This window comes from Sipha flava, unplaced genomic scaffold, assembly GCF_003268045.1.
Source record: "Sipha flava isolate LNK unplaced genomic scaffold, YSA_version1 23_pilon_pilon, whole genome shotgun sequence".
Classification (NCBI taxonomy): domain Eukaryota; kingdom Metazoa; phylum Arthropoda; class Insecta; order Hemiptera; family Aphididae; genus Sipha; species Sipha flava.
In genome coordinates, this window is record NW_020272884.1 from 320,924 (window position 1) to 576,462 (window position 255,539).

Here is a 255,539-nt window from a genome sequence, read left to right on the forward strand (position 1 = left end):
ACACACACACACACACACACACACACACACACACACACACACACACATATACTCGGTAACGGTTGAGTACTGTCGATAGATCCAAAGATTTACAAACTATTTATCCTTGATATTGCACTTAGAATGTTTTTGTGTACACCAGCAACGAATTGTTCTTCAGAAAGATCTTTTTCAACCCGCAGAAATTTGTCTTTGGTAAAATGAAGCGTTTTTAATTGTTGCTCCCTGGTGTCAAATTCCTAAATACGGCCCTGGAAGAAACTGTTTTGATATAATGATAAAAATAAGATATTTCTGTTTTCAAGTTATCATCGAGATCGTTTGGGAAAACTGAATACAGTTATTTAATGAATTAATATCTGGTTCATTGTCAGTTTTAAAGTTAACTAAAAATTTGAACTGAAAAAGAAAAACATCATAAGAATTTAATTTTTTGACAAGTTTAGAAATTCTGAAAAGTTTATTACCTCTTGTCTGAAGCTATGTAATAAAAAGTAATAACACAGTGTATTGCGTGTTGTATGTACCTATATAATTCAATAACATAGTTGTCACAAACAATTATTTTAAATTATTAATATGAATATATTTTTAAATAAATATTGTTAAAATATTTTTTTTTTAATTGTATTATTTTTTCGGGTTAATAAAAACCAATAATATATAAGTAAAATATTAGATTTATTCTATATCCAGAGGTGTAGTGGCCCATCTGGAAGTCTGGAATTTTCTAGATGGGCCGATACTGATGGATAATATATGGGCCGGACAACAATTTAAAAATTTATTTAAACGTTAAATAACAATATTAGTATAATAAGTGCTTAATGTTGTTTAAAATTTCAAATAATATTTTTGACCCTTATTAGTTATTACAAATAAATCTTGTAATAATCGTAAAGTATACGTAATGTTATTGTATCAATTTAATATCATCATTACCATAATATTGATACATAAAAATGCATTGGTAACGTAACAGATGGAGCAGTAAATATGCAGGGTACTTATAATGGCTTCACTTCATGGCTAGAGTAGCTCCAGAAAATTTCTTTGTTTGGTGTTTTAGTCACATACTTAATTTAGTAATTTATGATACTGATAAGAATCCAGTTGAAGGAAATAAACTTTTTTTCAAAGAGTCTTAAGCGAATGGTGAAATATAAGAGAAAATAATAGATAATGAAAACATTCGTCATAAACGTTTACAACTAACTGGAAGATACAAGGTGGATATTTAAACAAACTGCAGTAAATATAATTTTTGGTATGTGTGGAATATAAGATGAAGCTATACACCCTGATTTAATTATTGTACTTAAGCAAATCTGTTCAAAAGAATCATTTACACCAGACATTCGAACAAAAGCATCTAACCTATTGAATGCGTTGCTAAAATATGAAGCAATTCTGACTGCACATATATTTATAAAGATTTTTTAAATCACTGGCCAACTGTCAAGATACTTACAGATTAGTGGATAAGACATTCTTAAATGCATAAAAATGGTATAAGTGTCTTTAATTGAACTAAAAAAATTAAATAAAAGGAGTATGGAACTTACAAAAAATATGTGTAATAAATTTATTGCTAAAATGAATGATACAATTTTAACATGAATGAATGTAATTTAATGAAGATTTGGAAATCGAAGAAGTTTTTAGTCAATTTGAAGTTATACGTTTTTCTAGAAAGAAAAAAATGCTAAATTATGAAGTTACTGATGATACTATTATGAACGATGAATATAATAGAGTATTTGATACAATTATACAAAGTATGGAAAACTGATTTACAAATAATAAAGAAATACTTATTGATTTATAATTATTATCACCTATTCATTTTGATTCATTTGTGAATCGACTACATAAAAATGCTTTCCCTAAATTAGCTATATATTTAAAGCTATATTTTGATAAAGATAGTGAAAATGAAATAAAATGTAAATTATCTGAAGAAATGTTAAGCTTTTCAAAATCTTGGAAACATTTAAAGAAATATATAGATGATGAATATCCATACTGAAGAACTGTACTTAAATAGTGACACAGAAAATGAAGATGAGGATAAAGACATATCAAAACCATGTAAAATATGTAAAAATTGTAACATTAGTTGTTCTAATATATTGATTAAGTATAATCTTTACTCTAATGCTTATCCTACATTAGTCATTGCATATCAGTATTTATTAACTTTGCCGGTAAACCAAGTAGTGTGTTGTAGGTTGTTTTCCACTTTAAAATATTTAAAAAACTATCATTTATTTGTCAATTATGAATCATTTATGTGATGGCGATTGAAAAACAGATTCTCTATAGTTTAGATAATAATATGATAGTAAATAAAGTTGATGAAACATTCAAATTATTTTCTAAATTACTCTTATTAATTATACATATTAAAATACACTTTATGACATTTGTATGTATATTTTTTTTATATGTGTTTGTATTATATGAAAATATTGAAAAAATATATGTATTTATTAAATTTTATAAGTTTGATAGATCATAGAATAATTTTTTTTTCAAGTTTTTGTATAGGTTAGCTCCGGAATCAATCAACCGATGAGCTAATGGACCGGCTAAACATGTTTTCTAGGGCCGAAATTAGGTCCCACTCCACTCTTTTCTATATTTTTTTTATATTTTACTATTAGGTATATTTTAATATTATTAATTATAATTTTAATATTATATTATATACATATTAACTTTAACCAGTAGTGTATCGGTAAATATATTTGTGGGTATACGCACTAAAAAAAATATGGATATTAATCCTAAAATAAATTTTTTTGCTTCGCTCGACAATTTTTTTCTTTCGATACATTCGAAAAAATTTAACTAATCCTTTGTAACTACATGTTTATAACTTCTATTAAGACTATAAAAAAAAAATACCACAAGATATACATTTGAAGCGCGTTAAAAATTGCACGATACTGATTTAAGAACCATGGGCTAAATGCCCACACTACATACTGTTTTATTCAATGTTGTTCACTACAGTTAAAATAATACATTAAACACAGCGTACACTATAACCTTCAATAGATAAATATTTAAATAAATTTCATAGTTCATAACAATTTTTTCCAATGAAATAGGTATTAAATTATTATTATTATTTTTTTTTTGTTTTTGAGTTATTTTAAAAGTGTATACCCGTAAAATAATATTTTACATTAGGTATACGCCGAAAATAGAAAATCTGCTGATGGGTATACGTATCAATACACCCCTGCCTTTAACGATATTTTCTTTTTGTAATTCTCATAACTCATAAATAAAGCAATCATATTTGTTATAAAACTACAATAAAATGCACATACCACGTAAAATATGTATGTATTGTCAATTTATAACTTATGTAAGGTGTATTACTTGATGTTCATCGAAATTTTTTTTGATGAGGCAGTCCATATTCCGCGCAGCGCCGGATTGGCCCGCCGGGATATTGGGAAAGTCCCCTGTGGGCCGGTAGCCATATTATAACACGGGGCCGACGTACTTGTATTAAAAATAATTTATTTAAGTGTATTGTATTTAATTGTAAAATTGTGATAAAAATCTAGTGTGAACGTGATGTGAACAGTTCTACGAGCAATTAATCCATGAATAAATGAGACTTTTATGGAAAATTATTATTAGGGTGGTGGGCCGGTTTTACGGTAATTTCCCGGGACGAAATGTTTAGCCAATCCGCTGCTGGTTCAGCGCCAACGGTGATACCCGATTGGTTAGGTTAGGTTAGGTTAGGCATTGTCGTTATCGGCCGACATTTTTGACGACCCGTTAGAAAAAAAAAATTGTATACAACGTTGTCAGATTGAAAACTAACTATAAGGCTGGCAACAAACTAGCGTTATTTTACCGCGCTGTAATTTTACTGCGCGTTTTATTAAAGTACATTAAAATGAATAGAGCACAACACACGAGTGTCGTGCAGTAAAATTATGGCGCGATATTTTGAAAACTGTCGCGTGCATCATGACCTTACCGTACGTTAAAAATACCGCTATAAAGGTTTATCGTGAGTACTCTGAATTTAAAAATACTGACAACCTACTTAAATACTTATTGAAAAATGGAAATAAGTATTTAGGGAAAAAAATTTATATTTTTATCTTTTTCATAACAATTGTATGAGTGCTATTTTTTAGTAAAAAAAAAAAAAAAAATGTAATTATAACATGTGATGAAAATCCAATAAAAGATTTTTAATTACAAATAATTATATTAAAATATATTTTATTTTATAATAATAATATGGATGCAACGAGAGCTATACACCAACTAAATCCAACTACATAAAAAATGCGAAAAAAAAAGATGTCTTGTCATTTTTATATTGGAGAGTTATTTCTTTTAAGAAACCTGAGCGGTAAACATTTTAAATTATGAAATAATCGTTATAAATCTAAAATTGAATTACATAATATTTATAGAAAAATCTTGAATGCACTGTAATACAGTGCACTGAATAATATTCTACGGTACAAAGCGGCAACGTCGCACCCATTTTCATTCTCAATCATGTGGTTTTTTGGTTCTTTTTTGGTTCCTATTGTTTGATTGCAACCGTGCTCAATCGGGTTCCAGCCCGCGCCACAACATCCGACGTAATTTCAGAAACCATATTTATAAATTATAATTGGTAATGCTTATTTATATTTTATTAGTTGATAAATTTATACTGTACTTATTACTTTATTACTTACTGTTTTAAACATCCTTTTATATTTATTTTATTTAGATTACTTATTTAGATTTAGAGAACTATGTCCCAAATCTATTTTACTGATAATTATAAATATTTTTCCATGGCAATTTATTTTATGTTTTAATCGTTAATCGTTTTCTGTCATGTTATTTGATATTAATTTTAATCGTTTTTCGTTTTTGTTTTGTTATCTGCTATCCGTTTTCAATCCTTTATCTTTACTGATATGTTATCCGTTACACCTTTTCATCGTTTATCGTTTACCGATATGTTATCTGTTTTTAATTTTAATCGTTTTTTGAATAGTTAGTTTATTGTTGTATTCATAACGTTATAAAAATGTTTTGGTGCCCTGATTATAATACAACATCGTTAGCAAACAGGGCCAGACTGGGTCAGAAATTTCTACCGGAAAAATAAAAAAAAAACGGTCTATTTAGGTGTACCATAGGTATAAAAACAACGCTAAAAAAACGTTTATTTTCATATTATTTTGAGAATTTGAACACTTCATATTATTGTTAAATATTAAAAAACGTTTAATTAATTGTAGACAATTTCTAATGCAATTTCATTAGAAAATGCTTCTATGTCTGTCAACATAATGAGCCTAAACTAATAAACCTAAAAAAAAACTTCCCTTCTAGAAAAAGCGACCCAATTTAAACAAGCGACCCACTAGAATACTCCCTGTATCCTGCCTGTCCAGTCCGGCTCTATTTGTAAATAATCTTTTTAGTAGCAGTTCAGGATTTGGTCCCAGTATCTACGTTAACTAGGAGTTATCCTTAATTCTTTTGGTATCAGACTGTTTGATTTTAGTAATTTGTTCATGAAAAGTGATCATGACGCCCAAGTGTTGTATAGTCAATGACTTTACACATAATGTGAATGTTATTTATTTAATTTTTTCATACAGGAACCTGTTTTGGTTGATGATGTGGTTCAGTAAAGTTAGATATTTTAAAATAGATTTGAATCAATATTTTGAAATTTCATTCGGTAATTTTTCATGTTTTTAAATGTTTTGCTGGTGAATTGTATACTTACAATTTATGAGGGAAGGGTTTTGGATAAACTAAAGATTATTGTATTATAATTATTTAGGAAATCATTTATATTTGAGACAATAACAAATAAATTAATAAAATCAATGCATGGTTATGTTTTACAAAAAATAGTAGAATATTTTGAAATTTGACACATTTTGTATATCACCTTACTTAATTGTTGTGGTCAAAATTTTTTCATGACTTTTTTATTACTACATATTAGCATAGTAAAATTGTCAAGGAAAATAATTCCATATATAAGAAGATAATAATGAAAATAAATCAACTGCGTATAACATATTAATGAGGCTTAAGATTTAGCTGGTTAGATTATTAATAGCTCTCTTATAACAATACCACAAAAATTGTGTGATGAAAATAAAATACTACAAATCATTATTAATCGTCGTGAATATCACATAGCTACATATTTTTAACAATTTTTAATTTTTTTAAATAACAACAAATATTATAATGTTTAATGAATATTTTTCATTGTTTTCCTTTTCATTTTTATAATTTATTAGATACTGTAAAACTCATCGTTGGTATTTAATGAATAATAAAACGTGAAGACATATATTCATTTACTTAGTATAATTATATACACAATAGCTTAAATAAACTAATAATAAATAATTTGTAATAAATCATGTACTAAGAGTTTACAAATATCTACCTGTATTTAATTATTTATTTTTGTTCAGAATTTTGTTAGTTTTTGCGACACTATCCATTTTTTATCTTAAGGTCATATTTGATTTAACTGTTGATTTTGTATTGTTGTAAAAAATGTAAATTTTTAAATTTACCTTTGAACTGAAACTCTGCACTGAGTTCAGTAAATATATATCAACTGTATTTTTTAAAATGATGAAAAAATAAATATTGTGTTGGTTGCTATACGGTACTTCATTTTTCAAATTTGTCTAACAATATTTTAATCATTTATTTCGTGGAATAATATAATAATATATTCTATAAGAAGTTTACCTTCTATAAAATGTCGATCTCTTGATTAAGTTAAATCCTATGTAATTAATGTGTATTTTAATGATAATACATGATATGAATAAACAATTTTAGAACGTTGTGAATTGTTACTTCTAAGAAATATTTCAATAAATGTATTATTATTAAAGCAATTAAAAACATAATAAAATTACTTTTTGTGCTTGAAATAATATAAAATGCGACAATTAGTAAAATGTAGATAATAATTTATTTAGAATGATTGATTTAAGTTCCGAGAATTGAAGGTGACCAACTCTAAACGCATCTTAGATGTAACAAATCATTTCAATTCTATGTTCAGTAATAAGTGCCAACAATTTATGTTGGTATTTATTATATCGTATAATATTTTAACTATACATGATTTAAATTTATTAATGTATACAAAATACTTGTATTGAAAATATGTATGTTTATTTTAAAACATTAATACTATTTTAAAAGTTAACTCTTCACCACAAATTCCATCGATTTCAGATTCAAATTTAAGACATGTAAATTTTACTGATACGTTATTATAGCATGAAATAAATTTGGTAACCCCAACGATAATAAGATCCACCGCTTACAAGTAAACTTGATATATTTGATCACATTATAATTATATTATTATAACTCCATGGTTTTTGTCTATATTTTTTTAAACATTGACAATATATACTTTTATATAAATATTTATGTAGGATTAGATGATTATTTCTCAAAAAAATTATTATTTTCCAAGCCTAATGTAATGACGAATTAAAATTGAATCACTAATGTTTATGAGTCGTTTTATTCTCATTTATTAAGATGCTTTAAAACCATGTACCCAAATGTGCTAATATACATATTGCTATTCAAAAGTTCTTATTGCAATTCCATATTTTATTTATATTTTCGACAATATTTAAAATCATAACTAATTTTTCATACGAAGAAATAAAATATATCACAGTTACGTAATTATTTTATCATTATTTTAGTAATATAAATAAAAGTAATATTTGTACTTAGTTATTCACCCATCAACATTAATCATTTCTAATATTCGTCATCGAGCTTATAAAAAAGTAAGATATCTATACAAAATTATATTAAATATTTTACATTTATGTATTGTATAAATTGGACCAGTGAAATTTAAATAGAAAATAGTTTAAAATTGTCGTGATCACTCGTTCTTTAAAGCAGGTGTACTCGTATACAAGGCTGAGCTGAGCAACAGTAGCACTATTGATAAGATATTAATTTTACAACCCCATCTCCTACCAAACATAACATATTGCATCCAGTAGCGCTGACACTCATGTATGAACTGTGACGATCGCCATATCTTTTTACGGGATGGGTGGTTCGAGGAATAAGAAAATGAAAGTTAAAAGTTTAGTTCTGTAAAAGAAAATCAATTTTGGGAGAGTACTACAGCAGTAATTATTTAGTTATTAAGCTAGAATAAGACGTTTTCTAAGAAGTAACATAAATGCTATTAGTGTTAGCATTGAGTATATTAGCTATACTCAATGATAGGGATTGTATTAATTATATACTTATGTAATTTATGGTGTTTATATGTGAGAACTAAGAACTACATAATTATATTAAGTCTATAGTGGGTTAACTGTAAGCACTAAGTAATAAGGATTGTAAGCAGTTGGTAATTGTGAGCCATACGACTCAATTTTCAAAACTGAAAATATAACTGATTATAACATAAAACTGAAAGTGATATTGATCAAAAAGACTTAAAATTATCATCAAGCCAAGAAAAAATTTCGATTGTTTGAAAGGTGTGTTACCAACATTTTTAAAAGAAATTTTTCAATTAATTTATTTAGAATTATATACATATATGTTTAACTTTATCGGTGTTAAATTATTTTCCTGAAAGAATTTTTTATAAATTGAAGCTAATCAAAAATAGATTGGAGTATTATGGGAGAAGATAGATAGGTTCCACTCTTATGCTTATACCATGTGAAAAAAATATAAACATTGATAACGAAGTGGTTATAAAAACCCTTAAAACTTATAGTAGGTACTTAATGTTCTATAACATATATTAAAAAAAAGCAATTAACAGTTTTTTTTAAAAAATTCATAATGTATTTGATATTTTATGTTTTTGTTAATGCAAGTATATTTAGTAATAAAGTATTACAATGATGTATAATATGTACTGCAAGATTAAGATTAATCAATTTTAATTTTAATGTATATTGATATGATCTGGGATTTTATTTGCATTTATAAAATGTATGAATGTTCATTAGAAATAAAAATTGATAGCTTGAAGGTTGTTGGAGGGAATAGCCCCCCCTTTTTGGACATAAGTTAATAAAGGGGTAGTTACTATTATTATTATTTTTTTTACTTGTCACATGAAAATATAATATCGTTCAGCACCACTAATAGCACTCATGAGTGGTGTCACCTTGTTCGGCCCTGATCGTATATTATATTATTCATAATTTAATGGGTGAAATTAAAACTTATTGTCGAAATAATTTATATATACTCAGAATCTCAAATAATTATTCATTGAATAAAAAAAATCAGATATCAGAATTAATTTAGTTCTTAGTTTTTCTAGTGATAGCAGTTCGCAGAAGTCATGATATATAAATATCTACTGTAATTTACTGTGCTACAGAGTATGTTTTTTTATTTATGATAAATTGAAAATGGACAATAATTAGAATAAACTAAAAAAAACTTTAAAAGATTTGCGGGAATCATCGAAATGAATTTATTCATACCATTTTTGAGAGTTGAACTCATTTTTTTGAGTTTTTTTTTTAACAAATAATTTATTTCCATCTTACCTTAACACATAACTATATAAATGTAATCATATACTCATATATATTTATGAGTAAATAACTTTTACTCATGAATTCAATTTACTCGTACTTACGAAATAATTCATATTTTAATGGTAACAGGTGATGGGGCTCCATAGGAATGTTCTAAATATGACAACATGAATATTGTTAATATCAGATTACCAATTATTAAAGTACAAATACTATTCTGGTTCAATAATATCATATACCTTGTTCGTAGAAAATGTTATATTTGAATGTTTAGGAGAATAGTATTTGATTTTACAAGCATTTATTAATGAAAGTAAAATACATGCTGTTAAGCAAACACAATTTCTGATTACAATAATAAATTAATGTTGTCCCAAATATTAACCACTCAATATTTAAAATTTAAATGTATCTGCATATATAGACGTTAAAAATTCAAAAGGATGTCATTGTAATACAAAATTTTATTTTTAGTTTATAAAATTTAATAATACAAATATTTTCTTAAGAAATTTTTAGTAAAGATTAAAATTGGAATATAAAATTGTAATGTTATTAGTTTTTACAACTATACCTAAATTATAAATGTAGAAGTAAAGTACTAAATTTTTGACATTGAAAAATAATAATAATAATAATAATAATAAATTATAGCCTATAGATTATACATAGTTTTAGAATTTTATTAGTTGAATTACAATCGGCAAATAGTTTGTTATTTAAAGAAAATAAATTAGATACATGTGCATCATAGTTGAAAGAAATATAATTAATTTTCTAATCGAACTTAATTAATCACTATTCGAAAACGAATCTACTTATATTTTTATGTTTTAACTAATCAAAACAAATAAAATCGTTACAAAAATCAAATAATAAAATATTGTTAAAATAAATCCATGTAAGGTTATTATTTATTATATAAATATGCGTATTATTACTTAGTATCAATCAAAATATTCAATATAACTGTCAAGTCATTACGGACATTTTAAGTTTAAATCTAAGATAGTTTTTAAATTTTCTTACCTGCTACTACGGCCATGGATTGTCTAAAAAGTCCACTGTTTATCATTGTTTGTTAAAGAAGAAACGGTCGAAAAACAATTGTAGTTTAAAAAAATGAATTCAAAATAATGTATATTTGTATAAAAAATTGTACTATGTTCTATTATTGAATTATATTACGTCGGTAGAGGTTGTTGCGGTAGACGTGATCATATGGTAATAAAATGTTTTCTAATTGATGGCTTTCGGTTTTTATTTTTTATATTGTTTTATTCAACATTTTTTTTTTTTACAAGTATTGCGAACATAAAATTATAATGATAATTAATAACAATTAAATAATAATATGTGTAACCGATCGACAGTCTGGACGAAATGCTAAATGTTTTATGTTGAATAACTAAAACCGGCTGCCAAACTGCAACGGATTCAGATCAGAGTGGGGATGACTAAATAGTGTTCACGTTGGATAACTCATAGTAAAATGTGCACGGTATCTTTAAATTTCATACTAACAGCCAATATATTTATAATGCCAATATATTTATATTGCCAATATATTGCGTCAACATAATATCATGACGTATAATCAAATTTTAATGGTTGTATCACTTACATTTATTTATTGTTTTTATTAATCTAAAAAACATTCACAATAGGGCAATAAGGCCAATAAGGCCATTAATTATTTAAAAGTTGTTTCTGTCAGAAAAGAGGAGTAAAATGCAACTGAATACAATTAATAGCACGTTTAACAAAAATGTTGAGAACAATAAAAAATAAATAAATTAAGAATTAATAATTTTGAGTTTTGAATTATTGTAGATTTTAAAAATTATTTGATTTGTATTACTGTTTTAAGTGTCTTCTTTGTGTCTGAAAAACCAAAGAAAAATTCGAAAAATAACTTACGCATTAAATTAATAAGTGATCATAATATGTTAATTTTATATTCTTAATGCAGTTTAAATTTTGGTCAATAATAACATCATAACAACTGCAGAAATTATCTACATTTATGTAGGGATACAGACAAAGAAGAGGGTTAATGGGTCATCACCCCTCCTTTCTCCCAAAATGTCTTCTTTCATCAAAAATTTTCCATAATGCTTTGAAGTAGAAAATTATTTTAATTGCGTAACTTACCCCCCTCCGAAAAAACATCTTGTGTGCACCACTATGTTTATGAAATAAACGTTAACACAGCCAATAAAAAAGAAAGAAATTAGAATAAGTATGAAAGACGGTTTATGACCAAAAAAAAAAGAGATCAATACCTCATGTTGTATATTCCAAATAAAATCACAGCATATTATGTTTTTATATTTATTACTACATTTGTATGTTGTGTTAATAAATTATTAAATTAATTAATAGATAAATTGTTAGTTCGTTATAAAATATTATTTTTAACAAAATATGTTAAAATATATACTATTTACGTATATTATCGATAAGTAAGACTGGTCCAGATTCATTACGACTAAACACGTCGTACACTCCATCACGATAATTTCTCACTATGTGAGAAATGCGTGCTGATGTCCCAGTCAAATCATAATTATTACCGGGGGATGTACCCGGATATAATTATCTTGAGGTTAGATATTTCTAGGATTTAATTACATCCGGTATAAATTATTAAGAAATTTCATGACCTTCAGGGTGGTAATAAAATGCTATGAAATTATTATTATGATCTTCTGAATTTTCTAATTGAATATGAAATTGATATTCTAGCTTGATGTTATATCCGGCAAGCGGATACGATTTGACTTTGATACAACGTGGAATTTGTTAACATATAAATATGATTTTAATTGTTTAAAATCAATTTGATATGTAAACAATGAAGGTTAAACACGAGTAAATATATATATATATATATATTGATTATTATGACATATTCACATAATTGTTTGAGTAACGAAAAGATAGAATAAATTATTTTAAATAATTTTCATCGATGGTTAAGCTTTTAAAATTATTCATTACAAAATCGTAACATATTTTTTGTATGATTTAACGCAACGCATAGGTGCGATAACATAATTTATAAAAAACGTATACTACGTTACACATATGTATGAAAACTAACAAAAGAAAATAAATAATACATTTTAAATGTCTTACGCTGGCACAAGTGAAACATGCATTCGCGTCTTAAGAACAAACTTGAAACTTAAGCGTTTTAATATAATTGTTCCTTTTCCGGTGAATAATCGTGTACACGTACTTTACAGTTTAATAAATATGGGGAACAACGTTTTGTGGTGGGGAGGGGGAGGAATATTAATAATTTGTCTTAAAAAAAAAAAAACTTTTGTGAAAAAATAATCACGTTCAAATCAAAATTTTGTTGAACTTCGATTCGTTGTTCGTCCGAAAACCGATATTCGGCCCCACTCGATTCCGGTCGGCGTTCGGCGTTGTTGCCGATCTTGACGAGGCGCTTGATGAGGCCGTGGTGCGGAGGACCGATGTTCCGTTCAGACAACGCGGTCGGTTCCTCGGAGCTGCCGTTGTATGGCGGCGTGCGTCTTGCCCTTGGTCTCGGGCAGCCACAGCCAACAGAACGCTGTCGAGGACAGGCTGAACGCCGCGAATACGAAAAAGTTACGGTACATGCCGCCATCCTCGGCGATAACGGGGAACACCTTGACGGACAGGAAACACGCGGTGGTCAGCACGATGGTGTTGATGGCGTTGGACGCGGACCGGGTGTTGGCCGGGAACAGCTCGCAGATGATGGTCGAGTAGAGCGTGCCGTAGCCCAGGTTGAACGTGAAGCACAGCACGCCCGTGGCGGTCACGCACAGCCACCCGTACGTGGTCACGTCGTACCCGGTGTGCCGGTCTGCGTAGAAGTACGCGCATATGATCGCGTTCAGCGCGAAGCACAACGCGCTTGACGTGATCATCAGCGGCCGGCGGCCCACCCGGTCGGATAGCACGGTGGCCGGCAGCGTGGACAGCAGCAGCGAGCACGCGAACACCAGCGACAGCTGATTGGCGGGCACGTGCATGTGCGTCTCGGCGAACGTGATGGACGCGTACGTGCAGATCGCGGCCACGCCGGCCCCGATCCGGAACACGGACAGGCACAGCCCGACGATCAGCATCTTGACGGCCACCCAGTCGGTGAACAGGTCCGCGTACGACGCGCCGCGCATCTCATTGGTAATGCACTCGACCACGGCGTTCATGTCGTCGTCCAGCGAGCTGTCGGTGTCGTCGCCGCGCAGCCAAACCATTGTGCGCTTGGCCTGCGGCAGCTTGTTCGCCATCACGTAGAAGTGCGGCGATTCCGGCAGCAACGTGGCCATCAGCACGCACGACAGCAACGGGCCCGCCATCATTGCGTACGTCAACCGCGCGTAGTCCAGGTACACGCCGGCCGCGAACACGTACAGTATGCCCGCGTTCATCATTATCTGGTACATGGTTCCCAGCGCACCTCGGATTTCCGGCCCAGCGATCTCGCTCGCGTACACCGGCAGAACCGTGTACGCGCAGGCCGCCAACAGACCCTGCGCGAACCGCACCATGATTAGCTCCGGGAACGTGGTCACGTACAGCACCGCTGTCCACGTGGCCAACGACAACGGCCCGACGATCTGTAGGACGGGCCTACGGCCCCACCGGTCTGCCATTATGCCGCACGGTATCGGTCCCAGGATCAGCGCCAAGCTGACGATCGACGCGAACCACGAGCCCTGTTCCACCGTCATCGGGATCGGGCTGTTCGGTCCCAACATCTCCTGCATGATCGGTGACGGCCAACCCCCCGTGATGCCAGCGTTCATCATGGACATCGACCCTGGGTGAAAAAATGTTGTGCTATAAAACAATCGACGGTCATCGAGTATGATCAGAAATAATATCGGAATCAAAGTACTTTTGTGGGAATTCGAAATATTGCATTCGAGTTATTTGCCACGTATAAGTTCGATTTTTAGGTTCTGAGATGCATCCGTCAGTCAGTTAGAATTTTTGACGAAATCGGATACGGCAAAAAAATAAATAGAATAGCTTAAATAATGTCTTCCACTCAATGGTATTTACCTACTGTAAGTCTAGTTTTCCAACCCCGAATGTCGGAATACTTACATTCACACGTTTCTACTATACACACCAATTATTATGGTTTTACATAATTTTCTATTTTAAGTATTTATTAGAATGATAACCTTCGACTTGATAAAGTTATATTAAAATCATTTAATTGCTTGTGAGAAGTAATTAGATACAGAATAATCATATTTTTATATTACATATCTACTAACTGTAATGGCCAATGACATTCGACGTGTTCCATCAAGTAATTAATAGCTAATGTTGAAAAGTACTACTGATTTTTTTTTTTTTTTTTATAGTTGTTCAAATTATATTTATAAACCGCTTAATTTTACTATTTCTGATTTGATCGAACTATAAGGCGCTCTTTACACGGGGATACTAGGAAGAAACCGAAATCGCCAAGATAATATGAGACTGGGAAACTAGGCAACTTTAATTGCAGTTATTTTCACACACGGTATTCCAAATAAGTGTTACCTTATATACAATTATTACAATACGTATATATTAATATTTATTATTCGTATTAATATATTTTGTATATTATTTATTATTAGTAAATTAATATTTGTATTTTTAGTATTTCGTAATGTGCATAGATGTGCATAGATTTTTTATTTCAGGGGGTGCCAACTATACTTTTGGGTCCTATTTCAACAAAACATTTATTATGTATAAATAATGAAAAAGACCTTAGAATAATTGCCAACTTATATTGGACACAAACAGTGGTCCTCAAAATGGAAGGTGAAACAACAGATCAGATTGAAATATGATGTGGAGTGAGACAGGGTTGTATTCTGTCACCCATCTTGTTTAATCTTTACTCTGAATATATTTTTAGAGAAACTCTAAATGAGGTAGAAGAAGGAATATCTATAAACGGCACAAGTTTAAATAACTTACGTTACGCCGATGACACCATAGTTTTTGCGGACACTATTAAGGGCCTTCAAATACTTATAGATAAAATAGCATAGTCTAGCATGAGATACGGACTGGATATAAATACAAACAAAAATAAATTTATGATTATAAGTAAGGAAGACATCACAGGAAGTAATAAGCATAAATGTATAAGCATAAATCAAACTAGAATAGAAAGAGTACATAAATACCAATATCTTCGCACCGTCATTAAAGAATAATGGAACAACGCAGAAGAAATAAAGTGTCGTATTGGAAAAGCCAGAAATGTATTTAATTCAATGAGTGCGTCTTTCAAGAACCACAACCTATCTCTACATTTATAAATGCGACTACTGAGATGCTACGTGTTCTCAACTCTTTTGTATGGAGCAAAAACTTGGACTCTAACAAAGCCACTTCGAATAAGTTAAATGTATTTGAACTATGGATATACAGAAGAATTTTGAGAATATCATGGACTGAGAAAATTACCAATATTAAGGTATTGCGTAGAATGGGAAAAGAAAAGGAATTAATGGTAACAGTTTAATGCAAAAAACTCCAGTACTTAGGACATATTATACGGAACAAAAGTAGATATGATCTTCTAAGGTAAAATAAGTAGCAAAAGATCGTCTGAAAGAAGAAGAACATCGTGGCTAGCCAACCTCAGAACATGGTTCACCAAAAGTTTAGTAGAACTATTCCGGAGTGCAACTAATAAAACTCATATATCAATGATGATCGCCAATATCCAAAACGGATCGGCACAATAAGAAAAAGAAGAAGAAATAATTAAAAAATATAACTTTAATTTTTTTATTTAATATTGAGGTATTAGTCCCATTGAAAATTTTTTTCTAGAATTTCATAAAATTTTTCTCAAACATCTTTAATTATTTATAATTCGTACTTTTGTAATAAATTGTAACTGTTATAATATCATTTTAAGTTTTTGCATGAAAATTTAGAAAATGTAGTTTTATTTTTTCTATTACAAGACATCATTCATTTTTTTACCAAATATTTTAGAATATATTACATTTAATTTGAGTAACATCAATTAAGATATAGGCTCCTTAAGTTTAGGCCACATTTACAATATTGCAAACGTCTATTATTATGTGGCTTTACTACGTAATGTAACTTAATTTGTTACTTCACTCCTTCTTCATTTTCTTTTTTTTCTTTTTTTTTTGGAGTTGATCTTTTATGTTTAATTGTATAGCTTGAGATGATTTTCAATTTCACGCACGAATTGTGTATTTAAATTTATAAAAGCAAAATAATAGACAATACAAATTCAGTAAAAAATAAAAAGATGAATTTCAGGTAATTTTGAAGCAATTCGATCGATCAGAGTAGCGAGGAAACTGACATGAGTAGTTGCAAGTTGATTAGTCACGTCAGTTTATTGGTCTCGGCGATTTCTATAGCACCGTCTGAATGACTCCATTAAAACAGACATGCACACTTGCTTATTTGTCCGGGCGAGTCTGTTTTCGACCAAAACCGTACGGAAGGTTTTAACTGTCCCTTTTTGGCTGATTCGCTTTTCGACCAAATTTGAAATAGACCGATTCCCTTTTCGAACAAACCAAACATTTATATAATAAATTTAAAATAACAAAATAATGATATACAATTTTTGATTATGATGGAAACTACCTATGTACTATAATAAACGAGTATTAATGACGATCCAGAGTCTTACTTGTGTAGCGAGGTTGTAGGTTCACATACAGAGCATAATCCCATTTGCAACAGTATCAAGGTTTGTATAAAAACTAGGTTAGGCTTAGACTACAATTTCTCTTGGGGTGAAGCCCCATCCCCCCAAAAAATACTACGCAATGGCACTCGAGTTTGTGAGTGGAGCCGGCAGGCATAACGAGCGAAGTCCTAAAATTTTTAAAATTAAAGTTTCGATTTTTCGAAAAAAAAATGCAATTTTCATTATGATAAGAGATCAAAACTAGATAAAAAATATAGTTTTTTTTATATTAATATTTTAATAATTATTGACAAAAATTGTACATCATTATTTTATTATTTAAAATTTATTATATAAATTTTTGTTTTGATCGAAAAGGGAATCGGCCTATTTTAAATTTGGTCGAAAAGTGAATCGGCCGAAAAGGGAAGGGTACGTTTTTGGTCGAAAACGGCAATGCCCATTTGCCCAGTCTCCTAGTATTTTTGGAGATTGTATTATTTTTTTAGTATCCCCGTGTGAACAGGGCCTAAATTTCAGCATGGACTAGTGTAAAAGGTTTTATTATACACGAACAAGACCAGTATTGTGGGTGTTTGTATTGTGAATTGACATATAGATCTCCGTGATAATACTCTGATCGCTGTTTCTGGTCGTTTTTGATACGTGGATGAAGGTCGACTTGTTGTCAAACTTTATACTACCAAATGAGTTATTTTTTACCTTCTGTTGTCCGTGTTATAAGAAACATTTAATAATAATCTTAGTTGACCCATGTCCTTTGACAACTGGTTTGTCAGAAAGTCGTTTCATAATCTCATTTTAAAATTGACTTGCTTAAAAAAATCAGTGAACTTACGCAATTAATTTTACCATACTCAAGTTTATTATTTTATTTGAATATCAGCTCTAGCTATAAAGAGAAATATTTATGATATCGTGATTATCAGTTATAGTTAATTTATATACCTGTAGAACTATTTTTGTTGTACGATATGAGAACTTCAGATCAAAAAAATTTAATTTTTATTTTCGAAAATGTATACAAATAAATTTAAGTATATACATTCACTCATTTTGATATGTAAAGATTAACTAATTAGAAATTTACAAAAATAAATCAAAGTTAGAACTATAACTACTAAAATTAATCGACGATAAATAAATACCAATCAAATAATTAACGTAATTAACTGTGTTTCAATAATGAACATTGTATTGTATATTGTAATATCATAAGTTTTTTAAATAAACAAAATCTATGGACAAAAAAATAATTGTTAATAATAAATGTTTCTATCGCTGTATCACTTTTTTTATAGTCTTTTTTGTATAAATAATATATAAAATTCACACTATAACCCATAATCTTATAATTACAACAATATATCAGTTACCTAAATTGAAAAATTGCTATTTTAATAATTATATAAATTCCGATTAAATAAACTGTCGTCTTAAGTGATTTTCATCCACACAAAAAAATTGCTTCCTAAATTCATCCTGTGCAAAATTTTATCAACGATATTTCATTTACATGGCCACTTCTATATTGCTTCATATAAACTGCAAGTCGTTAAAAGTAAGATTTAAAATACTTTACTTACGGACTATATCGATTTCTGATGCTTTATACGAGTATAAACTCTTATTAAGAGTACGCAATGGTGAAACCAGTCGTGTGAATTATAAATTTTACTTGGTAAAACTGTTGTTTATCTATCATTACTACTCAGTGTATATGTTACTGATAAAGTGAATAATTCCGTTATTTTACGAAATAACTAGAAATTTCATGAATTACCTGCGAATATTAATTAAAGTATGAAATAAAACATGAAAACTATACATCAACTATTTATTTCATAGAATATTTAGTTATTCAATAAAAATTTTAGTTTAATTACCGTTTAAGTATAGAATACATTTAAATTGAAAATATATTATATTCGTAATATTTTATTTATTTTGAGCTGAATTAATTATAATTAAATTATTTATTTGTACATTAAAGGCTATTGTGGCATTTAGAATTGCAAAATTCCTCTTTTTTTCTAAAAACCGCTTTGTATCATAATGTTGATACAAATGCACTAAAAAAATCCTTTGTCTATGCAGACACCGCAGATCTCAATGTTATACTTTCATTTTGAACAAGTAAATTAGTGATATAAATATATTGTACAATTTGACACATTGACGAAGTGAGCCGCAAGAATAAATTCACATAAAATAACTAAAGTATAAATTATAAACATTACCTACACGTAAGGTTAATGTATATAATTTATACTATAACATACGTTTTAGTTATTTCATAAACTAACTGATTCAACACTTTAACTGTAATATAATATATTATATATTATTATACACTTATAATGATAAAATGCTAGGTTAACTCTTGAAAATATTATTATCAATGTATTATCCTGACCTATATTTAACCTTTTAATTTATTAGAAAATTACGAACAGTTAAAAAGTCACATAATAGAATAGTGTGCTGGAACATTTTAATACTAAAGGAAACATATATACTGTGTTCAATTATTATGAGTATATCTTTAGGTATTGTATCCAAATTTTTAACGGGTAGTCACAATTAGTAAAAAGTCAATACATTTTTAGTAGACATTTTTATGGAAGTATGTCAAAAAAATATGTAACTAATTTTTTTTAGGTACAATACGTATAATCAGGCACGGCTTAATTGTTTAATTACTATAAGGCAGACTTTTTCCGCCCCTTACATTTAAATTCTACATCAAATATTTTTTTTTTTTACATAAGCAATAAAATAGACTTTATTCTGAATTCATTATATTTATTTATATAAACTTAACAGTTGATTAGATCAATGCATTTTTTGACAAGTTTACCACTAATAATTTAAATATAACAATACAATTTAGTCTTATGTTTTACAATACATTATTTGATATGAGTAGGTAGGTTATATGAATTTTAATAATTTTTTAAAAATTATCTATGATATAATAATGTTAATATCACACTAAGCGTGGACCTATGTCTCCTACCTTTTGAGCCGGGCCTGCGTACAATACGTAGTAATATAATATTATGTCTATCCTGTTTTGCTGACCGACATAATTTACAAAATGGTTTCACGGAAAAAATTAAAATAAAATTATTCATTAAATAAATAACTGTAAAAATTACAAATTAAACCTTTTGTAGAAAAAGTTTATCTGTACTCTTATATGATTAGTAAAAAGTTAATAATTCAAATAGGAATTCGTATTTCAATAAGTTAAACAATCACAGTTTTTATTTGTTATTTGAGTTATAGTTTAATACATAATTTTTGAATAGACTCTGATTTTTACCCATTATAATTTGATGAGCGTCACTAATATGATAAATATATCATCTTTGGAAAATTAACAGACATCATCATTACGTAGTTCCCATTGAATCAATCTACTAAAAGTATTTCCTGACTATAATTTAAAAAAAAACAATTTCTTTTAAATTTCCTTACCTGCTAATACAGCCAAAAATTGCCTCAAGACTCCTTTATTTAACATTTGGTTTTTTTTGTTTTTATAGTCAAAAACAAAAATCCAATAAATATTAACTTAAATTCGAACAAATATATTTACATAAACTATTAATTTTATATTATTAAATTGAGTCCATGATTAAAATTATTGAGGTGGTCTTGTGGTCTCGTGAGCATGTTGTCTAATTGAATATTACAGTTAGTTGCTTTTATGAAATTATATTTTTTGTAATAATTGTTGACGCGTATGTGGTGTTTATGTCCAAGTAAAATGTTTAATAACTTATAAGTAATAATGAGAATAACTGATCGATAGCATAAATAAGATGTTGAATGGGTTATGCATAATATTTAAAAAAGATTGTAACCAATTTATATCAAGAGAGGGGATAACTAAACCTTTAACACAGTAGTAGCCATCGAATAATTTATATCGGAGACCGCTAGGGGCCAGCACTATTTGTTTATAGACAATAATTCACAACTCTATTCACACAATTATTAAATTTTACATGTTTTTCACATATCGGGTTATATAATTCCAACGTTACATAGTGGAAAGCAAAATTATAATATTGGCATGACTACGATTTTTCTTATTTTGCTAGTAGTGTAAGATCTCCAAAAATTTGCTTCAAATTTTGATAATTTTATAAAATAGACTTATTTGAGTTATTACCAAAGATCGAATCACATTTGGTTATTTTTAAAGTACATAAAACATTGAAAGTATAATAAAAGCTTACCTTATGCTAATATCTGGACGATTTTCTAGAATACTATGGTTTTTCCATTGTAGAATTCTAAGACTTTTACCGAAGCTTTGGAATATATTCAGATAAAAAAATTATTTTGTACGATTATATATTAATACACATTACTTGGAATGTAAAAGTAGTAGTTTGTTTGGCACAATATATGTTTGTAAATTTATGTTTTTTTAAAGTATTAAAATATGTAGTGTTAAATTTAAAATTATACATTGATTGTATAATTTGTTTATTGTAATATTAAAATAATATAAGGTAAGACAAAATGTTTTACTTTCACTTTTTATGTATAATTATAATTCAATAATTATTTTTTTTTTTTATTAAAGTCGGCTTTTTAAGGGAAATATTATTGGCTAAAGAAATATTATATCAGTTCTGTAGTATATTAACAGTTCAAAGTACGTATTTACTTAACAAAAAATAAACATTTCATACCATATTAAGTTCAATAACGTATAAATGATTAAAATAGTAAAATATTGTACTAAAAAGTTAAAATATATTCATTTAATAATGAATCACTAAAAAAATAATATATTATATATTACTAGGGCTGGGATTTTAATGTCCTTAAAAATCGCGAAAAATGACCTTAAAAAAATGCAAAAATGACTTAAAAAATTAAAAAATTAAAAAATGCCTTTAAAATTTAAAAAAATTACATTACATGTACATAAATATTTTATTTTACTTCATATATTAATAAATAAAAAATATTCTTTATTGTTACAATAAATCACGAGAGCGTGCCTCATGTTTTTCCCCAATAAGTTATTGTAGATATACATATTTTTTCTTGTTCTTCAATATGTTCTCTTCGTTGTACTCCATTAATATGTTTGTCTCTTGATATATATTATTGTATGGTAAAATGTTTTTCAACAGCAACTTTTACATTGCATACCTTACACAACAACACTAATCCGTCGGTAGAAAAAATCTATAATCTATAATTTTAAATTGAAAAACATCAAAAAGACTTAAAAACCCTTAAAATGCTCTAAAAATGAGAAAGATAACCTTAAGATCAAAAAATTTCATAAAATGCAAAAAAATGCAAAATAAAATTTGTTATTCTAATTTAAAAATACCTAAAACATATTTATAATAAAACGAGCATCGTACAGTAAGTTTCAAAAAAAAAATGCAAAGTGCATCGAAATCCCAGCCTTATTTATTACCATTAAAATGTAATTGTAATATCCAAAATGCTCAATTGTTAATAAAAAAGAGGTACAACATATTTCTTAAGGGTTTTTATGTAGGCAATTTGAACAATATATATACGTATAATAAAAATAAAACGTTAAAAAAAAAAGAATTTGTTAAATTGTTAATTTACTACTATTGGTTGTTGTACAGCTGTGTAATTTCAAGCGTTCATCTTTATTCATTTTCATTTATTTTGTTTTTACGTATATATTTGAGCCAGTTAAAAAAAATAAATAAATAAATAAAAATTATTTTTGAAATTAGTACCAAAGGAAGACATCTCTGTAACGTGTGATCTTGCCTTGCAGAATTCAAGCAAATTTAGATCAACATATATTTGCAATAAAGCTTTTTTTTCTCTAATCTATATAAAAAATAAATATGGCAATTCATCAATTGCGCCTTATATTTTAGAATTGATATTATTATCAACATCGGATTTATCATTAAATATTGAAAAATAGCTAATAAGTCCCTTCATAGGTATTACTGTTGTATTTTTTTTTATTATTAAAACATGTGTAACTGGTGTAACTGAGAAACAATTTCTCTTCAAATAATGATGTATAACAATTTTTCGTAAGTGTAACCCTTTAAATTAAAATGATAAAAAACCAATAAATGTCCTAGGCTGTCTACGCCGAATTTTATATTATATTTGCATTTTTATAAACACAGGTTATTATTAAAATATGATTATCATATCTTCAAATATCTTTATGATTATAAATTTGTGTTTATAAATATGCAGACTATTATTACAATCACCAAATATTCTCATAATTAATTTTCTCATTATAAATTTGCGTTTATATATACGCAGATTACTATTAAAATATAACTATTGTTCAATTGTTATAAAAAATATTTTTTTTACTTAACCAATGTTGCGTTTATCGATACTGCCGTAAATAAACGCGGATCATAATTAAATGATATTCTTGTTATAAAATTTGCAATTACCTGATCGAGTAATTAATACTATTCTAATTATTTAAATGTAATATTTTAATTTACTTATCGATACCGCTGATCCAGTTGATATAAAAGCCCCGGTGACTCAACGAAAGTTACCAATAACCTTTTTTCCGAAATCGGAGTATAACCTACCCGAGGCGACTTGCATGACTAAGAAAGAAGGTCTTTCCTTCGAAACTAATCGAGTGGTTCCCAAATCGAGCAATGATGCAATAGTGAGAGTAATTCCGGCATTGCATCACTCGTTAACTTATCCCACCCCATGGGGCAATAGTCGGAGTTACTCTGCCATTGCACCGGGTGTCCAACCGCTCGACAGTTTTCTTTTCTCGTCGATTCGTCGTTGGCGGAGCGTACAGTTTCTATCGCACTTGTCATTGCGACAGGTATACAAGTAATTTTAATTATTATTATTCCCTCTTATATCTTGGCTGTCACTACGGCATGATATATTAACTGATTGTTATTATTTTTTGTTGTTTTATTTTATTATTTACTTACTATCACTAATGGATATGGTATAACAAATATTTCTTGTTATTCGCAGTTACTACGACAGTTTTATCATAAATACTTAGGGTTATATACTCGTCGCATATATAATCTAATTATTGCATACTCCCTGAGAATTAAATAATGTGTATATTTTTTTCTTTAAAGTTTCATAGTATTATTAATTCTAATTGGTATTTGTTATACATTATTACTATACTTAAAATTAGACATTATCCGTTTGAATAACAAATAATTAAAATAAAGAACAATATTCTATTTTATTTTAATATTAAATACCGCGTGTATTTATTAAATAAATATGCAATGAATATACTCACGCATGCGTAGGTAACGCTCTTAACGAGAGACTCGTCGTTTATATGTGCATAAAATTGTTTACTCAAGCAATATAGGGTATGGTTCCATCCACAGTATATGATCTAAGAATATTATACAACAAGACAATTCTATAGTTATGTTATGTTATCAATTTTTCTTCATTGCTTAAATTGACTATTGAGTATAAAATTATTATCTTATTCCGAACGCTATATATATATTTTTCATTCATTTAAGCAGTGAAACCACTGGATATTTTCTTTCCTACAAAATGTACTTCAAAAAAATAAAACGTTGAAATTATGACCATTAAACATTAACTGTATTGTTGTCTTCAACCCATGTATATTCAAATGTAATAAGGTAATATATATTTAACATTGATTTATGATAGCGGACAGTGGTCACATATCCTTATTAGTGATTATAATAATTACTTTTATATCGCATTTATTTTTATAAAATTGGGACACATTTCAAAAACCGGTAACTATTAAAAAAATTATATACATGTTAATCCAGATAGTATTTAAAGCTTATGTAAATTGTAATGTAAAATCGTTTTTTTTTTAAATGTATTTCTTTTTTAACTAGATGAATTAAGATTATTTATTATCTTTTATAAAGATAATTTTAGTTGATCTTATTTTATCTTTATCTAGATAAATTTTTGGTATACTATCTTTATCTTTATCTAGCTAAAAAAATTATTTATAAGTTTATCTGTGCACAACACTGGTTATACCTGTGGTAAATAATATATTTGTGATTTTCTACTACAGTTATAAATTCACATGTGCATCAAACAAATGTATATAATATGTTTTTACTTCTTATATAATTGTGCGTAATTTCGTATAACTTTCCTATCAACGGTTCTATAAAAAAAATTGATTTAGCTTATCAAATCATGTTAAAATATTTATATTTTCCATTTTATTTAGTTAAAGTTTATGTACAAAATTATTATACGTAGTTTTTTTAATTATTATATAATTTTCTAACTAATCATAAAATATTAATATAATTTTTACTATAGAATTCATAAATATATATATATATTTATCATTTTTACTCTTGTATATCTTTAACTCGCAGTAGTGCGAGTTCAACGATTTCAATTTTTACGTCTAATTACTGGCAATTTCAAAAACAAAAATTCAACTGTAAATTAAAGAAAACTATTGTATATTTCTTTAAAATAATGAATATCACTTGCAGGACCAGCGTTAGAAGTATTGGCGCCTTGGGCAAACCCATATTTTGGCGCCCTTGATCCCCCCTCCTTCAACCCACTTAGTTTGAATAGTAGTAATATAAACTTTTTTATTGAATTCAATTAAAATAATACATATTTAGTATAATAACTTAGTATTATATCAACGCATTTTTTGGACAGGTTTTTGTTTTTTCGTTGCAAGAATATAATAGTTCTAATTTTGAGCTTGGCGTTTTTTACTTTTTGAAATTTTTTTCGGGGAATATATTATTTCACACCGCCACTGCCTACAATATAGAAATACTGTGTTTCACTAACAACTCATTTATTAAGACAACCAGAGAACAGAGTTCATTGTAAATAACTAATAAGGGACGAAAATATTATGTAGAAATTAACTAAACAAAAAATATGAATATTGATGAGGTACCTGTTAACTGTAACTTGTTAATAAAAAAATTTGACATTACACAGCAGATCATACATAGCGAGAGCTCGCCGAAAACAATAAATTGTGCGTGTGTGTCGGGCAACTGTATCTTTTTGATTAACACCACACACCACGGTATTTTCGCCGTAAGGTCCAAATGCGTTTTTTGTGTAATCGTCTAGTTATATGAATTTATTTGTAAACGGGTAAATATTTTATGAAAATAAATATTACTACCATCTATTTATTTACACAGACAAATGCGGTGGTATTTTTCCATGCATTATTTTTACATCAAAACCACCGCTGTATGGATGCAGTATCTATATGAAGTAGAAAGCACAACTGCTATATTCTTACTTCCTGTAGATCGTTAATGCGTATTAAAAGATAAATTAGATGAAAACAATTATCAGTTCGGCGCCCCTTTAGTACTGGCACCCCGGGCAATCGCCCAGGGCGCCCATAGCTTTCGCCGGCCCTGATAACTTGTTATATTAGTAACGTGTTTGTTAGTTTATCTAAACATACTAAAACTTCGTATTAAATTGAACTTTTAATATTTGGCGTGATGTCTCTGAACTAACCGTGTTGTGCACTAAGAAATTCAGTTATCTTACATATGGTAGATATATTAATAAATATATTAATTAGATATATTAATGTATAATTAATTCATTTATATTAGATATATATAGATGTATTAATTTTATATAAATATAATTGTTTTATCAATAAAATAACTCCAACCGAAATATCTGTTTTAAACGATATTCAATTTTTTTATATCATTTTTGACGATATTTGCAGCACGCATTTTGCCAATTCTATGTTAAATGTCAAAAGCTTAAATTAAAAAAATTTATATTGTCCAAAACGCTAAAGTTAGATTAGACATAATAAAAAGCCTGTTATGGTCTGATGACAGTTAAAACAATACTAAAGAATAATCATTATTATAAAAATAATTCTACAATTTTATTAATAACAATAACAAAGTTAATAACAGTTAACTCTCTACAAACACTTACATTTGGATTCCTGGTACCATACTTGATTAACGGTAAACCCGATCGATTTTGTTGAACGTGTGTTTAGGTCTCTAGGTAGTATAAAAAATAAGTAATTGTACACTTATAACGAACGATGATGCCGAAAGCGTTCGATTTCATTCACATCGCACTGGTGGTTTCCTTAAGCTTAAGCTCTTGCTGTATGACAGCGAACGATTTGCCTTTGGTCTCGGGCAGCCATAGCCAACAGAACACTGTTGAGCACAAGCTGAACATCGAAAACATGAAAAAGTTATGGTACATGCCGCCGTCCATGGCGATTACGGGGTACAGCTTGAGAGCCGAAAACGACGTGAACGTGAGCGTGATGGCGTTGAGCGCGTTGGCCAGCGACCTGGTGTTGGACGGAAACAGCTCGCAGTTGATGGTCGAGTAAAGCGCGCCGAAGCCCAGGTTGAACGCAAAACACTGTATACCTATGGTGGCCGCGCACAGCCATCCATATGCGGTGACATCGTACTCGGTGTGCCGGTCTGTGTAGAAGTACGCGCACGTGATCATGTTCGTTACGAAGCATAACGCGCTCGACGCGATCATCAGCGGTCTGCGGCCCACACGGTCGCACAGAAAGAAGGTCGGCAGGGACGAGAACAACAACGAGCACGCGAACACCAGCGACAGTTTATTGGCTGGCACGTCTATGTGCATCTCGTCGAACGTGATTGACGCGTACGACTGGATCACCAGGATGCCGGCCATTACCCGGAACACGGACAGCACCTGCAGGATGATCAGCGATCGAAGGTTTGCTCGATCGGTGAACAGGTCGGTGAAAGAAGCGTCGCGCATTTCTTCGGATATGCACTCGACCACGACGTCCATCTCCTCGTCCACTTTTTTGCCACCATCTTCGTCGCCGCGCAGCCAGGCCAACGTCCGTTTCGCCTCGGGCAGCTTGTTCTTCATCACGTAGAAATGAGGCGACTCCGTTATTGCGATGGAGAACGCGCAGAACAGTATTGGGCCTGTCATGGCCGCGTACGTCAGCTGCCAGTAGTCCAGGTACATGCCGGCCACGTACACGAACAGTATGCCTACGTTTAACATTATCTGGAATATGGCACCCAATGTCCCTCGGATTTCGGGGCCAGCGATCTCGCCCACGTACAATGGCACCACCGTGTATGCACTACCGGAAACCAGGCCCAATGTTAGCCGCGCCGCTAAAAGTCCTTCATACGTGTTAATAAATAATAGTGCCACGCATGTGGTTAATGCGATTGGCCCGAAGAACAGCAGAACAGGTCTTCGACCCCACCGGTCGGCCATTATACCAGACGGTATCGATCCCAGCATCAGCCCCCAGTTGTGCAATGACGCGAACCACGAACTTTCCTCCACGGTCATCGGGATCGGGCTGTTCGGCCCTAGCAATTCTTCCATGATCGGCGACGACCAACCGACTACGATTCCTACGGTCATTATGGACAGTGAACCTGTACATTAGATAGAACGTATAGATTAAGTATCTTTTTTCATTATCAGTTGAAGATGAACTAGTAGGAAATATTAAAGTTAATATTGATATAGCAAAAATGTATGATAAAATATTTAAACGATACATTTTTTTAAAAAATCATTACTAAGTAATAAGTCATATGTATTTCAACATGGATTTTTGACAATGGAATATTAAATTGTTTGAGGTGTGTAGGAGTTCCGTTCATTATTGGTGTCAACTTATAATCTATTACAAAAATTATTAATAACTAAAATAGATTATGTCATATTTGACGGTGATATAGATGTATATATTCGTTCATGGATTTAGAGAAAAATAGAGATCTAAATTATAATATATATGTGACCTGGAATCATAAAAGAGCTAAAAAACCGTTTTTTACTTTTCAAGTGATTCTTTTAGGAAATTTAATGCTCTTTCAAATGAAACTAAAGCGTAAGTTTCTATCTTTCTTAATTTTTGTAGAAATTACGTCGAAAGTGTAGATAAAAACTTTAAAAAATTAATGTAATAAGAGAAGAAAAACAAATGGATAAAATTTATTTAAAAATTCTTACAAAGCTATTGATTGCTCTTTTTTTTTTTTTATTGGTTTGTAGTTCATTTTTGGTCATATTAGTTCTTTTTCTTAACGTTTTCGCTGTTTTTTTTTATTTTTTTTCGATTTCAATGGTTATGATGCTGTAGTTTTTTTTTCTCTTTTTGATTTCGATAGCTTTTCTTTTTTTGATTTCAACGGCATTGAGGTTTTGGTTGGTTTCGATATTCTTTCTTTTGGCAAAGGAGCGACATCATCTGCCTTATTTTTATTTACGATTAAGTCCCGAATATTGTTATATAAATATCACTGCCGTTCTATATCGAGACCTTGTGGAAAAATCATCTCTGGCATATTATCATCGATTGGTTACAACACCAATTTGAACTCTTTGAAATCTTTATCATAAGCATACATTTTTGTACCACCATCCACAAGTATTTCGAAGTGGTGAAAACTAGAAATGCCCACCAATAGCACACCTCGCCAACACCCGCCAATCTTTAAACGCGTTTATCTCAAAAAATTGTTTTTACAGCAGAGGTCCCTTTCATGTTTCCAGGTCGCATACAGGGGCGTATTTAAGGGGAGGGGGTGAAGGGGGAAATCACCCCTCCCCCTGAATCCGTATTTAAGGAATCGATCAAATGTGAGATAAACATTTAAAATTTTTTTAATGTAGATCATTTTATATCGTCCATACCAGGACATCAAAGCGTTTTTATAACGTTAGAAGTATAACGTTAAACTATTCAAAAAGTAATTGAAATCGATAACAGATAACGAAACAGAAACAAAAAACGATTAAAATTAATATCGAATAACATAACAGAAAACGATATATATTTTTAGTGCATATATCCACAAATATATTTACCAATACACCACTGGTTAAAGGTAATATATATATATATATATATATATATTTAAAATATGTAGTGTTGTTTTACATAGTATTGATTGCTAGGTACTACATTTGAAAACGTTTCAAATTTTACACTAATTTAAATAATGAAAAATACTTAATTGTTCATAACGTTTTAATTGTCAATAACGGTAAACGGAAAATTTTTAAACGTTTAAATTTGTATAACATTTAAAGACTTAAATTAAATAATGCTTATTAAATTATATTTAGTGTTAAACGGTCAACTGCTTATAACGTTTAAATGTCCCATAACGGTAACCAATATATAATATTTTGATTTAAACCCTGGTCTATACTTAGTGAAAAATCAAATAAGACACAAGCGAAACTTTCAAAACACAGGTAGGTGTTAAAAAGAACTACACAAAAGCTCATTCTAAGTGGATCTGGCATTAGATTAAAAAAAAAAACACAAATATTAAGGATTCACCTTATTTAAATATTATCAAAAATTTTACTTACCAATTTTGATCCTGAATTAAAGAAAAAATTTGAGTCGCCCCCCCCCCCCTCACTAGAAGTAAGTCTAAATACGCCCCTGGTCACATATATATATATATTATTTCTAATATTTCGATTCACAATTATTCTAAAAATTAACTTTATTTTTTAGTTTATTTGTGGCATATTATTCTTATTATGTCTATATAATAGCTATAAAAAATTCAGTATTGACGAGTTATGTTTCAATATTTAATAGATGTTAAATTGTTTAATTAAATATAGCAATTATATGTGTTTACATGATATATTTTTTAATCGTATGAAATGCGTAGTTACGAGTTAGTGGCAGTTATTTGAATATTGAAGCCTATATATTCAATGACTTTTTGTAATTATCATTTGATTTTTTTTTTGTAATTACAATTTAATCTCAATATCAGATATTACTATACATATCGGCTGTGTGCAGTGCCGATTACCCATAAGGTGGAGTAGACGCCCACCTTAGGGCCTCACTTATTTAAGGGGCTCTGTGAAAACGGAAAACTATATTTTTTTTATTTAATAATATCCGTATTTTATTTACGAATTTACGTGACAAAAGTCATTATGAAATATAATATATATTAAGTTATAAGTGTTATATGCAGTAATAATAATAAAATAATTTTGAAAAAAAATAGAAATAATATAATAATTAATTAATTTTTCTCGCGAATAAAAAAATTTAATAAACACGATTTTATTTATTAATAATAGTCGGTTATTATTAAAGCTGTTTATTTTAATTATTAGATAGTATGTTGTATGTAAAAAATAATTTTATAGGGCCCAAAATTTTAATTGCCTAAGGGCCCACAAATATTTAATCCAGCACTGGCTGTGTGATCTTATACTGAAACAAATACTTGGCAGAGTTAAGGGGATACTGAAATATTTTTTGATAATTTTCGAATTTTTAACCTTTACAGTATACGCAAGTGTAATACAACTTTTTTTTGTCCAATGGTGACCCAAATATTTTCTATATACTTGGATTGATTTTTTTCTTCAAAATATTTTTGTATAAAGAGTTTTTTCTTTTTTAAAAATCGACCAAATGAGAGTAATTTAAAATTTTATGTTAGAATTAAATTGAATGATTGGTTTTTAACGATTTTTTTCTTCAAAAAAAAACTAAATTATTGAACTTAATTTTTATTACGTAAAATTTTAGTAATATAAGTAACAACTAACTAATTATTTATAACAAATTCATAAATAATATATTTTGCTCACTAAGTTGTGTTTTATTTGGCTCATTCTAAAAAAAAAAACACAAAATATACTCATATAAAATGGATTTTGTACAACATTTGCGTACAAGAGATTTTATTCGTAGGTTAGATTTTTTACTATGGATCACAAAAATAACCTTTTAAATTTTAATAACATTTTTTGGATTAATGAAACAAAATTTACCATCAATGGCATAAACAAACAAAATCATCGATAATCACTGGGATAAAACGAACCATCATTGGTCAAGTGGAACTAATTTTTAAATGGTTTGAGGAATAAATTTATGGTATAGACTGATCGGCGGCAAGCTTATAGGATTAATTATTTTATGTTTACCATTAAGACAATATTTAATTTTTCTAACCAACGAACTACCGATGCTTTTAAATGATGTTTGATTAGACACCCGACAGCATATGTTTTTTCAACAAGATATACTCGTAGCACACCAGACAATAGTGCAATTGTTGTTAGACAATGTGGTACATAGATCAAATGTTTTCAAACTACCGGATTAGTACTTATAGCATTGTTCATTGGCCAGCATGGTCCTCACATTTAAGGCAGTTGGATTTTTTTTTTTATGAGGACTGAACCTAAATGATATCTGAATCATGGAAACTGACAGGTGGATCTGCGTAAACCACAGTTTATAGTTAATGTCCTCATAAAAAAAAATATATAAAATATATGTATGTATAAATTGTTTTGATTTATTTCCTTTATGATAACAGTATAGTCTTAGTTATTAATAAAATCATTATTAAATCTACTGTTAATATTTTACTTTTATTCACGTTATAGTTTTTCTGTTTATAGGTTTTATATACGGCAAATTAATAGTACAATAAATACAATTTTAAAAGCTGGTTTTTTATTCATTTAAGTATGTATTTTTTAATTTTATAGGTTATTTGTGCAATTTTTAGTGTTTTTTCGTTCTTATAGATTATTCAAATTTACATTTCATATATTTATTTAATAAAAGCGAAATATGTATATGACTCATTTCATTTTCCCTATAAATTTTATTCAAATTTCAAAGACTTATTTATTTGTCTTCAAATGTATTTTTACTACCTAACTATAATATTAATCTCGATTTAGTGTTTTATACGGTATACTACAATTATTTTTAATTGAATAATTTAAATTTTTGGTTTTTACGCATTAAGCCATAACTCAAAGACTGATTTATTTTATAAATTTTTTTATTTTGGTTAATACAAATCAATAATGCTTCGAAAAAATATTTTCTTTAGATCAAAAAAATGAATCTAGTCATCATTACATATTATCAATTGAATTAATCCAAGTATAGTGATTTTACCATGATTTTTATTTTTTTAAATATTAATTGATTACATATTGTGTGTTATATTTACTTACCAGCAAAGACGGCTGAAAATTGTCTTAACACACCTTTGTTTATCATTTTTTGTCTTTAAAGGAACAACCAAAATGCAAATTTATTGTCTAATTAAAATTGACTTACACTTGAATATATTTATCTACAAAAACTATATTTACATAAGGTATTATATTAAGTTGGTTCTTTTGTTCGAGATCGTTTTACTAGTGCTGTATTAAACAGCAGACAAGTGATTTTTAAGACTTTTGGTTTAGATATAGGGTTATCTTCATTAATTTTTTACTGCACACGTGACATGTGGACAGCAATAATTAAAAATAATAACTTCCATCATATTCGTGACCGATAGACATTTAAGACAAACTATTTTGTGTGTATTATGATTTATATTTATATATAGCTCATTTTAAATATTACTAAATTTAGTAAGGAGTGGGAATAACTAATTTTTAATCAGTATTAATACCGTTGTTGTCTTTGGATCACTCGTTGCATGTCATGCAAGATCAGTGGTAGGCGGTATATGAATTAATAGTACGCAATGTTTATATATTGAGTATTGCAGTGAAATCAAATATTCAATTATTATTATGAAAAAACTTTTAATTGTGTGTAACTATTGTAAATGTCACATGGCATACAATAACATTTAAGATTAAACCGTAAACGCTGCATATAATGCAATTTTCTCGAGAACCATTTTTGTTTTTTTGAGAATTCAACAGGTTATATTGGTTGTTATTAAAAATATAATGTGGATTAATAGTAAAAACAATTTTCAAGGTTTAATGACATATTTTTACAATAATTTATACTCTTGTTAAATATTGTTTTGTTTAATTTACAATAAAAATTAAAAATTATTAATACAAAAACGATTAAACTCATTAAGTTTTGCTGAAATCTCCTTGTACCAGGGGTGGACGCAGAAAAAAATTTCGGTAGAGGGGCTTTGAAAAAATAAGAATAATTTCCGTCAGGCCCGTATTTAAAAATTTGGCGCCCCTGGGCAAATTATTTATGCGCCCCCCCCCCAAAAAAAAAATTAATAATAATATAATACTTATTATTTTATCCATAATCGAGATTCTAAAATTGTTAAAATATAACTTATAAATGAAAATCGTTTAATACTTTTTTTAATTAACAAATTAAACAAATTATAATATAATAAAACATATAATTTCCTTTTTTTATAACTAACAAATTATAATATAATAAAAATACAATTTTTTTTAATTTACATTTTCTTCTTTTTATTGTTTTATTTTTTTTCATTAAGTACATAATTTTTAAAATTAATTTTGCTAAAATATTTTGCTGCCCCTGAGACTTGACGCCCTTGGATATGTGCTTACCCTTGCCTCCTCTAAATACGGGCCTGATTACCGTTATTTTGAAATAATTTACTATTGACTACAGGTTGACTATTTTCGATTGTTATCACATGAGCATACAACACAAAATTTAGGGAAACCGTCAATCATAATGTACCATTGTAATTAATATTATATCGATTACGTATATTTACTTATTTTTACTTACTAATAATAAGCGACTTACAAACATACATTATTTTTACGAAGTATTGCCATCATGGAATTTCAAAAATTTGAGTTTTAAGTACCAATACCTTTTAGAACGTTTAGAAAATTACAAATTATTACAAATTCACTTTTCTTAACAAATTATTTTTTTTCTAGCATATTTTAATCGTATTTTGAACAATTCATTTTTTTTAAGGTACATTAGGTAGGATAACTACGTTTGAAATTAATCATCCATTCAATTTGGGGGGGGGGTTTGAACCCCCAAAACTCCTCCCTGCGTCCGCCACTGCCTTGCATATAATATTTTAACAATATTAGGTTATTAACTTTGCATATTATATAAAAAAAAATTAATTACAATTTTTATTATGTCGCTAATTACGGTTAACTCAATAGTACGATGTATTTTAACGCTCAGATTAATAACAAATAATAAGCAATAGATAGTTAAGTTTTACGTTGTTAAAAAAAGGTATTCCTCCATTCCATCCGGTAACAATAAGCAGAGATAACTATAAACTTATTGTACTTAAGATAAAACCAACCGATCTTATCGGATATAGTCTATATAGGTCTCTAGTTACGATAGCGAATGATGTACAGGTCGACTCGATACGAACGGCGAAACAATTGGTTTCGTTCACGTCACGCGGTTAGTACCCCTGAGTTGCTGCTGTATGGCGGCGAACGTTTGGCCTTTGGTCTCGGGCAACCACAGCCAACAGAAAACTGTCGAGAACAGGCAGAACATCGAAGATATCAGATAGTTGCGGTACATGCCGCCGTCCATGGCGATCACGGGATAAGCCTTGAGGACCACGAACGACGTGAACGTGAGCGTGATGGTGTTGAGCGCGTTGGCTAGCGACCGACTGTTGGACGGGAACAGTTCGCAGTTAATGGTCGAGTAGAGCGTTCCGAAGCCCAGGTTGAACGCGACGCACAGCCCGCTTGTGGCCGTCACGCACAGCCATCCGTACGTGGTCACGTCGTACCCGGTGTGCCGGTCCGCGTAGAAGTACGCGCATATGATCGCGTTCAGCGCGAAGCACGACGCGCTCGACGCGATCATCAGCGGCCGGCGGCCGGCCCGGTCGGACAGCGCGGCGGCCGGCAGCGACGAGAACAGCAGCCAACACGCGAACACCAGCGACAACCGGTTGGCTGTCTCGTCCACGTGCACCTCCGCGAACGTGATGGACGCGTACGCGATGAGCGCGGGCACGCCGGCCATCACCCGGAACACGGACAGGCCCTGCACGACGATCAGCGCCTTGAGGCTCACCAGATCGGTGAACAGGTCGGTGAACGACGCGTCGCGCATCTCTTCGCAGATGCACTCGACCACGGCGTTCATCTCGTCGTCGGTCACCGCGTGGCCGCCGGACGAGTCGTCGCCGCGTAGCCAGAGCATTGTGCGCTTAGCCTCACGCAACCTGTTCTTCATCACATAGAAGTGCGGCGACTCCGGTACGAAAGGGAAGAACGCGCAGAACAGCACCGGGCCCGCCATCGCCGCGTACGTCAGCTGCCCGTAGTCCAGGTACATGCCGGCCACGTACACGAACAGTATGCCAACGTACATCATGATTTGGAACGTGGTGCCCAGCGCCCCGCGGATCTTCGGCCCTGCGATCTCGCCCACGTACAACGGCACCACGGTGTACGCGCCGCCGGCCAGCAGCCCTTGCATCAGCCGCACCGCGATCAGCCCCCGAAACGTTCCGATGAAAATGAGCGCCATCCAAGTGGCCAACGCCACCGGCCCGATCATCAGCAGCACCGGCCTCCGACCCCACCGGTCGGCTATCATGCCGCAAGGAATCGACCCAAGGATCAGTCCCCAGTTGTACACGGACGCGAACCACGAGCTCTCGTCCACGGTCATTGGGATCGGGCTGTTTGGTCCCAGCAGTTCTTCCATGATCGGTGACGTCCAGCCCAGTATGATGCCCACGTTCATTATGGACATCGATCCTGTACACAACCATAATATTAAATTGTGTTACGTTAACATCAGAAACATGTCGACCGTTTATGTTGATATCAATATTATTATAGTTGGTCATCTCGGTGGTTTCGTGTGATCTTGTCTATGAAACACATGCATGGAATCTATTTCGAGAATTACAGAGATATATTTTTTTATTATTTTTTTTTTTTTGGTTAAATTATTTTATCTTACGTATTCATAGTGACATCCACTGATTATACCCAATTAATATTATTATATATGTATAAATAAATAAACAAATAGTTTATACATAGAAATATATTAATAAATAAATTTTTTCATAGTGACATCCACTGATTATACCCAATTAATATTATTATATATGTATAAATAAATAAACAAATAGTTTATACATAGAAATATATTAATAAATAAATTCTTATCCTGGAGCATTATTAGATTTGTAATGTATAGGTTTCGAATTAAAAATTCATCGTTAGATATATACAAAGTTAATAAAATCGCGACTGAGTATGAAAACTTAAAGAAAGGAATACAATCAGAAAAATCGATTGTTTTCCATAGATACCATTTATTTTAATAGGAGAGCTTATTTAAAGCTTAATGTTTAATTATAGATATGTTAAAAAATTTAAATACTTTGATTATTATCTAGTGTATGTGTAATTCTTCTAAAACTGAATGAGTGTAAATGTTCTTTTAGGTATTTAATATTTCTAACTCTATTATATCAAAATGAATATTATGGCTTTTTTTAAACATTTGAAAAAGGGACAGTATTTTTTAATTTTATTCCAAAAATATGTTCTTCATATTTTATTTTAAAATATTTTTTTTGTCATACCTATATTTTAATTTATTTATTACAATTACATTTTAGTTTATATATGCAAGTATTTTTAAAATAAGGGTTATTTTTGTGAAGGTTTTATTTCTATTATTTATGTTTGATTAAATTATTATTCGTTATAAAACTGATTTTTACATTGTTAATAATTATTGTTTAGAATTGTATTGAATTTGTTAAATATATTATTTTGATATTTCATACTACGGTAGTAAACAATATTATTTGGTGAATTGTGTTTTATTATTATTATTTTTTTAATACATTTAAAATTACAAATACTATTATAATATAATATTATATTATATTATACTCTAGGCCAGGGATTTTCAATCCACGGCCCGCCCTGTCATAATATGTGGCCCGCGATCTCATTTGAAATTAAGCATGTATATTTTCTACTTCGATAAAATGATAACGGTTAAGCCATCGCTATCGAAAATATGCGATAAGCTAAATTAAATTACCTACCTAGACATAAATGTTTGGCTGTTGTCTATTAGTTCGTAATCGATTGTGGAACGAGCATAAGGTCGGGCGTACATTTAGACGCAGGCGACACAACGTAGCGCAGGAAATACTGTGTGATCTATGTGAGTGCATATTTCGACGCAGTTCTGTGCCATCGTCCACTTAGTCATGAACGAAATTATAGCAGAAAATTTAATACAATTCAAGTTCTGAATCAGTTTCTGACGGATAAATTTCATGAACTTTTATTTATTTACATTAAATACACGTAAAAAAAATTGTAGAAAAATAATTTTTTAATTTTGTCTTCATGTAGTTGATATGACTAGTGTCATGTAAGACAATGTAATGTCGGACGGCTTCAATCACAAACTCTTCCGTAATAAAATTAAAATAATAAATAAAATATTGAATTAAAATCAAAAAGATGGAAATTATGTTAGGCCGGCATAACTGGAAAATATTCCAAACGCGTGTGGCACGTGTGCAGTAATCTGTGTCGCGATCACTACGTGACGCAGGCCAACATAGATACTGCTCTGCCCTGCCTCCTAATATGCGCTAGTACGTTCTAATAGATTACAGAAAATTACGCTGCGTCGCCTGCGTCTCAATTTGCGCCCGGCCTTACATTTTCTACATAATATTTGTATTATATTGTAGTTTATGGGTGAGTAAAAAACGTAAAATCTCGGATGAAAATCGCGTTTTTCAAGAAAAATGGTCCAATAACTATGTTTTAAATTAGTGAAAAACAATGTCAGTTATCAGAATTAAAATAAAAATTTGTAATTTAAAATGTAATCATATAAATTTCAACAATCAAACTGAATATTTGTATAAAATACATGTTTTTACTATGAATGTGGCCCGCAAAATTATTAAAAAATAATACGTGGCCCGCTACATAAAAAGCTTGAAGACCCCTGCTCTAGGCTAAGCTTTTATTTATTCATTTATTTAATTTATTAACTAGTTATTTATAAATTAACTTACGAGTACTAACCACTTACTAATTTTTAATTTTTATTTAATTTTTTATTATTGTATAATTCATTAATTTCTTCGTAATAGTTACTTATATATTATCACAACTCACAAGGCAATGACTAGTTACAGAACTAAGTGTCCAGTTATCTGTGAACTATTATTCGTAACCAAAGATATACTGAAGTAGTAAATTCTACAAATAATTTTAAAAATAAATACTTCTGGAAGTAAATAATTTTACAGTTTATTTGTATGAATACCTTATCAAAATGACAAATTTATATTTAAGCTATTCTAGTTACAACTATCTTTAATTTTATTTAACAAAAGATCAATAAAAATAAGTTCATAATTGACATTCATAATTGGTAATGGTATTAAATTTTGATCAGAAATTATATTTTGTTTATACTATATTTATCTATAAATTATTGCTTGAATGGAAATTTGATTTATAATTTAACTTATTAATTTTATATTTTAAACAAAGCGAGAACAAATTAGATATACATAATATGTAATTTATCTTCTCTGTAATCAGTTTTTAGTATAGTAGCTAAGTTTTAATAAAACTAATTTGCTCGACCATAATTATTGCCACTTAAATTAATTACAAATCGATAAAAATGTTATGAATATCCTTACCTGCTATCACGGCCGTCAACTGTCTTAAAACTCCTTTGTCTACCATTTCTTATATCGAAATAAAAAAATTAATAAAGAAATTAACGAAAATTAACTTGAACTTTATATATTTTATAAACGTGGACAGTCTAACCATGTAGTGCATATTTAATTAAAGTATGGTGTTTTAAATTATTGTGATAGCTACAATATTATGGCAATAAAATGTCTAATTGATTGTTGTTGCTTTCAGAATTTATAAAATAGTATCTAACCACTTTTGATTCATGCGTAACGTATATGTAAAAGCATAATAATTAATATCAACTAATGAATAATCATGCATTTCACAACCGACTGACGGTTCGTGTACGAATATACGAAATGTTTTATGTATGATGTAAAATATCCAATAATGACGGCAACCAATTTTAACACTTTAAATTATATAAAATTGTAAGATAAAAATCACTAATTTAATTAATTTAAATATTTTAAAATATGCTAAAAACCATGTTAACTATGATTCTGAATTTGGGGAAATTGTTGAAACTTATGAAAATCTTCATGCTAAAGAAACACGATTTAATAAAAATACCACTCCAAAGGTAATGTGTTCGTTGTCAAAGGGATTTATGATCATATGCAAATGAAAACAACTCCAGAAAAACATTGAAAGTAGGCTATTTAGAGTTGATAAATTATCAACTTCAATCGTATTCGAAATGGTTCGGTATTACTAATTGTCATCACATTCAGAACTTCGAAACTTAAATATTATCAGTAAACGACCATGTTTTAAATTTATCTACAGCATAAAAGTTCGATATTCATACTACCAGGCCCGTATTTAAGGGGACACGGGTAGGCAAATGTTCGGGGGCGTCAAAATATTTTAGCAAAATTAATTTTAAAAATGATGTACTTAATGAAAAAAAAAAAATGAAATAGTATGTTATATTATGTTATAATTTGTAAATTAAAAAAAAAAAAAATTGTATTTTTATTATATTATAATTTTTTAGTTAAAAAAAAGAAAATTGTATGTTTTATTATGTTTAATTTGTTAATTAAAAAAAGTATTAAGCGATTTACATTTAGGTATAAGTTATATTTTAATATTAAAAAATCTCGATTACGGACGAAATAATAAGTGTTATATTATTATTATTTATTTTTTTTTTTTTTTGGTGGAGGCATAAATTATATGATCGGGGATGCCAAATTTTTAAATATGGGCCTGCATACTACAGGTATAAGTACGATTGCTATTGTTGATGAAACTTAGTTTAGAGATACACTTTATAAACCTAAAACTGAAGAATTGTAACCGATGATTTACCATTTATTTAAAACTTTGAAAAAAATTAATTCGCTTGTGTTCTGTCTGGACGATGAATATTTCAGCGTGATATCATATTTATAATGATCGACATTTTTAAAATTATTTATCGTTAAATGTTGTACTATTATCTCTTTAAAAATATTAACTTTTAAAAATGTTGCACCTCGCAAAAGCAAAAAAGGTTTTTATTAATAGTCTGCATTTGAAATGATTTAAAAATCCGTAGTCGATGATTTTTGTTGTAGGAACGGAGGTATTGTTTGGGTCCTGCGATGTTGGATCGGACAATGAGCGCCAACAAGCTATGCGGTAACGTGGCTCAGACGCACTTCACGATCCAAACAGCTGTGGCTTACTTGGCGTCTCTGTTGTTTAAACGGAAGCAATCTCTTATTGTTTATGGGGCTGCTGAAAGGTATAAGTATATTTTGCTTGCGTTATTATCAAAATCAACACGCTCTAACCATTAAATAATATTTTCATTGTTATCATGTTAGAGTATTTATAATAATATAACAAATATAATTTACCCAGAATAGGGTTATTTAAAAATGTAATACTAAATATTCCCATCGATCCTTCTTATACAATACAAATACTATTGTAGTAAATATTTGTAAATATTATTATTGTAAATATTAGGGAGTTATTAATAATACATAAACACTCATACCATCGTATATCAAATCAGAATATTAACGATGATTCTGTTTCAATTGTAAAAAAGGAAAAGTGATTATTACAACTATTTCGTGAATTTGGGCGTGCAGAATTGCAAATTAATCGCTGACGATTTTCTTCAATTAAGCTCCAACAATCAGCTATCGCTCGACATCGTATCTATACTGGCTACACCACCCAACACCAATACTGGGGTGAGATCAATATTTATTATTATATTGAGGATTTTTACGTACTTTCGTGGCCATGCACGTATTTAGTTATACATATTCGATGTTTGCATTTGTTTTATCTGGACTATCGAATTTGTACGTTACTTTAAATTCATCGACATACCCATTTGTTATAATTGTAATATGTATGGTAGTTGTGGTGTTAATACAGGTCACGGACCCTGTACAGCTGGTGTGCTCGAAAGGCGGAGACTTGACGTTACTCAGGGCTGTGGCATCGTTGGACTATACAGAGGAATCGTCAAATATACCTTGCATGTTGGACCAGAGAGACACTCTTAGGATGGCCATGTCTAAACCTCAGGTGTAACTTGCACATCTTGTTTAACAAAATAGTAATGAAAAATAATGTGGTAATTATATATGTCATGATGTTCTCTTTTTGGGTATTTTGGAAAAAAATATATTATTATAAGCTATCGATAAACACAATCAAGAAAAATAAAGTAATGAGAAAATAAAACCAATAAATATTACTATATTACATAATACTAGTATATATTATTATAAATATATTTTTTATCGTATAAAAAATTGATGCATTTCCAAAAAAAGATTGGACGATGGATAAATTGAGTAAAAAACTATACATTTGATATGTTTTCGAATTATTTTAACATGACTCAGAAAAATGTATAGTCAAAAAATGAAATTAATGAAATGTGTATTATAATTGAAAAACATTTATGTAAATTAAGAAAAAAATGTTCAAAATATTTTTACCCCAAAAAAGACATTCGTAAAAATTATAACTAGGTAATAAATCCATTCATACAATCTGATCAAAATATATTATCATTAACAAATGAAAAGAAACAGATTGAATTGAGTTCAGATGTGGGGTTATACGAGATTTTTAAAAGCAACAAAAATATAGGTCAATTTTGGATAGAGGTTTCAAAATGAATTTAATAGATTGGCCAAAGAAGCATTAAAAGTACTCATTACATTTTCAATAACATATTTGTGTAAAAATGGATTTCCCACAATGACTACAATAAAAAATAAAACTAGAAATTAACTGGACTATTTCATCAGCTATGAGAATTAGTTTAACAAAGTGAATTACACTAAGAATTGAGGAAATAATTTTATATCAACAGCAACAATTAAGCCATTAAGAACCTTAATTTACAAATATATTTATAGAATAAAATATTTGGTATAAGTTTTTTTAATTAAAAAAAATAAATTTTAATAAAATATTTATTTTATGTATTTTAGGTACACAATGTGCTATATACAGTACTTATAGTATTAATTATTAATAATAATTTATGCGAGTATATCAGGGACGAATCTGAAGCCTAGTTTAGGGGGGCGAATAGGAATATTTATGAGTGATATATAGATTACAATGAATAATTGACCGTTATTTAACCAATTTATTGAAAAATAAGTACAACGCTTAATATAAATAATTAACTAAGTATCTTTATTTAAGTACCTATAAAAATTTACTATTCGAAAATATTAATTACAATAATAATTTAACATTTCTTTTTTTTTTTTCATTTGCAAACCTATTAATGATTTCTTCTATATTTACAATAATATATGAAAAATATTAAATAAATCTGTAAAAAATCAATCACCACATTACCCCTCCCCAAAGATCTGCACCTGGAGTATATAAAAACAAATATATTTAGGGGATCGTCCTAGTAAAAAGGTGGAGAAACACTGAACTACAATATTGACTATTAATTTACTTTCATCACATTTTCGAAAATAGAAACCGTTATATAAATTATAATCACTCTAACTAATGTTTGTCGTTAATCTCATTCATTGGTAAACAAGCAGACTGTAAGGTGGATAAAAGTCGTTAGTTTTTAGAACCAACCTAATCTAATGCAATGATTTGGATTTATACTCATAGGTATATTTATGATGTTAATGTGATTCTGAGTAAAAATATTATAGCATAATCGTAGGGTAAGTGAAATCAGAACAATTTTTTTAGAATAAACCGTGATCCATTATGAACTATATGATCCATCTATAGAGCCACCATTGAGAATACATAACTTGTAATTTTTATATTGAACTAATCATATATTCTCTTGTGCCTAGCAGAAAATACCTTCACAAGCTTTTGCGAGGCCCTGACAAAATCACTACAATTTTCATACACTTAAACATATCTAATTATTCTAACTTGATGAATTATTTATTTTTTATTTACTATTTATTTTTAATACCAACATAAATATTTTCAGTTAAAAATGACTTAAGCTCCAATTAATCCTTGACTGCTTTTAATTTTATATCATAATATCATATGAAAATATATTAATTTTAATAAAAGAAGATTAATTTTTTTTTTGTCTTATTTTCAACCAAATATCAAAAATTAAAATCTATCTAAATTCAATAAATTACAATATACATGTTTTGGACACCTCCCGAAAAACATTTCTAAATACGGCCTTGGGTTAGGAGCGGATAGGATAAGCTGCCTTCCGATAACGACGGCACTGACTACAGGTGCAAATCGTAGTGTATGAAACGCATTCTCGGCTGGAATTGGAGAATGGTGGCATGGTAAAGGCAGTGGTCGAGGAAATGAACGGCTGGGCATATGAGAAACATAATATGGAAAATTATTCATCGATCAGCGCCGACGATAAGTTTAGTACGTCAGTGGAGACGCCCTGGCGACCCACCGTTTTTCAACCGATCGAGGTCTGTACATCATAAAATATTAAGTACTTAGTTACTGCACTAACATAAATTATATTATAAAATGGTTTTTTATTTTATCTGTTATACTACTAAATTGTTGTATACATAGTCATATAGACGTTTTAATGAGACTTAACATAAATATATATTATAAATAAAGAATAGAGATATTCTAAGTAATGAGATAACTTTTTATTAAAAAACGGATACCAAGTACCTATTGACCGGGAAATGATGTTAATAAAAATGAGCTACTGACAGTAAAATTATTGGACGAATACCTAATAAGACATATTTATTGTGAATATTAAACTTTACTTTTCTGGTGTTATTAATACATTAACATTATAATTTCAACTTAATGCAGTTTTTTCGTTCTATGGTTACTTAATCAACGGGTTAAAAATAAATAATTTACATGTTAAATTAATATAAATATTGTTTGATACTAGTTATCCATTGTTCATTTCTAAACGAAACTGGCTAATAGTCCTACAACTACTATATGAGCCAGATTGATAACAATTTTCATGTCTAGAAATTTGTTACGCACACCAAATATAAAATTAATTATAATGACTAGTGTTCAAAATATGATTAGTAACTTACATCACGTGTCTGAGTGTTTTTGAATAATAATTATTTCGTTTGTGTTTCAGATTCCTGACAAGGATCGATTTGAAACTATGATATTATATCCGGATAAGACGATCGAGAACATGGAAAAGAATCACGTGACTGGAAGCCTTTACTTAGCTGCCGTAAAAAGAGTGGTATTGTATCTGGATTTTTTTAATAGTTTGTTATTATTGATTATTGCTTCATTGTTTTAATTCAAGGAATTAATGACTTTCGATGCAAATCACTTAATACGAATGGCTGAACAAAGAGGATTGTTTGGTAAACCAGTTAAAGGGCGTAAACCAAAAATTCCTAGTCCTATTATATTGTCTTTGACAAACAGCGATGAACCCAGGTAAAAAAAAAAACTTAAAATAAGCATGTACATAAAAATTTTCTAAAAGTAATTGATCAAATTAAATATTTTAGAGTGAAATTAAAATTTGAGCAAATGCACGTTCTGATTCCTACGCATACGTTTGTACAACGATGTACAAGTAAAACAATATGGTGTCCACGGTTTAGCAAAGCATATGATAAGACTTCAATGGCCAACCGTTGGTGGAGAATAAGCATCAATCACGTAATCAAATCATTGAGGAAACCCTTTTTTGTGTGGACAAAAGTACAAATGGTCAGATTAGGGAAGCGTACAAACAGAATTCCATTGAGCTTGAAAAAAGTTACAGCGACTTTCAAGCCAAAAAAAAAAAAACAAAACAAAATGGATTAATACAATTATATAAATTAATATAATAAATTCATGTATAATTAATATAAAAATAAATTATACATAATATATACTTTTTATCAACTAATTAAAATTGTTTCATAAACATGTGGAGGTTTTGTGTGTGTTTATACATTTTATATATCTACAATGTCGGTATTATAAAATTTTTTTAAACTTTTGAGTGGTTGCCATAGTTTTAATTTTATTCAATTGTATTTGCTGTCCAGGTGAACTTTTGAGTAATTTGAAGTTATTTTCTTGTAATTGGCGAATTGAAACTGTTTTTGGAGCAACCCTATGACTTATTCCTCCTTCAATCCTTCTCATTTTATTAGGTGGCATGGCTAATCTACTGACAAATTGAATATTTCCAGTATTTTGACTGGGCACGGAAAATGTTTGGTAACCACTTGGTACAAGACTTTTTGGTGCTTTATTAACAACAAGCTTGACTTTAGAAGGTGAATCATATGCAACCTGTTCAATTGAAAAATAAAAAAAATATAGTGTTTACTTATTTAAACTTAAAGCTATTCACTTTTATATAATGAACATTCCTACACACCTGTTTAATTTTCAGACGTTCAGGAATTGTGGTTCTAGTCATAGTAGGACTTAAAACATCATCTTCATCAACAGGTTCTTCTTTAACAACAATATTCTGTTGGTTTGAAGCCGACATAAAATAGGAACTGTTATCATCATTAACTTGCTTTACTTCTTCTTGTGATGGCTCATCAGCAAATACTATTGGCATGTCTAATATTTGATCAGCTGTAATTTCTCCCATGACAGGAGCAGTTTTTTCATTTTGTTGCGAATGGAAATTTGAATTGCACACAAGATTATTTGAGTTTTCAGTGAATATTAATGGTGAACCTGATAAAATTATGGCTATAATATAATAGAGAAAAATAAAATATTTAGTAACATACTTGTTTGGGAAACATTGATATTATAGTTATCTTGTTCTTGTAAAAATTCTGCTAAAGGTGAAAACTTTTGATCTCCTAATTTTGGTATAGACATTTTGTCTAGTTCTATATATACATATATAATAAAATAAAAATTTATTAGAAAGATCAACCTTCAGTTACACATTTTCAATATTTTCTTTGGGTTCAACACATATCAATAATACAAAAATATTTAAATATTTGTACAATATTATTGTAATGTGGAAAGTAATGAAAGCAACATTTTGGTAGATGATCGTGTCTTCTAAAATACTTACGAGAATTATTTACAATTGAGTCTGAATTGTCACACTGTATAACAAATTCTTGATTAAGAGCACTAGAAGGTGGAGGCATTAGTTCTTCATCTTTTGCTAAATCAACCATTGTTGATGTTAGAGATGTACATGGTATGTTAATAGTTTTACGATTAGTTAATTGTCGTTTTGGAGATTGGTTATTGACAGGTGTAAATTTTTGGTTTCCTTTGTTGAGGCGAGCTAACAATTTGTCTATAAAAATAAAATAGTTCATAAGAATTATGTATACATTTAAACATAAGTTCTATTTATAATTTTTTCAATCAAAATGTATAGGTAAAATATAAGAATTTTATTGCTATGCAGTAATTTTCAAAATCATAATATCTTTAAGTTTATATTATTTATAACTAATTCTAGCCAGTAAATAATTTAAAAGCATTTTTGTATTTAAATATCAAATTGATCAATTATGTTCAAATTTGAATTGCAACTATGGTAATTTTTATTTCATTATAAATATTAAATAACTTTTTTATTATACCAATAGTGACGATAAACAGTTTTTAACCCATTAGTGCCTAGTGTTAACATATGGTAATGTTTATAGACTCTATTTATAATTTTTTTTCTAATATATTATTGTTATAAGTTATAAGTGTCCAGTATTGCCATATGGACACAGCAAATATCTCAAAAACTTTGTTTTAAAAAAAAAAATTATATTTTAATATGAGTGTAGTTATAGAAGTTGTCAACAAAAATTTATTAAAAATTATTTAAAAAAAAAATTCAGACACTAATGGTTAAATTATTCACCAAAAGTTTATTTTAAATAATTTAATTAAAAAAAAAAAAAATTAAATAATAAATAAATTTAATATCTTACTAAATGGTTTCTTTTTGGCGAACACAGGTTTTTTAAAATCAGTATTTTCAACATCAGGTTTTCGAGTAATTTTTGGTGAGGGTTCCAACATTTCTTTTAAGAAATTTCCAATTTCTTCCTGTTAATAAAAAGTATAAAATTTAATCCTACATATAATTTTAATAAAATTATTATTAATAAAATTATATTCACTTACCAAAACACATCGGTCAACTATCTTTTGGGTAACTGCTTCTCTCATTTTAGTAGAATGGTTTACCACTAGTTCATCATTTGCTCCACCAACAAGTATATGACTAGTTTTACATTTCAGCTTTACTCTTAATTCTTCCATATCTAAGACTCTAATTTAAATATTTGATATTAATTTTTATTTTTTTTATATAAAATTAAGTAAATACATACGGTGAAAATATGCTTAACTGGCCAGTTACAAAAACTGTAGGACATTCAAGACCTAATATGCAATCACCTTCATAACCTCTTTTTACTTCAGATGAATTAACAATGAAGCCAATACACACTAATCCATCAACTTTTTCAAGAACAGCTACCTATTAAGAACATTTTAGTACATGTCATTAACATTTTGTTTCAAGTTGAAAATTAATATAAAATGAAAGTACAGATTTCAGTATAAAAAATTACAAAATCATCAAAAATAAAAATATACAATACACTTTTGATACAATTATTTTATTAAGAATTTTGAGAAATATAAATATATGTACTTGACAAGCAATTGCGGCACTGACACCAATACCAGCAAGAATAACAGGTCTGCTTGGATCATCAGATCTTACTGACACAATTTTACTTCGTGTAGCATCTACCATAGCATCTAAACTAGTAGCTATATCTAATTCTTGTTCTCGAGAATACTCCTCATAATCCCAAGGTACTAAAATAAAATAGTAAAGCATTGAGTTTAAGATTAAATTATTTATATTAAGTTTTTAAAAATAATAAAAACTTATTTTTTACCTTTTGCTGCTAAAGCAACGTCCAATTCTGCTAAGTATGACAAGGCATTCATCCAATCATGAGTTCTTGTGTTTGGTTGTGTACAATATCCAGGAAAGTCTGGTACTAATATTATTACAGGATTTTTGGGTAATTTAAGCTAAACATATCAATTATTTTATAATTATTTTTGGATTCTTAATTAACAGAGTTTAAATGATTGCCGCTTAATATGTTATAAACTTACAGGTGGGTAAGTTACCAACATATAATTAAATGGATCAACAGGTTCATCTAGACTGATTGATTTGCATTTTATTTCATCTTTAGTACGCCCATTGACCGATATCATGTCATTTATGAATGATGGAGCAATTAGTTTCAATTTCTTTCCATACAAAAGTTATTAATTAATAAAAAAAAAATCTAAAATAATTAAATAATCTTTTTTTACTTCTAAAATATCTATGTAGGAAGCGAGATAGTCATCTGGTAAGTGTGAAATAAAAAGTCCATGTAACCATTGTGATAATGATATATCCCAATGAGTATAGTTAGTTAATAAATGATGCATTTCCGCCACAGATTTTTCTGTACTAATTATTTTTTGAACATCCTCTTGCACTGTACCTTCATATGTTAATCTTGACAAACGATTTGCATATAATATAGACATAGCTCTCTCAAACAAAGTTCTTTCTAGTTTATTCCATCGAAGTCTGGAAATAAAAAATAATTATTAGTATTACAGCTAAGAATTTAAAAATGTATGAAAAAAATTAACTTTAAAAATATTTTTATTTTATATTCTATAATTATAAAAAATATTAATAGTTTTTAAGTAATATTTTTTTTTCTTTAATTATTGATTTAAACCTTGGAAATTATGGTTATTGGTCACAATTACTGATCACAATGATTTTGGGTAATAGAGTAACATGAGTGCAGGTTTTTTGGAACACTTAATTTAAATTGTACTATAAATTTAAATAATAATGATACTAATAATTCAATTATATAACTTTATAAAATGCAATTGATAAACAATATTAAAAATCTAAAATCTAAAAATTTTAATATGTATAAGTAAAGGGTCCAAATTTATTCAGGATGTGTGAATGTAGTGGATACTTTCATATTAGATTTAATATTAGTATATTCAATATTGTAACTTGTATGATTACATTATTGAAATGATATATATTAACTTATTAATTTTTTTTTTTTTTATTAAAAATAAAGTATATTTACAATCTATACATAAGTGTATAATGAGTAAGTGTGGTGACAGTAGATAAGTAATGTATAAAAGAAAAAATAACAAGAGAAGGAAGGCTCCCAGCAGTGCCACCTGACCAGAAATTAGGGTTTAAATTTGTTTAATTAATGTTTTTTTTTTTTTTTTTTATTGTAGTTAGATGTTGAGGAGATCTCTTGGCCATTGCCTTTTTAATCTTCTAGGAATGATAGAGGTAGAGGATAAACTTTTAATGATGGGGTTTGAATGAGCGCGGAGCGTTGAATGGAATTTTGAATAATAGGATTTGGCTAGGTCGTTAAGGGTTGGCATGTTCAGATCTTTATGGAGGTTTTTATTGGTAACATATCAAGGGGCAGAGGTTATTAGGCGTAGACATATGGATTGGAATGCTTGGAGGGTTTTGGTGTTTGATGGTTTTGCTGGCCCCCATAGTTGGATGCCATAAAGCCAAGCTGGATGGATTATCGATTTGTATATCGTAAGTTTGTTGGAAAGTTTTGATTTTAATAGGGGTCTCAAAAGATGAAGTTTGGAGTTCACTGATTTACATTTTTGTTTAATATGCGAGCTCCAGTTGAGGCGTTTGTCGAATATTAGCCCTAGGTATTTTACTTCGTCTGACGAAGGAATTACTAGGTTGTTAAATGTGACAAGAGGGCAAACAAATTTGCACAATGTAAAAGTTACACGAGTAGACTTTGTTTCATTTATTTTTATTTTCCACCGTTTAGTCCATAGATTTATCATGTTAAGGTGACTTTGGATCATCCGACAAGCGGTTGCGGAATCCTGGTGTGATGCTGAAATTAGTGTGTCATCGGCATATGATCCAAGAAAAGTGAAGGGTGTTTTGGGGATGTCGTGAGTAAACACAGAATATAGAAAGGGAGCGATATCACTACCTTGGGGGACGCCTGCGCTAATGCAATGGCTGGTTGAATAGCTATTTTTTAGATGAACCTTAAAGGAGCGATCAGATAGGTAGGATTTTATTAATAAGAAATAAGGTGCTGGGAGAAACTTCTTTAGTTTGTAGAGTAGCCCCTCATGCCAGACCCGGTCAAAAGCCTGTGAGACATCCAGAAACACAGTAGGACAGAACTTATTAATTACATACAAATTATGAATATCTGTACAAATATAGACATATCTTGTAAATATTAAATTTTATGTTTTTGTGGGAAAGTAAGACAATGACTGATTGTGAAGTTATGATTGCCCAGCTATTGATGATTAATTATGCAAATAATACTAACTTACATCAGAAGGAATATTCTTGACTTCGGTTTAGTTTTTTTCCTCTTAAGTATAATAAAATATAAAGAAAGCCAATACTATTAATTGTAATATTTCTAGATATAATTATAGTTTGGTACTATATGTAGCATATTTTACTTATGCATATATATATCACTATTGTAACATAAAACTTAATTATTTAAATACAATGGCCCCATTGTTTCTATAATCCAAATTAACTTATGATATCAGTTGTAAACTTTTGCTAATTACAAAATGATACATTGGTTAAAAATAATAGTTAATATGCTAGAGTTTATCGACTAGACCATAACAGACATTGACTAGTTATTAACAGTATTTCTAAGACTAAACATATACTAAATATATTAAGCCATATAAGATAATTTACTAGTATATGATTGAAATGTATTAAATTTTGATCGACATTCAATTGAGCAGGTTTATATTATCATGGTTACAAATTTATAAAGAAATTAATAAATAAAAATTGCAAACATACTTGTTAATATTATCTTCCCATGTTTCTGGATCTCTAGGCGATTTGCAATTTCTATATAATTCCATTGATTTAGTTTCAATTTCAGGTCTGTATGTTAATAATTTTACATCTTTGTCCACAGTTTCTATGTCGACTTCATCAGTATTCTGATCACTAAAAATATATAATATATAATTAAATCATAATATGATGTTGATTAGTGAAATTGCAGCTTACTTTTGAATGGATCTGTGAATAAATAATGTTTTAATTGAAGAACACAAAGTGTCTTGTTGATATTCAATTGATGAATAGCTATGTTCGCTCAATGTTGTATTTCGTTGGAATTTCTGTAATTTTCAACAATAATCATCATAAATAACACATAAATTTAAAATAAATATATTTATGAATTAATCTACATACTTTTTTTTGGGATATATGTTCTAAATACAATGTAAAGTCTGATTTTAGTTCAGAGTCGACATCAGAATCCATTTTCAGCACTATTCCTAAATAGTGACCTTGAGATATAATATTTTTAGGTATTAAGTATCTTTAAAGACCGTGGTTATAACTTTATAACTATTCAAATAGTCAAAAATAATAAATTATTCGATATCGAATAGACATGAATGTTTTCGTGGTGTTAAAAATGTAAACAATCTAAACACCAAACATGTTATCAACATATTGGAAATTAGATAAAAATTCGTTACACGATGACGAAAAGGCGGGCGCGGCCATTACAGTTGATTGCGTGCGGTAGTAGGTTGTAGGTACTCGTCAGCGACATGTATGTTGGGAACCAATGTGTCATCCCTCCACAGAATTTTTTTGTTTATTTGTGATATTAAATTGATATTAATATTATCAAATTTAACTGCATTTTGAACTTTTTTCCCTGAAATTGATCCTTTGATTTTAATTTTTATTAATTTCATAGGCATTACAAATTGTTATTCGTATTATTTTCCTTAATTTGATGAATTAGTATAATCTTATACAATTAATAATTAACATTACTGAATTTATTCATATCTATTTTGAATGATGTTGATTGAATATAAAATTTTTATAGTTTTTGTAATTGTATAAATTAATTTATTGCCTTGCAAACAATGATATTTAATCGAATCAATGTTTTAATAAAACAGTGTCCAATACTATACTATAACACACGTAAGTTATTAATAAAAACCTTCAAGTTTATTTGTTAATTTTAAAAACTAGTTTTTGTATAATTTGCAATATTTAATATTATCAACTGATTTAGTAGTATGAATTACAATAATATAATTAAAACAATTTTTTTTTCATTTTTCATATGTAAATTATTATTGTACTTAACATGAAAAGTGTTACAACAGGAAATATTGATTAAATAATTGATAAATATGTTGGTTTATATAAGTTCTCTAGAACTCAATTTATGTTTATTTATATTAACAGTATTTTTAAATTATTATTTTGATTTGCATAGTGTACATACTTGATTGAATTAATTTTTATTAATGAATAAAAAATTATACATTCTTTTCATGCTAGATTATTTTTTTTTTTATGTATTATTATTACCAATTACATTTTTTTTAAATATATATTGTATGTAAATATATATTTTATTTAAATTTTTTAAATTGTTAGTTGTCATTAACAGAAATCTTAAACTAGATAGATAAATATTCAGCCAAAAGTACAATGGAGATAAATGACAAAAAAGTAATTATCTTTATAATCTGGGTGTATTCATAATATATTCCTAGCGTTTAAGTGTTATGAAGTATAAATAGTTGAAGTTGTGTACTTTTTTTGTACTTCATTAAAATACTAAATTACTAGTTTAAATACATTTTATCCTATTGAATTTTATTTTTAAAATTCCTTCAACATACTTTATTTTTATAATTAAATATAATTATAATAGGTATGTGAGTTTTAGAATATGATGGTACTGAGAAATATAAAATATTTTGTTTTTCTCCCTTTCCCCCATTTTTAGACTAATTAATTCTTTCTACAGAAATAAAAATATAGAAAACTATTTGTGTGAGATTTTCTGAATCACGTAATTTATATTTGTCAGAAAGATACAGTTCAGGATATGGTACATTAAGTAGTTAGTATCATGTAACAATAGTGGAAGTTAACATTTAATTTAAGGTGTTGATAATTTTTATATGAGGAGTATAAAATTTTAATTTGTGTACAAACCTAGTTTAGTTTTTCTTAATCACTTAAATATTTATAATTTTATAAATATTTTCAATTGAGTTTCTTGGCAAAGAAGACACCAAAATATTCTATTGACTGGTCCTTGTTATCCCAGTATATATTTTTCTTATTTATTCTTAGTTGTGTTAGGTAAGTTAACCTTAGGGTGAGCATCTGTTTTACCGAAAGCCGAGTTGAAAGAATATTGTTATAAATATTGTAATTCTCGAGTATTAATTGAAAAAATTGTTGGTATTGAACAGATTTTTTTTATATGTATATATATAATAAATATAACCACTATTAATTTATATTAAGTGATAATTGATAAGTCATGAATTACAAAAAAAAAAAAACTAAATGTTTATTACGAATAAAAATTATTTTAAATATACAATTTACTGGATTGGTTTTACTTTATATTTTTACTAATTTAAATTTTAAAATACTATCTTTGCATATGTAAGTGAACAATAGCTATTATAATATTATAATTACCAATTATAATATTAACACTTTTTTATTAGTATTGAAATACTTTTTAATATATTTGAGTATTATTTCAAGTACAATAATAACAAGTATTTTAATTAGTATTAGAGTAGTTCTTAAAGAACTTATTTACAACATTGAATAATTCTAATTTATTATTTCAATATACTTTTATCAAATTTTTCTATGATTAAAAAAGGTAAAACTTTAGATCAATAAATAAATAAAATCAAGCAGTATTAAAATGTACTACCTACTTTATTTTTGGTAAAAAAAAAAAAAACAAAAATAATATGTAATAATAGTTAAGAGTTTATTTTCCATATAGATATTTATCTTTCCATGAACCTCTAGCTTTATTCACTGGAAGTGTACCCGATATTTGTTTTTGTTCTTCTTGCATTTCCAATAATTTTCTTTGGTTTTCTTTAAAAACTTCTAGAGGGTTATTGAATTGTTTATAATATGATAGTACTTCTCTTACATCAATAACTTCACTTGCTGCTACTACATTTAAAAATTCTGCTAATTGAATCAACTGTTGGTCACCATCTTCACCTGTCCATTGTGGTATGACTAAAGCATTTTCCCTTTGTAATTTCACTGAGTCTACATTCCAATCTACCATAATGACTCTAGACAAATCACGGTTAATACGTTCCAAGTTCTTCACATGGTGACCATCAATATAATCTGTAGCATTCTTAACAAGTCTATACATAATAACATTATTTTTATCCAAACTATCTAATATTGGATAAACATTAAATCCATTGGAAGCTGTGAATACAACAATTTCATAATTTTGTGATACTTGTTCAAGGAATTTATCAACATTTGGCCTCTTTTTAAATCTCCATCCAGTTGAATATGTCCATTCTGGATGAACAAGCAAGTCTGTCATTTCTATAATCAATGTATAAGGTGGTTGAATATATGGATATGGCAATGGATCTGGTAATAATTTTTCATAAGAAGGTGCTCGCATGGATTCAAAAAACTCGTTGATTGCCAAACGTCCACGTTTGAACACACGTACAGGATAAATGTCTTTCTCATCTTCATTGTCTCTATAGTAATTATCGGCCATTAAGACATAAAGACCACAACCAATTATCATTATTAACGATGCACCAATAAAAAAAAATCCTATTTTTAAGTTTTTTATCGCCTTTTCTTTTTCCTTAAGTCTCTCATCTTTATTCTCACCAAATATATCCAGTGGATCAGCTGTACGTGTTTCTAAAGTTTCAGATAGTTTTTTTTCACTTTGTGAACAGTAGAATTTGTTTAATGACGAAACGAATGATGGACGCACGTATGATATCAATTTGAACGTATTTTGCTCGCATTTGAAACACACGGATGTTTTGCCCAAAACCGTAAACTGTCGAAGTCCTCGGAACAAAAACTGTGCCATTTTCATAGAAGTAGACTAAATGTACGGCATGTGTAATTGAAATCGATTTTCTTAAAACTAATACACAGTTAAAGTTTAAATACTTATAAATCCAATTTTACTTGTAAAATTTTATCAAAAATGTATTTAAACTTTAAACTATTATGAATTTCATTAGTTCTCAAAACTTAAGTAAGAACATTGTGTAAGATAAGAAAAAAAATGTATGTACCGGTGGATTTAACCTCAATATCAATTATGGAGTTTTACACCGTACCCAACATCATACCAAACTATCAACAACATTGGTTTTATTATTCACGGAATTGTGACAAAATTCAAAATGTGTGTAACTTTGTTATATCACTGATTCGCGCTGCGAATCGTATTGTTTTTTATTTTATAATTATATAGAGGTAAACATAATTTAATAAAATTAATTTTATATGATATTAAAATATTTTAATTGTTGTTTGTTTATTTTCGTTATGATATTTAATAATAGACTAATCTTTATTTATACTATTTAGATTGTCGCCTATTCAGAATGGACTCTTCGTCCGAATTTACGGAAATATGTGAAGGCAAAGCAAAAATTCGTGTACCTGGTGCTAGTAAAGTGTTTTATAATCCTGTTCAAGAATTTAACAGAGATTTAAGGTAAAAAAGAATTACAAATTATAAAATATTTAAATTAATATATTTATATTATGTTGCTATGTTAGAGCAAATAAAAAGAGCTTAGTAGACTAAAAAATAGACTTAGCAACTACAAGGTTTATCCTGGACTCCAAAATGAATTATCTTTCTAGATGTATACATGGTGGAGCTATGGTTTTTCAAGATTTTAGTCTTAGTTTTCCTTTACTGCTTGTGTATGGAAGATATATTAAGTAATAATAAGTTATTCAAATCAATTTAATTCAATTTAAGTAATTTATTAAACAAATGTGCATTTCTGAAATGTTATCATTATAAAAGTAAATAAGATAAAATATTCTCATATTCTATCACAAAAATAAAAATATGAAACTATTGAAATTTAAATTGTTAAAAATTATGTAAACTTTTGTGATACTTGATTTAAAGATTGTAAAAAAAATATTAATTTTGTTATTTCTATTTATTAATTAAATAATTTATTATAAAAATGTGTTACTTATAAAATATTTTCATTATAAATATTTACTATTTCTGTAAAATTCATATATATATATATAATATCATTTATTCAATTTTAGTCTACAGTTTATTAATATGTAAGACTGTATAGGTTGTTAAAAAAATGTACATTTTTATTATACTTAAAAATAAATATTTTTTGCATAAATTCTTTACTTGAAAAATTTTAATAATTTATTGACTATAAGGCGATCAATTATCCTAACTTAATAAAAATATGTCATTCAAAAATAGTCAATGCACTGAATTGTAATTTTTAATCTAATAATTATAATTTTGGTTATTTCAGTATTGCTGTTCTTTCAGTATTTTCTGAAATGCATCACTGTGAAAAACAAAAATCAAGAAAAAGACCTAGATCACCCGATAGAAATGATTCATCAGAAGTTGAACCTGTAAAACTAGAAATAGGAACCCAAACTGAAGTTAGTTTAAATTTATGTATTTGGTTTATTTTATTTTAAAACTATAATTACGTAAATTAAATTAATTATATTTTTTTTATACAGTCTGGTCTAGAAATTTTGGAAGCATTAGCAGCAACTGGTCTACGAGCGATAAGATATGCTCTTGAAGTTCCAGGAATTAAACAAATATATGCTAATGATATATCTAAAACAGCTGTGAAAATAATGAATCAAAATATTGAAGAAAACAATGTTCAAAATTTAGTTACCTCTACTCTTTATGATGCTGCGTAAGTTTTTTTCCTTAACTAATATTGCTAAAGTATTTTTGGCAGTAATAAGTTTTTTACTTTTTCAAACCTGATAATTGTATCCAATTTTGCTTTGCTCATATACAAAACAATATCAGTTAATAGAATAATTGATCCTTCTACCATATTGATATGTAGTGAATGCATTATATTTTAATAATATGAATTAAGATGCTTACAAAAGAATTTCATACTTCTATTTATAATATATGCTAATAATATGAGGTATATTCAAAAAGTAAGGACCAATCGCTTATATTTCAAAATCGACAAGTCATAATACATTTAAACTTGTGCATAACTGTTCATGCACGACTCTTGCAGTTATTTCAGGCATTTTTTCGATTCAATAGTAATTTACCTATCTGTGCGTACAGTAAACTATGTCTGCGATAATCGTTGCACCTGCCAGTTGTAAAGTTCACGGTGTAATAAGATTTTTGTGTGCAAAAGGATCTTCAGCAGTTAAAATTCATCGACATTTATGCCTAGTTTATAGACCTACTGTAATGAGTGAAAGAAAGGTTAGACAATGGAAATGTGGTTTAAAAAATGGATGAATAAATTTTCATGACAATGAGCTGAGTGGTAGGCTCAGTATGGAAACCGATGAAATTGTTTCTCTGGTTAACCAAAAAGAGAAAATTTAAGATTTTCATTGGGAACTTTTTAACCACTCACCGTACAGTCTTGACCTTGCACCTATTGAATACTTCTTTTTCTTACATTTCAAAAAATGGCTCGATGGAGAACGCTTTGAAAATTACAAGGAACTTAAGAACGCCGTTGAAAACTGATTCAACTTGCAAGCTTCTATGCAGAGGGGTTAAAGAAGTTGGTGAAGCGTACAACAAATGCTTGGAAGTGAATGGCCTATATGTGGAAAAGTAAAACAGATTAGTAGGAAACTAAATGTGCTATTGAAACCTATTTTATATGGTTATAATTTTTTTATGACAAGACAGCCCTTACTTTTCGAATATGCCTCGTATAGTATAAAAATTATAATTAATTTGGCTTATTAATTTTATTTAATGTTTATAATGTTTTAAAAATTAATATTGTTAGAATAGGGCTTTACATAGCAAATATCTTTTGAAAATTGACCAGAGAAAATTGTTTTAAGATAAAGATGTAAGAAGATGAAGATTTTTAACATTGAAGAACTAAAAGGGTTATCTCCTTTAAAAATATTAGTAAAATGAGCTATTGATTTTATATTGTAATCATTTTTTTTATTGTGGCCCTTAAATGTATTAATATTTACAAAAAAATTAAAATAAATTTAAAATATGTAAATAATAACTTATATAATTAGAATACTTAAATTAAAAACAAAATCTTTATTTTAAATTTTATTTGAAATAAGAAATATTAAATGTATTTATACATTTTAAGTCCTAAATCAAAAACTAAAAGAGTAGAATTTTTCAATTTTTTTTTTAAAAATAATTAGATATTTAGAAATAAGTATTATTATCTTAATAAAGAGAATTGTTAAATCTTAATGTTAGTATAATTAACTATAAAAATATTTAAGTGTGTTTTAAATACAAATGAATGGACATATTTATTCAAAATTTACAAATTTTAATTGTTTAAAAAATTTATATTCTTAAATTTTTATTTTTAAAAACAGACATATTATGAGAAAACGGCAATTTGAATCAGAAACAAAATTTGATGTTGTTGATTTGGATCCATATGGATGTCCAACAAATTTATTAGATCCAGCAGTTTGTTGTCTAGCTGATAATGGATTGTTATTAGTAACTTGCACTGATATGGCTGTCTTAGCTGGTAATACACCTGAATCGTGTTATGCTAAATATGGTTCAATATCTTTGAGGTCTCCAGCTTGTCATGAAATGGTAATTTTTTCTCTTTATTAAAAATTTCAATTTATTATTACCATTGTGATTATTTAGGCACTCAGAATAGTTTTACATACAATTACTAATGTCTGTACTCGATATGGTCGATATATGGAACCATTGTTATCAATAAGCGCTGATTTTTATATAAGGGTATTTGTAGTTATAAGAACCAGCCCTTTTATGTGTAAATCAATGTCTAGGTAATATAATTGGTAAAAATACTAAATTAACTTTTAAATTTAAAAAAAAAATACAAATAGTGTTATTAATTTTATTAATAATCTTTATTTTATAGCAAAATTTCAACAGTGTATAAATGTAGAGGATGTAATATGACAACTTTATTACCATTGGGTTCTATAAAGTCAGACTCAAAAAATATGAAATATAATCTTTTATCTGGTCCACCAGTTGATAAAAAATGTGAACATTGTGGATTTGCTCATCTAGTAAGTAGTTATTTATTTAAGATAAATTTAATATAATTTAAGATAAACATCTAACATTCATCTAAAGCCCCAATTACAATAAAGTAAACACTCATATTTTAATATTAGTACAGATATTGACAAATTATTATTAAAATATATATATATATAAATTTGTAAAAATAAATTTTACAGAATATGATAAAGATTCTACTTAACAATTAAATAATGTAATGAAACATAAATAATATATACTAAATAGCAAAAAAAACAAGAATTTTATATATATAAATCTAAACAAATCAAAATTTAATGAAATAGAATTACTAACGTGGAACAATAATGCGATTGATATTGAAGAATGTTGAAGTTTAATGACTAATCATTCAGGATAAGATATCATACCATTTACCAATTTAGACAAAAAGCAAATATCAGCACACCTATGTCTATTAGCAAGAAAATCTAAATTAAGAGTAACATGAATTGAAGAAATTGGAATTAACTTCAATTGGTTAATGTTGATCTATTCATTGTGCTTATAAGCATGCGATGTAAAAATATCCTTTGAACCCGCTTAATTGCTTCAACTAGACCTGATTGAGAAGGATTCTATATAATTCTGCAGTACTCTAATATTGGTCTAACTAGAGAAGTATAGAATGTTTTAAGACACTTCATTTTTAAAATCCTTCGTGTTTCTAGTTAAAAATCCAAAACATCTCAGACCTTTCGCTTAAATATCAACATAAGAGGAAAATAATAAATTCACTTGAAATATCCCTCCAAGATCTCAAACAATACTAATTTCCTTCATAATGTCTTAAAAAAAAATGATATACATTTTCCAACTTGTTTTTAGAACAGGAAAAAGATATTTTAAAAACACTTAGAGGTATTTAACTTCAATCTATTTAATTCATAACTTCTCTCTAAATCTATTAAGGTCATCTTGAATTTTGCAATGATAATTTGTAGATAGTATATTATAGCTATAAATAGAATGCCGTTTTGTGTGTACATAAATATTTGTAATGACTGATAGTAATCAAACGACTCTTCTTTAGAAATATGTTTCAGGACTATCTTAATGTTTTAAGCTATGGTTATACCTACTTATTTTGAAAAAAATTGCCATTATTGATATTAAATCTGGTTAAAAATATACTAGTAATTACAGGCTATATCTATCTTACATATATTATTATCCTATATTATAGTATAGTATATGGTCGTTATCGCATATTATCTTGTTCAGGTGCCAGTGAATTGGTACTGCAATTTGCTTTTAAAACTTAAAAAAGTACGTGGTTGCCTATTGTTTTGTTAACGACAAGGATTCTATTTTCCAATGAACTAGTTCAATTAATTTACTCAGGTATATAATTTAAGATATAATTTAATAAAAATATTTTAATTAATAATCTAACATATTATTTAAATATATTATGTACCAAACTTATAGTTTATATTAAAATTAAAATTTTTTTATCTAAATGATATATCAAAATATATACATATTTTTAATTTATAATTACATATTACGATTAAGACAAATATATATATGTTTATATATTTTAGTTTTAATTACATATAAATCTGCACCCTAGTTATCAAGTAGTTGTTTATAAATATTATAATTAAGGATCAAGTGAAATTGGTTTTTAAATTAAGTGTCTTACTGTAAAATATTGTTTTAAGATTTGTATTATTTTTTTATTTTTATTATTAAATTACAAAAATATCAAGTTATATTTCTAATGTTCATATAAAGAAATTACATCAAATTTTCTTGTACAATTTATAAAAAGTGAGGGTCTTTAAATATAATGTGTATAATATATTTATTAATTTTTGTTATAGGTAGGTGGACCTATATGGTCTGATCCTTTGTATAATGCAGATTTTCTTGATAAATTGTGCAATTACCTAAAAAATGAAGAAGCTGAAAAAAAATTCAACACAATTAAACGAATGAGAGGTATGTTAGGTATGATGCTAGAAGAATTGCAAGATGTCCCATTGTATTATACCGTAGCATCACTCACTAACACTGTTCATTGCGAAGCAATGCCACTCAGATACGTCTTGTAAGTAAAAATAAGTTTTTTTTCTGATTTTAATGTGTTAGTATTTATTTTATTAAATGTTTTTTATTTATCAAATTCAATCTTGTGAATCTACTACTAGAAATGCAATTTTATCCTGTTATTTATTTACTAATAAAAAAAAAAAAAAAAATATGTAACTCAAAAACTTGTTTGACATATATTTATCATATTTTAAATAAAAATTTAAATATTGAAGTTCTAATTTGCTGATAGTTAAATATATATTCAAGTACTATTGCAGGATTAAATTAAGATTATATTTTAGTTAGAAGGATTTTCTCACCACATACTATTTTGTCTATTATTATCTTTGCATAGTGTTAAAATTAAGAATAATAATATCATACAATACATCGTTTTATAATATAATTTGTCAGCTTTACATTTGTTATTATTTAACAATACTTAATTTGAGAATAAATAATATTCTTAATTAATTAAAATTAAAATTACTATACAATACTTCAACTATTTTGTCTTTCATGGTTACAATTTTTAATAATTATTAAATAAAAAAATGAAATAATTTGATGGATTAAGTAGATAATTTTTATTTTTATAATTGTTTAATGAAGTTTAGATTTTCTATATTAGAACTGTGTTCTATTCAATTGTATAAAATATTTGAAATTGATTAAATAAAATGTACAATTATATTATATTTTGGTAATTTGTAGTTCGGCATTAGTAAGCGCTGGCTACCGTGTGTCTTCATCTCACTGTGCACAGAATAGTGTTAAAACTGATGCACCTCAATTTGTTGTTTGGGACATCATTAGAACTTGGGTTCAAACACATCCAGTTACTGCTAAACGTTTACAAAATTCTGATGCAGCTAAGACAATTTTATCTAAAGAGCCTACAACAGAAATAATATTTGACAAAAAATACAATACTGTACCAAAATCACTACAAGGATTAGTACGATATCAACAGAATCCTGCACCGTATTGGGGGCCTGGGACTAAAGGAAATTCTAAGTAAGTAAATAAAATCATATAATTGTAATCTATAAATAGGACTTTGATTTTTTGAAATAGCTAAGTAATGTATGTTGTATTCAAACAAAATCATTTAACTGAAAAGTCAAAAGGGGTTTTTTTCTGACAGGTAAAGGTATAAAATCTGTTAAAATGGATTATTCAGTTTATCTTTTTTATGTAAATATTGTTCTCATATTACAATATTTAATTTAATTGTTTAAAGTTTATATTTAACATTAATTTTTGTAAATAAATAATTATATTTTTTATTGACTTTTATATGAGTAAGTGTACTAATAATGTTTTTGAAACTTGTTGGTATAAACAGATTAGTTACTATTTAAACAGATCTTACAATGTTTTGGATAATATGTATTCTTGTAAATGTATATCTTTTATTGATATTTCTATACTGAACTATTGACATAGGCAATGTTCATGTTATGCTGTTGATAACACTCCATTATTTTGTATATGGGTTTAATTATTTTTATTAATACTGTTAGAAGCAATAAGCCTCAATAGATATAATTAATACATATATATTATCTTCATAAAAAATTATTAAATTAAAACATAATTATAACAATATAATTTATTTTAACCTAAACTTAAATGTTTTATTAACAAGCATTTTAAATCTTCCTCACCCTTATAATGATAATAAGTATTTCAAACTATTATGTATTATTATTAATTCTAGCTAATTTGTTGTGTATATTATTTTGATGATTTTGTAGTATTATGTAATTATATTTTTTCAGACAGAAAGTGATATCTGCTGTTACAGAATGCAAGTGAAAAATAGACAGTGAAAGAAATGTTGTTATATGAATTTTGAATAAAATATGTTTGTCTGTTAATGTAATATGTATTTTATGTGACTACAATGGTAGCAGTGGCTATATATATACCACCTCCATAATTTCAAAATACGCTGGTAAATTATATTGTATATGTTATAACAAATACATAGATACACGGATTAAATAGGCATTCAATAATGCTGATTTACTTAATTTAATTTTTTTTAATTTCTTTGATTTGTAAATATTAATTGGTCGTTTATTGTAGAGAGTGTTAAAACAGCATAATTTTTCTCAGATTAAAGGTTAAAATTGGATTTTATGTTTTATCAGGTTTCAAGTTATAAGTTAAAACCAAGTTTTATGTTATTTCTGGTAAAATTAATGGGTATTCATCATTTTTACTACTTAAATATATACAATGAATGAAATAAACGTAAAATAGTTTAGTAGAAATATAAAAAGCAATTTATTGATGGTATTTTTCAATTTTTCCTATGTAGTAGAGAGTGAAGAGGACATTGGTAGTATATAAATTAATGATAAAAAGTTAATAAATATCACAAGTGAAAACAAGGACAATTATTTACAATATATACAAATATAATGTATGTACCACGTAGTTAATTTTTCAAAATAACTATTACCAGTATTACTATAACTATATTTACCAGGGCCTAATTTAGGCATTTTGAGGTCCTTGGACAAAATAAAATAATGTGGCCTTTACGCTGACTTTTTAACACCTGTCTGTGTTTTGAAAGTTACGTTTGTGTTTTATTTGATTTTTCACTAAGTGTAGACCTGACAAAAAGCCTAATTCAGTATTCACAACAACGCGTAATTTGATTTCGTTATAAAATGATTCACATTAAAAAAATTTAAAATGTGTATCTCACATATAATAAATTCCTTCATTACGGACTCAGAGGGGGACTGATCGCCACTTTGCTCCTCCCCCCTAAAATACTCCCATGCCTAGACATGCTGCCTAGAAAAACCTCAGACAAATAAAATTGTAATTTAAATTTCTATAATTGTATAAAATGTATTAATTTTTTATTAGTAATAAATTGTTTGTTTCAGAAAACAGTGCATATGATAACATTATTTTTAGCAATAAAAAGCAATATTATTTTTAAGAAAATCCATTTTCCTAAGGCCTGCTGTACAACATTTTTTTCTTTTACTTCAAATGGTTTCGAATGGCTTAGAATACCTATAAAAAAAATCTATTATTTAAGTACAATATTATTCTAGTGAAACATCCAATTACGTGTTATATTAAGATAATTTATTTTACAAACCAACTACCTGAAAAGATGTTTACAAAAAAAAAAAATAATCTAATTAAGTATCTTCAAAATATTTAAGATTTATGAAAGCCATAATATATATTTATTATTATTATGTTACGATATTACTATATTTATAATATTAGTTATACAAGCATTTTTTTCTTTTGTTAACACTTAAGCGCCGTATAACTATCAAAAGTTTCGTATTACACTAGTATCTTGTCCACGAAGTGATAAAAAATGGACTATAGAGTACAAAATAAATATGATATCAGTCTCGTGGACTTTTTTTTTGTCCAGAGTTATAGTTGTACAAAATGAATGAACCATGCGTACCGGTGGTTAAATGGGAGTAGGTAATAATTATCATGGGAAAAAGTACAAGGTGTGGTATTTATCCCGTCACCTCTCCAAAATACAACTCTAGATTATTGATCGTGTACAGCAGCATATGTTTTCAAATTTAATATACGTTAGAACATAATTTTTAGCATTGAACACTGAAAAAGTCCTCTAAAAGATCGCACCACGTAACATCTATTGGTTTACTCCAGGGATAATCACACTAATTATAAAACTATATGTATTCCTCTATAGTAAAAGGAATTCATGGAATCCACGAAATATTTCATTTTGCCGTAATCTGTTACGGAAATAACATACGAAAATATCCTTTTATTAATTTACGATTGAGGCACTTGACTAAATCCTTTGTTGTCAGACGGCGAATATTAGAAGAGAACAATTCAAATCGTATTAGAGATGATTCTTATATCTACTGACAGGGAATTTAATATCTTTTATTTACAATACATATAATATAAATTATTCATTTTACTATATCAAAATACATGTAATACTCAAAACCATGACTTGCACACGGGTGGTTTAAAATATTTTCGACTAATTTTATCAATGTAAATGTTGTTATAATATGTCATATAATATTTTTATTATCTACTCGAAGTTTTTATGGATTTCGTTTTACTTCCGTATCATTACCATAGAATTAGTATATAGTACATGTCTGGAAATTGTAGAGGCCATACGTTAATTCCGAGTACTGTTAAGTATTATATTCAAACATCGACAATTCTGATCCACCAACTTCCAACTCCGTAAACGAATTTAGAATACCAAGATATACAGCAAAAATCTATGACTTGTTAACCAAAAATGCTTTCTCTCCCATGCCAAATCATGGCATGTCAGTTCATAACCAATACATCGCAATTTTTACAGTTTTACCTTGAAATATCGTAAGTCTTTATAAATTATTATTATTCCACATTGTGTTCTATAAAATAAAAGTAATCGTAGAAAACATTGATGACTTTCGCACCTTAACCAAATTTCTTGATCAAAAAATTAACTACTCATTCAGGTTTCTGTACAGGCTAGAAAACTAAAAAGATATTTTCGTAATGATAATAAACTTACATACGTCAATCACGGAGCTAAAAGTTAAGAAAGAACGAAGTTAGTTAAAATTTCCAGTAAAATCCGTATTAAGACAATAACAAAGATTAAACTCTGACCTCACTAATGGCAATACAACTAACAAACACTTATGCGCTAGATATTTTTAAACTAAACAAGTTATTAAACTGTATTATCATCACCGAACCACATCGAGTACCAAATGACCTTCCGCAATGCACTAAATACGGTTATATACATAATTCATGTCAAATTGACTTCTTAATGAAAGCCTACAAAAAACAATTATCGAAAATATTCATCAAAATATCCAAACCTAATATAAGCTCTGTCTTCAACTCAATAACAAATAATCTATCACTTTAGATTAATAATTACAGCAATTAATTTAAATTACATAAAATAAGTTAACTGGAATGCTAATAGTAAAAAATCTAAAAAATCATCACCAAAAGAAACCTACGTTTGTGGTTCAATTCCAGAAATGATTTAGTGATGTCGAAGGGTTCGACTTTGTCTCTTTCACTTTCTTTCGCTCTTTTTTTTTCTTACAGGTAAAATACAATTATAAAGATTGTTGTCGACAGTTCGTATGTCGAAAGTTGGTTTAAGTACTTTAATGAGTTCCGGTAGAAAAAATAATGATACGTACTTGAAGCTTATGTAATTGTACATACAGACAAGGCCGTAACTGGGGGGGGGCCCGGGGGCCCGGCCCCCCCCCCCCCCGAAATTTTCAAAAATAGAAACATTTTAGTAGTGAATATAGTTTATTAACTATAAATTGTATTAAATAATAATGTTAGACTCCCCCGAAATTGTTTTCCAGTTACCGTCTTGCATACAGGGTATCTATTTTATAAAATTTGTCTGGTGAGGAGGAGCTAGGGAATTTCCTCTAAACAAAATTTCACAATTTAACCAATTAAAAACAAAAATTAGAATTTTAGTAAACAATTATAATTTGAATTTTTGAATAATCATGACTTTTATAAAATTAATAAAATAAAATACCTACATAATAGTAGAAAATTAACATAATCAGGCTCGCGAACAAGGGGGGGGCGTTTACCCCCCCACCGAATTGAGGATCTTTTTACATACATTTTTACTAAGAATATATACGAATATATAAGAATATAATATAGTTCTCATTCCATAAAAATTAAACCGTCTTAAACCAAAAACATTCTTTTATAGTTATCTATTTTTGTTTCAACAATGTCAATTTTCTTGATTTGACGCCTTTTTCTATTTAATTTTCGAGCATTTTTCACCTACTGTCGATTATCGTTGTAAATGCGACCATCGATAGAGTACAATTTAACTAAAAAGTCAGTTGTTCAAAATGTTAAGACATTTGTTAACATTTATTGATTTTTGATTATGGATATTCTAACGTGTATTTTTTTATTGACTTTTTAACTAACATAGACATTTTAACCCCTATTAGACGGTTCCGGCGTACAGGCCTAAACATAATAATAATGAAACAATTTATATTAAATTTAAAATTTAATTGATATAACCAGCATTGACGGATATCTAAATAGATAATGTAAGTATAGTAATATATGTAATGTATGTATAGTAATGTGTAATGACACAACAAGAACAATTTGACACCAATTATTCATATAACATTGATAAAATGAGCTTATACAATTTAAATTTTACTGGGTAAAAGCAGACTTAAAATTGTTTTTTGAAATTTCGATGGTGGGACTAAGATTGACCCTAACCACCCATAAATACACCCCTGAGGTCACGCATGTGATGAAAACAATTACCTATAGCATACAAATTATAAGATCGACGTCTGCACTATCGATGTAAAAACCTGGAAACAATATAACTGTAAAATATTGAAAGACCTTATTTCAGAGCTCTTTCGGTTTCACTATGTCATTCATTCTCATCGTTAATGTGTAATTAACCGTAGTTCACGAAATGCGTAATTGAAAAAACAAGCAAATGTTTCTGCATTTTTTCACATTATTTATTGGGCAAGAATTAACAGTTAACATTAATTAACGCTGGTCAAGATATACTTTGGTGCTAGTTTTTTTTAACTGATTTTATATTTATTTCACCTGCTGAATCAAATATGGAATTTATTTTTGACTATTAGCTCTTGTTTTTGAGATATCACACTTCCATTATTAACGGTTGTACATTAAATTAGACTTAATATATTGTTGTTAATATATAATTTTTTTATTTATTAAATTATACAAACCATTTTAATTAATTGAAAAAACATGCTTTATATTATTTAAAATTAAAAATATCACATTTAAAAATATTTATCAGAAAAGTGTTATCTATATAAATGAAAAATGTATTTTGTATCGCCGTGAAAACTTTTTTTCTTTGAAACTCTTGAATGAGTTTTATTAGTACAGTTTCTTTGCAGATTTCAATTGTAGGTAATTTGCCATCATATGAGTATTCCATGCGTCTTGGTATCAATTTTCCATTATTTTTAAGTCCTGGCGAAATCGCTCACTTTGTTCTTCACTGACATTGCCAAGATTTTCAGGAAATTTGTCTAAATGGCTGTGTAAGTAATGAACCTTTATGCTCACATTACAATCAAGATCTTTCAGGTTCTTAAGCATTGTTTCAACTAATTAAATATAGTTTTCTGCTTTTTTGTTGCCTAGAAAGTTCTTGCAATAAGAATAAATGCCATCCAAGTTTTTCCATCTTTCTCGTTCATAGATTCAACAAAATGAGAATCGTTTATAAGCTGTGTAATTTGAGTTATATCCAAATTACATTTCACTACATTCTTACAGATCACAGTCATAATTTCACAGAAATAAACATGGAACATACTTTGATAACTTATTGTTTTTTCAATTAACATATTACATTACATTTTTCGTACTTTTTCCTATTTATATCACCAATGTATCCACTATTTAATTTTAATAAAATATTTTTTACAATGTATCAATAATTTAAAATTAAATTACAATTTAACAAATTACATTTTTATATTGCATATTTATATATCTTACTTTTTATTTATGAAATTTGTAAAAAAAGAAATTTAATTTTGCATGTTTTGCATTTTTTCTTCCATATTATGACTTTTTTAGTGCACGTTTGCATGCATATTTCACAATTTAAAATGCATATAAATCTGGTTTTTATTTATAATTGATATATGATACATAGCCGTAAATGTATGTAAATACGTATGTACTGTAATGGTAAACGGGGTGCCACATTTTCTCATTTTAAATGTCGCTTATAAACGTGTGAATAAGGGTTAGCATGTTTATCATCTTGCACATCATACACATATAACATACGACTTTATAGTCAGGTTAGTTGCACGCGTATACGTACGGTTGTATTGTAGCTCTCAAGTACAATAAATCGACGAAAAACGTAAGAAACGATAAATCATTCCGTACTTATATATATACATATATATGTTGGCTATTTGCGCTACAGGGTCGTTTCGTGAGTTTTATATTGATCGAGGACTGATTAATAACTGAACCAATAATTTCACGAATTTTTCTATTTGTGCTATTGCGTGCTGTGGTCAAGCAGGGAATATTTTATTGAGCATTTAACCTGTTGTCAATACTTACCCACTGGTATTTTTTCCATTTTGTATGGTTCCTTCCGTCCACACAGTGAACGTAATAGTTTGTATGCGTATGTATAGGTACGTAAAACTTATAATCACGCTACCATATATTTTTTTCCATGTAGGTACAATAAACTCGTATTGTACCTACACGGAGTTCGATATTCGTCAATTGCGCCGCATTTGGGACACTACCTGTATAGTATACATCTATTGCGCCGGTATAAAAAGGGTATATTTAAAAGATATACATCTGTTGCGCCGGTATAACAACTATACAATACAAGTAAAAATCATAATGGCTAAAAACAAAAATTAAAATTAAAATCAAACTTATCATTTTACATACTTAGTATTTCCACTAATATTATAATATATATATTTACACTAATCCTACAAATTTTGAAAAGTTATTAAGTCTAATATTAAAATTAGTTACGTCTATTTTACTATTTATTTTTTTGTCATAAATTTAGAGTTTGGTCTATTTGTGATAACTAAGAGAATACTTATTATGATTGTTGCGTTACATTATTTTTAAAACTTTATAAAAAACAAAAATATTTGGATGGGGTGAATAAAAATATTTTCCAAACGGTGAGTGAAATGTCTCACAGGCATTTGTTGTTCTTTTGCCTGATATGTTACATGATGACCAAAGATACGAAGGAAAAGTTGTATTTTCATCAATATATGTATCAATGAGGTAGTCGTAAAATGTATTAACTCGAATATTGATCGGTGAAATAGATTTATACCTATAAATTATACCCTTTTTATACTTTTTATACCTTTTTAACCGCGGTGCAATAGATGTATACTTTATTTCCATCCCATAATTTTTCTTTCTTTACCTGCGATTTTCGGCGCAATTGATATAAAGCCACGAAGTTATACAGCCCGTGCAACACGGGAAATGAAGAAATTACCAGTTACCAGCTATGAGTTTACTAAAAATGTCTGCAAAAATTTATTGCTTATTATTTTTATTCGATAAAACGTTTTCATTATATTGGTACAGATGCATTTAATAGTTTTGAAAAAAATAAATAAATTTAATAAGAAAAGCAACACTCTAATGTTATATAATACATTTCCATTGCATAATCAGTTTAGGTAACCATGTGACGCGTACACGAAGGATGTACACTGCTGTGGCGTTACCCGATCTATACGTGCATGTTTGTATTTATGGTGTTCGTAAAAGTAATAGAGATACGTGAAGGGATTTTTTTTTCGAAACGCCGAAAGAACACATAATCCTATTATACGGATAAAAGCTTTATGATATACGAGTCGTTTTAGTAAAACAAAATTAAAATGTTTAAAATGGCAGTGGAACGTTTATTATGATTTTCCGGTTCTGTTATTTTTTTCCCTTTTCATTTTTACGTCAAAACACCGGATCAAAATTTTGATCATTAGCCCCTTTGTAGAAAACTTGTAGTTCTATGGAATCAACTTGCGCGTTGACATAAAATTAATAAAAAAAATAGAATTAAAATGCTCACACTGCATATAAATATATACAATGGAACCTCGTTTACTGGAATAGGTCCGGGACAAAAAAAAGTTGTAAATTCGATTTATAAAGGTTTGAGTTATATTGCTCGCATTGACGATAGAAAAACACTGCCGTGTCAGAACATGAAGTCGTTGGAACAAATCTGAAAGCTGTGACATGGATAGTTGTTTGGAGTAAGCAGGCTCGTACGCAAGAGAGGAGGGATTAGGGGTTCTAACCCTCCCCAACTGAGAATATTTTTATATACATTTTACTATGAATATACCTATTCCTCATTCTATAAAAATTAAACTGACTAAAAAATTCATATACATGTATACGTGTAGTAACTACACTGCAGTTGTCTATTTTTGTTTTAACAGTGCCAATTTTTTATTCTTTTTCTATTTAATTTTCGGGTATTTTCCACCTACTGCCGATTATTGTTGTGAACGCAGCCATCAATAGAACGCATTTTCATTGACAAGTCAGCTTTTCAAGGTGTTTAGTACGTTTGTTGACATTCATTGATTTTCGATCTTGATATTTTTGACGATATATTGATATATTGATTGATATTTTTAATTTTGATTTTTTTATATTTTCTAACGGACACTCCAACGTGTATTTTTTTTATTGATACTTTACCTGAAATAACATATTAAATTTGAACCTCTCTCTTGTATGATTACTAAGCATGAGCCTGGGACTAAGCGTCCCATAACTTATTAAAATATTATAATTTTTGTTACAATTTTATCCCCTCAGGCTTGATACAAACGTGTTATTCTCGGATCTGTGACGCAGTGTGAACGATTGATAAAATTTTCCAACGCGTTATACTCTTTTATCTGTAGTGAATTATTGAAACGCTATTGCTTTATTTGTGTCTTCAAACGGTTTTGAGCAACCAGAACTCGATAGAGTCAAACGGGACGTTAAGAATGTACAACGAGAGAAATCAAAGAATATAATGATCGAGATAATAGTGTTTTGGTGGAGGGAAATAGGAGAGGATAAATCGCACAGTTCTTCTGAAAACTGTTTACGGAATTTGGTGTTACGATACGAATCGAAATGTAATTTATCATATTTAAAGAGACGATTCGTTGAATCGTTGTAAGTGAACAGCAGTATTAAATGGATTAAACTGATTTTATATGTATAGGGCTGCAGGATATGAATTGCGTAACGCCCTGCATCCGGTAACGCGTGTCTACAGTATTCCAGGAAGATGACGTCGAGTCGTATTTGTGATTTCCACGAAGATGATGTCGTACTGTTAGTGGCAGGTTTTTAAATTTGAGTTTAAAAATGTGCATGCAATCTTAAATATAATAATATAACATATAATTTCACGCTGTAGTATAGTTTGCCATCAGATAATAGTGATGGTGTACGTATGTAATATATGTAGAGTATGCCTGTAGTCTGGGGCATGCCTAGAAACATTTTTTTCGGAGGGGGGTTCAGTATATTTTCTACCACGTATTTCAAATGTATTAACCATATTTCATAAGATAATAATTTTGGTCATAATTATTCTTTTAGTACAAGATACTAGAGCTTTGCATAATCTAGTCTAGATCGGTCCCCTTTTCTAAAATAAAAAAAATCCGTCCAGTCTGGTCCGTCCGCATTCAGTTTAATAAGATAATAATGGTTTTAATTTTGAATAATAATTTAATATGATTTATCTATATATAAATATATAAATATATAATTATAATATAATTAATTATATTAATTATATATAAATTTATTATGAAATTATAATATAATTTATTTATAAATTATATAAATATAACTATATAATATTATTATCTATATAGGTACATTATATAGTGTAATAGTACCCAACATAATATGTTATTTTATCTCTGATTATAATGTTTTGAGACACTAAAATTGATCGTCGCGTTTCTGTATGGTTTTATTAGTGACATAATATTTACTTATAATAGAATATAGATACAGAAATAGAATTCGAGTTAATAATTGTGAATTATCTTATTTGACATCTGTATTATTTCTAAATGTGTACAATATATATTGTGGACAGTTCTATAATTATATAGTTCTATATTTTATTTTGAAAATTGTACGTCTTAATGTAGTTAGTGAAAGATCATTAATACAATTTCCATTTGGTAAGTAATTATTTTAAATGATATATTATATATATATTATATATATTATTCTCAATCCATAAGAGAAAATATATAATCTAGTAGTTAGTACCTACTTATACAATTATTTTACATAGCTTATTGAGGGGGCTTTAGTTGGATTTTTATAACTTCAAAACAAATTGTATATATTTAATATAATAATATATTTAGAGACTTTAATTTAAATCTTGAAACAGTTTTATCTATAAAAAATTATTGTTTAATTTTAATTTAAATATAAAATAGTCTGTGCTTTGAGAAAATTATTATTTATTCAAAATGTATATAAAAGTAAGGTACAGAATGGTTTATTATTATTTTTCGTCTTATTTTTAAATGTCAGTCCGGTCTTGGTCTTTTCTAGTAAATTTTAAATGATACAGTCCGACCTAGTCTGATTTCATCTTTTATTTTATCAGTCTAGTCTAGTTTAGTCTTAGTTAAAATGTATCAGTCCGGTCCGATCTTTAAAAAACAATGGACCGTGAGAGTTCTACTAAATACATCGGCAATGGGTTATATAGATAACCCTGGCAAATTTTTATGATAAATTATGTACAAATATTAAGCAATAATTTTTTTCTAAATTGGCTAATATTTCGGTAGTAGGAGGTTGAAGGCTCACCTTTGCATGTAGTTGAAAATGACACAATCCTTTCAAAAAGTTTCCGTTGCTTACTAATTGCATCATGTATAAAAATGTATGAAAAGGTATAGTAATACATATATAATATAATATTGCATCTCGGGTTTTTCTTGAGCACGACTTGATTGCGCTCCCATTACTTGTAGTATCTAAAATATTTAAAGGCGAAATTAATAGCTATTATCAATTAGTTTTGTATCATCGATTTAATATAATTGATTAAGCTGGTTATACATTACGTGTTTTAAAAACGCAGCATTTAAACGTCGAAAAATAAAACTGTATGGCTTGCATTAAACTTATTTTGAAAATCGTGTATATTTTATTAATTGTTTAATGTATGTTATGAAGATATCGTGGTTTGATGTTTCAATAAATTTTCTTATTAAAATATAAATTTTACTTGTTCCTAGTTTTTCGAAGTTTACAAATGTAGACTTTTTGCTTAGTTACTCAACATTTTACCCCCCTCAATAAGTCTAACCATTGATTATAGAATAAACTATAATAATTACTAGAATAGTCTAATCTATAATCAATGGTCTAACTGACTTTCAGTTAGTGCGAATCACTAAGATTTTCTTGTCTTATTCTCTAGTCTAATGAAGGCTATTGTGGTGGCTTGGTAAGTATTTTATCAATAAGCTCGTCTCGGAACCAAAATTCGTAGCTTTAATGAACTAACTTTATATATTAATTAGCAGATAGTCATAATGTTTTTTTTTCACAATATTTGTAGAAGTCGGTAACACGTTGCTCGAGGCTGTCTGTTCTGGGAATAGTAACAACGGTCTCGAATATTGAGACGAAATCTAGTATATGATCTAATACAGTGTTTCCTAACCGGTGGTCCAGGAGCCACAAATGGTTCGTGACCAGTCATAGGTGATTTGTAGTCCTATAGATTTTTTTCTCGATTTGTATTAAAAATTATAATTTATTTTTTTTTAAATAGTGAAAAAATTACGACTAATTAAGGAACCGTACAATATTATTATCTTTGTTAACGTATCGATCGTTATCCTTATTTTCCCCTTTTATAAGTGTATAGGCATTAGAGTAATAAATAATATTATTGTTGGATACAATTCGGGAATGATCAAGAAGGTTCTCGATCATTCTATTGATGTATCCGATGTATCCGTATCATCGCGTTAACGGTCGAATATTCTAGATAACGGTCAAATTTTTCTAGATAACGATAAACCCCTTTTCAGTAAGCGCTCGTTATTCGTTCGATTACCACGCAGTATGGTTTTAAATAAATTAAAAGTTTATAGTTTTGTTTAAGTGATTTTTTTTCGGAACATTGTGGGACTTAAGGGGCCCATACACGGAACGATATGTCTATAGACTTATCATCAAACGCGATCAAATACATATGTTGATACGTGTATGGTCCGATTGGTCGTCGTGTCTACTCATTGACGCTCGCGGAACATCAACACGACAACCGCCGACATATCGATAAATCTGTATGTGCGTGTATGGTCTGGTCGAAGTTAACCGCGCGCTTACAACGTGTATAAAATAAAAGTTTGTAGTGTAGTATAGAAGTGATTTGTATTTTGTTCATTACATTTTTGTTTAACAATTACCTTCTTATTTTTTTAAAAAAATATTTTAAGTTTATAGGCTTGTGTGAACAGAATGGCTGTGAAGAAAAATGTGTTGCTGAATTTCTTGACGAATACAAAAATTATTCGGCGTTATGGAGCGTCAAAAGTGACATCGTGAAAATAAGCACTTGTAAAGTAAAGGCATTGAGGCACTTGTTTTAAAATGCAAAGAAAAAATTCCTGAGGCTGATAAAGAATTTTCTAAAAAAAGAAAAAAAATGATTTCATCATCGTGTTTTGTTTTTCTATGAACGGTCTAACTAAAACTAATAACTTATAAAATATCTGGTTTTCTATTCGCAAATAATTTTTAAAATCTGCAGGTTCATTTGACTGAAGTTCATGCCACAAATGTATGTGTGAATATGATTATAGTATATAATATCTTCTCTTCTCCGATAACCACTGCTTCAATCATTTCCTTTCTTTAATTTATTCATCATGTTCATCGTCCATAGCCAAAATAAGAGCAGCTATAACCAATGATTTTATTTTCCTTTCCAATAAGTTGGACATTATATAAAATCGTAGGCAATTTTGAAAAAATTTAAATGTGAAAACTACGAAAACATAATGCAACTCTGTAACTTCATTACTAGTAACATTGATTATAGAATAGACTATAATATTTTATAATCAATGCTAGTACTGAACTACGATGCATCGCGGCGAAACAAAAATAAAGTTAATGGATAAATCGATTCGTGTGTGAAGTAGGCGAAGTCTGTCATTTTTTCATCAATTTTACAATTTTTCATAAATTTTACATATTTTCACAAATTTTAAGTTTCCTTATTTTTTCATAAATTTAACATTTTTTCACAATTTTATAAATTTTCATAAATTTAACGTATTAAATCATTATTATAGTCAATATAATTAAGTATTAATGTAGAAACAACAATAATTGCAATTGACATAATTATTACTCTGATATTAAACACTGATTTAACTGATGATTTCAATTTAAAAGTCCAGTAATCTGTCACCACCGAATGTTTATAAAATTTGTTAACAATATTTAGTTTTTTATTGTTGTTATGTAACAAGTTTTGTCTATTCCGACAGTTTCGAGTAAATCAGTTATTCGGCCATGAATAATTGAATATGCTCGAAAAAATAACACTTTTTCTTGCGAAATTTTCTGCGTCTCGATGATATATACATAAATATACAAATAATAATACATATACATATAATATACATATATATATATATATATAATTATCGCTGATTGAATGACTTTGTGACTAGGTTTGCGATCGCACCAAAATACTTTTAAGCTCAAAGACGTGTTGAGCTTGTTTTTTTTTTTTTACAACAATGAAATATGAATGATTTCCATTAAAGTTGTAAGTATAGGAAAACCGCTCATTCAAAATCATATAATTATATTATGCAAGTTATGAATTACTTATGTGTACACCTATACAATGGATTCGTAATGTATTGAGTTAAAAGAAGTGAGAAATCAAGTCAAGTGAGAATTATAATAATATTTACTTTGTGAATATTATACTTTTGTCTGTTGTGTCGGGGCTGTGCTTTGTAATGCATTGACAACCATCAGTCGTATTATTCGCGTATCGATTCGTCTGTATTCAAATAATAGGCAACCTATATATGCATAGAATCATATCAAGAATTCGATTATATATTGTTCGAGTTAATTTTCGCGCGCGCTATGTCAATTACAATATTATGTTTGATCGCGTAGTGTATACATTACAATATATTGTGATTGAACGGTATCTCGTCATCGATATACCAGTTTTTTATTATTATTTTTATATGGCTTACAGTATAAATTATGATAGCTAAACAGTTAATATATATACTAAACATAACAACAATACATTTTCGTTGAACTCTTACAGTTCCAAGGTTGAGCGTGAGAGTATCATCAAACACTGTGTACAATAGTATATTCTATATGCGCTCTATTGAAGTTCCAAGCAGTTACAATATTGTTTATTAATTTCGTCGATTTTAAGGTCATCAGTAATGTTATAATACAATACATTTTATGGTAGGTTCTTTGTCGCGTGCACCTGTACATGATCGTAACAATCTAGTTGTCTCTATTGAACCGTAAATAATAAAACGTTGACCGTGGTATTCGGTTATTGTGGGTTGAAAGTTCTGCGTGCGATGCTGGTGCAGAGTATCGTGAAAATTATTACATAACCGATGATGATATTATTAATGCAGAACAGCTCCCAGAGATGACTCAAAAGAGAAAACCCATATTGGGTTGTGACTCTCTGTATATGTATACATATGTATACATATATGTATATTATATATGTATACATATATGGTGACACACCCGCTAATCGATAAAATATGTATTTCGGATTGTATGTCGGCTCGTGCCAATGAAAAAAAATACACTTCGTGTGATAGTAAAAAAATAAATAATATCGTCACATTTTAATTTGATTTGTTCTATATATATACATATTATATCTGATTAATATTAATATATCTATTTATACTTTATAACCATTAATTTATGTTGTTATATCGTTTAATAATTTAAACAATAAATATTTCTCGTAACTATTAAAACGTAGAAAGGAAAATATCGAATATACAAGTATATGTATATAAAGTTTTAACGTTTAACTATCTAAATTATACTTGTACATTTTCACACGATAAAAATAATTATTATTTCATAAAGGTATGCAGAAGTGTTTGATTATTTCATTATTTCGAAGAGTATCCATGTACAGTATATGTATTGCATTTATTTACCATTTGTGGTATATATATTTTGTATATGGTATGATGTAACTTAAATTAGTGAAATGAAACGATTTTATTTTTTCACCAAACCATTGTGGTGGTATATTTGTGCTTATAAAAGGTATTTATATACATTCTGATGACAATTTGTGCGGAAAAGTTATTGAACGCAATCGAGGGTTAAAGTTTTCATGTATAGAAGATGCATTCACAACAGGGGTGGATCCAGACCGAGATAACGAGGGGGGTGGGGCGATTTTTAACGGACACACATGATATAGATATTTATATTGATAAAATTAAAAGTATTAATTTTGATATAGGTTATTTATTTAAATAAAAAATGTCTTAAAAAAAAATTATATATAGTTGAATCCTGATTTATCATATTTCGAATATCCGTGATCCCTATAAACCATGCTCAGTCTTCCAAAATTATCGTCGCTCAAAATTGTTCGTCTGAAAATTTTAATTATTTCGGACGAACGTATTTTTATATTATGTACTGTAACAACCCAAAAAATACAAAAATAAAATATGTATGTGAGAGAGCGATGGGATGAGTGGGTAGTATGAAGGATGTGGTGTATATGGGTTGTTACTTTCCTTCTTGTTTAAGGGAGGGCTCTCGGGGTTGAGAAGGTTCGAGAGCCGATCAGTGCAATTGTAAAGTCTGCCAAGCTAAATAAAACAGCACTTACCTGTCTGCCGTAGAACTTCTGATGCCGACGCGAGGTTGAAAAAGAAAGAACAAATGCAGAATTTAATAGCACTAGAACTGGATATTCTTCAACACTCGTACGAAGAACGCAAGTCGAACAGATTAAAATAATTCAATATTTTTATTATTTAAGTTAAACTTAAATGAGTCAAAACAAATCGCATGTATAAATACATAAATCGCTCATCGTTGATCTTATGATCGGTGCGCATGCACTGATGATCTAAGATCAAGGACTCTGTGTGTAGAGTGTGTATGTCCCTGTTATATAGGCACATGTAGTGGCATGGACCTTGGGCCTGTCCTTTTAATGTAGGGATGTCAATACTACTATTGTTCGACCCGTGTCGTTCGTGCGGGTATCGAAGATACCGTTATTTATTTGAAAGGGTTTAAAAATAACGTACATATAGATTGTATACATAATAAAATATTTGTGCCATCTTTAACAGTCGAATGATGCACATCATTACAGTACAGATCATCGTAAAACGTTAACGAACTTTTCAGCGATAAAAATATGTCACAGGTAGATATGAGTTATTTAAATTAAATAAATATTTAAAATGAATAGTCTAATAGAAGTTCTTCAACAATCATATTTATCTAATCACGTTATAACTAATACATATGGGAAATTTTCAAATCTGTCGAATTTGTTTCATATTAATTAGTGTATTTTTAGTATTTGCTATAGCCGTTTCAAAAACAATCATTGAGAAAATAATATCATACACACTTAATATGAGTATAAAATTATAAATGTTTTTATAATTTGTTTAATAAAAAGTCTCGATTAACTATGTTTTTCATTTTTCCGTGTGACCCTTCCTCGCCATTGCCCCAGATAATCGAGGTTCTACTGTAGTAATAATAATAATAATAATTTTTTTTAGTTATTGCAATATGTTTCATAACAATAGAGTTTATAAATTACAAATTTATTGATTATAAAGGTACCGAACGATTTTTACGTTGGTCGTCATCAGTTATCACGTTTCGGAAACACCGACAAATACAAATATTGGTTATGAATATTTAACATCATGATAATAGTATATAACTATGATATCAGTATATCACCAAATAATAAATATAAGTGATAACATAGTATCAGCATAAGTTTGGTATAAAAAAAATAGTTTAAGATTTCCCTATTTACCATTGAAGTAATTAAGTCAAAAACTGAAGTCTGCTACGGTGAACGAGGGGGGGCAATCGCCCCATTTGCCCCCTCTGGATCCGCCCTTGATTTACAAACAGTAATCGTCTAGGTATTGGCGTATCACGTTTGTACCAGCAAATGCAAATAATAACATATAAAGTGGTGTATAAAACATATATTTGTGTTAACATTCGTAGGGCTTCTACGAAACGATTTTTCAGGGATACCATTTGTCATGTCAGTATCAAAATAATCTTTATAATGAGATAGTTGTTTTTCATTGGAAATACTAACGTCTTGTTGAACAAGTAATACATTATTGTATCTTGCAGTCGAATGGTTATGTGTGCCAATATGTTTTTCAAATATTAAATAATTTTATTGGTAAGTTTGGAAATGTTATGGTGAACTCCTTTAATATTTTTATCGGCACATTGTTCGTGTATTTTTCAAGAAAATACAATAAGAAAAACCGTTAACTATTATAAACAATCAAAAAGACCGTTTTTGATGTCATAATATCTCGTACGATATGACTCGGCTAGATAAAAGATATAACGGTTGTATATAACGCGTTATTTTCTTAATTTTAAACATTAACCTATGCAAGAAAAAATTGTATACGAACAAATCAATTTGTGGAATGAAATGTAATTCATTGAAATTTTTATTGTCAGAATATAGTATATTATAAAACCACTTTCCTGTACTACGTTTTGTATGCTATGGAGTTTCGAACGTACTTCATATTTTAAAATATTCCATATATTAAAATATTGGTTTATTCTTTTTTTTATTATTATTATTATTAAAGAAAAGGCTTTGACAACTAGGTTATTAACTTTCAATTTTACATGGTTTACTTATTATTTTTATACATGTTTACACAATAGTAATCTAAATTAGGTTTGTAAGTTTAGCGGTGGCGTAAAAATTGTTATTGGCATCAATGGTAGTTTCGTTTAGTGTTTCTTCCATGTTGGTAAAATGATATTTTGTTATTCTTTGTAGTTTAAGCAGTGGAGTGTAAGGTGTTAAATTAATACTGGTACTTTACAATGTTGGCATATAGGCTATTCCTTGTGGGTGAAAAGGTGAAAATTGGTTAGGTGTGTATGACTTATTCTGATTCTTGTGGTAATAGTGTATAATTAACGGGTTGTTATTGGAGGGGATCGCCATTTTTTAAGTGTTTTTTTAATATTTTTTAATTTGTTATTAGTTACGTTATTCCATACTGGAATTACCAATGTCGAATTGCTTTTGATAAAATATTGATACTGGTTTACCTAAAAATTGCCAAAATACAATTACGCTTTTATATTGCCTACACAAAGCGCCGCCTAACACGGTACATAAATTAATTAAAATGCATTATATATTCGTCAATATTTGTTCAATGGATTTAATGTACTTTATTATAAAAATAAAAAATAAAAATTTATTTATTTTACTTTTTTTAACTATCTCAATGATTAAGATGGCAATTCTCAATATTATTTAAAATACTCGTTTTTAATGAAACCAAATACTTTGATATACTTTTAGATAAGAGCCTCACTTAGAAACCACACGTACAGAATAAAATAAATCCAGCTAATAGTAAACTTTTTGTCTTCCGTTCCTCCCTTAAGTTCTAGTTCAATCTTAAAATTAACTTTATATTATTCAACCCAATGATATGACCCGTCTGGTTATGTGTATTATAAATTTGGGGGCAAATCGACCCTGAAATATTTGTTCCATCCATAATTCACACACCTTTCATAGTTCTGCTTACTTGTGCTACATGGTTCTAACCTAGACTTTTTTTTGTTTTCGGATATTAATCTCAGAATTTACGATACCCAAGTAAATCTGACAAAAATGAGTTTTAATAGTTTTTATGGTCGAACAAAATAACACCCACGTGAGAGCAAAAGGTCGTATTACTATTTGCTGATGTCAGTTTTGATAAATTATTGTACGAGCTGTCGTTTGGAAGTTGGAAAATAATTCCGTCGGATATCAAAGTTGTCGCAGAAAAGATAAAAGAATAGATAAACTGTTGCAGTATTTGATCATGAAAAACTATGGGAAGAGAAAATTTTCAATAAGGTATAGTGCTGAGAAAAGTGTATATGTTATTTGTTGGTCTACATATTTTAAAATGTTATTGAATCGAAAGTACCTAACGAAAAGGTTTTTATGTTAATATTTATAATATTTAAATGCGCATTGAAATTTCTATAATCTTAGAATGACTAAACATTTTTAAAGCAATGATTTTTGAAAAATATATATTATTATATTATATTATATGTATATATATATATATTTTCAGAAAATTGACGTAAAACATTTTTTTTTTTTTTTTTAATAATTAAAATAGTAAATTAATAGTAATTAATGTTAAAAATGATTGCATAATTTAAACATTTTTTTAACTACACAATATAATAATGGTTAGTGAATCACATTAAGATGTTGTATGAGATTGTATCTTGTTGGAAAGTTAGAATTTTGATAGTTCCTGAAAATTTCTTGATAAAAATATTGCTCTACACTTTCGTCAGTTATTGGAAAGTTAAATATAGCTGAACCCGTACACTTTGTAGCTCGTTAAAAATCCTACCTCTTATGTATCTCAAACTGTGAGTAAATTCGCTACCTGTGATTATGCTAGCAGTATATTTTTATACATATAGATAGATAATGGTTAAAATATACTACATACATTACAATTATCTACATTATTATCTATTTACATTATCTTACAACGATATTCAATTTAGCTTATCATTATGTAATTTTATTCGTTTTATCGAGAAAATTCTGACGATTATAGTACTCAATTGAATGATATTTATTGAAGTGCATTGGATACACAATATTTTTTGTTCTTCCTTCTGGTGCATACACAAGTAAATCAGAAGGGTTTCCAACGAGTGAGCATGCTACATATAACTGTCCATGTAAGAAGCATGGATTTTCCAAATTCAGTCCACAGCAGTGATGTACGCAGAAAAAATTTTTGGGGGGTGTTTTTGAAAATCAGAACTTTTTTCAATAATCAAATTCAATTTTTCTATAAAAATCTTTTAATATACAGGGTGCGGCAGAGCCGTCTGACGAGTTTTGAAGGGTTATAAAAAACGAACAGTAAAACTTAGAAGAAAAAACTTTTTTTTATTAAAATAAGTATTGAATCCCATTTTTAAAAATTATTGTTTGAAAATTATATCTCGAAGATGGCGGCCGTCAGCATCAATACACTGTTGTAGACGATCTCTGAAGCTCTCATACGATTTTCGGCACGTTTCGACTGGTATGGCTTCGATTTCCTCGGTGATTTTCCGTTTAAGGTCTTCTATGGTATGTGGGCGATATCTGAAAACTTTATCCTTAAGGTAGCCCCAGAGGAAAAAATCACACATGCTTAAATCTGGAGACCGTGCTGGCCAGCCTATGTCTCTTCTTAGAGAGACTAACCGCCCAGGGAACATAAGCTAAGGTTTTTAGTCATGTTAAAAATCGGTTTTAATACTACCATTGATTTTATAATATAAAATGAATAAAAAATAAATATATAAATAATATATAATATATAAATTTTATGTATTATAAAATCAATGCAATGGTACTACTAATGCAACAATAAATTGAGGTGTATGAATTGATAAAAGAAGAGTGTGTGGTTGAATTCCATCAACTTTAGATGTTCTTCCTTCCTACTCTTCTAGTGCAGAGCGTATATATTCAAAAACATCATGGAATAAACTAAGTGAGTTTAAATGGTCTATTCACCTTGTTTCACAAAATTGCAAAAGTCGTGTATGATTAGCTTCTGGAATATCAGCTTTTATTTTATTTTTCAAAATTATTCCAGCTTTACGAAAATACTTTACAATTTTTTTAATTGTTCCTAAGTAAATTCTGATTGGAGTAATTTTGCATGCATATGTTTTTGTTAAATTTAATTTGTGATTAGCACAGTGTACGTAAACAACCTTAGGACATGTTTTTTTAACTATAGCTGCACAACCATTTTATTGACTATTTATTGTACGCGCTCCGTCGTAACCTTTCAACGAAAAATTAATATATTTATATGTTATTTTATTTAAAACTTTAAGTTAAATTACAGTTAGTTTTTTTTACAGCTAGTAATTTGCTAGACTTGAAAAAAATAATTACCTTGTTCCTTCATAAAAAGTACGTTTATACCAAGGGCTTTCAAAGTGATTAGAAGTGTACTTACAAGTGCTTCCCCTGTTACAACTTCAACGAGAACAAAGCAAAGAAAATCTTCTCGGATTATATATTCTCTTTCAATTTTATTAACGTATCTTACATAAATAGAAAACTGCTTAATGCCACATCATATTACATCTATGGTTTCATCGGCAATTGATGCAAAACATTTAGCCTTATTGCTGCGTTCCACGACGTTGTTTGTAATTATTCTTCCTGCTGTATCAATTATTTCGTTTTGTATTCTAGGGCTTAAATACGTTTGCAGAAGCAGTTTTTAAGTGTCGATGTAATTCTATGTCATCACATTCTATGGCATATCGAAGAAAAGCTCTAAAATTTCCATCATTTTCTTGGGAAACTTTCATTGATAGTGTACCATAATCATGGTTACCTCGCAATGTCAGTCCTTATCAGCAGCACAGCAAAATTTCTCGAATGATAGGAGTTAATTTTCTTCTATTCTCCAACTGCTGTCATTTTCTACCTTGGTCAATTTCACTGATCACATTGTTTTTTTTTTTGTTTCCAAAAATTAGCCGAAAATATTGTGCATCTTCTATAACGTTCTTGTGGTATAATTTATTTTGATGCCCTTTAAATTTTTCAAGGGCTTTTTTTCAACTGCAAAACGAAGACTGTACAAACGCTTATAGATTTTCGTGATTTCTTTTGCCCGCATTTTTTTGTGAAAATGAGACACAGATTCTATAGTAAATTCCGTCCTCTTTTGCCAACTACGTTAGCCAAGGATTAGATCGTAACCAAGAATGTTGAAATTTTAAATTTCATTTACTCGAAGTAGGAAATGTATAGGTTACATCAGGTACCCATGCTTTCACAATAAGTTCATATTTCTCGTTATCATTTAGTAATTTTTGACAAAAATTAGCCACGTCATTGGAAGGGATCTTAAAATTAGTAAAGACTAATTACAAAACAAGAAATTCATCTCTTATCTATAATATGGTACTCGTTAGGGGACTAGTAACATTTTCCGACAAATTAAGTATAACAACATTTATTTTATTACATCGAATGTCGACTAATTGATAGTGAAACACCTGGCGAGTAAGATACATGTGATGTGAATAATGGGAGATAATTAGGGCTTGGAAGTTGTTGCATTTGCATTTTTTTTTTTTAAACTGTTAGATTTACTGCTGAGTAAGATAGAAATTAATTTTAAGATATTACAAAAAACAAATCAAAAGTTTACAATGCATATTTTTGAATAATTTTTGATTTTTAGATTTAAGAGCATATTTCATTGCCTATTTGTCCGAATGAACATTTTGTGTAAAAAAGTAAAATAAAAGAGCATATTTTTAAAGCATTTTTGTACTTTTTTAAACGGATAAGTACATGCATATTTATTACTTTTTAAAAATATTAAGTTCCGAGCCCTAGAGATAATGCATGTACATTGTATATTGTACAGCAATGTCATAAAAACTTTAAAAGTTGTTATCGAGCTTAATTCACCAAATATTCTGATTGCAAAACTAAAGATTGCTCCCGAGTGTCCTCTACCGCATGTTTTGATGTTGGAGTTGTCGATAAACAATCAATTTTTTATTCTAGGGGCACTTAAATAGCGCAACAAACAACATTAGTATGCAAGTTTAAATATAAATAAATAAAAAAATAAAGACTATTACGCACCTCATTGTTCTTAGTTCGAGGTTTTTTATTTGTCGAGAAATACGAAAGTAAAGAATTCCTTTTTTTGACGAATCCATACTTTATATTAGTAATTTAGTATATTATTATATTAATATAATAACTTGAGAGTTGAGACATAAAATAGTATATTATCACTTGTCGTGGCCTCGTGCAGATACAAAACAAAAACATTTACGATAACGTTGATAAAAAAAATACAAGAGAGACGATAATAAGAGTATTTATAATACTCTTATCCGCAGTAATTGTTTCATCATGTATAGTTTAGGCAATTCCCGTGTCTATGTACATTTTAGAATTATTTTGTACCTAGATTATTACATAATAGTTATTTTTAGGGAACGGATTTATATGTAAATACATATTTTTTTTAAAACGAGATATTTAAGAATCGATAAGAAATGTTCATGATTTAAATCATTCCTATTAATATGATGCTACTTTTATTTTATATATTTTTACATATCTCATAAATTTGTAAATATTTTTAAACATATTTTATCATTTCATTATTCATACGTCTTCTTCGTACAAAATTACAAGAAATTATTTCAATTTTAGATCCAGTAACTTCTATCACTATTAAAAAAGCTCAAAATATTATGCAAAATGAAACATTAAAAACTAATTTAATTTTCGTCTTAGTGAATTTTAGTTTTATTGCACATACATTCATAAAATTTAGAATCAAAAATACGTCCTTAAATGAAAGTATGCAAATTGTCGAATCAACGATTGCGATATGAAAACTCGTAAGCGGACCAATAAGAGATGTTATAAAAAAGAAAATACATGCTGTTCCAGAAAAAAATTCCAGGTTATATTGATTTTAAATCAATCAATGACATAATGAGTGGAAGACACCCTTCTAAAAATTTGGACCTATTCTATATACCTAAATTCTAACCTTCTGATATTATGCACTTCAAATATGCTTTAATTAATCGATGTAGGTTGACGTGAAACAATCATTTAGCCATTTTAAAAATATTTTCAGATCTAATAGGCGACATTTAATATCTGATAATTTAAAAGGTATTGTAATAATTCAATACCACAAATCATTTTGATAATTTAATAATTATATATTTTTTTTTAATTAATTACATTTTTTTTCTACATATTTGGATGTTTTTAGCACATATTTTATAAATTATTCTTACATACATATGTACATATTTCTGTACTTTTATTACATATAAATCTGTTCCCTAGTTATAATATTATTTTATTTCTAAATTCTGTTTTATTTTTTTTTTTCAATAATATTAAAATAAAAATTTTTTGGTGTTAAATTTTAATTTTGCTTTCACTGGTGTTCCATAAATACAATATAATATTATACCTGACTCTATAGTATATATAATAAAGCAATTTACATCAAAATTTAATAAGAAAATAACTAAACAGAAAACTAAACATTTCGGGGGGTGTTTGAACACACAAAACACCCCCTTGTGTACGTGCCTGGTTCACATACTTGTAACGATTGTCCTTGTGCTTTGTTGATGGTCATTGCAAAGGCGAGTCACACCGGAAACTGCAAGCCTTTGAATTCGAAAGAGATACGAAACAAAAATACATCTTCATTTTTAAACTTTCTGTTCAAAATTGTAGCTTCGATAATGATGTTCATTTAATTTCTCACTGGAAGCTTAATATTTTGTAGAAGAATGATAGTGCGCCAAATTTTAATGTTAAAATGTGCGGTAGCATTAATGCATAATTTTAATGCATTTTTAATGATATAGACCCACGTACCAAGGAAACAAATAATAAAAAATAATAATAATAAATTCAGGGATAATAATTTTTTTGGACTAATTAATACTATTATTGAAACTAATAGCAACCATCTATAAACAAAAATTGTCATGTAAATTTCAAAATGTTTGTTTGAGCACCTCCCGGAATTGGGCTTATCACTTTTCAAATTTTTCTAAACCATCCAGGGCGTTACCCAACCGTATAAAAAAAAAAATTTATTCAAATAGGTCCAGCCATTTAGGAGGAGTTCAGTAACATACACATGTACAATAAAATTATATATATAAAAAATCAATAAAAATACGAAATCTTATAATACAAATTACTGTTAAGATTGATCATTTTATGTCACTTAGGAACTTACAGTTCGGCTCTACCATCACCACAATAATTGACATTATAGCTGCCGGAAAATTACGATATTTCGGATTAAGTATAAACGTGTATCAGCACTTTGCAGTATTTATATAATTATTGGATATTTTGTAATTCATCATTCGCTAACCGAACAAAACAATAAAAATATTTAACATAAATAATAATAATAATTTATTATTTGATTAAAAAATTTAATGGAAAATGATTAAAAATTTCTCCGTCAACTAATCAAATATTAGTTTATTATCGAGGGTAAAAAATGGCTATGAGAACAATATATGAAGGTCGAGAAATATTTAAATTGTTGATTTTTAGGGATCTTATATTATGTCTATGTTTATTATTTTCGCAAACCTTGTTCTTTCGAATCTTTAAATATTCTACAGGATACCGGCTCTAATGATCGTGAATTTTTATTGAAATCTAATAAGACCAATAGATGTATATGAAACAACATCTCAACATATAACTTTATAGTTCTTCGTCGTAATATGTGCAACTTATAGTAATGATTATAATAAAAAAATGAGCTTGATTTTATAAGATGATCAATACAAAATGATTAGATGGTTATTTTATATAATATTGATCAATACGGCAATGTAATAAAACTTTTAGTTTGTTATATTTTTATTTTACAACGTCAATTTCGCCTAATAATTAATGAAGGTTCGATAAAAAAATGACCATAGTTGTATTATACGTTAATTAATATGTTATCGGAAAACTAAACGAATACTTAATTAATCGTTAATTGGTTTTCGGCACGAAAAATATGTAAAATAATGTACAATTTACACATACATAATATGCATTGTATTAATTGTCTGGGAGTGCATACAAATTATATTTTGATAATCCTGATACACAATTTTTTTTATTGCTTTCATATAATAGACGGTGTAACGACGACTTTTATCATTGGACAGCGAATAAATTAAATTTAAAAAAACACCTATAAAAACACTTACCTACATCGGAATATTTACGATATTCCTATAATATGTCCATGTATAAAACCACTATGGAAAAAAGGAATAATTCAAAATCGTGGAATTAAATTAGGTTAATTAAATTACAATAAGAAATTGTGACATGTAATTGTTTATCTTTCTCAAGAAGACAATTAACAATCATAGCCGCAAAAATATGTCTAAAAAAAAAAAAAAAAGGTGTTAATGCATCTACGTAATAATTTCCATTCAGATTATATCGTTGTAGTGACTTATTTTTAAGTTTTTTTTTCCATCATAAATACGTGTATTGTATAAAATGACTACAATATCATGGTGTAACAAAACTCCGAGAGATGAAATCGAGCAAGTCTCGTCCGTTTAATTTTCCTTTGGAAAACGCGGCACAATGGTCGAAGACGAGGCGTGTATGCGCAACACGGTGACCTTATAGTACCATATTGTACGTGGCTTTTGAATAGGTATCGATATAATAAGGCCCGACGAGAGGGGGGGTAGGGAAAACTAGGGAAAATAATTATAGCGTAAGCTGTATAGTTGTAACGAGTCTACAATAAAGTGAACACTACAATATCGATCTAAAACGTGGACAAATATCATTTTCAAGAAAGACCCATGGATAATTATTTTCATTTAGTGTAACCATTGATTGCGATTACGTTGTCTCTTTGGTATATACATTTTAAAAGAAGACACCGGATGTCAGTGGCAAGTTTAACGATTCGTACGAGAAGGGCCTAGATTCATTCGTCCCCGGGGACCTCGATTTTTCTCCACGGCCCTGGACGCAATAGGATACGACGTAGACGGTCGGGTTTCGGTCAGTTCGGGGGCGCGTGCGCGTGTTCCGTTCGCGACGACAAATCATCCGAGCACTGTGCCGGCGAACCCGGGGAGGCACTGTGCCGGCGAAGAGATCGGACATATTATTAGCCCGGCGCCGTTTCAATTATTAATTAGTATTATTTTGTACATTACATTATGGATTTGTAAACAAAGTAAAAAGAAAATTTGTTAAAAAATATTAAAAAAAAAATACTTTGAACACGAATGTAAATCGTTTTATATCTTTTAAATACATTACATTTTAAATGACTTCACATAGAAGCTACACATTGTTTTATAATTTTTAACTATAATTTGACAGTATATTTTGAGATCATAGTTATATTTTGACAGGCTTATTCAAACAAAATGCGTAGTTGATAAAAATCCTTAGAATAATCCCAGCCAATTAAAACGCGTCGTGTGTATCGCGCGTGTATTGTACGCGGTTACTTTGCACGTGTATTGTACGCGGTTACTTTGCGCGTGTATTGTACGCGGTTACTTTGCGCGCATCATTTGGAGTTATCTATCTGCGCGACGGAAATTTGAATTACGACCCGTTTCCGTTATGCAAATCGTATTTAAACGTTACACGCGTCGTATATCAGTCGACCGACCGATGGGGGACCGCGCACGTCTCGTGTACACTAATAGCGCGCGATGTGACACGCGCGTTATCGTCGGTCGGCCGTGTACGACTTGCTCCCCTTGCCCGCACCGCCGTCGCGTACGCCGTGACACCCGGTTCGCGCGAACGGCACCACTCGAGGACCGCGTCCAATCAACGCGCGCGTACCCGTCGCGGACGTCACTCCGCACTTCGTAACCCCGGTGCCGCGCGCCGGCCAGATACGTACGTTCGACGCTCGATCCGATCGGACTTCAATCGCCGCGTAACAGCAGTTCGTCGTGACCACCGGATCGCACCGTGCCCGGCCCGACCGTCGACGGATCAACCGGCGCGAAAATGACGCGCGCCCGTTCGCCGTTCCCGCCGCTGTTGCCGCTGCTGCTCCTGTCCAAGAACCTGGTCTGGTGCTCGTCACCGTCGGACGCCGTCCCGGACCAAAACGATCCGGACGACTATTACCGTGCGGACGGTGGCCTGTGCCAGTTCTACCAGATCGTCGAGCCCGGTAACCGGTCGTACTACCTGTACTCGCCCGACTACCCGAGCGCGTACCAGGCGGACCAGCGCGACTGGGAGTGCCGGTGGTTCGCCAAGACGCCGTCGCCCCTGGACCGGCTCGTGTTGGACTGTCACGAGTTCGATTTGCCCGAGGTACGACCGGACGCGATGCGCCGTCCGCGGTCACGTATCAACAACCGTGCGACGCGTGATCGGTAATAGTGCAATGCGCTGTGCGTTGCACCTTTAACGATTGCAAAAGAAATGTTGTACTTTAAACTCGACCGTGTCGAGTCGCCGGTAAACAGTGTTGAGCGCAGGTTGAATCGGAACGTAGGTTGGAACGCAGGGGCGTCGTTTCAACTTTTGAAAGGGTGGGGCAACTGATTGAATTTGTCGACTTCGTAATATTTAAAAAGTTATGGTTACCTATATATTTAAATATTTAATATTTATGGACGATAGACTCCATCAATAAAATATTTGTTCGAAACAAAACATGTAATGATTAGTAATGAATAATGATGTCACGATGATAAACAAAGAACGTGAAACGTTTCAATTTCCCCGATTAAATAATTACATTAAAGATAGTAAAACATTCATCTATTTACTCGTCCTATAGGCTATAAGTTACCTATCAATAGGTTTAACGGAATAATTATATAAATCTAATTAAATAAATACTTATAATTTTATCATTTGTATATTTAATATTTTACAGAACTTATTTATGAACACATAAAATTGTATCTCAAATATGTACCGTGGTTTGAGGTGAATAGAAACGATTTTAACAGTTTTTTATTGATTATGAACTCAATATTTATGGTATCGGTATCGCGAAAACTGTTTTATAAATATCACATATATAAAAATACATAATATACCTAAAATAAAATTTATATAATAGATATGTAATAACGATTGTCATAAACCGGAGAGGAGCCAGTGTTTACTAACTTTTAATAAACCGTAAACGTGTATTTAAAAGAGAATATTATCTGATTTCTGGGTACAAAATAGTAAATAGAAATTAACTGTTTACCGATTTTAGCATTTGATCATCGGACAAAGAATTGCCGACTTTTTAAACTTCTCAGAGTGGGGCATTTGTCATAGTCTTCCCCTCCCCTCAAATGATACTCCCGTTTTGAAGTAAATAAACAATTTTAAGCCGTTGAATTTTTATATTGCTTTGCGATAAATATGGAATCGTGTTTCGTTCTTTCATCTGTGCTCAACTTGTCAACTCATTATCATTCGTCGTATACCTACAAAGTTGTTTGTCCATACCAACAATTCTTATGATAATAATCGCCGAACATTATAGAAAGTTTTTGTTAGGAGTAGGTTTAGTTTGGACTTTCTGGAGTCTGAAATCCAAGAGTTTCCAAAAAAAAAAAAATCAAATAATTGTATAGTTTCATTGTGTACTGCATGAAAATTTATTATACTAACGGTTCTCAACCTGTGGTACGCAGAAAACTCGTAAATGCATAAATGTATACCCAGAAAGTGTTTGTTACAATTTTTATTGTAATATTATTATTAATAATCAATATTTTCTAGGCTTATCTAATATAGATGTTATTGTTCATTCGATTCGACATCAACAGTTTCATAAAATTATTTATCATTATTAATCATAATAATACATACATAATTAAATGTGTACATTTTTTTTACATTTTGTCTATTAAATGTGTATATTATTAGTATTATGTAGTTTGAATTACAAAAAACTCAATTCATGTAAGATTATATTTTCTTCAATCGTAAATAAAAAGAAAAAAATGATTTTTGGTTATGTATGATAGTATGTGAAAAATTTCAAAATATGCAAATGGCATGCGGATATATAAAGGTCGAAAATCACTGTAATTAACCAAAAGTCTCTAGGGATTATGAATTTTCTTTATTTCATCTGAAAACGCGTACGACATCAGTGTTATTAGTCTGCGTGAACACGTTAATTTTACTGCAATGTTCTCACACGTATTTTTATACTTCTTAGAGTTCGTTTTGCAATTCAGATGCGTTGATCGTATCCCGGGTGGGCGATGAAAACTTCGCGGACGGCGTCAGGCACTGCGGCCCCAAGTCATTCACGGCAATCAGCCGCACCAACAAGATGAACATTATGTTTGTGGCGAAACGCCAAAGCAACGGTGGAAGTTTCATGTGCTCGTTAGGCGCAAAACGCATGGACTATAGGATACCGGAGACGTCGAAATCTTCACAGTTTTGCGAGTGTGGAGAACACTATCAGGTAATATCTTCGTAATGTACACGATTAACGTCGGGCAATGAGATGTGAGTAGTAGAGTCACAATCGAAAAATAGGCAACGTTGTCAATAGATAATATTTCGTTAAAAAATAATTTGCGTTTAAATAAATTTCGCGGGAGGTTGAAACTGCACAGCAAAGGTTTTTAACAAATATGTCTATGTTTCAATTTGACATCAGTTTGATGTACGCCCACGATGAATTGACTGATAATGGCGATGTTCAATATACTTCACGTTATACATGGTTAAGTTTATGTCGCCGAGCTGTGGTTTTAGAATATTTAGTGAACTTTGATATTGCGAATATTAAATATTTCGAATTTCAATGATAAAAACACCATAATATGTATGTTATAGTTAAATACCGAAAGCACTTTAATGGCGTATAATATTTTATCATATATTATTTTTGTAATAATATATAAAAAAATATGTGAAAATACTCAAAATTAATCAATAAGATAAAATAAACCATATACTTTGCGAACATTATTGCCCAATTCTATATGCTCGATTGAAAAATATCGTGAAAATAAATACTTAACACGTTTATTTCTTAACTAAAATAGTCTTTCACTAGAAATCCATTGGATTTGTTGAAGTATTGATAGACGGAAATTTTTTAGTTATCTATCTAAAAATCAATCGTTTATAACACCTAATGAATTTATTATAATACGATCAACCAAAGAAATAATTATCACGGTAATAATTATGGCGATGAAAATTGTTTTCGAATGTTCGCAGGACGTAGTTTTAAACGGAAATACGGCTGGCGTGAATGAGTTTCCGCTAATGGCTTCGCTGGTAAACGAGCAGACGGCCAAGCTATTTTGCGGGGCTGTAATTATCGGAAAACATCACGTGTTGACTGCAGCGCACTGTATGACCGACGTGAATCCGTTTCAGATAATACTTTTGGTTGGTGACCACGACTTTATCAACCATGGTAAGTGCATACTATCGCATTGTTCGCTCGTATGATCAGTGATTTACTTTGTACCTATTGTGTTATAACGCATCACATCGTATAATAATTATACGTGCGTTACTTGGATGTGGCGTGGCTATAGTGCACGCAAGATGTATCGTAAAATACTGGAATACAGTGAATTCCGCACCTTACGGGTTTGATCGAGTGTTTGAACATTTCCCCTGTGGAATGGATAACCGATCCAAAGAAACGTATTTCTCATTATTACCATAATTATAAAACCACGAGGGACTGAGTAACCCAAATAAATGATCAGATATTATAGTTGAAAGTGAGTATAATAAGTTATGCGAAATTCGTTGGTTCGTGGTACATGTTTCAGGGTGTCATTAGAAGGTGAACTAGTGGCATCCCTAGACAATTTTATTGAGGGCGATTTTCAAATATATGCTTAAATTTATGAATTTTCGTAATATGACATAAATAATAAAAAACAAAATTTGACGCCTACTTTTTATAAAAATTCGTACTACAAATTTTTAATGTACAATAATATGATACAGAGCCCAAAATTACTTTTTTTTTTATATATATATATATAGAGCATGCCATGAAAAAAATATTAAAAATATTATATTTTGTTATATTATAATTTGATTGTATAATTAATGTATTAGTATAAAAAGGTTAATTTAGGTACATAATAATAATAATTATTATAATAATATTGGTTTTTTAATTATTTATATTATATTATATTATTATATTATAGGTCCTATAATATTATGTATTATACAATATATATAAGTAAAAATTTTCGCGTGCCATAGATTTGCCATCCCTGTTCTAGTACAATGTCAGTAATAATTAGGTAATAGTTATTTTTTATCAATAAAATTACACATTGCAATTTGGTCTGGTATAAATCTGAAAACTATTTAAAAATTATTTATTTTAATGTAGGATAAATAATTTAAAATTTAATAGATATATTTAAGACCTCGTCACTCTATAGTAGTGTTATTTATTAGTATTTAGTAGGTACACACTTCTCGAACCCGTTATGCACACTTCCAATTTTGGACCAAACACTTAGTATCAATGTTCACTAAAAAATAAGGCTTGATGAGAACTGATAATAAAATACTAACTGTATAGTCACCCATGAGTAAATATAAATATACCGAAATATAAATACAGTTTTAGCAGGGAAACTATCATATCTTAAAAATGAATAGCACAAATAGTATAAGAACGTATATTTTTATTATTCATTCATTTCTTAATATTGTTTATTATTTGATATTTATGAAAGTAAAAAAATCTTAATTTTTAGTTAAATGTTTAAGTTAAAATTAAAATTTTTATAATAATCAAATTTTACGTACTAATTATATTTAAAATAAAATTTTTGTAAAATAAAACACTACTAAACTACAGATCGTTTCATATAGAACGTATAGCAACACACTAAAATAACTAATTGATATTTCGTTCGTATATTATACAAAAATCGTTATCATCAATTGAATAGCCATAATAGCCATAACTATATAATACAAAATATATTATAAAAAACTTCAACTTTAAGGCCATAAGCATATGCTTTATCAATAATGTTATAGAGATTATCATTATCTAAAATTCTAAAATCTAAATTGCTACAATTACAAACTCCATGTCATTGATATTTATAAAATTAGTTAATATCAAATAAACTAAACTAAATAATATTGAATGCCAATAATAATAATAAAAAATTCTTTCAAAAAATGTCTTCGCGTATCATCTACGAGCCTTCTGTGTACTATGGCCTGGGAACCTTTGGTCTAACCATTCATCGCAAAATTCATCAATATTTTTAGGTGTCCTGATGGTTCTTGAACATCAATGGTTTTTTTTTTTTTTTTGTACATTACCGGTTCCAACAAAATTGTCCACATATAAAAGAATAAATTTCCAATCAGGAATACGATCTACGGAGGTAATATTAAAATGATTTTTAAATGTACATTATATGTCGATGAATGAATAGCTACTTGAAAAGTATGACTCCATGGCGAACGCGCGTCCACCCTTTATCCACCACATCGATACTAAATCTTCATGAAATAAAACTTTAGATAAAAAAGAATAAATAGATAAATTTTAGATAGTTTTTAGATAAAATCTTTTGAATAAGTACCTTTTTCGGAAAAAAATTCTCTAGATCGTTTCAAATAAGTTTCAAATAATAAAAGTGCTATGATACTTTATTGTTTTAAGTTTTATTGATGTATTTTATTGACCACAAAATTTAATTTTTTTATAAAATAATAAAAAAGTTAAAAAACAAATTGAATTTTAATATTTTTAACAGCATAAAATAAACCATTTTATTATAATAAAACGGGGTGATTTTTATAATATTTTCTATTTGTTATACAAATTAAAATTGTTTGATCATCAAATGTACAACTATCCTGATTAGCTCAATTAATATATCATGAAAATATCTAAAAATTACTTATGTACCATATACCTAATTATTTATTTATTATTTTAGGGTTTTATGGTCATAAAACATTTATCCTTTATTTAACAGTTATTTAATATATTATTAAAGTTATTAATAAAAAATTAATTTATAATTTTTTTTTCTTTTTTTTGTAAATTCATTAATAACTTGAAAACCTTTTATATTTGAATTTTTTAATATCTTAAGTTATCTGAAATATGTGCAAATAAAATATTTAAAAAATATTAATTATTAATTGAAAAATAAATTTTTAACGTTACTAATAAAGTAAAGTTACACACTAGAATAGTTATATTTAATTAACTTACTCATATTTTATATCCAATCTCTATTTTATCAAAATAGTTTATGGTATAAACTTTTTATGCCATTTGGGATTTGGATATTTTTTAATTTTTTAATGAAAATATATATCTTGACACTTATATAAACACATCAAAAGTATTTGTTTATAAAATGTTGTTATTATAACATAAAATAAAATAGTGAAATGGATATCATAACAGACCAAGAAGAACATAAAGTTTATAATATTGGGTAATCATTTTATTCATTCCTTATAGATAGGTACTATTGTCTTATACAGAATATTTTATTGATTCTATGCGATTCAATTGCTACAATATATACATTTATTTTCTTAGGTGTAAACATATATTTACATTTATTTAATGAATTGTGTACGGTATTGTTCTTGATTTTTAAATTCCTTTAAGTAATTAACAAAAAAGTGGTAATAGGAGACTTAGGTGAAAATTATTTTTACTCTTTCACTAAAAATAGATTTATAAACAAAATAATAACTATGTTGACAAATAAATTTTTTGGTAATTATACGATTTCAATCAATAGTTTAATTATAAAAGTTATATTACTGTAATGAATTATATTGGAATCCGACAAAGTAATTAATTGATTCATTTTCTAACATTTATATTTTTTAGGAACTCATATAAACCCATAAACAAAAACTTATTTTTAATTTATGTTTTTAATGAAATTTACAACAATGGAGTTTTATAAAAAAATTCTTTGAATAAAATGAATCTAGAAATTAATTTTTACACCGTAAGTCTGCAAGCATATTATCAAAATTCAATTTTATGTATAATTCAGTTTATTGCATTTCTATGTTACATAATTTAATTCAGTATTTAATACATAAAATATGCAAAATATTTTATGTATGCTTTTATTTATGCATTGCATATTATGCGATTTTTGTAATATTTTATGATTTGGTCATAATATAATAATTTATAATCAATTATATAGTTAAAAACGGGAATTGTATATTTTCATTTTCATTTATTCCACGTAAATGCATTACTTAATTTAAAAATAAAACTCGTTTTTTACCTATTGTGTCCCACCAAATACATGAATCGTGTGAATATTATTAAGAAAATAATTAGTTTTTATAAAATTTTAGCTTTCAAAAACCTATTCAACGTTTTTAACGATTATTGTTATCCAATATATTATATACTATATGGTCTAATATGGATTAATTTATTTTAAATTAATAATACATATGGTGTTATTTACCAAAGTAAATTATTACCCGACACATAATATACAATTTCAAAGTTTTGCTCTCACACACGTCATTACTTAACTATAGGCATTATAATTATGATTACATGATATCCGGTATCATATTTTAATTTATAACAGACAATTTATTACAATATCCGTATAAATTAGTTTTATTTGAAATATTTTCAAGCCAATGTAAATATATAGAATTCTCAAGTATTGGAATAAATTATAAAATAAGCAATAGCTATTAGCTCATAAAATAAAGTTTTTCTACAAATTAATTTATATTTTAACAACATGGGATTAAGATGGGGCTACAAATTCCTCAACCTTCAGTCACTTCATTTAATTTTTAAACTTTTTATATATGCATGATTGTATCCCTTTAATACAACAGTATAAAATTTAAAATTAATGATGGATGAATCCCAGCAGACCATAGTTTCATAGAATATATTTTTTTTGAAAACAACATAAACCTGTCTCTTTTTAACTAACGATTTCTTGTAAAAATGTATTACTTTATGAATTGTATTATGCATGACGAAATTGTAAGAAACACTACACTGTAAGAGCAGGTAGAGTTTTTTTGATAAAATAAAATAAAATAAATACATATCAGGCATGGATGAGGTTTTGGTTTTGGTCATGAATCTTACATTTAGTCATTTAGTTACCCTTAAAAACGAAAATACGTTTAAGTACGGGTGTTTCAATAAAAAATAATAACAGACAAGGTATACGCATTGCGTTATAGTGACTTATTGAAACCCATTGAAACTTAGATGACATTATTGTATAAACGTGTACTGATTTCAGGTGGCAACATCGATCCGTCAATACTGATGGAGATCAGCGAAATCTATATCCATCCGATGTATAACTCGCTATCCGTCGCGCACGATTTGGCCATCGTAGAGACGTTTAAAGGGATTCCTTTCTCATCCAAGGTAGGACCGGCTTGTTTACCCTTCAAGTATGTCAATAATGATTTCGTCGGCAGCACCGTCAATGTTCTCGGTAAGTTTGTAACCATTTTAAATGTCTAAATGCGAGTATTTTTTATACGAAAATCCAAATTGGCTCTATCGGATTCGAAAAATCGAATGTATTTTCATTAATACTGCAGTTAGCTGGGCTCATTTTAAAACAGAATAATAAACAGGACTCGAATTTTACGAGTGTATCACTAAAAATAACTGAAATATGCGTTATTCAATGATTTTACAGTTCTTAAAATATACGTGGATTAAATACTATAAAAACATGTAAAATAGCAAAAAAAAAAAAAAACAGATTTATTAAAAATAAATACGTTTTCTTTTATTTACAATTTAAAAATATTTATTAATTAATCACTTTTGGATCAATACATTTACAATACATTTACAATATAAATATATTGAAACAGAACTATGAGGATTTATTTATTCTATTTAAGATTTTTTCTTCAATCTTTATATTATGAGGTTAATGAAATTATAAAGATAAACATAAAATCATAGAAATTAAAAATAGCCCAAAGAATTGGAGAAATAGGTCTTAGTCTTTTTGATTAAAATTCTAAAAAAATTTATATTTAAAATTGTTATAACATAAAAACTATATAAAGATTACTCCACTCAGTTTATCAATGTATTATAATTAGTGAATACTGTGGAACTTAAGCCCTGATCATATTAATGCCGAATCGTAAACAGCATACGCTTAATCGTTTTGAAAACAAGGTCCCCCGACACAATTATATTTTTCGATTATGTCCCGGTCGAAAATCTGTTATTGTCTTAAGAACCACTGTTGGTTTTCGATATGTCACCGGTATAATAATGTACGTATGTATATTTAATGTGCACTCTTGCCAGGCTGGGGGTCGGTGCGTTTTGACGGCTCCAATTCACTGAAGAAATCGCACATGAAGGTGGCCCCGATGTCTCGATGTGCCGGCACGTCCAGGAACGAGATCGAACATAATCAGCTGTGCACGTATATTTCCAAAGTCAACAATTGTCAGGTGGACTCAGGCGGTCCGCTCCTATGGTCCGATCCGGCAACAGGGAGATTGAACGTCATAGGGGTGGTAAGCAACAGGTTCGTGTGCGCCGAATCCACGCCATCTGTACATACTCGACTGGCGACCACCGCCAATATGAATTGGATTAAAGTGATACTGATGGGTAAGCTAAGTATAGCGTATTATCCAGTCGGAAACTAGAGTTCACGAACTACTAAATTTATGCCCTTGGTAATAAAAGCATTATTTATTTTCCAGGAAAATATTATTGCAGATGATTATCCAACGTCGTTCTATGCGTAGGAAATCGTTTTATGCGGTTCGTCGTCATTTCCATTTATATAATACATAGTACTAAAATAAACTGAATTTTTCAATATGCTGTACATTTTTAAATTAATAATTTTTTAATTGAATAACTAAAAAGAGCATTTAACAAAATGCAAAACCACATACATACTACGCATGCGCATTGTTTCATTTAAATCCACAAATTTACTATCATTTTGAATACGATCATAATATTTTTCCTCAAACTGAGTTCTTCATCAAAGAAAAATATAATATAGATTGTAATAGTTTTATGCTATGATTAACTTGTACGACACATATGTTATGATTAGTTCTGTGAATACCGTGGAAAGTAAAAAAAAAAAAAAGTTAAAATATGCTAAAAAACAAACTGGAAATTTGTTTACAATATTTATTGTAGCCTCAAGAAAACAAATATAATTTTATAAATAATAAGAAAAATGTAATAAAATTTGAAATATTTTGAGCTAAAAATAATTTAAAATTAGTTTTATTATTTTTGGTCCTTAAAGAATTAATTAAACTAAGTATGATAAGTAAGCGAGGGCTTATGAAATTTTAATATCTATATTAATGCATTTTCTCGTATAAAGTAGGTACCAAAAATAATTGATTCATATATTTGTAATTAATAAGAACTATTTTTATATTTGAACGTGAAATGTTTATTCAATTGTTTCACGATTAATTTTTATATCGTGTTAGTCTATGTTATAATTAATTGAAAATACATATATATATTGAAGCACCTTAATAAATTACTTCTTCAGGTTGAAACTAATAAAATATGGTAATTTATGAAGTTATTTCGACGAATGTACGTTTAACTTTTCCTTAGGGATAAAAATAGGAACATGGTTGGTTTTCACCAAAAGTGTACCTATCTCTTTTCGGCCAAGCACTAAATTGGTTAATTCCCCTTTCTACCAAAATTGTACCTTTCCCTTTTCTGCCAATTCACTTTTCCACCAAATGAAATAAATTTAGTTAAATTTGAATTAAATATTGAAATACTGTACTTAAATTTTAAATCTAATTACATATATATATATATATATACAAAAAAAAAATTCAAGAATTATTTATTTTTTATTTCACAAACATTTTTCACATACGTAAATATCATATTAATGGTATATCAGCTGATACAAAAAATCAATATTAACAATATAATTGATAGCGTTGGGAAAATATATGGTCTGTATTACATTCAACTCCTCGTGCATTTTTAACGTCTATCACTGTGTTTGTAAATCTTGAGTTTACCAACACATGATCTATTTGATTGACATATAGTCCGTTAGGGGACCTCCTCGTACCTTTATGAACATTTTTATGTTTAAGCATAGTGCCTTTTATTCTAAGGTTTCTTTCCGTGACAAGAGCTACTTATCTACATCCATTGTCATTCGATACTTCATGTAAGTCATGAATACCTATTATAGGTCTAAAGTAATTTTCTTTCCCAATTTTTGCGTTGAAATCTCCTAGAATAATTTGAATGCAATTTGCTGGTATGTCATTCAAGACATTATTAAGTAATGAGTAAAATTCATCTTTCTCTACTTCCTTCTTTTCCTCCATTGGAGCATGTATATAGCAAAATGCTATATTGAACCATCTGGCTGCTATCATCAGCACAGTCATTCTAGGACTTATTACTTTAAAATCTTTTACCGAGTTGAGGAATGCTTTGTTTACAGCGAAACCGCTCTCTCCAAGTCGCCTATTATCACGTGCTCCATACAAGAGTGTAGTATTTTTTAATTGCATTGATCCAGTTTCATTCCATCTTAATTCTTATAGTGCAACAATTCCAAGTCTATACTTCTCCAACTCATCTACCAATGTTCCAAATGCGCCAAGTTTAAATTAAGTCCGTATATTTCAAGTACCAAAACGTAGAGCCGATTTCCAATTTTCCAGTCTAGAGTCCTGTAATCCACTAATCCGAGGCATTGTGTTTGTGTCCTGAACAAAGTTGTTTTTTTACAGTGACGGGTTGTTAGCCCGTCGCCAAACCCCCAATCTGGAGGACTAGACTGAGCCAACCAGTTAAGGTCAGCTCAAATAATAATGTATATTAAAATGAAATAATAAATATGAACGCGAGATATGTCTCATAGCGCAATGATAATCCCCACTCAATAACCTATTTTCCCTGAAAAAAAGCTGAAAGAACGAGACGCTGCAATGCGTCGTCTCATAATATTAATTTTTATATCTGTATTTGGATGTTTATAGAATTAACCACTACGCCACAATGAACGACAGCTCACGTGTACGGTCCACAACTAATCTATTGTAAGAATACTAATACGGTATGGCACAAAAGTAAAACTATGATAAATATTGAAATATATATTATATAAAAATAAATAAAATATAATAAAACCAAATTATGTATTCGTTTTAAAAGTGGGTAGACATTGTCTCATTTTCTCCTATGACGCTTCGCCACTGCTATTTTTACTTCTAAGTTACTTTAACAGCATTTCAATTTGTCAAATATTTATATTAATTTATTTGAATTTATAATAGCGTTATTAAATCAACACATATTATGTATACTTGGTATATTTATACACTTTAGTATAATTATATACATAGTAAATTAGATATTAATTTTATAATATATATTAAAAATCTATACTTCAGTCCTTAATGCAATTATTTTGCATATTCGATAATTTGATCTATTTGTTAATGTTATCCATAGTTCTTAACCGTAGTTGAATTTTTTTAAGTCTTTATGGCTATTTTTATTTATTTCTGTCATTATTTATTTAACATGTTATATTATTAGATGTTCACACCTCTTACAATACTTTTTTTCAAACTACATATAATTATGACGCAGTCATATAAGCCTTATAATTTTATCTTTTTAAGTAAAAATTTTCTAAGTAAAACTATATTAAATTTATTAAGTTTTCGAACTAAAAATTGATAACGGAACAATATTTAACTTATAAAATGCAGTTAATGAAGTATAATTGTTGTGACATTTTAATTTAATGTAATAATCGATAATTATATTTTACAGTGAAATGAAATACCTATAGGTATTGATAAATATCCAGTAAAATATATACATCATACTAGTGTTTTTATAATAATTTCTTGAAAATTAAGGTTTTTAATTAGTGAAAAAAAAAATTTTAACATTTTTATAACTATATATTTTCACTTGAATATTTTTGAAATTTTATGTAAATTGTAAGTTTCATATATAAAAAACCTATGTACATTTTCAAGGATTAAATAAATTGATAGCTGCATAATTTTGGAGGTCAAACATTTAAGTGAATTAAAAAAAAAAAAAAATCGAAGTTTATGAAATAACATTATCAACTTATACATTGTTTACATGAAAGTAAGTAAAAAAATACAAAAACTTTAGAATTAGTTCAGCTATTTGTATTCCTTAGTAAGTAAAAATATTTTCAATAATAATTTTATAACAATAATAATTTTCAATTTGAATTCAAATATATGTTTAGGCAAAATGTCGCACACAATGTAATTCCTTTTTAATTAACAATGTGAACTGTTTCCAGTATTCTTTCACTATGTATAAAAGTTTAAAACCATAATTCTAAGTACTCTTAAGTACTCTAAGTATTTTTTTTATAAATTGCTTCAGATTTTGAACTTAGTGTCACTAGAATGTCACCAGAGAATTTAAACTTTAAATAATTAGAAAATACCGTACATGAGACTAAGTGCATTTTAGTTTATAGACCAGATGGTAAAAACATTTTTCATTTTTTTTGAGATATATTATATTTTTTTAATAATATAAATATAATTAACATCAAGATCAATTACAATTATTTTATCAGATAATCTAAATTTTTTAGACTTAATATCGTACACATATTTTTAATAAAATTACAGCGATTCATTTTTTATAAGTATTTTTTGAATTATATTAATATAGAATCTCTTATGTTCATTATGTTAATTGAAAATATTGTAAATAAAATAATTTAATTGGTTTGTCAGTGATTTAAAATTAAATTTAATTAATTTAATTATTTTAAATTGATAAACTTAAATTTAATAATTTCTTAATTAAAATGTATCGGTAAATTTTTTTAAAAGATGAAATGCTTAAAATTATGACTTGATAGATTGACTGCTTTTAAATAGGAATTTCTTACTCATAGCATTCAACCTCTCAGACGATATTGTTAAACAAATTATGTAAGCAGTATGATTTGGACAGTTCTGAAACTTTATCCTCCTTATCCTTTTGAACCGCTGCCGTCCGATCGCGTACGTGAGTGACACACACACACATTATCTCCCCACCACTTTCGCCCCCCTACTACCACAGACTCCCACCACCACTACTACAGACGCTGCACACACCACCGGCAGCAACGCAGCGTTCTTAAGAATATTAGCCGACTAATACTTAGAAAAATATATTAAAATGTGATTTTACGCTTATACTTAATTAAAAATATACGTACCAGCTTGAGATAGGTACGGCTGTAATTAAGAAAAATACAATACAAACCAAATCACCGGATAAATAAAAATTTAACTATCGTATTATTGGATATAAAATTAAATAGTCGAATATTGTCGTCAATGTGTTTTTAGTCTCGTATTCAACATAACATACCCATATATACTCACTCCGTGTTTTCACAGTAATTAAACTTTTGCTTTATTTTTAATATATTTTTAAGATGAGTATCTCACCAAACGATGTTAATGATTTGTGTGATAATCAATTAGGAGAAATGTTTGGAGATATGGTAAGTTCGATTGATAACAAAAAAATTATCATTGAAATATGTTTATTTAAATTAAAATAATTTAGACACAATACTATAACAGTGGATACGACTCACTTGCATCACCTCGTTCACCAAACTTGATTTGAGTGGATGAATTAAGTTTAGATTCACCTATCATGATTTCCATGGAAGATATTAATTTTGCTATTACATCCCACCCACTACTACAAAATTGTTCCACCGTCATTTACACTCCAAATGAATATAATGAAAATAATTATTTTTCTGGTATGGTAATTTCTTAAAGTACATTATCCCCATTTATAACCTATACCTTTATAAGATTTTTTATAGAAGATACAATGAATAATGTTCTCCACGAAGGCAATGATTTTTGTAACAAGGCGACGGATGCATATGAACAATCTCTGCGTGCCGCTAACGTCATTCAATTGCGAGACTAAAAACACATTGACGACAATATTCGACTATTTAATTTTATATCCAATAATACGATAGTTAAATTTTTATTTATCCGGTGATTTGGTTTGTATTGTATTTTTCTTAATTACAGCCGTACCTATCTCAAGCTGGTACGTATATTTTTAATTAAGTATAAGCGTAAAATTACATTTTAATATATTTTTCTAAGTATTAGTCGGCTAATATTCTTAAGAATGCTGCGTTGCTGCCGGTGGTGTGTGCAGCGTCTGCAATAGTGACGGTGGGTAGTCTGTGGTTGGGGGGGGAAGGTGGAGGGGGATATAATATGTGTATATGTCGCGAACGTACGCGATCGGTCGGTGGTGGTTCAGAAGGATAAGGAAGATAAGTTTTCAGAACTGTCTAAACCATACTACTTATGTATACTATAATGTTAGTTTGTAAAATAAATAGAAACATGATAATTAAAATATATATGATTCAATATTTTTACGTAAGTTAAAATTTAAATGAATAATTGATAAATTAAAACCATCTTACAAAAATACACCTATTAAGTTCATGTAAACAATATATTTGTATCGATTTAAGTAAACTTCAATAAATATCTTCAGAATTGGAAAGTAGTAATCAATAAAAATATGACAAAGAATAATTAGAATATAAATAATTTTTCTATATTATATTACATCTACTCGCATCAAAGACAACAATATTATTATATGGGTGCAAGGAAAATAATAAGAATATCATAACATGCTTGTGCACAGGTATCCACTCAAATTTATGTGTCATTGGATTTTATTTAAAATTCTGTAAAGACATTTCAATTTTTAAAACAAAGCTTTTAGCAGATGTTAAAGGGAAAATAAGCGTACAATTTCAAACTTCGTTAAATTATTTTGTTTTAACTACTGAAAACCCCTTCATGTTAATATCCAAAGTATTGAAAAGTTCCATTAAACTTTAATTGAAGTTGTATACACTTTACGGAAAATCATTTAAAGAAAAAAGTATACTAATGTAAGTAATATGATCAATAAAATCATTACTTATCACCAAACTCGACGTCTAAGATAAAACTACAGTGCTACACTGAAGTATTATTGATTTTATCGTCTAAATTTATTATGATAATAAACTTATGAACAAAACCATAATATTAATATTGTTCCGAAATTCACTAAGTTATTTATGTATGTAAAACAAACAACAATGAAAAATAGTTCTCCTAATTTGTAATGCTAGTTAATATCTAGTAAATATGGTAATTGAATATTTCATACGAAAAAAAAAATAACCCTATATTTACATTTAAAACTTAAATTTAAGTTATTCAAAGTTTTATAAACAAATCGAAATCATGGATTTCTTCTTTATTAGGATGTTATGAATGGTTTACTCGTATATAAGTATATAAATGTGTATAGATATAAAATATTTAAAATTAAATATATTAATAGAATTCAGTAAATTTGATAGATTACCTAAAAGCACGTTCTAAAATGATAACAATATTATGAAACAAAATAACTATATTAGAGTAGGTATGTTATTTCAAAGATAACATACCTATATATAGGTACAAATCTCAAAGTAAACAAATTAAATTTGATCTGAAAATGGATGTTAAATTCTGAAAAGGCAAAAGAAATATCTCGTATTGTATTAAATAATGTAATATTATTTTAATAGTTTTTTTCAAAATGTTTTTGAACAATTTTTAAAGTAAAAAGAATGCTCTAAAAATGTTTCATATAATCTTAAGATTTTGTTGATATTTAATATTACCTAAATGATTTTGTATAGAATAGTATTTATTTAAAAAATATTTCATTACTTAATAAAGAACATAACGAAAAAAAGCTAATAACGAAAAACTGTACTAAAATAAGTAAATTCAATTTTTTTTTTCAATAAAAGTTCTGAAAATATAATATATTGATTTTATCATTATTTCATTTTAATTAAATTACAAAATTTTCTTCTTCTTCTTTTGTGATAAAACTTTTGATTGATAAACGTGCATAAAACATTTTCGAGCAGAACTTTTTCGATCAGGAATTGTGTACAGTTAGTATCTGTAACCAAATTAATTTTCTATTACTCATTGATTTTTCCATGTAACGAAAATACTGAAAAGTATCCAATAATACTAATAACAATAATAGTAATATTAATAGTTTTAAAAATAACAATAATTTTAATTTTATATGGTATCATCATTATTAGTACTAAGGCTGGGATTTCGATGCACTTTGCATTGTTTTCCAAAGCTAACTGTGCGATACTCGTCTTGTCAAAAATTTGATTTATGTACTTTTGAATGAGAATAAAAAAGTTTATTTTGCTTTCTTTTGCATTTTTTGGAATTTTTTCGTTTTTAGGTAATTTTCTTATGTTCTCTGTTGTCAATTTATAACTTATGTATGATGTATTCTAATATTTCATCGGTGTTCACCGAAATTATTTTTGATGAGGCAGGCCTACAGGTTCTGCGCCGACAACATCCGATGTAATTTCAGAAAGCATATTTATAAATCATAATTGGTAATGCTTATTTATATGTTATTAGTTGATAAATTTATTGCTGTTTTAAACATCCTTTTATATTTATTTTATTTAGATTACCTAGTAATTTCAGTCAATTTTACAAACATAACTATGTTCCAAATCTATTTTACTGATAGTTATAAATATTTTCCATGGCAATTTCTTTTAATTTTCAATCGTTTATAGTTTTCTGTTATGTTATTCCATATTAATTTTATTCGTTTTTCGTTTCTGTTTTGTTATCCGTTATCCGTTTTTAATCGTTTATCGTTTACCGATATATTATTTGTTATCGATTTCAATCGTTTTTTGAATAGTTAAACGTTTTAAAAACGTTTTGGTGCCCTGCTTGTAATATATTTTTTGAATACCTTTAAAGTAATTTTTATAATGCATTTAATGATTTTTTCCGTCTTTTAACTTTTTATTACAGTTTATATAATTTTATTCATACTAAAATTATTAAAAATAAAAATTTTAGTGTATTTATTAAGGCATCGCATGGAGTTTTTAAGCTATAAAAGCATTTTTTTTTTAGGACATTAAAATCCCAACCCTAATTATTACCATTACAGATATTATTATCATAACCACTATTTTTGTTAATTTATTTATTATTATTACAGAACTCCCGATAGAATCATCAGCCGCGGGTTCAAACGGTTCACGACTTATGCATATATTTAAAGAAAAATGATTTATTTGAGTAAGCAAAAAGCTTAAAATATAATATTTATAATAAGATGGTCTCACGAGACATGAGTTCATCAACGTAAGTGTTTCTCTATAACATATAAGTACTCCTTATTCTCCCAAGTTAACTTTAGAGTTCAACCTCGGTTTTCTAGATCATGTTATCTTTTTTGAATTTCTTTCCATTATACTATGGTAAGAACTAGAGCTCTTAAAACACGTGTCACGGAATTCACAAATACACGTGAAATACATGTTTATCCAAAATATATATCCATTTTTACAATGATAAAATTAGTAATTTTATGTTATACACTTGAAGTTTTAATAAAATATTAATAGTACAGTATTAAGTTAAGGTTATACGTTTTTATTTTGGATTTTACACGTGACACGTGACACGTGAATTCCGTGAATTCACGTGTATTAAGAGCTCTAGTAAGAACTATGCAATTGATCGAATGATGCATTTGGGCAATGAGCACCCTACCTTATTTAGTCTATATTTAATATGTGTTTTATTAATTATTAATTACTCTATGTCATCATAATGTTGTATTTTTTAAGTTATATCAACTGATATTTTAATTATTTTCTGTTATCATATATTGGTTCATTTAATATATGTAAAATGTATTCGAACTTTATAGCCTTGTGTCCATTGTATAATATAATATAAGTATGTGTGTAAAGATAAACCATTGCCGTATTATACGCCACTGCCTGTGATTCTTCGACGGACCTGAAAATACTTGTGTATAAAAATATTAGAATTATGATAATGATGGTTTTTTTTCTGGATTTTGTGTCATTTTACCAAAAATAAAAATTTGATTGGTTTTTTTAACATATCCAAATGTTACGATTTTAATTTGCATTTTAGAATACATTTACCATGATCATTTTTAGTAATGTTGTTTATGTTCTTACTTCATATTTTAATATTAATTCTGATGTAATAATGATCATTTTTATAAAAAAATTTAGATTTTGTTCATTTTGTTATTCGTCAATATCTTGTTATTTTAGAAGTAATCGTTTATTTATTTTCAATCAAATCACCATTCCCATTCATTATAATACTTATTATTAACTTCTCATGTTCAATGTTGAATCAAAAAGTCTGGTTTTTTACAACTATTTTTCAGGTAGGGTCAATACGTTTAAAATTTTTGAGTTATCCATATCATGTATTTTTAATAATGTTTTTTTTTACCTACCGTAATAGAACCTATTGACTAAATTTCGTCACGACGATACGTAAAAACCATAGTTCGGCTGCAAAATCCTGTTGATCGGGATTACCATTTACAGGTTTAGGCTACAGACTTTTTAGGGTACTTTTTTAATGCACTTTTTAGTGCATGCGTTTCAGTGTGGAAATAGCTAAACCAGATTTATACCAACGTTATATTCCTGTCCCGTCCTCCTACTGGTATACACACGTTTGGTGCGTGTATGCGTGTGTTAAATAAGATACGAAGCGTACGTAAGGTAATCTTTAATTTTACGACTTATAGCATTACAAATAATGCACCAACCATAATGACGATTTTGATTAAAGTAATAATAACAACAGCAATATGTGTATTATGATATACGAGTAATATATATATATATATAATAGTATTTATGTTATGCCGTTTCCGTCATTACTTAGGTAAAGACCTTTACCACCGCCGTGCACGTCGTCCGGAACGATGCTGAACATTGTGCGGCGGGGCAACAAGTGTCCTCCGGCTGATCGATACGCGGCGTTCGGCTGGTCCGCGCCGGAGCGCGGCGGGGATGTTCATTGATAATGTACCGGACACCCACGCGCGCGCAATGAACGTTCTGCGCCAGCGCGTTTGCTTCTCGACGGCAAAAAACATTTACTCGCTTTAATACACACACATGTATACGAACACTTTTACACACACACACACACACACATATATATATATATATATATATATATAAGAAAGCAATATGTATGTATATTGATATAACGTGTATATGTACCATGTACGTCACGTGACGTGCGAAAGTCCTTTTACAGCGGACGAGAAAAGAGGCGGCGGTGGCGGCGGCGGCGGCAAAGGATTTCTCGTGCGCGCGTATGTACGTGCGAGGGGGCGGAGCGGTGGCCGCCGGAGGAATGTAGTGCGCGTGACGGCCGACCGGTGGGGACGCCGGGAACGGCGGCGGTCGAGAGGCACGGAAAGCTCCGCCGCCACCGCTGCCGCCTACGCGCTGCGTGAGCCGAACAAAAACAAAACATTATCCAGTCGAACGTCGCACCCGGCCGCACGTACGTTTCGCCGTCGCAGTACTCGCGGGGACGTACGCCATGTAAAATTCCAGTAGCCGCGTTTATCGTCGAACATGTACCAGGTAAGCGATATCCATCGTTATTTCTTACCGCGGTGTACGGCGCGGCATGGTAACATTTGTTTTATAATTATATTACGATGACGGCGAATCGATCGCGGCGGTCTGAATCGGTCGGCCTCGACCGTGACAGTGTGAAGTCGCGTCGTTCGCGCTAGCCGAAGTTTACGGTCCGTACCATTTGTTCCCGCGCATCTTGACACTGTATCCGCTGCGTCGTGATAGCTCGATGAAGTAACGGTGATCAACGGGTGTCCCGGCCTCAGTCCTCCACCCCCACCACCATCCCGTAATCGTTTCTGGCGAGAAATGTGAGGTGGTATTTCGTACTACAGCGATCGCGTGATAATGTTTAGCGCCCCGTCTGCCATATGGTAGCCTATTGTGCGGCGGGACGGGGGAGAACATCGATCGTTTGCCGCTGGATTCTCCGGCACCGCTGGTCACCGATCGATTGGTTTAGCGTTTCGATCGTTTTTCTCGTCTTCCCCTTTCGCCCGTATATCACAGTACAATACCACAACGGGTGGGAGCGGTCTAACCGTATAATATATAATGTACTCACCAAACTTCACGCGGTCCAAAACGCTTTCGATGACTTTTTTCACACGATGAAAATAATGAACATCCGCATTTATTCATTCGCTGAAAATCGTTTTTACTAATTGTTCGTATCGGAAAATATATTTTTTTTTTTTTTACCATTTAACTGTACCACTGTATAACAACTATCGCACGCATAAAACCTGTCGCAGGCCGTACAGGGATAAGCGGTCAACACCGGTACCCGGTGTTTGGTAACACGTATTACTATTTTATTTGGTATTCGTATTTTGTCATCATCCGTCCGCCGGTCCGCTGCGCTCGGCGGTTTTCGAAATTTGCCTATCAGCCCCAACTCGACCGAGGTCGTTTTACACGTATAATCACACCGTACGGCCATATTGTCCCACGCGTCCAGTTGGCGTAATATAATAATCGTGTACGTCGTGCTCGACGACATTTTAGGCGTGCGTCTCGTGCATTTTTCGCTACACTCCGATCTCCTGATTCCCGTTTCCACAACGATATCACCGTGTTGGACGCATTACGAATTCATCCTGTCCGCTAGTCAATTTTCGATTTTCCATCTCACTTAAATGTCACAATCACCTGGATACAGTGTTCAACACGACCACCGCTGGCACGAAAAACGATGGCAGTGAGCGTATGCACTGTTCGAAATCTTCCTTGGTAACGTAGACCTTATTTTTTACGACGACCAACTGTTGACGGGCACCGTTCACGACTGCAGCACTCCTACTAGTATTCCTACTGCGTCCAACTGTTATAATATAGAGTAGAATGCATTCGAATCACGATATCTAATATGATTATTTTTTTTTCTTACGAATTTCCATTATTAGTATTATTAGCATTATCAGTATTGATTGTTTTGTCGATACTTATATTTGCAAATTATATTCACAGCGGAGCTTACTAGAGGAAATTGTGCGAATATGTACTCGTATTAGACATATTATGTAAGTGTAATAAATAGTATTATTGTTATAAAGTATTTTCATTATAGAACTATTCGATGTTTAAATATATCATTTGTCTTCGTTTTCACGAACTGTATTATGCAACGACAAAAATTAAAACACATTATGAATTGTGATGTTTTTTAAATTTTATTATATGTATTAGATGACACAAAATAATGTATTAAATTAAGAATTTATGATGAACCGTAACCGTTTTTTTTTTTAAAAAACTAAAAATTTTTTAATTTGTGGTTATCATTTAATTAATGAATCGTGTAAAATCTTTTGGAAAAAATATTTCAGCACGTAGTTCTCAATATTTTTTTTGTGGATGAATCTATTTGAGTGGTTCTCACTGAATTTTAAAAAATGTTAAATGACCTGCATTTAAGAATCGATACCATCTTAGATATTTTATTTTTCACTACAACAATTTAAACAATGAATTACATGCATTTATAGACATTTAATTAAATAATTAAACGATGTATTTGTTACTTTTAGTAAACTACTGACAACAAATTACTTTGAATCTTAATCCTTATATTTGTTTTTTTATTTATATTTAAGTTATGACCCAGTTAAGCTCATCAACCCACGTACAATACTAGTTAGTTCAACAACAGTCATTTCTTTATTATTATGGATTGGATATTACACGGTTATCGTATTATTCATGCTATTTACATTATAAATATTTTGTTGATAATTATTTATTAATGATATTTATTAAAAAAACAGATTTTTTAATAACCATTCATCAGTATTAAGTAATATCATACATTCATACATGACCGAGTTGTATCACGTCTTAAAGGCCAATGAGGGTGATTTGACAGTTTTGTTTGTTTAACTTATATTAATTTATAAATATGTTGTTTGTAATATCAAGTTAATTACTGAATACTATATTTTACAATTCTGCAAAATAATGGTACTATACCATATATATTTGGTATTTTTTCGTTTCGCTGTTATTATATTTTTAACATTATAATTTAAAATATACTCCTATTTTATAATAATATGAAGGTTTTATTTTTTTATTAATTGAAAATTACAATATATTAGTATGTTTTTGAATAATAGTTATTATAATTTTTTTTATTGATATAAATATAATGTTGGGCAATTTATATTTAGATAAATTTATTATAAACCATATAGATATGGAGTGTTATAAACTGCAATAAACTAACATATTAGTACTAAAATTTATAGTTATGTTCTTATAAAATATTTCTAGAATAAATGTAAATTAATGCTAGTCAAATTTCCTGATACTTTTTTCAGAAATTTATATCTTAAGAATTTGGAAAAGTATTTGGTTCTGAAAATATCCGTTTTGAATATATTATAAAGTAAAATTTGAATTTTTATTTAGTGGATTAAAATTATAACATTTTTGCAAAATTATATAAACTTATAATCATTTTAAGACTTTACCAATAAAATTATTATGTAAATGATGTTAATTAATAAGCTATTATTGGTCCAGCCGATAATGTTAATAATGTGTATTTATATGTAGTTAAAATGTACAATTAAAACTGTAAGGTTGTTTATTCTTCTTGTTGTTCTTGATAGATATTCTTTAAATTATTTTCTGTTGTTGAAACGAAAAGATATCAGCATACGTTTTATTGGAACAAAATTACAAATGTATTACCATGGTTTCAGATAACCGTTGAATATTTATTGATTTCATGGCTTAAATTTTAATACTTAGTAAGTTAAATTGAATAACAAGCGTTCTAGATTTATAGTATAATATTTTTATTTCCAAATATATTCTTATACCAACAACTAAAAAGTTTTATTTATTTCAAATTACTATGCAATATTTTTCTTCTTTTTTTAGTGGGTCGATAATCAATCTGTGTTGAACTCGTATTCTTGTCATTCTCGAAAGTTCCTATATTGACTTGTTTGTTTTTACAAGAATATATTACTACAACAAATGTGATCAATATTGTCACACACATATTGAACGTCGTGTTTCCTCCCTCATTATATTATTTGGGAAATATATTGTTTGAATTGCTTGAAGCCATATTTCAGCATCCCTACAAATTCGTTTACTCCCTTGATTTTTGAAATATTTCGATTTGATAATTGTAATCTCATATAGATACTGATATTTCTATACAAAATTATAAAATAAATATGTATATATGTGTTTTCCATTAACTAAGCCTATACTCGTACATTTTTTATCAATATTACGTCAATATATATATATTTGACTAACACGATTCAGATACTCATAGAATTAATTAGACGTATATGATATATATTTTAAAGGATTTTAGCATAATTTACCAACATGAGACAAACGTTTCTTAGTCAGCTAGAAAATCGTATTATCGTTACATGGTTATCTAGCCTGAGAATAGGTACTGAACATAAATTGTATTGTATTGGTTTACAAAATATTGAACGAAGATAATAGTTTCCAGTGATGGTTATTTACTACCACGTAGTTAATTTTTTTAAAAGTTTATTTATGGATAAAAATTTTATTATTACGTCATTACTCACGTATTATAAATAATCTATTTAGTTTTATTAATTTTTATACAAGACATAATTTATTCGCGAAAACCGGTATTTTTACTAATTAATATATAAAAATATTCTACCTATTTGTATCAGTACTTTTAAAATACAAGTTTTGAACTTATAACTAATAACTTATAACTTAATTTTAAGTTTAGCATAAGAAACTGATAGGCGATCGTAAAATTAATTTCATTTTCTGCCAAACTTAATATGTACCAAGCTATAAAATATACAGGTTATAAAATGAGAAAATTGATAAAAATTCAAGTGTGGGGTCTTCTAATGAAATGGGTTTGTACGTCAACAATTTTATGTAAATATTGTTTTAAAATCTGCTTATTTTAAAAATATATTTCTATGTAGACATTTTATAATTATTTTGTTTATTGCTGGTTATTTATTTATTTTTTTTTTCATATTGTCGCAATATTTAAATAAGTGGAAAAAGTATGTGGTCAAAATTAGTCTCATTAGAAACATAACCAAGGTTGTTATACTTAAAATATAATCTATATAATTACCCATAAAGTATTTAAATTTTAAAATATATGAGTGTTACTATTGTCAGAACCACTAGTTTTTAAAATAGTGACTTATCCAGTTTTTCTCAGGACCCGGACTAGGAAAATTCTTTTTTTTAAATATTTTACTGGTTTTTATGTATGGTATAAATTCATCATTGAATATTAATTACTTTATTCTAGACTAAGATAAATTACTATTGATTTTTATTTTAAAAGCGTGTTATAGTTGTATGGTTTATCGTATTATCAATTTTATAAGTCCATTTATCTCCGGTGATAATAAAAATTAGAAACTAAAACGATAGTTGAAATAACTAATTCGTAAAATATAGGTATAATAAATACATAAACAGTTTATTTTTTAACTTTTAACTTTTACTTGTTATTTTTAAACAATGTTTGTAAATAACAAACAAGTATGCATGAACAAGCATAGAACAAGTATGTATGAACATATAAAAACGAATAAAAATATTTATGTAAGCATTAATGTAACAATGAATTTACGTAAGCAAAATATCTACTATTGACTAGTTGATCAATTTAATGAAATATATGCGATCGAAATCTTCTACATTCTTAGCTTGTTGAGAAAAATGTGGTAATATAAAAAAGAATATATTATATTTTTAATTTTTTTTAATTTTTTTATAATAACAATTTTAATTAATAAAATATAATACATTATTTTCAACCATATGTAATATTTTGTTAAACAAATCTATAACTTATAAATTCCATCAGCTAATTCAGTTATATTTCATTTTGAAAAATATAATATACTTTTCTTAGTTCCTTTCAAGTAAATTGCTACATGCCGTGATACTCCAAGTAGTTCTACATTTGCTTTTGAATAAATACTTCCCATTGGACTTCGACTGAGATAAATGATTATCATTTAGTATGTTTTATTTAGTACCTACCGAATTATATTAGTAATTACTTACTGCTATACCTCCCATATAACGAAATATCAAGATATTTGAATACTTTAATATACATAGCTTTTTAAGTCATATTTTCTATAGTTTCTAATAACATTTACATTTTAAAGGCGGAAAATACTTATTTTTATTTTCTCGGGATTCGGCTTTGGATTTAACTTTCATATTTTGAAAGTTTTTAAAAGTTTTCCACTAGTTTATATTAAAAAATGGTTTTCAAATAATGTGTACTGTCCTGTGATAACGAAACCGTTTACGTAAAAGAAATGCGTCGTATTCTCAGAGATAGAATATATATATAAACTTTGAACAGCGTGGGCGTTAAAACATTACTCTGCAATAGGCCATTATGTTAACCTCTCTACCTACTTAATTTATTGTTAAGTTCTACACTCAAAGACTGGTTGAATAGGACCATGTCTATTATCTGTACAAAATGCCAGACATTTGTACACCAGTATATTTTCTTCAATAATAAATTGTGGTTAACCAAATATCGCAGTTAATCACTCGAAATGTTCTCAATTTAACTTAATTTGTTAGGAAATCATCATTCATGAATAATATAGATTAAAGTATAAAACCATTCATATAATACTAATTATTCATTACTTATACATACCTATAACACTAATAATGCTAATAACACAATTCTACTATTTCAATAATTTATTTTCTGTACAATTATTACTGTTAATTGTATTCATAATTCAATATATCTTTATTTTATATTAAAAAATTGTCGCCTGAAAAAATTAGGTTTTACATTACCTCACACTTTCAAATATATTTATTATAATGTTGTGTAAAGTGAGTAAGATATATGAGGATGAAAATCATTTTCTTGCATGTCAACGTATCATATAATATACTTTAAAATTTAAGTTTGAACTAGTATTGTCTTATGTACGTTTTAATATTGTAAAGATCTAATCAAGTGTATAACAGTATAAGACACTTTGATCTGTTCTTAATTTATATAATTATTACAGTTAAGATTATAATAGGATATCATACATAGTTTTCAAGAATTATATTTTTTTTTTAAATTTACATCAACTAAGAGTTTTTCAATATTCTAGAAAATTATGTTTTATTTATTTTTCCTAATGTATATTTATTTTTTAAATTATCATGTTTCGGAAATCCATCGTTGTTTCTTAAAAAAATCAACACAAGTGTCTTTCTTAAAAATTTCACGAGCCAAAGTGTTTCTCAGTTTTTACTTAGTATAAAAATAAAATTTGATGGCGTAAACAATGAAAATGTGGTACGATTATAGATTTTTTTAATGATAAATCTAAACAATAATAATAATAATAATAAAACTTTTACAGTGTATTTAGGAATTACATGAATGTTGAACTATACATTTTCCATTATCGCTTGTATATACAACTGTTATATGTATATGTTATACTGTATATGCAACTTATTTATATTGTGCAGCATTCATGGACAAAATACTAAAATTAATAATTATTTTTGATGAAATGTTTATTTTATCATTTTAATAACTGTACACAAGACTAACCCCAAAACTTAGCCTAAACAATCATACATAGCGTTGATATTTAGAAGATTCAGTTCTGTTTTTTTTTATTTTATTTTTTTGGTTTTAATATTTATAATACTGAAAAGTCAATTGTTTTCATATTATTTATATTTATTGTATCTTTATTTTTGATATTATTATTATTATTATTTATTTAGATTTATTATTTTAGTACTTCAATATTAACTATTTAAATACTTTTAGATAATTTAATCATGTAAGTACTGGACTTTAGATTTTTAGCATTTTAATAAAAATGCAAGTTTTATAATGAATTATTTAACTGTATATTATGATGAAGGTATAATGAAATTAATTAATTTTTTTGTACATAATAAAGTTTAATTAATTGTATTATTATATAGATCTATTTATATTTAATAAATATTTTAATGTGCACGTAGTTGAAAAACAAAAAAATGCCCAACACCCAAAATCTATATTATATTTCATACGATTATATACTTATGTATTTGTATCATGTATTTTGTAAAAAAAATTGTTTGTGTCCTATTAGTTGTATTATAAATTTTATATGCATATTGTATATTAAATGTAATTATTTTCCATGTTGTTAATGCTATCTGTGTAATACTCTTAAAATAAATACATACTACTGAACCAATCTATATTTACAAGAGTATTTCAAGTAATTTTTTCGTGTAATATTATAAAACAAGACAAAACATATGTGTAACATACCAAACGTTAGCGTAGAAGAAACAATTTATTAGCGGTGTACACATAGTTAATTATGACTGCATAAATAATTTTAAACATACCCGCATGTACAAGTAATATAACATTAGTAATATCACAAAAATTAATTTTAATACGTAATTATCGAATATTATCTGTTTTTATTATATTATACTTTGTTCTAAAATCGCTTAGTGCTCACCATTCACAAAATTTTATTTTTAAAACTTCAACTCTGAACTAAGTATGTTTAAAATAAAATATTTCTTACAACTAACTATTTGTTTTATACCCAATATGATAATATAATGCTATGCAAATACATGCACGTCATAATGAAATAAGTTTATGTACATAATGTTTTCAGAAAATTTTTTTAAATTTTACATTTTAAGGTTTTTTCATGTTGATTACCTATTTGTGTATGTTTCAAGTTGCGGAAACCGAGTAAAATACTTTATTATGTCAACGCTATGGTCCAATAAATATTTTAACATTTATTAAAATATTTTGTGATTGGGTGTGAAAAGAAATAATATTTATATTCTTATTTATGAACTGCCTAACGTCGCTAATGAAAAACTATAAAAATGTTTTTTAGATTGTAAAATGTCAAGAGATATTGTTCTAGCCTGCGCGCTGTTTTCAATTGGGAAAAATGTAAATAACATTCCGTTTTATTTAATTTCACTATTTAAAAAAAAAATGCTCCAAATTCTTTGTAATTTTATAAAAATGAATCGTTAAAATCTTTTTAAAAGTATAAAAAAAAAATTCAACTTTTAAATGACCAATATTAAAACAGTAAAAATTTTAATAAATATTATTTGGTTCCCAAAGCTAAAACTACTACCTTAAAACACAAAGAGTGTTTTTTTCTTTTAAATAGTCTTAAAATGAAATTCTAACCTGACAGTTTACTTGCAGTTTCAAATTGACTCAATACAAAAGCACGAGTGGTTCCAGAACTTCTATTCATGATTGCGTGTTTACGAATTGTATTCAAAATGACTACCACGTACTTTAAATGAAACTTTAATTACAATTTAATAAAATTAATAAAAAAATTAATTTTACATTATTAATTTATATCGATTATATTTGATAATTGTTCAGATTTAAATATGATTATCGTTATTATTTTTAATTTAGTGTATTTATATCTTTTAATATCTTCAAATAATTTTTTTTAAGTAAACTGTTGTAATATAAACATACTAAAAACTGCTTCATATAAATAAAATAAATGTGTTATAATCTTTTATGTGGTTAACTAGTTTTTATTTTATATCCATTATAGTTTAAGTGTTATTGAAGGTCTGAGAACATTTTATTATTTTACGTCCTTTTAAATGAAACGCATTTTGCTTTAAGGGTGAAATCAATAATTATTTTTTTGTTTATATTATTATTATTAAATGAATAACAGATATTATTTATAGATATCATTAATATTTAAGTTTTAGTCAAATTAAACAAGTGCTTGTTTTATCTGTAGATTGTTCGAATATCATAGCGTAGTACACCCAGAATATGATTTTAACTGTAAAGTTTTAACTTTATATTTTTAAGGAGTTTTCTGAGGGTTAGAATTAAAAGTTTTCTGACTTACTGAGAGCTTACTACTTAAAATAACTAAAGAATCCAAGTAATTAAATTATAATAAATAGGTCACAATTACATGAAATATTAGTAATTCATTTCAAACTATATTTTTACAAGATACTGTATTCGCAAAGACTATAGTTTGGATACATAACTCATAGTCTTTGTTTTTATTTTAATTTTACTAATTTCATTAAGATTTCAGTTGACAGTTAGTAACCTATGTGTAGTAAAATTTCATCTACAATGCAGTATACATAAATCAAATTGAAATACTTGGTTAAAGTTAACTTAATGTTATGTAACACAATACAATATATATATATCATGTTCAGTATTTTGTCTCTATACTTATATATATAATCTATACAACAAATATAGTTATAACAAGGTCATCAAATTTATATTTCCGTATAGTTTTCTTATTTTTTTTCTGTTTGTTATTATTTTCTATGTCAAGTTTATCACATTCTGTTATCTTGATCTAATATATACATTATATATTACATTAGCAGAGTCCCGGTGTTCATATTGTGTACCATTTTTAGAAGAAAAAAACCATAATTTTATTAACGGCGTTTCTTCTGGCATAATACGAGTAATGTATAGATATGCGTGTGCACCTGTACAAACATTAATTGTGCACGCACGCTATCTCACCTGGCAGCAATAATACCATAATGTCATGAGCTGTACAATATAATGTGAAATGTACTACCGTGAAAATACTCGGAGAAATATGACTGAAATTGAGAGGAGTATTGATTTTAAAAGTTTAAAGGAAACAAAATATAATATTTGTGTGTTATAATATACACGTAGGCGTACATCAGTGCAATATAAACAAATTAAAATATGTCTTACATGGCTTCGAGTTCAGATATGCCGTTGCTCTACGATCTACATTTGGATACATTTTCAAATGCGTTAATGTGTATTCGAATTTTTAAAATTTGATTCGTATTATGGAAACACATTTTGATACGTCATTGAATAACGTTTCAAATAATATGGTATACGCTAATACAATAATATTTTAGTTCATTGTGTGATTTGAGGAGTATTTTCCCTATTATAAATTGGAGTGTACAATATTCTGATTATATGATAGACATATACAACTACAAGACTTGAATAAAATACAAATGATTTGTATTTGGTATATTTTGTATATTCTCGGCGATCCTATAGTAATCATAATATATGATGTAATAATAATTAATGGTTTTATTTCAATACACTGATAGAACTTTATAATAATTTATAAATATAGTTATCTTTTTAGGTTCATTTTATAAACTATATTGTTGAATGTTTATAAGTGGTATACAATTCTCGAATACTCCATTAGCATTTCACGCGAAAAAGTTTTTAAAACTAAATAATTAAAAATAAGTACATCGATAATATTTTGGTTACTTAGTATTTATATAAAATTTATATTGAATATGTTTAATATATACATTATGATTTTATAATATATATATATATATATATATATATATATATATATATATATATATTGGTCTAAGATTGTATCAAAATTGAATTAAGTAGAACAATACACGAATATAATATTATAAATGCATCTTCAAAGAACATATACGTACCTATATAATTATTTGAACATTTACAAAGAAATGTAAATTTTTATTTATGTATAAAAGTTATCTTTTATTAATAATTCAGTACCAACAATAATCGTATCCGTATCGTATCCTGAAAATATATGTTATATAATATATAACATATATTTTCAGGATATTATACACCAGATATATATATATGTATATTATGCACCAATGAATTTGATTCATGATATTTAAAATTGATTTACCTAAATAATAAATTATATTTTTGATTATCAATATTTAATAACTTTTTTCAGATAATAACAAAGGACCTTTTTATATTTTACAATAACCAAAACTCTTGAAATATATTATTTTTTTTGATATGTATCATACCTATCAAATACCTACCGGGTATTTTTCAGCGAGGAAAAAATATTCTTACATATTAAAAGTTCTCATGAAAATACGAAATTGCATTACAATATTTTTCGATTAATATTTTAATGACTCCTAAAAGGAGTATAAGTAATTTTTATCTAAAGTATATTTAAATTTTTTTTAAATAATATATTTTTGGTATGATGTTTTTTTTTAATAATTATAATGTAATTACTATTTACACTGGAATAAGTAAACTCTATTATAATAGTTTTTCATTTTTGTTATTTATGCTTTTGAACTATGTGTTCCTGCCATGTATTATTATTTTAATTTTATAAGTCAGCTATAAATAAATACATACTTATTAAAATAAAAATTTACCAGAAATAAGTTATCAAACTACACATAATTTGAGTAAAATAATACTTACTTTTGAATTTATGTGAGGTACAACTATAAATGTTTCAGGAGTAACGTGATCGTATACTTAATAGTATACTATTACTGTTTAAAGTTGATCCTTTTATACATCTGACTCCAGTTGTAAATTAGCAAATGTACCATTAGTGTTGTATGTCATGATCTCTGCTAATAAGTTTACAAACAATAATAATAAGATGTAAACGATTATTTGTTTAACATACGAATAATCCTATGTATGACGTAGATTGTACGTTTTCACTTTTTTTTTTGTAATTTTTTCTATTGTGAAACAATACATAGTGTTTGTAATTAATATTTAACTTATGTTTATTATTAATTAGACATTATTACCATCAGTGTAACAACAAAATAACTACTAAATATTTTCTCTGAAAATGGTACCTTTTACAATTTTGTCCACTATACATAATAATTAAAATATCTACGTATTTATATGTACAAAGAAATAATAAAACAACAGCTTTTACATCGAGATATTTATTTTGTGACTAAAATTAAACTTTTCATATACATTTTTTTTTCTTTTTGATTTACCCAATTCTAATAGAAATTATACAAAATAACGTCAGTACTATTTTCACAGAAATTGTTATATTCAAACTTGAAATAAATCTAAAATACAAAATTATACATTATTCAAAGTTCGTTTTTATGTATGATAAATAATATGTACCAATGATACATTTAGTATGCTTTACTCGTATTTTCAGCATCATATGCTAATCTAAAATTAAATAAGTTTAGATAATATAGTTGATATAATACAACAATGGCATAAAATTAACATTTTGTAGCAATTAATGGTAATACCATTATAACTGTTAACTCATAATATCAAAACAGAATTGCTGTTACTTATAAAAATAGTTTTAATTAAGTTTCGTTCGTATTTCTATAAATTAATCTCTTACTTATCCAACTTATGGCTTTCTTAATTGGTATAAAATCGTTTTTTAGCCAAGTACAACTTTTTTAACACAAGTCATTTTTTTTTTTTTTTTTTTTTTTTTTTTTAATCTCAACTACGTGCACAATAAAATGTAATAAAAAAATTATTTTAATAGGGATTTATTTTCTTTATTTTAAATTTATAGGTAAGTACTCGAAAAAATTAACTATAAAGAATATTGAGTTATAATTTAGATATTTTTATGTTAATATATTTATTTTTATTTTAATTTTATATTAAATAATATATCGGTACCATTACCGATTTAGTAGACGAATTGGAATAGGAGAGAATAGCAGAAAGAATAGGGAGGGTTAAAGATTAAAAACGGAAAACTAAAGTACAAGTATTTGGGTGCGAATTTTTGTGTGTGCCAGAGACCAGATGATGTGAAGCGATTTGTTTTAAAATACTTGAATAGTACGAATTCATTAAGGTTTACGAATAAATTTCGTAAAAGCTTAACACCAAACATTTCTATACTCATACCCAAATAGGTCTTGAATGATATTTGTACATAAGAAAGTTAGTTTGAATTTAATTGAAAATTGTTATTTGCTATGGGACATAAGAGCTGTTTAGTGCTTTACATATGGATTTGAGATGAAAGTGTTAAATTAGTTTTTTATGAAATATTATTCATTCGTACTTGATTTGTAAACATATTATAATGGGTTATTCTAGGGAATAAAGTTGGAGTATGTTTTTTTTTCGTAACTTGAAAGGCATAATTATAGTTTTATCAGCATTTATTTTTATTCTACAGTTTTATGACCGTTTGTTAACTATATAAAGACGAAGTTCAAGAACATTAGTGGCTGTGATAGGATTATGTTACGCTAAAATTGTTCGATCATCCTTATGTGTAGTTAGTGGTGAAATTTGTTTTAGAAATATCTGTTGTACATGTTAAAGATATCAGGTTAGCAATTTCCTATTTTTATAATATAAAAATTTAAAAAACCTGAGAAATTAAACTAGAATTTCTTAGTATATGTTTATTATAAAATCAGGAAAATACTACTTTTTTATATTTTCAAAAATAATTTTGATTATGTATAATTATAATTGTCAAATGGCTATGTACATCAAAACTGTCTAAATTTAACAACTAGAGAATTGTAATTAATGTTTTTAAATATTTATTAGTTTATTATATTATAATAAGTATATATGATGCGACAAAGCTAATTAAGTATTGAAACTTGTATTAATATTTTAAGACTAGATTATTTAGGATAAATGAGAAAATAATAGATACCACAAATATTACAATGGTAAGTGCTATTTTTCGGTATTTTTGTGATCGAGAATGCTACTGTTATCATTCATAATATTTTTTTTATTTTGTTAATGAAACTAATTTTTGAACCCAATAATTAATTTTTAATAATATTAGTAACCTATTTTTAATTTAGCATGAATCAACCTAGTTTATATGAAAAAGTCTTACAGCTATTTAATCTCATTCAAAATAATATACTACACTAAGTGTAACCATTATTAATTATTGTAATGAACACTAGTTCAATTTTAATACTATAGATTATGAAATGCCTTTTAATACCTTCTTGGAACAACTAAGTATTAAATAAATCTCCCGAATGACAAATTCACTACATCTATCAACAATGATTTATTACCGAGTATTAATGTTAATTTATGTATAATATACGATGTATTATAAATTACAGTAAAATTACTTTTACCATGGTTTTTAATAGTCTTTTTTTTTGTGTAATTTTGGATCTCGAAATGAAATATATAGTCCATGAAATACTTACACGTTTTTGTATTTTTTAAACACTTGAACGTAATCATGATTGAAACTTATATGTGCTATGTACGAATACAGTAGTTATATACTACAATACAATGTATTCAATATTATGTAATGATTATTTTCAATTAAAAATGGAATATTATTCTTCCACATTAATTTGTACACCTATATAAATATAATTAAAAGAATTATTTATCTTTGGTGTTTTGTGTTTTTGATAAAAGGTAATTTAATTAACTGAGAATAAAGTACTTTGATATTATATTACTGAGTCAGGCTTAATAAAATTGCACTTTTAACAATTTTAGAAACACCATGAATTCTTTTAAAACGTTAGTATAGAAACCCGTAGGGTCAACTATAAAATCTTTATAATATCTGTTTTATAAACCACGGATACATTTTGAAATTTTTATTTTACTTTTCGCTTTTTTAATTTAAAAGATATTAAAAAAAATAAATATTAAAAATGAAGGTACTATAAATTTATCGAATAAGCAACTATATTTTTTATGATTAGTTATCATATTTCGTAATCCACCGAAACTACAAAAAACTTTTCTGTCATGTAGAATTTAATAATATTTCATAGTTTAATATTTTCAGTCAATTGCATTTATTTTCAATTAATACTATTTCATTTTTTTTAGCATAAAGTTTGATATCAGTCCCCCCTTAAAGTATTCACTACCAGATATTATACACTTATTCATACAAGCCATATTTTGAAGCAATACTGAAAGTCTTCAACTTTAAATTGATTGAGTTGATTCACCGTATTTGTTTTTATTATTTCGGAGTTTTCAAATTGTTGTCATTGGATGTAAATTTTAATTAAAAATGCTCGTTTTTAAGTTTTCAAGTATAAAAAATATTACCAAAATGTATCAAATAATTATATGCACTTTAGAGACATAATTTTTTTATATCAAGTAATAATTCTTCATAGAAAACTAGATGGTAAAAGGGATCGAGGCCGTCCGAAAACTTCATTTGTCAAACAAATGATCTACGAGGCAGAAATAACAATTTACACCAAACTGAAAAGGCTAGCCGAGAACAAATAAGAGTGGAGAGTGTATATCCAATTGCAAAATCAACTTAAAATGTTGAATGCCAAAAATAAGAAGACAAATATATATAAATATGTATAATTTCATTAATTGTGATCACTTAAAATGCCAAATGTTAATTTTTTTTTTTTTTTATGCCCTGAGGCTTTATTATTAAAACGACCCAAAGATCTTTATAAATATTTTTGATAACTATACATATTTTACATACTAGTTATAAATTATATATATATGGTATATATATATATATATTATACGTTGATGGAGTCACTTCCAATGAAGTGCCTCCTGTCTTAATCTAAAACCTTATGGTTAAAGTCATATGGTTTCAGACGCTTAAGATATCTGATATCCTTAGAATTATCTAATAGTTGAAAGGCCAATGGATTGACATGGTGATCTAATCTCGTCTCTTGTTTGCGAACAAACCTTTGAATTTCGTCTGCTATTGTAGGCAGCATCATATCACGGTAAAATGTTAATGAAAAATATATAGATTATTATCAAATATATGACAGATCCCAGATTTTGGCCGAAGCCAGGCTCGAACTACGTTTTTTCTTTTAACGCGTGGCGTTACTCAAGGGACGCAGTCAAAGACGGGTATTGATTGCTCGACCCAGGCAGATGAACGCTGCTCCCCCCCCCCGGACTGCCGACTTCCGTACCTAAAATCCCCGTAGGGTACCCCGGGCGGACGGTCCTCACCCGGTAACTTTCCAACGATTCCGTAAACCCCGTCGAATCCAACCGCAGTTCGCGAGTAGACTAAATGTGGCGGTTACCGCGTAGGAAACACGGTGACCTGGGCTGACCAAGCTTCCCGACGTACCAATCGCAGACTTACCGTTCGTCATTGGTAGGACATAAACCCCCGTCGGGACGTTACCCTGGCCGCTACCGACTTAATATAGGACTAAGTGACTGACACCATCACGACTCGATCATTCACCCGTATCGCAGTTGGCACTGGGATGAGGCGACGTTTGACCGAGACTGACGTGAGACGTGCGGGTCACCACCTGGGGGACGAAAAACGAACCCTCCAAACGACGGGTCGGTAGCTCGCCAACGGACCAGCCATCGCTCCGTGAGGCTCCGAACACGGGATTTCGGGGTTTCGGGGTAAATTTTGGACGTAACCTGGCTCCGCGGCTCGAAGCACGAGTCACATTTTACGCGAACGGCCCGCATTGGTGGAAGTCGCCACCCTGAATCGTTCATGCGCTCAAGTTCGCTGTTCAGACAGGCGTATTCTAAAATTATTTAGCCTGTCTCTCCCACGACAAGTGAATATTTAAATACTGCTATCCACAACCTACGGACTCGATCTAGTTTTGAGAACCAGAGTCTCGAAATCCCGTCCCGTTGCCAGAACTTGGTTTCACTACATAATAATATATAATAGATCTAATATATGATAATATGAATGTGTACTTCGGTCTAAATTTAGAATAATTTGTTTATACATTACAATATGATCTTACTCTTAGTTTTTGTTTTATTTCATCAATATATGCATACATCAAAAAATGTATTATCATCATTTGCAGCATTTACCAATTAATATTATCATGTTATCACTTTTTAAGGACTCAACTCTAACAACTTCTTAGAAAAAAATGTAAACATTTTTTGTACTGCTTATTTAGTGTAACTGATTTCTTTTTTCTTAACAAAATTTCAATAAATAAATAAACGTTTCGATCTTCTCGCGTCAAACAGTCATCATTCACCCAAATGCAAAATATTGAACATGTACTATATATTTCTACTGGTACGGTATTCTATTTATATGCGTTTAGTGGTCACGTAATTCTCAAACGTTTAATAATATATACAATTTTACATACCGAACACGAAGCGCATTATTTACCCAAAGTAATACCGGCGAAGAGTTGTACCACATCGGCTATTTCAATTTTATTTCAACGCTAAAATTGTATTTCCGTTATGCCATCTTTTAAGTATTTATACTTTGAATATATATTATACCGCGCACTTTCATCGACTGCGGCTGTACAACCCTCGAGATCGGGTGGTGTATAATGTATAAATATATGTATGTATACGTATTATATTTAACGTGCGCGTGGAGTGTAAAAGGTCAGCCAAATCGAATAACCGGGTCCTCTACGTAAAATGTGCCGCGTTCTGCCGGGAATAAAGTCAAACATAATGTTTAGCGTAAACGTTCATGTAGTACACGATAAATACTAAGTACCACTTTAATGTGTGTGCAACGTATACCTACATATAATAAGTTAACACCGACGTAGGTAAACTCATGCACATAATAAAATAAATATACATATATGATCGAATAACACATTATAAAAGCGTAACTCGAGTTCATTTTTAGTAAGAAATAATCCTAAGGCAAATGCGTAAAAATGTTGTCATGGTATAGAGTCTTTCGCATAAAAAAATAATTTCTCACCTCATCAATTACAGTATTCCGTTACGTTCGTACTATATTTTAATAACAAAGAATACACATAAGTAACACAAACAGTTATAAAAAGAAGAATTTGTGGACGTTAAACTCAAAACATTGAGTTGATAGCTCCCTCCCTCATACTAGCCCATTCAAAATATTCTAAAAAATAACTAAAATCATATTTAATCGAATAGTTATTGTAGTCGTCAAGAAAATATGCATACGTTCTGAATGATACACATGATTCGTTATTCATAGACACCTACGTAATACGAAGTAATAAATAGGACATTTTAAAGCGGATATTGTTTATCCTAATAATTACGTTATTTGTCGTCACGCTATACATAATGTTTAAATCATATAAAAATGTTAATAGTTTTATTTTCACCTCGCACACTTTGTTAGTATTGCTTCGTTATCCCTGAACCCCTAGTACGTTATTTTTAACTGAATTTCGAATTCATGGTTCAAAATTATTATTACAATTTCTTATTAATTTCTTATGAAAATAAAAATAAAAATAAATAATGAACGACATTTTCATTTCGAGTTGATGCTGCGGACAAAGTTCGTTTTTATACTAATTTTCATCGGAATTATAATTGTAATAATAATAATAGTTATCTTATTAATTTCTTATTGCGGAATTCTACACACCGCAGTGCATACACGCACAATTAAATAATTCAAAGACGGGCTACCGCGGGATCAAGCAGAATGATCCGTCTGGTCCCTTCGGATCTGCGGGATCTAACAACTACTATCCATCGTATATATTAAGCCTGTTGCGTACGTGTATAATATATTATTATGGTTTAAACCACACGTTCTATTATCGCATGCGAATAACATTTATAGCTTACAGGCCTTGGCATTTCCGGACACTTAATTTGGCTAGTATACAGAATACAATACTGTCTGTCACGATAATAAAACGCGAAATTATGCAAATAATCAGAATACAGCGATAAAATGTATTACAATATAAACATTTGTGTGTAATAGCAAGTATTTTGTTTTCACTCAACGAACGTTTAGAAAATATACCGAACAAACGGCGATGTCGACGTTTCGGAAAATTGGATTTTCCCGAGTTATATCACGTTTTATTCAGTGACCACATAATATGATCTGCAGCTTATCATATTATATGATATATATTATAATATTTATACGGGCCAATAATATTATGCACGATCATATAGTGTCATCGTCCGCGTATTATCAGTGGTTTTAAAAATAGATGCCGTGATATAACCTGGATCGTTGGTAAAAAGAATAAATGATAACAAAAAAAAATGAAATGTCTTGAAAAATTATTAAAAAGGCTGAATCAACGCATACCTTGAAAATAACGAAAAAAGCACAAAAAATGCTACAAGAAATTCGCGAAGAGCGGTGGGTCATGTTTAAAAAAAAGTTTCAAAACCACTGGTAGATAATTATACATTCAGTGGCCACCCGCATACGATTGTACCTAGAAGTTCTACATAGGTTAGTTCTAGGCTAGAACTAATCTATACCTTTACAGGGGCTCGTTTTGGCATTATCATTAAACGGATAACACTCCACCGCCGGCAAATATTTGTTGTACGTTAAACAAAAAATGTTCGTCGAATACAGGAGTTAATAGCTTTACCATTATATGTAGTATTATTCCACGTTTAGCGAATAAACATCATCATCATATTATAGGGTTGCAGTAGAATTCTTATAGTTTCTAAATTAAAATTCTGTTAATATCCACTCGTAATATTTGTTGTTAACATGACAGAACGTTGTTTAACTTAACAGTCATGTTAGTCTTCGTTTTAAAAAGCCCACGAGACGGTTATAAACCTTACTATTAATCATTTTATAAAATTAGAGTTAAATGTCGATTGCCACGACCATTGACTTCTGTCTACTTTTTGTACATCGTTCGTAACATCCCTCAACATATGGAATTATTTTCGAATTTATTTTCATTATTTAGTTTAACCAATTCAGTTTCTTTCTGTGTGGTACCATTATGTTTCAGTGGTACGCAGGTATATGGCTACGGCCAGTGCCACATAATATTATTCCTAAAATCGAGACCGGTGTAAAAGACCTGATCACTGGACGTATTAACCACGCGCACGAACCCAATATACACAATTATAATTGCTAGTTCTTGCTATACGGGTGGCCCAAACTACAAAACGAAATTATGTTTAGGTTCCATCATGAGCGTAAAAACCAGAAGTGTATAACGTGTGTGTTGTTGGCCATACAATACTTTTGTGGGCTCACCAGGTGTAAATTAATTTTCATCACGGCTTCATTTCGTGACAGAGTAATTCGTTGGGTATTTTAATTAAAATTACGTCTTGAAAAATAACATTGTACTTCACTTTTATACGGGTATAAGTATTTAGTATTTACACACATGAAATTATTTTTACTTAACAATTTATGCAAACTTAATTTTGTGTCCAATGAAATTATTTAATTGCAATGAATTGTAAACGATGTATAATTTTAGATTCGTAGGAAGTTTTAGTATAATCACTAATTTTTCTTTTCAAGGTATTTTTTTTTCGCAAACAATTATTTTTCTACTTCTGAAAATTGAAGGCTACATTTTTTAATTTTAATAAAAAACATGTTTGGATGACTTATCTTTTATGGTAAAAAATGTCTTGAAGGTAATATTTTCGTTTTTCAATCATTTTCTCGTTTTAAATTAATATTAAAAATAATTAATTTCAATGTGATTTGGTATTTACTCGTATTATATTATATTCATATTTTTGTCTTTTTATTTTAATCTTTTAATTGTTTATATGGGCAAAACAATAAACAAATATAATAGAAAGAATTTTGTTTTTGTTATTTTCATTTAATAATTTTGGTTATTATTACTACTATTAGTATTCTCGATTTGATAGTAATATAATATGTGTAATATGTGTACTTAGTTACCGCAACTATTTTTACTATGCATTTTTTGAAGGTTCACATTGTAGAAACTAGATCCTTCAACCGTATCTATGTTTGAAATATATTTTATTATTGGACAAAAATTAGTTATACTATAAGAAATTCTATAACTTTATTATAACTAAAATTATTTCCAGATATCAAATTTGTTTAACTTTACTTTTTTTAATTTAACTTAAAACCGTATCCTTCTTCTAGATTTTCATTATTTTGATAGAGAACACCTAAAAGTCAATTGTTTATTTACTGGGTTTTCAGCTAATCTTGACGAGGTGGCCATTTAGACACAGAAAACATACATAAGAAATATCTTTGATTACTGTCTCGGATAACAAAATTATACTAATGTCTTCACTGTAGAAAAATGCACACATTTTTTGATGATTCAAAAATCATTTTTTATTTTACCAATATTTCTGAATAGTTATAAAATAAAAAAAAATACTTACTTTTCTTTGAGTAAGATTAAAATCCTCTTAAGAAATAGAACAATTTAACCGCAGAATAACTGCAGGTTACATGCTCAAACATACCTACGCATATTATAATACAGTGAACATGTATTAGGTTAAGGTTATCGCAATATGAAAATATATTTATACACCCTTCTTTAATATATTCAGGGGCCTTTTGAATTTTGAATTTAAAGGTACATTTATAAAAATGTATTTATCACAAAGCTAGGATATTAACAGCTAAATTTATTTATTCATATGAAATTACAATGAATGATAGTATCTAATATAAAATTTCCCTACAGTTACAGATTAAATTATTATTACATCTAGTGTAGATAAATATGTTTAAGTTTAAACGAAACAAAACAATTATCACAATAAATATCACTTTAAATTAAATTCGATATATTCAGAGATTCCAACCAAGTTATTGCCTCAGGGGTTATTTTGATGAAATCTTCCAAATCACATCTTCTTAGTTGGCAGTCCCATGTTACATTTACTTTATACTGTATACGTAATATATATATATATATATATTTTTTAACTGCTAGATCCACATGCATATACTTCAATAAATGCATTGTGTTGTTTTTCTTTGATAATCTACATTAGAAAAATGAATACGGAATTTAATCAAATTACATAGTATTGTTGGACACAAGGGCGCCCATATGGGAGGGAGACAAGGGAGGGATATGTCCCCCCCTGGAAAATGTTAAAAATCTTGGAAAATTGTTTACTATGATCAGAAAATATTTATTTAAATAGAATTTAAAAATTTAATTTAATATATGAAAATCTATAATTTGTTTATGAAAAATCTTATTTTTAAATTTATTTAGTTTGGAAAATCAGGTTATCAGCTATAAATAACAATACACTCTTTCGTTTCTATTCTATGGATAATTATCAATTCTTAAAATATTGTGTATTTTCAGAAATACGGTATGTATGTGTGTGTGTGTACACAACCATAATATTTATAAATTAATATTTTAATAAATATAACTAATGTTTTAAGTGTCCAATTTATATTATTAATTAAATAAAAATTTCAATAAATTACTTTTATGGTAAATTGGTTAAATAATTATTATTTTATAGTCTTCCAGTTTGATATATAATGTAATAGTATAGTGTAAAATTGTAAACTCTTTCCTATATCGTGGGTCATTCCTATTTATGAATAGATTGATAAATTAAAATGTTGTCCCTCCCCCCCCTTTGAGAATTTTCCTATGGGCGCCCTTGGTTGGACAATAGTATTGGTGTCTAGCTATCGTTCTTCGCGAGAGAATGGTCGAATTTATCACATGTAATATATTAAGTTGAAAATGTATTCCTTGAATAATTCTACTCACTATATATAGATTTTAAATGTCATATTAAAAAAAATAAATATTCATACTTTAATAAATCTGTCATAACCAGTTGCTTCTAATAAAACTATTTTTATGGGTCCAGCTTAGTACTTATTTTCCACCTCAGCAGTAGCCATACCGATAAGTAAAATACACGGCTCGTACCGATAATTATTTAAACATGATCCGTACAAATCAAAACCCACGTTCAATCTAAACAGACCTTTGGCGGATACGCGATGACTTAATTATCAGTTATCGTATCATATCTCATAGAATCAGCACTGTATGCGTGGGGAGAAGAGGATGAAAGATTGATCCGGCAAACTCAAATTTCCGTCCGTAAAGAAAACGTATCAATTCCAATTTGCACTCGAGTCGAATGATCATTTGTTTTAGCACTGTCCGTTTTCTTGCAATAGATCCAAACGCTAAATTACTACACACCCAAACACATATATATTGGTAGTGCGTTTATGCGCCGGAAACTAATCCGATGTCGAAAAGTATTCGCAAATTTACGTTGTCATTGACCGATTACGCATTCTCCGATTCCTTTTTAATATTCATATACCGTACAGACCAGTCAAGCTCTCTCACTCACTCTCTCTCTTTTTATGTTAAAATTATAAGAGCTTTCGTATACAAATATCGAAATAGATTTTTTTTTTTCAAAGACATTTACTCAAAAAATGAAGATCACTCAATAGAATAAAACATTTAAAAGGTATGTTGTATAGTAGGCGATGTAACGTAACTAATAAATATATTTATCAAATGAGCAGCATAATTCTTATGGATTCGATATAAAATATTGTAAATCAAATTTATACACCTAATTTTTGGACAATAACGTTGAACAATGATGATCCGAATGACGGATAGTGACACACACGATGTACTTTATATTTTTTGGATTTTAAGTTACTCACGTCAAGTTTGTTATTTATCAACTGCTGTACTACGCATCGTGATTGACCGTCAACGTCTTGATCTGTATCTGCCACTGTCGTAAGATAATATATTCGATATTCGACCTGGTTTGAATAAAAAACGAAGAAATATTTTATAAAGGAACCGTAACAGTATATTTGTTTGTATAAAAATACCCTGTCCAGCAACATTGCAGTGCAAGCGTATGATGTCGTAATATATGTATAGGTCCATATATATTATTCGGATTTACAACGACATTTACTTCACGATATAGGATACTATTCTTTCTGTAGAAGAAAAAACTTAACAACTGATCAGCAAACTCCTTTTGGATTTAACATACCATATATTAATATAAACGCGTTAGTGTATACTGCTGAACCCTGTTCCCCGTTTTTTTTTTATCATAAGACTCTATTAGATATAAATAAAAGTTAATTTTCATTTTTAAAAACTTAAAGAAACATCGGTATTATAAAAAAAATAATAATTGTATTCGTGGATGAATACAGAAGTGGATACCGGGCCTGTGTTTTCGATTCTGCGTGAAAAAAAAAACCGGTAGCGAACGTACTAGAGGCAGTAAAATACGAATTATTTGTACAGATTGATTTGGGGTATAGATATTATATATAAATATTTATTACTTTCATTAGTTCAATGACGAACTATTTCGCTGGGTAAACGATTTGTAACTTAAAATTATAAAGGCGATTTATGTTATCTTAGTAAATTTTAAATATAGAAAATATGCATAAAATGATTCAATTATTTTTTTATTGTTTTATTTTCTTTTAACCACACTTGTGTTTAGAATAACGTAAACAATGAAATTCAAGATTTTTAATTATATCTGAAAAGACTTTTATGAGTTTTATATAAAGCTTCTAGCTGTTTTTTAAAAATAAAAAAATTAATTTTTATGATTCGCTAAAAAATAAAATAAAATAAAAAATCAATTGTGCCGTAATTTAAATGTTTAGTTTATACAAACAACTGAGTCAACTTTTCTGATTTTGTAATGTTTTATGTATATTTAATATGAATATTATATTTTTAGGTTCGCTATGTATAGGTATATAATTAAACTACAAAATTACTTATTTTATGAACAAAAATAATTTCTAAATGTAAAAACCTCGATTTCTCTGCGGTTTTATTAATTTTTTGGAAAACGACCAAGAAAATTTAAAAACGACTCGCCCAAAATATTTACTTAGTCCAATTTCCGATTATTTAATGACATACAGTAAGACAATTTTGGAGTTGTTTAACTATGTTTGCCTCAGTTCTACAGCTAATAAATACATTTAAATTGTTAACAAAGTGAATTAGGTAAACATATATTATGCTAGGGAATAATATACAGTAGCGATTTAATTTAAAAAAAAACTGCAAAATAAGCTCTCGTTATGTTGACAAACTCGTTTACGACCCGTCACGTTGTTTAAATTATGTAAATAAAATTGAAACACACACATACGCACACATACTATGCTGCTAAATGATTATAAAAAATCGAAATATTTTTCATTAATATAATTTTGCTAAAAAAATAAAACAATACTTTATAAATAATTACTACATAACTATATTATATATACTGAATTGTTTTTTTTATGTTTCAGCCATTTAGATGCTGAACAATTAAACTGATCATGATTGGCCCTTTACTAAAAGTGGCCTTCATCACTATATTCGTGATATGCAGTATTCATTGCGAAAGACACAGTATAGGTAAGTAATTATTTTCTTTACTTAAACTTGAAGTGTAACTAGATAGCTACAGTTATTTTTTCGGAATGATTTGATAGTTTATTATGTTTTCTATAACGCGTTATAAATAATTTGCATACATACATGAATAAAAAATCGGCCAAATACAGGTTTAGACTGAGATCTACTAAGAGTTTGGTCCATAATTTCAACCGCAGTGTTTTAAGTTATCGCTTTTGAAAAATTATTCTGAACGAAGTTCCATTAAATATATACGAGTAATTAGATTTAAAATAATTAGGTATTGTACTGATCCACCAAATTATTGTAAGTGGTCGGAAAAACGATCGTTGGTCTAGATATTCTGACCGTTTCAACATTAAGGTTCAGGAACACTTAATATTTAATTTTCGAAATTCCTTGAAGCCCAAAAGCCTTTAACAATTTTAATTAAAAACTAACATACATTTTATTGGGTTTTTTCTTTTTTTTTCTGGTTTTAAAATATTGTTTTAACCACTAAGAAAATTGTTTGTCAAAAAAAACATTGAAAATTGAAACTCATATAAAAAAAAAGAAAATATACCTTTAATTTATATTTGCTCATAAATAAAAATTAAAAAAAAAAAAAATTGTAAAAAAAACATTATATATTCTTCTTCGCTTCGCTCAGAATTTAAAATATGAAAGATAACACATTTTTCTCATTTCGGTTATCAAACATTATTTACTTTTGAATATACTATAGTTATAATGTTACCTTCGTTGATCTTATGTCAACAACCTACAGTCTTGTCACCTACATCACTATCGTTAATAAAAATTATTTCAACGAAAACAATTATGTTTCACCTTGTACGTGTGCGAATAACGCTCAAATCGTTCGATTTTAAATCATAGAACGATTATCGCAATTCATAAATGTAACGTGTTTCAACAATGTGTTATTAATTTCCTAAACTGTTGGTTAACGGGTCGTATATATATTGTTATATATTCAAATACATTTGAACTAAAACTATTACGACGCGTTTGTTTGAAGTGTAAGCCTTTGAACTAGTACTGACAGTGGGTGCATAAAACGTCACAATTAATACCATTCACTGTTGTACTCGATTAAACAGATCAAATTCCACTGATAGTATTCGGTTCGCAAACAATACTTATTTTATTCATTTCTTGTACCGTTTCGATTCCAATCGTACGAATAAAACGCATAATATATTCAATCCACGCGAACCCTACATGTACTTATTCCTGCTACATCACATTCATCGTATTATATCCCACTATATCGATCGTATCGATCGACACTTGTTCCTTGTACAGCTTACATGTTTGTGCGTTATACTTGTACGGAGTTGCATCATGGGTTCCACTATTTTACACGAATAAACATATCCGTAAAATACATAACGCGACGTAAATATACATGCAAATTTACAATTTCACAAATTTACACGCAAACGTGTACATAACCTAAACGGTTATATAGGCACACGTTCCAAATTGATTATTTTCGAAAACAATTTATAATATTAAGCTCATGAAACCTTCCACCACCGTTATCTTTAACCCTGAGACCGATTTTATGTGTGATAAATGGTTTTCCTCCCTGCTGGTTAGTTGATATTTCACGACTTCGCTTTTGTATTTACTGTGCTTTTTAATTTAATTTTAATGCTATCATAAAACTGACAATTAGGATGGACATCGGATTGGAAGAAGAAAACAGGTAAATTGTTTTAACGAATCCGTGATAGTAAATTATATTTTATATTAGTAGCGGCTCCCAACAGTTTATGGAAGGAAATTGCCTAAAAAGCATGTTGCACTACATATTACCTTTATACATTATTATGCGTATTCAATAATAACAATATAGACCGGGATTGTTGACTTAATCATGCAAATAGAACCGACAAAAGTTTAACTTTCAGCAGCATTTTCCAACATTATTATTAGGTTTTAACTTACTTATCAGCATCGCGTTGGACAATTTGATTATTTCAACAACCGTTTTAAAGTTTTTACATGACCTGTAATGACCGATTTAATGATCGACATAATTTTATAACGACCTCCAACAAACACCATGAGAAATACATTTTAAAGGATAAGTTTTCATAGTGTAATAAAATTACGTATGTACCAAATATAAAAATTGCTACCGCATTCGTTATAAATAAGATTTAGGAACAGTCTGATCACATAGCGGACGAACAAATACCGTGGCCGACAAAATCACACCAAAAATACAAAGGTATTTCTGCTGCTTGTATAATTTTTGACCGATTAAATGTATGAGCGCTATGAGGGGTCATAAAATATTAAATTGGTTTAAAACTAGTTAACTCTAGTTTGGTAACCAAATTACAAGAGGCTGACATTAAAATAATTAGGCCGTCTTAGGCCATAATTTAGGTTCAATCAACGAACCGCCTCATTTTCAATGCAAAAATAAAATAAAAAAATTAAAATACCATAGGTCCAAATGGTTATAAAATATAAACTATAATAGTATTAATAAACAATAATGTGTAAAACTATAGTTTAATCTAGATACATGCAATTATATTTATTCGATGTTGCAGAACAATATTTATTCACGGTTTTATTGCGTAATGTGTTTATTTACAAACACAATAATAACAACAATATTAGTTAATAAAAACTACAATAGTATACTAAAAATTACAAAAAATAAAAGTACTTATAACTATTAAAAATCCACTACATCAACCGTTGTTTTTCAAGGGTCCAAATCCTGTGCTTTCTTCGTGTGATCTCAACGAAAAAAATATCTACCAGTTTTTCTATAATTATAAGCTGGATTCATGAATTTGTTTTGTAAATACTCAATTTTAGTAGGTTTAAGTAGAATTATAGATCTTAGTGATGAAAAAATATAACAGAATCGATGATTGCAGAAACGTCACTGGTCACATATTTTATGAAATCGAGATATTAGTAAAAACGTATACTAATTATGTGTTTCTATACGTCGAGTGTAAAAACGTCTTTATTGATACTTTTTTCATTAGATAAATTAATAATAATAATCAGTATTTTTGCACGCTTAGAAAAATTTAAACACTTAGATATTAGATACATAATTTTACTAATTAATGGATTTTATTGAATACTTTGAATTCTAATCCATCAACTAGTTTCATCTCTTTGAGACGATATCCTGTTAATCCCAGATATTTTTTGGTTCACCAAATTGTTATGGATATTTTCTCGAGAAGCTGTTTTAAATTAATCTTGTACATTTTTATAATAAATAGCACTCTCTTTCAAATAATAAGCTTTGTTTCATTAGGTTCTGATTATCTTCTATACATCTCATAAGAAACTCAGAATCCATATTTCAAATGTTCAAACTGGTTAGTAAATATTATTTTTTAACTAATTTAAACTTTAGACCTTAATTTATTCTGTTAAAATGAATTTTGATTCTAAGCTATTCTTTATACTCACAACTATTATGTAAATTTAACTAAAATCAATAAAGTTATTTTAATTATGGATAGAATTGAGTAACAGTTTAGGTATTATTGTTTTATTAAACAGGATCATTCGACAGTTTAAATAACTTTCGTTTTGTTTATTATTTTTAATTTTTTTTTTCTTTTATAATAAATACTTAGGTCTTGCGTTACAACAAAATTGTATTAAAAAAATTTTTTGATATTTAAAAATCAAATTTAAAAACTTTAAATTTTATTCTACAGTGTGAAAAAAAATTTAAAATAGCTATTTTGGAAATAGAATTTTTTGAAAAAATATGGTTTTAAAATAACTTGTTAAAGTTTACCTATTGATTTATTATGCATTTTTAAAGTTTTTGAAAATGTTAATTTAATAATTAAAATTATTGTACAATTATTGTACGTTAAATCAAGATAGAATTGATTCTTATGATTAATTTGTAATTTAAATCATATACTTACGTGATTTAAAATTTTAAATTTAATCAAAACATAACAAAACGTACCATTAGTATCATTATTATTAAAGTAGATAGCTAAGAAGGTTATTATTCGATTAAATATTTCATTTAATATTTATAATTGTAATAAATTCTATAGTATACATTTTATATTGGTTTCCTTCGATAATAATCATGTAAATCCGTGTTTCCAACCTAGGGGTAGTGAAATATTATTTACGAGTGCGCAAAAATAATAAACAATTGGTTATTCAAATAAAAATGTAATATTTTAATTATCAATCTGATTATTGCGAATCTATATTAAATAAAATAACATGTGACAAAATTTTATATCACGATATATATATATATATATATATATATTGGATTAATAACTATAAACGATTGTGTTTACCGATTTTAATTTCATTTTCATTTAATATCAGGTTATATTTACATTTGTGAATTTATATTTAATTTTATTTATTTAGTATTAGGTTATATTTAAATTTCAATAAATTTAATCAAAAATGTAGCACCTATTTAATAATATTTAATATAAAACCTAATATGGAAACTATAAATATAACATCAAAAATTCAAGCACATTAAAACGAGAAAATTGCTATTTATCACGAGAGTATCTCGATGGACTGCTTAAATTATAGGACGGTCATGAATGTTTAGGTCGTTATTTTTTTTTATGATAGTAAAAAAATAATACAAACATTAGTATAATATATGATTTAATTGAATAATTAAACTATACATTTAAAAAAGATGTAGTCAAATGGTAGAATTAGAGTACGGTCATTTCCAAGATGTTTTGTATAAGCACACGTAATCGCATAACAAGTCGATAACCCGGATAAAATAAAAATTCTTTATTATTACGATTGAAGCAATGATTGAGAAAAAAATAAAATAAAATAAAATAATTTATGTAATATAGTGTATTATTCTAATATTTCATATACTCTTGTATCTTTAATTTTTTGCTCCTAAAATTCTAGCTTCTTGAACTCCTTTCTTCAAACCAAAAATATGCATGTGATTATTGAATAATGAATAGAACATTATTAAATAATGCAATGTTATCTTTTTTTTTTGTAGTTACATTGTTTTATTTATTTTTTTTACATTAACTTTCATTAAAATTAGAAGGTATATAATTATTTGCCAAAATTATTGTAATTGTTCTTTAAATTTCGTCATACTCAAGCAAACAATAATAAAAAGAAAATAATAATTATATTTTGTTATATTTTGTATTAAAAAAATATAATTTTGAATCAATTGTTTTTTTCTTTTAATAAAATAGTATTCAATATTAATAATTTTTATATTTATTTTTTATTTTTTATTATGTTATTAAATCATAAAAATTACCAGTTTTGTTTAACTTTAGAATATGTTGATTGTGATGATTGATTCCTTTCAAGAAACTTTTTAAGGTATAATCGAGAAGTTCTCAATGTGCTTTTACAATATTCATATCAGAATTCTCCAGTGTACTGTAAATAGTAGGAATATTTTAAAAAATATAAAAAACATAATGAACATAGGAAAATAGTATAATAACCCACTATATCCTTATAGTTTATGCATTAATGAATTTAAATTATTTGAAACATATATTGCGTATTTATAGATTTTTGTTCCTTTTACATGTATATAATACATTTATATATTAAATAAAACATTTTTTTTTCTCAATTTCTAAACTTGTGGTCCTATTAGATAAAACACATATAAATAATGTTATAAAACCGGTCCTTTTAAATATAACATAACAATACACCAATATGTTAAAATAATAAATAGTCGGAAAGTGTATACAGAAAATTCAAGTAATTTTTTGCTTATATAGTTGTGTACATTTTTTTATAATTTATTAATATAATTTGGTTTTCTATTTTGAGTACATTTATCTGACTTTAAATTATAAGATTTTAATTAAAAAATACCTTAAATACATATTATTAAATTACCAACATTCATGTGTGAAAAAATTAATCCTATTTTAACATATTACACATACTTGTCCTACTACATTTAATAATACATAACATTTATATAATATAATTATAATATTGTTAAAAAAAATTGTATTTTAATTTAACTATTATAATTAAAACATAATAAATTATGAACGTGTAAATAATACATAAATAATATTCCATTTGTTCTTTTTTCAATATTTGATACATATCTTATATTTATCACTGATACACCATACAAATAAATTTCTAAAATACGTTTTATTAATACTTTCTTCTCTAGATATTGTATTGATATTTATATATAAGCATATTATTAATAATTATTGTACTTATATTAATTTATGTAATTTAATGAAAATTCCATAATGATTTGTTTCTTACCACTTTTATGTTTGAAAGTCCACTAGTAATAAGCAATTTATCAATGTTTTTCAAAAAATCATTTCTTATATTTTCCATTTTTTCAATAAATGATTAAAAATAATCTGATTTCCAGTATAACATAATAATAACATTTTTTATCAAATTGGTTGAACATTTTTTTCAAATTGCACTGTAAACTATTTGAATGACACATCATAAGTTATATAAATAGGTTTTCTCTGCAGCTTTATAATTTCACATACAAATAATTGACGAGTGTACCAAAAAACTTAAAATGTAACAAAATTGTGATCTAAGTGATTTGATTGATTTTAAAAATACTAATAAACTTTAAAGTAAAAAACACACCCGTATAAACTTATAATTTCTTTCGATTATGAATTAGCAAATTTAAACTTTTAACGTTATCTGGTTATATTGATTATTCATAGATTACGTAAGTACCTATGGTAATTACTTAGAATTATAATGATTAATATCAATTTATAATTTATGGCAGTAAGATAATCGCAACAAATGATTAGAGAAATTTTGGAATAAATTAAATTTCGTTCAACCATTATACAATATTATGGATTATAATAATTTGATACAAAATAATAATGTAAAATTGTTCATAAAATTTAAAATTATAGAAAATTAGAGGATCCTATATTACATTTTTAAACACCAATATTTTTTTAAAATCCGGTTTACAAAATGGCTATTTTGGATTTTTTTTCAAACTGTAGAATACAATTTAAATTTTCATATTTAAGTTCTAAAAATCATAAAAAATCTTTTAATGTAAATTAAAAATAATAAACATAACAAAAGTTATTGAATTTGTCAAATCATTCTGGAACATCCTGTATATTATTCCCAAATACTTACATTTTTTAAAAAGTAATAATTTTATTATTCTTTAATTAAACGAATTTTTTTTTAGTAAAAAAAAATTTAATACAACCAATTAATTGTTCAGTTTTTTTTATTTTGAATTTGTAAATATCCTTAAAATATTTATAGTAAATGATAGTAACAGTGGTAGCATTTAGTTCTACCAAAGTAATTAAAACAAAATTGGTCGAATGAACAGAAAAAAAAATTATTTAGTTAAATCCTTATTAATTATTATATGAGTATTAATCATATCAACTTTAATTTAAGTTTTGATATTATTAATTGTAAAAAAAAACTCAAATTTCAAGGTCTAATTTTTATACTTGGCTAATTAAAAGTAATTCTACGATGCCTAGTTAAATTTTATATATTTTACAAAGGAAAGAAGAACAATTACATTCGTTTTTGGAAAGAAACGCACAGTCGGACGAATAAAAAGCAGTAATAACTTGCAATTTGAACAAACTATTTCATTATTTAAATTTAATATTAAATTTACATTAAGATTTCACGAAAATCTGAAATATTTGCAATGAATATTACTTATATATATATTAATTCGTATTGATTATTTTTTAATTTCGTAGTGCAGGTAGGTTAGTAAATAGTGCTGTCGCAATAAAACTTGAATGTACCAATTACTTAAATTTTCATATAATATATAATAAAATTATATTCGCATCAGTGCATAGGGTTGTTTAAGATAACAGCAATACATTTTCCTAGTCCTTATCCACTCCATTAGCATTAAGCATTAACGACACTTTGGGTATCGTGATTTTGAACGAAATAATCGTCGAGATTCAATTCTTTTAAGTGAAAAATATATTGTTTTTGTAAGAAATAACCATAAGACTTCGAACAACATTGATTAAAAATAATTCGATTATCCACGCCTAGTATAAAGAATGTACATAAAGCTCTAAAAGCTAAAAGCCTTAAAATGGAAAGTATTATATATAAAGTAGGATACATGCATACCTAAATACGTTGGATATAATTTAAGATTGAAATACGTTTTATACGGACGGTAGTATAACATTCCGTGCCACCGAAGACGAAACGTGTAATATTATACAAAATAAATTCACGTGACGAAAACATGTAAAATGCGTTTTGCTTTCCCCAGAGATTTTTCCGCCATCTGTTTGCATACGTACACGTGTGTATGTGTGTGTGCATATGTGAGTGTCTGTGTATGCATAATATACAAAATATTATAATCACAAGAATTTTTTATTTCCATTGTTTACGTTACTGCTTTACGATAAACTCGTACACAAACATTAAGGTATTACCCGAGCTTTGATCTCGTATATTTACCATCCGGACGTTCACAATCTGTGTACACAGTGCCCAGGTACACGGACTCGATGTTCCTAGAACGGTGAAAATCCCATTAGTCCGTATTATATGTAGGTGTATATACTCGCTTTGATGCACTTGCGGTGGATGGCGAAATGTACAGCGAAATCTCGATTCGAACACAGTGTAAATGAAGACTCTAAGATACGTGAAGATAAGTTTTCCGAAACATCGTTAATTGCGCCCAGTACTGAACAAGCGGGTACAGTGGACAAACGCGCACATATTTAAAGGAAAAACACATATACAACATATTATTACACACAAACAACACAACACATACACGCCGAGTCCTTTGATCAGTAGGGATCATTGAAATATAAACTCATTGTTAACAGTCGACTTGTGTATAGATGCTAGGAATACAAGGACACTTCACGTGTTATAATTAAAATAAAATTAAAACATTTCTGTTGTAGGATGTTTGACTTGCATAAAGAACACGTCGACACGATGCCTTACGCTTTTCGATGATGTTGTCTGGAATAGAATGGTATCGTATGCGTCGACTGGTTATCGCTGTTTTATACACGTGTTTGGTCTAAAAACTAATCGTTAGATGATAGTGGTATCGCTATCAGATTGCACAAAATCCGAGATTTTGGATGAAAAAATTGCGTATAACTTCGACCAAGTATTCGGCGTTTAGGTTGAAAATTCGTTGTTATAGAGGTTCGAATCCTTCCTAAATAGGCAAAAAACTGCATTCGCGTAAATTAAAGAATTATTTTATCTCTCGTATCATCTTCATAGGCTCGTAAGTATTTTCATCAGAAAATGGAAATTAAAAGACCATTCGATCAACCATCGCATGAGAGAGTTGGCATTTATGTCAGCGAGCGTGTTACGCTTAATGGGCCTGAGTATTTTTATCGCAAACTCGACACTACATATATAATATTTACAGCCAAATAATGTTTTTCTTTTTTTATGAGATTATAAGCTACGAACAGCTAATATAGATCAGGAATACAATGATCCTATTTATATCCGAATGGACTTCTGTGTACACATTCGTGTAGGAGTACAAATTTGCGTATAATGTAATTTACAATTACCTTCATACGTCCAAGCGTATCTATAATATGTGTGTGTATAAGTGAATGTTTGTGTGCTTTATCATGCCTTTTCCAATTTAATTTTAACCGTGAGAACACGATTGCGTGGGCATCATATTCCTCGACGGCGGTGTGTCGACCGGGTGGAGCCGTTGCGTAAAACCTCCCTCGATCAATATACCGCGTATACCACCGACGCCGCCGCCACCACCACCACCACCATAGTCATATCCACCGCCTACCAGGACAGCATCACCGCACCATACCCCATCATCTAAATAGGTCGGCGGGTGAGGGTGACTGTCTATAGTCTGTTGAGGGAGTGTCGTAGTTTACCCTTCTCCGCTCACCGGAATAGCTGACCACCGTTTGCCAAGCCGTCTAAAATAAATGGATTTGTTTTCGTGCCGAAGAAGAACACGAAGAAAAAGAAACGTATCGTACACTGCTGGGATTGAGGAAAACTCAAAACAAATTACTCGAAGGTATACCGTGTTAGCTACCCCTACAATAAGTTTCGAGTCACTCGATTTCACGTAATCGAAAGATATCCGGCGCCGATTGAGACACTCACCCTCTATGAAATAGTGATATAATTTCTGACAGGAGCATTTTCAAGGAGGACGAATGAGACAGTCACCCCTCTCCTCATGGTTTTTATTTCATTTCAAATTTTTGATATTTATTATTTATATCTAACTAGAAAAATACATAAAAGTAAATACATGTATAAAGTTCACCACCCCTTCCTATAAAAGGATCTATGGGATGCAATAGACACTTAGAGACACCACTGTTTTCTGGAAGTTATCTCCCATGGCCACATTCTTTCGAAGAGTCCATGAGACAGCATAGTTTATGAACGATAAGCAATGTCCATCAAGCGATTTTAATCCAAAAACAAGAAGTAATTGAAATTTAGAAATGTTGACTGAATACATCATATATATTTACAAGACATATTAAACATAATATTTTTGTGAAAATAGATGTATGTTTATTTCTAATATTTTGAGATCTTCGAATTATCATGATAAATCTCTATATTCGATCATGTTTATAATTTACACTGTTGGGAACAAAAGTTATACAAGTTTCTTCTGATGGGACGTTAAAATGTTTGTTGCCGAGAGATTCCCGCTGTGGGAATGTGACTGTAAAGATAAATTTGACTGCGTAATTAAAATATTCGATTGATGAAATACGCGTAATACATTTTTAAACTAAAGTAACTGAAATTACTGTGAAACCATTATAGCGAATTCTATTGTATTTTTTAAACGTTAAGACTATTGTACCGTATATTATAATAAAAATTCGCCAAAAGGCAATGTTGTATTATTTATGAATGCCGAATTATTAGATAGGGGATGAAGCGAGCATTATTTTATATTTTCGACCTTAGACGCTGAAATCTTAATACTTTACGTCCCTGTGATACGCGTCCGGAGAAATAGTTGTACAAATTATACTAAGCACATTCACGCACTCGAATACAACGTCATGGTGGATTTCCTAAAAAAAAAAAAAAAGGTAACGCTGTATTGTTATTTTTCAAAGAAATGCCAATTTCGCCGTTATAATATATATATAGTGGCACAACTAGTGGTGGGGATTGGAGGTTGTGACCCCCCGAATTTTTCTGTGGTTTTTACAAATTCTACGTAGGAAAAAAAATTATTTATCTTAAAGACGCTTAATGGCTGATTGATAATAAATATGAATACTATTCGTATTATAATTAATAACAATGATAACATAACAATATGGAACGTTTTTTAATGATCCATTCAACTTTAAAACATCAATAACCTTATCACTACGATTTCTCGATAGTCAATTGTATAATACTTTTTTTTGTGGTATCACAATATGAAATCGAAATTTGTAATTTAAATATTTTACTCATAAACCTAACTAAATCTTACTTCCTTATTCCTACCAAACATCTGTAGAAAATGCTTATTTTTTCTAAATTTACAACCCCCATCGAAAACCAATTCTGGTTGCGCCACTGTATATATATATAAGTATACGCACGTTAGACTAAGACACAATTTCGAAAATATAACTTAAATTTAATCACATTAACGCAAATTATGTGTGTCTATAATTGAGTAACACGAAAGTTTTCTATAAAATGTTTGTTCCTTATAAACTCTGTATGCTGGTTTGAAAATTACACCGCAGGGACAATACAATTTCGAACTTTACTTTTTTTTACAATAAATCGAATGAGACGCTCGTTTCCGTCGTTATTGGTTTATCATCGATAAAACGGCATAATTATGCGCACTGTTGTAGCTTTGAGTACATCTGTGTGTGTACTCTGAAAATATTATATACCTGCTGTATACATGTTTATGAAACGTTAAAGTAAACATAGCTATACTAGTTCAACTCTTTGTTTTGTTAAAACTTCAAATGTAATACCCATAAATAACAATAATTATACTCGTATATAATGAGTACAGTTTTCAAGTGTTATGTTTAGTAACATTATTTTCATATATTTTAATACCTACAAATTCTAAGGCCTAACAAAAATGCAATTTCAGTAATATTGTTCAAGTACCTTGGTCGAAAAATTCTTAAGTTTACCAACTAGTTGGTAAACATTTCCAACGCTACACTTATTGTTCTGATACCTACATATCTAACAGATCATGGATTACAATATTAAAAAATAATAAAATAAAAAATGAATGCAATATATTTTAAGATATTTGAATTGGGAGGATATTTAATCTTTTTTTCAAAGCAACTGAATAATATTATAATCATAAACCAATCATAATTACTATTTTTTATAATAAAAAAATTCCTTTATAATACAACATAAGAAAAGTGATATTTTAATAGTAACATTATAATAATTTTTTTATACAAATTTGAATGGATTTAAACATGTTTGTGTATGGTTTAAATAAGAAAAATATATTAAACAACTATAATTGTTATTATATTTAGCACATTTAAATTATATGTCAAGAGTTCAAAAAAATTGATTAAACCCAAATGCTTATCAGTTTCATACTATTAACGCTGATTAAACCGTTCAAATCGAGAATATTTTTGTGTCGTAAACGAAACTATTGATACATTTATAAAACTATTAAGTATTTAATAATAATTACATGTACTATAAAGATTTAAAGTGAACTGAATACCTATCAATACCTATCAATATTTCATTTTTTTTTTTTTTTTTTTTTTTGAATTATTGGCGATAACGTATTGGGTGGAATATTGAATTTTTTTTTTTTTTTTGTCAATCTTTTCAATTAAAGATATTAAGCAAACTTTATCCGCAATTGTTAGGAAATTTAATTTTCACTTATTATTTTTCATTTGTAAGAACTGTACTAGGTAGGTTTGCATATGATCACTATTCTAAATGTACTGCACATGTATTTTCTGTTTTTACCGTAACAAAAATTTTGTTTGTTATACATTTTGAGCACTGAGGATGTAAAAAAAAAACGATTTAAATAAACAAATACATTTTTTTATCCATTCATCGATATTGAAACGCTATTGAATGTGATTGTAGTTTCAAGGAGGTTTCAGTACAATTTGAGATAACGAAAAATTCGTGATTGTGATGTTCGACATAAAAAGAATGTTCTGTACAATGACATTAAATAGAAATCCTTTTTTTTTATTTTTTTTGGTTAGGTTATTTTATATTTAGCATCAAGAAACCATTTATTTTACATTATAGATTCGTGAAAACGAAGGGTCTTGCACTCCAACAGAGCTTTAGTGAGATGATGTGACTTTTTTTAAGTAGCATGTCATCTATTGGGTAAAAAATGATCTCAAGGAAATAATTATATGCAGATAAAGAAATAAGTATTTACATAAAAGCTCAATTTATAAGCAATAATAATAGTATTCTATTTGTGTTAATTTTATAGCTCGAGTAATGAATAACTAATCGCTGTCAAAATTTCGACGATAAAAATCCTTCTTCAACAACTTTTTTAAAAACATAAAATTTAATTATAATCCCGAATTTTTTAAAATGAAGTATTTTAATCATAAATAAATTGAAAAATAAAAGTTCAAATAGACCGCAATGTTAACGTCATAAAATTACATGTGAAATACCTTTGCAAAAATATTAAGACTTTCTGGACTTTTTAGAATTTGTTAGACTTTACTTATTGTAAGTGACAGGAAATGGAATGACCAAAATTTCACAGTTACATTACATATTGTAAACTTGAAATCTTGTTTAATTTCATTCAATCGTATTATAATTTTTACTATAATTATACTTAAAGATAATAAGATTGCATCAGTTGTATAGTATCCTGACCGAAATATCAATTTCCAGATAAAAAAAATAATTAGTTAATTGGCAGTAAAGATTTTATACAAAGTAAGACAGGTTAACTTTTTACAATACGATATCTTAAAAGTAAATGAACATTGGAAGACATATAATATATAAATATAATGTATAAATATACCTACATTATTTTTTATAAAACTATAATCATAAAAGTGAATAATATAAATCTGTATGCTAATAACTAGTTTTTTTTATATATATATTTTATTCGTACCAAATGCACTTATTACTTATGAATGTTAAAATACTTTAGTAATATTATATTTTTCCAATAATATTATTCAAAATATTATTTATTTTGGCTGTGCAAACACAGTTACGAATAAAAACAAATGTGACAATTTGCTAACATTTGTTTTTTTTTTCTTTTTCAAATATATGGACCCTATACATAAACCGTAGAATGTTTCTTTTGATATTTTTTTTATTTACTCATATTTCAATTGCCTACTATACTGTATTTTAGAAATACGTTGGAAAACATTTTCCTACTTCCCCTACAGTAATATTGAATGCAAGCTCTTATATTGCTATTTGTTCAAGTAATGAAGAAAAACTTACGGGCAAATTGAATCGTCTCGATGGGCTTAATCGATTAAACGTTTTACAAGTTAATAGCAATACATTGTCAACGGATTGTATCGCAAATCACATAAATCATACTAAGTAATGACACACGCTTCGATCGAATAGCTTGTACAAATGGTTCAATGTATAGTAGCGCACTCCCCTCTAATTCCCACTGCATCCGACCTCTAATCATTAGTTAATTTAATATTTTTCAAACATCGTTTCAATATTAATGTAATATTATATTTTACGTTGACAGCTCGTACTTTCATTTAATTTATTTACAAGTTGATTTTATAATTTTTCTTTCTTTTTAATGATGTTAACGGGAATAATCATATTACAAACACCATGCCGTTGCTGTAACAACCAATATTAATATAAGGTACCTGCACGGAAATGTTATTTTATTAACACGTCACACATTTAATTTTGTTTTGAAATTAAAATCGTATAAATTATGCTGAAAATGACAGTTAGTTAAGAAAGTTAAAAGAATAATTTAAAACCGAATTAATATCATATGAATTATGTATGAAGTACAAAGCGTAATGCTAACTAGTTTGTTCCAAAAACATTGCAATCGCTATGTACATAACGTGATTTTCTGATTAAAAGAAATGAAATTTTTTTAATTCTGAATAAAAAATAACCATACAATTATAATACACTTGGCGTCACGAAAATTACAAATCTCTAAAAATAAGTTTCAAGCGTGGGTGTCTCCTAGCCATTACATTTAACCCAAAAAATATAGATTTAAATTTAAAGTACTTACAATTAATAATCTCTTATCTAATAGTAGTTTCATTTTCTAAACAACAACTCTATTCTGAACTTATACGACATTGAAAATGGAAAAATATTCTCTTATATTATCTTATATTCTTCTGCTATAGAAAGAACAGTTAAAAGTGTCAAATGCAAATCATTCATTACTTAAACAATAAATAGGATATCAAAGCAAATACATTTCAAACAATTGAGGCGTTGACATGGAAAAGGTACTAAGTCATAAAATCCAAATTTTACAGGAAAAGGAAAAAAACTGTTTTTAGTATTTTTTGAACCTTCTTTTCTAATTTCATTTCTAATTGAATTGTGATAAATCATATTAGACGATACTTGATATCAATGTTCATATCAAAGAAAACAATATTATACATTGATAAATACGTGAGATGATTTAGTACCATTTCCAAGCCAAATCACAATAACTCACGAATAGTGTCATCTTTTATTCAACGTGATTCCTAATATATAAAGAAATTTGAGTTAGTTTCTTTACCATGCCATTGACATATGTATTTAATCAATTTTCAACGAAAAAACAAAAATTGATTTTTTTCGACTTAGTACTTTTTCCATGTCAACGCCTCAATTATCTTCAAAAACACTTCTTAAAATGGACACCAATATCAACCAAGTCGTTCACGTGGTGGCTCTGTTGAAGTCAAGTATACAACAATGTAATGGTTCACGGCGGCTAAACTTGAGCCATTTTGCCATTCAACTAGTTTTTCAACGGTATCGAGAGACGAATGGCTTCATCCGGAAGCGTGAATCAGACTGCTGTACAACGGAAAAAGACGATCAATTTGTTGTCTCGACGTATTTGTATAATCGATTTTCCAATACTGTAGACCTGCAAAAGTAACTCCATGCAGCTCGCAGTACAACGGGTTAGGAGAAAGTTACGAGAACAGAAAATTGTGGTTCACAGACCTGCTACCGATTTGAAACTGACTGCACAGCACCGCAAAAAACGGTTGTAGTTCGCCCGTAAACACGTTAATTGGACTCTTAACCAATGAAGGAATGTACTCTTTCTGGATGAAATAAAAGTGTGTTTATTCTGCAACGATAGACGAAGGAGAGTGTATCAAAAAGCGAACGGCTTACACGAGTCTGTATCGAGGTGACAGTGGAATATGGTGGTGGTTCATGCGTGTTCTGGGGCATTATTTTCATCGGTAGTAAGACCGAGTTGATGTACATTTCCCAGACTAGTGGGACTCGCAGGGCAAAGATTGCTGAAGTTCACATCAATAGATCTCATCATAGAGATACTAGAAGAACATGTGGTAACATAATATTTTATGAAGGTTTTGTTGGCAATGGATTTATATTAATTCATAATAATACTCGTTCCCACACTGAATTAATCGTAAGGAATTATACGGAGAAGGTTAGAATCCCTATTATGCAGTGGTCGGTAAATCCAAACCTCTATCCAATTATACATTTCTGGGATGACTTATTACGACCAGTACGGTTACGTGATCCTATCCTAACCATCCTGCAAAACCTTTAAAATGTTGTTATTGCGGAATGGAATAGCAATCTTCAAGAAAGCATCGTATTTTTAAGATCCATATTAGATCGTATGGAAGTGGTAGTTAAGGCAAGAGAAGGTAGCATTAGATTTCAAATAGCATTTAATAATAGTTTTTAATTTTTATATGAAGTCAGTTTCTGGTTCTATAATTTTACCTCAATAACTTTTGTTTTCTTCTTTCACAATTAACTTTTCTTTTTCTTCAAACACTGTCAAACAAAAACAACAACCATTTATTCATTTTTCAAGTTTATATAATCACCTTTCAAATTATACAGCATAAGAACACCCTTACTTTGATTAAGTTTAGTTAAAAGTATTTTGAAAAATAAATAGGTGACGCCGAGTACATATTCTTTCATAAATAAACAAGCAATAATTTCGTGTTTGTATTATTATTTGTAATTGTTCAACATTTACGAATAGAAAATAAACAAAACAATTTTGGTTTTACATTCTATAAACGTTACAGGTCAAGTACGGGTTTGATGAAAATAAGTACGTTTGTTGAAGTCTATAAAATATAAATTTTAGTCATGAGAACAGCATTGTTATTCGATTAAAACTAATGATATCACATTATAGCATAATATCCAATCGCAAACGGAAATCATTCACATTAGTTTTATACCACATAACATAATGCTACGCTTGTTTAATAATTAATAATAAAAAATGCATTGCATTTTTATGCGTTTAATTTCTATCTAAATTTACGGTCGGTTCGAGGATGTATTTATTTTTTTTCATCGCACTAAAGCTACAACTAAATCTAAAACAAATGTATGAATCGTTATTGTTATCGGTACTATTAATTAAATTGTAGCGTGCTGTTTTGAATTTTCCGATTTGCAATTATTAAAATACCCATTTAAAGCCTATACATTATATATTTTTATTAGTATAATTTTTTTTTTTTACTTTCATAACTATTTGAGTCCTACGATAATGAATAAATATATTATTTATATGTATGTTTTTAGTTTTTCTAAATAAATGTTATTGTTTATTTGATAAATATAGAAAAGGCAAAATTAAATTATGTGTTCTTGTGGAAAAAAAATAGCTCTCTAACTGAAAAGTGAAAATTATCAGTTGCGCGCTCTAATAACATAGTTATAAATCATTTTCAAAATTAAAATTTGAAATGTTATTCAATCAGTAGCAATTACAGAAATTTCAATATTTTCGATTAGCCAAAATTTTCGTTACGCTATTTTGTCCATTGTTAGCGCGCCATATTACGAGTATTTCGCTACATAACGCTTAAGTTGTTGTGCTATTCCCGACCACTGTTCTTTGTTGTTTATTTTTAATAATACGTACCCGTAGCTCACAGACATTTTTGTTGAAATGTTTATTTTACAGGAAATCGTTATAAACATCGTTCGTTTCCGATGCACACAGACAAAGCGTATTCTCAAGTGAGCGCATCGGTTCTGTATCCGCGTATGCAAATCGCGATTTGAGAACAATCCAATATTCATACTAAACGGGCAATTATTACGGATGGTATACTGCGCGCATTGTTATTGCGTATTTATAAGTGAAACGGTTGTCATAAATTGCTTTGATTTTCAACTTTTCAACAGGAAACGCGTAAAAAGTTATAGACCTATATTAATGACAATCGGTAGGCAGCTTATTTTTTATAAATCTATTTTCTATCTATCATATCAGATCAATATCAGATCTATCTGATCGAAAAACAGAACTCGAGTGAGGATAAAATACACTTTGCGTATCTACCTATTAGTACTCTTGATACCCGGATACCCGGGTTTTACGGGTATTACCCGATTTACAAAATGTTGGGTACCCATTTTGGTTTGCATACTCATTACTAGAGCTGGGATTTGTATGTAAATACATATTTTTTTTAAAACATGATAAATTTTGTAATCATTTTATCGTTAATAAATAACTGCTATAAATAGATATTATTTTATATAACTTTTTACAACAATGTATTGTTTATTTTTACATTACTATATGAATATAAAAACAGCTTAGTAACCAAACTTTTCAAACACCTATCAATAAAATTATTCAATTATTATAATTTTTGTATAAATGTATATTTTAAGTTTAAAGCGTAACAATGAAACTATAAATATATTACACGTCATCAATAATATCACAATCTGATGGGTTTGAACGCCTCCCCCTCCCCCGTATGTACGCCACTGATTGTGATTACTTATTATCTACGTAGCTATACACATAAAAGTTAACGAATAAAGCCACTATATCCATTATCTGCAAGATTTAAATATAGGCTTTATAATAGCTTTTAACATATTATTCGACATTAAACTTGAATAAACTAATTACTGAAATATAATATTACTAATAAAACTCACATAAAATACTAATAAATAAATACTACGTAATTTTGTTAATTTAAAAGAAAAAATAGTTTAATATATATACTCGTATATATATTTTTTTTTATTAGATAAGGCTTCAAATACAAAGTTCATTAGTCTATGGTAGATAAAAGATAAAAAGTAGAATAAAAAGATCGATTAATTATGATAAGAGATTACAAAGGTGGTATTGATGTTATTAGACGTACTAGCAATAATGGTGTTTAAGGATATTCTTAGTAGGGGTAAATCAAATGTAACACAGTTGAAGACTTAAATTAGTGATGATAGTTCTGCTGTTTTAATGAAGTGGGTGTTGTTGGTTTCCTGTCCGTGGCCGAAAGCTTCTTTAGGTGATGTAGTGATTAGTTTTGACAATGATCTGGCGGGGTTGAATTTTGGGCACTCGAGGAATATGTGGTTGACCAAGAGAGTACATTAGCATGTTGTACAAAGTGGTGCAGAGTCTTTACTTAATAGGTAAGAGTGAGTTAGCTTATTATGGCCTATGCGCACCTTGGTAATCATGACTTCATCTTGTCTGTTGAAGTTATTAGTTTGCGATTTCGGTCATGAGTTGATGGAGGGTTTTATTTGGAAAAGTTTGATGTTTGTTTTTCCCATTGGAATTTCCACAGGGAGTGGAGTTTATTTTTAAGAAATTGAATGATATCTTCATATGGAATATGTTGATATACTTGGATGTTGGGGAGTGTAACTGCTTTTGAGGCAAGGTCATCGGCAAGTTCATTGCCCGGGATTCCGATGTGAGATGGGATCCACATTATTTTTATAGTTATGTTGGAGGCGCGTATTTTGTTTCGAAAACATTGGGCAATGTTGCATTTTGTGTTTGTGTTCGATATAGCTGATATAGCGCTCATAGAGTCGTTTAGTATAAGGATATTATTGTGAGTTATGGAAAGAGAAGATATTAATAGTGTTTCAAATATTGCTAGGGTTTTTGCTGTGTAGATGCTCGTAGATTGAGGAAGTTTGAACAAGATATTTTGTGATGTATGTGTGATAGCAAAGCCGGTGTGTTTTTGAGGCATCTGTATATATATATGATAAAAATTGTTGAAGTTATAGTATATTATTTCGTAGAACAAATTGATAATTTGTCTGTGAGGTGTACAGTTTTTGTCAAGTGTTTTAAGTTCAGTGTTGACTTCGATACGATTAGTATACCATAGAGGAGATAGAGAGAGACTTACCATAGGTCTTCTGTTGTTGATGTTAACGGAGATTTCTTCTAGAATCTCGTTTATTTTTACATATAGTGGTTTAAAGTTATGAGTTTGAGGTGGTTTGAAGACTATCTCTTTCATTTTGGTTTGGGGTGTTGACATTTTTTTAGCTGCGTATTTAACTGAAAAGTATTTTCACCTTAGTTCCAGTGGAAGGATGCCGGATTCACAATGCAGGCTGTCAATTGGGCTTGTTCTAAAAGCTCCTGTAGCCAGTCTGATTCCATCGTTATGTATAGGGTTGAGTAATTGAAGGATGTTAGGATTACCTGAGCCATAAATTGTGGAACCGTAGTCAAGTGTTGATTGCATAAGAGAATGAAAGAGGACGAGTAGGGTTTTGCGTTCTGCTCCCCATTTGTAGTGGCTTATAATTTTAATTATATTTAATTTTTTTGTAAATTTATTTTCAGCTGTTTTAGATGTGCAATCCACTTTAATTTGTGGTCAAAAAGTAGACCTAATAGTCGTATGCTATTTGTGAAAGAATTGTTTCTTGCATTTTGATTGAAGGACGAAGAATTTTGTTTTTTCGGTGGAAAAGAATTGTTTTGCATTTTGATGGAGAAAATTTAAAGTCAGTTTTCTTCGACCATTGAGAAATGTTATCGATAGCGATTTGTACAAGGGTTTTTATGTTGTGGATATTTGTGCCTGAGAAAAAATATTACAGTTATCTGCGTATAGGTGGATTTTGACGGGCGGTTTGATTTTATTGCTACTATCATTGATTACTACGAGGAAAAGTGTCACACTTAAGGAGAATCCTTGTGGAAGGCCATTTTCTGTTGTAAAAGGTGATGATAGAGTGTTTCTGAATTTAACCACGAAAGTTCTGTTTTCAAGAAAGTTATTAATAAATTTTAGTATGTTGCTACGGAGGTTCCATTTTTGTAGAGTGAGTAAAATTCTAAGTCTCATTACTGAATCGTAGGCTTTAGCAATGTCTAATGAAACCATTAAGATGTGGTTTTTGATGTCAAGTGAATCACATATGTTTGTGTGGACTGTTGTCAATGGGTAAATAGTAGAGCGATTGTCGCGAAAACCGAACTAATGAGGGGAAAGAAGATTTTGTGATTCAAGGAACCATATTAATCGAGTATTAACCATGTTTTCAAGAATTTTGCTCGTAGTATTAAGAAGTGATATTGGTTTATAACTGTCGATATTAAAAATGGTTTTATTAAGTTTGGGAATAGGAATGATGGTGACGGCTTTCCATTGTTTTGGAAAATGGTTTTTAATCCATATATTGTTAAAAATATTGAGTAAATAATTAAGAGATAAAGAGGAGAGGTGTTATAGGAACGAGAAGGGTATTCCAACAGGACCGAATCTTTTGCTCTTTTTTTTAAATAGACAGTTATTGAGTTCAGTGATGGTGAAAGGATCATTTATAGGATTGTCGGGGTTCTTTGTCTCATAGTTGATTGGAGAAGTATTCTCGACCATTGTTTTATAAATGGGTATCATAGTTTTCATCGCTATTGTTTACTTAGAAAAAGGAGCCATAAGTGTCTGCTATTTCTTTTTTTGTCAAAGAGTTTATTGCTGTAATAGTTCATTGTTTTAGGTTGAGTTCTGTTGATTCCTTTGATACTCATAATTTTGGACCACATTATATTGGATGGGGTTTTATGGTTGATACTAGAAGTGAATTCTTTCCAAGAGTTTGTTTTGCTGTTGTTAATTGTTAGGTATGATAAATCTCTGAATTTTTTAAGTTTAATATGATCAGATTAAAGACCTGTTTTCCTGAATTTATTTAGGGCTTTTTTATAGTTCTGTGTAGCTGTTTTGCATTCATTGTTCCACCATGGGACCTTTTTCCTAGCAGAAATGTGTTGACTTTTTCCGATTGTGATTTCTGCTGCTTCGATTATTGTGTTAATAAATGATTTTACTATTGAGTCAATATTTGCAGAGGGGTTTGTTTGAAGGAGAATAATGAATTGAATTCGGCCAAAAGTTTGTCAGTCTTGTCACTGTAAGCTTGCCAATTAACGGTTTTCAAGAGCCATCTGGGGTGTGTTTCATCCATTATTTGATATTTGAGAAGACTCAGAGTTATGGGTCAATGGTCATTGCTGCAATGGGATGTTTGCATGGTCCAGTCAATTGTACCTCCTAAAGATGCGTATACTATAGACAGATCAATTGCTGAAAATATGCTGTTTGTTGAGTTATGTCTTGTTGGGTTGCCATCGTTGAGGAAGATTAACGAGTCATCTTCTAGGAGTTTGTCGACTGTTCTCCCTCGTCTGTCTGTGTGATTGGATCCCCAGATAATATTTCTACTGTTGAAATCGCCTAGTAAAATTAATGGATGGGGAAGTTGTGAGATAAGATTTTTGAGATCCGAAAGAGTAAGCTCAATGCTGTCTGGTGCATATAAGTTACAAATGGATAGCTTGGTATTGCAATTTGTAGTGATGGATATGACGATGGCTTCGAGTAGGGTTGTGAGATGGATCTGTTCATGTTCTGTTAATGATGATACAAAGATGCAGACTCCCCCACTAGCTCTGCCTAGAGGGTCTCGGTTCTTGAAATATCCCTGATACTTTTAAGCTTCGGTTTTTTGTGTTGGTTTTTAAAATTGGTTTCCTGGAGGCAGAGCGCCAGAGGTTGAAGCTCAGAAATTATACGGTAAACGTCAAGCAGTTTTTTATAATAGCTATTTATATTCCATTGTACTATTATTTCTGAGGATGTCGGTTGTTTTGTGCATTATAGGTGGGTATTATATGGTTTTGATTTTGAGTCTTATTAATCATTGAGTTATTATTCATTAGTTTAGTTCTTGATATTTGCTGTTTATTGCGATGGAAGGGTTTGAAAAAATAGGTTTGCTAACTTGGTAAGTCGGGATTTTATAGAGCGGTTGATAGCGATTGGACGAATTTCTTCTATTAAATTTATAAAAGTGCGTGCGTCTATATTGGTTTCTTCAATCAGTGAATGAATGTTTATTATTGATTTTGTTGTGAAATTTTCAAGTATGTGTTTAAATTGGCAAATGGTAATGGATGTGTTGGAGTTATCACGAAAAAAGCTAAGTTATTAAGTTCTTCACCCAGGTTGTCAACCATACGTGTAGATGAGTTAGAGCGAGAGCGAATTTTGATTTTTTTTTTTTGTGGTTTTTATGTTTTCATGTTTCTGGGGTTTAGGAGTAATGTTTGGGTGGGCGATGGGGGTGACTTTGAAGAAGATGTTTCGGACATAATTCGTTTATGAATTGCATTTGGAATTTTAGTATGACTTTTTTCTTCATTAATTTTAGTGTAATGCATCTGAAGGTTAGAAGATTAAGTGGAGTTGGATGGTGAGAGTGTTGTGTTAGGTGGATCTTCAAAGTGTTCTGATTCCAAGTTTTCTGTTGTATTGAATTGGATGTTATTTGGTGTTTCTTTAGAAATAATGTCTGTGAATATTTGTGAGTCAGAGGTATTGTTTGGAAGTTGAGTATAATAATTATTTTGGTAATCAAGTGGATTTGAACTTCGAGCTGACGTATTTTTGCAGTGTGCAGAGGTATGGCCGGTTTTTTTGCAAAGGTAGCAGGTAAGCGTGTCATTGGTGAGAAACACACGGTAGTCGGTGTTTCAAAATTGATTACGAGTGAACCGGGTAGTTTTGATATATCTTCGTGAGGGATATGGGTTTGTCTTCAGAAGCTTATTATATGGGACAAATCATCTGTTGTAAAACCGGCTTTTAAGAACGTGATTGGTGTGAGTGTTTTGACATTAATGTTGTTTAACGCATTTGTGATGTATGAGTGTGGAATTATGGGCGAGACATTAGAAATAATTACTCGTTTTGATTGGTTTTCTAATTTGCGGATTGGAATTTGAGGTTGTTAACAGTAATTGACGGATTGGAGTTCATAATGTCGTTGACTATGTTTTTGTTTGCGAAATAGACGCAAATTTTATGTTAACAGGGTTAGATATGGAACTTGGGGCTTTAATATACTTTATTTGTGGTGTGCCGTCGATTATATTAAATATAATGGCTTGGTCCTTCTTAGGGTAAGAAAAATTTTCTGTCGTTTTGGCAAATGTTTTTTGTGTATGATTAGTATTTAAAGAGTGCCATTACCTATTAGTGGTATTTGTGTCTGTGGGGGTTGGAATAGATGTGTTTTTTATATTGATTGATGCATTCTTTGGTTGGGTTTTGATTTTTGGATTATTTTATGTAGAAATATTATGGTTAGATTTACTAGTAAGGTTCGATTGTGAACGTTTTAAATATAGAAAAGTGGGGTTTACGGACGTATTATCGCCCATCGCAGCGATAACGAAACGACGACGCGGTCTTAGTCGTAATGATTATGTGAGTTGTTATGCACCTATCATATACATTACCGGTCGACTGCGGCGCGGCGTTCACAATGAGTATTACTGCTTTCGGAAGCTAATTAAGACGGTACGCGATTAAAACACGTGTGGTCGCAACAGTGTCCAAACACGAACTGTTAATATTTTTTATTCCAATAATTGTGTAATGTATAATTTAATACTGATTACTTCTTAGAAGTTAGATTTAGCTGAACCGTTTACGTATATCAAAACCATCGGGTACCCGAAAATGTTGAATGATGGATACCCACTACCGAAAACGTTGACTACATACAAAATCAGGTATTACCCGGATAAACGGGTACCCGAGTAACCGGGTTTCTGTGTACCCAGGTATTACCTACATCAAATTAAGAGCACTACTACCTACCTATATATATATAAACCCAAATCATTGTTTCGGATCCCCATTGTTTACCAATACTCTTATTCATCTCATGATATGTATAAAATGTTATAAAATATAATATATTCTTTGTGAATAATAAATCATCTGTTTTTATAAAGAAGTCCGCTTGCAGAAATTAATATATATATATATATATAAGACGATTTGTTTCTTCGTTCAAGCGGAATGCACATAGTAGTGGGTACAAAAAAAACACTAAGCCAGAAACAGTAAAATATTGTTGAGAATAACTAAGAAGATTTTTTTTAACGTTTTTTTCGACTGAAACAGCATGTAGTATTTTAAACAAGGTTTCCGAACGGAATGTAAAAAAACGGTTAAAGAACATTATTGTTGTTCATAAACCAAAATATAGTAGAACGAAACCAACTATTTAATTTAGTTCATTGGTCCTTCATATGAAATAACAATATAAATTATTAAGTTTACTAACCTTTTTCACGAAAAACATTATATTATTAAAAGTTCTTTAAAAATTGACAAGAGAAGCATCATAACCTATTAAGTTCTTAAACAATTACTAGAAAAACGTTATAATTTATTATTCTTTTAACAATTACAAGAAAAACGTTATAACTAATTAAGTTCTTTGAACAATTACAAGAAGAACGTAATAAGCTAACATGTTCTTCAAACTTTTAACACATAGAACAACACAAACTAAACCGTTCTTCGAACTTTAAGAATAATGTTATGAATCAAAATTATCTTTTGACTATTCTGAATTTAAAATTATTTAACAATAATTAGTACTTTAATATCAAAATCTAAAACTTGAATTACATCTAGTCCTATCTTTACTAATAACTAAGATAAGGATTAAAAATATACCCCAATAAAATAATGTATCTTTGTAAAAACTAAAGAAGCTTCAGCCAAAATAAATCCAATAACCGATCATTTATTTTTGACAATATAAGATGATTTAATATTATGATGATAATATAAGTAATAAGTTATTATTAGTAATAATATAGTAATATATCCATATTCTTGAGAGCTTCCAAATTTTTTGGTAATCTCAAAATCTTCACCAATCTCCGTGATTTGTTTATAATTGATATACTTTCTATTTTAAATACATCTAGAATCGATAGTTGTAAAGTATGTGCAGCACGTTGAATACTCCTCAATACCTCCGATGTATTGACTGCTGTACCCAAATCGTTAAAGATTAAAGGCAATGTCTCTTGATTATTTTTCATTTTTTTGTTTATTTTATTGATTATTTTCACTTTCTTGTTCATTTATTTTATTATTATCTTCATTAAAACATTCAGAAATATCGTTACTGTTTTTTTCGTCTATGTGAACTTGGTCATTTTCAAAATTGTGTTCATTTTCAAAACGTCCAAGAAATAAAAACGTTATTCAAGAACGTATAACTTTAAACCATTCGAGAACATATGACTGTAAAACGTTATTCTGACCAAATGTTCAAGAACGTATTATTTCAAAACGTTCTTCTAATTAAATGTAAAATAATGTATTATTCCGATAAATTCTTTTGATTCAATATTCAAGAACATAATATTTCAAAACTTTCTTCTAATTAAATTTATAAGAACGAATAATTTAACAACGTTTATTAGGTCTATCGTTCAAGAGCATTAAATTTTTTTACGTTTTTTTGGCGAACATTTTAAAAAACATAAACAATTTTAACGTTTTTCTAGTAAAATGTTCGGTGAACCATTTAATTTATAACGTTAGAATCCAAAACCGTTTATTGAATTTAGCTTGATTTAACGTATATCACAAATAAAGTTCAAAAACAAATTATGGAACTCAACCAAAAATTAATGGTTAAGGAAACCCTGATTTTTAACATTAGCAAAGGTTCTCTCGTTCGCAAATCTCGTTGATAATATCTCGCGTGGTAATCGTAACGCGATATCGAGTCACGTGTTCGTTTACAATGATGTCCAACCACCACCCCCCGAGGGTAATTTTTTTATTACTCTATCACTGAAAGAGATCTTTCCTGTCAACATCATTACATACGCTACAGCTTTTTTTCTGTTTGGCTGTTCGCTTCATATCGGTTGCCGTTAATACAATGGTGCATTTAAATGTATCATACATATATATATATATATATAGGTTTTCATTAGGCATTTTGATTGTTTCCTTGGGGCGTTACTAGTTCAATAATATAACATTTATTATTAATCAGTTGTCCCACAATAAAATGGCTGTTTTTTATACACAGTATTTTATTTATTAAAGTTCAAACGATTATGATCCAAAATAAATTAAAAGAAAACAAACTACTGCTGTATGATAATAACGCGAACAAATTTTCATATAGAAAAGAGAACTCGACTTGAGATTTTTTTTTAAAAAAAAAAAAAAAAACACTAAGAGTTTAGAAAAAATATATAAACTTCAGGTACGACTACGCTTTTATAATTTTGGGATTAATGATAAATACATGGGCGGAACCCGTTTCGCCAAAGAATGGCCCTGCCCGTTTCTGTACGATTCCCGTTTCACCCAGAATAGTTTAGATCAATTTAAAATTAAGTTGGCAATGATTATAATATTTTAATAGGTATTTTAATATTTTAGTATCATTTAGCATTATACAGAAAACATGATGAGGAGGCGATACTCTTTGTTTTCCAAAAGTTTATTTTTAACACTTAACAATTTTAAAATTTAGTCCACAATATTTATTAAAAAATCAAAATCGTTTAAAATATAATTATTAATTTTATTTTTAAAATTACTGCACATACTTTTAATGAATTCATAGCGAGAAATTTCATTTGATCGATACCTCGTTTTTTGTTTCTAATTGTGTACTTGCCTTTTTATTATATGTACATCTTTTGATGTTTTTGGTATTTCAACGCTATTGATTTTTATATATTTATCTGTTTGGAAAAAATTTCTCACACCATTTAACCAACTTAATATATTATTATTTTTATATATAATATATATTTAATATATTATTATTGGTTATTAAAGAACGAATGAAACAACTCGAACACATTCGTCGTAAGCAGAATACTCGCTGAATTACATGCCCATAGACAAGGAGTAAATGTACTATCCATAGAAATTTAATTGTTTACTAAATAAACACAATATTTAACGACTCTATTGTCAGTTGGGTATTCTGGCATCAAATTTTCAACAAAATAATCAGACACTTCTGCGGGGTCCAAATATAATAAACCAAAAGTGTATTTAATCCATTTGCCAATGTCTGCATTTTTTTTATATTCTGTTGTTAAACCACACTGCTAAATATTTTTAAACCAAGCCTGTGTTAGATAAAACTATATCCAACTTTCTTCGACAAAGGCCATATTTCATTGAACGTTCAGAATAACTTCAATTCGCCAGCTTAGTGTATGACCAGTTCAAAGTCAATAGTTCTATATTTAGGTGAAAAATTCAAATTAATTTCTTTACACTTATCAATAATTGCATGAATCTTATATAAGTATGTTTTATAATTATTATCAGAAATAGACAAAAAATTAGCGGTATATAATGTCCATTTTTAAAACCATGAATGGTAAACATTTGTGTAAAAAATCGAGCACAATATTGAAAAGTTCCATCCATATAAATTGTGTCCACTGTATTTAAAAATATTAAATAAGTCTTATAAGAAAAAATAATAATATTTTTTTCTTGATTATTTATTAAAACAAATGATTCGTTTTTTAAGGTTACAGTTTCAGATGTAATTAAAGCTATGTGTGTTTCAATTATATTACTTGGCAACACAGGAAGAACTTTACGTCAACTTCTATACATTACTTTTCGAATTGTATTAAATCGTTTGATGTAAGGCCATCATCAAGTAGAGAGTTTTGTGCTAATTCTTTTAAAATAATATTTTTGGCTGCATAAAAAGTTCTTCCAAAACTTTCCATTTACAAGTTGTACTCACCATTTGCCGATTTATATCTGAATCATTGCATGTTATTTGATTGTGGCGATCTTGATCAGATATTAAAATATTTTCTTCATTTACAACTTTAGAACCAAAAGTATATAACGTAGCAGAACACAAACATTTTACACAACGCCAACGAATCTCACATGTATTTACATTATTTGGACTAAAATTGTATTTATAATAATTATTATTAAACATTACCATATCTTTATTTCTTTTAGTTTTTAAAAACACAGCCATTTTAGTATAGGCGTGCGCAGAGTTTCAAGTCAGGGGCAGCAAATATTTTTACCGGTTCATACATAAGTATTAAGTTAACATTTTTAAGCTCAAATTTAAGCTTCAAAGTCTATTTAAAGTTTAAACACAGAAAAGATTAGTTTGGTAGCAATACACTTTTTGGATAAACAACTTATTTTGTATTGAGCATTACCGGTGTGGTGGCCCAGCTTGGATCAGTTCGGCCCTTACAAATATATTCAAACCGTCCAGGGGCAGCAAGAGTATACCTTGCTGTCCCTATGTGCATGCCTATGCATTTTAGTAAAATGCGTGTTATGTTTACACGTCGACGTCGCATATACTCATTGACCACGATCAAAGATAATTTGTCTATTACTTTTATAATTTATAAATAGATACCTATCAAGATCTATAAAGAATATTCTTCTTTATAGATCTTGGGTACTTATTTTATACTAGATAAGTTAAGTTATGGTGATGATGCAGCACGTTGATAAATTCATTTTTTCGGTGTGCTTTCGGTATGCGCTTTATAGGTTTTGCTCAATCTTAATTCGATACCGACTGAATTTCATATGTGTTATTTGCTTTCGATTTTATATATTATTATTTATAAATTATATTTATTTTTTTTCTTATCTCAATTACTCGTAATTTTTTTACTAAAGGTTTTATAACAGTCGTCTTTTAGGGATCAGAAACTTAAGCACCATTTCTTCTTGACGTTCGCTTATAATATTTGACTGAACTATTGCCAACATAATTTTAAATTGGTCTAAACTACTTTGAGCGAAACGGGAATCGTAAAGAAACACAATTTGGGCAAAATGGGTACCCGGGCGAAACAGGCTACGCCCAAATACATATTTCGATTGAAAAAAAGAAAAAAATCAACAGTTGTTCTTACGATATCGATTATTACACGCAGTACATAATATTATTTATTATTATTATACCAGGTATTAAATTATTTATAACTTTATGATTATTATAAAGAATTTTTTTTCAATTAATCTTTACTATTATTGTTATTTTCTCAATGCTTAATGTCAAAGTTTAATGTAATCGGGTAAACGTTTTTGATATTGTCGAATAAAAAAGTGATTACTAGCTATTTACTGAGTGAAATTTTTCCACCCCTTGCTAAAAAAAAGTATTCCCCCCATTAACGTCATCAGTTGATGTTATAATATAAAAAAAGTGAAATTGATAAATGTTTAAAATCGTTGACCGAATAAATGTATGTTTATGTAGGTATCTAATATTAGTACTCCAGAATCCGTCCATGAACTTAATGTTCGGCTACATATTTTTGTTATTGCTTTGCTCTCTATTCGTTTGGAACGTAGTGGAATTCTAAATATATGTTCTTTTTAATATATATATATATATGTGTGTGTGTGATTCATTTTGTTAATAATATCATCGTAATCACTCTCATATGAAGTTACATTTAATAATGTGTCCATACCCATCGACCGTAGTCGAATGTGTTTATAAAGTAAAAATATTATGTAAATGTACCTATTTTGTTATTGACTGTAGTACGTGTAGAGACATGCACTAATATAATGTAATATTACAAATCAATAAGTTAATTATTGAGTCAAATGGTGTTCGTTAAATTATATAGTTTAAGCGGATTTAAATCGGGAGTAAATGTAATGTTAACATTTTCTTGGTTCCCGTTTTCCCAAAAGTATTATAAATAATAATAGGAGCTGTCAAGTGAATAATGATTAAGGATCGAACAAAAACGAAAAAAAAAAATCATTTTTCTGGTTGAAAAGTATACGAAAAATATTAATCAAAACGGAATTTCAATTGGTTTGAAACGAAAAATAAATAAAACCCAGAAAATAAAGAAAAATATACGTATTCGAACGAAGCATCCCATCGTGGGATGAATGGCAACATGAACCAAAATAAAATGACATCAAGTTCGGTACAAAACAAATAATGAAATATAAACAAACACTTAACACGTTCAACGGTAAATAATACATAGGATTGGTTGATGTTATTACATTATATTGTCCGCTACCGTTCCTGTAAAATATATTTCGTTATCAAAATTATTTGTACGTATACGGATTCGCAAAGTATAATCACGTAGATACGATAATAATATGATGTATGGAATAGAGAAATGCCGGAGGATAAAGATAAAGATGATTATATTCGCGGAGTGTGTTCAATATTGAAACGAGCATTGTATTATATACTTCTCGACGCGTGGGACGACCGTGAGATTATAGTGTATGCAGCGTACGTATTATTAAAAAGCTTCATTCCATCACATATCAGTTCAATGAGAATAATACGGAGCTTTTCGTTAAAAATAATAAATAAGAAGATTATCTCATCTAGTTTCCTGCTCAATTATGTAAATTGTATAATACATATTGTATAATATTGTATTATACGTCATGTATAAAAAAGTGAAATACAAGAGGTATAAAAAAAAAATCAGTGATATTTGATAAATGGTAGATAACAATGATAAGTGATAACAGTAATAAAACGACGGAGCACGGCCACACAAGTAACATGGTTACATAGATTAAATATACTTAATAATATATTTAATCTATGCTGGTTATTGATAGGTGGTTGCCGATTGGTATCGATCATAGAAAATAGATTATAAAGAATAAGCATTGTTGTCCATTATAAAGAACTATTTAAGCCATAGAAAATAGACCTATTAACTTAAGTTCCATGATTCTAGTCGAAATATTTGTAAATCGTAAATACGTGCGATAAGTGTTAAATCATAAACTCAAGTCATAAGTCATAGTCGTAGACAGTAGACCCCAGTATAATATTATACTAAATTCTATTAATTCTATTTAATTGCCTACAGGCTACAAGTTAAAATTAATTGAAGTTCCTAAACGTAAGTTACTCTTTCTTTTTACTTTGGGTCGACCTAATAATGTCTAATATTATTGATTTTACATTTTTTTTTGACACTCCGGCAGTTATATATTTAACAATTATGTAAACACCATAACATTTTTGTAAAATACTGTATTATACTCGTATAATACATGTATTATACAATTAAAAAATAAAATACGGTATTTTTACATCACTGGTCCTGCTTGATGAAAAAAAAAACACGAAACTATTTTTTCCCATAGTATAATTTCAACTTACAAGACACTGAATAAATGAATGCTTACAATACACGTTTTAACATTATGTCGATAGGCCATTCCGTTTCTGACAACTATCCATGTATTATCAACCAGTAATCACACGATTTATTTTCTCACAGAACAACTTTATTGAAAATAAAATTATATTTCTAATATCTTATTTTCGTTCGAAATGCAATCCTCGTTGCCTACACACACCCACTTTGGGTGCCGGTGTTAGAATGTGACTCTTGTAGACCTCGAGTAGCCAATACAGGTGTGAATAACGAGCAGTGTGTATACGAGGTATACAAGTTCAGTGTTATGGAAAAAAAAACCAATACAAAAAATAAATGACATTAAAACTGTTGAAAGTGTACACCACGAGTAAATGGACAGGAAATATCATTCGTAACACGAATGATGAAAAATATATACTTATGCGTTGGAACGAAATCACCGTACAAGTCGAATGCGAAAAATAAGAAATATAATTACTAAAACACTGTCAATGCAGCACCAACAGCTACACCCGATTTCAAAGATATAATTAACCTGTTAATATTCCTATGTACAACAGTTTTAAAAAAAATTTTCCCGTCTTCTATTCCTATACCTTCTCCTTAATATCAAATTATTAAATACCTATTTCAATTATTATTAATTTCTCACCGTTTCACCCCCCCCCCCACACATACACACACAAAAAAAACATCATTAATTTCTTACATATATGTTAAATAAATTGTTCTTGACCAATTATATCCCCTATTAATATTACCTTCTCTTACCTCATTGTAATAATATAATATTATAAAATTATTATATCATTACTCATTATTATTATTTAAAATTGCTTTTATTTTCAGTTTGAGTTTATTTTATTATATATCATAACGTACCTACTAAGTCTAATTTTGTACAATAGTCGTAATTAATTGTTAAACTATTATATATAATTCAATAATTGTTGAGCTATAATTGTTCTTACTTAAAGTTCTGAAAAAAAATATACTATAACAATAATAAGATTCATGATTTGCAGCAAGTGTAGTCTGTATTGTAATGTATACTATAAACGAGTAAATTTCAAATAATGAACAGCGTTGACGAAAGTCCGTAGAGCTGTTAAAATATTTGATTGACTATTGATTATAAAAATTTAATTAAAATACGATATAATGTAAATATTCGAAACATATTTTAAAAAAAAAAATTACTAAACCATTTTTTCAAGACTTAATTTTGTAAAAAACAATCAAATTCGTTTGGTTTCAAAAATATTATCAAATAATGAAAATACCGTCCGTTTGTTTTTGTATTTTGGTCTGGAATTTCACGATGAAAAGATTTGGGAACTAATTGGAGCTTTCGAATCACTTTAGGCAACTCATTGAATTGTTCATTCCGATACTTTAAATAATAACGTAAATTGTCGTTATTACGTAACAATCAATAATCATAGTTAGATTTTTATAAATAATTTATATGTAATACCGACAATTATTTACGTAATGTTTATTGCAATTTCCATTTGTATCTGCGTGCTTTCGGTAGGGAATCAAAACGGCTTACAACCTGGTTTTAAAACTCGGAGTACTCGTACAAAATTTGAAACTGGAAATAAATCAAAAACGAAACTCGACAATATGTGCACCCGGTTTTTATACGAAACCCAAACCAGGAGAAAAATTGAATCCAGTTTTTGATTTGAAACAGTGCAATTTGAAAATGCAATTTAAAATATTAAACCATGAACTAAAATGATTCAAATAAATAAGAAAATAAAACGTTTATCTTTATTTTCTGGAAACGGAAATTGGAAATAAAATGTATATTTTTAATTTCTATTCATTAATAATGGTAGGAAGTAATATTTAAAAAATGAGCAATTAGCCAAATAATTATGAAATAACCTACAGGAAAATCTTTCTTCAGCCGTTCTAGAAAGTATTATAATAAAATGTACCTAATACATAAATACAAATTTTAGCATTACATGGTTTTAACTTATATCTTCTTACGTACATTATATATTATAGTATATCTTATTGTTTTTTACATTTAATTTTAATGTGTTTTATAGTGCCTTAAATTCCTATGATTATTTGGCTACTGCACACATAATTCCAATCCTCAAAATAATTTAAAATAATGGACCTAGTAGTGTGCATGCCACAGTGGCGTATATGGGTTTTCATTTCGAAGGGGGCCGATTATGTATTTGATTTTTGGGTGGAAGGGAAGGAGGAAGCACACTATTACGAAAAAAATTACTTTAACACTATAAGACTTCTCGACTGTCTTTACACCATCAGAGAAATAAGAAACTCAATTTTTTTAATGATTTATTATTTTTTAAAAGTATAAAAACTACATTGTAATAAACAAATTTTTTATTGGAGTCACTCAAAATTCATCACATATTTTCTTAAAAGAATAAACATATTTTATAAATATAAAATTTTAAATTATTGCATAAGCAACATTCTCAGTGTCGCGACAAATTTTCGAAAACCCCCAGCATTAAGACATATCCATATTAAAAATAATAATCTTTAACAATGGTGTTTTTCATTTCGAAGGGGGCCCGGGCCCCCTTGCCCCCCATAAATACGCCCCTGAAATGCCATATATTAATAACTTTAATTGTTTTTTGTATTTATCAATATTTATTTAAAAATATTAAATTAGATTTATTATAGATATAATAATCTCTATAATAGATAAAACTACCTACTTATAATAAATATTAAATTATACATATTAATTATATGAGATACAATTTTAGGCAACCTTCTAGTCTTATCAGTACAATTTGATTTATCATGTCAACCATAAATCAACATGAATCGATTTCTTTACATAAATAATTTTTCTAATAGTATTGCAAAGAATTTTTATTACCACAATCAAGCACTTAATGTAACTTAAATAACCACTTAATCAAGGATGGAACTTGAGGGTGGAAGAGAGGGATTCATCCCCGGGCATAACATCTTAGAGGGTGTAATTTTTGTAATTATTAACAACTAATTTGATATTTTTAACTTTGCTAAATACCAATATTAGGTAAAAACTCAATAAGTATAATTATATATTAATTGTTAGATAAAAATTCTCGAGAGGAGTATTTGATTATTGGTCTATGATAGGACGTAATTTTATCATTTTCCCCGGGCGTAAAAATTCCTAGTTCCACCTCTGTACTTAATACTCGTTGAACATTTTATTATTTAACGTTACTCCTATAAATAATTGATAGTCTACATTCATTAAATCAATCTCTTTTTGTAGAGCAACATCTATGTAGTTAAAGCTTTAAAAACAAAGTTAAAAATTAATAATTATGTAATCATATAACACATATTATTATAATATTAAAATCATATAAAAGTCTATGACTAGAAAATTTAAATTAATTATTATGTAGTATGAAATACTTATATAATTTAATTAATTTAGTCAAAAATAAACTTTGATACTTGTAATTTCTGCAAATTAAATAGTTTCTGATGCTTCAAAGAAAACTCCTTGAAACCATTCCTACCTAACAGCATTATGGTGTACCTTATCATGAGAATATAAAAAAAATAAAACTAGGTTTTAACCCACTAACTGAAATCCGAGACAACATAAAACCTGGTTTTACCGTGTAGCTAGAATCTGTGAAAAGTCAACCTACTTTGATTCCCTGGCTTTCAGTAAAATTATATTAATGGTACAACTTCAACGCGCTAATAAAATATTTTTAAACCTTTTCTTTTTCTATTCATAAAAATATCTACGTTAATCCGCGCTCCTCCATATTGTTTAAATAAGATACTTTTTCACTTTTAAAACATTAAATTTTATATTTTAAAGTTCTGTGATACTTCTACCGTTGCTGTGTGCATGTGTCCTGTATAAGTTATCTGCTTAGCGTGAAAATTCGTGGCTTACTATATTGTAAATCTTCATGATTGAGACATATGCACAATTATTTTGGACGTCAAAAATATTGATATATTTCACTACAATGAAAACAAAATTAGATAAAAACGACAAAGTGTGTTCGATTTCGATAACCGCCAATCAAGGAAATCAGCGTGGAATGACGGTAGAACAATCCGACATCGAATTGGATCGAGTGTATCTCTGTCAGGATTTGTATGTCTAGCGATGCGAGATTTGTACTATTGCGGTAGAAAATTTGACAGAGAAATGTTCTACCTACGAACCCACGTCTATAGCCGTCAGCTGTATAACTGATTATATATATATATAATAAAAAGGTTGATTGGTAAAATCCGACTAAATCTGTGGTTCATGACGAATATCGATGAAAACAAGTTTGTTCAATAACAAAAAATAAATTAATCTAACCAATTTCGAACAACCGTAATACGGTTTAATTGAAAACTACTCGTATATACGAGTACACAGTAAAATAAACTGTGTAAAAATGTGATTCTATCTTTACAAGTATAATCGTACAACTGTGCAGTACCGGATTTAAGTCTCAGGAGGCCAGGGTGCAAACATCTATTGACGGCACCTTAAAAAAAAAATTTACCCGATATAATACTTATATTAATGTTTACTTAATATATGTTAGTGTATTAAATAACTAAAAAAAATGAAATATTCATTACCTTAATTAATAGGTAAATTTAAAAAAAATAAAATAACGAAATAGACAATTTTCAATTTTGGTTTTAGAGGCCCCATAGAGGTTTGAAGATCCGGAGCACTGTACCCCTGCACCTCTGTTAATTTAGTACAGTGATTATATGCATGTGTTAGCGAATAGTTTCAATTAAATCCCATTTATGCTCAAACAGTTACATTGCCACACTGATATGTCTTATGCATATGTCTTATGCACCACATAAACAAGCAAAATGCTCCGATTCCCTAACGATTTAGATGACAATGACGAATGTGACATCCGACGAGACGTTTCGAACATTCTATCAGTATGAAATGGTTATCAAAGACTATCAGAATTGTATGATTAAATCGGTCAATTCAAAAACAACATAAGCCATTAAATGGAAATTTTATACAAACCTTAACTAACCTCAGAAATTCAAATATTTTTGTACTCTCACCAATTAATGAATTTATTTTCAGAATCTAAGATATCCATTATTATCTGTTATTATATTATATTAATTACATATTATATAAACAGTTTTAGAATTTACCTCTATCAAAAATTTTTCACTGTCGTTATATGCATCAATTATAAAATTTAAGGAGCTAAATAGGACGTAATTAACTTTTTGAGTATTTTCCCTATAAAACGAACAATAAATTAAAATTTCCAAACTGTTATATAATGAAATATCTTTGGTTATTGTCGCAATTAAATAATTTTAAACATGTTAAATTATTTAAAATAATAATATTAATCAAAGGGATAATTAACTTTCAAACCAATGACCTATTCTAATAGGAACCTATGAATCAAATATTGATTTTAAACATATTTGCATTGAAATATTGTACCTTGTGATAGTAAAAATATTACTTAAATTTTTTTAATACTATGAAAAACCGAGAACAACTTTTTTGTTTTTTCAATTTTCAGGTTGTCTATTTAATGGCAATGTTTGTGCTCAACACGAGTGGTGCTTTGACGGTAAGACCGTATTATGTTGTATTTAAATTAAGTACTATGAATATTACATTATATCTGTGCATTTTAACCGAGATATTGTTTTTTTTTTTTTTTTATAGATCATGCATTCGGGAAATGCATTCCAAATTATAATAACGGTGAAGGAGAATATACGTAAGATAACAGCTTATATACTATATAAAATAGATAACTTGTATGTATAGGGTGGGTCACTGGAGTTTTTTTCACGTAATAATATGTCAATGGTGCGAAAAAGAACGGTACCCGCCATATATGCAATAAATCAATGAAATCTGAGCACTCTCCGTGGAACAATATCAATGTTAAGTTTAATTTTAATTTTGTGCTGTTTTATAGGTACAAACTGATGATGGACAACCTCTTAATTCTGCAGGAAGACATGAAATTTCTCTATCGCAACGGTTACGGTTGGCCGCATCCGTTTACACAGTGCATACTCAAACAGCGATTAAAACTGATCAAGTACAGTCGACCCGTGGACATTTCGATTTGTAATCCATTCTCGAGACTACCGGACAGAAGCAGACAAGTAATAATCACGCTTGCACGATGATTTTATTAACACTTAAAGTATCGTTTTCGTTTGTCCGTATTATGTTCAGAACGACAACGGCGATTTCGCGGACTTCTCCGATGTGTACATAAATCCAGATGATATCGAACGGGATCATGAATTCTATTCGGACTTAAGTACGTTGATAGTCGAAAACTGTTTTATATTTATATATATATATATATAAAAATATGTGTATTTTTGAACTAGATGACGATTATCATCGAAGTGTTATTAACAGGAATAAACTTCAAGGAACACCATTGTACTTACCGTGGATGCAAGGTACGTAATACGTAGTTATTTCGGTAACATCGGGTAACACGAAATAATTTTTTTGGTTTTTGCAGGCGTAAAACAGCAACAATACGAAGACGATCAGGTGCCCTTGGCGTACGGTCAACCGAGGTTCCGACCGGATTACAACACACCGGAAAGGTTCCGGGCGGGCGAAGAGATGAAGGACAAGATGGACGTTGAATGGAAGGAACTGAGGCACATGGACATGATATCCAAAGGTCTGGAGAACCCAAACAAGGCGTACACGGAGGGTGGTCTGGTCTTCTTACCACGCAAAGGTATAAACACAAACGTTGACGAGCAAACTATACTCAAACACATTATTATTTAGGATGGGTGTTTGTAGGAGCCAACGGCGAAGAAGATGACGAGATGTTTAGCGATTTCATTAAGAGCTACGATCCGGAGCTGGGATGGGGATTCAAAAGACCCGAACGATTGGACGTCAAGAAACCCGGGCCGTTTTACAAGACAAACAATTTTGCATTCGAAGTAAGTTACCATATTTTGATCGCGAACGGTGAACTAATGACCGGATGTAATAATATTTCAGATCAATGACGAAGGGGCTGAGCAAAAACAAGGCGAGGAAATCCCCAAGACTGTCGGTATGTATTCATTGACGCTGTGTTATACGTAATACGTAGTAAAAGAGGACAATGTAAACGATTTGTTTATTAACGTTTTCCATATAATTATTTGTACAGATGCTACGACATTACTGGGAACTAACCGAAAATCGGATTCAGAAGAGACGAAATCGACCAACACTAATAACAAGGCATCGTCAAAATTGACTCAAGACGATTTTAAAACCGTTTACATCAGTAAAATCGCCCCGGGTGAGGAAAAGGATATCCAGAGAAAGGAAAATTCTAAAAATAAAATGCTCGACGTAGATAACGATCAATATGAAGTGGTCGACACTTCTTATGTTTCTATCCAAATAAAACAAAAGTGAGTTGCTTTCCATTATTATGTTACGAAAAAAATAAATAACGTTTTACGGTATCGTTTATATTAATGTTACACTTGAATAGGATCAGCTCTCCAGATAGAGGTAACAACTTGCTTAAAGTGCTGTCCAATATCATTAATATCGATTTTAAATCGATAGTCAACGCTCGGTAAGTATATATGCTTCTCAGATGGTGTATAATACTATAACGTAACTCATTTTTTATTCCGCTCGGAACGGTTATGTTTTAGCTTCGACGAGTCTGAGATTACGTTCCAAATACTGCCGAGCGCCGGCGTTAATGCATCGCAGGTGGTGAAACGGATAGAGACGATGAAGAGCAAATTCGCGAAGAAAACAGGCTACACTATAGAATCCGTGAGCGTAGGAGACAAGGTAAACATTAATAATATTTTTTTATTATTACTTACGGCAGCGCGCGAGAACCGTAGAGTAATAACAGAAATTCTTATTACTCTGTGGCGGAAACCGAGGATAATGCGATGAAACATGATTAGGTGAAAACACCGTCGGTGATGATGAGTTCCAAGTACGAAGACAGCAAAAATTTCGAATGGATTTTCATTTCCGTCGCGGCCGTGTGTGCCGTCTTGGTGTCTGTGGCGGCGTTCGTTGTAATGAGAAAACACGCGAAGTACAAAAGCAAGTTCGAAGGATTGATCGGAAGCAGCACGGAAGTCAGTAAAGATTACCAGGTGACTTTTATCGAGATAAATACTATTACGTTACTTTAACGTACCTATAATAAAATATAGAGTTCAAAGGTGGGCATTTATCATCAAACAGATAATATAATCGAGATAAAAGTTTAATTGTTTACTTATTCGCCATAGTTATTTACCGATTGACTAAATAACGCTGATTTTAAAAACCTTTGAAGCAACTGAATTTTTATAGTCAATAGAAAATATATGTTCAATCAAAATCACCCATAAAGTAGAAATAATACAATCTGTGTATGTTCACTAAAATGTACATAATATGAGGTGAATGTTCAAATAGCATAATTATTGTTTTATATAAACTTGCGTGCTTTCAGAAAAATAAATCGATTAACTGAATTGAGGTAATATTTTCTTTTGTGGGTATTAACTTCAACTTAAATAAGTGTACAGTTTCAAATTTGTTTGAAATTACATTTATGTATTGAAATCCATTATTGTTTAAAATACTTTGTTCATAAGAGATGCATGGGCGTAGGTAATGGGGAGCTTTGGGTGTTCAAACACTCTCCGAAATAGTTCGAGTTGTCATTGATTCTTTCAATTTTCTTTGCCAAAATGCTGAGATGGAATTTAACCTAATATTTATTACGGCTTCAAAAACTTTAACTGATGTTGATGGCACAATGAGTGTACTAAGACTTTCAAAAAAAAAGAACAAATTAATCGAAACAATTATTTAGATTCTCCGCCGGAATAATATTATAGAAAAGCTCTTTTTAAACCATTTTTTGATCATTCTATAGTAAATTTAAAAAGTAAGTTGGAACAGTATTATGATTTAATTTTATTTTTTTCAAAATATTATTCCGAAAAAATTTGTTTTTACAAATGAGAAATATGTTATTAATTTATAGGATTTTTACAAGACAATAATTTTGGATCATCAACAGTTTTTTTCAGAATAATTATTGTGGAAATCCAAATGTGTAAGAGAAAAGAAGATTGTAGACCATCCTCAGCATTTGAAGCATTTTTAAAATGTGATTCTAAATGTTTTCCAAATATAAAACAATTGTTAACTATTATTTCTTCACTTTCCGTATCAACTACTACCTACTGTAGAAAGAACTTTTTCAACATTACAACGTATTAAATCATATTTGAAAAATTCGACAGGAAATGAACGATTAACTGGACTTGCTTTGCTAAGCGTTCATCGTGAAATTAATATTGATCCGGAAGAAGTAATCAATATTTTTAAACTTCAACTAAGAAAACAAGGTTTTATTTTATAATTTTTTTTTATATTTTTAAATTTGTAATTTATATGGACAAAATATTGTACTGATATTCAATTATATTAAATAAATAGTTCATATTTAATTTCAATGTTTTATAGTACTATAAAATTAAATTATGTTTTATAGTACTAATATAAATCTAGACCAAAACCCTCTCCGAAAATATTTCCTACCTACGCACATGATGAGATGACTTAAATTACTAACGTGGACAACTAGGGTTAATTTTTTTTTCTATTTTTTTGCCCACTTCTGCAGTGGATCTTGTTTATAAATACAATTTTAGTAACACATCTTTGAACGATTTTCATATTGCAAGGAATTGTGCCGAGCGAGGATGTCGAGCAAAAAAGAAGAAACGAATGCCACGTCTCAGAGAATAGCGAGCCTGTCGAAAGATCCGGACAACAGTCCTTCTTCAAGGTCAAGCACATCTTCGTGGTATTTTTCGTTTTATTTGATTTTTTTTTTTTCTCTTCTTACACAACATTGCTCTTTAGTTATAATAAATATACAATTCAATAATTCGATGTTATTTGTACTAAAAATATTTTACTAATAATGGTATTGAATTTTAAGGGGAGAAGAACCGGTACTGTCGAACATGGATATATCAACCGGACACATGGTTTTGGTAATAAAATTTGAAAATGTTCCCGTTCGCGGTGGATTGAAATCGAAATATTTTATATAAAACATCAATTTCACGTTATTTCAGGCTTATATGGAGGACCATTTGAACAATAAAAACCGACTGGACAGCGAGTGGGCAGCGCTCTGCGCGTACGAAGCGGAACCGTGTGCGGTCAATGTGGCTAGAAAGGTGAGTAGTATCCCGCAGTAAGTGATTGGTGACTTTTTATTTTTTATCACCGGTGGTGATTGATTGCAGCCGGAAAACGCAAAGAAGAATCGTTACATCAATGCATTACCATACGACCACGCCAGGGTTGTGATCAACGAGTACGCCAACATGAATAATTCGGACTACATCAACGCATCTACCATAGTACGAAATCCACAAAGATTAATTTTTAACTATAAATAAAAATTATAGGATTTTTATTTAAAAAAAAAAAAAACTTCTTCAAATCCCGAAAACAAAAATTGAACTTGGGCTCTTACCGGTCTCGCGAAGTAATATTTTTTACGTTTTATGAATATACATTTTTTTGTTTTTTCATAATTTCTATTAGAACAGTAACGATCGACTTAGTACTTACACTTATATTATGTACGCACTGAAGAGAACTCGTTATCAAATAAAAAAATATTTCCCGCACTATAAATTATCGTCTCTTAAAAATGAAACATGTACCACGCTGGCGAAACTAAACGTTTAAAAAAAATAACGTAACCGGTGTGCATAAAATGCTTATAAAATTGTCAGTTTATTATTTTTAAGTTTAAAAAAAAAAATCAAAATCGATCGGCTGTCGAGGTTAGTTTGTAGGTTTCGTTCTAGGTCCTGGTAAAATATATTTATATATTACAAACTTCAGTCGGAATTATTTAATTAAAAACATGCACTCATCTGCTATGCGTTTCACGTAGACCGATCACGATCCACGGAATCCGGCTTACATCGCGACACAAGGACCGTTGCCCGACACATCGGCAGACTTTTGGCAAATGGTTTGGGAACAAGGTTGCGTGGTGATCGTGATGTTGACCAGACTGGTAGAAAACGACGTGGTGTTATGTCATCGTTACTGGCCGGAAGAGGGATCTGAACTCTATCACATATACGAGGTATGGAATAGAGTCGAAATTAATGTTTTTTTTCTGGTCTGGGCGCATATAATAGCGTGTTATGAATGTTTTCGTTCAGGTGCATTTGGTTAGTGAACACATATGGTGCGATGATTACTTGGTGAGGAGTTTCTATCTGAAAAACTTGAAAACCGGAGAAACCAGAACAGTCACTCAGTTCCACTTCTTGACATGGCCAGATGGAGGAGTCCCCAACACTACGAAAGCTCTACTGGAATTCCGCAGGTAACAACACATTAATTAATGATTTAACTCATTATGTCTACATCTATAGTAGTCAAAGTGGCGTATACAGAAAATATTTTTGGGAGCGGCTACTATAGACAAAGTTAAATTACCACTGTATAGTGCTGTAACTGCTATCTAATAATTACCAACAAGACACAGTAGGGGTACTTATATACATTTCATTTACAGAATGTCCCAAAATGATTTGACGTTGGACGCAAATTCTAAATAAGCATAAAGCACCATTAAATTATAACAAACATTTAAAATTATTTTTAAATCATTTCGGGGGGGGGGTGCTACTAGACCACTAGACCCCTCCTATATACGCCACTGAATACATTTATAGTTTGGTTTTCAAAATGTTACACACTGCAAGTTTTCACATAAGATGAAAATTCATCAATCGAGTAGGAACTAGATTAAAACAAATTTATTATATTATGTGATCGTTAAATTTAAAACGATTATACGCACACGTATCACTATTACTCATAGATGTTGTTTTTTTATGGCTCGTAGGAAAGTCAACAAGTCGTTCCGTGGTAGATCTTGCCCAATCGTCGTCCATTGCAGGTATGCATCGCTGATTCTAATAATACAAAGTATTTTTTCATATTGTGCATAGAAATATTAAATCTGATCGAACAATATATCGTTTGATCCGTACAGCGATGGCGTAAGTCGTACTGGTTCGTATTGCTTGTTGGACATGGTGCTTAATCGTATGGCGAAAGGAGCTAAGGAAATCGACATAGCGGCAACTTTGGAGCACATCCGTGATCAGCGTTCGGGTGCGGTGGCTACTAAAGCCCAATTCCAGATGGTTTTGGCTGCCGTGGCCGAAGAAGTGCAAGCCATATTGAAAGCCTTGCCTCAGCAACAAACACCTCAGCCTTTACCTCCGCCTCCTCCACCAGCCCAACATTGAACATTTTTTTCTTTCCAATCACACACATCACATACATACGATTTAAGCTCTATATCCTTTTTGCTAGTATTTCCTAAAATAGGCTCAAAAAATGTTTTTTTGATCTCATAGATTATCTCTTCTAGATGTTTTAATCTCATATTAATAATAAAATATATTTATTCAGATGCTTGAAATCCCAGCATATACAAAATTAATATCATTGGTTTTCCTATTTCAATGTCTATTAAATATATATATTATAATAATATACATTTTACCGGTTAATTGTTACCAATATAAAAATAACCACAAAACAGGTACCTAAACTATTATGAACTATTATGTATTTTTTTATTATATAATTTTAAATGTTTTTTTTATTTGTTTTTATGTTAAGTATAAATTTGTTAATTTTCTCAATTTCAATAATTCTGAATCATCAAATAATAATTAATTTTCAATTTAAATAACCACATACAGATATTTAATGTTCATATAATACGTAGTATATAAAATTATAATCAAATAACCTACTATTACCTATTAGAGAACATAATAGTTTTCAATTTTTGACATTAAATATATTATATAAACATAAAATTTAATATATATTAGATATATTACAAATATTTAAAAACTTAATGTGTTGGAAAATATACATATATTTAATTATATATATTATCATAAACAGTTATTAATTATAATAGATATAGAAAAGTATTTAAATTATATTTATGGAAAATAATATATCTGTCTTACGTGGAATCTAAACTATCTGAATAAAAATGTGAATTGTTTTCAAACAATTAAAAAGTAGTACAAGTTATTTGTATATTAGTATAATATATTAATTAGTATAATATAATTATTATAGCATAGTATATATTAGTATAATATATATCCATGGAAGGAACAGTAACTTGTTTAGGAGGTGGGGGGAAAGGAATATTATACTATTATTTATTATCATGAAACATACTACCTACTACCTATACAAAGATATACATAGTGTTTGATAGTAAAAATGTACATGCATATATGTAGGACTAAAAACATTTATCAAACATGTTACATAAATCTGATAAAAAAAACGAAAGCCCAAAAGAAAACAATGACTATGTCCCCTCCCCATAAATCCACCACCAATTCATGAATTATTAAAACTAAAAATTGTAAAGCCTCAGTACATTGTGTTTTCATTATTCACGTAATATATTCTACTCACTTAAAAAAAGCTGAATACATTAATAGTAAACAATCAAAGGTTAGCACTCATTTAGTCATCATTGGCACAATAAGAATGTAATTTATATTTATAGTTATTAATTAAATTTATTACAATGATATTTATTCTATGGTATTACAATATGTTTATAAATTGGTTGCTTACATAAACTATTATTTTAGTACCTACATAAGGTTTGTATCATCCTTTCTATCAGGATTCAACACCTTATACCTATAAACAACTATAATATTGTACTAAAAATGTTATTCCTTAGAATTTTTTCAAATATTCAATATTATACATTATAAAATTGAAATATGAAATATCATAATAACATATGATTTTACATATAATAATTAACAATATAAATTTAAATATTAAACATAATAAAATACAACATTAACTTTAGATTTTGCATTCTTCATGAAAACTATTATAATTTTACTGTTGAACACTATATTATTTTACATTTAAAAATACACAATTTATTCAAATAGGACATTTAAAATTTGTGATGAATTAATCATTAACATGAAATTTTTTAATAAGTAGTCACACATAAGCGACACTTGGGTATTCTCGTCATATGCAGTCTACCACACATGTTTATATAAAAATATGCATTAATATATTATAATACATAAGTAAATTAGTGTATTACAATATAATATGTGAATAGATATGTATTAAACACTAAAAGGTTCAGTTCATTCTTTTCTTATTTCTTTGTGGGTAAGTAGAATTTAGTTGCGAGCCACAGTAAACACAAAGAGGAAGATCGATTTCAATAAGTCCTCTTTCCTTTAAAAAAACTATGGTATTTTCCTCTGATTGAACAATATAATAATGTATCATATATAAAAGTACAAACTAAACTGTAATTGATTTTTTCATACATTTACAATTATTGCTAGACTTTATTATTGAAGGTAAATTGTTAAGGTAATACTTAATAATTAAGTAATTAACTATCAATTATTGCCATCAAATCAATAGATATGACTTAATATATATATATATATATATATAGATGCTCCGCAGATATATAGTTTGCAGTCAACCACATATAAGGTATAGAAACATGCATGATAGACAACAAGTGTGCAGTAGACTGCATACAACAAGAATACCAACACTTGAATGGAAATTCAATAGTTATCTAAATAGTGTTTTTTTGTTTTTTAAATGATAAATCATGACACTTAAAGGATTTGTTCTTTTTAAACGACACCTAGGATCACCTGATATGGGTGTAATAGTTCTGTAAAAATGGATTATAATGATTTTGTAGACAAATTTGAAACCATTTATAGAAATGAGCAGCTTCTTCATTTACAGTTTTGATTGAGAAGTCTTTATGCAAGAAATTATTAGATATAAAAAGAGAGACATTCAATTTTTGAACATACATACATATAAAATACATTAGTAATTTTAATTCTTTGATTCTAAATAATATTTGATGATTGTTTTATTTCACAGAATAAATAATTTATAAATGTTTTATTGCAATATTGCCATTACACTAAGAATCCAACTATTTTAACTTGATAAAATAAAATAATACAAAAATAAATAAAACTAAATAAAACCAAACTATACAATCTACAAGTATCACAGTTAAATAACAAATAATTCAAATTGGACAATAAATAAATTCATTTGTAAAATTATGACAGTACAAAAAATGGTATTCACAGAACCACATAAATTATTTACAAATTGTACTTGTAGAATAATATTGTCACAAAATATATTTTACACAACTTATATTATTAATATTAATTCATTAGATACTAATTTATAATCATATTTATAAATTAATGTTATGTTATCAGCCTTTCAGATTGTGTAATATCTTTGAATATTACGAAATATTAAATTACCCTATCAAAATTAAAGTAAATGGAAACTTTAAAATAATCTTGTTTATACAATTGTATAAGATTTATAAAAACTAAACATAGAAATAAAAAAATTATGTAAAAAAAAATTAAAATTAAAAACGTTCAGTATATTAAATACAGTGAATTCAATACAAATAATAAATTAATAAAATACAGTAATATGTTGATAATTCACATTAATTGAGATCAATTTTAAATATAATATTTTAAATACATAGGAAAACAAAACATGATCAAGTGAAAATAAATATTTTTCATAAATAAATAAATACACTTTTCAGTCATCTAATTAATTAAAATTATAAAAAAAATTGAACGTGGTAATTTAGTATTTAGACTTTAGGTTTAAATTAAAAATGTATATACAAACAATACAAATAAAATTAATAAATTTTAGAATAGAAGATAACAAATTTGATGTAATTAATACAACTATAACTAAAAATAATTTATATCCATATAGTTATAAAAAAAATTTGATTAATTTACATTGTTTAATGAATGACAAGCTAAAAATAAAGATTTATCTAATGTTATATTGTTCTTCAATGTTGAAACAAAAGACTGAATGCCAGTTTTAAAATAATCTGGGTCTGCTATAAATTCTTCCCTAATTTTTTTGTTAACAGATTGAAATTCAGATAAAATGTTTTTAAATTGATTTTTTTCTATACCCAGTTCGCCATCTCTATCATTATTAGTAGACACACCCAGCATATAAGTATCTGATGAATTACTAATAAATTCATCATTAAAATGTTTATTTAAAAACATTTGATGAACACAAGGAGAACAAACATTATTTATGGTACATGAACATAATCCAATATCCATATCAACAAAAAATGTATCATTATTAACACTCTTCACTAAATACATAGAACAACTGTCACTCACACAGGTATAAGTAAAATTATCCTCGTCCTCTTTCATTTTAATGAAGTCGTTAAAAATGATTTTTTGGTTATTAGATGTATTTATGGACAAATGCTCATAGAATATGTCGATTTCATTAGTAACAAAATTAAACATCTGCAGAATAGAAAGTGATTTAGTATGATAGTAAATAAGTTTCCGTTCAGAAATATTTGAACATGGGTGAGCAATTAATGATGGATAAAACAAAAATTTGGGTTTACAAATATTTTCCATGAATTCTTTGAAATTTGGATATTTTTCAGTTAAATCGATAGCAAAATTTGTATTGAGGCAATTTTCAGCAATAAAATTATCAGCACACACAAGTTTTTTTAATTCGACAAAGCAATTTAATTCGTCATTTAAATTGTTTTTTTTTGTAACACTGAATAACCATTTCCATACACCAAGCAAAAAATGAAATCCAGAAACTGATACAGAGGCTTCTGGAAAAACTGATTGCAATGTGCTCATGTGTGCAAACTCAACTACAACTGATTTAACACTACCTCCTAATTCTATCCATAAATTTAATCCTGCTTTCAACATATATTCTTCATTAACAGCAGCAACAATAACACCTACTGGAACCATAATTTCATTATCATTTTGGCTAAACATAAACCATGTTTTACAGCCACTGAAATTAGTTGAACATAAAAACACTGTATCAAAATTTATTTCCATCAATGGTGATCGGATAGCTATTACTATGTTGTCTCTCACTATGTCAAGAACAGCACTCTCTTTTCCAGTAGTGTAATTATAATAACTTATAGATTTTATTAAAGAGTCTATCTGTCTAATGAACGGCGTTGAAAATCTAGACTTATCCATGTACATGTAGTACAAGTCATAGATAAATTCTACATCTAGTTTAATACCAGAGTCCATTAATTTCAAATAATAAATTTTACCGTGATTCTGTAAAATTTTCATTTTGTATTGATGCAATGCATCAGCTGCTGAATACCCATTTTGTAATAGAGGTGTTAATTGATTATATACATTACAAATTGCTTGGTAATGTTTTAATGTTGTAAAATAATTCATCGGGTGACAATGAGTATGCCTTAATAATACGATAGTTTTAGTTAGATCACTGTAAACATAGAATAATACTTTGGCATACTTTTATTCAATAATAAATGTAATAAATCAAATAATACTTACGAATTTTTTTTTAAAGGTTTAATAACAACTGTTAAACTTGCTTTACAGTTAGTTGGTTTTTGAAGAATACTATTGGTAGCATTATTCCAGTAATCAATATTTTTACACTTGTAAACTTTCTGTAATGATAAATAGTTAATTAAAAATTCATCTCAAAAAATTGTTTTTAATATAAATTGGCTTATTTTTCATACACGCTGAACATTTTCCAACAAATCAAAAGGGATTTTTTCAGTCATATATGTGACTTTGGATTTTTGACAAAAACAATTTAACCAATCTAAAAATGTTTCTTTACTAGTCTCAAAGATAATAAACTTTGCTTTAAATTGACCAAACAATAAATCTTTAAAGGTCAATAATTTATATGTATAATTGTCTGGCAAAAAATCCTGAAATAAATGCATAACAATTATATTCACAGCACAAATTAATTTTTAATTAGTAGCTAAATTCTGTACAGTTTATGAGAAAAAAATTCCAAACATAAACTCAATATGGTTTAACTATAAATTAAACTTACATTTAATAACAAACAAGCATAGGATTCTTTTGGAGCTTCTTTTTTTATTTGTGTTTTTACATATTCTGTCAAATTTTTCATTGAAATTCTGTGGTTTAAATGCATATATTCATTTGATAAACTTGAATTACAAAATTGTTGTGAACAATTAAATAAGCTTTCATAGTCATCATTAGGGTTTAAAGGTGCATTTGATAGGTGAGACAAACGCATATGCATTAAAAAATGTTTTTTTAACTGAAAAGTCCGAGAACATAGACTGCACGGATACAAAACATCCATTTTGGAAACCATGAAGGCTGTAATTAAAAACAAAACTCAAATAATAATTAAAATAAATAAATAAATAAAGAGTCATAGAGTACATATCTAATATCCATAAAATTGTACAAACCATTGCATACACATCCAGATTATAAAATAAACAAATAAAAATAGCAATAATAAATGTTTACCTATCAATGCATGATTATGTAGCCAAATGATCAACAAAGAAGTTTTCATTCATTCAAATAATTTGAATGTAACTATTTATTAAAGAAGATTGTAATCAAATACATGCTCATCACGGATATATATAGAATTTAAAAACAAACTTTATGCATCATACTTATATCAATATGAATAGATATAAAGTAGAAACAAGCAGAATTAGTGGATTTAATTGTCACGGGTCTAAACATAAAGCAATACACTTTCATAAAATCTGTGAATTTTTTTTTTTAAATTCGCTAAGTAGTTTTGAAATATTGGTTTAGTAGTAGTATTAAATTAAGTAGGTGTCACTAGAAATAAAATACACAATCAACAGCTCAATATCATCTAATAGTTAATTATTTTAAATCATAGAAGTAACGATGAAAACAGATCATCAAGCTACGAAAAGGAAACTACTTGATTACTACTTGATGTACTTGTTGCACAACGAATAAAATTGTTCATACCACGTACATTAATAAAAATTAATATCCGTCACCTTATAATTTAACTTACAATTTCAGAATGTCACGATATCGACATAATTGGATTTTGATTACACAACAACTAAGTGAAGTCATGAATTCGTGATGCTTAGAAAAGGTCTACGTTGAAAAATGGAAGCAAACAGTAATTGTGGCGTCTAGTGTCTTTATCACTTATCAAAATAATTAAATCGGCTCGTATATCATGCTATTATCACATCATAATAGTATAAACAACAATAATGATAACACTGAATTTAGGATTTCAGAATTCTGTGATAATAATAATAATTTATTCTGAGCTATTATCTTAAGGTACGGCTTTGATGTAAATCCTGCGTTTCTATGATTTTACACGTTCACAAGCGATTTTGATGGGGATGCTTAAGAGGACGCTTTAAATCAGTAGATTAAAATATGATTAAATACCCATCTCGTAATTCAAACGCAGTTTTTTGTACAACAGTCGTACCTAAGAACTTTAATTAACTATACAAATAAAGAGGAGTACTTGATATACATTTTAACGTCATTTTATGCTTCAAAGTTTTTTTGAAAATTGTTTGTAGAAGTTTTTGTTTTTCATAATTTTGAACTTTTAACCCTTTCAGTGCTACTGTCGCATGACAGACCAATTACCTATTCCCTCGCATATTTACCTATTACTGTCTATTAGTATGTTTTATTGATATTATAATTGAATCGTTCGCTTTTAGTTTGTAGAACATAAAAATATATTTATTACAGTGTAAAAAAAAAAATTATTATTTTTAAACAAATATATTTTGCCAAATATTTGTTTAAATGAAAAAATACAAGATTACTTTTTTATTTGTAAATTGTCTAATAAATAACTTTTGTTTGAAACTTTTTTTAATATTTTTATTATTTTTTCAGATATTCAAATATTTTTAAACTTTCATGAGCATATAAAAAAAGCTCCAGTCCGATCAATGGAGACTTTTAGTATGTTATAGGGCATATTCTATTAAAACTTTTTAAAAAAAAATGTTGGTTGGAATTTTTTTCCGCAAAAATTTAGTCTCTATTGCCTGACCTATATACTATATAGGTACATTTAATTAATGCTAGTACCTATTACTAAGTGATTCGCTCAATCGCTAGTAGTTATCTACTCCTAGTAAATAACCGTAGTCTCTGGGTATAAATTACATTATAATATTTGGACGAAATTAGCTCTTAATTTAAAGATTATTAATAAACATTTTATAAAAAATAATATTACACGATATTTGTAATAACCTATTACATGTTGTAACTTCATAATAATACTTATCATTTTAAACTAGGCAAAAATAATAGGTTTTAAAACCAAGAAATTATTTTTATTGGAATAAGAAATAGATATTGTGTTTTATGTGAGAGTACCAAATATAAAAAAAAGAGCATCTAAGAACAAATGTTATTTAAAGTGAAAAGGTTCAGCAATCGGTATGGAGACTGATGCTATTAATGAGGGTTTTTTATGGAACGTTCCAGTCAAAGATTGACGTTTTATGTCCATGTGTTAACACAATTATTATGTATATTATTATTATATGAGTATAATATTAGCTATTAGGTATACATGTTTGGTCGCGAAATTCAGTTTAATGAACACGATTGATAACTCGACCTTTTTTTGGGCTGGGTGCTATGCAATTAATTTTAAATTCATAAAAACAAGTAATAGTGGACTGTAAGATTTATTGATATATACTATCGTCAAATAAATGTTGTACAAGAGAATAGCTTAACTTAAGTTAGTCCTAACAAAATACAATTGAGGGGCGACATTCCAAAGTGTACTATTGCCAAAAATTGAATATATGAGTTATACATCAAAACATATAATTTAAATGGTGGGGAATCGTTTGAAACCATCAAATTATACCTAAATGTACTATTTCCTATCAATAAATTGATTACAAATACTAAGATTGCGTCAAAATGCACTACTGCCGATGGCGAGAATTTATCAGAATGTACTATTGCCCATGGTAATTTAAAAATCAGACCATAGAAATATTTCAAAAAGAACTATTTCCATGATTTTTTTCAAAATGTACTATATCCAGACTACGTCATAACGTTATAAAGTCTTATAAAACTATTACATTTAGTGTATTAGGTATAAACAGTATGCAGTTTTGTATTCATTACTCATTATTATAATGTTAACATGACATTTTGTATGTATGAATTATATTTTATTAAAATTTAAAATGTTATAACAGGATACTACTGAAGACAGTAATACCTCAACAATACCCCATCCACCAGATATTGCTGTTGAAAATAATGTATCAAATAATGATAAGAATATTCATAAATGGCTACAGGAGGTAGATACAATCAAATGTGTACCTAGTATAATAATTAATAATTAATATTCTATAATAAAATTATAATATAAATACTATGTCTTCAAAAAACTAATGAGTTAAATATAAGTAAATACAGTTTTGTATTCATAACTTATTATAATAAGCATGACATTTTTGTTAAGGTGTATGAATTCAATTTTTTTTTAATATATTACCTACTTTTTAACAGGTTACTGATAAATAGGGTGGGTAATATATACATAATACTTTAAAATATGTTCTATTATATTATATTATAATTATATTCATATTCATTTTCAATGAACATTTTTTTTTTTTATTGTGTAATAATATATTTGACTAGCATAAAAACTAACACTCATATTAAACAGTGAAGTAGGTATGCACCTATTATATTTATTTATAAGTAATCTCACATTAAAATTAAATGATATATATTTATAGTAAGTATTAGGTATCCATAACTACTGAATTTAAATGTATAATCATTTAATTTTAAATGAATGCCATTAATGGGTATGCATTTTATGTTTTTAATACCATATTATAAGGTAGCTATTATATAAGGTACATTTTAGTTTTGTATAGACTGTATTGAACATAATATACCTAGGTACTATTAAAATATCCCTCTGCTTTAATTAGCACTTATTTTATATTATTTAATTAAATGATTCTATCGAATCATAATAATATAATGTATTGAATTTTTTTTATTATTGTTTAATATTATTATTTTTCCTACAGTTGATGATGTTAATTTTTACAGAATAATAAACTTATATTATGTTTGGTTAGTTTATTAGGTATACCTAATGTAAATAAATAACTAATCATAGTAAAATACATAATATAATTTTTTTTAAGTAAAATACCATTCTATGTTAATTTTTTTTAGATTGTTCCTACTAGTCCTACACCTGTTTTAGAACCATTTGATATTGAACATATGGATGTAGAAATTAGTCCATATGTCTTAGAACCAACAAAACTGTTTGAAGGGGTCATACAAGAAAATGATTTGATGATTGAAATTCCTTCAGAACCTAATGATTTTTTACTTGTTTCTGCTGATGTACAATTAATTCAACCTGAACTAACTGACAATACTTCTGTTGAATTTCTACCTATGATGGATTCTATATCAGACTCTTCTTTTAATAGTGATCCTGAATACATTGATTGTATAATGGAAATTGATGGTGGAAGGAAAAGAAATAAAGTGAACAAAAAAAAACAGAAAAAAATAATTAATAATAATTTAACAAATGAATGGACAGTAAAGTGTATTCACAAAGACAAAATTAAGGACACAGTCTGCAATGTTTCAATTTTATCTAGTGATGAAATCTCATAATTTAAAAATAATTTATGCAGCTGCCCTACCAAAATAGATCAAGATAAATTTATTCTTACATTTATGAATGTATCTGTTCCTAAACATACAAACCGAAAAACAACTAATAGGATGAATCGGACAGTTACTAACTATTTCATACCAGCTTCAAATGGTAATATGGTAAAAGTTTGTGGTGAAGCATTTAGTTCTATAACATCTTTAACTAGACGAAGACTTGATTTGGTCACCAAAACGTTTAATATCAATCATAGTAGTCCAGTTGAAAAAAGAGGGGGATACCGTTTCAACCATACTGCAAATGAAATAACACAGTCTATTGAAGATCACATCAAACAATTTAAATGTCGTAAAAGTCATCATACTAGAAGAGATACCGGTCGATGTTATTTGCAACCTGGTCTAAGTATCAAGTACATGTGGACACATTGGACGAAAAAAAGGATTTCTGAAAAAAAACCAACTAGTAGTTTAAGTAAATATCAAAAAATATTTACTAAAAAGTTTAATTTAAGTTTTGGACATCCGCGCCAAGACGTGTGTAGTTTTTGCACTGAACAAAGTTTTTATTTTTTAAAATTATTTTATTTGTTTTATTTTAGTAATTTCTCCTTTTACCTTTATTAATGAATTCATAGATTCTGATTTACAAGGAATATTGTAAAAAAAAAAGTTTGTTTTATTATTAAGGTTATTATTTATTAGTTATTCGGTAACCATGCTATCCAAAAACTGTAAAATATTTGTATTGGCAATAATATGTTTGAAGACAAACTTTACAACTTAACTGTTTTCATCCATCATACTTTATTCAAAAAAGGCTACTTAATTTTTACCATTGAGTTTTATTTCATAAATACTATTCCACATCTGTAGGAAATTATGGAATAAGTACATTTTGGAAAAACTTGGTTCATTATTCTCTAAATTCTTAAGTAAGTCAAAGTGTACAATTGGATGGAAATAGTACACCAACATTTAAAATTATCAATTAAAATAGTAAAATAATAATTTTAAGGTAATTTTGACTTGAGAAGTATAATAAGTATATTTTTCTGAATTTTTAACATATTTTACCTTTTTTCTACTGTTTAACAACAGTATACAATAGAAAATTGTGATTCCTGAACATTTTGAAAAGTGGCAATAGTACATTATGGAATGTCGCCCCTTAATTAATAATGTAAATAATATTACTAGTAAACAAATTATAGAAGCTCGGTATCACACAATACGACGAATGGCAAATATACACGTGAAACGTTGCAGCATCGTCAAGATCCGCACAATGTCGAACGCCTATAATAAATCAGCTACATGCGGCGAACGGTAAATTTAACTACCACGTAACGCCCGCAATGGCGATTGTAAAAACTTAGAAAAAAAACGGCGACAACAGAAAAAACACGTGTGTGACTTCGCGGTGGTTTGTATAACGGCCAGCACGCCATTTGTGTATGCGCACACACACACACTCTCGTTGCAATAGACAGCGCCTTATCAGTGTTACCAACCATTCTGCGTAGTGGGAATCGGATCGGGTCACAACAATACATATATTGAATTTCGGATGTAAGCATTGGGCAGCGGGTATCACACAGCCGTCGATAATATAAAAGAAAAAAGTTATTCATTATAAAATTGAATGGTATTATTTGAAATACATTCATTTTTATATGTTTTCTGTGTAAATATTATTCAATACCTTTTCTTTGTTTATAGAATATGTATATTTAAAATTTAAAACGTACATACGGTAATACCAAGTGTTTATTATTCCTCGTTTCACTTCCCACAAAAAAAAAATTATCTTTTTCAAAATTATCTAGATAATATACCTTAGATAACTATTTTATTTAAAAAAGGTGGATAAAAAGATACTTCAAATTATTATTATCTAGATAAGATAAAAAGGATTTATGTTTTTATCTAAATAAATAATCTAGATAATGCACAACACTGCTGACCATTATCGTATACAAGACATATCTCCTATATAAATTTATAACATATTATTGACTTTGATTCATGGAAAATATTCACTAAAGCGCTTGATTTCGATAAATTTTAAAATTATGCACTAAAAGCTTAAAATATGCTCTTATAATCAAAAATATGCCCCTTTTACCAAAAAATGTTCAAATAGGCAGAAATATACAATAAAAATGTTGAATATTTCATCATGAATGTTATGAAATGTATTTTATACTTACCAAGCATACGATAAAGTTAACCAGAAAAAACATGCAAACGTATATAATTCCTTACTCTAGTTATTAACAATAACGCATTGCTATGACGTTTTAAAATTCATTTTTTCAACCTAAAAACAGTTCGTATCAACAACGGAATTTTAAGTAAACACATACAATTTCCATCCAATATTTTCTGAAACCATCATAAGTTTTATTAATAGATACTTTAAAGTTTCAAATTTAAACGATTTTAATTTGTCAGTTAACTATTTTCCCAATATCGTTGATCAGAGGTCGATTTTTCGATTTTTCAAATAGCGAATTCTCCTGTCATTGAAGATAGTCTATGCAGACATCTGTCGAGCAGATATTTCTACCAGGTAAGAACTTTTAACCCTTTCAAGCCTACACTATGAAATATTTAAAAAAAAAATTATTTTTAAGAAAACTGTTATTTTAAGATCATATGAGGATAAACAATTTTTTTTGTAATTTTTGAAAAATTTACTTTTATTTATTACTAGCTGAATTACCCGTCGTTACCGGGTTTAAGTATAAAAATCTATGTAACCTAGCAAGAAAAAGTAGGCAAAAAAATCACCAAGCTACTGGGTGAGTTTACGCAGTGGCGCACAGAGGTATATTGAGAGCACATGCAACTAACAAAAGTTACCCATACACCAATCCACAAATTGCATATTTGCTTACCATAAGTTGGGGTTTCCAAGTTATCAGTGCTGGCGAAAGGCATGTGCGACCTGTGCACTGGGCGGCAAATTTTTTGGAATTTTAGGGGCGGCATTTTTTATAAATAAAAATATATATTTTCACTATTACTCGTTAAGTACCTACTCATAAATTGGTAGTTATTTTTTAAATTATTTATTTAAAATTAATATAATGCATATTATAGTATTTTGACTGGTACTGTGTCATATTATCGGTTTACCTATATAGTATTAAATAAGTAGGTACTTATTAATAAACAATATAATACGAGCTAGCCGGTAGCGTTGTTGTTCATTTGTTCATCGTGATTCAAGATTATCTTTAAGATTTCCAGTAAACCGAATCAAATTATGATAAAGTTCCCAAAAACGTATGTACGATAATTATTAGCGATAAAAACTAGTTTACCCGTGAAGAGTGACAACTATACATAGTCTATTGACTATGAATATCTTTGCAGTACATTTGTACCTACGTGCAATTTAAAAATTATTTGTCAACGAGTTGTTAATGACATCGAGCGTACTGTGCATATTTTTTAGTCAATCATCACGTCATATTCATATTTTGGTCAGTGCCGGCCCGATAGTTTTCGGGGTCCGGTGCAGAATTTTGGGGGCCCAATATGGCCAATGGCCGTATAAATTAATTTATTAATTATTATACAATATACACATTTATTTTATTTTCTAGGGACTTACTTTAATTTTATATAATTTTGTAAACTTTAAACCCTTTTAGTTATGTTAGAAACCTAAATTTGTATATATGAACAATGTACAAACAATATTTTATTAATTAATATTTTTATTATATTGAACATAAATTATAATAATGATGCAATGAGTTTACATTTACTAAGAATAAAAAAAATTAACATAATATAATATTATTTAAATTTTTTTTCCGTGCTTTTTTTGATGCAAACAGTGCGATTGTCTCATTGTAGCTCAAAGAATCAGCAATATTATGTTCGATGCTGATAAGGGCCAGGTCCAATAACTTATACTGTGATAGATTGCTTCTTAAATAATTTTTTATCAGATTCAATTTAGAGAATGAACGCTTAGCACCAGCTGATGTAACTGGTATGGTGAGCATTATTCTAATTGCAACTTCTATATTTGGAAATGAACTAGAAACATTTTTTAAAAAAGATAATGCCTATAGAGTTGTTGCGTTTTCATCTATTATACTTCGAAAAATAAGAAGTTCCATGTATAAATCTGCACCATTTATATCTCTAAAATTGCCTTCACTCAATACGTTTTGCAAATCATTGCAACAATTTTTAATAAAACCATCATTTTGATGTTTAAGTTTTCCAATTCTGTACAAAAATCCAAAATTGGAGTTAAATGTGCTTTGGTACTCCAACCGTACTCTCAATGCTTCCGTAGCACGGTCAATTAGGATCAAAAAGTAATCACGACAAAAAGCTTCTTCTGAACTAATTGTATATTCATCGTTACTTTCGTAGTTAAACATTTTTTTTTTATTTCTTGGTCTTTTTCCCTTGAAGTTAGCAGTTCCACCAATATATTTAACGATTTCCATTCCAACCAATTTGGCGTTTTCAAATCCATTTGTACGATATTTTTCTAAAAAAGTGATAAGACTACCTATGCTGCTAGCCGATGCATTTAAATCCATTTTAGGATCTTGTAAAATTTTATTTACAATTTTAACTTGACCCAAAATATCAAGCCAGATTACCAGACTTATAACAAATTCAAAAATCATCAGTTCGTCTATAATTGATTTTGCCTCACTCACTGACTTTGGATCATTAGAGCATTCAGTTTTTCTTCTAAAGCATTTAGTACCTCAGATAGTTGATCTTTAATTGCTTTAACACATTTATATCTACTTTCCCATCGTGTAGCTGTCCATTTTTTTAACACTATAGAACAGTGTTTTTTTAAAATATCCCATCTTTTTGTGGATGCTGAAAATAGAGTGTACACACGTTCAATCATTCCAAAAAATGATATAGCTCTAATACAACTTTGAGAAACATCACAAAGGAGTAAGTTTAGCTTGTGAGCAGCACATGGAGCAAAAAATGCTCTTTGATTTTAAGCTCGAATACGTGACTGCACTCCTTGATATTCTCCAACCATATTGCTTCCGTTATCATACTCCTCATCCCGACAGTCTCTTAAAGGTATCTCATATTCTGCAAGTTTTGAAATCAATACATTTGAAAGACTTAATCCTGACGTTGAATGAATATTCACGAAGTCCATAAACAATTCTTGAATGCTTGGTTCTGTTGATTCGTCCCAATGCATGTTGACAATTCTAAATATTAAAGATACTTGCTCATGGTGGCTAATATCTGGAGTGCAATCAATGATCACGGAATAGTACCTATGTTTTTTAATTAAATTTATAATTAATTTTCGATTTTATTTGCCATTATTTCTATAAAATCATCTTGAATTCTGTGTCCTAGGTAATGGATATGAGTTTCTTTATCTTTAATGCGTTTTAAGTGTTTCTGTATAACAGGATCAAATTTGGCAAGTTTTTCAATCGCACTAAGAAATTTTCCATTATATTTTGATATAAAATATCATTGGAACCCCGGAATGCAATACTATTTTTAGCTAAAAAATGGATAACCGCTAGTATTCGTATAATAACATCATGCCAATGTTGTTTTTTCCGCGTTTAATTTAGTCAAATGTAATTTATCTATAGTATTGAGTTCTGATATTCTTTTTTTTTAATTCAATCCATGACTGTAAGGAAGTATAATGTGGAATCGTGATTTCATGAGACTTGAGTCTCTCCCCAATATGTTGCCAATCGTTTATACCATTCTTGCTTAAATTACCAGTAGGATGAGGGTCAAAAAGTATACAACAAAAACAGAAAGTTCTATCTTTAAATTTTGAATATACTAACCAGTTTCGTTTAATAATATCTCCGTTGTCTAAACGTTTATCATTGAATTAAAACGTCTTAGCCCACCATTTATTTCAGATTGAGGAAAATTATAGCTTTGAACTAGTATTGGCCCCAGTTTTATAAGCTCTTTTCTGCAATCACTATTTATTATTTTAGGCCAACAACCAATATCTGTCATATCGTAGTCATTTACTGTGTTTATAATGTCATTACTGCTACTTTTATTTTCGGTTTGTAATTTATTAATTTCAACTTCGTTATCTATTTTTATACTTGAAGAAGGAGTATCAAATTTATCATTCTCAATATCTGTCATATCGTAATCATTTACTGTGTTTATAATAAAGTCATTACCACTGCTATTACTTTTGGTTTGTAATTTATTAATTTCAACTTCGTTGTCTATTTCTAAACTTGAAGAACCAGTATCAATTTTATAATTTTCATTTATTTGTTCAGAAATATCAACTTCAAGAACTGGAGTGTTATCATTAATACTGTTTTGACTATTCTTTGTCGAAGAATTTTGAAACGATTGGGTAGAATTTAAAGATACTGTAACAAATTTGTTGAAAGATCCATGTAGTTTATTTAAACTTTTTTCTCTTGTGTTTTTTTTCTGCCTTTTTGAATTTCCTGATGGATAACTTCTAAATTTATCCCGATTTCTAGATGACATGATACAGAAGTATACGAACTACAAAGTATAGTTTTTGTAAATAAATGCCTGAGAAAAAAATACTACCTATCTAATAATAATTATTGTAATGTGTATTATGGGCGTTACATTATGCGTGTAGCGTGATCACCATCAGAAATATAATATTACGGTCATACGGACGTAACCAAGGTAAGATATTAAAATATAGACATTGTAGTACACATACTTATTTCGTAATCCATATTCAAAATATTTATTTTATGTAAGTAATTAAAATCGACAATAGTAAATACCTGTTTATTAATGAAGCGATGTCCGATAAATTAACACGTATTCGTCAATCGTCGTTAACTTGTTGAATGTCTCGTAGTAAGTGACGAGCGTTACCCGTGTAGCCTTTTGTAGGCAATATCAAGATTATGAGGTATCGTAATTCTCGTTAATAATAAATTGCAAAAGAAAAACATCATTATACTATTTCAGTGGAGGCCAAAAAAAAAATTTTTTTTTATTGCGGGCCATAAAAAAAAGCATTCTAAATTTTTTTTTACGTAAATGCAAAATATTACAGTTATACAAATAAGTGCTGTAATATAGAAGACTTTCGCGGGCCAGATATTAAATGATGGCGGGCCGGAGTTGGCCCGCGGGCCGTAGTTTGGCCACCACTGTACTATTTTATACTATTGTGGAGTTCTCGTGTTAGTGGATAACACGACCACCTCCAACAGCGAAAAGGAATATCGGTGTACTACCACAGGGAGATAAACAACGATATTAATTATATAAAAAAGGCGTTTATTATGTATGAATGCAATAAAAAAACAACCAAAAAAACATATATACAGAAAACCACAAGTGCGGATGATGACAGTAGTCACGAGGTAGCGAAAAAACGTGGTTCGAAGTCGTTCGTGGGACGTGTATACGGATCGCGATACAGATGGAGAGAGATGGGTGACAGCCGCCCTGTCGTGGCGGTTGTTCGCGTCGTCGACAACCATGGTGCCTAACCGCCCAACAACAATGTTACCACCTCCAAGCGGGAATTATGTGGTGATGGTTCACCACACTATGTTATTACAGATATATTTTGTACTGTTGTCGATCATCGTCAAAGATAAACAATTGTACAAGTACATAACCAGTGTATAAAACTGTATAGCTATGTATAATTGGTATTGTCTTGATTTTCGTCGATAACAGTTTCCTAAGAAAACAACACGGATCACGATATCCGTATTACCGTCTACGGGGACAATATTATTATGTTTATTTATAGATAAAGTTATATTCGTAACAGTGTAATTTCTGGTCTGTGGGGCCCCGCACAAGCGCGGGACCCGGTGCGATCGCACCGCTTGCCACCCCCCTAGGAACGGTACTGCTTATGGTAAGTGTATTATTATTTTAATAAGTTAATTTTATTTATTTATCTTATTATTATAAACAAAAAATTACACACTGCTGAGCAGTTGATAGGTACTTAATCGTAAAATTTGTAATAACTTCTTCATTTATTTTATTATCTTATTATATTCTTATTATATTATATTTTATTATCTTCTATGAGATAACTCCTCAAATAATTATTGTCCAAATTATCTGAAATTTTCATACGTTATTTAAATTATAATTTAAATTTAAAAAAGTATACTTTTTTAAACAAGTGGGTAAAAATTTTGGAATTTTCTGATCATTTTCTGTTTCTTTTTTTTAGTTTAAATTATCTCGACTTAAATATTGATCTTAACAATTAAAAATGTCAGATGGACGGCAATGTCTCTCAGGATCTGAATATAGAAAAAGAAAAGCTGAAAAAGATGCAAAAATTAAAAAACAAACTGGAGCTATAAACAAGTTTTGTCAACAATCTACTTCTCAAAAATTGACCAGTAACAGAGTTACTAGTCAGGTTCAAGAAACATATCTTGAAACATCACTATCAACTGATAATCTCCATGAAAATATTGTTGAACTAGATGCATTAACAATAAATTGAGAGTTTTGTAATAATTCTAACAATATACTCGAAACTCAATTAGAAAACCACCGCGAATACACTGAAGTTTCTTTAGATAAATCTTCAACTGATATAGTCTCGACATCTAAAGAACTAACATTGATTTTTAACTCTGATCCCGCTACTTGGCCTAATTTCATAAGTGATAAGTTTAAAACGATGATTGTCGAAAATGGCCCTCCTCTACCCATCGACAAAAATTATGTATTCCCTTTAGATGGCAACAATCGTCATTTCACAGTTTTTAACTATCAACGTTGTTTGAGTAATGGTGAAAAAATTCCACGAACATGACTCGTCTACTCCCTTTTTAAAAATTTTATTTTCTGTTATTACTGTAAGCTTTTTTTCAAATTCGAAAAATAAATTAGGAACCGATGGATCTAATGATTGGAGACACGTTGCTACTATTTTGAAAGAACATGAAACATCTAATTCGCATTTAAAATCCTATCAAATGTGGATAGAATTATCTTCAAGATTGAAAGTCTCAAAAACAATTGATCAAGCTAATCAACGTTTAATAGAATCAGAAAAACAATATTGGAATGGAATTTTGCAGAGGATTGTGTCAGTAGTACAGCTTCTTGGTCAACAGTTTGGCATTTCGTGGTTCTTCAGATCAACTTTACCAGCATAATAACGGCAATTTCTTGAAAATCATTGAACTTATAGCAAAATATGATCTTTTAATGGATGAACATGTTAGACGTACAATAAATAGTAAAAATAAAAGTCATTACTTGGCTAAGGAAATATAGAATGAAATCATAAATTTGATATCTGATGCTATTAAATCACGGATACTTAGTATGGTAAAAGAAGCTAAATATTACAGTATAATTTTAGACTGCATTCCTGATTTAAGCCATACTGAACAAATGACAATTATTATACGTTTTGTATTCATTGAACAGTCCAAAAATGAGTCTAATATTTCAATCGGAGAACATTTTCTTGGTTTTGTTCCTATACAAAGTTCAACTGGAATGAGCGTTTCTGACGTTATTTTACAAAGACTGAATGGTTTTGGAATACCAATTCAAAACATACGTGGTCAAGGGTACGACAATGGGGCAAATATGAGAGGAAAACACTCGGGAGTGCAACGTAGAATTCGAAACATAAACCATCGCGCTTTTTTTGTTGCTTGCAGTGCACATTCACTAAATCTTATCGTTAATGACGCTGTTAAGTCTTCATTAGAAACAATTCAGTTTTTTTAAATTTTTTAATTCAAAAAGTGTAAATTTTCTTCTCGTCGTCCACTCATCGTTGGCAAGTTCTTTTAAATAATATTTCAAATTTAACTGTCAAAAATTTGAGTCAGACTAGATGGGAATGTAGGATTGAAGCTCTAAAATCATTTCGACACCAAATTAGAGAAATATATGATGCGTTGTTTGAAATTGTGCAAGATTCAAATTTGGACACAATAACTAGACATGAAGCTGATTATCTATGTAAGCACATTAAGCAATTTAAGTTCCTTTGTTTTATTATCATTTGGTATGATTTACTAAACCAAATTAATCCAGTAAGCAAATTAATGCAAAAAATTAATTATGACATTAGTGCAGTTATGAACATTTTAGAAAATTTGTTATCATATTTGAAAAAGCAGCGATTCGATAATGATGATTCGTTTGATCAAATTGTGCTTGAAGCTACACAATTGGCATCAGAAATTGATGTAGAACCTTTATTTAAGTTCTCATTTAGGAGAGCTCGCCGTGTAAGAAGACATTTTAATTACGAACATGTCGATCCTAAAACTCATTTCAAAGTTAACTTCTTTTACTATATTTTAAATGTCGCTATAAATAGTATAAATGAAAGATTTGAAAATTTAAAAGAGCACAGTGACTATTTCTTTTTTTTTTTTTTGTGTGACGTTAGTAAGTTAAAATATATGTCTCACAAAGACCTACTAAAATACTGCAACGATTTACAACTATTGTTGACTGATGGAGATTCAGTCGATATTAATGGACTTGGAATGGCTGATGAACTTAAATCTCTAATACCAATGATTGAATCAAACTTAACACCTGTTGAAATTTTAAAATTTGTCATCAATACTGGAGACTTTGCACCAAATGTGTCAGTTGCTTTAAGAATACTTCTTACGTTACCCCTCACGGTGGCAAGTGGTGAAAGAAGCTTTTCTAAGCTTAAATTAATACATACTTACTTACGCACAACAATGACTAATGATCGCCTTAGTGAACTTGCAATTGTGCATCAGCTAGGTGAAGAATTAAATTTAGAGAACATTGTCAACGATTTTGCCAACGCCAAGGCAAAAAAAAAAAGTTATAAATTTTATGTAAAATTCAAATATTTTGTAACTCTTTATACTATAATTTTGTTTCATTAGGTACATTATATGTTCATCACATTTGATTCAAGTATTAAAACATTATTCATATAAATTATACGCATTATTTCATTCGATTTTGAGAGACTATCTCCCCAACACCCTACCTCCCCCCCATAATTAAGGATAATGACCTTTTTTTCACAAAAAAAAATTATAAAAGGGTGAGATATTATAATTGGCACAGGGCAGCGAAAAACCTAGCGCCGGCACTGCAAGTTATACAACCACTTACCCACCATCCTCGAGAGAACATGCAGTTGCATCACTTGCTAACCTGTCTGGGCGCCACTGAGTTTATGCTTGCCCATGTGAAAACCAGTTTTACAGCAAGTCTATTTCTGCAAATTTGTGTCTGGCCTTGAGACTTGTTTGTAGTCATTGCAAAGCAGACTTTGAAGGGAAACTGTAATCGTTTAAATTTGAACAGAAGATAGTTCAGAATTAAAGGGATTCGTGGTACAAAAACAGTTTCTCCTATCGTAGTGACGATGTATATCAATATAGGAATAAATATTAAATCTGTAATAAATATTGGAATTCGTTTTTGTTTTGTTTTAATCCATTGGCGTTCCAAAGGATTATTGTTAAATATGAATTGGGGTATTGATTATTTATCATCTTTTAATAGTATTTTATTAATTACTGTTGTGAGAAGGGATATGAGTGGGTTTAAAAGAGACTTGAGATCATTTATAAAGGACGATAGAAGTATGGTTAAATTTTCGGGAGGACATTGGTCAGCTATTATTGCATTATTCGTTGGATTTATATTATTTTGAGTGGCTTGAGTATAAGAAAGATTTTTGTTTTGTTTTATAAAAGATTCTGAGGTATTAGTTGTATGGGAATTTGAATCTAATATTAATTTTGGAAAGGCGGATTCTTCCAAGCTTGGTTTGAGTTTTTGCTGATGCTGAACTTTAGGAATACGATTTTGGAGATTTTTAAAGATTGGACATCCCTTGTAATTTGCCGGGTGACGTTTGTTATGTTGCGAACAAGAAATCCCTTCCGGTTTAATTCTTCTTTAATGAATTCGATTGGTTTTGTATGGTGTAAGTTTCGTATAACGATATGATTTGTCTTCCTTTAATTGGTAAATATAGTAGTCGACCTTTTTCCCTTTGAAGAATTTAATAACTGCCCGAAATGAATTTGTTGTTGTTAAATTTAATTTTAACGCGCTTGTTGTACTTTTGCATAAAAAGTCAGAGTCCGGTTCGATTACTTTTTTAATATTGTCACAAAAGTTAAAATAGTTTTTAATGAACGTTTTGATAAAAATAGGAGGTGGTTTTTTATCTGCGATATCGGTATTTATTTCCATGTTGAGATCTTTGTCTTCATTAGATAGTTCAGCAAAACGATTTCTGGTAGTGAAATTTTTAGAAGAGTTCTTTGATGACTTTTTATTTTTAGTTTGGCGCTCGGGAGATGTTTGGTAATTTGACTTCAGTCCAATCGTTAACAAATATATCGTCGTCGACATCGGAAATGTTATGTGGAATTGACTTTTGGACAGTCAGTTTATTGATAATTTTTATCGGAGATACTTTATGCGGGTCGACAGTCATTATTTAATAGTTTACCGATAAGCGGTCCGGTTTATTCAAGACAGATAAGACCGTTGGGTCTTGACGAAACGGCAATTGATTATTTTAGTGTAGACGAAAATAATAATAATAATTAAAACTTACGTGTTCGATTTTTGATGGGATTTGATCCTTTCAATGAGAACGCGGTTAATGTTGGACGATAGATCGTGGTGAGCTGGTTCGATCGGTGTAAAATATATAAAAAGACAAAACTTTGAGATATTTTACGAAAGAGAAACAAACGAGCGTAATGAGGTGGTGCATACATGTTAAGAGCGGGCACGCGAATGAAAAATCCCAATCCATTGCCAATTTCAAGTAAAAGATCTGCAAATCTACCAGAAAACTTTTCACCTTCCATGAATACCCTCATATTTTTCGACAGTTTGAGTATATAAATCTGAGGCCACAAAGTAGATATTTTAAGACATGATTTTATTAACTTCATCAGTTCTGGTCTTTTTTGGTTCTACTGACAAAGAATTTTAACTAAATAAATATATTTCGGTGAAAATTCGTGTTAAAGGAACAAGCATTTTTCATTTATATAATTAAAAACTTTTAAATATGTATATATATATTTTTTTTATCGAGTAATAAAAATAATGCTAAAGGTATCCAATAATCATTTTTAAATCCGTGTATAGTTAACATTTAATAGTGAAATTTCGAACTGTAACTATACATACCGTCCACATAAATACATGTCAATGATCTGAGGAATATTTTATTTTTTTCAGTTGAATATAAAATAATAATCTTTTCAGGATTTTATTTTTCTTCAGTAACAATTACTTCATTACGTAATAACTCGTGAACTTCAGTCAAATTGGAAGGAATCTTTTGTATTATTTTACGTCAAGCGTTGTCAATATTTTTTGAATTAGCTGCATATCTGGTTAAGCATAGGGGTCATGTACATGGGTGCCCGGAGGCTAAGATACCCATTGAAATTATGAGAGGGCTGGGCACCCATTAGAATATTGGATATTTATAACGTGTATTTAACGCACAATTAAAAATTGAAAACATTGTCTATTCAACAATTAAGAGATACTGGATTTGACAACTTATGGGAACAAATTTCAGTAAAATCTAGTAATGAACTAAAACTGAAAAAGCCAAATGAACTGAGAATATAAAAAAACTCCTAAGAAATTACTTCAAGGTAATAGTGAAGGGCATCAATTTTCATCAGTTAGAGAAAAATACAAAATTACATTTTACGAACTCCTAGACATGCATATATACATAGACTATATATAATGCATTTATATTATACATTTCAAGTATATACAATTGAGGAAAAAAAATTTTGCTCAAATTTTTTTTTATTGAGCTGTGGCCACTGCATTAGTAACATAAAGCCATCACCACATGGAGTGAAAAACCATTAAAATTAACAAATAGTTATAATCAAAGTATTATATAATATAATAATGTTTTTATACTGTTAATCATCTGCCTAGATAAATCTAGAAGATGTGCAAGTGGCAGTTCTAAATCTTAACTTCATTGCAGCAAATGGTTCTGTTCAATATGTGAAGTAGCATTGTGTCTCAATGAAACCAAAAATTATTTAAAGAATAGCGTACTCAGTAACATTGTTATTAATAATATAAAATAATTTATTTTTTATTCAAAAGATAAAAATATTTATGTAAAGCAGAAAAAAAAATATAGATAATTAAAATGTAGCATCATGTAATCCATAATAGTTCATATGGGTAACCGTCTCAAAATTTGAGCTTTTTAAAGTTCTTAACCTTTTTTTTTTATAATTTTATATGATCACGTACTTCAAGAGTCTAACGCATCTACTCGCCATGGCTGATCGGTACTTGAGTATGGAGACAATGGCAGATCAAAATGCAAGGGAAATGGTGGTGATCTACCATTATTTTGTTTCTGATTTAAAGAAAATGTATTACATCCGGTCTGCCAAAATAAATTATTTGTAACAATTATAAATTTATAAAAGTGGATAATATAAAATTTCAAATTAATAATTATACCAAAAACTGAGGTAAGAATAAAACTCCAACTTCAAATGCGCTTATAGTATAACTTCGATCCTGCCAAAGTTTTTTGCCCCATGCCGTTTTTGATAAATTAGCACTAGTCAGTAAAAACCAAGACATTTCTGTATTACAAGGTGAAATCCGGCAGTAGGTCTTTATATGTGGCACGGCCTTTGATCGATTTCGTGAATTAGAAACCCACTTACTGTATAAAATGTATAAAATTACAAAAGATGTATTATATTTTAATGTACTAACACATTTTATTAATTAATGATCACCGCATGTAGTTTTTAAGCCATGTTTGTTTTTGGTGTACTTCATCACAGTATAGCACACATGAACCACCTACTGGTCCATCCCAACTGTTTAAAATATTATCCATAGTCGGAAAAATCTGAAATATAAAATTGATAATTAAAGTAATATTAAAATTTAAAATAATTATTAATCTAACCACATTGAAGTTTACAGCTTTATCAGTGCTACAATGGGTAGATTGAGAAAAGCTTTCAACCAATTCTGATAATAACCAGTTTTTATAACTATCACCATAAATCCCCAAACTAGAGACTTGGGATATTATGGGCCAGTCTGATGGTTGACCAAATGGTATACAAGCATGCGTTTTCAGAATATATTTTAAGTATTGATGACCCCACATTGGCTCTAAATGTTTGCCTGGAATACTAGGAATAAAAAAAACACTACGCAACAAAAATTTCCAATATTAATTTATGATGATAATATATATTAACATTAATAATTACTTTGCTTCACTGAAATCAGCTTTTTCAATTTTTTGTATCCAAGATCTTAATAATGGTATATTATTATAAGAATTTAAATATCGCAGAATATCTTTTTTAAAGCCTGTTTTTGAGTCGCCATCAGATTTATCATCTTCATTTTTCAATGGGAATTTTGGGCTTACCCAAAACCTAAATAAATAAATGATAGATTCAAATTAAAAAAAAAAAAAAAAACAGTAATATTTTACCCTTGAGTTATGTTTGTAAATTCAAACTTTCGAAGATTTCCAGTCATAACTACAATTCGTATACTTCCATCTGAGTAAGCAAACATTGATAGCTTACTGAAATTGCCAATATTAAATTTTTATTATATATTAAATAAAAACTAAAATATACATTTTAATACAAACCTATGATGAGAATAAAATTGATTTTGTGGCTGAGTTTGTTTGAATCTGAAATTGCTAATATTACATTTTTATCATATATTAGTTATATTTTAAGAACCAATGGCCACATGGATCTAAATTACCAATAACTTTAGAAAAAATGATTCAAAATTTTTTTTTCCTTTTTAGTCATTTTATTATGCAATCCATAAGAAAAATAAAATAAAAAATTATGATCAGGAGATGGTACTGTCCAAAATTAATTTGGCACTCAAAGGGTTAAATAAAAACTAAAATATATATTTTGTTACTAACCTCTGTTGAAGACTAAATAGATTTGGTAGTCTAAGTTGTTTATAACTTAAATTTGGTATTTTTTTCAATTCATCTAATTCATAATCACAAGAATGAAACAGAATTGAAATTTTATCCCTTAATAAAAAAAAAAAAAATATATATCACTACATTAAACATGAAGATAAACCTGAAACTTTATTTTAGCAAAGTATTAACATAGGGGTATGGGAGGAAAGAAAGATTGAAAATCTCTGAAGCAGTGGTGTAGCCAAGGGGGGGAGGGGGCTAAGGGGGCTATAGCCCCCCCCCCATGGGCCGTGTTTATATGTATAATGCATCTTGACTATTTAATAGAATCAATGGATGCTCGTTTTAATCAAAGGCTTATTGATGTTATGCTACTTGAAGGACTTATTCCGGCCAATTTAAATATGTATGACGATAAAAATATTATAAAAACTGCTAAAATATATGTCCAAGATCTTCATGATGATACCTCATCTACAATCAGAGCTGACCTGTTCATATGGAGGCAACAATAGAGTCAAAATACTATTCCAAAACCGAATTCTGCTCTTGATTCACTCTCTCATCGCACCAATCTTCGACCTAACATTAAAATACTTTTACAATTATTCGCCACATTACCAGTTACCTCTTTCACTCCGGAAAGAACATTTTCAGCACTTAATCGCTTAAAATTTTTTTTAAGAAGCACTATATCGGAAAACAGACTGAATGGGTTAGCTATGGCTTATATAAATAAAAAAAGAGCAATTCGATGAAAGTGAAATAATAACTGAATTTGCCAAAAATTCGCCTAAGAGGATGCAGCTGTCAGAGTGGAGCAAGTGACTGAACACTAAAACCAAAATTATTATTATTATTATAAATTATATATTAATATATATTTTTAAAACTATACTAAAATGCTTGAATTAAGTTTAAAAACTTGGTGGTAGATGGTGGGGGGTTAAGGGTGAATTCTCATATCCTCTCTTACCTTACTTATCCAAAAAAGTGGTTAGCCCCCCCCCCCATTTAAAAATCCTGGCTACGCCACTGCTTTGAGGTATAATATTTTACTATAGTTTTTATTACACATTTTACAAATCATTATTTTCGCCCATTTTGTTCTTTAAAAACAATTTTTTTAAGTAAAAAAAAATTGTATTTATTTCTAACAAAGTTTATATTTGAATTTTTTTTTTTTTTTTTTGAAGAACCACCAAGTTCATTAAACAGGTTCAAATGTATATAGTTTATTTTTAAGTTTCTATAACTTTTATACTAAATAATATAAATCTTAAGTTCTTTTTAAATACTGTACAGAGTGTATAAATTCAGAAAATAATTTTAATTAAAATATATTGTCATATTACTTCTGTCCAGTGATTCGATACTGTTCATAGAGCCATTTTAAGTTAATTATGAGGTTTATATGAAGTGACTCTTCCAAGTCACCAAGACTTTTGTCTAAAAGTTCTGAAATACAATAAGATATATACTATACAAACACAGTCAGTGGCGTATTTTGGGTGATTTTTCGGGGGATGTCCAACATTTAATGAACTTCACAAACGAAAATTTTAGAACTACAGTAGATTTCCGCTTATTACGATGCCGTACACAGCGATATTCCTGTTAAAACGATTCCTAGTTATATATTTGGTCGATTTTATATCTCACGAAGATAATGTTTTCGTCATCCGCATACAACGAGTTTCGGATATAACGATCTGATTCTTTAGGTCCCTTATAGATCGTATTTACTGATGTGAAGAAGTATCGAACTAACTTTTTTTAAATAACTAGAAATTAACAAGTAATTTGTAATTTAAGACCATTACATGGTATAATAGACATGTTGGAAGTTATTACTTGATACTAATCACTGAGATTTATTCTAAAAATTACCTTTTATAATATTGTACAGATACAAAGATATTAAAATATATTGTAAAATTACAATAAATTACAATATTATTATTATTTTTATTTATTACTAGAGATCTAAGTGCCTCTTATTTAAAATACGTTCGTCAATCACTTTATTGACATCAATATTAACTTCTCTGTGGATAGCTAAGCTATTTTATTGTCACAATATTGGCCTAGTTATATTTTTTTGTTTACTTCGTAGTGCCGTTTATTTTATTATTAAATAAAAGCATTATAAAATAAACGATAAAATCAATATAATATAAGGCCTTTATTTTTTTTTAAAGTCGAGGGGTGTCCAGACATGGAGGACACCCCCCAAAATACGCCACTGAACACAGTTACCTACTTCTGTTCATGCTCATAAGCGTGCACAGACCTGTATTTCAGGAGGTTCCTACAATACTTTTGGGCCCTATCTCAACAAAACGTGTAGGTATATTAAATAAATTATAATTTATAAATAATTAAATAAATATTCCTTCAGTTTTTTATTTAATGTTGTGGAACATTAGCATAACGGATATGTTTTCCTTAAATCTCCTATTTTTTTTTTCAGATAGAATCAATTATTTATGATTTGTACTTTTGTAGCTGATATATTATCATAAGTTTCTGCAACAAAATTCAGGACATTTTGTTTTATTTTATTAATTATGAAATATAGTTTAGGTATTTTTTGCCAATTATTTTAGAATTACATTCAATTTGAGCAACATTAGTAAAAATACAGGCTTCTTATTCTTAAGTCCGGTTGCATGAAAGTGTACTCGAAGTTTAACTAGTTATCAGTTCCAGAGGCACATTAAGGGAAGGGGGTAAAAAGAATATTTTACATGGGCGGAAGTTTTAAGGGTTGGTAAAAAATGTATACGAACGAATATTTTCACAGAAGTATTTGTAGCAAAATAATAAAAATATCATAATATTCTCTCTACCCAGACTACAAAGTCTAAGAAGTAAAAGATTAGTAAAAGTTAAGAAGAAGAAGAGAAGTTGAAATAAATTGGAAACCTCAGAATTAAAACTTATAATAATTATATATCAATGTACTATTATAGATTATATTATAAATCAGAGTATTTCATAAAATATTTCTGTAATCTATCATAATATGTAAACAGTTAATTATACATATTATATACCTATATAGGACCTATATTATAGGTATATAAATATATATGCAATACCGCAATAACCAGATGTGTTGCGTGTGTCAAATACACAGGCCCGTGCTCTCAGCCACTGATTATATAATAGATAATATCTTAAACCCTGATTTATGGATGTAGGCAATGGAGTGGTGAAATCAAAAGTTTTCAGTTGCAATTATATTTTGTCGATACCTACCCACCCCCCAAAAAACTGAGAAGTGGCTGCCTCTCGATTACCCACATCACCACGCCACTGGATGTAGGTACCTATATTATATTAAATTCATTTAGGTTATATTAACGTTGATTTTATTATAACATAATGTAATTTAATTGTTAATCAAACACGTATATATATATATATATATATATAATATATAATTAATATATAATTTTATAAATATAGTATGCTATAATTGTAACTGTACATCAAGCCTATTTCAATAGTTTTAAAATCAATAAAAATGTGAATTTGAAGAAATAATTGTCAGAGCGAAGCGAGGAAATTTTGTTTCTCTTATTCTAATTTACATTTTTATTTATCAATATGCATAGGGGCGCAAAATTAATTTGCTGCTCCGCCCATATATTGACCTTTAATATGCCCCTGATCAGTTCTATAAAATTTATAGATTTAAATTTAAGGGCTCCGTTCACAAAATTTCGGGAGAAGGGGTACGTGACCATACATACCAAACCCTCCATGAGCGCGTCTATGAACATTTTAAACTACCGTATCTGAGTAAGGGCTATGTACCTGCAAACGATAGTGTCAGGTTCTCCACGTGTGTTGAAGGGTCACAATCCACAGGAGATAAGAAAAACCTGTACGGCTCGGCACGCTCTAACTTTTTATTGACATTTCCTTTGGTATGTTGCCAGACGTTATCGGTGCCTGTATTCGGATTGATGTAATCCACATCATCATACATTTTGGACGTTCTGTGTGACAATACACGGACTAATGTGCTGCAAGGCCGTTAGTATTTTCTCCAGACGTTCAAAGGCAGGAAACGACTCAATAACGCACCACAACGTTGAACGCCGACGACGATCATTGAACTTATGGTGAGAAACTATCGATAGTTTAAAGTATCATCTACAATCGTTATTTAATTTTTGGGCTAACGATAGTAAGCGATAGTCCTTATCAGTTATCATAGTTTTAACGATAATTTTTTTTTGAAAATATTTGAAAATAGTTATATTTGTATTTTGTTTGGTATAAAAATAAAACAGTAAACACTAATCAAGTAAAAAAAGAAAAACCCTTTAGTATGTCAGTCTAAATGATCAGTTGTGATAGTTATCTATTAGTGTTGAATTGTGTCTTGTATAATAGCGTCGAATATTTTTTGAATATGTCTCGTCAACAAATTTCTAACGTTTGATTACATTTTACGAAAAATAAGGAAAGAAGTATAGTGAAATGTAACAAATGTAAAAAAGAATATAAGACAAGCGGCAATACTAGCAATTTGAGGGACCACCTTAAAAGACTTCACGCTGAATTAGAGTCGACTGAACCGAGTGAAGATGACATACACGACAAGTACTTCTTCTGTTACAATTACATCATTTTTCAAAAAGCAAACTGCATATGACCGCAATAGTCACAGAAATCTTAAGTTGGATAAAGCCTTTGTTTTTATGGTATGTAAAGACTCAACCATTTTCATTAGTAGATGTTGGTTTTAAAAATTGTATTAAACTGTTAGATCCTAGGTATGATTTACCATCTAGAAAAACTCTAACAAATGTATTATTAAAAAGAAAATACGAAGAAAATAAAATAAAACTATTAGCAATATTTGGAGAAGTATCTTATATCAGTTTAACATGTGATCTATGGACATCTAGATCAAATAAGGGATATTTAACTGTTACATCTAATTTTATTGATACTGATTTTAATATACATTGTGCAGTTTTATCAACAAATTTAATGGAAGGTAACCACACTGCAAAAAATATTGCAGAAGAAATTTGAATAATTTGTAATACCTGGAAAATAAAAGAATAAAATTGTATCTATTGTCACAGACAATGCATCATCTATGATAAAAGCATGTGAAATTTTAAAAGTTCGGCATACTCTGTGTTTTGCCCATACTTTAAATTTAGTTCTTGAAGATGCATTAAATCATAAAGATATTCCCAGTCTTAAAAAAATGCAAAGATATTGTAACATATTTTAAATTTAGTAACATAGCTACACAAAAATTACTTGATGAACAAGAAAAAATAAATAAAAAGCCTCTTGAGCTTGTACAATCATGTCCAACTAGATGGAACAGTACCTTGCACATGATCCAAAGAATATCTCTTATAAATAGCGAAATAACAATTGCGTTATTGACAATGCCTAAAGCACCTGCCATTATAACACTGGAGGACTATCTTATATTGTAAGATCTAATACTGATTTTGGGTATATTTGATGAAACCACATATAAGATTTCGGGCAATTATGTTATATCTTCTCTAGTTATTCCCTTAGTATGTGGAATTTATAAAAATCTTTCATCTCAAAAACCAACCACACCTGAAGGTAACATTATATTACAAAGCGTATTAGAATCTGTTATAAAACGATTATTTCCATTTGAAGAATGTACTATTCCTCAGCTAAGTATCCTTTTAGATCCGAGAATGAAAAAAGAAGCATTTCGTTTAACTAACAATGCTGAAGCTGCTGTTTCATTACTTAAATCTGAGATGGCACAGCATGAAAATAACCATGTATTATTAAATGAAAACAATCGAGATGAAGATGATGTAAGTCAAAATAATTCAACATCATATTCATTATTTGGTTTTATGGAAGAAAGGATTAATGCAAAAAAAAGAAGTAGAACAGACACAGTAAACTATATTATAGTACTGCGACAGTATTTAGAATGTCCAAATGCAAAAAGTGATATAGATCCATAATGTATTGGAAGGTAATAATCATAAAAATTTACATTTAAATTGTTATAATGTAAGTAAGATAGATACATTCAATATTATTATTATTTTATTTAGATGAATGGTAATGAATTTGTGACACTTCAACGGTGTATAAAAAATATATTGTGTACACCAGCTACATCCGTTTCCTCTGAAAGAATATTTAGCAAAGCAGGAATTGTGATATCAGACAAAATATCTAGAATAAAGCCAAAAAATATCGATATGTTGGTTTTCTTAAACCAAAATTGTTGGTTAACATAAATAGTATGATAATTTTTATAGTTGAAATGGTTATTTTTGTAGTTAAATGTTAATACTTTTGATTAATATGCTATTTATTTATATATTATTTATTACAAGAAATGTATGTATCTATTGAATAAAGTAAAAAGTAATTTATTATGTGATAATTATAAGACTTATTAGAAAGAATTAAATAATATTGATTGTATGTTGATTTTCAAACCAAAAAGAAAGTAACTATTTTATAATTTTTATACTTTAAATCATTTTTTTTTTTTTTTTTGTTAAAAGTTTATACTTTTGTTGTGCTATTTAAGTATAGGTATTATTAAATACATTTTTACTCTTTTTTTACTATGTTACTTGTATATTATATTAAATTTTGATTTTGTATTACCTATATTTTTTTTAATGAAATAATATATTTTAACAGGTTGTCATAGAGTTAAATAAACAGTTTAAATACTTTGCTCATTTAATACTTATAATTTGTAAAATACCATAGATATTTCTTGTATTTTGTACTATGCAGCAAAGTATACCTTCATATTTTTATATTCATTAATTTTTGTTTTATTTTCACTGGTAAACAAATTAAAGTTGCTCAATTTTATTTTACAAATTAATATATTAATTCATTAAAAAATTAACTATCGATAAATTCCCAATTCCCACCCCTACATTGAACTCCATATAATAACTGGAACGCTCACCAAGCAGTGTTTACCGAGAGAGTATGTTAGAACGAGATGGCACATACTAATGGTTTTACCATAGATTAAATAAAATTATTTATTTGAGTATTTCATCATGAATGTTATGAAAAGTATTTTATACTTACTAAAGCATACAATAAAGTTAACCAGAAAAAATATGCAAATGTATGAAAGGCCTTGCTGTAGTTATTAAGTTGCTTTCTATATTAACAAGATTTGTTAATTGTAACTAAGTATTATGAATAATTTTATAATTTTGAATAGTTTTTAAAATATTTAATAAAAATGTACCTACATATTATATTATTTATATCTATAATTTGTAATTTTGTGTTGTACTATACAAAAAGCATATTATATTATATTGATATTTATTAAATTTGTATGTTGAGAGAATATTACAAGGATTTTTTTTTCACTAAATAGTTTGTTTTAATACATTAGGTACTTAAATTTGAAGTATTTTTCTTCATTTATTGTGAATAGTGGATTATGTATCTTCGTGACATTTTTATAAACATGTTTCACAAATGATGAACAACCACATATCTATTCTGCTCATAGAGTAAGTATTATTAGTTATTAATTTATGCAGAGGTGTTGCTATAGAGAGGGGTAAGGGATTTCCACCCCCAAGATATTTTTATATTGTTTACGAATTTAGATAATAAGTAAACAATACAAATATAAATTAATGTGTTGTAAAATATTAATGAATGTTATTATTAATATTAATTAATATTATTATTAATATTAATTTTGACTGTTTATAGAATACATTTTATTATTTCAGTTGGGGTCTTAATTTTGCAATAGTAAATACCAATTACATTTTAACATACAATAATAAAAACTTGGATTAATAATTTTTTTAATAATTTTTATAGTTAAACATCATAAATCAAAAATAAATTAGAGCATAAATAAAAATTATGTAATAAGGAAGTACCTATATAAAAAAGGTATAGAATTATTTTAACTGTTATAACTAGACTGCTGGTAAGTGCTTAGTTATTTCAAAATCACTGTAGACTTTATTTTTTAAAATAGCTATTTATATTTTTTAGTGATAGTTTTAGATACAATTATTATTAGAACAAGACTAAGTCGATGGCTTGGCATTCAAAATTGTTGTAGAACAGAAGTAAACTGATTGTGCTTGATTTTATTGCAGAGTTATAAAGTACTTGGATAAAAGTATTCCATTAACTTTTTGAATAAGTCCTTAGTAAATACTTTAAACATAAACTATTTTTTATAATACATTAAACAGGTACGCAATGTATTGTATAATACCTTTAAACGAATACTTACCCAAAACTGACTTCAATTATTTATAGTCTAAAAACATAATAAATCTAATTAAATATGCACTTTATTTTTTAATAATTAAAATCCCAACATTTATGTTAATTGTTTGAAAATTTTATAGTTATTACAAATTAGTCAGTTAGATAAATTTCATAATTAGTTCCTAACCAAATTAGCATTTAAGGATACCATTTATTCAAATACTAATGAAAGGTATTCTATACTATTTTTAGTTATTATCCAATATTTTATTAGTACAGAATACAAGTATTTATTTATATACATGTGATGTGTTTAGTATCTATATCAATCATCATATAATCTTAACTAAATATTTTTTATAAGAAACTGAAAAAATATTTTTGTAATATTAGATAAATTCTTATCATTCTAAGAAAGTTATAAGTTTATAAATAGTTTTTAAATTTTAATTTAATTTTACATCATAATAATATTTAAAATACTTTTGAATCGCCTCGTGTTGTGATTTATATTAATTGTATTTGGATACATAAGCGTATTCATAACACCATTAACTTTGCCAAATAAACGTATAAAGCATTGTTACAACTAGTTTATAACCATAACTATAACTGGTTTAATATGAGTGCTATATACGATTTACGAAGTATACGAAATAATTTTATAATTAGTATTTCAAATTTAGCGGTAAAAAAATAATTCATTTCTGTGATCTTTTTGTCGAAATAAATATAAAAATAATCGAGAATTATCGTGTTCAAATATTAGGTAGGTAGTGTAGTACGGATGGTTTTTGGGCGGATGGCATTTTGTCGGATGGTTTTTCATCGTAATCACGTGTCTTTATGTCGAGTGGCTATTTGTCAGGTGGCTTTATTTCGTGCTTCGTAAGAAAGTTCATATCAGAGTTACCGTTATTAAACATTTTCCACGATATACCTATTATCCGCGCAGGAATCACGATATAGATAATCATTTTAATAATGATAATATTAGTTTTATCTACAGAGCGAAACAGTTACAAACCCTTTATCTACATCATAGCGGCGGCATTCGAACGTCGTTTGAAAAAAGAGCACCTACTACGAAAAAGAAAAAATTCAACGCGATATTCTTACCGTCACGTTGGTCACACTGCGTTCCGTAAGAGCGTGCGTACAGCCATAGCCTCACATTTCATAATTATAAATCTTTCTCATTTATCCACGTTTTGCGTGCGATCTTCAAACGTCGTCTGTTCTTTTTTTTTTCGACAGGAAAACTAGTGAGTATTATTTTATTGTTTTATTATTTTGTAATCCATATGTCAACGTATTCATACCTAAACGAATGATAGTTGTTTTTTCTGAAACCGTTTATATTTTTTAAGATCGAGAACTATGGACAAACCAGTCGTGTTGTCTCGTGTGCTGAAAGTTTTGGGGCGTACCGGCTCCCAGGGCCAGTGTACCCAAGTGAAGGTCGAGTTCATTGGTGAACAGAACCGTCAGATCATAAGGAACGTTAAAGGACCCGTACGCGAGGGAGACATTCTCACCTTGCTGGAGTCCGAAAGAGAAGCCAGGAGACTGCGGTAGAATTATTCAGTAGGTATGTCTAGTATAGCGGACTACATCATAGTCTTTGTTATAAATTGAAATAAGTTATCATTTGTCAAACTTATCATTATGTCATTCAGTTGATACAACTTAAAACTTATGTACTGAATCAGTTTGACTGATCACATGCATATTATACTCAGCTAGTCTTTACACCGATAGTAATTACCCGGTCATATTTGTTGATTGTGAGATCCCATACCTACTTTTAATTTTACTTTATGTTTTTAAGTATGATAATTTTTTATTAACTTGTTTTTAAAGCCAAAGTTTATAAATATTTTTGCTTTTGACCGAATTTAATTTATATAGTCTGAAATGTACTTCTTTTACTACTACTTATATCCGAATTATATTTTCAAACCACACTTGTTTAAAGTAAATTTACTATTTATTAAAATATAGATATAAAAACTTAAATTTCCAGTTTACTAGTTTAAGATAAAAAAATTCTTATCAACTATATAAGAACATTACATTGATCTCAAAATAAATATTTATAAATAATAAATACTTTTTCTATTCTTTTAATTAATGCTGTTTTAAATATTTTAACATGCTTGATTAATGCTAATTCTATGTTTAAAATGATAAACATTAAAGTAATAATTTACAATTTTTTGTACTATAATTCTAATTAAAATACCAAAAAATTGTTAACTATTTTTTTTTAAAGATCATATTTATTAATTAATATTATACATACTTTTTTTTTTCATATTGATCATTGATTTACAACTTCGGTTGCTGTGGTCATTAGTTACATTTTTAAATTTTAATTGTTTATACATACAAATATTGTTTTTTAAATTATTTTCTAAAGTCCGGTGTCTTTGAGAAAAGGAATGAGGTCAACGTTTGTTTCTGGTCCGATGTTTTCGTATAAATTTGTGTAATGCTGTATTTTATTCTTTCTGAGTGTCATGATCGGCAGTCTGTTAATATGTGTTATATTGTAAGTGTCTCGTTACATGAGGTGCAGATTGTTTGTTCTTTGTTGTCCATTAAATATCCGTGTGTTAGTCGGGTGACTGATTTTTAATCTGTTAATTATTATATTTATTTTCCTTGAAATGTGGATTTGTGGCCATGGATGTATTATTTTATTATACATACTTGTTTAGTAGTTTATCATAACAATATTTCCTATCTCATTTATTTTCTGCTTATATGTAAGATAATGTATGATAATTGAATCTTTATACCAATTTAGATAATTATATTTTGGAATCTTAATATATTTAAAAAAAAAATTACAAAAATATTAGTCAATAATCTATTAATTTTAAAACACATTTTTAGATGGAAGAAAATTATTTTTAATTTTAAATTTGTCTAAATGTGACTCAAATCAACTGCGTTATGTACATGTAAGAATAGAAAATTATTTAAAATACTAATTTGTAATCAGACTAAGAATTCTGTTCATTTTTACATTGTGTATTTTTGTTTTCATAATTAATTTTATTATAACTTAATAGTATTAAATATTACAATAATATTTTATAGATAGATGTAATTAGTGATTATTGGAATAAACATCATGCAAACTTGTTAACTAGGTTAAAAAGTAAATAAATTATTAATAAATGTTATAGTTGTACAGCTGTTTCCATGAGAGAAAGGTACCAGCCGCTGACCAAAACTAGTTGTTGACTGCGCATGTCCTACCACATTTTGTACAGAGACAGTGCCATATGGATCGAGCCCCCGATAAGAACCATTGCGACTCGTTGATTGTTTATATGTAACATACAAATAACAAATCATTAGTGACATCATAATTAATCGTTGACAATAGCCAGAAGTTACGTGGAAGGAATTTGACTTGCGCAAATGGTACCTTTTTCTCATGGAAACAACTGTAGTATGCTTAAGGTGATCATACATTCGGTTATGAACATTTTTCGTATCTTTGTCCTATTGTCTTACAGGGAATTTTCAGTTCAGGACACTAAAATGTCCAATTTCAGAAAGTAGTAAAAAATGACTAAGGTCAATTTTAATTTGTTGATAAATTATTATTTCTATAATATTTAACTAGTATATGTGCGTGCGACGTGTATACACTATTACTGCATGGAGATGATGATGAGTAGAGCCCTGATTTCAATGCAAAGTGCATATTTTTTAGTTGATCATACACAATGCTCTTTAAGAACATAATTCGTTTCATGTAATGAGGGTTTCAAAACTACAAATTTTATTTTGTATATTTCAACGTTTTTTCATTTTTAAAGCATTTTTAGTATTGTGTCATTTTGTTGGTTTTTAATGCATATTTGTTAGATATACTAAACAAATTTAGCCTATTCAAAATAAAATCAAGGGACAAATTATTTTCTTGATATTTAAATAGGTTTATCGGGATTTTCCAAACACATTGTTAATTTTTATTAAATAAAAAATGTTTTTGATTCAGTTTTTCTTATCTTATTTTATTATTGACTTGAACATCATCAGTAATCGGTCAAATAACAAATAATCAGCTTGTTTGTATTACGTGTGAATGTGATTTTAATGTATTAAATACTTTGTTAAATAATGCTCAAAGTAAAAAAAAAATTATGCCATTTTTAAGGTAATGTTTGTGGTAAAATGCATTTTTGAAGGACATATGTTGACAATTTTCTTTATGCAGACACTTTTCTTAAATATATATATAAAGTTAATGTTAAAAATGAGTAACTTATTAATAACTTATTAATTAATTTAATTAGTTTGTTCCTTAAAACCATAACAGTACTTAATTTTGATAATAATTATTAAATAAAAACATTTGTAATAAATATTATTAAGATATTTTTTTTGTCCCATTTTGACTAGAAAAATGTATGGTCACCTTAAGTATTTATCACCTTAACCCTACATTTATTAACTGAAAAATAATTATATTGAACCATTAGAAAAGGTTGAAATTATTTAATCAGCTATTGAATATTTATGCTTATAAATTGTTTTTAAGAAACCATTGGAAGTAAAAATTTGTTAAAATCTTTCTGTTGGTTTAAATTTTATTAATCTGATGGTTTGATTATGATTGTTGTATTTACAAATTTTCAATACCTTTATTTTTCAATCAAATACATATTTTCATAAAATTATTTAGGAAAAAATTAATTTATATATTTCTACTGTACGGTTATTACTTTGTAATGATACACTTTTCAATTAATATTTTTTAATTATAAAATGTATTCAACTTCTAGCATTGTTATTATATCTTTTTTGTTTTCAGGTAAATCCAATTCTATTGAATTGTTCCTGCTGGTGGTTGCTGTTTCTGCTGTTGTTGTTGCTGCTGATTTGAATGACATCTGAATTTTTAACTATTCTTATAATGTAAAATGCATTATTAATAAAGTGTATCCCTCAAACAACCATCTGGCTTTATTATTATTTTACAGTACAAAAATATCAACCTTAGTTACAAAAAAAAAAAAAAAAAATTAATTATATTATTATATTTGTATTTTATTTTGGTACTAAATACCTGAGGGCATGTGTTCTGCTGTTAGTGGTTGTCTCGATACCAGCTTACCCATACTTATTATTCATAAAGATTTAGTCTTTGAAACTTTTTCTTAATTAAAAGACATCATAAATTACATTTAAATTTTAATAGTCTAGGCATGATCAAATCTATACACAGCAATAAACCAATAGTAATACAATGCTTGGCTATATCACAGAATGTATTAAAACAGAATGGTAACTGATAAAAAAAATACACTGTGGGTGAGGCCGCTCAAAAATATGGTCAGACATAAAATTTAATATAAAATATTTTATATAATTACGGTGGTATACAATATTTGTAAATTACATTATATTATATCACTAATCTTTAATGATAAGGATTTTATTTTTCAATGGTCAAAATAATTATATTTAAAATAGTAATAACTTTACTTATCAATTCACTTAATTGGCTGATTAAAAGTTCTACCTAAAAATCAAAATTAATGTTGAAAATACATATGCTGATAATAGATAGTTGCTGTTAATCTGTAATATTTAGAACATATAATTTAACTAACTAAAACCACTGGAGCAACTAACATATGTATTATAAAAAATATAAAGTTATATTATTCAAATATTTATATATAATAAATAATTAAAAAAATTGCATTTTTTTTGTCAATTTCAGTTTATAAGTGTGAAAATAAATGACTTCCAGATGATGACTAATATAAACAACATATTATTTACACAAGAAATAAATTTGAAAAGGTGTAAATAAATAATGTTAATATTCTAAGAGTTAATGAGCCGGTTGTTGAGATCTTTTAAAATAATGGAAAAAAGTAAAAAAAATTATATGACTATTAGTTATAAAATAATTAGTTATAAATGTTATATAAAATAAAATAGATGGTAATTATATACATACAAATATGAATAATAATAATTTAGAAAACCTGTCAAACCTTTTCAAGCGGACTAAAATTTGGGCACCCAAAAGTTATCATTCGGTCTTAATTAATCTACTTATTCTGTGGTTATATCATGAATATTTTTCTATAAGATAATTATCTACCGAAAAGTACCAAAAAATATCCTGTTCGGACCAATGCTGGAGCCAAAATATATTTTCGGGGGGAGGGGACTATGCCATTTTACAATAAAATAAGTTGGTTTATGTAATTACATAATTTTATTGAATGTGAATCTCTCAATGCCGATTAAAAATAAGCACGTTTCATAACACCTTGAATAATATGAGACATTTTTTACCTTACATATTTTCATATATTTCGATGTAAATACATATTTTTAAATATTTCATCAATATTTACATATTTTGTAAATATTTCACATTTTCATACCATTTCAATACAGTTTTTATTTAATTTACAATTATTATATTGGAACTAAATGAAAGAAGATATTTAAAACCTTGATTCAGATACTACAATCGCTATTACTTCTTATATTATGTAAAAGAATAACTTGCAAAATAATTTAGCATATATTCCACAATTTTTTTTTTTTTTTTGGCTAAAATAATAAAAAATTAGAAAAATTAAATCTAACAATAATTGAGAGTCTCGCAATAGTGGAAAGTGCAAAAATTCAATGAAATTAAGTTCAAGGATAATCTGAAATTATAATAACAATTGATTAAACTACGTACTGGGTAATACGTTGGTTTTCAAAAAAAATTAAACTATTAGAGATAATAAAAATAAAAATATGTCAAATTATATTTAAATAACGCCATCCCATATATGTGGTATGAAATATGCCCCATTAACCTCGGTTGACGTTGAATGCACCCTCAGCCGTTACGAGTTTGAAATCTAACCGCCGTACATTAAAATTTGAAAATCTTTAAATGTACGTCGTATCCAATTGTTTCAAAGAAGACAACAATTAAGATAATTAAATTAATTATTATTAGTTAATAATTAAAAATTAATTTAGAATGCCGATTTTTTTTGTTAAATATTTTACGTTTTTTAATACATATCTTAGCAAAAATAAGAACACAAATATTTACATATTTTGACTTTTTTATTACATAAAAATCCGCATATCATAATAATAATTATTTATTATTAATTCATAATGAATACAAAAATGTCCATTATATTTTCCTCTCAATGCCACCAGTGATATTAATTAATTTTTTTAATTCTTGTAAATTTAAATTTTTGTTCTTATTTAAAAAAAAAAAGAAAATTTTAATACCAAATCTTTTTTTCATTTATATATAATTTATTAGTATTTGTTGAATAACTCAGTACTTGAAATGGAGAGAGATGCGAAGGGACTGAGTAATCCAACTAAATTATCAAATATTCTAACGTATCCCTACGATATTTTCAAAAAAAGACGCACGGGACGATACTTTATTTTAGTTTATTTTTTTCAAAATGCAGAAAGTTAATATTTTTATAAAAAATAAATAATTTACAAAACCTACCTAAGTAAATATTAATTTTTATGCAGCAAAATATGACAAATGATAATAAATAAACATCAATCTCGAAAATGTTTGTTAGCAATAAATATGCGCAATCGCATACTTATTGGCATTATATAGAATGCCCATAGTTTGTTTTTTTTTTTATTGTTATAATTAGAATTTTGAAGGTAATTAGGTATGCATTTCAATCTTTAATAATTTTTAGTTTTCTTCGATTTAGGTTTTTAAAAACATTTCAAGAACGGTATGCTAGAGAAAGAAGTGGTAGATAGGTATCTACTGAAATACATGTTGTGCATCATGGTTTACAAATGTTCACCGTGCTACTGCATACTATGTTTATATATTGAGGTCATGGTTCAAAGTTTGAAAGTGAGTATAATAAATTATGGAATATTCGGTGGTTTGTGGTAACATGTTACCAATGACGTCCCTAGACTGTTTTATAGGGGGAATGAACTTCAATCATATATTCACATTTATGCATTTTCCTACTATGATATAAATAATAAAAAACAAACATTTTAAGAAAAAAGGTCATCGAGAGGGAAGGTGGGGTTACTGCCTCTCCCGATGACACTCCTGGGATGAACACGGTTATATTCAGTTTCAAACTGAGACTTTTAGACCATTATTATCTTATTGAACTGAAGGCGGACGGACTAGACTGGGCTGATTTTTTTTTTTTAAACAAGGGGGCCGGATCACATTAAATTTAAAATCACAAATACCGAAAAAAACCGGACCATGGTTTTATGATTACGCGTATACACTTCTCTTCCGCCATCCATCACTTCAATAGTGCAATATAGTACTGGTCTTTCGCTATTTTTCGTTGGTTGTATATTATATTATTGTGATAAGCATAGACTAAAATCGTCGAATTATTGTCAAACACGATTACATGAACTTATATAAGTAATTTATTTTTCATATTGTAAATTGTAGAAAATTCACTTATTTAAAATAATACTTAGTACTTATTAAAGATTAATAACATGAAAAATTAGAACCAATACTAATTTAATTGGTTAGTAGTGAAGAACCAAAAATTAGGCTCTGTATAAAAATGTTCAAAACTTAGCCATTTGCAAAACACAAGGACGTATTTGAGGGAGGGGGCGAAGGGGGCATTCGCCCCCCCCATGGCTCGTATTATTTTTAATATAATATATCGATTTATTTAAAAAATGTAATTTATAAATAATTAGGAATATAAATTACAAGTCTATCATTAAAAAATAATATTAAATTCAATTATATGTCAATTTGGTCACGGGTATCAATTTTTGTTTATCTTCTTACATCATAACATTTTTGGTTTTGGAACGAATGGTGGTATTATCTTCCACGGATATTGCTACGGTTATAGATATTTACAACCGTAACCGAGGTATTTATCCATAGACATATTAAGATTATTATTATCTATAATAATCTATTATATAAAGTAATTTAAAGTAACACTTTTTTTACCACATATTTACTAGTTAGTCATTTTTTTGTGTATTTATGCATATTGTATATTTTTGTATTTATTAGACCTATATAAGTCCTTAATAATTTTACTCGCCTATTTTTTTTTTTTTTACAACATAATATCTGGTACTTTTTGTTGTGCATAGGTATTTAGTCATTTTTGTGCACAAATGCATGAAAATTTGTGTATTTTATGGAGCTAAAAGCCCCTAACCCAAATAATAATCGTAACAACTGACAATATTTGTTTCCATATTCTTTAACTTGCAAATAATAGCCAACAATATATTTTTGTAAACTGAAAACATGGTTAAGATTAAGAATAGGCCAGCATAGACTAACAGGTTGGGTTTTGTTGCATGTGCATACAAATATTATTGTATCCATTGATGAAACAATCAACAAATTTGCCAAAATGAAAAAAAGAATTTCGGAATTTGTTATTTGACTACTTACCAACCTTATATTTTCTACTTAGATATTTGTCAAATTAAGTTAACTATCTTAATTGTTTTTTTAAAGGGTTTAAAAAATTATTAATAGGTACTATGACTACTATGAATATTTGTTGATTTTTTAAACAGAATTCAGACTGAAGGTACAATTTTAATGTAAGAACTATTTGTGTTGTTATTATTAATACTTATTTTATATGCAGTAGGTTTTTAATATATTTATTAAATAAATTTTGATTCAATTTAGTAGTTTTATTTTTTGTTCATTCACTCGAATGAACAACAGGAACATGAGCTGTAGGTAATGAACCAGGGGCGTATCCAAGAATTTTTTAGGGGGGTGGGTCCTACATTTTTATTTTATCTGTTCTCTAATTATAATTATAGTTTAATTCAATACCAACAAATTACTGTTAATAACTATAGTAATAGTTACAATAGTTATACACACATCATACATATTCTTCACAAAAGTTTATTATAATAGGTGGGTACTATAATTTAAAATCAATTTTTATATGATAGTAAAATGTTATAAAAAAATTAATTATTTTATTAACAATAATAAATATTATTAAAAAAGCAGTATAAATTAAACATGGTTTATACATTATAGGTATACTATATAATCTATAAACTTTGTATATTGAAGATAATGGGAAATTAAAATACACTAAGTACTATTTATTAGTGATGGGCAACAATATCGATAATTCGGTACGATATACGATATCCTGACACGTTTTCGACACCGATATCGTTCTATAGTTGTACGATATATCGCAATATTAAATTTAATAATTTTTCTAAAAATACATTTTGTTTTTAGATTCTAAGCTTTAGTAAATTGTATTGTGTGTGCAGTGTAATAAACCATTAACTAATAACTAATAAGTTATAGTATTTGTCTAATAATATAACTGATAAAGTTTGTATATATGTCCTCGGGAAATGTGAATTATATTATTTATATTTAATTTTACATTTCTACATTATTACTACATTTGATATAATTTATAATGCTATCTGTATCGATAAGCATTATGTACTAGATAAAAGTTTACGATTTTGGTGTACCAATAATAAATATCATATACTAAATTTTAGTTTTAGTTAAATATTATTTTATTAAATTTATAAAAATATAATTCGATACGATATCGATATCGAACAAATTCTGATATTGATACACAATATTATATCGTTGCCAAACCCTACTATTTACTATTAAACCATTGAGTATGTATAAATTTCAATGAGGAGATCTGGACCCCCCCTCGGTACGCCCCTGTAATGAACTGTAAATTATTTTTAAGTTTTTATTGAAGAAAAATTAGTTCCCCCTCCCCATAGCCTCAACTCAAATACGCCCTTGAAAAAACACAGGGAATTACTCATATGTTAGCTCCTGAATGTATATAATGTAATAATTAAATAATTATGGAATGACTGATGAAGAAAATACTTCATCTTTAAGAAAAAAAAATATCATGTCATATCAATAATATTGTTCTTTATGTAATATTTTTTTTAAATTAATCTTTTATCGCAGTTATTGTCATTATGGACATTTTATTCTATTTTTGTTCACATACCTACTTGCATTCACTAACCTCAGTGATGTTAGGTTTTTATTTAAAGTGTGTGCATGTCTTGTGAATTTAAGAGTTTTGTTTTGCACATGTAAATTTTTGTATTTTGCGAATTACTAAAATTTTAGGTACCTATTCGTTTAGTATGCGTAATCTTCCGGACCGATTATTAATTAATAAAACAGTAAAATTAAAAACTATAAGATTATGATATTTTATTATTACAGATTTCAGATTATTAGTATGACAAATAAAATTTGTATTGTTAAATAAACCCATAAATTAACTTTATTTGTAGGTCGATTAATATTTGTAGATTGCGTATTGGACCGTTACCATTATTAATTTATAACGCACCAGCTCTTTATAAATATTTTTACTTTTCATACAGAATATGATATAAATATGTAATAAATATATTTTTAATCATCGATGATAGGATTAGGACACTTTAATTTTAGTCACATGTACAATATTTTATATTTTTGAACTGTGTTCAAAATTGTTCAATGAACTATTCATTTTTTTTATGACTAATAATAAATTTGCTTTTATTTAACTTCAGATTTTACTACCACCGAAAAAAGTGTTTATCGGTGTACTATCGATAAAAGGTCTTCGGTTATACTTGGTCAGTGTTGAATATTTGTACTATAAGAGCCATTTTTTGTCAAGGTGGGTTCACAAGTTAGATTGTGTCTTTCAGTAGGTAACAAGTATTATCAAGCTCTTAGTATGTTAGCTTTTTCGGTATGGTTTGCAAAAACTCTAGTAGAGTATGTGCTGATAACACCTTTGCGTTAAATAATTCACCGAATAATCTAAATTTAACACATATTGAAGTAATGCTTTATTTCACCGCTAACTTGAATCAAACAGTAAAATTACGTGAAAGGTTCTTTATGTGTGTTTTCGTTTTCACAAGAATCGTTTTGTACTCCGCACTGCAAAACCTGGTTAAAATGAATCAGGACTTCTTCCTTAAATGAGATAGGCTTCACGTGTTGTTCTGCTGGATTGACTATCACGTTTTTTAATGAAGAACATATGGATACCAACTTTGGAAAACTTTCTAGACGAATATTTGCCTTAAATAAAAAAATAAATAAATAAATAAATATTATACAATAGCAGATTAAATATGTTTTTGTAATTTAAAAAATATTTAAAAGCATACTCTAGCAAAGATGAAGTCGACCGTCTTTTCTATCACGTCGACATTCGAAATATTTCAGATAACTGATTTATTGTAGTGTTCATGTTCTCTGCGGTTACCGAGTTAATAACCGATTTAACGGTCTTGTGAACATTTAACTAATAAAATATTAAAACATTGTTAATATTAATGTTTATCTATTACAGACAGTTCAAATATTTTTGTACTCTTTCCATTTTTTTTTTCGTTATTAAAACGTATATGCACTAAATTACCTAAAATACCTCCGGGTGTATGCTTTTTTGGACCGTTGATAGCAGTTGCTCGTTTACAAGGGGCTGTGTTATGTCTCCGATGGGAGACTCTAAAATTGTCGTTTAATAACGGCGAATTTTCAGAGGTTTTAATTTTCACTAAACCGCTATTTTTCAATTTTAACGTGTCCAGAAAAATGGACTGTATCCTTGAAGACAATTTTCGCCTATTTGCAGTCGATTATAATCGAGTATATTCGTGTAGCTTCTCGAATACATCGCTCTACAATTTGTATTGTATGTTAATAATTGTTGTATATTCAACGTATACATAGTGAGATAGATTTAATTTTCTATTCTAAATAATATAGCACGCTAAAATATTCAAAATAGTTTAAACATGATTGTCGACAGTGAATCTTACATCATTTAATGCGTTTCTAGCGTGTTTCAGTATGACACACACGCATTCGATAGCTTGTGGACTTTGTACGAGTTTTGCCACACACATCTCCAGTACCAGAGGTATCAAAATATTCACTTTCAATAGTTTGCACATAAATCTAGAAATTATGCGTTAAAGAACTGTTGACAATTATAATTTTATCTCGTTCGGTTATTATATTTGTACGTATCGGGTTAACTTGCAGTTTGAAATAGGACGACTCCCATATAACCCAATTAATTTTGGTCAAACTTCGATTGGAGTTTTTCTCGCATTTCCTGTAACGTTTCAACCATGTATCATTATCTACGTGTACGTATTGATATTATAAATATCATACAAAATGATGGATGGGTATTGTTGAAAATAGTTCATACTTAATCCTTGCAAGATTCAATTTCGTTATGGTCCTCGACTACCATACGTTTACGGGTGAACATTGACTCGAATGCGTTTTGGCACATTGCAATCAAAAGTATTTTAAACGACGTGTTGGTCTTAGGATCTTTTAAATGCACTTCCATGTTTTTCATCGACGAACAAATATGAGCGTATTGGGGAGTCAATGACGGTTCGTCCATAGCCAAATGAATTTAAAAACAAGAGATAATATATTTGATTGGTCTTGTGATAATATGTTTTACAAATATTAAGTATACGAGAGTATAGTATGAGACTATACTCGTATATTGCAATTCAATTTTTTTTTTATTTATATACCTTTTGAAATAAAAGTTCAATTACTATTTTCAGACAATCATCTGTTCTTATTGGCAGTGATATCATGTTTTTCGACTTCGGGACTACATTTTCCGGAGTTATATTGTCCAGAATAGATCGATATTTTATCTGGATTTGCTAAAAGTGCAACAGAATATGTTTAGTTACACGTACAATAATTCCAATGGAAATTATACCATGCATCGACGAATAACATGTACTTCTATTTCAATATTTTTATCGTACGACGACTCTAATCCATTAGTTTTCGATCATTGGGCCTATACATGGCAATAATAATGATATTTTGCTTTTAACAAAATCACTCGATTTTATTAGTAGTGATGGCCATTTTGGATCGCTCATCTTTGTAGTTTTTGGCAATTCTTTATTTTGATGCACATCATCCTGAAAGAGAAAAAAATGTATAAAATTACATATATTTGTTGTTTATTTAAATTTTTTATAAGTTTCATTTTCATAGGATTTCATTAAACTATAAATTCATTTTTTCACAGTTTTAAAAACTAATAACTGGTTTATCGTTTTTGATTTATTGATTTCAAAATAAATCATTACCTTTCCAATTTCTATTAACAGTTTAGTATTCTTCTGCTCATTAAGTTTTTGTGCAGCATTTTTCTAATAAAGGTGAAGTAAGGGTATTATTACATGTTGTATTACACTTTTATTTCAACGACGTAACGTTAGTGAATAACTATTGTTGTATGAAAAATAAATAGTTTTTTACCGTCAACATTACAGGCGTTACAGCAAGTGAGGTGTATTACCTGTTCATAGGTTTTTTCGTATTATGTATTGGTTTTGTATTGCTTAACAGCTCTCTGGGACGGGAATTTCTGGGTACCCAATTATTTTCTTTAAAACCAATGATGTCTTTAATCAAGAACCAAATCCTTTTCGGTAGTTCAGTCTTATACGCCGTAGACTCACACTCGTTTAGCTTCTTAAAAGTGACTTTTTGTAATTTTTATTAAACCAATATTATTACAATATTTGATTTGTATTGCGTTTCTGTGATCGAACATTTGTATTTAAAAAGTGATGCATTTGAGGTAATTTTACGTGACTTAATGTTTTCCCTGTATGTTTCAGTATGTTACACTCGCATACAATTGTTTCTTCGTTTGGCGTCTTTAAAAGATATTTCATGCTCGTTTCTAGAGTCTTTTCGTTAATATTTTTATCTTATAAAATTCGCATATAAATCTGAAAATCAATGAATATGTTGTATACAGCCAATATTTTATTCCTATTTGACATTTTCATACCTGCAATTTAAAATCGATCTTTTTCTGTAGATCAGTTCATCTTGGTTGTATTTAGACTGCAGTCGCTCTTTAACGTCTTGTGACATTTTGTTCGCTAAGATAATTTAATATATAATTCACTAAAATTTTTATATGACGCTACCGAAGCTGATCATTGTTAATTTATTATTATTATTATTAATTATATTTTAATAATTATTATTGAAACTATTTTTAAAATGCTGGAAATAAATTTTTAAATTTATTGGTGGGAGATTTACGGGTGAACTCTCAGAGCATTTCTTACTTAACCTGCCCAAAAAAGTGTTTAGACCCTTCCATTTAAAAATCTTGGCTACATCACTGCATATTAGTAAAAAATGTATTATCAGAGTACCTCTACTTTTTTTTTTCAAGTCAAGTACTGGTATAACGTGAGAGTGATCGAATCATACGAGAGATTAGAGCCATGTACAAAGGACAACGGAAGAATAGAAAACCTTGCCAGTACCCCTACGTGTGCTTTTTATCGTTTTTTCGCCTGATAATCCCGTGTCCTTTGTCACGCTGTCAGTGAAAGGATTGTTTAAAAATGTTGTCCTCGGTGAATCAGGTGATTACATATTTAAATACGATGATTTAAAGGTTATGTCGTACGCGTGACAGTGATGCGACTACCGCGATTATGTCAAGATGTTTTCATGTGGTGTGCGGTAACAACGAAAAAAAACTTTCACCCGCCATAGGCGAAAAAAATCCGATTACCTAGAAAGTGAGTGAAAGGCTCCCTCAATCGCAATATTTTATGAGTATCATACGAGCATATGGTCACAAATATGGAATTAAATCAATAGACGTTAGGGCTCTAGAATTTTTCATATGTGAAATTAATGTGGTTAGTACAATTTGCACGATTGGATGTTTAAAATATTATTTTAACTTTTCTATAGGATTAATATACATTTTATATTATCAATTACTTCCGTTTCAAATATTTACAACATCAAATTAATCCTTCGGTTTGGCAAAATAATTTAGTACTAGTGATGGAGATACACCGATGTATCTTTAATATATTGTTAGATTAGGGGATGCTTATTTTGGGTGTTTGCGCCCTAAGCCTTATCCTATTTGCGCCTAAGCGTAAAAGATCCTTTTCGGAAGGGTGCGCGTTAATACTTCCGGCAAACTACGACTTCTGAAGTCAGCATGAGTACCGACTACGTACAAATGTATGACATACCGTTTATTGTTACAACGGAGGTCATAGTTATTTTTCGCCCCGATAACTGGGGGATCCAATAGATTTTCTAAAAGCAATGTTTTTCGAGTGAACTAAATATTAGTTTTTCAGGTATTGTCGATGATGTTTTTTAAACTTAAGTTTTTTTTTCAAATAACCCGACTACAACACTTATAAAATAGTTATAGTTTTTAAATTCAAAAACTAAAAAAATAAACTGTTGAAAATCATTCTTCAAAAGAATAAAAAAATCGAATTAATCTTAAGTTGAAAAAATAAAATAAAACAATAAAATGTAATTGTTCAATATTATAGTATGTTTATATATCTGTAAAAAATAGTAATTATCATAAAAATAATGTTGTTAAAAGGTAAGTGGCTACTTTATGAACGTTTTACAGTTTGAAAATATTAATTATAACCCACAAATATTTATTACATACAGTCTTTCAACCTTTGAGGTTCACAAATGTATTTATTGAAAGTTAGAAAGGAAAAACAAAAAAACTTGAATAATTGAAATCAATACTGTATATTAATGTGGCTTTAACTTACGGAAATACGATTGGACAATAAATATTAACATTTCCATGACTGTCAACAACTAACCATTGGCCAGATCTGGTATTGGTGGCCTATAAATTGATGAGATTGTAAGCTTGTTACGCCAACTTACGGTGTCAGGTTGAAGTCGGAGTCTATTCGTTTTATAGGGCCATTCAGTGTTTCATCTTTGAAAACGTAAGCCATCCCGGGTAGATATTTTTTCAGCATTAAAGATAAAAGAGGGATGGCCGGGATAATGTTTTCTTCGTCCGTTGCGTACATCAGCCCGGCTAGGTCTTACACTATCGGAGACGAAATAGAGACTGATGACCGATGACGATCGCTCGATATTTTATGCCAACTTACGATTCGATTGGTACATATCTTACCATAGGTGTTTCCTTTAATGAACGACGCAGAGTCATTGTGTTTTGTTACATATTTATAGTCCGAAAATCAGCAAACGCACTAGCGTCCACAAGGCAATAATAAATTCGTGATATAATTAATATAAGTAAATATACTATAAAAACTATATACTAGAAATAATTAATAGATAAAAACGAACGTGTCACTGCCTTAAAAATTGTACCTATAGATCTTAATATTAGTGGATCATTGATTATATTAAAAAAAATAAATAAAATAAACTTCCTAATAACTAAAGTATTATTTATTTATTAATAATAATTAACGGGCCTTTTGAATACTTTCAAATATATTTATAACATTTATATTTGTTAATACCTTAACAATTATAATTAATGTTCTATTGCTCAGATAAGAATGTATGAAATCAGTGTTACTGTAATGATCTATTTATGATTGAGTGCATTGAATGAGACGTTGCTTAGACTTAGCTGTGTATCGTAAATAAGGTGTTATGATTAATAATATATGATTTCGGCTATTAACCAAACTTTTGTGTAATAATAATATTAATCTAGTTACTTGTTGTTGAAAATACGGATAATTTTAAGAATCTAAATATTTTCTCATTTTCGCAGTCTCTAAAATGTCATAGAAACCGAGGGTTCTCGAAATATGTATAGTTTGAACGCATCTATTGGACCCGGTTCAATGTTGAAATACCTTTAGTTTCCCTTATATCGTACATATTATGTACCGTACAATTTACGGCATACATGCAAGCAGTTGGCGTATTTTTTAAATTTATGTGAGTAGGGGGTTTTACATTTTTCTAAAATATAAATTATTTTATAATATTATAAAAAATACACATATGCTATGAATTTTAATAATTATATTATTCTATTATTATTATTACTATTATTACAAATTAAGAGTTGTTTATAGCCACATGATATAAATTAATGTTCTTTTTTTCTGTACCTTCGTATCGAGTCATTTATGACTTTTAATCCTCTTTTTTTTTTTTTGATGGGGGTCACGAATTGGAAACCCCCCTTACTCTAACTGCGTGCATGTAATATATTAAATGTATGTTACGTATGCGCAAATTCTTGTTTGTACGCAGATAAATTTAAATCCTACCGTGGTAAATCCGTTCGTCTAATACAGCGAGTGAGTGAGGAATTAGGAAAAAAGAAAAGGATAAATAAATAATAATTAATAATCTAATTTTACGGGACCGTGTACAGCGTAGGGGACTGGAGTAATTTTATAATAATAATATATATTAGGAATTTATCATGACGGCCGGGGGACAATTTTCACGTTTTAAAAGCACCACTGTACCAACCCCACCTCTTGCCGCTGTTTCCTTATGTAATGATCATTGTCTCGTTTTCACCTCCACAGCCGACATTCACGTCCGCGATGACTTTTTGAACTGTTGGTGCGCACAGTCCTTTCCGAATTAGTTCATCTCGCTGCCCGTGCACTACATGTGGTTGTATCATGCACACACGCGTACGTTTTGTAATACATTCACGGGCAGGACGGATTTTAATTTTCACCGAGTCGAGCTCGTATTTTTCTCGACGTTACCGCAGGTGATTTTACATTTTTTTTTATTTTTACACCAAACGGAATTATTAAATATTAAACACGTAGTAGGCACCATCTGATGCGTATGTATGGTGTAGGTGATCTTCTGAAGGTTTCAATGCCATATATTGTATGGTATTTATTTTGTACTGGCATGTACAACTTTTTTAAGTTGGCAGCGGTGCGTGCGTTTGGATGCAACACGACGGTTTAGCCGAAATAATCTGAAAGAAGTTGGTTCCTTTGGCTCTAAAGTTTGATTTTCGTTTCGAAATATTTCAATGTTAAAAAACAATTTTCAAAAAAACGAGTTCCGAACGGTTTACAAGGCATTCATTGTATATATTCCACAACTGTGTATACACGTATGTATTTCGAAATGAATGTAGTCCCTCGAAAACTGGTCTAATAAGTCGCACTAGTTCCATCAATATTATCGGACAGGGTCATAAATGAGTGGGGAGGGGGGAGGGCTTTAGACCTGAAGTTCAGACTTTTCGATTTTTTTAAAGGATCTTCGAAATTGATATACAATGCAGTAACTAGCAAAAGAAATATAAAGATTATCGAATTTTTCAAATGATACAAAACGAATAAAATTAAAAAAAACCTAGTCATGAACGATTAAATTTATCTGCTCGTTTATGTATAGAATGATATTGACATCAATGATACAGTTAGATAATATTTATATATGAATTCACTGAGCTCGGAAAAAAAATTATATTAAATTCAATACAAAATATTCAGTGAAGTAAAAACATAAAATACAGTTTTTTCTTTAATAAAAATGTTATTAATATATATGCAAAACTTATTATTCTTGACTCCTAATAATCTGTAGTAAATTTTAATATATGTTTTTTGTATAAGACAACAAAAACATTTAGTACAGGTGCCTAAAATTCGATATGGGGGTAGGGGCTGTTTTACCAGCTCAACATGATTTTTATTTTTACGTGTAATGTTAATAATAATTATGGAAGATGATATCATTATCAGTTCCCCGGATAATATTCAGGTTAATTGTGCTTATGGCCATAAGCCAGGGATCGTGTGCAAGACGTAGTTGAAATGTCCGTTCTATTAGTGTGTACCATCAGTAAAAGGTTAATACGATACAAAGATATAATAGTTATGTACCTACTACAGTATACTAATTATTTAGTTAAACTTGGATGAAAACTTAAGCATGTAATATAGAACTCATTATTTCAGTTGTCTTGTTGTTCGCGACGAGTTCGTAATATTTCCGATTCGGAATAATATATCTATTGCAGTGACATGAACAAATGTTTATACGAACAGTACGATAGTACTTAAACTGTTTCTTCGGCTCAATTATAATATTAGATCGTCACCTCCGACCCACTTCCTCCCTTGGTCGTTATTGTATATTAAACGTTTGTGATTTTTTTTTCTCGCCGACGTTATTATCCACTTGACATTTATGAAGTACGGACGTCGCCTCCACTGCCTGTGGTACTAAAAGACGAAAAAAATAATAATAACTACAATAATATATTACGATCAGCAGTATAGTAATACGATCGTAAGGAAAACGGATGGAAAAAATATATGTTATTTGAAAACGATACGTTTTCAGGTGACTGATTCTCAATAATAATTTTGCTATCGTGACGATGATCCATGCGTGCAGGCGCGATGATTTTTATATTTTCAGATAGTATGCTTATTATAACAACGAATTTTCCTCCTACGTACGGTACATGTATATAAATAAATAAATAAATAAATAAATATATTTAAATATATATGTATTATAAGAGTAAAGGATCGAAAACATTGAGCGAGAAAGGAGACAAGGGGTAGACCAAATCTACAGTGAAATCGGTGAAATCGGTCTTCAAAGGGTATTATACGGATTACGTACGTCTGAATAATTGTGTGTATCAAAAATTGCCCAAAAGCCCGGTCGAACTCGATTGCTGTTCAGATTGTGTGTGTGTGTGTATTTTTGTGTGAAAGTGAATGATTGAATGATTTTATTTTAACAATTCATAACAATTCAACTGAAATCGAGCACAAAGGATCAAGTACGAATGTGGAAAAGGGAACGGGGATGTGATGTTGTCACGTCATAAAATAATAACTGTAATAACTTTTCAAGCAGTGTATGTGTGTATTTGTGTGTGTATTTCATTAAAACGTAAAGTTCTTTTATTTGTAGATCGTTACGCAAAAAATGTATTTTTCAAATAATTCTCGTACGCGTTATTTTCGGAAGGCTTATACTGTATACAATAGCTTTAGTGCACAACCCTCACAATATGCGCCAATGAGTGTGTATATTAAATATATATTATAAATTAGTTTTTTTACCGTGTAAGCTATTTTCCCACCTCTTGCGAGATACTTGTTGTAGTATTTATTTATACAAACACATATACACATTTATATTACCATGAATGTGATATTTTATTGTTCTCGTAAACACTAGATCAATTCATTTTTCTTGATTCTCGATATAATACAGAACAATAATTATAACTAGGGCTCGGAACTTAATATAATATAGGTGCTTTGTAAATCTTGAAGAAATAGTTACGTCCATGCCATAGTTCTGCATTTAACTTAAAATGATAATAATATGAAAAAAATATTAGAATAACTTTCATAAAAATGTTAAAATAAGTGGTGGGGTTATCCTGATTTTAAAATTCTGAATTATTCGGATTTGTTATATCCGGATTTAGGAAATCTAGAGCTAACTGATTATCCAATTCAATTTTGTTATTCAATGACTCATTTTTATATTCCCATACATTTAATTCTATAACATAATTGTCGAACACAGTTATATCATTTTGTGACACTTTTTTACTCATTTTAAATCAACAATTTAATGACTTGTTATTTTGGTTACTTTTAATGAATTATAAAAACTGTTGATGTTTTGATAAGTTAACTGCAATTCATAAAACATAATATTAATTTGTTGTTTAATTTTCATTATGTTTAAATAAGATCATTTATTTTACTTAATTATTAAATTTAAAATTAAAAATTATAAGTTATTTAAAAAGCAAATCCATAAATCCGGATACTTCAGTAAATCAGGATAAGAATTTGATTCAAATTTGTTATTTTCCAATATTTTCCAAAACATATCGGATATCTTCGGATTTTATGCACATCCCTAGTTAAAATCAAAGATTTACTAGATTAACTTCCACTAAATAAACGCTGGCAATCATATTTTATTTAGAGTAGGAAAATATTTTTTTGAAAGAATACTTACGCCCAAATTAAGATTTGCACACCGGCCCGTAATGTGTAGTTACGGGACTACATGTATGGTTAAATATTTATCTTATAACAGAGAAAATAACAAGTAGCGCATAACGGTCTTAAAAAAAAATTCGTTAAGTTCAAAATATAATTCAGTAAATTAGCCCCAACACCTAGAATTCTGAATTTCAAAATTTCCTTAATAAAAAAAAAAAAATGCCAACGGCACGTAGTGTTCCCAAGCGGTCACCCATCCAAGTACTAACTACGCCCGACGTTGCTTAACTTCAGTGATCGGACGAGAACTGGTGTATTCAACGTGGTATGGTCGTTGGCGTAGAGCTGTAATTTATTTTATTCTTTTATTCAATTCGGATTTACATTAATATAATATATTAATTTTATTTCTGTGTTTTCATAATACTTTTAAAGCAGCCAAATATTTATTAATTTTCTAATAACGCCAAACATGTATGTATGTAAATACTAAATGAAGACAATGGTTAGGTACAATGTTTCAAAATTTCCTTTTAATAAAATTTGGTGAATCACAATTGCCCAAATTTTACTTTTTTGACCCGACTAATTACTTCACGATTGCGCAATAAAATTGCACTACGATTCCGCCCCAATCTCTTTTTACTTGACAAAATCACAATACCATTGCGCACCATATACTATGTATAATAATTTATGAACAACATAAAATAATTAAACAACATGTTGTATGTGTACATACTTTCTACATATCATTTTCATATACATGCACTCAAACTTATTACCTATTAAGTCACAATTTTTCTTCCCAACTATTACAGGCTTAGGACTGTCAACAAATCACTATTGTTGGCTTGGTTAACAATTATAAGCCACATATCAATATACGTTTGAGTTGATTTTAACTTTGTGTGTATATTATGTATAATAATTTTATAAATTAACAATAATTTTCCAGGTATATAATATAGTATATTATAAATTATACTAGAGTCAATACTCAATATTATATACATATACAAAATTAAATGAGTAAGTATTGGTATTCATTTTTATTTTTATAAATTATCTGATCGTCTACTTGGTGTAAAGCAATAAACTATGGTTGGTACTACCAACTTGGTAATACCTAATAAAGAAAACATTTTCTTTATATCTTCAATATCATCATACCGGCGTTGGATGTTGGTATTTATGTTTCATTCGCAATTTTTATTACTTCTAGAGTGAACGTTTTTAGTGTAAAACTATAGACGTTATTTAAAATGGATTTGAAAATTAAAAAAAAAATTCCAAACAGAAAAAGGCAAGCCGTGCATTTAGTCGATGGACATAAGTACCGGGAATTCAATGTACTGAAAAAATGTGGTGGTATCCGATACTGTTGTACTAATAAAAATTGTTCTGCTAGTGTGCTTGTTAACATAGGAGTCACTAAGGGTTATCGAGGGGTATCTTTGCTACCCCAGAAATTTTTCTGGGGTAGCGAGGGTATCTTTTGCTACCCCAAAAAATTGTATAGATTTTAAAAATATATTCTAAGTTTATTATTCAAATGTATTAAATTTATAATGGATACTTGGAAGCAATTTAAAAATAATAAACACAGAAATAAAATTAATATATTATATTAATGTAAATCCGAATTGAATAAAAGAATAAAATAAATTACAGCTCTACGCCAACGACCATACCACGTTGAATACACCAGTTCTCGTCCGATCACTGAAGTTAAGCAACGTCGGGCGTAGTTAGTACTTGGATGGGTGACCGCTTGGGAACACTACGTGCCGTTGGCATTTTTTTTTTTTATTAAGGAAATTTTGAAATTCAGAATTCTAGGTGTTGGGGCTAATTTACTGAATTATATTTTGAACTTAACGAATTTTTTTTTAAGACCGTTATGCGCTACTTGTTATTTTCTCTGTTATAAGATAAATATTTAACCATACATGTAGTCCCGTAACTACACATTACGGGCCGGTGTGCAAATCTTAATTTGGGCGTAAGTATTCTTTCAAAAAAATATTTTCCTACTCTAAATAAAATATGATTGCCAGCGTTTATTTAGTGGAAGTTAATCTAGTAAATCTTTGATTTTAACTAGGGATGTGCATAAAATCCGAAGATATCCGATATGTTTTGGAAAATATTGGAAAATAACAAATTTGAATCAAATTCTTATCCTGATTTACTGAAGTATCCGGATTTATGGATTTGCTTTTTAAATAACTTATAATTTTTAATTTTAAATTTAATAATTAAGTAAAATAAATGATCTTATTTAAACATAATGAAAATTAAACAACAAATTAATATTATGTTTTATGAATTGCAGTTAACTTATCAAAACATCAACAGTTTTTATAATTCATTAAAAGTAACCAAAATAACAAGTCATTAAATTGTTGATTTAAAATGAGTAAAAAAAGTGTCACAAAATGATATAACTGTGTTCGACAATTATGTTATAGAATTAAATGTATGGGAATATAAAAATGAGTCATTGAATAACAAAATTGAATTGGATAATCAGTTAGCTCTAGATTTCCTAAATCCGGATATAACAAATCCGAATAATTCAGAATTTTAAAATCAGGATAACCCCACCACTTATTTTAACATTTTTATGAAAGTTATTCTAATATTTTTTTCATATTATTATCATTTTAAGTTAAATGCAGAACTATGGCATGGACGTAACTATTTTTTCAAGACATATATATATATATATATATATATATATATAAGAATATTTTATACTCCTCGGCGTGCGAAATACTATTAAACTCTTTTAACTGTATATTAATACTTTGTTTTCTTTGATGTATTAGAAATTGTTGTTGCATCAAAAGATGTTTGGAATGATATTAGTATATATTTGGATGGCCATGTTCAGTGCCACAATTACACTAACTTAGGCCCATGTGCAGTGGCGTAACAAGGGTATGGCGAACTGTGCCTACGCCAGGGGCGCAAATTGCAAAGGGGCGCAAAATTTTGCATAAGTCGTATTTTTATCCTACAATTAAATCGAAATTTTTCTATTATAATTTTTGAAATACGTAGATGTTGCCTATTTGTACAGACTACATTTGAATTTAATGATGAAATTATGAAAATATTAATATATACAATACATACATAACAAGAGCATTTAAATAAAAAACTTCATATGAAGAAATTATCGATGAATTCACTAGTCATAAAGCTAGAAAAGCAAATTTTAAAAGTTTGAACACTGTAATAATTACTTATAAAGAACAATTGTAACATCAAATTGTATTTGGTTAAAAACCGTTTTTTTTTCTAAGTTTTCCAGAGGTGCTATTGAGTCTTTCTACGCCACTATCCGTGTGTAAGTAAAATGAATGCCCTCAACCGCATCCGGACTCTACAGGGAAACTGTACCGTATTTGTAACCAAACTATTTTGAATTTCGAATTTTCTTGCTTTCTACATATTTTTAAAATATTAGCATTGGACCCTATTATAAGGTCATGGACCCGTGTGTTTGACACTCGCAACACACCCGGTTATTGCGGCACTGGCCGTGTTAGCAAAAATGCAATATATTTGTTCGCGCATAGTGATCGTCATAACGTATAAAAAAGCTATAGGTTACAAAAAGTGTATATACAAGACATTTGTCAGATTTCTTCAAATAATACTCAGGTGAATATTGCTAACGAACAGGTTTTATCTATTTAGTTTATATAATATTATATGTAATATACAAATATATTATAAATACGAGTAAAAGACATATTATCGGATATTTCTTAAGAAAATAAAAATAATTACTATTTTTATCCCACACCATTGTTATCTAACAAATATAAGTTTAAAATAGAAATAGTGTGTTTTCAATATGCCTTTGTATAAATAATAATAATACAATTATGAATATAATGATGTAAGAGATTTTAAACATACAGAATTCTTCTGAAAATATTTTTTATTTTATTAATATAACACTTTGCTAATTAATAAATGTGGTAAAATGGTTGTACAAATTCATACAAATTACGTAATAATTATTCGCAAAATAAATTTTTGTAAAACGTGTATTTTAAATGGGGGGGGGGGGCTGGAATAACGTTATTCCAGCCCCTCCGCAAAAAACGAATTTTTCTCGGTGAACGAGCTCCGTACAAATTCTGAAAATGGTCGTACAAATTCATACAAATTACGTACTAATTATAAGCATGAAAAAAATCACACATTTCTGGACGGGGGGGGGGGGCAGAGTAATGGACGTCAACGACGCGTATATTTTGTAACATTCTTTAATGCCAAAAGTACAACATTCTGTGAGTAACCGACTACAAAGTTTTGTTTCGGAGTTTAAAGATACTTTTAAATCCAATGGACATGTTTTGTTTTTTTAATGCATATAAATGCATATTATAATGCTTATTTTAATGATTTTAGAAGCATATTTGTGTATTTTATAGAGCTATAAATCCCTAAGCCTAATTATAACCAATATATGTTAAATACCTAAATACAAACGAATAACCAGTTTGTGTGCATGTACGCACGTTACACCTCATTATTTTTTGAAAATATTTTCGCTTTCCATCATCTATACCATACAAATATTGTTAATACGTATAGGAGATAATAATACAGAAGATTCTTAATATGTCGACCGTTGCTATCTCCATCTACTTTTTCATATTAAACACATGTAATGTCCATTAATATACTTTTTTCTCCCAAGATGATTGGATCACCTATATATTATACTGCGTATAGGATTAAATCATTCTTCTACTGGTATCCACTTGTGAACCGGTAGCCTTTGAAAAGGTGGTTTTTTTTTTTACACAATTTCATATTAGTTTTTGAGAAAATCGCGAACTTATACGTGACTTTATGTAAATGTATATTACGTGTATACGCCCATAATCAACCTGTTCCGATTGTTTCATTGCAAATCCGATAATGCTGCGCGCGAACAATCCTATGGATCTTTTCAATTATATCATCAGGACCGCTATGTGGCGTACCAGAGGTTTTCAATTTTTTTCACCAGGACTTTTTTATTTTTCATTTATTTCTATCATCGTCATTATTATGGAATTTATTATTTTCAGCAGTAAAATACTGATAGTGAAAAATATATTTCATACGATGCAGTTTCAAGTAGAGATGGGCAAAATATATCGATGTTTATGTTCGATATATCGAAACCCTACATCGATGTTTTTATTGCGATGTATTAAAAAAAATCGTTTTTTTTTTCTAATCCGAAATCCGATGTTTAAATAACGTATTTATTTAAACATTTTAAAATTTATACATAACATACATACATATAACATAGATACAATTTTTCTTAAAACTTATTAAGGTAAACATCGATTTTTTGTCGAATATATCGATCACCAACATCGATGTTTCAAATGTAGATACATCGATACATTGGAACATCGATGTTTCATACTTTTTGCCTATCTCTAGTTTCAAGTGTATATAAATATAATGCCGAACAATGAGCCCTCTGGCGTACTGAACGGTCCTTTATCGTTAACCACATTGTATTATATATATATGTACAGCTTTCGTAAATTTTATGTACGAATAAGTCATTTCAAACAGGGTTTTCAAATTTGCATTACATGTCATCGGTCGGTTTATTGTTTGAACTTTTGTTTTTTGATGCTGCGTAATTATTAATAAACTATTATTGCTGTAAGGTTTTATTATTTTTAATTCATTGTGCACTGCAGTAAAATAGTAGAAGGAAGAGAGAAATACAAAAAAAAAAACAACACCTAAATGGAGAAAAACACCGTTTTATAGATTTCGACATCAAGTTTATCATTGTGCTGACACGTCGACGTAGAGTTTTGAAACATTCTACAGCGAACCGCGCAACAACCGTTTAACCCATAATTTATTTAATATAAATATAAAAATATAAATAATATAAAAATTGCTGTTCGTTGATATAGTAATAGACTCGAGCACAAAATACAAACTGGTTGTATTACACACGGGTTATTCGAATCAAATTGAAAACGAAGGGCTTCATTTTCATAAATGATGAAAAGTGACGTATCAAATACTATAATAATATTACGATAGCTTTAGTTGTAAACTGAATCCAACCTGATATGGCTGAGACTATGTTTCGAATGCAATAATATATTTTTGTTTTCTAATTTAAATCAATAATAACTTAACTATATTTTTTTTTGCACTTATATAGGAAACTGATATTTCCTTAACCATAAAGACTGGAGTGTGTTTGCAGAAATTTTTATGCCGTATTTTTTCTTGAAATTTGAATTGAAATTTACACAAATTTTCTATCACGAAAAATATCACATTCGATTAATTTGTTCCGTCTGACCGATTTAACACCATTTTTCTTTCGTTTCTTATTAATAATGTCATTAATATTAACTTCGATGGTTTTAATTTTCGAGGAATTCAAAATAAATATATATTTATAATGTTTGTAGAAAAAGAAAAAAAAAATCGTTTGCGTAACTTTACAAATGTATAAATATTTTATTATACATGTCTGCAGTAGTTTGGCCAAATTTCTAAAATCATATTTTTTTAATTAAAAGTAACTTTTTGATGAATAACTAATTAAGTCTCTAACCATTAATATTATATTAGTTTTGTCGTGTGTTTAAACAACAATATTCAGTCCAAGGAAAAAAAAAAGAGTTTCAACCAAAGCATTGTTACCATTGTGTTTCAAAAACAAATTACATTTTTTTTTTCAGATTAAAATCATAATACATTTACAAGTAATAAAAACGATTGTTTCGCCAGTTTTTTGTTTATAAATTCATAACCCATAGTAATTTTATTAATTTTATATTTTATAATTTTTTTTCAGTGCATTTCAATATTAATCTTGTTCACTTCTATTTATTTTATCAGTCGTTAGTTTTCTCCATGTTTATATTTTCTTCGTTAATTTCTTAGTTACTTGTGAACATTTAATTATATACCTTTTTATTGTCATACGATTAACATCATATTTCACGGTGAATTGAGTGTCATCTCATATAAAAGGAGTGCGGACATCGTTCGAATATCAAAGATCGATAATTTAAGCAGTACCGAACTGTCCTAAATGGAAAAGTAATGGATCAAATAAAATATTTAATTTTTCGTTTCATTCATCGCATATTCCTATAGCTTTGAAAATAAAATAGAGTTTTAGAAAATAATGTTTTCACATAATAATTTAATAGATATTATTTTCAATTAGCTGATCGTTTTAAAATCAATGTCAAATAAGTTCATTGAAACATCTTTAAAACTTGTGATTTTTTCTCTTTTAATATTATATATATATAATACATATTTTTTAAAAGTTATTATTAGTCATTTAATGACTATATAATATCGACCGGTGTTCTAGTTATGCTACTCATAATTATTTTTTTTATCGTGCGGCTTCTCAGATGAAACTATAAAAGCCGGTCCCTTAGTTAAAAAACTTAAAAAAAAAAAACCTCATAGTTAATAATACCCATTTTGTTTTAAATATCTAAAATTTGATAAAATAACGTAAAGCTCGTTAAATATTTGACCGTTTCCAGTTAACACCGTTCTAGTTCGTATAATAAACCCTATGTATAAATAATTACAGTTTAAATTACGACTTTAACGTTCCATAATAATATTTTACTGATATTCGTTTCTGGACGTTGAATAATTTCAAATTGAAATGTTTACATAGCTGATAATTCGATTATTCTCTTTAAAATTGTATCCGTATACTATCACGCAGTAACTGCCGCGATTACGAGTGTATTGAAAGATCTCTGTGCGTTAGTATCTATATTATATGATAACATTTTAGAAATTTACTTGAAAGTTTCATCGTTCGGCAGTGAATTATTCATTGTAATTTATAATATAATCGTAATAAAATATGTATTCGTTTTCCCGTGTAATAATTCTTCGAAGAAAAAAGATAATAATATTTCTTTAATAACATTATTTAGTACGTAAGGATAAAAGTTGTAGCGTAGGTGTAGGACTTTAGCCTTTAACGATAAATTAATATAATAGAACAAAGATAATAAATGTATATTCGAATAATATGTTTCGTTCCAGCGGAGTCTGCTCGAATACGGACTATGTTGTGTAATAATACGTATACACATTTAATAATATACGTATACGCACGCGTACGTGTACATCGCATATCGTGTAAGTATGATAAACTGTTCAATTTTCTCAGATTAATAAAAAAAAAACCACACACACATACATATATATATATATTACATCGCCGCCTATAACAATATTATATTGTTATAATATATGCCTTCGTACCGATTTATCCGTTGACCTTTCGGCCGTTGGTTGTATGGGAACGATAACGGGAACGGTCTGTTAAAACGGATCACGCGAAAAACTTTCTTCTTGCGCCGTAACGATTATAATTCTATTTTTATGCGAAACAGCCCTACAACGAAATGGCAGTGGTTTACTATTTTACAAACTCCGTGCGCGCAGCGTTGTTTCCTAAAATGGTCCGTAATTTCGTTTTGTACAACTCCCCGCGTTTGAATGCATAATAATAATACAGCCGAATGCGCGTGTATTATAATGAACCCGAGCACGAGCAAACTTGAGCGCACATATATTATTATTATTATTCATAACACATACATTTATCATTTTATTCGTAATCTACAATGTATTTATTAATATTATTTCATCAAGTTATTGTTACATAAATACTCGATTCTTGTGCGCTACACGCGTAACGTGTGTCTGTTTACCGGAGAAACGCACGGGCAATCCAGCCGTATGTCGTGCTAATACAAGTGTGTTCGCTGCGACGGACGTCGTGGCATACCGGGTGATTACATTACGCGCCGAGAAAAATGTCCAATGCAAAATCGCATTATAACAAACAAAAACTGTTCCGTCCGCGTCTAGCAAATCAAATTCCCGTATAATACAGTTGATCTCCGAATTACAAGGGTTCGCCTCGGACGGGTCTCGCTGTACAGGTCCGTGTGCACGACATTTAGACGAGAAAATATTGTTCGCGTGTGATGATATTGAAAGAAATGCGTTTTAAAATCACAGTTGATCTTATTGTACGATCCAACACAATAATACGGAAAAGAGGACGAGGAGACCACCGTCGTGTACCTTGATTCTTAGTTCACCAAAGTTTTAAGCGTAGAAAACGGACGAAAAAACTGCGATTTTCGTTTTAATTTTTATTAGTGTTTCTAGAGCCCACGGTCACCGCAGGTTCATTGTAATGTTGCATTTTTTGCGTTTTTATCAACACTGGTCGACGGGCGATCACGCGCTGTATTACCCGGGTAAAACGAAGGATTCGTTGTCCACGGGACCGTGGAGTTCGGATTTCGGACCGTTTGCGCGCGCATCTATACACGCGTGGTGTACCCAGCGGTACCTAACCGCCGTCGCAATGCCGATTACTTAAGGATTGGAAATTATTACTTTCGTCGCGAATCAGCATAATTCTGTCGTCCCGCGTCCATTACTTAACGGCCGTAAACGTCCGTGTAAAGTATACAGCGTCGTACGATTAACATAATATTATATTATACCGGAGTATATTCGACTGCTACGGGTTGCTAAACCGGTGGCCGGGAGTAAAAGGAAACGCTCGTACAAAGTCATAATAATATTTAAATACGCACGCACTCCTCTCCCGCTACGACGGTCGCCCAAACTATGGTATCAAATCTGCATAACGCGATATCCCGCGATTATTTCCGATGTATATATATGTATTACAATACAACGTAATGCGCAGTGTAACGTAGTGTTCGTTTTATTACGGTATTTAAAATATACAATACGTATGAATGTATATTTATAATTTAGTTATAACGTGGCGACGCGTCGTCGGGAAATCACTACCGTAATTGTTATATAGTCAGCCATTGTATGTTCTTCACGTTCGTATATCGTGCGGTTACCATACGGAGGGTGCACTGGTTGTGCTGTAATTGATAGCGGGTAGGTGGGCAGCTCGTGCGACAATCATTCCCCCCCCTCCCACACATACATGTTGAGAGGTGAATTCGGTCCCTTTGAGGTTTTATGCACGTTACGCGTAGTGCAGGGTACACTCGACCGGATCCGAACCGTTATAATATATTCTAATTGATGGTAATCACCGTTACACGTCCTTCAAACACTATCGACTGTTTAGATTTCAACCGTGATCATATTATTGTATGTTATTGCCAGGGATCGACTTGATTTACCGTGTTTTCGCACAAAGAAACGGTAGCCAGTGAAATCTAAACTATAGTTTTCGTAAGGTATTTTTCGTTCTCGTATGTTTCACATTGAAATTCACGTTATCAGAGGTTTAATATGCTTTTAAATATTAAATAATAAGAATTGATTATTTTCAGCTTACCACGGCGGCGATGGCGGGAAAAGGGAAATTTACCTAGGTCAACTTTTATAATTAACCGACTGAATTAGTACGGCTTTTATGAAAAAAATAACTCTTTTATATTTTGTTCCGTGAAAATATGTTGAGTTTTGCATAATCGTTAAATTGCATTTTTAATGTATGCAAATCGTGCATTTTTTATATAACTATACCTATATTATATACAATATGTAATTTATACATATTTTACTCCGCTATATAAACCTATTTTAAAATCCATGTTATTACATTGTTCGTTAGCAATTCCGCCTTGTACATCTATAATATGTACAAATAATACGAATGCCTTTTACGTAAAAAATAAAAATAAAATATCAAAGGTTTATAATTGGCGGCCCTGTGCTATTATAAAATTCCTGTTTGCTTAAAAACACGCCAAGCACGAATGATGCGAATTTATTTGGTTTTTCGAATAATAATTATAGGTAGGTAGGTATTTTCGATTTTTTTTTTTTATATGTACACGTATCTCATTATACGAATGTCAAATTATGAGTATTCCTGTGTGTGCACTGTGATCGTATAACGAGTGATTTTTATTTTTTTATTTTCTGACCGACCGAGGGATAATTTTAGACATTGTTGTTTTCACTTTGTAGTATAAAACACTCCACTCAAGTGTGTTTCTCATCAATTAACTATTACAATCAGTGGTGTATATAGGTTTTCATTTCGGAGGGGGCCGATTATGTATTTGATTTTTGGGTGGAAAGGAAGGAGGGAGCACACTATTACGAAAAAAATTACTTTAACACTAAAAGATTGCGCGACTGTCTTTACACCATTAGAGAAATAAGAAATTCAATTATTTAATGATTTATTATTTTTTAAAAATATAAAAACTACATAGCAATAAACAAATTTTTTATTAAAGTCACAATTTACCACATATTTTTTTAAAAGAATCAACATACTTCATAAATATAAAATTTTAAATTATCGCATAAGCAACATTCTCAGTGTTACGACAAATTTTTGAAAACCCCAGCATTAAGACATATCCATGTTAAAAATAATAATCTTTAACAATGGTGTTTTTCATTTCGGAGGGGGCCCGGCCCTCTCGGCCCTCCCCATAAATATGCCCCTGATTACAATATATAATTACTATGGTAATTATGTTTCGTTTACGATAGTACAGAATTATTAAATATATTTAATACGTAATTATAATTAAAAAAAACTAATAATCGTAATGGTAATAACCAGCTTTGATGAACATTGTAAATAAATAGTGCAGTGCTCGTGGTCCTAAGGTTTGTCGTTATTTGATAAATTAAAATCTGCACCAGAATGCAATTTTCGTTGAAAGTGCTTAATAATAGAGTACTTTCCGTAATAGCACAATAATACTATACGTTGTGTCGTTTTTAACTGTTTAAATAGAATTTTGTTAATTATTTAGTCACAATTGTTATTGAATATGTATCAAAACTTAACAAAAGATACGGAACATAAACAATCGAAGGAACAAAATAACTAGGTAAAGGAATATTGCAAAATCATGTTTGACGAACAATTTCGTTCCTATTATGATAATATGTTAAAACGATGTTGTTTCCAATAATGGAATTTACTCTTTTCTGATACTGGGATGTACCGATATTCTAAAATTCATATCCATTAATATCCACATATTTCTACGAATTTCTATCGAATATCGTTTATAATCTTGATAGAAATATTTTTCATATACGCCAGAAATTATATGATATTTTTAAAAGAAGAAATAAACAAAGTATTCGTGAAAAATAAGCATTGATTTTTCTCGAAAAGTATTTTACGTTATAATTTGAAGTATTAATCAATGAGACTTTGACATTAACAATCGTATATTTATATTCTTCTTCATGAATTAATCTAACACCATTTATTGAACATCTGCTAGATCTATCTTAATATGGACATGATCAGTTGGTAAAACTGTAAGCCAGATTCAAAAGTAATAAACGTTTCGAACAAATTTATTCAAATTAAATGCATCATGTAGGTAGTTACAGTGTAGGATATGAAAACATTGAGCACATGCCGCCTTTATTTACGTACAGTAAAACGTCAATGGTTTGTTCAGGAACGTACACAATTAATTGGGGACTTTATGGTCATTTGTAAAGACCGGTATAATATTTTCATTTTTTCGGGCTCTCGGAGAAGTCAACAATTCGCGCGTTTCTTCATTCAGTGAATCTTACTTTTCTTACTGACGGATGATGGTAACCTGATGCTCAATGTTATATATATATATATATTTTAAAAGTTTTCATGGTAATTTTACATTTTAAATGAAACGAAAAAATTTTTGGATTTTACGTGTTCGCATAATGTTACATTTTTTTCTCGATAATATACATTTTTGAGACGGTAAGACCAACTCAAAGTTTCGTAGAATCAGCTTTTGATGGTTTTATTGATAAGCCAATCACCAGCATTGTACTTGATTATGTATATCGTTTTTTTATTTTGTCAATAAAACTTCGCTTTCTAAATTATTTTACGAATTTTAAATTTTAAATATTTCGATTTATTGGAACGAATTTAAGTTTCAGCGTTAATATTTTTAAAGCCGTTCCTTGTAATAAGAATTGGATCGATTTATATGGATGACGTTGAAAAACATTATATGATTTATACATTCGCACGGATAGAACATGATTGCGTACGTTTGTCCTTTTTGGCAACACGATTGTGTACGTTTGTAGATGGATAACTTTAAGGGGGGGTAAGAAAAATGAATAAACACGATTGCGTATGAAATTATATGCAAAGTAGTCAAATTTACTAATTTCATGGTATTATATATAATAAATATATAAAATATAAATTAAATAAATACATGTATTAGTTCTATAATAATTCACAAAAAAAAAAAAATAATAATAATAAATAAAAGAGGATAGGTAAATAAAAGAAAAGTAATTAATAAATAAATGAAATCGACAATTTTTATTTGAATGAAATTATTGTTAATAAATAGGCTTAGGGACTTCTAGCATTGGCATACTTTTTTTAATTATTGTTTAATATAGCACAGTACGAAATAAATTCGTTTCTTGGTGCCATGATATCAGATCTAAAATTAGAATGTGCATATTTTTGCATATTTGATAAATTTTGCAGGAGAGTGCATATTTATAAAATTTTTATGCTTATTTTGCATATTTCGACAAATTTTTGAAATTTTATTATTTAAAATTAAAAACTATAGATACATATAACATATATATATTTCAACCGATCGAAAAAAAAAATTCTGCTACAGCATGCGCAGAACACGGAAATATAATTATTGTCTTGTCGTCCAGCAAGATTTGTGACGACGTAGAAATAAATACACATCCGCTTTAGATGTTGCGATCAATACGCCGTGTGATAACGTTATGGTGTGATTTTCGTAGTGTTAACGTTGCTTTGTTTTACTTCTAAAATTATTTGTTGGAAATTATTTAATCACACAGTATTATTTTTATTGATCCGAATTCGGTACGATTTCTCAGCCCGTTGGATTCGCCTACCAATTGATTACGGTTCCGTAGTTTGCAGATTCTAAACGCTAGCATTTCGATTAGGATCAAACCATATCGATCTCGCGAACACAAGGTCGGGGGGAGTGGTGCTATTATACGATACAACCAGTTCTGTCTTTAACCTATGGGCATTTGGGGCACGTACCCATTTTAATCTGTAATGTAATAATACGAAAGCCTATAAAAAATATAATCCTTAATTGTAGAAATTTTTTTTAGATAAATAGCAATGTTAAAATGTTAATGTCAAATAAATAATAAACCTAACCATTATTTAAAAATATTTTTCTTCAAAATGAACAACTCATATCTTTCGGCTACACAATTGTTATCGTACAAAATAAGCTTTTGATATTTTTACTCACCTTTTTTTTAGCTTACTAAAAAGACCCCTAAGCTCCAGGTGCCCATGGGCCCCTTCATAGCCTATAACGGCCTTAATCTTATAATTATGGTCGAAGGGCCCCAAAATTAATTTGCCCCTGTCACCGAAAAACCTTGAGACGGCCATGGATACAACGTATTATAATTCCATCTCCTCGTGCCCGCACGGTTTTGATCGATCCGTTACGACGGGCAGCCGTCCGTCTGCTCGTTATTATCAGTCGCGCAGTTTACGTTGCGGGCCGCGAGCTTGTGTGTCCACACAGTTACACGTGGATGCTACGGTCGGTATCCTCATGTGTAACAACAACAACAACAACAACAACAACAACAACACGTAACATTATCAGTCGGTGAAACTCCGAAACGCGGCACCGGCGCCTTGGGAGTTCGACCGCAATATACCTCTTTTGACGACGCCGCCGCCGTCACGGTGTGTATATTATAGCGGTGCGTACGTGTATTAATATTATATGTATATGCGTACGCACACATAGAAAACGCTGCTGTGATATATACGTGTATACACGAAAATACTACTGGGTGTGTGTGCGTGTGCGTGCGCGGATGGTATACAAGTACTAAACGCGAAGTAGACCGTAAGGAACTTCTGCGTGTTGTGTATTATTAATTAGCGTCTCCTCCGCGCCACGATCCTGCTCCTGTTCCTATTCTCCTTCTACTCATTTTCTCTTTCTCCATCTCTCTCTCTCTCTCTCAATTTCTCTCGTTTACTCTCTCGCTCGTTCTAAGGAATCGTTGTCCGTTCTCGTATAGTTTTTATTATTATTTCTCACCTTTCCGTACTCTAAAATGTACGTACGCACATATGGTATATGTATGTGTGTACTTTGTTCACCGCAAGCTACTTGTGGTGGTAATACGCCTGCGTGTGTATATTTCTATACGCCATTGACGTGCCGATGTTTTAGTGGAAAAGTTTGACCTCTGCGCTTTTGTCTCACTGCGCGCGAATTTAATGGAATTCATGAACAACTACTATTACTACTACGACTGCGAATAATATTACGCACCGAACTCCGAAAACACGCGAACACGAGAATTGTTTTTTATCCATATTTTTCGATACCCTTTGTTCAAAGTTTAAACATATGCGCGCGTGCCTGCATCTCGTCTATCCGTGATATCTTCCCCTTCATTGTGAATTTAAAAAGCGTCATCCGTTTTCCCCATCCGTCCCATAATCGTATTGTAATTTATTGCTCACGTCTTCCACGTGTCGAGTTATTTCTCACCGATGGCCCACGAACGTGATTTTTACAAGATCCGAGAAAACCCCATACACACATACACATACACATACACACACACACACACACACACACACACACACACACACACACACACA

At 28.8% G+C, this 255,539-nt stretch overlaps 15 protein-coding genes, 2 non-coding genes and 1 pseudogene across 24 annotated transcripts in view; 6 read left to right on the forward strand and 12 right to left on the reverse strand.

Moving 5' to 3' along the window:
* Window positions 1–10,897, reverse strand: part of LOC112684058 (facilitated trehalose transporter Tret1-like) — a 26,358-nt gene extending 15,461 nt beyond the window's left edge. Inside the window, exon 1 of the mRNA XM_025555357.1 lies at window positions 10,623–10,897. Within this exon, the coding sequence (XP_025411142.1) occupies window positions 10,623–10,668 (46 nt within the window). The 5' untranslated portion in view covers window positions 10,669–10,897. The remainder of the gene's footprint in view (window positions 1–10,622) is intronic.
* Window positions 10,898–12,571: 1,674 nt separating this feature from the next.
* Window positions 12,572–21,656, reverse strand: LOC112684057 (facilitated trehalose transporter Tret1-like). 2 transcript variants are annotated; one of them, XM_025555355.1, is made up of 2 exons: window positions 21,576–21,656; window positions 12,572–14,421 (listed from the first exon to the last, which is right to left on the reverse strand). In XM_025555355.1, the coding sequence occupies exon 2, from the start codon at window positions 14,414–14,416 to the stop codon at window positions 13,091–13,093; it is 1,326 nt and encodes a 441-aa protein (XP_025411140.1). In that variant the 5' UTR covers window positions 14,417–14,421; window positions 21,576–21,656; the 3' UTR covers window positions 12,572–13,090. The 2 variants fall into 2 exon arrangements, with proteins under 2 accessions (XP_025411140.1, XP_025411139.1); XM_025555354.1 differs by lacking the exon at window positions 21,576–21,656 and adding an exon at window positions 20,809–21,155.
* A 5,466-nt stretch (window positions 21,657–27,122) lies between these two features.
* On the reverse strand, window positions 27,123–33,630 carry LOC112684055 (facilitated trehalose transporter Tret1-like). Its single transcript, XM_025555352.1, has 2 exons — window positions 33,391–33,630; window positions 27,123–28,784 (listed from the first exon to the last, which is right to left on the reverse strand). Exons 1-2 carry the CDS (start codon window positions 33,434–33,436, stop codon window positions 27,448–27,450), a joined length of 1,383 nt encoding a protein of 460 aa, XP_025411137.1. The 5' UTR covers window positions 33,437–33,630; the 3' UTR covers window positions 27,123–27,447.
* Window positions 33,631–35,112: 1,482 nt separating this feature from the next.
* On the reverse strand, window positions 35,113–40,152 carry LOC112684056 (facilitated trehalose transporter Tret1-like). The gene is made up of 2 exons (XM_025555353.1): window positions 39,852–40,152; window positions 35,113–36,900 (listed from the first exon to the last, which is right to left on the reverse strand). Exons 1-2 carry the CDS (start codon window positions 39,895–39,897, stop codon window positions 35,564–35,566), a joined length of 1,383 nt encoding a protein of 460 aa, XP_025411138.1. The 5' UTR covers window positions 39,898–40,152; the 3' UTR covers window positions 35,113–35,563.
* A 6,049-nt stretch (window positions 40,153–46,201) lies between these two features.
* Window positions 46,202–52,890, reverse strand: LOC112684015 (KAT8 regulatory NSL complex subunit 3). Its single transcript, XM_025555309.1, has 14 exons — window positions 52,628–52,890; window positions 52,439–52,551; window positions 52,223–52,375; window positions 49,654–49,918; window positions 49,447–49,587; window positions 49,221–49,359; window positions 48,968–49,137; window positions 48,642–48,790; window positions 48,433–48,580; window positions 48,237–48,354; window positions 47,366–47,599; window positions 47,067–47,171; window positions 46,697–47,010; window positions 46,202–46,608 (listed from the first exon to the last, which is right to left on the reverse strand). The coding sequence occupies exons 1-14, from the start codon at window positions 52,697–52,699 to the stop codon at window positions 46,288–46,290; spliced, it is 2,442 nt and encodes an 813-aa protein (XP_025411094.1). The 5' UTR covers window positions 52,700–52,890; the 3' UTR covers window positions 46,202–46,287.
* Window positions 52,891–55,146: 2,256 nt separating this feature from the next.
* LOC112684017 (mitochondrial import inner membrane translocase subunit TIM50-C-like) lies at window positions 55,147–56,457 on the reverse strand. The gene has a single exon (XM_025555311.1). The coding sequence runs from the start codon at window positions 56,331–56,333 to the stop codon at window positions 55,221–55,223; it is 1,113 nt and encodes a 370-aa protein (XP_025411096.1). The 5' UTR covers window positions 56,334–56,457; the 3' UTR covers window positions 55,147–55,220.
* A 175-nt stretch (window positions 56,458–56,632) lies between these two features.
* On the forward strand, window positions 56,633–64,473 carry LOC112684016 (probable tRNA (guanine(26)-N(2))-dimethyltransferase). Its single transcript, XM_025555310.1, has 10 exons — window positions 56,633–56,722; window positions 56,837–56,966; window positions 57,778–57,913; window positions 57,998–58,185; window positions 59,846–60,077; window positions 60,135–60,283; window positions 60,379–60,532; window positions 62,375–62,601; window positions 63,300–63,602; window positions 64,370–64,473. Exons 2-10 carry the CDS (start codon window positions 56,854–56,856, stop codon window positions 64,404–64,406), a joined length of 1,539 nt encoding a protein of 512 aa, XP_025411095.1. The 5' UTR covers window positions 56,633–56,722; window positions 56,837–56,853; the 3' UTR covers window positions 64,407–64,473.
* A 27,351-nt stretch (window positions 64,474–91,824) lies between these two features.
* LOC112684052 (venom serine protease-like) lies at window positions 91,825–102,010 on the forward strand. Its single transcript, XM_025555349.1, has 6 exons — window positions 91,825–92,484; window positions 94,349–94,603; window positions 95,371–95,572; window positions 100,437–100,637; window positions 101,480–101,791; window positions 101,887–102,010. The coding sequence occupies exons 1-6, from the start codon at window positions 92,170–92,172 to the stop codon at window positions 101,904–101,906; spliced, it is 1,305 nt and encodes a 434-aa protein (XP_025411134.1). The 5' UTR covers window positions 91,825–92,169; the 3' UTR covers window positions 101,907–102,010.
* A 1,319-nt stretch (window positions 102,011–103,329) lies between these two features.
* LOC112684042 (craniofacial development protein 2-like) lies at window positions 103,330–103,899 on the reverse strand. The gene is made up of 2 exons (XM_025555340.1): window positions 103,836–103,899; window positions 103,330–103,739 (listed from the first exon to the last, which is right to left on the reverse strand). The coding sequence occupies exons 1-2, from the start codon at window positions 103,897–103,899 to the stop codon at window positions 103,330–103,332; spliced, it is 474 nt and encodes a 157-aa protein (XP_025411125.1).
* An 8,735-nt stretch (window positions 103,900–112,634) lies between these two features.
* Window positions 112,635–183,447, forward strand: LOC112684025 (receptor-type tyrosine-protein phosphatase N2). 3 transcript variants are annotated; one of them, XM_025555323.1, is made up of 23 exons: window positions 112,635–112,760; window positions 138,170–138,278; window positions 139,963–139,992; window positions 176,439–176,489; window positions 176,588–176,642; window positions 176,847–177,039; window positions 177,113–177,200; window positions 177,274–177,348; window positions 177,414–177,641; window positions 177,695–177,855; window positions 177,917–177,971; window positions 178,071–178,320; window positions 178,404–178,490; window positions 178,573–178,717; window positions 178,840–179,037; window positions 180,628–180,749; window positions 180,888–180,942; window positions 181,027–181,131; window positions 181,201–181,317; window positions 181,863–182,060; window positions 182,140–182,306; window positions 182,832–182,885; window positions 182,982–183,447. In XM_025555323.1, the coding sequence occupies exons 2-23, from the start codon at window positions 138,200–138,202 to the stop codon at window positions 183,238–183,240; spliced, it is 2,772 nt and encodes a 923-aa protein (XP_025411108.1). In that variant the 5' UTR covers window positions 112,635–112,760; window positions 138,170–138,199; the 3' UTR covers window positions 183,241–183,447. The 3 variants fall into 3 exon arrangements, with proteins under 3 accessions (XP_025411108.1, XP_025411109.1, XP_025411110.1); XM_025555324.1 differs by having other exon boundaries at window positions 177,710–177,855; XM_025555325.1 differs by lacking the exon at window positions 139,963–139,992.
* A 3,238-nt stretch (window positions 183,448–186,685) lies between these two features.
* LOC112684049 lies at window positions 186,686–190,457 on the reverse strand. The gene is made up of 5 exons (XM_025555347.1): window positions 189,965–190,457; window positions 188,972–189,270; window positions 188,643–188,840; window positions 188,449–188,567; window positions 186,686–188,377 (listed from the first exon to the last, which is right to left on the reverse strand). Exons 2-5 carry the CDS (start codon window positions 189,263–189,265, stop codon window positions 186,838–186,840), a joined length of 2,151 nt encoding a protein of 716 aa, XP_025411132.1. The 5' UTR covers window positions 189,266–189,270; window positions 189,965–190,457; the 3' UTR covers window positions 186,686–186,837.
* A 3,150-nt stretch (window positions 190,458–193,607) lies between these two features.
* On the forward strand, window positions 193,608–194,109 carry LOC112684051 (the record flags this gene model as incomplete). Its single annotated transcript, XM_025555348.1, has 1 exon — window positions 193,608–194,109. A coding segment is annotated over exon 1 (408 nt), but the record flags the coding sequence as incomplete, so codon positions are not given.
* A 3,617-nt stretch (window positions 194,110–197,726) lies between these two features.
* On the reverse strand, window positions 197,727–198,856 carry LOC112684043. The gene is made up of 3 exons (XM_025555341.1): window positions 198,655–198,856; window positions 198,339–198,510; window positions 197,727–198,282 (listed from the first exon to the last, which is right to left on the reverse strand). Exons 1-3 carry the CDS (start codon window positions 198,854–198,856, stop codon window positions 197,727–197,729), a joined length of 930 nt encoding a protein of 309 aa, XP_025411126.1.
* A 178-nt stretch (window positions 198,857–199,034) lies between these two features.
* Window positions 199,035–200,157, reverse strand: LOC112684048 (annotated as a pseudogene).
* A 7,764-nt stretch (window positions 200,158–207,921) lies between these two features.
* LOC112684022 (probable tyrosyl-DNA phosphodiesterase) lies at window positions 207,922–213,765 on the reverse strand. 3 transcript variants are annotated; one of them, XM_025555317.1, is made up of 10 exons: window positions 213,455–213,765; window positions 210,985–211,087; window positions 209,621–209,737; window positions 209,327–209,371; window positions 209,162–209,257; window positions 208,932–209,102; window positions 208,619–208,868; window positions 208,443–208,558; window positions 208,156–208,366; window positions 207,922–208,078 (listed from the first exon to the last, which is right to left on the reverse strand). In XM_025555317.1, exons 1-10 carry the CDS (start codon window positions 213,627–213,629, stop codon window positions 207,941–207,943), a joined length of 1,422 nt encoding a protein of 473 aa, XP_025411102.1. In that variant the 5' UTR covers window positions 213,630–213,765; the 3' UTR covers window positions 207,922–207,940. The 3 variants fall into 3 exon arrangements, with proteins under 3 accessions (XP_025411102.1, XP_025411101.1, XP_025411100.1); XM_025555316.1 differs by having other exon boundaries at window positions 208,622–208,868; window positions 209,327–209,380; XM_025555315.1 differs by having other exon boundaries at window positions 209,327–209,380.
* A 5,292-nt stretch (window positions 213,766–219,057) lies between these two features.
* LOC112684023 (40S ribosomal protein S28) lies at window positions 219,058–222,885 on the forward strand. Of its 3 annotated transcripts, none has more exons than XM_025555320.1 (3): window positions 219,058–219,168; window positions 219,274–219,490; window positions 222,741–222,885. In XM_025555320.1, the coding sequence occupies exon 2, from the start codon at window positions 219,284–219,286 to the stop codon at window positions 219,479–219,481; it is 198 nt and encodes a 65-aa protein (XP_025411105.1). In that variant the 5' UTR covers window positions 219,058–219,168; window positions 219,274–219,283; the 3' UTR covers window positions 219,482–219,490; window positions 222,741–222,885. The 3 variants fall into 3 exon arrangements, with proteins under 3 accessions (XP_025411105.1, XP_025411103.1, XP_025411104.1); XM_025555318.1 differs by having other exon boundaries at window positions 219,059–219,168; window positions 219,274–219,494; XM_025555319.1 differs by having other exon boundaries at window positions 219,104–219,168; window positions 219,241–219,494.
* A 17,153-nt stretch (window positions 222,886–240,038) lies between these two features.
* LOC112684062 lies at window positions 240,039–240,157 on the reverse strand. Its single transcript, XR_003148646.1, has one exon. It is a non-coding gene; the product is annotated as a 5S ribosomal RNA (ribosomal RNA).
* Window positions 240,158–241,498: 1,341 nt separating this feature from the next.
* LOC112684063 lies at window positions 241,499–241,617 on the forward strand. Its single transcript, XR_003148647.1, has one exon. It is a non-coding gene; the product is annotated as a 5S ribosomal RNA (ribosomal RNA).
* Window positions 241,618–255,539: the final 13,922 nt, after the last annotated feature.

Coding starts and splice junctions, on each gene's coding strand:
- LOC112684057 (XM_025555354.1), bottom strand. CDS start 20,854: ATGTTAAATAAAGGAGTCTTGAGGCAATTTTTGGCTGTATTAGCAG. Junction 14,422..20,808: donor ATTTTTGGCTGTATTAGCAG/GTAAGGAAATTT, acceptor TTTTTCACCCAG/GGTCGATGTCCATGATGAAC.
- LOC112684055 (XM_025555352.1), bottom strand. CDS start 33,436: ATGATAAACAAAGGTGTGTTAAGACAATTTTCAGCCGTCTTTGCTG. Junction 28,785..33,390: donor ATTTTCAGCCGTCTTTGCTG/GTAAGTAAATAT, acceptor TCTAATGTACAG/GTTCACTGTCCATAATGACC.
- LOC112684056 (XM_025555353.1), bottom strand. CDS start 39,897: ATGGTAGACAAAGGAGTTTTAAGACAGTTGACGGCCGTGATAGCAG. Junction 36,901..39,851: donor GTTGACGGCCGTGATAGCAG/GTAAGGATATTC, acceptor GGTTGTGTACAG/GATCGATGTCCATAATGAAC.
- LOC112684015 (XM_025555309.1), bottom strand. CDS start 52,699: ATGGATTCTGATGTCGACTCTGAACTAAAATCAGACTTTACATTGTAT. Junction 49,588..49,653: donor CCTACATAGATATTTTAGAA/GTAAAAAAAGAT, acceptor TTGTATGGAAAG/AAATTGAAACTAATTGCTCC. Junction 48,791..48,967: donor GTGCCGCAATTGCTTGTCAA/GTACATATATTT, acceptor TGTTCTTAATAG/GTAGCTGTTCTTGAAAAAGT.
- LOC112684017 (XM_025555311.1), bottom strand. CDS start 56,333: ATGAAAATGGCACAGTTTTTGTTCCGAGGACTTCGACAGTTTACGGTT.
- LOC112684016 (XM_025555310.1), top strand. CDS start 56,854: ATGGACTCTTCGTCCGAATTTACGGAAATATGTGAAGGCAAAGCAAAA. Junction 57,914..57,997: donor AAATAGGAACCCAAACTGAA/GTTAGTTTAAAT, acceptor TTTTTTATACAG/TCTGGTCTAGAAATTTTGGA. Junction 60,078..60,134: donor CTCCAGCTTGTCATGAAATG/GTAATTTTTTCT, acceptor GTGATTATTTAG/GCACTCAGAATAGTTTTACA.
- LOC112684052 (XM_025555349.1), top strand. CDS start 92,170: ATGACGCGCGCCCGTTCGCCGTTCCCGCCGCTGTTGCCGCTGCTGCTC. Junction 94,604..95,370: donor AGTGTGGAGAACACTATCAG/GTAATATCTTCG, acceptor GAATGTTCGCAG/GACGTAGTTTTAAACGGAAA. Junction 101,792..101,886: donor GATTAAAGTGATACTGATGG/GTAAGCTAAGTA, acceptor TTTATTTTCCAG/GAAAATATTATTGCAGATGA.
- LOC112684042 (XM_025555340.1), bottom strand. CDS start 103,899: ATGCCTCGGATTAGTGGATTACAGGACTCTAGACTGGAAAATTGGAAA. Junction 103,740..103,835: donor GAAATCGGCTCTACGTTTTG/GTACTTGAAATA, acceptor TTGCACTATAAG/AATTAAGATGGAATGAAACT.
- LOC112684025 (XM_025555323.1), top strand. CDS start 138,200: ATGATTGGCCCTTTACTAAAAGTGGCCTTCATCACTATATTCGTGATA. Junction 176,643..176,846: donor AACGGTGAAGGAGAATATAC/GTAAGATAACAG, acceptor GCTGTTTTATAG/GTACAAACTGATGATGGACA. Junction 177,040..177,112: donor TACCGGACAGAAGCAGACAA/GTAATAATCACG, acceptor TATTATGTTCAG/AACGACAACGGCGATTTCGC.
- LOC112684049 (XM_025555347.1), bottom strand. CDS start 189,265: ATGGTTTCCAAAATGGATGTTTTGTATCCGTGCAGTCTATGTTCTCGG. Junction 188,568..188,642: donor TGTTGGAAAATGTTCAGCGT/GTATGAAAAATA, acceptor TTATCATTACAG/AAAGTTTACAAGTGTAAAAA. Junction 188,378..188,448: donor AAACCTTTAAAAAAAAATTC/GTAAGTATTATT, acceptor CTATGTTTACAG/TGATCTAACTAAAACTATCG.
- LOC112684043 (XM_025555341.1), bottom strand. CDS start 198,856: ATGCATTGGGACGAATCAACAGAACCAAGCATTCAAGAATTGTTTATG. Junction 198,511..198,654: donor ATATCAAGGAGTGCAGTCAC/GTATTCGAGCTT, acceptor CTCTATTTTCAG/CATCCACAAAAAGATGGGAT. Junction 198,283..198,338: donor GCTCTAATGATCCAAAGTCA/GTGAGTGAGGCA, acceptor ATTTGTTATAAG/TCTGGTAATCTGGCTTGATA.
- LOC112684022 (XM_025555315.1), bottom strand. CDS start 213,629: ATGTATGATGATGTGGATTACATCAATCCGAATACAGGCACCGATAAC. Junction 208,869..208,931: donor GCTGATTTCAGTGAAGCAAA/GTAATTATTAAT, acceptor TTTGTTGCGTAG/TGTTTTTTTTATTCCTAGTA. Junction 208,079..208,155: donor TATTCTTACCTCAGTTTTTG/GTATAATTATTA, acceptor TTATTTTGGCAG/ACCGGATGTAATACATTTTC.
- LOC112684023 (XM_025555320.1), top strand. CDS start 219,284: ATGGACAAACCAGTCGTGTTGTCTCGTGTGCTGAAAGTTTTGGGGCGT.